Source organism: Lagopus muta, chromosome 4 (assembly GCF_023343835.1).
Source record: "Lagopus muta isolate bLagMut1 chromosome 4, bLagMut1 primary, whole genome shotgun sequence".
Taxonomy (NCBI): Eukaryota; Metazoa; Chordata; class Aves; order Galliformes; family Phasianidae; genus Lagopus; species Lagopus muta.
The window spans coordinates 43365952-43654309 of NC_064436.1; the positions used below are offsets into that span (position 1 = coordinate 43365952).

At 38.2% G+C, this 288358-nt stretch overlaps 8 protein-coding genes across 26 annotated transcripts; 3 read left to right on the forward strand and 5 right to left on the reverse strand.

Moving 5' to 3' along the window:
• Nucleotides 1-2862: 2862 nt before the first annotated feature.
• PDGFRL (platelet derived growth factor receptor like) lies at nt 2863-22147 on the reverse strand. 7 transcript variants are annotated; one of them, XM_048942964.1, is made up of 8 exons: nt 22013-22124; nt 15938-16071; nt 15343-15406; nt 14443-14737; nt 7518-7669; nt 6012-6305; nt 5551-5690; nt 2863-3610 (listed from the first exon to the last, which is right to left on the reverse strand). In XM_048942964.1, exons 4-8 carry the CDS (start codon nt 14640-14642, stop codon nt 3422-3424), a joined length of 975 nt encoding a protein of 324 aa, XP_048798921.1. In that variant the 5' UTR covers nt 14643-14737; nt 15343-15406; nt 15938-16071; nt 22013-22124; the 3' UTR covers nt 2863-3421. The 7 variants fall into 7 exon arrangements, with proteins under 7 accessions (XP_048798921.1, XP_048798925.1, XP_048798920.1 ...); XM_048942968.1 differs by lacking the exon at nt 22013-22124 and adding an exon at nt 21487-21868 and having other exon boundaries at nt 15343-15386; XM_048942963.1 differs by lacking the exon at nt 22013-22124 and adding an exon at nt 21487-21868.
• A 2047-nt stretch (nt 22148-24194) lies between these two features.
• SLC7A2 (solute carrier family 7 member 2) lies at nt 24195-67942 on the reverse strand. Of its 4 annotated transcripts, none has more exons than XM_048943389.1 (12): nt 67816-67942; nt 44269-44656; nt 43016-43171; nt 41062-41227; nt 40395-40531; nt 39703-39925; nt 36994-37133; nt 33368-33470; nt 32046-32251; nt 31616-31782; nt 30544-30652; nt 24195-29842 (listed from the first exon to the last, which is right to left on the reverse strand). In XM_048943389.1, the coding sequence occupies exons 2-12, from the start codon at nt 44639-44641 to the stop codon at nt 29655-29657; spliced, it is 1968 nt and encodes a 655-aa protein (XP_048799346.1). In that variant the 5' UTR covers nt 44642-44656; nt 67816-67942; the 3' UTR covers nt 24195-29654. The 4 variants fall into 4 exon arrangements, with proteins under 4 accessions (XP_048799346.1, XP_048799348.1, XP_048799345.1 ...); XM_048943391.1 differs by lacking the exons at nt 36994-37133; nt 67816-67942 and adding exons at nt 36476-36612; nt 49305-49474; XM_048943388.1 differs by lacking the exon at nt 67816-67942 and adding an exon at nt 49305-49473.
• A 73-nt stretch (nt 67943-68015) lies between these two features.
• On the forward strand, nt 68016-129189 carry MTMR7 (myotubularin related protein 7). 3 transcript variants are annotated; one of them, XM_048943386.1, is made up of 14 exons: nt 68016-68117; nt 103216-103338; nt 104098-104260; nt 105934-106091; nt 107767-107895; nt 110393-110527; nt 114521-114653; nt 118864-118973; nt 121792-121917; nt 122637-122686; nt 124088-124288; nt 125181-125321; nt 127168-127294; nt 127718-129189. In XM_048943386.1, the coding sequence occupies exons 4-14, from the start codon at nt 106038-106040 to the stop codon at nt 128075-128077; spliced, it is 1566 nt and encodes a 521-aa protein (XP_048799343.1). In that variant the 5' UTR covers nt 68016-68117; nt 103216-103338; nt 104098-104260; nt 105934-106037; the 3' UTR covers nt 128078-129189. The 3 variants fall into 3 exon arrangements, with proteins under 3 accessions (XP_048799343.1, XP_048799342.1, XP_048799341.1); XM_048943384.1 differs by lacking the exon at nt 68016-68117 and adding an exon at nt 87160-87398; XM_048943385.1 differs by lacking the exons at nt 68016-68117; nt 121792-121917 and adding an exon at nt 87158-87398.
• Nucleotides 129190-133428: 4239 nt separating this feature from the next.
• Nucleotides 133429-147444, reverse strand: VPS37A (VPS37A subunit of ESCRT-I). Of its 3 annotated transcripts, none has more exons than XM_048943393.1 (12): nt 147208-147444; nt 144420-144494; nt 143442-143556; nt 142487-142587; nt 141365-141581; nt 140249-140319; nt 138295-138422; nt 138141-138199; nt 137985-138053; nt 136790-136933; nt 136030-136110; nt 133429-135821 (listed from the first exon to the last, which is right to left on the reverse strand). In XM_048943393.1, exons 1-11 carry the CDS (start codon nt 147333-147335, stop codon nt 136030-136032), a joined length of 1188 nt encoding a protein of 395 aa, XP_048799350.1. In that variant the 5' UTR covers nt 147336-147444; the 3' UTR covers nt 133429-135821. The 3 variants fall into 3 exon arrangements, with proteins under 3 accessions (XP_048799350.1, XP_048799349.1, XP_048799351.1); XM_048943392.1 differs by having other exon boundaries at nt 147314-147440; XM_048943394.1 differs by having other exon boundaries at nt 147221-147239.
• Nucleotides 147445-147495: 51 nt separating this feature from the next.
• Nucleotides 147496-166519, forward strand: CNOT7 (CCR4-NOT transcription complex subunit 7). 2 transcript variants are annotated; one of them, XM_048943397.1, is made up of 7 exons: nt 147496-147575; nt 148523-148725; nt 149085-149278; nt 151903-152064; nt 158825-158969; nt 162861-162971; nt 165317-166519. In XM_048943397.1, the coding sequence occupies exons 2-7, from the start codon at nt 148609-148611 to the stop codon at nt 165443-165445; spliced, it is 858 nt and encodes a 285-aa protein (XP_048799354.1). In that variant the 5' UTR covers nt 147496-147575; nt 148523-148608; the 3' UTR covers nt 165446-166519. The 2 variants fall into 2 exon arrangements, with proteins under 2 accessions (XP_048799354.1, XP_048799353.1); XM_048943396.1 differs by lacking the exon at nt 147496-147575 and adding an exon at nt 147600-147743.
• Nucleotides 166520-173202: 6683 nt separating this feature from the next.
• On the reverse strand, nt 173203-207305 carry ZDHHC2 (zinc finger DHHC-type palmitoyltransferase 2). Its single transcript, XM_048943395.1, has 13 exons — nt 207116-207305; nt 195149-195175; nt 192081-192175; nt 189002-189122; nt 188062-188131; nt 186537-186569; nt 183048-183168; nt 182623-182755; nt 181180-181306; nt 180887-180979; nt 179607-179716; nt 178408-178485; nt 173203-175887 (listed from the first exon to the last, which is right to left on the reverse strand). Exons 1-12 carry the CDS (start codon nt 207288-207290, stop codon nt 178445-178447), a joined length of 1146 nt encoding a protein of 381 aa, XP_048799352.1. The 5' UTR covers nt 207291-207305; the 3' UTR covers nt 173203-175887; nt 178408-178444.
• Nucleotides 207306-215608: 8303 nt separating this feature from the next.
• Nucleotides 215609-263039, reverse strand: MICU3 (mitochondrial calcium uptake family member 3). Of its 5 annotated transcripts, XM_048941550.1 has the most exons (15): nt 262719-263039; nt 252387-252540; nt 248208-248239; nt 247322-247400; nt 243938-243985; nt 242658-242740; nt 239245-239316; nt 238224-238262; nt 236065-236160; nt 231775-231875; nt 230035-230206; nt 227824-227932; nt 226754-226911; nt 223800-223874; nt 217858-217971 (listed from the first exon to the last, which is right to left on the reverse strand). In XM_048941550.1, the coding sequence occupies exons 1-14, from the start codon at nt 263001-263003 to the stop codon at nt 223806-223808; spliced, it is 1497 nt and encodes a 498-aa protein (XP_048797507.1). In that variant the 5' UTR covers nt 263004-263039; the 3' UTR covers nt 217858-217971; nt 223800-223805. The 5 variants fall into 5 exon arrangements, with proteins under 5 accessions (XP_048797505.1, XP_048797506.1, XP_048797509.1 ...); XM_048941548.1 differs by lacking the exon at nt 223800-223874 and having other exon boundaries at nt 215609-217971; nt 262719-263038; XM_048941549.1 differs by lacking the exons at nt 223800-223874; nt 238224-238262 and having other exon boundaries at nt 215609-217971.
• Nucleotides 263040-268357: 5318 nt separating this feature from the next.
• FGF20 (fibroblast growth factor 20) lies at nt 268358-272927 on the forward strand. Its single transcript, XM_048941839.1, has 3 exons — nt 268358-269007; nt 271049-271152; nt 271808-272927. Exons 1-3 carry the CDS (start codon nt 268554-268556, stop codon nt 272051-272053), a joined length of 804 nt encoding a protein of 267 aa, XP_048797796.1. The 5' UTR covers nt 268358-268553; the 3' UTR covers nt 272054-272927.
• The last annotated feature ends 15431 nt before the right edge of the window (nt 272928-288358 follow it).

A 288358-nucleotide genomic window follows, 5' to 3' on the forward strand; every position in this document is an offset into this window, starting at 1 on the left:
AAAAAAACAAAAAACCAGCAACAACTCAGCAACAGCAGAATTCAGCAATCCAGGTAACAAGGACAGAAGAGTACAGGCAGCTGTACACCCCTGCACACCAGGGAGAAGGGGAAGGCTTTTCCAGAGCACTGGGACAGAACAGTAAGTATGGCATATGAAGTAATACAAAGACTGTTGAGGGCAATGAGGTAAGTCAGCAATACAGGATGCTTCTCATCTCCGAACTGCTTGCAACCAGAATTTTTAATGCTGTTAAAAGGAAATATTTGTATACTAAAATCAAACCATAGCATTGCCAGTTCACCACGTGTGCTATTGGTCAGAAAAGAATGTTCTTTTCATGTGTTTCAGTACTTATCTCTATTTAACTGAGTATTAACATTTCAACCTTTGATTTAGATACTATGTGTTAGCAAAGGCAAATAAAGCCTTAAAGTCCAGTAATTTCTACATATTTCTGACCATTTCCTTAGCATAGAAACTTCAGTTAAAACCTGATTCCTGTAGATGTATTCTAAAGGTCCAGAGCTATCAGAGCAATTACACTGGTGATTTTTCTTCAGATACTCCACCTTACCTATCTCTAATGCAAAATTTCATGGAAAATCATCTCAATGACATTTTTATCTCTACCAAATGGTTGGTTGTCATTCCAGCTATTCATACCTTAAAGGTATTTGGTTTTGAATCGTACCATACTCGCAGAAAAATCTAAGCTGACTCATTTCCTTATGCTCCTTGAATTCTCATGGCAGACATCAAGGGCACCTGCATGCAACCAGGCCATTTGTGCTGGAAATTCCTTCTACAGTAAACACAGTAAACACTGTTCTTTAGAACTGCAATTGTCTGATGACAAGGAAATAATTTAGGCTGAGCTGGAGTTAAAAGATTATCAGGAAGCTGAAACAGTAACTTACTCCTTAAAATTAAGAAATACCATCAGTAATTGCTGCTGACTTGCTTCGGTAAAGCAAGGCTGAGGCAAGGAAATAGAAAGAGCAACACTGGCAGGTCAGGGCATGTGACTCTGACAGGTCACTTAGACTTCATTTCTCAGGCTTCATTCTTTCAGCCCGTGTCATTGTTTATTTAAGTGGAAGTATGCATTTGCATCAAGCTAGAAAGAATCAGGCCTGCCCATGAGGCTTTTGGGAAATAAGAACCATCATAATACGTGGTAAATTCCTCTCATTGTTTGTAATAGTGCAGGGAATGTTTCTAATGTTTGCAGGGAAGAAAAAACAGAGAAGTCTTCCAGAAAAACTTCTGTGGACATAATTGGATCTGAGACCTTCATGTGCTCAGCCCACGTAACAGTTAAACTGAAGGGATGCCACTCGACCAGTGATGCATTCACATGATCTTTTTCTCTCCTGTCAAACTGTCACCAAGGAAGCGATGATGAACTGAACAAGTCTGGACAGGTGTCACTAAAATATCCAGCAAGTGGGAGAGAGAGAAAATGTAATTGTCCATTGTAAGGCTTGGGAACATCTTGAAATGTAAGAAGCTGACACAGCTCCTGTAGTTTAAAGCAAAATGTTTTCCTGGTAAATGAAAACACTAAAAAGGAACGAAAACATGGCGCAGCCCCATCCGGAAGCTGAGAGATTATTAAAGTTACTTCGGTGAGATCAAAGACCTGTCTCGAAAAAAGAACAACTGTACAAAGTCCTTGTTCAGGTATTACTATAAAATTATACAGTAACTATTGGGTAATTTCAGTAACACTGTAACATCCCTGACTTCTTTTAATAGCAGTGAGAAGATTATCATAGAACTGCTTCCTATGCATTCTAAGTTGGTCCAATTGCTTGGTGCGTTATTTGTTGTAGCTACCTTACTTCCAGAGGACAGCAGTGTTACGGATCATGGCGTGTGTTCCCCCTGCAGCCTCCTTCAGGACACCTTGCACAGCCATTTCAGGCTTGCATTGACATCACATTAGTTCACTTGTTCAGGTTCCTGCACTCTGTTAGTTACAGTACTAATCAGATTCATGACTTGATGGATAGATACACTGCCATTCCTTATGGCAGTTGTACTTATAGATGTTGCCACTCAAAGCAGTGCTGTATGCATTTGCTCACAGGTTTGAATTACCTGGAGCAAAGGGATGGCTTTGAGGCAGCACCAAATAAAATCCTTAGGAATGTTATTCAAATGCAGGCTGAGACGTACAGAAGCATGTAAGCAAGGCACTGGCTGCTGATTAGGTTCCCCACGTTCAGAACAAGCTGTTTTTCCACATGCCTTGTAAATACAATTGCTTGCATTGCTTGCATTGAGATACTTTTTGTTACACTACCGATCAGTTCTGTATTAGAAGTTCTAGCTTACACAGATCCTATGCTTGAGCCTTGGGGGGGGGGGGGGGGGGAACTATTGCTGAAATGCCCAACAATGTTGGGACTGGGGATCTTACCTTTCTCTTGGAAGGGCTCTTTCCTTGTAGCAGCAGTCTGTGGTGAGAAGCAATTGCTTATCTATCCAGATGCTGTTCTGTGTGAATCAAACGTTTTTTCTTCCACAGTAAAGTAACACAACCAAGATGAAATTATCAACTTGAGGAAAGATCTGCTGTATAATTGAATGTTATTTTATAATCATTGTTATTTTAGCCTGTAAATTATGCCATAAATGAATGCAAGTTTTTACTTTAGCATTGCTACATCTGTTGAAGAATGCAGTGCAAGTGGACAACATACTGAACTCTAAGGATGCAACATCTACCATAGTCACTCATTTGCAAGTCTCTGGAGACACTCTCTGGTAACATAAAACATTTATTACTCATCTTCTCCCAAGACTGAGAATTTTGCATACATATATGTATAGGAAATGAACACGCACGCTGAGTTCTATAATGTTAAGAAATTTAATTGTTTTTAAGAAATACTGCTATTGGCTAGTTCTGTCAGAATTTTTTTTGCTTTTTTGTTTTAAACATGTACAGTACTCTACATTTTATATTGCACAGCACCAGAAGAGATGCCCCTGCACTGGTGGGTTTCTGAAGATGTTACAAATCCTCTGAGTTTTCACAGAGGAAAAAGGCACAAACCATCCAGCAGGTTACCCCTGTAAAAGAGTTGGAGCAAAAAGGCCACATGCGAAGGAAAATGCACAAGCATCTATTCCCAAGTACAATAAGCCATATGCATGTTCAGGCTTCAAGATTATACTTTATAGTATTAAACTTAGTAATATATCTGCAGTGTTTCTAACTCACAACTGATTACGGCCAGGTGTAAGGCACCATGTTTTGGCCTGGCATTCCAGTGGAAGTGGAAGGCGTTGACATAGGAAAAGAATGTAATAGAGAAAACTTTGATATAAACATTAACAAAAAATAAACAAAACAATGGTTAAAATGCAAAGCAACATACAGTTCATCACGAGTCCAGAAGCCTTTCCATTAGTTTAGTTCAACTCTAGTTGCCACTGTTGTTGCTCCTTGTAGGTTCTGAGCTATACAAATATAGTTTCCAGCATCTCTGGCTTCAAAATCCTCAATGATGAGAACACTCTTTGAAATTCTTGTGGTGTGTCCAGTCCCCCTGTTTATCAGTCTCCAGAAATTCTGTGTGATCACAGGCCTCTCCAGCTGTTTAAAGAGGAAAGAAATAAAGCAAGCGTATTTAGTGATGCTACTCTATCAAACTCCCAGATAAGAAGTCAGATAGTCCAAGTAGCTTCGAATCACATTATGTAACTAATTCCTCTTCCTCTAGTTTCAGAAATGCTGTATGAAATAACATACAAATAAACAGCAACAATCCACAGCTGCTTCTACATTAACTCTCATGCTACATTTTCCAAAAGAATTGTATACAACTTCAAAGCCAAAAATATGTATGAGGATACTTAGAAATATACCTTAAAAATACTTTTTCTTCTGATCACAACAGGATATTCCTTCCACACCTGAATGCCCTTTTGGACTGTTTATCTTACCTTTGCATTTGCAAAGGAATGGAGAAGAGCAGCTGGCCTAAAGAGCCACTAAAGCCTTTCCTTCCAGCCTCCATCCAGTAGCCTCCTGTTTCCAGTCTGAAAACCAAGTACTGCCTACAGCCAAGTACTGATGCACACTGAAATTCAAGCCTAAGCTAGTTCTTGAATACAGCAAGGGGAACTTCCCTGACCATATTAAAAGTGAAGGTAAACGCCATGCAAGGCAGACTCTGTTTGCCTGGCTGGGCTGTTGGCCCAGCTTTTCTCATAGTAATTGCCTTCTGCTTTGAAGATAGTTTCAGGGAAGCATACGAAGGAGTAGATCGGTATGCGTTCCCAGCAGGCAAATGTGATCACCAGGGAGGGGCAAGAGAAAAAATATCTGAGAGCAAAAGTAAGAGGGAGAGGTATGGGAACAAGATGAGATGCAGTAACTGACCAGTTACTGCAGGAACTCTCTTAAAAACAGAGGGATGGAACTGATAACCTTTCTCAGAGTATTTCTTTTGCATTATGGGAGTACAGCCTTACTATGAAAAGTCTGCAACAAGTATAAACTGCTGCTGCTCTGCCATTCATTTTGTTGGGGCAGAAACTCAATCAAGACTTTTCCCCGTTACACCCAGGCACAGCTGAAGCTGTTCCCAGCAGTGGATCAGCACACAGACCTGCTCCAGGCTGCACAGCCAAAGTCTGTCTCTCAACTCCTGTACATGGGTACAGGGGAAAGGTGCAGTCTCCTACTGATAGCAAACGTGCCCTGCACTGTGAGCATGTTATACAGAGCAAACAAGAGGTAATTCACATGTTTAGCTGTCTGTAGTGAACCAGGGCTGGAAAGGCATTGCTGTAGCGTGTGCCAGCTCTGCATAACGTTCTGTAGAACCACTGGGGCAGGACCAGCCAGCAACCATAGCTGGACAGCCATTCAACTAACAGAGATTCAAAAGCAGCAGGGGGTACATACTGACAAGGTATAGAGTTTTAAGAGGCCAGGCTGAGCCTCAAATTCCTTCAATTGTTTGTACTCTAGTTACTCTCAGTTACGAGGCTGTAAAATGGGGTTCATAGCCAGTTACTGTGGTATGAAATACAGAAGTCAAGGGAAGTTGACAATTAAAAATTTAAAAAGAAAAAAATCAGCCAACAAAGCTCATGTAAGCAGCAGGGGAATTTCTTCTCTTCCCTGTCCGAGAGTAAACTGTTATGAAGACTCTCAGAAATAAAAGCTCCCTGAAGGCTACAAACACTGCAATCTGTTGCTACGTTTCACTCAACATAATGCTAGATGCTGAATACAGAGGATGGCAGTGGGTGTTTAGCTAAAAACTAAATAATAATAAACAAAAAAGCACACAAAACTATTGCTCATCATTTCCCTGGACCTGGAGGCACTTCAGTTTTCCCCAGCATTTTTCTTTTTACTCCAACAGCTGCAAGTTTCTCTGGTTATTTAGATGCTGCCTCTTTCCTTCCCAACTTCATATGGACTCCAGACACAGGGACTCTTCTGCCAAACTCTTCCCACATTCCAAAGTACTGCCCTTATGAAGAACAAAAAGCATTTCAGCCAAGGCAGACATCTCTTACCTCCTGCCCTGGGTACTGCCAGCTGAAGCTCACATCTACATCTGGCTCCCCAAGGACAGTGCAGGCTACGTGGATACCATCGCTGACTTTGGCTCTACTGGGCGATGCCACAATCGTGGCTGAGGGTGGGCCCTTGGGGACTGACAGAAGAACAGCATTAGGAAACAGGAAATCAGTCACTTTCTGATACGAAATTATTGATAAAACATAGTCAAGAGGCAAGGTGATGCACAGCTTGCCTAATGAAACAGTTAAGTGATGTATATCTGCAGCTTTCCACCCTACACTGGGAAACTGCTTGAGCTCATACCAGTAAGATTTTATCACATACACTTTTAATGAAGATTTCAAAATTCAGTGACTACTTCACTCATTTTACAAATCCACTTTTTAAAACTTGTTTTCTAATGGCAGCAGAAGAAACAGGAGTCGATGTAAGCATATAGGAAACATCACCTTACCTTCCACATAGAGTAGGTGATACTTGATGGAAATCTGAGGCGCTCCCTGCGACTCTGCTTTGCAGTAGACAATACCTTTATGATCAGAAGTAGGGTGCTGGTAGACAAAGCCCTTCTTCGCATCATAAATAATATTAGTTTCATCTGTTTCAATTTCTTCTGCTGGGAATTCCCTGTGTAGAGTAACTTTTGCTGAAGGAGTAGTGACACGGCATGGGATGACAGCAGGTTTATCTGGGTTCAGGTACACAATCTCAAAATAACTGGGAGTAGGTACAAAAAGTTCCTCTTTATCTATGCAAAACAGATGAAGTAGTTAGGATAACATTTAGATCTTGGCTTAGCAGCAAGAAGAGAAAATGGGCAACGTTAAAAATGAACACAAAGCTTTTTGCTTCAAATATACAAGAAAAAAAACATCCATTCATTGGATTTACTTTTGTACCTGGAGCAGCCGTAGCCTTTTAATACACATGATTTTAAATAAAACTTATTTACTTCTTTCCCAAATAACTGAAATGATTACTACTTTTAGACAGACAGTTACAGAGTATTTCCATATTTGATATGCTCCGCATAAAGTTCAATTTCCTCTTTCTAGCTTAAGCATTTAGCATAGTAACTTGACTGAGAAGTTTATTTCAGCCTTTTTGAAGGAATGTATCCTTGGAACATGAAGCACCTCTGATAATTGGATTCAGTACAGCCTCATAGTCTTCTTTAGCTCCAAAACCTATTGCAAACAATCCTATCTTAACGTTTGGACTGGAACATTCACTAGCTAAGAATGCGTTAGCTCTAATAATGCAGCAAAGGTTTCTCTGCCACTGAGAAATATTTCCATTAGAAGAACAAATTAACCATTTGATTTTCACTCTTGCACCAAGCAGCAGTAAGCTGCACACAGTTATTTACTCTATGATGCCCCTACCCCCGTTGTGTTACAGCCGATTTCAGGCTCTGCAGGGCAATGCACCTCTGCAGGGTGTTTTGCCTCTCAACATGCTACACAGATGCTGGGGAGAAACTGTGTCTTCACCAATAATAATGAGGCCAAGATTTTAAATTAGCTTCAGGTAACTGGAAATCTACCGGGGCTAGGAGAGAGTGCATGGAGTCACCTAATGTCATAACTCTGTGTAGAAGACTTGTTCTGTTATTTTGCTTACCAAAACACATTTTCGTAAGTTAAACATTCTTTGGATTCATTCTGCAGAAGGTTCTCAGTATTTTCAGAGGTATTTGATTCCATTGTATTATGCATTATCTCAGGCATGCATTTAGCATAATCCATAGGGAAAGCGGGCTCACAAATCACACAAAGCAAGCAACTGTCTGCAAACTTCACCAGCACTTCCTTCCATAACATTTGTTATTTAAAAAAAAATCCTAAAATTGTGGGGAAAAACATCTTGACAATAAAAGATTTGATATAGATTTTATTATTTACTAGCAAATATATTTTCACAATATTATATATTAATAATCCCCCAAATAATTAATTACCTGTGAAGAAGATGTACGTTGAACCTGTTTTTGTCTCATCCTTCCTGCATTTGTTACCATTGCACAGCTGAAGCCAGCAGCTATATTCACCTGTGTCTGCTGCAGTGGAGTTTGTAAGGATCAGCTGACCATACCTGTCCAACTGCTTTATACTGGAGTGAAGAAAAACAAAAGGCAAAGACAAGCACAAGTGTGTTTCCTTGCACATTTTTGTCAGGTCATTTATACTTTTGATTTTTTTTTACTTCCTGTTCTGCAACAGACACATTTTTCTCCTACAGAGTTGTGTTGCAACACCCCCCTTTGTCCCAGCAAAGACCCACACATGAACAGCTTTTTGATTTCAACTCTATGCATGAACAATGGCAAGCTTTCATCATATATAGTTAACTCCTGAATTCATTCCAAAATCCTTGTTTTGAAAATGGGCTGTGATTGCCCTAGACAGTGTGTTTATGTTGTTTCAGTTGTCCAAATATATCCCATATTTTCACACTCTAAATCAAGCCATGTAATCACATTCCTTTCCTGATACCATTTACTTCAGCTGCATCACTGTTTCAGTAGTATACTTCACCACTGGTGAGCAGCAGCCACTTTAATGGCAGTTTGTTCAATGATTTATGCCATTTGTCAGCATGAACACTTCCTGTCTTTAACACAGCGGTCCAGCTTTCCATCACAAACACATTCAATCTCAACTCATTTTGTCCTTGTCTCCTCCTCTGCTCCACTCCATCTCATTTCAACCCTGTCACTGTGTTTCCTCTTCATCCCCTGGCTACATCAGTATCCCTGGGTACTGCTGGAAGTATGCTAGCAGTATCACGAGGCAACTACATAAAAAAACTCAGCTGCTTTTTCCTCCTTCTCCACAAATGTCTCTCATTGGATTGAAATTGTAAATTGATTTGTTTGTACAGCTAACAGCTGTATTTCTAAGGGTCCCATGTATGAAATTCAGTAGGCACGGTGTCATTATTTACTTTTGTCTTTGCTCTCCTGGCTCATTCAGACAGGTAGCATCAGAGTTCGTAGCACATGCTACGCTGCCGTCTGCGAAAGGATCGGTCCCACAGTGAAGTGGTTGTGGGCACTGTCAGGACAGACGTGTGGCAGCAGCAATGCATTTCACTGCAGCCCCAACCTCTAAAAAAGTTATTTTCAACCACCTGCTTTTACATGGCAGCACAGCCAGAACACAAAGGTTTCCTGCTCTCCTTTGCAAGATATTGAATTCTAGGGTCATTTCTATTGCAATCAAGTCAGGAGAGATTTTTCCAGTTTTAGGCATTTAATAGCAAACTCCTTTTCAGCATTTGAGGCTGGGCCTGGACACAGCTTGCATGAAGTTCCTGTAGTCTTGCTAAGCTGTGTGCTCCCTCTCTACTTACCTTCCTCCTGTTTCTTTCTGTTAATACAGCAGTTATTATTATTATTATTATTTTGTTTTTTAAGGCAGATGCAGACTTACCAAATTCTTTATTTGGGGGATTAGCAAGCTTTAAATGCATTTTTCTCCTCCAAACCAACTTGTTACTGTGTTACTGAAGCATTACTGCAGACCTCTTAACCCACATCTGGGTTGTGGGCACCCTCCTGCTAACCACTCACGTTCATGTCACCAAAGAGGCTGCTGCTTTCAGCTACACACAGCTCCTGACATTTCCAGCTCCCTGGGCACTCTGCTAAGAGACTGCACTCACAGCTGCTATGCATTAGCCAAGGCTTGCATAACCCAACATGCAGCCTTCAGCCAAGGCTGGGAGCTTAGAAATTAAAACACACCCAGAAAGCAACCCAAACAGGGTGAGAATGACCTTTTCCCACCAAAGCCTTCAGCTTTTTTACACTCATCCATCACACAGCAGTTTTGAGAGCTGCCTAAAGAAACAGGCAAAACAAGCTTCCTACTTGCCACTGCACTTGTCCTAAATGACCTCATCTGATTCCACCATTTGAAAAATGGGAAAAGTAACATTTTCATTCATTTTCATTTCTCTCATGCACCTTACATTACAAATGTTTTCAGTTCTTCAATAAGCACTGACCAATTCCTAGTTGCACAGGAGAGCCTCTTGTGTATACAACTCAAGAAGAAGAAAAGAGAAATCTGAAGTGTTTCCATGCTGGTGTCTCTATGATTATCTACATCCACAGCTCACAGTTCATAAGCTACATGGCTCCAATGGCACAATATATTTTGCAAGCACTAACATCAACATTGTAGAGAACCCATTAGGCTAGAACATTTAGCCTCCAACCATTAATGCAGGCACTGAACTATGGCTTGAAATCCCAACAGACAAAAAAGAGAAAAACAAGGTCAGAGTTAATTGATTATTGCACAGTATGTTCTACTTAACTGGGAACAAGCTATCCACTAATCAATGGAAATAGCCTGGTGAAGTACTTCCACAAACATGCACTAACATAACCTGGCAACTGAAAGAGTGGAAATGTTGAGGCATGTGGCATGGCCGTGCTAAGCAGACAAAACAAACCACATGTAGCAGGCTGTAAATGGCAAATTCATCCAACTGATCTGCACTTCTAGGATAGCTTTCATTTCACTGGTATTTTAAATGATGAGAAATTTTTCTCAAAAGTCAAAGCTTTGCTATGCTTTACATATCACAAAGTAAAAATGCTGTATACAGAATCTTTTTGAGACCATTCAAAGAAAAAGAAAACCAAAACAACACAAACCTTCAAAATCCTTTTCCATGCACTCACCTTATTAAGCTTCAGTTATTTTAAGTTCAAAAGACCTTTGCCAGAAAAGCTGTTCCAAGTTTAGAAGCTAGAAAAAACTAAAGGAAAACAACACAGTGTGCATAGCTTCACTTCAGAACATCTAGCATACTCAAGCAGCTACACTGGTACTGCCACAACAGAGCTATCTAAAACACAAGGAGAGGGACAGAACATCCTGACTGCTTAAGGCAAGAAGAAAAACCTAACAGCTTACAGACTTCAGAGCACATGCACTTGAGTGACACTTGGTTAGACACAAATAACAAACCACACAGTGAGCCTGTCTTAATTCATGGCAGCCCAGTTCTGCCCTGTACCACTCCTATTTTCTCAATACCTAGAGCCTGGGTACCAGTATGCACACAATACATACCCACCTCTGCCACAGCTTCTTCCACTGCAGCAGTTCCACTCCACAAAGATCTATCTACCAGGTGAAACTCAGCAATAAATGCAGCCATGTTTTGAGATGGCAGAGGCCCACGCTCTAAACATGGCACAGACTGATGCCAGACCATCTTTGTCTAGAGAGGCTTTTTGCTCTCAAACATTAGAAAGTGAAAACGTGCCTGCCCTTCTTTTTCTTTATTCCTTTCTGGTTTTGATCCTTCTCACACTCTGTACGTGCAGTTTCTGGTCGGGCCTGCAGTCACTGATCTATTATGTATCACCATACAGCACTGCAGCCATTACATTTTGGCTGCACTGCTCAGCTGGCACACAAACCTTCCAGGCACGAGGGTGTACTCATGCTGCACAGGGTGGGACAGCACTGCAGACAATAAGCCGGTTCGGAAGCAAGCTGGTGGGTGCCCCCAACTCAACAGACAGATCTACACAATTTAGCTCTCTCCCTAGAGCTGCACTGTTCGCTACAGTCTCCAAAGTCTCAGTGTGCATCCTCCAGGCAGGATAAGAAAGAGGATTCCTACTCAAGATAAGAAACAGCCAAAGTGTCCTCCTCCTACTTCCACTCAGCCTCTTTCCTGAGGAAGCCCCACATGGTAATTTGGGGAAATGTCAGCAGCTATAGACCTATGAAAAACCCACATTCTCCAACAGTGCCAAACAAAACCACTTTATGTACAAAGTTGTAAAGTATACCTGCAAAAAGAAACTCAAAGAAACCACAGCCATGGGTATTACAAGAACATCTTTTGTAAAGATAACCTCTTCTTAGAAAAGCCACTGCCCTCCAAGCTGCTGTCTTTTACTTTCCATACTGGTGAGATAAAGAGACAATCAGCACGGCATGGAGGAAAACAGGTGGCTTTTATCCCCACTTCTTCTTGTTACCATCCATAGGAAATGCATTACCCAGATGCTAAATTTAAGTAGCTACAAACCAAAATGCCCTCCTTATCCTAAAGCAGATCTCAGCACCTTCAGCATCAGCAGCTGCCCAAGCCTCTGGCCAACAGAGATACACACACCATCACCACTGTGGACCCTTCAGGTTTCTTCTATCTCACAGAAAGAAAGGTCTAAGTTCCTCTTGAAAGATGGTAACTTTGTTAATGATGCTTCCTACTGCCAGCTCACTTAGAAAGACTGCCAGCTGTGCTAAGTAAATAGGGACTTTATGATATTTTCAGTTATGTTCAATGAAAGCTTTCAAAAGCCAAGGAATACAAATTCTATGAAGCAGACTGTTCTGCATACATCTGTTAGCACAGTAGCAAACACCATGAGATAAAAAGATATCATAAAAATCATAATGAAAATGTAATTGCACAAGATTTGGTTGTCAACGTCTCCATAAATTATCCCCATTCAGTAAGTCCAAAGCATGCTACTTATCCATGTCTTCAGTTTTTCTAGTTACTTATAGGGTATTCTGCTTACAACTAAATAGTTGATTCAATTTAACTTTGTCTTATGGCTTCAATAACTTACTTAAAAATATTTCAGTATAGATCCTTAAATAGAAGCCTAACATATTTCTAAAATACAATACTTAAGCAAGTTACATGCATCCAGCCAAGAAGTTAGGTAGCATTTATTACCCTGAAATTATCAACTTTTGTTTTACTGTTACAAAATACTACTGTGAATTTGAATGAGAACAGAGAGGTAAAGAATTTCAAGCTACTTCAAACTGCAAAATAACAAATTATAAAACTGGAAAATGTTTATCCTTCCTTAATTCTTTTACCCCATTTCTATGGCTAGAGTAATACAAGAGAAGAACAGGCAGTCAAAACAAGTAATGAAGTAAAATTCAGATTCCTCTCTTAAGAACTGTGAATACTTCTTGCCTTCTTCAATGCCAGATGTTAACACTGAGACCTGAAGTCTACAGGGCCATATACGTAGCCCAGTGCAGGCGAGTAGCCTACATGCACGCCTTCTGAGGGTGAGACAGACTTCAAAATGGACACTACCACCATATGCGTGGCACTCCCTTTCAGTAGGATTTTGCACTGCACTCTTTGGCCTGCTAAAAGGCCAGGCCCGTTCTGCAGCTGACGTGTGCCACCTACTGGAATAGTTTCATAGCATGGCTTAGGTTGGAGGCCTCGCACACCATCCAGTTCCAAACCCCTGCTCCAAGCAAGGCTGCCCCGCACCAGCTCAGGCTGCCCAGGGCCCCCATCCAACCCGACCTTGAGTGCCTCCAGGGATGGGGCACCCACAGCTCTCTGGGCAGCTGTGCCACTGCCTCAACACTCAGTAAAAAATTCCTTCCTCACATCTAACCCAAATCCACAAATCTAGTTTCAAACCATTCCCTCTGTCCTATCAAATAAAATATATTAAGTATATATGAAATAAATTTTGAACAAAATATTTGTCGTAAATGAAAACACAATTGTTCAAATCAGCCAGAAGATCTTTTGAGAGATGCTGCCATGATAAACCCTTAGCAGAAATAGGCTTGTTGTTATAATTTATAGGAGCCTCACACTATAGAGGTTTATTCAGCCAATTTATTCTGGAACTCCTTAGGTGTCAGGAAACAAGCAAACCAGCTCATGAATTCAAAGGGATACGTGACAGACCACGGGATATACCTGTCAATTTTTAACCTTATTCTTTGAAAACAGAAGTGGAAAGTAATTAACTGACTGTGACTTTAAAGTATCTCCATGATTGTAAGGAAGGGGAATGTGTCACAAAGATTCAGGTAACCTCAGCTATTTACAAAGAGCCCACAAACTTTTACTTAATTTAGGAACAAAAGGATAGTAGGACTTCCCTCACACTAATACTGCTCTTACCTAATAACGTAAGAAATTCTCTTTTCAGCTCTTTCTTAGGGCATCATTCACAGAGCTCCTCAGTCTCTCAACCACTTGTCCTTCAATGATACCCAAACATAAACCTCCACAAAACAAGCAGGGAAAACAAGCTCTTGGCAAAATAAGTGCTATCCCTGAGCTCCTTTGTAAGTCCTTCCTCTTTCAAATACAGAAAGAGACTATTACATTCAATCTAGACTTAGCTATGCATGTACTGTGATTGAGAACTGGGAAGGCCAACAAATGTATGGTTTCAGAGATTTTAGATCAACGGGCCACTCACCTGGTGGGGCAGAGAGAGGGAGAAAGTGCTTAGATCCTCCTGCTACTCTCACAACTGTGTATGCAGTATCCATTAAGATGACACTGGATGAAAGAAAATGCCTTCCTAAACCGAAGGTGATTATCTATCTCAGCATTAAGCTCTGTCACACTTCTGCACTGTGAATCCTGCAACTCCCCCAGCACTCATGCATGACTTTGATAGGAGAGGGAAGGACTAACCCCACTTGCTCCTTAGAGTGGTGCTTGGTATATTTTTTGTTTTGCAAGCTGAGAGACATGAGTATTAACCTCTTCAGGAAATTAATCTTTTTGTCTCAGCTGATATCTACAGTAGCAACATCCCAACAGCAGCAGGTCTGTAGAGCATCAGAACCGGCAGTCAGTGCCTGACATCCACCCTCAAACATTTTCAGGATTTTACTTCAGCCTCACTCTTATGTAGTTCTCTGTTAGTGGCTGGAACACACCAGTGCCCCCCTGGATCATTTTAGATTAATCTAAAGGAAATCCAGTTCACATGCAACAAGACTCTTGCACAGTGTACATCACAGAAGGAAGAAGACTGAAAGATGCTTATAGACAAGTAACCACTACATGAAACACCTTGATTACTTTTTCTCCCCCAGAATACGGAAAAATACCTGAGTCTGGAGTCCTTAAAGGTGTCCAAATATGAAGGATAGCTCCAAGTCACATTACTCCCCTTACATCGCAGTTCTATGCTTTGTCCAGCAGACAGGCTTAAAGTGGCAGTCAGTTTCTGGAAACGGCCTTTATCCATCACCTGCATCAGTATGGACTGGGACTTGGAGGAAGAGTCGATAGGTTCCCTCTCCTTCATTTTTAGGCCCTTGGGTTTTACTTTTTTGTTGACAGGCTTGATTTTGTTTTCCCCTGGTTCTTTTTGACGCTTACTTTTCGCAGACTGTCCAATAACTGGTAAAATAAGGGAAAGGCAGCAGTGTTACAATTAGGAAAAAAGCCTTCTTGCAAATTGTTTTTCTTTATTATTAAAGAGAATAATAATACTCTGTTCTTCCTATAAAGGATTCAGAAAAATGAGAGTTAATTTCTGTAAGTTTCTGAAGTCAGTGACATGACTCATTTCCCTGGACAGAAAAAAAGAGCTTTCAACAACATGTGGAAAATCTATACTTGCAGGTCACATAAACAGGCAAATATGTAAGGCATGAGGACTTCGCAAAAGATGGGAAGGGAAAGGAATACAGCACTTTTCTCTCCAGTTACTTTTGTCTATGCTACCCCATATTGCTGCCGTTTATTGTGCAGCATTACACAAGTGTCCTATCTTCATATGTATGTAACACTTCAGTCCTGTATAACCTTTAAAAATGCTGTGCTGCTGTAAGAGACATGGGAAAAAAACACTGAGAAGTAAGGAACCTAATGGTGATTTATTTAATGCTAGTAACAACGCAGGTTTGTTTTTCTTTTAGGTTAAGTACTGTGAAATTACAAATAGTATTGAAGTCACCTGAACGTAGAATCTAATACATCACATCTCTATAATGGCCATTTACCTTTACTGAGCAGATGGAAACAGAAGCAGAAGAGATTCCATTACCTGCCAGAGGCAACAGCAGCCTTTTAAAACAAAGCAAAGGAAAAGTGAGCTATTTCAATCTGATTCACACAAAGTTGTAATTTAAAGTATAATTTTTAACAGGGATTTCAGCCGTCTCCAGGCTGAACGTTTACAGTGAATGAAAAATCATCTTTGTTCTAGAACCCCTTAACTCAGCTGAAGTGTTGCAGCAAAGCTAACCAATGATCAAGTAGAGAATAAAGATTCCTTTTGTCACATGCAAGTCACTTCCAAAAAGCACTTCTGCAAAATGTTTCTGAGAGGAAAGCAAGAAAAACAACTCAAATACGTAACAACAGAATTGTACTTCTCAGGGTCTCAGCTGGATGCTGGGTAGAGGAGAATGAGGATCACTTTTCAGAGGACCAGTTACACATACATACGTATTTGTGTGAATAAACATTTCCTAAGCATGCACAACTCTCGTTTCACCTTTTTTGCCTTCAGATCTCTATGCTCTTTTTATAAGCCCATATACGACATTAACTGTTCTGGAAAAGCATGAGCTCACCAAATGATCCCAAGTGTACCTGTCCAGCAGGAGCTGAGATGCATGCTGTGGTTGCTTAAAAGGTGCACTTATTTCCCAGCAGTGCAGTGACTGATCTCAGAGGCTCACACACAGCTGCTATCTGTTCTCACCATGTGCCACATGCACATAAGCCTTAAAAAGAACAGAGAAGTAAAAGAAGGGGAGAACAAACAACAACAACAACAAAATAAATAAATAAATAAATAGAAAGGTGGAGAGAGCAGTCATTAAAATCCCAGCCTCTAAATAATTAAGTAAATCAATCATGAAGATTTTTTTATGCTGTAACTGACAGCAGAAAGCACAGTCTTTTGTGAATTAGCCTAAAACTCTTATTTTAGGCAGCAAAAACTCTACACCTTTGCCTGACAGCTAATTCATGCTGAATACAGTTTTTCCATATGAAATACTCTGGCATTTTATCATACGAATCAAAGAAAAAAGCCCACTATGGACTTAAAGTATGCTGATAAGCATGGGTTACAGCTGGTACAGACTGCACTGTTGGCAGCATCCGTGCCTTTGCAGCATGGCAGCATGCTTCAAACAAATCCCTTCTGGACCGGTAAGCCCTGCTCCATTTAGTTGCTCTTTTTATGGAACCCATACATATGAAAAATAGTTCAACTTTATCATCTTTGTGTAAGGGAAAGAAAGTAAAAGCAGGCTGTACACTAGGTTCAACATATGGTCACATCACTGATGTACAACTGGTGATGCCTTTGTTCCTAGCTAAATGGCTTACTGCTTTCCCAGAAAGCAATTCAACCACTGGGAGCTGCCTTTCTCTAGAATAATGCAGAGTAACTTCAAGATCAACCTATGAAGTAACAACTTCTATGCAGTAATTCCTACTCAGGAATCAATCCATCAACCTGCTTACAACGTTTGAGTCATTCTTTTGTTTGTATCTTTCAACACAAAATTTTAAGTCTCAGTTTTAGAATTTGAAAATCCTTCTGAAAGTCTTTACTGACAGGTTTGTTTGCTTGTTTTTTTGTTTGCTTTAAAGTGGATCTATGAACATGTTGAAAATCACATGCTTTGTTGATTTGCTCTGAATCAACTTTCTTGGCACATTACTGAGAGATGTCCTCTAATGATTCCTCCACAGAGAAACATTCTGCCTCAGAGGCGCTATTCCAGCACTCAGTAAGATACTGCACTTGCCAGTTTGTGTTCATTCTATCACCATTTTCCAGTAAAACCTCCCTAGGCACCTCCACAGAGAACATGGATGCGTACAGACAATTAGGTGCATAATTTACAGGTTTAGTTTCTGTAGCAGCCCGTTCCTATGGGCCTCACAAAGTTCATGGCTGTCTCTTCCTGCCTCACTCCAGCACATCAGCAGAAGAACAGGATTTATGGTTGCTTTTTATCCCTTTTGCAAGCTGTTTCTCAAACTTTCTGTCTGCCCTATTCTGGTTTTTATATTTAACTCAGATGTGAGTTAAGAAGCCTCCTCGTCTTATGTTATTCCCCCTTCTCAAATTAAATGCAACAGTTTGCTCTTTGGCTTCTATTATTCCTGCAAGAGTATTAAAACTACAGTCTGGCTGCTCTAAAGCAACATCTGCATGCAATCGTGAGCGCTGCTCAGGAGCAAGTCAGGAGCTGCTGCTCTTCTCCAAGCAGCTGCCCTAAAAGCCCACCACTTGTGGCATTTGGCAGATCACACCCCAATGCACACAAGCCAGCCTACACCAGCTAGTAATTCTTGTGCTGCTATCTGCGGTCCTTGCTGCTCCATTTCCCCTAACAATCAGCCATCCCCTTGGCCACACCACACTGCTTTTCCTTCATAATGCTTCTATCTTGGTTCAGATGGCTTTTACTGACAAAGCTCACCAGGCACCATATTTGAGACCACAGCATTCTTCAAAAGAAGCTGCCACTTCTCCCTCAGGGCAGGCTCCCTCCTCTTCCCTGCACAGTTTGTGCCCTGATGTTCAAGGCATAAGCATTCCCATTCCAAGCCATCCATTCCATTTCCCCACTGCATTTCTGGAAACACACAAGCTTTGTTTCTGTCTCCTTCTTTTAACCCTAATTAAATCAGACTATTTGTCAACATGCCATTGCCACACTGTTCTGTCAACCCCAATCTCTACACGTGTTTGACAACACCCTGTCCCCACAGGGAGCCCTAGAGAAACACAGTCCTCTTCCACACCTGACACTGCCGCTACGAAACTGTTAAAGGCTTGCCTGTGAGTGTGCTCCAATGTTGAGTGCCAGAAGCCTGGTTTCAATTTTCTTTAGATGAAGTTTTTCCTTTCCACACAGGCTCCCTCTGTTCCACATGTTTAGGCTCACTGGGAACTAGAGAAACACTTTCCTCCTATTCCACTCTCCCCAGAACATTGAGACTTTGCCTTTCTGACCTGGCATTTCCCTACAGGTAACAGCAGGACATTTCAGGAAGCACTATAATTACAGGGGGTTTTGTCTTCCCATGCTGAAGCTTTGCCTCTCTTCTGCACTTCCCTGAGATGTGACCTTGCATGCAAGCCACAGCCATGCTCCTTCCCAACTCTCCTTTGGAGTCTGCCCTGATATCCACCAATATCACTGCTTCCTGTGCCTCGTAATCAGTCCCCTCTCATTGCTGGGCCAGATCTCAGTGTGCCCTTTAACTACATTATCTAGTATTGCAGTCTGTCTGTAAAGGAAACAGGCAACCAAAGTCATCTGGAAACAAAGAACCTACCAGAGTCCTCCATTCAGGCACCAAAAACTACAGGACTTTCCCAGGAAATGAACAAACTCAACTCGTCCATTTGCACGGGTTTGGGAATACAACACATTTGGGGTACTTCAGCCTCTCAGAAGACTTATACCCAAGTGAGTAAAGGTACTTCTTATTTAAAAAACAAGATTAAAGAAAAAAATAAGACTTAGTAGAAAAACATTGAGAAAATTCTTCCTTTCTACCTCTGATCTGCTCCAAACAGCAATTCCCCGATGCACTGCACCCATTTCCTCTGCAGCAGTACTCTCCAGATCCCTAGCTAACCCTTCATGCCCACACAGGAGACAGTGCATCACTATGTCTCAGAAACACGCCACACTGCACTTCTTCTCCTGGCTCAAAGGATTTAGCTTACCCTATTCTTTAATGTTTCTCACCCCATCATTCTTGTAAACACCATGTACAAAAAATACGCCATAATTATTAATCACAGAATGCTAAGTGCATCCAGTGTTGACCTAAGGCATCGCCTACATCCACACACATGCTCCATCAGCTTCACAGCTGCTTGGATTACAGCTAGAGAATGTCTATGGTGGTCTTCAAGAATCCACTGAGAAACCTTGGAAGCAGAGCAATTGTGCTCTTCACCCAGCAGACATACCCATTTCACAAGGCAGGTCCCATGCTACCTCTTGGCAGCATCAGAGAGCTTTCAACTCGCATTACTACCAGTGAATTCTTCCTTGAAGAAAATCAAGCAGCAGGTTGTCATAAAGAATAATCCTTAACCCCAAGACTAGGATGACAGTTAGTCTCTGTGACCATAATTAAGAGCACAAAACAGGCTGGACGCAGCTCTGCTGGTGACACTCTAGGAGCAGTCCATCCAGCCCACAAGCAGCCCAGCCCTGCCTGCCCCACACCAGCACGGCGGCACGCACCCATCGCTCAGCAGCAGCCAAACATCAGTGCACCATTAACATTGAGCTGAAACCAGGGCATGGGCTGGGTGCAGTGCTAGCTGGATTTACAGCAAACAAGTGTATGTATTTTGATACACTGGCTAAACGTAGTCCTGTAAACAGCAAAAAATACGTAGCTGTCCTTTCCCATTTTGATAAAGGAACTTGACAATAGGTTTCAAATTTACAAAAGGAAAAAAAAAAAGCAACGCTTTTTTCCCCCCTCATATATTTGCAACTCCATTTTCAGTTGACATACATTACCTGCAAATTTTCAAACAGAATGTATAGGGGTGCAATCAGATATTCAACTCAAAAATCTCATCATGTCTCCTTACTACACTTCCATAAGACCTCTTTTACCAGAGAAAGATACCTCTCACTTCACAGTCATGCCTTATTCATGTCACCACTTTTTGGCAGTACTTACATTTGTAAACATCTACTTTCACAGATGAAGCATGGGAAGAGTACAACTTCATAAGAAAAATAAATCTCTGACAAACGTCTTGGGAGCTCACAAAAAATTGCAACCACTTGTACTGAATCAGACAAATACATAAATACATTTTCACAAAACTCAAGGTGAAATATCCCAATAGCTTTGAGTTTTTTTGCTTTTTTTTTTTTTTTTTGTATTTTAATTAAAGAGGTTTTTTTTAAAATATATACATTATATACATTAAGCATATTATGTATCTTACATGTGACCCAAGACAATTCCTCTTAATTTCTCTTAACGTGGCGCAAGCAAGTCAAAGGGCTGGACATTGATGATCTACAGAAAAGTTGTCATCTAAGTCAGCACTTGTACTGACAACACAGACGATCTGGCAGAACACATTTCATTGCTCATAAGCTATCATAAGCTCAGTCGGGAGTGCTATTCTGAAATCAGAATATCTTATTGGAACTTGATTAAATTAAACATACCACGTTACTTGCTCATATAGATAAGTCTCTGGATGACACAGCAGGAAGCACACAGCTAAACCTCACTATAAAGCAAATGAGACAAGAAAGCAAGCCTGGAGAACCTTTAGCCTAAGTTGCAACTTATTTCTCATTCTGAGTTTTTGTTGCCTATGTCTCAAACAGAAAACATTTCTCTTGATGTGGCAACGTACACCCACAGATCTTTAAGTCAAGATCTTCTTCTACACCACAGTACTAGTACAGCAACTCCTTGTCTAGGATCTAATTCCTTTACAAACAGTCATGAGAAAAACTGCTGGAAAGGACTCCTGGAAGCCCCTTCCTACCCCAGCCTGGTTGCTGTGGGCATTCTGACTGTCTCACAGGCCAGAGGCTTCATAGCCTCCCCAGACACATTTAACAGCTCTTGGGGTGAAGTATTTTTATGTCCTTGCAGTAATTTTTGCCTGTATTCCCCAGACCACATGAGGGAAGTGCCTCTTTTCCTTTCCCCGTGCACCCCTGAGCCCAGACCTCTCCACAGACCCCCAGTTTCACACCGCCTGCCCCAAGCCCTGACATTGCTCTGAGATATTTCCTTGACAACATATTGCAAACTGCAGCAGCAGAAGACAGTGCCTGCTTTCCCTCTCCATCACATCCCACCCCACTGATCACGTAACAGCTGGCAGCTTCAGAAGAGGATAAGCCACTGGCCAGAGCCACATCATGAATTGTAGGGAATTATCTAAGTTCTCTTGATGTTAAAGTCTAAATAAGCCAAGGCTTGGTTAGGAGCTTCCTTCCCCAGCCAAAAGCTAACCCCTTCCCTGCCAAGAACTCATCACAACTTGATGCTGAGTTAAGAACAAAGTTCTATCCTTCCTACCAAGAGAGCAACTGCACACAAAACTCACAGAAGTTAGAATAATTTTTAAAAAAAGTCACAACTCGTCCCCGACAGACACGAACCAGCCCTTGCTCCATCCTCCACCGCCAGCACCAAACGGGACCCAACTCCCGGCTGCACCGAGAGCTCCTCACAGGATCTGGAGCGGGAGACGAACCCCGCTGCTCCCGGGCTGGGACAAGAGCTCTTCCCAGCGGCGCGTAGAAACGCCTCGGGGTCTGAAGCGGTATTCTTTCACTAAGTTACATTAGCGTTATTATGAAACGGAGCACCGAGCGCAGCGCCGACCCTCCTCAGGACAGGCGCAGGACTCGAGCGCCGGCTTTGAGCGCCGTGTCTGAGAGAGACGAAGAGGCAGCGGCTTTTGTCGACGACGCCTCCCGCCACCTCCATCCCAACTCCCTGCCCCGAACAAACCGCATCCCCTGCCAGAGACACCGGTTCAGTGGCAGCCACGCAGGACGGGAGCCCCCACACCCCGAGATGGCCGCCAGCCCCCGACATGGCGGGCGGGGGCAGCGGAGCGCGAGGCGGGGAGGTCGGGAGGGGCCCGCCGGTGGCGGCGCGGATGGGGTGGCGGCGGCTCACCGTGCGGCAGCGTCTCCTGCAGCAGCAGCAGGCTGAGCAGCACCCAAAGCCGCATGGCGAGAGCGGCCGGGGCGCCGGGCTGAGGCGGGGCGGGCGCGGCGGCGGCTTCGAGGCGGGGAGGAGCTCGCCGGTGCGGGGAGCGGGGGCCTCGGCTGCGGGCTGCCCGCTCCGGGCGCGCCCCTCTCGGCTGAGCGGCACCGAGCGGTGAAGGGCTCTTCGCTGAGGGAAAGACAGCAGGTCGCACGCGGGATAGCACACCTCTACCGCGCGCGGCTTGTACTGCAAGCTGTCTTCGGCCTGCAGAGTCACAAACGTGCTGGGTCAGCGGGCGCAGGTGGGAGCTGTGCAGACTGCATCTCTGCCGCCTCACAGGCGGCCCTGCAGGTGCGTGGCTGGCTCTGATCAATGTGGCTGAAGGGAGAAAAGTAACTGTGAAGTCATTTTCACTCCCGACTGCTATAGCAAAGACATTCCCAGAAGGAATCCTGCTCAGGAGAAGCTGCTTTATGGCGGGTGTTGCTATTGCTAAGGTTATTTCCACTGTTAAAAACTACAATGCCATCACATATCCGATTCTGAAAATGTTATCACTCTTTGTTTTAAAGAAAGTGAACCATGGAGATGATGGTTCAGTAAAGATGTGCAGTATAAAATGTAAACGTGCACAGGAAATGTTCATAGCCTCTCTTTGGCTAAAGAGCATTTATTTTCCATCATATCATCTGCAAAACTGCTGTAATTGCAATTCTTATGTGCCTCCTTAGGTCAAATTTCACTTCTCACGCACAGGCTATGTCAAAGATGCAATGCTGTCAGAGCCCCGCATACTGGTACATGTGGAGAAATACAGTACTAGCACTAGGAGACAGCGGCCCACCTGCATTCCTTTCAGGACATATTCAAGCTGATTGGTACATACCTTTTGCTATATAGGCATACAATTAAGAAAGAAAGTGTTTTTATACATTCCGAGTTTCCTATTTTTAATGGATACTGAGAACTTGTTATATACATTTATAAATATCGGAAGAGTTGCAGTGCACCCTGAGAAGACCAAAATCACAGTTTCTTTTAAATCTGTGAACAAAGTGACCCAAGTACCTACAAAACAAGAGCAACTTCATGCTGGGAGTGCAGTTCTGTATCTCAAGGCTATCATTTTTATTTTTATTTTTATTTTTTTTACCCAGATTCAGCATTCCTACATTATATGTAAGTAGGTATCCTAGGTGACAGTCTTTCAAATGCTAGTTAGTTTTCAGTCATTTCAATCCTCAGGACACAGCACTAGATGACAGAACTCCCAAGTTTTTTGTTTGGTTGGGTTTTTTTCCTCCAAAAAGGAAAAAGAGAGATAACATTCGTGCATCTGAGTCTGGTTGCTTCCAGGACAAGGCTTGGTGCTGCAGGAAGCTGAGGGCTCACTCCCTCTGGAAATCAAACCCAGCATCATCTCTGGTTTAGCACTGTCTATACGGGAACAGTCACAGTGCCTGTATGGGAACTGCTGAATCACAGCCTGAACTTCTGATTAATCACCTGAGGCAAGCAATGAGTCAGCCTGGGAGCACAGGTGAAGGCAATTCACCTGTGCTGCCGGAAGGAGTGGAGCCTGGCTCCACCTCTCCTAGACTCATTTAAGAGCTAGCTGACTACTAGGCTTTAGGGAAGGATCTCCTTCTGGAGATTCTTCCTTTGGAGTTTTACAGCAAGCCTAGGACAAGGGTAATCTATCTATCTATCTATCTATCTATCTATCTATCTATCTATCTATCTATCTATCTATCTATCTATCTATCTATCTATCTATCTATCTATTTTGGTGTAATAACCTGCTTAGCCAAACTCTCTGGTATATCTCATAATTATAACATCTGTATGTTCATTGATTATACAGCACCTAAATCATTGTAGGAAGTGAATAGGAAACTACTATGATGCACATCTTCAGACCACTGGAAAAAATAAAGGTTTTAAACATACAACATGATCGTCAATTTTTTTTTTCCCCCCTTCCATAAAAACTATATGAGCTATCACACTATTTATTGTGAGTTCTGATTTGTATCATGTCATGACATGAGACAACACAAATATTATTAAGTCACTGTATTTAGTTTAGTATTTAGTATCTACTAGAACTACAGTGGTGATTCAAGTCAGAGGTGTTGTATGAAGTATGTACAAGTGATATTCAGCTTTATTTAAAAAAAATACAGAACAAATGCACAGTTGTTATCCTGTGAAGCATATCTTACAGTATATGAAAAGCAATATAATTTCCATCAGATTTGAAACTAAGGTAACTAAAAATACTGCTGATTATAATTCTTATTGAAAAAGTGAATAAACAAGCACCATGTTCTTAAATATATGCACTTTGACATTCACAAAAGTTCAAGAACTTTCATTTTGGCTAGAGTACTCAAACAGAAACTTGTATTTTAAGATGCATCGCAGTCATTCTACCGACGTTCCAAATGCTCAGCAGCACATCACAGATGTAATCATTACAGCTTATATGTGAACAAGAAGTTAAAACATATAAACTAACATTTCTTAAAATGAAGCACACATAACTATTCTTAAAGATACATGACGCATATTTCGTGCTTTGCTTTCTGTTAATACAAAAGAAAAAAAGCCCTCCTAAGCTTTCAAATCCTGACTGCAACTAAACTTATGTTGCTGAGGGTGGAGTTTGCCTCGTGCAAGACTCAATGGAAACATACAAAGACAACAGAATTTGTCCAACTGATAATAGAAATAACAATTATATATACACATAGCTCTTTGTAATGCATGTCTAGGCACAGAAATCCTTTGGCTTAGCTGATGCTGGAGAACCCAATCTCTAAAATCAAGTAGAAAACAGATCAAGATGTGGTGAGGACACTACATTTTGCTTTGGAAAGGTCCAACTATGAAAAATGCGGAGGTCCTTAAAATATATACCAGAAAGAACTATTAAAGGTACAGGAAATTAAAAACAAATACAAAATCTTACATTATATGGAGTACCACTTGCTGCTTCTGCTTAACACTGAGTAATCCCAGAGCTTTCAGTGAGCATACTGCAATTTGTACAACCTCCTGGCAGGCCTGGGAAGAACCAGGGCCTTACGATAAAATGTGCTTTTAATTTGTTTTTACATAACCAAGTAGCACTTGCTAGACATCATGTGAATTAAATTTGTACTGTTCAGAATGCACCCCAATGTCAAAGGCATCTGACAATTAATGATTGCACAGTCCCATGAAGATTTCCTGCACTGTCAGGATCTCACCCAAGCTGGGATGCTTGCAGGACATCTGATCTTGGCACTTACTAAAAATCTCCATGAAAATAGTATGCATTTTATTTCTAAAATAGTTGTATATCCTTCCATAAACTTTGGGAAAAAGGCGGCTAGAATTTTACATTCATCATCTAATAAAATACAGAAATATATATATATATATATATATAAGCTTTACCATATTTTGTTTCTAAATTAATTGTATCATTTAAAGTTTCTGCATGGCATATTCAAGTTCATAAGAATATAGATAAGTAACCCTGTACTGCTAGTACTGATCTTTATTCTCTGACAGTAGGCAGTATACACGGCCTTAATACAAGGTGACCTAAACACAGTGTGACAGGTTTTGGGAATCTAGCTCGTATTTGTTGTGCAGGAAGAAGCATGCTGTTATTAACAGAATAGTTTTGTCCTGGATAACAGACAATGAAATCTAAGATACCTCATAACATTTCCTTTTGCAAAATTAGGACTAGAATTTGGAATACTGCATAAAGGTCACCTTAGGTAATGTGAATTATGCAGAAATGTTTTATAACTGTTATGCCTCCTTATGGGAGAACAAAGATTTACTTGTTCTCTCTTAAATATACCTTGATTTATTTTCCTAAATCTGATAAAAATAATTCCTATATCTAAAGGCATATCCCAAGTGTACCAATGCAAATATAGTTTTTCAAGGATTTATTTCCATAAAGCAAAAAAAGCTACCCCCATTAATATATATATATTAATACATACCATCATTATCTGCACAGAAGAATTTACAGTACCAACAACTATGAGTATGTTAAAAAATAACAATTTAGTTCCAATGGACTTGTGCTTTCAGCTGCTCTCTTGGCAAATATAGCAAACACGAGAACAAAATTGGGCTTTGTTTCACACATGCTCCCTGCATAAGAAGCAGCATGGCTGTGTTTCACAGGGCCTGCTCCACTAACATCCCAGAAAAGCATCTGGAATTTCAAGATTACACATACAAATGCACATCAAAATTAGCATGAATATCTCACTTCTGGCTTACAGTGTTCTTAGCCATGGATTATTAATGGCATTAACTATACACTCATATAAAAAAGCCTTGTGCAGTCAAAGCAACTGAGAATAGCCAATGATTTTCCTTTGTTTTATATCTCATTAGTTAACTGGATAGTTCCTCTGCTGCAGCTGCTCCCAGTCTTCCTCACAGCATTTGTAACAATCACATTATTTTCATATAATTAACTACTGTAACTATGGGGGACTAATAATACAGTAATGAGGGGAAAAACACTGTACAAAATACATATACGCTGAAAAATTTCTCTCGTTTATCTCCAAAAGCCTTAGCTAGTGCTGACTTTAGTCATAAGTTCCTTACATTGACAGTATCCCTTCAAAGAAAATTCCAGTGCAATATAGAAATTACTCTAATCAGTACATCAAAATCACTATGGGCTAATGTCAGATCGATGCAAGCATATAGACAGGCAGGCACACATTCGTTCTATATGATGGTGCTGGGAGGGAATGGGATCTTCCTTGCACATCACAGAACAGCCACAGTTTGCAACCCAGGAGCCTGACTTGCCTGCTCTGTGGCACCAGCATCTTTAGAAAAAAGTCTCTGCTTCCCACACACCAAGATGTGTAAAGAATTTAAAAGAGCTGTCTTCCATTGTAGGCTTGTAAAAATACTGTGCAAAAGGTTCAACTGAGCACTGCAGGCTTGTCCTAACAGCAGGACAAAATTGCAACTGGGAAGGACGGATAAGGATGCCCTCTAAAAAATAGCCACCGAAGAAGTTGTGCTCTTGACAGAGTAGTTACAAATCAGGAAAAGCATCAGTATTTCTACTTCAAACACCAATGGTATCAAAAACATTCTTTTATCTTTTTTTAATAAAACATTTGTTTTAGTCTGTCAAGATTACCTCACTGGAGCCTAAAAAGTCATAAATATCTTCTGTTTTAAACAAGAACACATAGTTCTTTTGTCACTTTTTCGTAACAATGGGCCCCAGTTGAGAAATACAATTCCAATGGCAGATCCAACCGACACAGACGGCTCTTCCTTTCATTGAAGAAAGGTTCTGAAACTTATCAATTGGTCCAAGCACTGTTCTAAGCACTGAAGATTACTATCTAGTTCTTTCAACAGAACATTTTACATAGACTATAATCTACTTGTATTACTTTACTAGGACATTTTAGTGTTTCTTTAACAACATCTTGTAAAACAAACTGTGCAAAGAAGTGGCTATAACTTATCAGTATTAGGATGGAGTATGATACATTAAGAAACAGGACTGCATTGTCACTTACTCTACAGTTTCTCTTCATCCTCTGTTTCATCCATTTTTAGGGACCACCAGACTTTAGAACAATGGTCCTTAGGACAACAGCTGCACATGCTGGAACATCAGTTAAAAGGTAGGTGGTTTTCCTGTTGTGTACTCATTATCCTGTATTTTGAAAGAAAAACACAGGCACCTACAAGTGCTCTGCTTTGGTCTTCTAGCAAATCTTTTCTGGTGATTTCCTCTGGATTGCTATAAAACCAGGAATATGCCACAGAAGACAAATAGTGGTGAAGATCTTTTCAGATTGCTGCTCCTTGAGCTGAGCAGCCAGCAGAGGCCACTAGTGCAACTAGTACAAATCCCTGCCAAATCACCTGTGCTGCAAAAAATGCTCTCCTCCCAGTTCAAACTGGGAAGAAATGCATCAGGCTTTAAACTACAAACTCATTCTTCCATGGGGTATCAGCACATTCCAAGATTCTCTATCAAGAAGCACTCTTCTTTCTGCCTTCTACATTTAGGCTTACAACAACAAAACTCATTTTCAGTTTAAAAAGCAAGAATCTATCACTGTGAAAAAGACAGAAACAGAGAGACAGAAGCAGCTTAACTGGTCTGCTTTTTTTCTTCTTTTTTTCTTTTCTAGTTTTTTTGTGGGTTTTGTTTTTTTTTTTTTTCAATTCCAGCTATTATAAAAAGGTGCTTTTCACTGTCAACCAACATCATTCTGACAGGATATAAAATGTTTTGTAGCTAACAATGGAGATTAATACCAATGATTATTACTGGCAATATTATGCTTCAGATTAAAACTTTCCATGACAAAGTACAAAAGTACAAAACAATTCTCCTGTACTTTAGGGAAGTTATTTTTATAAGTGACTTCTTGCAAAATAATTTCCTATTGTGGAATCCTTCAAGGGATTGAAGACTATTATACGCTGAGAAAAATGGTTAAAATGTCTGGGTGCCCTTCTTAAGTAATGTGACTTTTATGTTGAAAGAACAGTGTCCATTTTCACTATCTTTAAAACAATGGTTCACACAACACTATTGCAGTTATTTGGTTCTTTACATACATAAGTTAGCATTTAGACAGCCTACTCACATGAATGGATTTGTAGGTTTAGATTTGGTTCACAAAAAATTGTTGTGCTAACATATTTTTATGACTCGGTGAAGTACTGAAATACTACTTCGAAAAGCATTCCTTCCAAAGCCTGGGTTTGGTGTTTTTTTTTCAGCTCCCCTTCTATCTGAAAAGAAGGTAGGGATTTGGGGCATAATTTTTCTGAAGAGAAGTTTTTGCAGAAAACAACAAAATCCCTCTTGGAAGTATTATTTTATATAAAGAGCATCTCTGAAGTGAAAAGAATTCATGTAAGACAGAAGTGAAAATCCTGAACAGCATTTAGAGGGAAATAAAGCCTTTAAAGGATCTTCTCTATTTCAGTTCTTAATGGCTACTAATTAGTAAGGGTAAGCAATTCTTTCTTTACCATTTTTATATAAATTCATGATCTTCTACTTTTTGCAAAGCATCAGGTCTGTCAATTTATCATTTGTTTTGGAAATATTTTCCAGGGTATCTTCAATTTTTCTCCCATGAGATTTCTGTAGCAACAAAAAATAGTACCTGGTATTTTACTACTGATTTAGTTGCATTGTTATTTGGGACACCAGACCATGTAACAGAAATAAGGAGGACATGTAAAAGGCACTGTGTTCACAATGCAGTGTAAAATATTCTGAACTTCTTGCAAGTATTCTTCATATTTTGTAATTGCCAGCAACTTTGTACATCAGTTCAAACAATACATCCAGATTTCTGCTTGCAAAAGAGTACTTCTCTTGTTTGTTTGTTTCATTTAAATATTAACTTCCATGCTGTCAGTTCTGAAATGATGAAGATGGATTAGCAGCTTGTCCAAAGCATCAGTCAGGCCTTGTAGTAAACACTTTCAAGAGGAACAATGTTGGCAGAAAGCTTTTGAAATTTCAGTCCACAAGTAAAATATCAATTAAAGGTTTAAAAGACTTGATTGTTTACATAAATTAACATTCACTTGTCCTTTCACGTGCAAGAAATTTATCGCTTTCATTTGCACTTTCAGGTTCATCCATTTCTTCCACAGGGTTCTTTTCTTGCAACCCACTATTTTCCGAACAAGAATCTTCATCTCCATCACTGTGATGACCTTCAAGACTGTGCCTGATGCCATAAGTAAAATAAATAATGAAGCCTTTCAAAAGGAAAAGGGAAAAAAAGAAAAAAAAAAAAAAAGGTTAATAAGGTTTTTAGGCAAGTAATGCATCAAAAAGTCATTATTTTTTACAGTCTGGCTGAGCAAATTTTCCAAAGCCAGGTATTAAAATGATAGCTCAACCTTCAGGTCTTCCCTCTTTGTACAGGAAATGGAAGTGCTAAATTTCAGTGCATCATTTTTGCATAACTGGTTGTTCTAACAGAATCACAGAATTATAGGGGTTGGAAGGGACCTCTAAAGATCATCGAGTCCGACCCCCGCCAAAGCAGGCTCCCTAGGCCAAGTCGTGGAAACTAGTATCTCTAATTTATGACTACATAAAATCAGTGCAGTTTTCCATATCTTAAAGGAGAATGTCTGATATAGCAAAAAGAAAACTGTTACAAAAAAGATTTCAGCACACATTTAGCTAAGTAGACAAGAAATAAAAGTATGGTAACTTACTGGAATTAGTTCTATAGCTTTGATTCTTCCTATTACCTCAAAACTATTTTTACAGTTTTGGTTATGTATACATATCCCTTCTAAAGCGTGATTTACTTTTTAACTAGAAATACTAGACGATTTTACTAAAACAGACTTTTGTTCCAATGTTTAAAGGCAAAGTATTGAATTATCTAAGACAGGATTCATCAGTCCTAACAAAGGAGGAGATTTAAATGAGCAGATGTACTTACCAAGTGCCATCCAGATGCTAAACCTGATCCAAGTGTCTGCACTTAATTGTACCATTAGATAAATATTTACCAGGATACTGAGTGATGGTAAAAATGGCAATAATGGAACCTAGAGGGAAATATTTAAAATATTCATAATATTAAATATCATTTCTTGCATATATCAACTACTTATGTCATACTTGAGTTATACAACATGAGCTAGGGGTGACAAATCTCACTAAAAAAGAATTGCAACATTTTCTTACTGAAGTATATTAAAATTTTCTTTTTCAGTATTTAATGACGAATTTCTACATATCTTAAACATTTAGAGTAATTTATGTTTAAAATATGTTCTCTAAAGCTGTGAAGACAATCTTTCAACGCATACTAATGAAGTCCTGAATGTACAGCTGAAAAGTATTATTTCCATCTTTATAGATGTGTTTTTTTTCCAAATTGACTCCTTATTTCCATCAAATTCTTTTATTTTCATCACTGTGATTCACTGTTTCCACTATGTAGTTCCTTAACTAACTGACCTTAGAACACAAGTCAAAGCTCAAAATGAAAGGCCATACTTCAGGGAGGTATGAATTGCACTGTGTTCCAAATCACTGCAGACAATGCAGATAATGTGACTATACACTAGTCAGTTTCTGAATTGTTTTCTAGTGTCTAAGTGTTCAAACTGAGGACTAAAATTGCTTGTGCCTTAACAGTGTGCACTCCAGGCATGTGTCTGAAAGAAAAGCTAGAAATCTGTGTTGTCAGACCCACTAGCTGTAACAGCAACACAACAGATACGCCCTTTTTGTATGGCCACAATTATATATGCATCACACATTCAACCTGTGGGCAGCAAAATCCTTTCCCTAGATCTGAGATCTGGATAAGATCTATACTTGATTGAGCATTGATGCTATGAGCATCCACTACCCTTGCAGTCACAACAAAACCCAAACTGATAATAGCAGTGCAGTAATGAAAGACTACCTGAAAAAGGGCTGTCTCTCTCTCTCTCCCTCTGCCCCTCTCCCACTTCCTAGAATATATCCAAACCTCCCATTAGAGCTATTATTTTATTCACCATAAAGGCCACTTTCTGCTGGTTCTGAGGCTGCCTTTGGATGAGCAGAATGGTAATTATGAAGAACACCACCAATGCAGCAAGAAGGCCAGTACTCCAGGGCTCCAAGTTAGCAATGAAATGAATCCCATATGTAGCGAGAGCACTCAAGCCACAAACCAAGAAAGCTGTGTGAAAAACAAAATGATGGAAATAGCATTGAAGAGGAGGTGACTTTTAAGAAGAATGATAGTGGAACTTCAGTATGAAATGCTATGAAAATGATCAAGTAATGGAAAATACATGAGATTGCAGATTAATTCCATCATGAAATATAAGAGCATTATCCAGAATGGTGCATTAATGATGACTGAGGAAAGGTATATTATTACTGTTTAATTTTGTCTGTAATAAAATTCCATTACTTACATTAATGTTGTATATTACTTACCTAACAGACCCACTAAACAGTTAACAGTAGTTGCAGTCTGTTCTGTAGGTAAACTGGATGGATTAATCAGAGTCTGAAGACTGAAGTGACTCTCCTGTATCATATTTATCTGTGACTCACTTACAGCAGATTCTCTTTCTGATGCAGCCAAGGCTATTTTTTCTGGAGAATATTTGGGTTGCTCATAGGTTAAACTGGGTTGGTACCTGTGCAAAAAAAAAACAAGTGGTGTAATAATGAGGTTTACTCTGGGAATTGAAAGAATATGCCTCTAGGAATACATTTAAGTACTAAGTGCTTTGCGGTAGAGATTGAGAATTACCCAATATGTGAGAGCATATGATTAGTCACTATCTTATATAAACAAATTATGGCAACTTTTTTGCCATGTTTGTTTGTTTGTCAGTAGTTTTTTAAGCTATATAAATGCACCAGTGGGTCAGATAAATTACCAGTCTTGCACAAATGTGGAGATCTGATGGTCAGCAGCAGGGAAAGGTTAAGGAATTATCTGCAGTGGCAAGTTCATTCTGCTTTGCTTCATGTAAGGGGTCTATTAACTGGTATAAACTGAAATTTTACATCTCTTGTTAGAATGTAAGTGTATTTTTAAAAATACATATTATAGATAAGTCAGTGTGGGGTAAAATAGTCTTCTCTTAAGTGGAAATTATTGAAATATTGAATGAATTCAAGCTATATAGTTTTCAAGGCTATAGTATACAAGGCTATTAGCCTTGTATAAGTAACAAAGATTGGCTTTTTAAATTAAAAAGAACAGAATAAATATAGAAATGACCTACAGCTCTCAAGATATTGAAATCATTAAACTGTTTTACAAACAGAAGACATAACATGGTTCTACTGACAATTAATTATTATCTCAACTGATGAGAGCTGGTATTTGTACTGTCTTCTGGGCTACCAGATCTCGAAATGCTTTTCCGGTCTTACTGATTTCTGACAGGACATCACAAAGTGATTATTTTAGCACCTCCATCTTTCACATACAGTCACCACAATGTGATAGGCCCAAGGTACAGCATGGATTGTATTTGTATCAAAATATTATCTCCTGGAAAAGAAGAGGTGTCTAGATTTCACATGAAGTTTTGATGTGACTAACTGCTATACTGATATAACAATATATCAGTGTTTTATTTGACAGGTAAATGCTTCTCAGAAGTTATTTATATGCATACAGATAGCTCTCAAATTTTTAGTTATAAAGCAAAAAAACATCCACTGTAGGTGTGACTCTTGTTCAGGTAGTGAACAACACAATGTAAACCACAGTAAAACAGAAAAGTTGTTTGACTTACCTAAGAATGAGGACACAGGTTGCCACAAGTGAATAAGCAAGAAGTGTGCCAATAGACATTATGTCCACTAAAGCCTTCAGGTCAAACAGAAATGCCATAATAGCTAGAAAAGAAAAGAAAAGAAAATGCAAAATTTGTATGAGGCTTACACACTAAGTCAAGATTTTAAAGTCCGTCACCAGTGTAACTTCAAATTGTTCTACTGAGAACAATATGAGTGAAATCTTAGTAATCCTTAAAAACACATTTGAAGTCATAGACAACATACCTAAACCTAATTTCCTACAGCTGGGAATCTCATTCAGATAGATAAGCACACTGCTGGGCCATACGGTCATGCTGCATAATCGAGCAATTTGTATTGGATTTATTTGGACAGAAGTACTTGCATATGTGGCTTACTGAACAGGGGCCACAATAAAATACATCTTTGTAGAAAAGATTCTGATGCTGTGAAAGAATCTCATAAGAGTTAAGAGATGGCTCCCACTACAAAACAGAGGAACAATGATGTGACCCAGTAAGTATGTAAAATTTCCACTGATTTCAAAATAATCTCCATATAAATTTATGAAGTTGTCTGTAAGAAAACAGATGGGGTTTTTTTTGTGTTTTCTTTTTTTTGTGTGTTTTTTTTTTTTTTTTTTTTTTTTTTTTTTTAATTATCTTACTAAAACCTTCAAGTGGCCTTCAAAAAAGACAGCAAAATCTCACATGGAATAATATTCATAAGATCACTGAAATAGAAATTTCCATGGTACTCTGAGTAATTATGGCAGACATTTCGTCTATAAAAACTAATGTCACCTTCATCTGGAGATTCTTTTGTGTCTATGCTGTTTGCACACAGAGAACTCATTAGAGAAATTAGCACAATTAATTGAAACCAAGTGACACTAAGTGAAAGGCTAGCATTAATTGATACATGGTCAAAAATTCTTAAAGTATTTGCATTTGAGTCACTCTATTGAGATATATAAATAATCTAAATATTTTATCTTTTTAATCATCACTAATCTTAAAATAAAAAAATAAAATGTAGCCTTTATATTACTGCACATGCATGCATACACAAACTTTTCTATATTCAGAAAGGCTTATATATAATATCTACTTTATAAATACTTTTAATATATGTGTAGACAGGTGTGTCGGTGCACAAAAAAACACAGAAACACACATTCCCCTCTTTTTGGATTCTGACAAAAACATGACTTCAAAAAGCACGATTGCTGTGTTATGGAAGTTCTATTTCATCTGCTAGTGTCCTCCTCCAATGGAGGAAGGAAAATCATCCTGTCTTCTTAAGAGAGGGTGGATGTTCATAAATCCAAGAAGTCATTTATTGTAAGAAGTCATAACTTCTTATCTGTGGCAAATTTCTGAATATCTCATGGCTTTGAATTCTCAAAATGTGTAGGTAAGCAAAGCTGAGAAAGAACAGAACCTGCAATAACCAAATATAAAGTAGCTATGTTTAATTTTAAGTTCTAGATTCAAAAGGCTACTTTGTAGCCAAGGTTGTTTTCTTATACACTAGATCAAACTGAAAAATTCTTGTAAGTTTCTGATTAAGAGAATAAAAAAAAAGCTTTTTCACCTCTCTTAATTCTACTCAAGTTCTATGTAATGATGGCAGGCAAATTTACAGTTAAGAACTGTAAATGGGCAGCTAAATATTTTTCAATGTGCAGTTTCAGAATCATGGTTAGGATATGTAAAAAAGTAAGTCACAGTAACAGCATGTGACAACTGACTCAGCTGTAGTCATGAGCCGGTAACTTTAATTGGGGCCAAGCACCTAACAGGCTAGCAGGATAAAGGTTAACATTTCTTAAAGCTATTCATACTAGGATACAAGGATACTAGTATACAAACAATCCATGCTAGGATTTAAGAGGAAAATCAGATAATATGACCTGTTGCACTTATTTTTAACTACCCTGGCAAAACCATTTATGACCACAAGTTATCAAATACGCTTTCTTTTTTTTTTAAATAGATTAAGCTGTCTTCAGATAAATTATTCATACACCAAATTCCCCACAATGTCTAAAAGCAAGTCCACGTTGCTGCTGTTGCACAGCTAGTCAAGGCTGTACAGCTGTACCAATTAGTTTATGCATTAGGTAACATGGCTTTCTTTCTTTCTTTCCCACATAACTGCACTACCAAATTATTATAGAGGAAAAAGTCAGTAACATAAATTAAAAGTCAAAACAGAATGTTTTAGTCTTAGTTCTGAACTTTAAATCAATGTTAACCAGGTTGCTAAATTGTTATAAGCCATGTCTTTAATATTTTTGTTTTAAGGCATTTGTCTGCCTTGAAGGTAAATACATCCAGTGCTTCCAGTTTCTTAGATAATCAGACATCCCTCCAAAATAACACAATAAAACTTGGGCAGTGCCACTTCAGGAAGTATGGACAAAAATGAAACAGCTGTGTGTTAAAAATTTCTCTTTGTAAAACTAATATAGCAGTTGGCTGTTGGCAGCAGCTCCCAAAATGCTGTTTTGCTAAAACGTATATGGGTGTGTATACATATATATATATATGCATAAACACATAACTTCCCGAGCACCCAGAAAAACACATACCCTTCAACTCTAACTTGGTAAGCTTGTACCAAAATAGAACTGGTTTTCTTTAGAAGACGGTGAAAATAAAATCTGTGTATGTATTTCACACAAAAGCTGATCCCACTGCAAATACAGATTTTTTTTCTCATGTCTCATAATAAAAAACTTGATAACTGCTTTCCCCATTACAGATGTGGTACATATATCTATGTTCATTGGACAAGAAAACCCTATGAGGAGAGGAGAGCCTAAGGGACTCAGATCAAGTAAGAAGCTTATTCACAGTACAAGAAGTTAATATTTAAGAACAAATAAATAAAAAAAATAACTTTGAATTCTGTGACATTAAAGACACTACCACCATCAGGATTGGTATGATTTAGAGTTCTTACACCTTTTGATTTAATTCCCATCTTACATGCATGGGAAGTTAACAAGCAGCCCTTTTTCAAAAATACGAATTACCATGCACGTGCACAGAGTGTTCAAATCTCAGTTTTAAGAAATATGGGCTTTGAGAGCTTACCAGAGATGACCCCTGCTGTCAAGGTGGCAAAAACTGGTGCCTGCCTCTTACTCACTTTGGCAAGAAAACTAAAGAGTAAACCATCGCGTGCCATGGCAAACAGAATTCGGGGCAAAGGGAACATAGAGCCGAGAAGACTAGAACAGAAAAATGTATAGTTCAAATACAGGTTATTAAAAGCACAGTGCTTTACTGGTAAACCCAACTACATGAAAAGAATGCTTGGAAGAGTTAATGGGTTCTGCTTCAGTTTTGGTTTAGGCTCTGTGTTGCTGCTCTCGGTTTTCTGTTTGATTGATAAGTGTTGTCCTATGCTTTGTCGATTATTTTGAACCTAAGCTTTGAAAGCTCTTGAGATTAGCAAACAAATACAAAATCTGTGGTAAAGAAAAGTTTCACTAGTAGCCTACTTTACCTGGTGACAGTTATATTGGATCAGTGAAAAGCAAATCAATTTCCACATATGCAACACATTTAGCAGTGCACCTTTCTTTACAAGGATCAACTCTTAGTCTCACCTGCTACTGCACCAGACGATAGAGTAGCAACTAGTGGGGTCCTCGTTTTGGAATTGATTTGAGCTAGACATTTGAAAAGCAACCCATCCTTCGCCATAGCATAGATTACACGTGGCATTGGGAAAATGGATCCAAGAAGACTGAGGAAAAAGCGAACACATGCAACATAGCAAACACAGTTCATGCAGAGCTGTACCATGGAATAGATAAACAATGCTAATTAATGGCATGTATATAAACTTATGATCATAAGACAGCAGAGTTGTATCGTGGAAAAGGTAAACAATGTTAATGTCATGTACAGAATCTTATGATCATAAGACAAAATCAGAAAGCCTCATAGCCAAAGATACTACAGATCAGACAGAAATAGAAATGTCTTCTTTTTTCCCATAAAGCTAATAGCCGTTTTTTTTTTTGTTTGTATGTTTGTGTGATTATTTTTAATTTAGGAATTGGAATTTCTTCATTAGAGAGAATTCGGGTTAGCAAAATAACTCGTCATCACTGTAGTTCTTGGGTATTAGTGGACCAGGAACATATTCCAGGTCACACTAACTGCAGTTAAGCTTGAGTATTCTTCAAAAAAGTCTGTCAGTCAGCAGCAGCAATTCAATAGGCATTAGCAGCATCTTTTAGGCTTCGCATTTCCATGTGAGGCTGCTGATTAACAGTAATTCAAAGTAAGCACCAACAGTTACAGCTGAGCACATTGTCCCTTTCCATTAAAGCTCCTCAAGCCAAGCTTGACTGAGATTGTTTCCTTTATGGGAAGAGTAATTATTTTAGATTTGTTATTAGCAGCACACAGAAAGCTTTTAAACTTTAACTCAATTAGTCAATAACTCAAAGCTCTTTTTAAACAGGCTTCTTACATTAGATGGTTTCTTTCCCTCCAAATTAAATAATCATAATTACGAAAACAAAAAAACTTTGAAAGGACAAAAGGCAAATTCATAGCCAGTACAACCTTTGCAGCAGCATACTAGCATTTAACCAGCTGAATGGTTGCCTTAGGTACTTCAGGATGTCAACTAAACCACTTAAAGAAGGCTCAGATTTTACATACCACAGATGCTAAGTACCTCTGGTAATGCTCATGAGACACAAGCATTAAGGTTAGACACACGTGAGATAATCTCATGCACATTAACTGAGGTATAAATGTTGTTTTTGAGAATGAGTGTTTTCTAAATCAGGGCAACAGTTTATTCTTCAAATAAGGATACTATTAAAATCCACAACTAAATTTGTATTGTTCTGACTTTGTACAACGTATTAATCATACTTCTCTTTAAGTGGGTTCACACAAATAATGGAAATACTAATGGAAATGGACATCTTTACCCAAAAGATACAAGTTCACAACATAACATAATTAGCAGTAACTATATGAACTAAAAGTAATGATCTGAATTTTTTTTTGTTAATTATACCTCTGAACTGAAGAATATGATATATGATATGCTTTGATTTGCTCTAAACTGACACAAATCAATACATGAAAGATTGACCTCTCCAAATAAGGAAATATAACACTTCAAAATACACTGGAAACAGACCAGGAATTCAAATTTTTGAAATGGTGTTTTACTCTCTCAGTTCATTTTGTTTTCCAGTATTAGTTTGCACTTATATAAGGCTATTTATCAGTATAAAGGAAAATTTGAGTAGAACCCCCAAGTATGACAAGTAGATAGAAAAAAGCTATAATTTCAAAATGACCTGTACAAGTTATATTCTTCAGTCAGCCACATAAGCCTTTGTGTCATTCTGAAACTATTTCCTTTTTCCACCACCTTCTACATCAAAATATTCCCTTCCTTTAAATCATCATCTAGTCCTTGTGTGACCATCTTCATCACGCTGATGCTCACCAGAGTTATCTCACAGTACTGTTAGTATTCCTGCTTAAGCAGGTATGCCTTTTTAATTTGTGCAATGTCAGCCCGTATTAATATCATCGAAGCTCACTTGGATGATTCCTTAGCTACAAAACCTCAAGTAGAAGACTGGAATCGGCATTTTTCTATCCCTAAATTCAAGCACTAAGCAATATTCTATTCTATGAAAGTATTTGCACATTACAACTAGGCTGTGATATATTTGAACACACGCTTATATATTGTATGCTTTCCCTGATCTTCTTAATTAAAATAACAGGTTACATTCACAGTTTTATAGCAGAAAATAAATTACCCTATTCCCACAGCTAGAATCTACATCTCAAATAATCCTACAAAAATCACAGGAGGGAATGATATCAGAAAACAGATTGGCTACTGAAGAAAAACAGGCAATGAAGATGATAAGGGAAGCTAGGTATTTGTGTTATCAATTTTGCCTGCAAATACACAGAGTTTGTAAATTTGCTGATTGATTGAGAATGGCATGCAAGACAGGACAAAGGCAGTGAAGTATATTTCATCAGTTAACAGAGGTAACTTGCAGGTCATGTGTCTAAAAATACTTTTTTTAATAAATAATTTTTGGATAAAAAGTCAAAGAGGTAGAATTCAGTAACAGTAAAGCTTAAACAGAAACATTAACTATTGAAAATATTGTGAAGAAAATCTTAAGACTAAAACATGCCTCTAATATTAATGCTAATCCTCTTCATGAAGTGAGCCTTCTAAACAAACCCATTAATTTATTTTTAAATGTCTTGTAATATCCATCAGCTTTTGCAAAGCATATCAAAGTCTTTACCTTGTAGACAAAGCACAGAGGGATCCCACTGCTACAACATATTTTGCAGGACCCCATCCAACATATGCAAATGCTACTGGCAGAGGACTTTTCTCATCTAGCAGATAATATGGCATCATAAGAGTCAGTGCAGCTGAAACTCCAAAATAGGCCATGAAGCAAACGAGCAAGGACACCACAATTCCAATGGGTATGGCTTTCTGAGGATTCTTGACCTCTTCCCCTGAAAATAAAAGAAAGAAAACAAAACAAAACAAAACACACACACCAAAAACTGTTATTAGTACATTCATCTTTACAAGATATTATGACAGACAAATGAATATGTTTGAAAACATAAACCCTCAGAATCATATCTACAGAATAAATTTTAAAATCTGCACAAATTAAGATCAGTTATTTTTGTTGCCAGAAATGGCTTTAAAAAAAAAAAAGTATAATTAATGGACATAAAATATATTCTATATTTAGAATTGTCAAAAACAATAATTTCTAGTTATTTTCCTATAATTTATACATTCTAAGTACTCAAACCATATCATCCATATATAATTTAGAAGTGATATCAGAAAACTCTTAAAAATTGGTGGCCAATTAACATGATTTGGGCAGAAAAAAAAGTCTAAAAAAGATAGACTATGTCCCTTTGCCCCCCCCAAAAGCTACCATACACACACATATAAATACTATACCAGTTGTTGCAATGCAGTCAAATCCTACAAAAGCATAAAAACAGGTTGCAGCACCAGCCAGTGTTCCTGTGAAACCATATGGCATAAAGCCACCACTCCCATATATACTTGTCACATTCTTGTAAGATGAAAAATTCCTGTAAATAATAAAAATAGAGCAGAAAAACACATTATTTTTTATTACTGGTAGGTCAAACATATTCATCTTTCTCCCTTGCACTTTACATTACAGCATGAGAAGACACATCCATGTGAAAACTTGTAAGACAAAAATAACAGCAAATGGAATCATACTTGAATCTAATAATTATCATCTTACCCATTTTGCTATTTGTGGCAGGGCATTAAAATTTCTAATGGTGTAAGAAACACTCGTTGTCATACTCACCCACTGCAATTAATTCGTGGCTTAAGGATTAGAAGCCAGTAACTTCTCAAATGGCCACAAATCAAAGTCTTAAAATATGACAGCACTTTTTTTGGGGGGGAAATATAAATGAAAAAATAAAACCACTTTCTAAGGGAATAAGAAGTTTATCATTCCCAACAACCAAGCTATCTGTTAATAGATTACCTGCAATAGTACAAAAGCATGTATAACACAGAACTGCTCAGAATATGAGACATTTTTTAAAAGTAATTTAAAAATAATTTTAAGAGTAATTACTCTGTTATTGCAGAAAGGTTTATGAGATATTCTTCACTTATTCTCCAGTTGTCAACATCTCCTTTCACAAAACCAGAAATCATTACAAAGAGTAGGACCAAGATGTTAATAGCCGTGAAAATTTTATTCACCCAGGCAGATTCTTTTACTCCAAATGATAACAAACCTATAAAACAAAAACAATTTTTAAACATGAATTTTCATGTACAGTAAAAAAAGTTATTTTCAAGAAGATATATTTGTCAGTATAATTAATAATATTAAAAAAAAAAAAAACAAACAAAAAAAACAGCAATAGATTTTATACTTTTAGCACAAATTTAGTAAGTGGACAGCCTGGCAACAGACGAGTGTATTGGAAACCATAGAACTGCAACTTTCTTTCACTGTACTCCTGAAGTATTTACAAGTATCTTGAGCAATTGTTAATGCTTTTCTGGGATTCTAGAATCTCTAGAATCTCTATATTATGCAATGGAAAAAGCTAATTAACAAATCCTTTAGAATAAATGCATGCCTCCAGTTCGTATGTATCTCTGATTTACAAAGATTCTATTAAAAAAGTATAATACAAAATATGCTTGCTTTGAGTTCCAGACTAGTCCATTTAAACGATAGGAAAGTTATTTCATCAGGATCTGATTGTCTAACAACTGTGAGCATACTAAGATTTTAATGGAATAACAGCTAGAAAGCAGATCAGGAGAAACTGAATAGAGTGGGAAAGTCTCTCTGGCTTCTCTAATTGCCACTAACATCACATACATGCTTTCCCTCATTAATTAGAGATTAACACAGAAAATTATAAGCCTCTCAAGATAAAGTCTAAAAAATTTCTGTCTCTGCTAATGAGATGCTTTCTATCTCATCACAGCACATAAGTTATCATAGAAGCTGCTCAAGTTTTCTGCATCAGTGTTATTTCGGCTACAATTTCTGGAGGTATGGGTGTTGAGTCACCTTGGGAACCCGTACACTGCAATGTAACTCAGCATAGATGCATTTTAAATCTAAATGAATTTTGTCTTTTAAATAACATAGTTCTCAAATGCTTTTCAGTTAGAGACTTAAGCAATTTCTTCTTTTTTTTTTTTTTCTTTTTACTCTTTTCTTCTCATAAGTCAAACAAAACCAAAAACCAGATGAAAGAAATTAACTGAAGATACAAGTACAACCACAAATTAAGGTTTCCTATGTTACTCTACTACTCATCTTTCCTGTACAGGGACTTATTAAAAGCTTAAGGTCTCTTTTAGCTTTTAAAAGCTAAAGATGCACTGGTCACTCATTGTAGCATCAGGAGCTCAACAGAAATGTTTCCCCCATAATGAGTCCAAAAACACTTGCAGCAGAATAAGAGGGTAAGTATTTATATACACATCAGTTTAACTTTCTAGAGAAGAAAAGCTCTTGCTTTTACGTGATCTAAAGAGAGTCTGAACACAACTAATATTTGGGATGTGTAAAAGCTCTAGTGAACAATTTTAGTTGAAAAATGAAATTCTTTGATTAAAACAAACTATACACTTTAAAACACACATAGCATTTTCTTTATTTAACTTAAAGAACATTTACTTTTGGAAAGCAAATGAAAACATGCAAAAAAGTTGCAGTATTTTGGAAATTTCTGATGCCTCAGAAAGTGTATACTTGGTATCAGTTCTTATAATTTAAAAATATGACAGAAGATTTTCCTGTATCAATGTGTATCATAGGTTTTACAACACCTACCAATAAGTGATTATTTTATGTTTCATCATGCATAATTTTTTTTTTTTCATACAAATTTAATTCCCAGAGTCATTTTGTCAATGCATAAATGTTGATCTAAACTGCTCAGATACTATTACTCATTTCTGATATAACACAAATTACAGCTTGGTATTTTTTTGTTTTTGACTGTAAGAAGCACTCTGACATTACAACCATCATAAACAAGATATTTATCTTTTACCTGACAAGAGCAATATAAGGAATACAGCAAAGAAGTCAGGATACTCTGCCAGACCAGGGTAATTCATTTTGAAGTACGTTCTGAAGAAGTGACCAATCTGTTTCCCAAGAAGTTCATCAAAGGTGCCACTCCAGGCTCTTGCTACACTCGATGTACCTTTATAAAATACATGCATATTTACAGTTTTGCATGAATGCAATGAGATACAGTTACCTCTATTGAAAAAGAAATAAAACTAAACATGCTGCTACTTTTAAGTAGATTTAAACCTCATAGATTTCCACCTAGTTAAATGACAGCATACTGTTATACAACTAAAATATACAAATCTGTACTTAATTTGTTCCCAAAATATTGCAAAAAATATTTCTATATCATTTATATTTTATGTCCTTCTGGAAGACACTTACTTCAAAAGTCAAAATATTCTGTGTATGTTAAACAATACAAAACAATGGTTTAATAAATAACATGAAGGAAAGATTGTCTACCAGGAAGTAAAGCAAAAAAACACTAGGAAAATATATATATTACTAGAGTTAGTATTTAAGACTAACGCTCTCCTCTGGTAAAGAATGTATGTGACTACAGCTAAATAAAACCTTATTCTTACCACTTTCCTACTAGGAATGCACTACAAAAGAACATTCAGGTCTATTGATTTTGAACGGATTTGGGCGACAGTCCTGTAATTAGGTAGACATATACAGATAGGTATGCTTATACACCATAGAGAGGAACTTGTACTTCTGGTACAAAACACATTTAAATCAAATTTGTCATCTTTGCCAAAGCACTGATGCAGCTCTTTTAACATCTCCCACATAAGCATTGTTATTATTCAGACCTGGTCAACTTTGTGTTTTATGAGATCACAACACAGAACATTTAATTAGTATGAGATAATAGTAACAAGTTAGGAACTAAGCATCATGACTTTCTTAAAGGGAAATACTATAGCCATGGGAGCGGACTCAGCTAAATGTTTCTGCTGTGTTTTCTACTGACATTATTCTTGCTGATCAATACAGCAGTAAAATCATGTTTACTCTTGTTCATCATCGCTTCTGTTCAACACATCTTGCAAAAACTCTATTTACGAAGGAAATAACTTAATCAAATGACCTTGGTTATTTGATCCAGTAGGACTGAAAAGCAAGAGTAGCAAAGTGCAGAGACACAAAGAAACAAATCCCTTTCTGATATTTGCTTTCTCAGAAAGCCTCAGTTCCCATGTTTGCTCTTAGGCTTACCTATAACATAGGATAAAATGAGATTCCAACCAGTGATAAAGGCCCACAGTTCACCAACAGCTACGTAAGTATACAAATATGCTGAACCAGTCTTGGGAACACGAGCACCAAACTCAGCATAGCAGAGACCCGCCATCACAGATGCCAGGGCAGCAATGAGGAAGGAAACAACAATGCTAGGTCCAGAATTAGATTTGGCAACTTCTCCAGCAAGGACATAGACACCAGCACCAAGGGTACTTCCAACTCCCAGTGCTATAAGGTCCAGCGTAGATAAGCATCGGCACAACGAGTCCTCAAGACCTTCCCCCTTGACATTCTTCTTACGCACCAGGCACCGAACAAAGGTCAAAGCTGGACCACAGGGCAACATGGTGGATGGAGAGCTCTGAAACAAAATAAATTATTGCAGTGCATAGCAGGTAGAACATAACCATGCAAAACAGCTAAATAAATACATTTACATGAAGAACTGAAGAACTTTAATCGCACCTATGAATATATTTACACTCCTCTATGACGATGAACAAGCATGCGCTTTTCCCCCACAAGTCATCTGAGGGATTCAGTTATATTTAGCACTTATTTCTCCAGGGGAAAAGAAATAGTTTTGGTTTACTATACTGCTGTAGTAAAAAGAAGAAATTGCTTCTCTTTATCTGTTGTTGGCTTCTTCTTAATCATTTCTAAAACAGCACCAGAACAGACGTCTATTAACTCACACATCATTAGGATTTTCGAGATAAGAATCAACATGAACATGAATACAGATTTTAAAGATGTAACACTACAATATCAAGACTATAAACACAAAAAGCTTTAAAATACAGCATTCTGACGCAGTCAATGCAATGTCCTTTAGGATATTCCCTTTTGGATTCAAACAATATGGCTTGTGCCTCTGGAATTCACTTTGGTAAAAACTGCTTGAAAGATTAAAGCATTGTTTCTACTCCCTCTCACATCATCTAAGTTTCCCAGAACCAATTATTTTTAAGAGATGTGTATATAACTCTCCCTGGTAAGCTTCTAACAAGAACAGATAGGTAAGGAGAGTTTGGTAAGAATTAAGTGAAGCTATCTGCAATTTCCTGAGACTTGTTGCAATCCATATCATGATTATCTACGTTGTGCTCATGATTTGTTTAGTGCAACCTTCCTAAGTGCAGGGACTGTTTTTCATTTAGACAAGTGTATTCTGCTCATATATTCCTCCATATCTGTATCAGTCTTCTGAATCAGTAATAGGCATTTCTACTCATCACTAACAGCAATGATTTTCCATCAAGAGGGATGTCTTACTATGGCAGTATTTGCTCCTGGAACAAGAATTCAGAGGCAAGAAAACTGCCATTCCGAATGACTGCCTGAAAAAAAAAAAAAACCCTTGGATATCAAGGAGAGAGAAATCTGAGCAGAAACATTTTCCTCCTCTTCCTGTAACTCCCCCAGGTACACTGTCATGCTGCTTTAGTCTTTAAAGAGACTCATTAAGTCTCCACTCAACTTTCAGAGGAAAGGAAGTTGGAATTACAGTGAACAGACTTGAATAGCCCAGGCAGATATTTAATGCTCATTAGAAAGGTGATGGCTGTCCCAGGACTGAGCAAAGGAGGTGTGTCAGGCAAGGTTTTTTTGCTGTTTTAGTTTGGGTTGTTTGTTTTTGTTTTGAGTGATCTTTTTTCCCCCTGAAATAGATTGTTGATATTTCATTAACGGGAAAAGCTATTCTGGCAGACTTTGTTCTCTGAACATTAAACAATTTTCAAGGCTTTCATTGTTCAAATGGATCTCAGATTACTCCATTCCTTTGCACTTCACAATAAACCCTGAAGACTGTAAAGTCATCTATCACAGTGGCCAGCTGGGTGCCTCTGGTTTTCTCTGTTGAGAGGCAATCTTTCTGAAAAAATATGTTTGTGGGTTTTTTTTTCTGCTTCTACTTTCTCTGATTCCTGTGGAAGGAGCAGGGGGGTGAACTAGGTGATCTCCAGAGGTCCCTTCCAAATTCTATCATTCTTTGTTTCTGAACTTTGTCGACCACAAATCAGTGAGGTGAAACACCTCTTCTGACTCCAACCCACCCTTTCTTCTTTAGTCTTCTTTGAAACTGCAGCATGAGCAAAGAAAAGGTAGAAGACACAAACTTCATAGAGACAAAAAAACCCTTCACACACAAAAGACATAATATTTTAGGTATATCCGTCCTTTCTTAGCCTTGAAAAACACATATCCTAGATGACCACTGCAATTCTGAATGCTTTACACTGGTTCCTAACTATTTATGTATGGAAAATGAATGTCTGACTGCTACTTCACAACCTCTGTTGCTGTGCCCCACACACAGAGATCTACCTCAGACATGGCCTCATTTGGATTTGGATGAGACATTGGAAGAGTCCAATACAGATCACTTCATACTTGATAGGAAAAACTGATGAGGTTATTTGGTCTCCCCACCAGCCTAAATGGCACAGGTGGTAACAAAGTGCCTTCAGAAATCACTGGCAAGTGATTCATCTAAGGTGTCTCCTGTAAGGATATACATTACCCGCTTTGGAAGAATAACCTGGGCCCCTAAGGACATATGCTACTGAACAAGCACATCTCACCACAGCACCACAGCTAAAAACACCTCATGCTCAGCCACTAACCCACAGAAGCAAGAAGGCAATGGCTGGGAGTGCCTTTTGGTGGCAGCATTGTCCTGGACAACCTCACACTGACTGCAGCCAGGCTCAGAAAGGGCCTTAGTCCTGCTGCACTGAAAACATGTTGGAGCCTCTGCAACTTCTTTACCCCTGCTGCCACCAACTCCAGCCGGGTCCCTCAGGCCTGTCTCCACAAAGCTGAGCAGCTCTGACTTTTCTCAGAGGCTTCCTCACACCTTCAGCTTGATGCTTACAGGCATTTATCTCTAGTAAGATACCTAGTAAGGCTAGAAGCAGATCCAGTCAATTTCTTCTCCTGTTCAAATCTGTGCCAGGCCTGCTTTATAGAGACATTTGTCACAAGCAAACATCTATGAAGTCCATTCGTCACTGACCTTGGCAAGATGCCTTTGTCTGAAGCAAACTGAGATGGCAGCTCCTGACTCTGCTCACTCTGGGTCACTGCACTCCTGAAACCTTTCCTGGATTAAGTTTTTCTTTTGCTATAGATTACTCTGTAACACAGAAAATGTCTTCAACAGTCCTCTGAAAAAAGGAGGCCCCAGTTCAATTGCCTGAGATTTGAAAATCAATGCTCGGTCCATATTCAAGCTTCTCCCTTCCCCAAATGCATTCCTAGAAAGAAGTCCACAGCTGTTCATGTCACAGCTTACAGTTTTTCCCTTTCAACTGCATTACAACAAAGAGATCAACAGGACAGGGGGGCCTTGTTTTGACAGGAAGGGAAATTGGATAGACCTAACACGGGAAAAAATGGAAAGCTTCTTCATGTCTCATGGACACAGACAGTACTTGTTGGAGTACCTGAATAACCACAGATTCTTATCCTATCCCCTTCACTCTTTATTATCTTGTTGGTTTCTCTCTACAGTAGCTGCTGACAGAACCTGCTTCTTAATTTCAGTCTTTCCTGATCACAGAACTCCTGTCTGTAAAGCAGACAATTTACCTTATCACTTCTCATCTGAGTGCAATCCCAAGCAGATGAGTTCAGTCTTACAATTCATACCTGGTATGAATTCAGTTGGATAGACAGATGATCAGGACCATTTAACAGCCATCTGGTGCTAGGCTCTTCTTAGCAGCACAAGTTTGGTCTAAAAAAACTTTTATCTACAAACACAGTGCAAGGGGCAAAGTCTCCTTTTGGAAAGTTTCCGTTAGTCTTTAAAACTGCACTGGATACTTCACAGTCTGTAAAGCCTACACAAACTATCAGCTTTCTACTCCAAAACAAAACACAAATAGATGAATAACAATAGAGTATAAAAGTAACTGCTGTATAAGGTCAGTGTGTGCTGTACCAAACTTTCATTCAAAAGTAACATCTTAATTACTTTAAATAAGTGATTTAAATCAGTACATATCAAATCCAAGCTTCAGATGGAAAAAAAAAGCTTTTGATTAAATTACCACTGCACTACTGCTGCAAACCAATATTTTGTACAAAAATTTCCATTAAAGATTCTAATTAAAAAGGTAAACATTCTCCTACAAACAAGCATTATAAAGCCATATAATACCTCTGAAAGTTGTTAGACTGTTACGTATATTTAATGATCCCTTAAGCAAAAGTAATTTAAAGACAACTTACTTCTAATTTATATTGTTAATCTCCTATTATATACTACAACATAAGTGTTAGGTCCAGTAGTTTAACACTTTAAACAGCACATAAACGATGAAGCAAATATCCTAGCATGTTTGTAACATTCTCAAAATGCAGAAATATAAATACACAGATTAATTCAGAATCTTTCTTCAGCCTGTTTCCTGCAAAAACCTGTAAGCTGTACCAGTTGTATTCCATCTGTAGAATTTAGCAGAAAAAATTGTTTGCAACATTTATTGTTGCAAGATCTTACTCAAAATTGCAGCGTTGCATTGATTAGATCCAGTGTAATAAAATATGAAAGTAAGAAAAGTCAAAAAGTATGTGTACATTCTATTCATGATTCTACTGCAGCTGCAACTTTTTGATGTCATAAAAGTTGACTTTGTGCTAAACAATAAAAGAATTTCTATTGTCTTTGAATATTTAAAGTAGTCTATCTAAATAATTCATAAGGCCCAAAAAATTGGGAAGCAGCACCTGTAACAGAATATGCATAAATAGAAAATGAAAGATTTATCATCCAAAACTAGGAACAGATTTCAGCCTGAGAAGGAAGACATAAATCACATATAAGACACTAATTTGCACTCAAAGACATAACAACAATGTAAAGTACACTAAATTTAATACCAAATAGCACAGGTATTGCTATTCAGAAAGCACATGTTAACAGGCAATGTTTTATATGATAAGCATATCATAAGCATATGATAAGCATGTTTTCAGATTGCTTTTTGAGCATTACAAACCTTATACAGAGCAACTTCTGCTAGACAATTTTCTGCTTCTCTTGCCCAGTCCTGAACTTCTGTAGTCCTAAATATGTGATTTTACTGAAATATGTGATAAAGCAAACTAAATGTGGTGTGTGAGCTGCTGTGAAGGAGGTGGAGGCTCTGCAGCCTCAGGTGATTGGAGGCCGGGAGCTGGTGAGTGATTTGCCCAGTGCAGGCAGGGAGGGAGAAAGTCTCGCTGCTGTTCAGATGAACCATATCCACTTTCTCAAAATTGTAACATCATGAGGACGCTGCTTTCTCCACTGAAATACACCTATCTTCCTACATACAAAGCACAAAGGTTGTGAAGATACCCCCCATGCATCCCCAGGGGACTCTTTTTAAATACCCTGAATGTTGAGAAAAATGGGGATGTGTTACTTTGTCCCCCACCGTGAAAAAAGCATTGGCGTTTGCTGCTCTTGTTACAAATAATTCGACTTTGAAGTTGTTGAACACTTTGAGCAACATTCTGTAGTGCTTTGACACCTGAATCCAACAGTGCAGCATGGAAATAGCTTTTACTGAGTGTATTTTAAAAGAGCATCATTAATCTGAAAAATATTACTGTGATTAGAAACAAGACAGAAGAGTATCTGTTTACAGAGACTGGTTAGAGACCATTCTGCTGAACCAGGACACACACTGTATAGCTTCTTCTCCTTTATATGGCTTGAAATGTAAAATTGCTGAAATTAGAATAGTCCAGATATTCCTGTGACACAATCAATAAATAATCCTACTTTCTTAAAAATTATCTTCCATCATAAACTAAACTCCAAGGATAACATACAGCAGTATTTTTACTACTTCCAGTGGCAGATCGCCCTACCCCAAACAGGCAGTATGATTTCCAGTCAATATTATTCACAGTATATTGTTTGTCTTTAAACATTTGTGTTTCAGTATTTCTCTTTTTGTTCAGAGAACACTGAAATGACAAGTCTTGCAGAGCAAAGCTCTAAATTCCTCATCATTTAAAAATCTTTGCCATAAAAATATAGAGAAAAAAAAGGTGCATACTGTGTCAGCCCCTATGACTTGCTCACAGCTTCCAGCCTGAGTGTAAATCTGCCCCTGCTGAAGGAGCATGGAGGGCTCATATTCTTTTCTCATGAAATGTCCTACTTCCTGTGGTTAAATGTAAGGGACAAGACAACCTTTCCTTATCTCTCCTACATCCAAAGAGATACACCTCCAAAAAGAGTGTGCTTATTTCAAGAATTCAGATGCCATTTCTTACATTATCTGAGGCTACTCCTTTCTTCAAGTGCTAAAAAATGTAGGTAGAAAAGGTCTTGTTCATGGAAGCTGCAGCAAACATCAGTACTCATGCTTTTCTTCATGTTGACCTCCATTCCAGCCACCTCATCCCTTACATTGGAAGACCACAAGCTAGGGACAAGCCAGAAGCTAATTTATCTGCTAATGCAGACAAATCCTATAGATACAGTGTTCTGACCAACAATATTACAGCATGACTTTGGTTGTGGCTTTGGGGAGCTTTGGTCCTGGCATTTTCTGCTCCTTAGCAAATATAAAACTCTTGCATTCATCCAAAGTGCCTCATCCAACATTTCTCTGACTTGTGTACCCTAGGGTTTCTGCAGCAGATTCTTGCCATAAAGAATTTGCTTAGAAATTCTCTTCTTGCTATGAATCAGCTGAGCACAATAGAAGGAAAGAACTGAAAGAATTATTTTATTTTCCAACAGCAGGCTCTTTTTAGGACTTTCTCTTCTGGGGTCAAAATAATATGAAGTTAATGTAGGAGATTTATGCAGAAATGTATGCCCAGGGATTAAAATAATAATAATTCCAATTCATTTGTGAAACGAAACTCTTGCACTGACTAAATCAAAACGCCATAGGAGTCCAAATGACAAACCATGCCTGGTTAAAAGCTGCTCTGTTGTTGTCTCTGACTCGTCTCACAGATACAGCCTCACAGCTCCAGGCCAAAAAGCCATGCCTTCTTACATAACTGGAGGCATTAGTTCGGCAAAAGTATATCCATGTGCTTTCCCATATGACTACTCATAATGTGTGGAAGTTAAACATGAACAAAAGTGTTGGCAGGACTGGGCTCTAAGTAAACCATTACAATCCCTCAAATAGAAATTTCAAATAGAGCCTGCTACTTCGCCTTGAAAGTCAGGACTTTGGAGCCAACTGTAACAAAGGTGAGTTCTAATATTCCCAAGAAAAGAACAACATGACGTGGTTTTAACAGCTTATGCAGTTCCAGCAGGATTTGAGAAGATGTATTAGTATTTGTAAAAGGATTCATCAAGTTCTGGCAGGCATCTTTTCTGTGTCAAAACAATAAAGTAGACAACATCTTGATGTTACCTGCTGGGATGATCCCGTATTTAGGAATTCAAGTCAGTCACAGGTGTCTGCATGGACAACTGCTTCCGCAGGATGCTTTAAGGAAATTCATTAAATTTCTGGAGTATTAATTCATACAAGTTTTAAAAACGCGAAATCAATCTCCCAGAAACTTCTGAGATTCTTCTAGTGGTTTTAAAATGCCCAGCTGCTTCCTTTCTTGATTCCCACGTACTGCAGTGTTGTCCCATTAGAGGCATATCTTATCCATAGTAGATCAAACCTCTGCTAAAAAGCATCTAGTGACTTTTCTAAGACTTTACTGGGAATGTTCCTCTTGCATATACAGAAGCAAGACTGACCAGAATCCCAAATACTAAAGCACTGAACATTTTTTGAGATGTTAGTTACTGAATACTGTTCTCTTCTACTTTTTCATGAGGCTCGTGGAACTCACACCATCTCGAATCGAAGCAAAGACACCTAAAAATCCGTTTATGACATCACTCCAAGACAAATGCCAAATGTGTAATAACATACTAGTGAGTATGTATATTTGTTTATTATGTAAACTTAAGAAGGTAGCAAGCACATTATTATTATTTGAATTAACCAACTACAAATTAATAGTCCAGTCCTTCTATGATTGTGTATACATATTTATATATAGAAACTTTAAGAATACATAATCTCTTTCTCAGTCTATTTTGACTTTTTGCCATTGAGGGGATATTTGGGTTTTATTTTAAGATCTTTCAATTAGAAATTTCCAGACGTATCACATTAACAATAATTTCCTATGCTGGAAAATGCCTGCAGAAATGATAATTTCTATAATGTTGTTGTTTTATTCACTATTTTCATCACTAACTGCAGGGACAGCTCATTTTCTCTCACACACGGAGATCTGGTGAAATCCAGTTTTTCAATTTTTTTTCTTCTGAGCCTTGGGAAAATCCTATAAGTTTATGACTTTTAATTCTACTCACAACGAACACAGATCATCCCAATAAACTTTTAATATGATCTCCTCCCCTTAGTCACTTTCTTCCCTGGCCACTTCTGATGAATCTGAAAGGCATGCCCAATCTCTGACCAAAAGGTGTCACACAGGTAATTGTGAATTCCCTCAGGCGTGCCTCTCTGACTAACAAGTATTGAAACATCAGCCAAGAAAAAATAAAGCATATTTAGTTAGAAAATTATCTCATATTTGTTCCTTTACAAAATGTTCACCTCTTTCATCTTTTTTATCATCCAGTAATTGAAGTGAAAAAAGATACTTCTCCCCTTATTGGTTTCTATATCACAAACTTCTTCTAAATATACAAAAAAAAAAACAAAAAAAAAACCAGCCTCATCTCCAGTCATGGTGTGAATAAATCAGAGGGAAAATTTCATGAAACACTAGATTCTATTCCAATCTGATTATTCTATGTGCTTAAAAACAAACAAACAAAAAACAAACAAAAAAAAAAAACTTAAAATCTGGCAAAAAATCAGACCCCACAATCTCCGGACACTGCAAATAACTTGCCCAGTTATCACCAAAGAGATTTTTTCATTCTTTCCAAATATTGTATGTGTGTTCATGTGTGTGTGTGTTACATGTGTGTGTTCGAGTGCAAACCACCACAGTATTTCTAGGACTGCTTTTCAGCATCTACTATCCAAAAGGATGGCTTATTTCTGGGTGGCCCAGCCACTGTTGTTATGGCTGGATCACAATTAGGAATAATTTTGTCCTCTTCCCTTGATTTCTCATGAGCTCTGGTGGTAATGACAGGAACTTGAGTTCAAAGTGTAGGTGTAGAAGTAGGATCTAGCCACAGACCATTCCTTCCTTGCCTCAGGAGAAGAAAGTGGCCGGCACAGACTCAGTTCTGAAGAGCCAAATCCAGCAAACAGGTTGCTATTTGAAATGCAATGATCTAGGAAGTTATATTAAAGATATTTCATGTCTTCTGGTGCTATAGTTCTACGCACAGCGGAATTTCCGGCTAGAGCAAGAGGCTAAAATCAACCTTGAAGACTGAGAGTGGATCTTATTAATGTTTATAAATACCTTAAATGTGGGAGTCAAACGAACATGGCCAACCTCTTTTCAGCAGTCTGTGGGGACAGGACAAGGGGAAACAGGGGCAGTTGAACTAGATGATCTTGTAGGTCCTTTCCAACCTTGCAATTCTATGATTCTATGATTCCATGATTCTATGATTCTATGATAGGAAGTTCTACACCAATATGTGAAGGAAGTTCTCCACAGTAAGGGTGACAGTGCACTGGAACAGGCTGCCCAGGGAGGTTGTGGAGTCTCCTTTTCTGGAGATATTCAAGACCCACCTGGACACCTACCTGTGCAGTCTGCTGTGGGGAGACTGTGGGTTTTTCTGAGTCAATTTACTTACTCTAATAAGTATAGGTGAATATAAACTTTGTAATCTTCTAAGCAGGAGAGATAAAACTTCGCAAGGCATGTTTCACTTTCTCTGAAATTCCTTACAATCATAAAGAGAAATGAACACAATCTCCAAAGCAATAGAACTGTTACATTATCTTCAAAACCGTTCTTAAAAAGATGGGTTTTCTGATGGGAATTACAAAACCCACCACAAACTGCAGACATCTAATCAACAGCTAGGAATAATACCAATAAGTTTAAAAGGATGTTTTAATTCAGGCAGGAGTAAGTGGGTGAATTGTCCACAGCTGAAAAACTTACTTTCCCTCCAAAAGACAACAGTTGGCTTACCACTGGACTGCTATGTTTCATATAGAAATGCTGATAGTTGTTAAACCCAAACTTGGGAATGGGAGAAAAAATGAGCTCAGAGATCAAAGACAGCTACTCTTTAAGAATAAAAATCCATTGTGTTTGTTTTTGTTTGAAATACAACTTCGCTCTCTGCTGTGATACCTGTATGAGTGCGTGCCATTTGAAATTTTGTCACGACCCACACATAGATCTCAGAAAACGCCTCTGAAAAAGCAGAGAGGTGTTGAACTGTAAAATACACACTGGGATCAGTGATGTGATGACAATATCATGACTCCTTCAAGTGCTGAAGTAATTTCCAATTGTCTTTCATTCTACTTGTTCCTAAAGTTCTGTAAGGTAGGCCCTGAAAACAAACAGCAAGAGCATCCCAGAAAGCTATTTCATACAATGCCAGTTGTGTTCTGTTAACAGGTTCAAAGCTTGAAAGCTAACCTTCAGTTGGGGAAATTGATAAAACAATGAGTCTGATTCTTTCTGAAACAGCTTATCATGATTTATTCATACTACTTTATTTTCTCCCCTTTCTCCCACAAAGGACCAGACAAACAAAATAATGTTCACAGGCTTGACTGTCTGGATCTAAACCAAAGCACACTCAGAGAAGCCTAGGTAAAAGAGAGTACATAGACGTCTTTCAAGTGAATGCAAGCAGTGTCCAGAGGATTTCTTTCTTTGAAGTTTATCAGACTAAGTATATGGCATACAGAGACAGCATAAAAACAAGTACATGCTGGAAAAAGGCCATTCGGAAGTACACACAAAGCTAGATGAAAAGCCTAGGATATGGAAGAGTTAATTTTGGCATTGGTACAAATTCTGAAGCAGTAGAAAATATCTAAAGAGAAGCTAATGGCAGTTTGGAGCATGATAGTCCCTCAAATTAACTGAACATCTTCCAAAAATATAATTGGGGATTACACTGACTGTTACTCGTATGCTTGGCTTTAGACTTTGGCCACAAAGGATTCCTCATGGCACCTATGCTTATTAATATTGATGCATGAAGACAGCCTGAATTATTTTGCAACAGAATACCCATTCTGCTGGGAAATATCTCGACACTCAGATGAACTGAAAACTTTCCTAAAAGAAAAAAAGAAAAAAAAAAAAAGAAGAAGAAGAAGAAAAAAAAAAGACTGTAGCTGATGAGTATTTTTTTTTTTCATATCTGTCAGCTTTTCAGATTACTAGCAGTGTTTTGTATTATAGCTAAAAGTAAAATGACTTGGTGACCCCAGTTATTTGGATAATTCTTGAGGTTGATGTGGTTCAAATTCATGGAACTAATTTGTCTGGATAACAGCTTTACAAAGGTTCAGAAAAGTCTAGACATTTTCACTGTGGGAAAAAAAGATGCACAATCACTTTTACTCAGACTTGAAAAATAATATCCTGCAGTCATCCTTTCAAACTTCTAAAGTCAACAGCAGATAAACTAAATCAGTTGTAAATAGCTATGTCTGTACAACACTAGGTTTCAAGGGAGATAGAAACAGCCTTTGATTCAAATGCTTTACCAGAAATGGCACAGCAAAAAAAAAAATCAGTTATCTGCAGTGCTATAGGCTCCACACAAGTTAATTATTAAGGTAAGTGGATTTTCAGCTAATAATAACACAATTTAAAAGTCAGCTACTCCTCAAAGAGTGAGGGAGATGCACACCGCACCGAGACTGGGGCAGAAGAGTCGTGAGATTCATGAAAAGTCAGAGGCAGCTTCCAGCAGCATCACACAGCTTGCCTAACTGGAGAGAGGAGAAAAAGGAGGAGAGGGAAGAAACAAACATTTAATCTGAGTTCAACATTGGTCTCTCTCACTACAGCTACAATTTTAGCTTCAAATTAAGTTTTCAAACTTAGTTTTAACATACTTTGGCCTTACTCCAGTCTGGCCTGAAACTGTGTTTCAAAACTGGTTTAACTGGAACCACATTCAAACACCATTGCCAAGCTGTTTTAGCTCCAGAACAGGAGAGGAAGGAAGAGTGGAAGAGTCATCCTCTTTCTTAAAAATAATAATAATAATAATAATTTGTTATCCCTGATCCAAAAATTCAGTTATGTATAATCAAAAGCTTGAAATCCTTCAAAATTATGAGCTTTGTTATAAAAGTTCTTGAATTTACAACAGATTGCACCCACATGGCAAAAATTGTTTCTGTAAACACACTTCTTAATAAAACAAAAAGCTTTTCAGCTGTGCTAAGATTAAAAATATGACTGCAATTATTCATCCTGCAGTTATACCCAGCTCACAATCAACTCCAGCCCAAAAGCTTAATCTGAGCAAAACTAACAGTATGAGAAAGGCAGAGGAGAAACAACCAAATCCAAGTGAAATATGTGGGATGGTGGCTTCATGTCTTCCTAGTGATGTGTCATCCATTTTCCTGACTGTCAGCTCCAGTACAGCCATTGTTATGAGCACATTCAAACAAGAATGAAAACAGTTTGTAAAGTTTGCCTTTCATATATCACTCAGTTGATTCAGGCCAGGAACCGGGTTTCTTTGCCTTGCAATTCAAGTTTGGCTGCCTGCTTCCTGCAGAAATACTTTCAGTCAACTTTCTGCCAAAGAAGAACTCAATAGGATTGCTCCCTACCTAAATTCTTAAAGGGTTCTTTCTTTGGAGCTTTTTAGGTTATGCAGATCCAACGTTTTGCATTACACAGCAAATGCAATCTGTAGAAAAATTAACTTTATGCTTTCTTTTTGACAATGCTCCGTCAGTTGAAGGTGGGCTCTCAGTCTAGAATAGGAAGTTCTCCTCTTTGAGTACTACATTTCATTAGAGCACTCATATGCATCAAGAGCACTCTACTAGAAGAGTTTTTATTGTCTTAGACTTTACAGTGCCATACTTTGCTCATTTTTGATGGGCTACTGCCAAGATAAACAGAGATAGGTAATCAAACAGTGCTACAATCTTACTTTTACTTCCTACCATTCCCATCAACAAAGAGTAAGTCCGTCAGCCCCAGAACTTAGAAAGCAGGAGTGAGACACGTTTGGACCAGGACTAGATGCAGAACTAAGAACCAAGACTGGGTTTGAAATGGAATCAGAAAGAACAGAGGCTTATACAAGTGAAACCACATTTGTATCACCATCAGTGAAGTGATCTGAAGACTGCAGCAGGTATACAGAGCCAAGTTATCCCTGGTATATTTATGCTAGCACTTTTGTCCAGATCAGATGCATATTTCCAAAGATATTCTTTCAGTACTCATGGCCATTCATTGCAGTTTGTTCCATTCTGTGGTACATCAGTAACCCTCCTTCTGGAGCAAAGGAAATTGGAACGTGCTCCACAACAGTGCCTAACACACTCCAACCAGTCTAGAAGTAGATACCTCCCATTTCCTTCTTGATATAAACTTCATACTGCTGCTATCCACCTTTGTTCAAATGTTTTAAAACATGTCATTTGCTTATCCAAGCACAGCAAATAGGCTGAGGCAGGCATCCAGGCACCACCTTCCTCCTACCATCCAAAAGCTCACTGTTATACTGTACAAGCCTCAAGTCACAGAGAGAGAGGTCACACTCCCACTGCTGTACAACAACAGCCCTCTGGTTATTCTCTGGATTGTTTTTCTTTGAATGCTGACTTGCTTGCTAATTTGTCACAGAGTCCCTTTTACCCAAACCATTCTGTGATTCTACCGCTACTAAAAACATCCTTTCTAACATCTTTCATAAGTAGAATTCTGCTGATGGCATTGTTTAAATTTTCATTGTATAGAACACAACATAAGGCTAGCATACTAGCTTAAGTAATGAGAAAGGTTCCAGAAGTGGCAGAAGGTTCAGATCCACTTTTCTGATACAGTCTTCAATGATATGTACAAAAGAAGAGCAAGCCTCTCTAAATGTTCAAATCAGTAACAAAACCCAGTAAAACAATCTATGCAGGATGGGACAAAACTTTTTGTGATTTTCATTTTTTTCTGACTAGGATAGTCAGCTGCTGCTCACTATACAGCTGAGTGTGGGGATGTACCCTGAAACACCAGTTTGAATGCATGGTACAGTCTGCTTCTCATTTTGCAGACTTGGATACGATCTCAACAGCTATAGGGCTTTGCTCTGCAGTAAGTCCCAATTTTCCACTTTTTGAAGGCTGGTACAATGACAAACTTGGCCTCCAGAGGCTAGAAGATGTTTCTTGTGATGGCTTCTGCCTCAGAGTACGTGCTCAAGAGCTTATCTTTCCTTTCTGCCCAGTAATCAACCTGGGACACAACACTGAATGAACCCAAATGAACTCCATCAGAACTGCATCAGTCACAAAAAATACGAATGTCAATGACTTCAGTATTTCAGATGGGACATCTGCTGGGCCCCCAGAAAAGGAGTTTGTGGTAAAATATGCAGCCTTATGCAATTAATTAAATAAATTTGATTAAATTCTACATCCAGGCAGATGACTTCTATAGGTTTTTCAATTCACAAACTTGGACAAGTTGTGTTATGTGGAGAGATTTTTGTTGTTTTACTTGAAATCCTGCTTGCCAAGATTCCAGGAGAAATGCAAATGTTCATTTTCAAGCCAGCAGTCATGTCAGTTGTCTACAAGAACACCTCTTCACAGAAGTAGCACTGTGAAAAAGTTGTTATACACTACTGCTGGTGGTGTTCTTCAGACTTTTGGTGAACTTTCCAAGAGATTTGTTTAACATCAAGTGAAGAATCTGTGCATAACCCTTGCAAGATTGTCACCTTAGAAAGAAGCTGCCCTACCAACAACTGGTTTTCCCTCTCAATTCAAATGATCTTTTCAAGGATTTGCATTCAGCAAAGTTGAGAAATTCAGTGTTGCATGGTATCCTGCTGTGTATTTTCAGAGTCCTGTGTTACTGTACACAGCAAAAGTCAAAGTACGAAATGCAATTTTATTTTCTCAAGTTTTCAAGTTTCCTTCCAGCCACCAAAAATAAAAAAAGACAGTACCAGCAAAGATGCACTTGGTGAATGGCATCTTGATTAAAATGCATTACTTCTTCTAGTTCCTGTCCAAAGGAATTAAACTATGGAATTGGACTCCACAGAAGTATGATTCTAAATGCCCAAACTTAATTCTGAATTTTGAGGGATAAACCATTCCTGTGACCAAAGGTTTGAAGTTAATGCTTCCTTCAGATTAAAAAAAGATAAAAGAAAGAAAAAGAAAAAAGGAAGGAAACCAGAGAAGATAAATTATTCTATATTATACAGCTGTGTAGAGCATATTCAGTACTTTCTTGTAGTTTCCATTGCTTAGTCTCTTTTCTGCATCCATAGTTGGATGGTAGAGCGCAGCCATGTATGCGGTCACGTGATAAAATGGAAGAGGGAACTGATTCGTGATCTAAATTATCTCAAGAGGAAAAAAAAACCCAAACCTTTCCTAACCCAGTTTATTGCACAGTACCACAAACAACCGTGCAGGCACAGAGGGGTGGTTATTGAAGCGGGAACAAAAGATAGAAGCCTGGAGCAGAACATAGGAGCTGCTTATGCTGACACTGCTTCAGAAAGAAATGCACAAACTAGACCAGTGAGCACATCAAGATGGAGAAAGCTGCCTGTTTCCCAGAGCATAGTGGATACGTTCTAATTAGTAACAGCAAAATTGTGTAAAAGTTCCCCTTACGTATCAAAAAGTTGACTTAGTTTATTGTGTGCGGGTGAAAACACAACATCAACATTATTTTACTGCAAATTCTGCTCTTTTTGCATCTGGTTCATTGAACTAAGTGCAACCCATCTGTTACCATGCAGGACAGAAAAACAGTCAAACAGAAAAAAAAAAATCTTAAATTTGATACAAATCAAAGTTATTTACTTAGACAACTAATGAAGTGGAGAACACAGGCAATTAAACAACATAGAAGGCTTTACAGAGTACTACAGACTTTCTGGGAGGCTTATAAAAGTTTATATCTGGACAATTAGATATAAAATTGGGTTATTAAGTCTGATGTTGAAACTCATTATCTCAGAATTAGGCATATGCTTCTAATAAATTAAAATGGTCACATAAAATATTTCTAGTAGTTGGATACTACATGGGAGCTTGAAAACAATTCTGGACTGGATACCCAGAAGCAGTGTCTGACTACAATGAATGGCTATGAGTATTAAAGAATATCTTTGAAAATATGCATCTGATCTGGGACAACATTAATAAATATTGAAACAATTAGAACACATTTCTTTCATTTAGTAAAAGCAAGTTACAGGGCTGATCTGTCCCCCAATGTCTTCCATCTCCACTGTGCAAAAAAACAGGGAGTGCCTTGCTGATGGAAGACAGTCATTCTACCAGACAGCCTCATAGCAAGAATAACTTGCTATAATATAGGTTTTTTTTTTTGTTTTTTTTTTCCTCAAATTATGTACAAACATGTGTATTTTAATTCCCAAAAACTTCTCATCTTAAAAATATAAAGGAGTCTCTGCAGGCCTTGGTTGATGTAAAGAAAAAAGCCATGAAAGTAATTTACAGAAACAAGCCAGAAAGTAAATCCAAACCCAACACTTCCCTATGGAACAGGAGAAAGCCTTATTCCACCTGCAGAAGCCTTCTTCCACCTCCTTGCCCCTAACCTCCCAGCACTCCTTGCCAAGTCTACATAAAGAAACAGATACAGTTTGGAAAGCAATGCTCAGGTATAATACATCTCTTGTTTCCAGAGTAAAAACATTGCTGTGGACAAAAAACAACTGCAGAACATACAATTTAATACCCTGTAACAAGTACTGCAAAAAGCTATAAGGATTTTTTCTAGCCTTCAATTTCCACACAATAAAACTGATGTTTCATGATACACAGTTCTTCAGTAACACCCTTGAAAGTTCTTCCCCCTCTTTACATCCTCGCAGCAGAAGTAAGTAATTAAATGCTGCTCCCAACAACATGCAGACAGTCACTAGAAACCATTAAACAGTTTAGACTAACTTGACAAGGATAAAAAATACAGCTTAGTTCTCCTAAGAAGCCCACCAAAATAATGTACTTTTGAAAAGAACCACACGTTCATACTAATTCTATATTTCCACAAGCTTCTTCACCTAACTCACAGTGCTGAAAGCACTTCATGACAAGTTGCATCCTACTGTTTTCTCTCGACTGCATGATGGTCCAAAAATATACAAGAGCAAAATAAAATCCGCATTATAACAAATTGTGCATAAACACCAAATTGAAAGGAATTAATTTAAGTCCTCGTGAGAGTAATCAGATATCTTCACAATATCCAAATGCTACATTTTCTTTAACCAATATGGAGATGTTTCTCAATCTAATGAAACCGAAGAAAGGACAATAAATAATCCCTTCCTTCTAAATTCCTTTTAAATTATTATTTATTCCATAACCACAATGCACATGGTACTGCACAAATAAAATAAACACAGTCGCTTTCTCATCTTGTCAAACAGCTTGCAATCAAACTTCAAACATAGAAATAGCTAACTTCAAACAAAATAGTTTAGGACCAGGGATTAGCTACATGAATTCACACAGCTACAAAACACGTTATCCACCAGCTCACTGTTTTCAGAGTAATGAAAGTAAAGATCAGACTGTATTGAACCCAACTTCCCATCCCCAAACAAAGTCATATAGAGAAGAATGTTCTTTACAGCAAGAATGTATTTATTCCATGTATTTCTCAGAAAATAACATTTCTTCTGAAAAAGCAAAAAGCACAGATGAAGAGACGTGTATTATATACGAAGACAATAATAAAGTATAGTAAAATGACTTGGTGCAGTTTGTTTTCTCCTCCAGTTTAATCTCAAAATTGAAATTATTTGTAATTAAATTCCTTGTAGAAAATCTGGAAGGAAAACTTATTTACTTGGATTTTGCCAGTGCAACACTTTTCCACAGCAGATGTAAGCCTTTCTACAGCTCGCCATAATTCTAGCAACCAACACAACTGAATGAATCATTAAGGTTGGAAAACACCTCTAAGATCAACTTGTTCAACTGCCCACCTACCACCAGTACTGCCCTCTAAATCATGTCCCCAAGTACCACACCTACACATTTCACATCTCCAGGGACCATCTCCTTCTGGTATTATGTACGTATGGCAAAACTATTTTCAGAAATGAGCTAATTTAATGAAACCAGCAACACATCACAGAGGCAAAAAAGACTTTGCCATTACTGGCACAGGGGACTGTGGCTCACCAACATTAACTGCCCATTCTGATTACTTATCAGAAACAGCAGCTGTCGTGTTCACTCTGCTGCATTTCTGACCAGTTGTCCTGGGGAACCAAAGCACCAGACATTACCTTTCTCTAGCAACTGCATGGAGGCTTTTATGGATCAGCTATATTAACTACAAGTTCTGATAGGAAAAGGTAGTTGAAAAAGTCGAATAGAAGGACTCTGTGGACTCCAGAACAACAATGTGATAATTTATATACTACTGTTTCCTTTTTTTTTTTTTTTCCCCTTCTTCTGTGTGACTGGTTAACTTATCTGATGTATGCAGCCACTGAGATACTAATAAAGAATTCTGTCATTTCATAACAAGTTCTGGTGAAGAAGTTAGATAAAATATAAGGTCTCTGTCCTTAAATTTAACCACGCTAATATTCTACTCTAGTTTGATGCTTAATTCTTTGAAACATAGAGTGGGTACGCATATACAGATATACAAATGCACACAACCTATTGTAGGGTACTAGGGTACGTGCTTTAGCAGGGGATTGGGATTCAATGATGTCTTGAGGTCCCTTCCAAACCCTGCAATTGTGTGAAGCAACACAAATATGTGGGAGCCTACACAGTCTATGGCAGAATCTTAATGGCCATGGCAAGTAAAATACACATATGACAGCTTTTTTGCGTGCTGCTCCAGTAGCATCTCTCCCCTGTTTGCATCCAGTACTTAGATCCAACACCAGTCACTAGACTCCACTTTTAAGACACCCCCAAACTGCACACCCTTATTTCTACTGGAGTTGAAGCTTAAGTGAGACTGAAGGAACTAAAGGACACTTGTGTAAAAAGTTGCTCCAGATCACATTTTGGCATTAAATTCTGCAACAATCATTTTGCAAGTAGAATGCTTTATTCAAGGCAATCATGCTTTTCTTCTTCGGCTGCATATTACAAGATGCCTGGAGCTAACTGCTCATTCTATGGTGTAGAACATGCAATACATTTCTCCATCCATATCCTAAATACATTCTGAAATCCCTCATTCTACATCAATACAATTCTGAACTTGTGGAGACAATGACAACATTCAGTGCACTTCCTTAAAAGTACACCCACTAGGTTAAATTACGCCACTGAAATCAAGCAAGATAATACTGTGGCTCTTGGATGACTGTCCTCAATGATAAAACTTAAAAATCCCAGAAGATCCCATTTTTACTAGTAACCTTTATAAATCTCACTGGAGTTGTAGTGGCAGATCACTCAAATGAATGCATTTTCCAGCAGAGTACACTTTTGTCATTATCTGAAAGTTCAACCATTTGCTTCCAGCAGCTTTGCCACTGGACCTACCAATTCTAAATCATTTGGCTACTAATTCATACAGCAAGATTCTTATCCCAACTGGACAATGCACAGAAGGTTGAAGAACTGACACGACAGAATCAGAACTGTATGGTGTCAGTGAAGGAGGAGCACAAAAGCAGTGTGATAAATAGAAAAAGTGTTAGGAAGGTGGATGCTTTCAGATATTGAAGAACTTTCAGATACAGAAATATGACACCACTTTTTTTTTTTTTATGCTTTCTAAAAATTTCAATAGCATCTAAAGTAATTTTCTACTACATAGAAAACTAATGTGAATAATGTGAACGATGCTCTTACTTACAGTCACAAATATACATACAAATGGCAATGCAAAGTTTTCTACATTTTTGGTAATATGGCATTAAGAGATTTTTACCCGTCTGGGACATACCAGCACTAAGATCTCAAAACTTTACAATTTTGGAAAGAAAGGAAAGAAATTTAAGGCCAAGAAACTGCAGTACTGAACAATCTCTTCCCACTCCCTGATCCTCTTCACCTACACAGATGTTTCCATTGATGCACATATACCATTCACTGAGTTTAATCACAAACTGACAGTAACATCTACTATTCCCCTGGAAAAAGGGAAAATGAAAGACCCACTAATTTACTGAATTCAAAGCTGCTAGGCCAGCAGCGGTTATTGTTGCTGCTTGGCTTCTCTTCTCATCACTCCCTCCTGCCCCCCACTCCCAGGCCTATCCTGATGTTTTATTTCCCCTGGCTTCTCTTTGCAAAAGTTTATAGTTGATAGAGTATTTTCCAAACATGTCATTGATGAAAAACCTGGTGGAAGGAAAAAGAAGAAATGGTAGAAAATTGATAAAGTCAGTATCAAAATGGAACGCTAAGTCAAAGACAGAATTGGAAGCCTGCTAAAACAACACAGACTATATTTTAAATTAACATCCAACTTACTATTATCCACATAAAAGATCCCTGAACGCTTCTACCCTGAATTAAGTCCTTCTATGAGCTAGGGAGTATTCTAGTTAAAAACAGAACAGCAATAAACAAAAGTACACAGTGTGCTTTTTTTGTTGTTGTTGTCAGAATAATACTTGTATTACAATGGGCAGATGTCAAAATGAATCTTACAGATCACTTTGGGTGAAAATGATCAAAAGCTATACAAGCAAAGCTTAGAAAACTTTACCATCTTAAAACCTCTACAATAACTTAGGGAATAAGATTTAGCTCAGCTTTTTTAAAATTGTTTACTATTTTTTTTTAATCATTTGCTCTTTCCCCTTAATTTTCTTCTGTTCTAAACATTGTTTACTGCAAAATGGAATTAAAAAAACAACAACAACAACAACAACAACAACAAAAACAACAATCAAGGCACATAAGGAGGAACTAAATCTTCATATTACCTTTCCATACATTTCCATACACCTTTCACTGAGGTCATTTTTTACTCCAGCCAATTTACTGAGTTTCAGGATGAAAACTTCACTGCATTTGAACTTCACAAAGTGACCGGTCTTCATTCAAATTCAAAGAACCCCAAGTTATTTTCAAATAACAACAGATGGACAAAAGACAACTCCATGCATGGATAGCCCTCAGCACAATGGATACTAACAGACTAAAAATGAGTAATTAAAAAAATGCAGTGCATTTCAAATTATATTGACATAGCGACTTACACATCTATGGGGTGTCTTTATTCCTGTCTCTGTCTATACAAGAGCCCAGTGGGGTTCAGAAGAATTGTGTGGACAGGGTTAGTATCAAGTGGAGCCAACTACAGCAATGGACATCTGCTTACAGGAGCAGGTAGGTAACACAAGCCAGAATTCAAAAGATTTTCCACACTGTGTAATCCAAATCCAGATCCAAGATCCACTTTGTACTGAATCTGCACAATGTCTACATGAACTTTTCATAGAATTTATTTTGTCTTTCTAGAGTAAACAAACTATCATCAGCTTCTTTCAATATAAACAAGCTCTGTATACCGTGATCCCTTGTCTTACATTCCCCATTTCCGAAACATTTGAACGCCTCCTAATGTATTTTGTTTTGGTTTTATTAAGGAAGAATACAAAGAGAAATGGGCTTGAAAGCTTTTAAAATAAATACTGGTTGGGTATTAATGTACAGAGACCTGGCAGCCTGGAGAAGTGGGCCCATGAAAACCTAATGAGGTTCAGTAAGGCCAAGTGCAGGGGGCTGCACTTGGGTCAGGGCAATCCCAGTTACTTACACTGGGGGAAGATCTCCTTGAGAGCAGCCCTGTGGAGAAGGACTTGGGGGTCCTGGTAGATGAGAAGCTGGACATGAGCCAGCAGTGTGTGCTTTCAGCCCGGAAAGCCTGGGCTGCATTAAAAAAGGGGAGACCAGCAAGGAGAGGGAGGTGATCGTCTCTACTCGGCTCCTGTGAGGCCCCATCTGGAGTACTGCTGCCTGGCCTGGGGCCCCCAGTACAGGACAGACATGGAGCTTTTGGAGTGGGTCCAGAGGAGGAACACTAAGATGATCAGAAGGCTGGAGCACTTCTCCTATGAGAAAAGGTTGAGGGAATTGGGCTTGTTTAGCTTGTGAAGAGAAGGCTCCAGGGAGACCTCATTGTGGCCTTCCAGTACTTAAAGGGAGCATATAAACAGGAGAAGGAATGGCTGTTTACAAGGGTGGACAGTGATAGGACAAGGGGGAATGGTTTTAAACCAAGACAGGAGAGGTAGATATTAGGAGGAAGTTTTTCTCACTCAGAGGATGGTGACACACTGGAACAGGTTGCCCAAGGAGGCTGTGGATGCCCCATCCCTGGAGAAATTCAAGGCCAGACCGGATATGGCTCTGGGCAGCCTGGTCTGGTGGTTGGCAACCCTGCACATAGCAGGGGAGTTGAAACTCGATGATCATTGTGGTTCTTTTCAACTCAAGCCATTCTATGATTCTCTGATTCTACTTTAAACAGAGAATGGTGCAGTTAGACTGAGTCCTTCAGTCCTGACAGGATACAGCCCTCACCCGAATTTCAGGAAATCTCTTACCTTCACAGCTGAGTTACTTTTGATGGAATGAAGCATTAAACGCTGGCATAGCAATCAATAGACAGTACACTCTCTGTCAGAACCAAGCCACGTGGATCTCCCAACACTGGTTTTGTTCCCCTGATTTAATGGAGTTCCCTCTGAGGCAAGATCGTCATCAGATCCACAGCACTCAACCAATGCAACAGCATCACAAACCAAAAGTGATAACCAATATTTAAAAATCAAGGGTTTTGATCTACCGCTTCAGACGCACTATATTTCAAATACTATTTCACTAGATGAGCTTTCTCCAGCTGCCAGGAGCGTTACCCATTGGATTACATATGCTTAAATCACATTTCTATATTTAAACATGCAAAGCCAGCAGGAGAACCTTACGTTTCGCAACTGATTTACAACTGGCAGAAACCCACACTCTCCCCATGCTCTCCCCTGAAGTGCCACCTTTTCCACCTCAGGTAGCCACGACGTCTTACAGCCCACACCCTCCCCGCCAGCCGTAAGCAGCCAAGTGGGGAAGGTGACACGGTGCAGGAGGAACGCGCAAAAATACATCCCCCACCCACCCCCACAGACACAGTGGACTTTAAAGGCAGCTGAAAGAAAACTCTTGGTCTCCCTTTCCCGCCACGTCGCCTCCGCACGCTTAAGGAAGCCTCTGGTCTGGCGGAGACGAGGATTGCTTCGCGCCCGTATCTCCGCCAGGCTAGAGGTCCCTGGCATAGACGCTCCCCCAAGCCCGTTCGCGAGGAGACCGCCAGCAGCGCGGCTCCGTGCTGCCCGCCCGCCCGCTCCCAAGGAGGGAAAGGCGGAGGAAGGGCGTCACTTACGGGGCCCGGGCACGGCTGTTCGCGGCGGCGGGAAGGGCTGCGCTGGAGGTACGGGCTTAGCGGCGGGGCTCCCAGGGGCGAAAGGAGAAAGCCCCCATGCCTGGCCTTCCCACACGTGCGAGGCCGCCCCACTCCCCCTTCCCGCCCTTCCCTCCTCCTCTCCCCCTCGGGAGGCCCCCCCCCCCCTCCTTTCCCGCACTGCCGAGCGGCGAAATGACGCCGCGTGTTGCCGGGGTCTCCCTGAGCGGCTTTCCGGCCGCGTCCCTCTGGATCTTCTGAGCGCCCCTCGCCGCCAGCCTCCGGTGGGTGCCCACGCCTCAAACGCTTAGCGCCAACGCTTTTCTAGTTCTTGCTGTCATTTACCAGTGTTTTCCGACCTTGTTTCGCCCTGAATGCTTTGCACTTCTGCCTCTTAGGAGTTTGTCTGCGGGGGTTAATGCCTCCAGAAACATTGTTTCCCACACAGTTTTAAATGGGTGACAGAGTCGGGGTGCCTCCCCTGACACTGGGCCCACTCCAGTCTGAATGAAACTCCTCATGGCCAGTGTGGTATTAAGCTGCATGCAGTCTTTATCGCAGCACACAATGCGTGGGGGATTGTTCTGCCTAATGTGTGCAGCTGGTGCAAGAGATCTTCAGCTTACAAACATTATTTCTGTTACATATGTAAAGACTTTCCTGGAAAGTACGTACATATTCAATATTTTTCCCTAAAATCACTAAAATAGGGTTCCACTCCCTTGCACATACTCAGTCTTTTAGTCTTTTTGTGGTGGGGGTCTTGGAACCCTCAATTGTTGCTTGGTACGTCCTTTATTTGAACACTCTGGTGTTTCTCAAGTTCCTTTAGTGGGATGCTTTGCTGAGAGCAGCGCCAAACATCCATTCTCATCTTACTGGAAAAATTGGTGGTAGGTGGGATGGTTGGACTAGATGATTTTGGGGGTCTTTTACACTCTATGATTCGATTAGGAGCATCTTTGTTGTGGCAGGAACCTGATGCAAACAATCCACCCTCTGTTACCTAAGAACTTATCACAAAACAGTTCCCCACTCTGAGACTTACATCTGCTTCTTCCACCACCTAGTTCCTGTATCTTGAGTATAAATCTTCTATATCCTGAACAACTATACATTACTGAAATAATGCAATTTGCAAGTACAAAATAAACATTGTAAGACAAACATTAGAGAACCTGTACTTCTCCCTTTTTTTGATTAAAGGCATCAGCTTGGCTGATGGGAGAAAAGCCTGCACCAATGCCAGGCCCTTCAAACTGCTGAAGAGCCTGCAAACTTTTACTGGATATATTTCACAGGGCAGCTCTGAGGCATGCTTGGTAGGAAAGTGCATCATGTGCAGCTCCATGTGGGATTTCATGGCCAAGCTCCAGGGAGCGTTGGGAGCTATTGGAGCTCTCTGAACATGTCATGCTTTGGATGTTACTTATGTGACACATCATTGCCAAATTTGTCTGAGAGCTGCAAAAAAGTGCCACAGTATGAGGCCTGACACACATACAGTTCTGGTTCTTTACACTCTGGCATTTTCCATCAGCTCCATAAAACTCTGCTTCTTCTTATGAATTTTGTCATTTTTGTTAGAGATGGCTGACACTTGGTAGCTCTGTGTTTCCATAGGTTGGAGAGTTTTGTGCTTCCCTGTCTTCAGCCTAAATAATTCAAATTGTTCCCCTGGGTTAGATATTCTAAAAAACTTGTTTTAAGCCTAAGAATAGTCTTTGGCTAAGGGGAATTATTGCTAAGAATAGCAAGCATTAAGAATAGCTGGAATAAATCTTGCAGTCATCATCTCTTTTTTTTCCCTGCATATACTCTACTTACAAGAGACCTTTCCCTACTAAAGTCTGCCTACATCAGATTGTTGGGAATACCTTTAAAATTTTTGGCTGTGGATCTGCTTGTCTTTCTTCTGTAATGTTCTGTCACTGTATGTGGTGTGTACATATGTGCATATATACATTATATATATATATACACACATACTCATCCCTTCTGTAGTCTTTAAGAAAACAGTTGTTTTGCAAACACCAGAGCTCAGTGATACAGTTGACTTGTGAATAAAAGTCTCCATTGTCTTTGTGTTGTTATGTGCCATCTTTAAACCTGTATCTTTTGCTTAGATCCAATTTTCCAAGAAATTTTGTACCATTTATATTGCATATGGTGTCATCAGAGGTTCACACATTCTCTATTTCACTGCTGGGCCAAACTTCTGTAGATTTCTACAAATAGTTCTTAAGATTTGCTTCAGAAAATATACAAAAAAAACTACAGTGATTGTGCTTCATTGTCAACTACCCTCAGTCCGAGCTAGTTATGTTGCTTACATGTCACAAAACAACTAAGCCAGCCAGCTTCCATAAAGATTTTATACCAGCCCTACTTCTACATACTCTGCATCCATATGATGCCCTGAAGAGGCTAATTCCACATTCTGTCGAGGACACAGGAAGAGCCCATGGAGGCCTGGACCAGTTTCTCTCTTTTTCTTTTTTTCTTTCTTTTTTTCTTTCTTTCTCTCTCTTTCTCTCTCTTTCTCTCTCTCTCTCTTTTTCTCTTTCTCTCTCTCTCTCTCTCTTTCTCTCTTTCTCTCTTTCTCTCTTTCTCTCTTTCTCTCTTTCTTTCTTTCTTCCTTTCTTCCTTTCTTCCTTTCTTCCTTTCTTTCTTTCTTCCTTTCTTCCTTTCTTCCTTTCTTCCTTTCTTCCTTTCTTCCTTTCTTCCTTTCTTCCTTTCTTCCTTTCTTCCTTTCTTTCTTTCTTTCTTTCTTTCTTTCTTTCTTTCTTTCTTTCTTTCTTTCTTTCTTTCTTTCTTTCTTTCTTTCTTTCTTTCTTTCTTTCTTTCTTTCTTTCTTTCTTTCTTTCTTTCTTTCTTTTTCTTTCAAGGATTTGCAGATTTAATACTTTCCAGTTTGTTTCTTGCTTAGGTCTAAATGTCATTTGCCCTTCTGGCGAGGAGTTTTAAATACAGTTCTTTTTATGATGACTAACCATATTTCTTGCAGTCAAGTAATGAGTAGCATAGGTTCTAGCTATTAGATCAAAGGACTTTTATTCTATGAAGATTCCACCTGAAATTGCTGTGTTTGAGTCCATTTTCCTCTGTCAAAACTGCCTTTAAAGGGTGACTCGAAATATTTAAATCCAGTGTAAGTGGGGTTTTAAAATGCTATGGTTCAAAACAGGAGAAGGAGCCAGATAGTTTCTCAATCCTTACTTATACTGTATTTCTCCATTAAAAAATGTGGTGGATTTGCCTCATCTCTCATTCTCTGCAATGGCTTGGAAATGTTGACAGATCTGTAACTGCTTTTATGAAAAGGCAGAACGTCACAAAACTCAGCATGAATGTTTCTGGGTGGTCTGGTTGTCCTCAGCCACAGCTTTCCTTTTCTTCAGTGGAAAGTCCTTTCCCGGCAACTGTGCAACTGAAGCAAATTGCCTGCTGTTGGAACAGCTCCCCTTTTGAGGGGCTCAAACTCAGATTGTCAGCCTTCAGTGTATCCCTGGCTATTTGTATGTGCACCAGTTCTAATTCAAATGTTTGGTATGTGCTAAGATATCCTGCAATTAAAGCAAATAGCAGTTATTCTGGTTTGCTGCTTGCACAGCCTCACTGGGAATGTGTGTATCCTGTAGTCAAAGCTGATGCTCCCAAATATATGCATAGCCTAGCTTTATACAGGCTAGATCAGAAACTTGCATCGTCATGGAGATCAGTGCTAACTACAAACATACCTGGGAATTTTTATTCATTTACCAAAGCTTCCCAGGCATGTTTGGAGTCAGCAATGAGCTCCATACCTCCATGACTGCAGGTAAACAGACACCAGGTCAGTGAGATTGGTGCTGCTGTCACTGCACTGTCGGGTCCTGTTTGGACTGCAGTATGGAAATATATGTAAATGTCTTCACTATCCTTCTTGGGACTAGGTTATTATATGGCTCCCTGGAAAAGTAGATCAAATTCTGTCTTAAACCTGTCTAGGTTTTTACTTTCTCCTTGTACAGGAGAACTCTTTCAGACCTGTATATCTGAGTGAAGACAAGCATCTGTAACTCTGATACTGAATTTATACTGTGGCTGTTATTTCACCTGGTCATAAAGATGATCTGATAAGATAAAAAGAATGGAAACATCTCCAGAGAGTGACTGTTTGGAGACTTATGGATCATTCTGTTAAAATCATGTTGTGTTCCTGATGGGTAGACTAGTTTCACTTTTATTCTCAGTGGAATTTCTCTTCATTTTTCTGAACATTTTAGGTATGGTGTGTAATGTCATCAGCCTGCCATCATTAACATGAGCCAAGGATAGATATATGTACAGATAGATAGATAGATATAATTTCATATATTTATGATACACAGATCATCTAAGTGCAATCACATGGCATATGAGGAACAACCAGGGGATCAGGCTAGCCAGCATGGGCTCTTGAAAGGCAGGTCCTTCTTAACAAACCTGACCTCCTTCTAGAACAAGGTAACCCACTAGTGGATGAAAGAAAGGCTGTGGACAGAGACATTAGAAGAGCTTTTACTACTGTATCCTACAGCATTTTCCTGGAAAAGCTAGCAGTTCATGGCTTAGATAAGTGTAGTCTTTTCTGGGTAAAAACTGGCTGGATGACCAGGTCCAGAGAGTCACAAATTGAGTGACATCCAGAGGCAATGACTCCCTGATCCTCAAAGATTGTAACTCACAGGGTCACTGCCTCTGAATAAGATCGCCATGAGCTAGACAGAGGAGTTACCAGCCAGCACAGTTCCCAGAGACATTAAATGCTCTGTTAAGTATCTTCCTTCAGATAAAATGAAGGGATTTTCACTTTTAAGCAGGTTAATACCCATCAGGTCATGACAGAATTACTTGGCAGAACAGAAGCTTCACATTTTAGCTGACTGAAATACATTTGTCACTAGATAAACAAGAACTTTTATTATGCAGGACAGATTGTCCTTTAACCTTCTCAAATACAAACATGGAGGAAAAATGGTTGCAAAGGAGAAAAAAACACAACCCAGGGAGTATTTTTAATTTGTGTTAATAAATGAAAAACACTACGCTTGAACAACAACAAAGGGACATTTAAATAAATCACAGAAAAGTTGTGTATATCTGTAAATAATTGATTACTCATTTGCAGGAAAAAAAAGGTATAAGATTTAGCAGTTTATTTACATGACCAGCGGGTGGCCATTTTTATTCTTCCCATCAGTTCAGGGGGTTTATTTTCTTTAGAGATCTTGGCTATGCAGAGTCAGAGATGAATTATTGCTTTTCCATAACAGTAGGAAAGATTTCTGGCTGTACTTGATTTTCAGCTGTATAAAGCAGGCCTGCCATTTGAGACTTCAAGGGGGTGTACCAAGGGGAGTGTAGGGGGAGTGGCAGGAAAGCTGCAATCATCTTCTGTTTTTCCCTGAACACTGTTGAGGTAACCAACAAGTATCTCCAGCAACCTATGGCAAATTGAGCAACTGGGGCCATGTCAACTAAACTTCTAAAAGTAGAAGGTGCACATGCCAAGAAACTCGCCCAGCCTCATCAGCAAAAAAATATATACTTTTAGTTATAGTTATCGGCAATTTGCTTACATATTAACCACTGCTTTAGTCTGCTGTACACAATTACTGTTCACAGGCTCAACTCATTCTCTTCTGGGGCTGGAATTTGCCTAAGTACTTTAGGTTTGATTAGCTATAATGGATCACATGAGTTGCCTCACTAAGATATATTAGATAATTTGCTGAAGCTGAGCCAGGCAGCATGAGTTTTGGCACATTTAAAGAATGAAATCTGCCCTATGAGACTGTGATGGTTGGATTCTTTTCATCTCTTCTACTTTTCCACATGAGCTGTGCATCAAAGTGACACTTTAATTTGTCTGCAAGAAGTAGAGGAGGAATTTCTTAAATTAGGATGGGATTGGGATTCTGTTTTTAAGAATTTTTAAAACATGAAATAAGTGCAAGTTTTGCATTCTGTGTTGAAGGGCTTGTTGAATTCAGAAATCACTGCATTACTCAGATACTTAGATATTTCTTAGTTTGCTTAGGTATGTATGTATTATATGCATTATTCAGTGAAGCTCTGCAGAAAAGGAGTGTCACCCAGTGGAGGTTTATCAGGTATGGAGACCAGCAAAAAGAGAATAACAGTGTGTTCCAGCAGAAGTGAAATCATAAGGCTTAAAATGGAACTCCTTTTTAACTATGATGGAGCAAAAATGATGCCATGGTGTGCATTGCCATTATTAATGATGATGCTATGGTTCAGCTTCTGAACCATAAACCATTCTTTCCCAGCATCAACAGAGCCCACAGACAGTATGTTTTTATGACCTCAGATACTGAACTGTCTTGAAGAGTCCAAATTTTCAGTGTGGAGTGGGAGAAAATACCTTGCCTTTGATTTACAATAACCAGATACAGATGCTATCTCACTGACCTTCCAAAATGTGTGTACAAAAGGTTCACACTTGAGAATGAAGATTTCTGTAAAGATTCTCAGGTTATCTTTTAACAAACAAGTTTTTGATTCTGGGTTCTTGTAAATATTCATGTGGAGTTTTATGTCACTGTTGTTAGTTTTTTTCCTGACATGCAAACTGTGCAAACTTGATCTTTGAAAGTCTGGTCAGATTCTTCTGCACTATGTGCCAATCTTGTTATATAGTCACATTGTGAGAAACATGAGTTTCTCCGTGCGTTTCAGTCAGATAATTTGTTTTAGTGCCAGTGGCATTGGTCTTCATTGATTAATAGATTCCTAGACTGACTTTCAGCAAATGTATTAGTCTCAGTTCTGCACAGTTTCATGCTGTATTCCAGAGATCCTAATTACTAGAACTCTAGTCTTCCTAAATTTAACTCTAGTCTTCCTAAATTCCTAAATAGAACGCTAGCCCTCCTAAATTTGTTCCTGCTATTCAGCATGTCTCTGTCACTCATAGCACTGATTGAAATCTTTACAAAATCACTTTTCAGAGTAAAGCAATACTTTTAGTCAGTTTTCCCAGGAAGATTCCACTGACCTTCGGGTTGCTGTGTAGTCTCCCCACACAGCTCGTCTTCCCCTTCTCTGTGGCCAAAGATGTGAGAGAACTTCCCACAGGAAAAGGGTGGGAGAGAGCAGCCAGATGTGGAAGACTTAAACAGCCCTTCTGCCCTTGGAGAAGAAAGAGTATAAATAATATACTGACACATTTTTAAATTCAGTTCTGCCTCGTGTGGTGGGAAGAAAGCTGTCTGAATCATTCAGTCCCCCTTGTACCACTGGGGAAACCATGTCAGCACGCTGCTCCACCTCTGCACAGCAACAGCATTCAGTGATTACTGAAATATTCCCCAGGGAAACAAATGTTTACAACTGAGGTTTGTAATTGACAACAGAGATGCCACAAATTGTACAATGAGCTATTTTGTGTATGTCTTTGTTCACATGTGTTTGTATGTGTATACTTTATATACATTATGCATATATGTACACATACATACCCTGAAGCTGAGGAAAAGAACATCTTTGCAGATAGTTTCTAATGAGACAAAACTAGATTTCTAAGTGGAAAGGAAGAATGTAACATGTTATGGATATTGCACATAATTTCTTTTCATATTTTAAAACATTTGCTCGATTGAAGTTGTTTCCTCAGAGAAACAGATATCCTATAACTGCCAACTGGGTTTTGCATTTGACTTTGTTCACTTGTTATTTTACATTTGTAGGAGCCTCTGTAGAATTCAGAGGGAGGATATTCTCAACTTTCTCAACACACATTTTCTAATCTTCCAGATTAGGTTTGCTTGTCCTAGAATGCAAATTACTTTGCAATATTTAATATAGATCTTCTTTCACATCATAATCAAATCAATATTTTAGCCATTTGAATTGGTTAGTGGACTTTACAAATATAAAAAAAAATATGTATATTTGCATTATAGATGTGTACCTAAATTTACATTATAATTTCTTATTCTTTGGTTGATATTTAAAAAGTTAAAAAGATAGTACGAGAAACATGGTACAGTAAGCATACCAAATACATAGAAACTGCAAAGAGTCTCCATGTAAGACATGTAAGACCGAATAAGACTGCACAGAGCAGTTGGCTTTCACAGGAAGATGTGAAATCTTCCTGTCTTGGTGTAGCTGTCTTGTGTCTTGTGTAGCTTGTCTTGTGGTGTATGTACACCATACTGCAATCCGTAGCATAAATACTTCCAAAAGAGAGTTCTTATCCTGGCAAATTGAAGGCTGATGGGAGATACGTTTGCAGTATATATTTCAAATGGAGAGAAAGGAAATGTATGGACTGGCAAAGGAACATGCTGGTACAACCAAATCCATACTTCTTGGCTGGGGTGTATGAGTTAGTATCTAATACTTCATAAGAGAGGTGTGGAGGGGGAAAATAAAGTAACTGCTTTTAAAATGGAGCTAGCTGAGTTTGTGAATTTATGAATATAATGGGGACTAAACATGATGGTTCAGAAGATCCTCTGCAATTCTTTGTCTTTAGAAAAGGTTAAATATATTTTTAATTACTAAGGTAGTTTTGGAAAGCTCTATATTTGTAAAGTTGCTTGGAAAACATCAGGCCTGAGTGCAAGGATTTAGAAGCAATTTGTATTTATTTTTTTTTTTTTAATATTTGATTTACATAAGAATTAGCACACATGGATTGGATTTATTTCCCAATAGAAGGAATGCAGAAAAAGAGGACTGTGTTAGTACTAAACCAAGAAGTAAGGCACACAACACAGAACTGAACTTAACTAGTAGTAACAACATTATAACTATTTCGATTAGCAGCTCAGCTTGAAAAGCTGTTTAAGAACTTCACTTGCAAGTAACTGTTGGATACTGGCTACAAATATGATTGTTCCAATGAATGTTTTAGAGTTGAAAAAATGCTCAGCTTCGGATAGGAAGGGGAAGGAAATCTACAGTAACACACGCTGTATCTACAGAGTCCTGATGCTACCTATGAAGTAATGGAGTGATTAATTTTGGAATCCATAAGGTTAAAGTTCTTAGGAAAAAGTGTACCTCAGGTCTCAGGGAATCTGAGAAGTCACCTGCAGGGACTGGTACTCTCATAAATGAATTATAAGAAAAAGAGCCTACGCTCAGAAATGTGTGAGAGTCTGAGTTAGCCAGCAGAATCTCTGAATGCAAATGGGACTTAAATGCAGAAACATGGTTAGCAACCAGCCAAATGCCCTCAGGGCTCCTGTGTGTGACACTCTAAGAAACAAGCCAAGATGCTTAAAAAGGTTATTAACCTTTATAGAAATTTTACTAAATGGGATATTTTGCAGCAGAGTAGCATTGATAGCCATAAAAACAAAGCAAAAACACCCTCTAAACAAGGACTTCCTCTTTGTGCGTCAAAGCACAAAGACTAGTATGTTTGGATTTGACTATTCTCTGTCAGTGGAAAGGAAGCATTACACTGGGGGGATGGGGGGAAAAGAAAAAAAAAAAAAAACCAGAAAAAAACTAGGAAAGAAAAAATATAAAACTTTAATCTGAGAATTTAGCGGATTTTCCCTGCCAAATGCCAGCTCTTCATTTGCATCACTAGGCCAGAGTTTTCTTCTCTGGTATTACTCGGCCAGCAGCCAGCTCTCTGGGTGCAAATATGCAGAGAGTAAGTGTTTAAGCTCACAGTAGTTGAGTAACTCTTAGTATTTCTGTAAGAAGTTTCTGCTGAATAATGTGCAGCTTTTACTGCTTTGAAAGACAGCATCTCCCACATGCAGATTCCCTGATCTCTGCTAGAACCTGTGCTCATATTGCTGCTTGTCCAGGTGAATCTCTCACTTCCTCTGCTCAGCAGCCAAAACTTCTGGGAACTAAATTCTGTCAGAACTCCCCCTCTTCGTAATACACACACACACACACACACACACACACTCCTCCACACAACCTCATTACCACAGGAAGCAAGATTATTTGAAATGCAAGCAGGTTAGTACCTTTAAAAAAAGAAGAACAAGAAGAAGATTGGTACTGAACCCCAGTCACTGCCTTGACATGTAAACGAAAAGAGCAGACTGTTTTTGAAAATCAGAGCAAGCGTAGTTCCTGCCTACTGCACTTTTTATTTCTCTTCCATTTTGTGGGAAAAATCTACCATCATAGTACACAGAAATTTGCCAAAAAGTCAAGAATGCTAAAAAATAGAATAGAATTTAAAAGCTAACAAAAATTTAAGTCTTTCTGTATTGCTAGGCACGCTTCCAACTCATCAGCCTATCCAATGTGGACTTTCCCATGCCCAGTATAGAAGCCAAAAGTGTTGCTGAACATTAATAGTTAGCCTCTCCAGGCTGTGTCAGTTGTAGGTCCATAGGGACCCTAGCTCACATATGGGGTGGGAGTGGATCTGGCAGTGCAATGTGGGAGCCAGCTACGTTCAAATTGGTGAAGGTCATCCAAAAGCATCTCAGACTGTCATTGTCACTGCAGCCTGCTTCTCACTGAATTTGACACCAAGCCTTTCCTAGGTCATTATCAGAATGCTTTCAGAGGAGTGTGACCTAGCAGTTTCAAGAGGTGGATGGATTTAAGTTGCAGTAGACAGTAGATGGGGCATTCGTATTACAGGCTTCTGACAAAGCTAATCTTCCCCTCTTGGCTCCTGCAGAGCTGAATCAGAATGGGAGCATAAGCTAGGTGCACTGGAGGGGACCCTGAAGCCTGTTCTAAGTACCTGGTGGTCTGATTCAGGATGTACAAAGGCTGAAGAATGAGGATCAGCCACCAATCACTTGCTGCGACAGATGTTAGGTAAAAACTGCTAGTAGTAAGTAATAAGGTACAGTTATCAAAAGCTGTATGTATTATAAAAGCGGTGCTACCAATTCGGAAGTTTTCTGTCATGAAATACATGTATTAAGTGCAAAATTATTCACAGGAAAGAAAGAGTGTGTTTTACTCAGAATTCAGTCCTGTGAAGTGCTGAACACCCTCTGTAAATGCTGACCACTTTTAACCTCCTGCTTAAAGTCCCTTGAGTCTGGGTGAGGGCAGTGTATTGCAGAGTTAGATTCTTAGTAAAAAAATAGTATCTCCATGGAAGTGGAAAAGCAGCTTAGGGTGAAGAAGGGTGTGGGGTTGTTCAGCGAAATTAAGGCTTGCAGCTGTCCTATATAATGTATCATTCAGCAACAATAACAGAAACATTTTTTAGACTTAGCACTACTTGTGTCTTTTTTTTTTTTTTTTTTTTTTTTTTTTTTTCTTAATACAGCTTGGAAGTTGCTTTGGTACACTCCTTCCCAGCAATACTCTGATACACTTGTTAGGACTCCTGCTGCATAGCAGCTTTCATCCTAATCTTTTTCATTTGCATCTTTTCCAAATAAGGCTAAATTTAGCAGACCATTCTGAAGAAGAGGTCTCAGTCTTGCCCCTATTTATTTCTGTGACAGAACTCATGAGAAGAAAGAGTGGCAGAAAATATCAGAAATATAGCTCTTCCTTTGTTTCCTTCCCTCTCCCAACCCTTTAAAAGTTTACAATGCTTAAAGTCATACAGATCAGAAAATTCACAGTTAAAATAGCTCCTTTGGATGCAACTGCCAGTAAGAACAAACACACAAAAACTCCTCATTAAAGGCAAATTTCAAGAGAGCTCTCATAGCATGCAGAGTACTAGATTTTATGAAAAGGATCATCAAAATGTATTTCAGTGTTTTTTTTTTTTTTTTTTTTATGCTAACCATCTCTGACTGTACTGTTCTCCATCCTTTAGATGACATGACAGCTATAAATTCTCACAGAGAAAAAAATATATATATAAACAAATATCTAACAGATATCTAGCATTGAATTATCTTGGAAAACCTAAGTAGAAGTCTAGATTTCATTCAGTGTTGTAAGATCAGCTTCTCAGGTGGAATCCTGAGCTTCTTCAATACAGTGGGAGTTCCTTAGGGGGAGGATACACTGCCAGTGTATTTATGTTGTATTTGAAGAGAGCAATAAGGTCTCCCCTCAGCCTCCTTTTCCCCAGACTAACAGCCCCACTTCCTTCAGTCTCTCCTCATAGGGCACATTCTCCAAGCCCTTCACAAGCCTTGCTGCCCTTCTTTGGACCTGCTCCAGCATCTCAGTGTCCTTTCTGTACTGAGGTGCCCAAAAATGAACACAGTACTCGAGGTGAGCCCTCACCAATGCTGAGTACAGGGGCAGGATGACTTCCCTAGTCCTGCTCACCACACACCATTCCTGATCCAAGTCAGGATGCCATTGGCCTTCTTGGCCACCTGCACACACTGCTGGCCCATATTCAGCTGGCTGTCCATCAGTACACCAAGGTCACTTTCCATTAGGCAGCTTTCCAGCCACTCTTCCCCACGCCTGTAGGTTTGCCTGGAGTTGTGACTAAAATGCAGTTGTGACTAAAACACTTGACCACACTGAAACTCATACAGTTTACCTTGGCGCATCAATCCAGTCTATCCAGATCCCTCTGTAGTGTCTTTTTACCTCCAGATCAACACCCCCTCTCAATTTGGTGTCATCTGCAAACTTACTGAGGATGCACTCAATCCCCTCAAGATCATCAATAAAGATGTTGAATAGGAGTACCAAGCCCTGGGGGACACCACTTGTGACTGGCCATCAACTGGATTTAACCTTATTGACCACAACTCTTTGGACGTCGTCCAGACAGTGATTTACCCAGAAGAGCGTATGCCCATCCAAACCACAGGCAGCCAGCTCCTCCATGATAGTCACATGGAAGACTGCCATGCTAGTGGGGAAATTGTATGGCCAGTTTTACAGACAGACATTCACACTCTTTCAAAGAACTAAATGCTTGGAAGAGATTATATTTGTTCTGAAGGGCAGTCACTGACTAGCGATAGATGCTCTTGCAGGCATGAGCCTCCTTATCTGCGAGACTACCAGTTGGCATGGGTTAAAATGATGCAGTTTCACCACTAGTTTCATGAAGGAAGGATATTTTCAAGATGAAACCCAGGCCAGGACTCACCTTTTGATCTTTAAGGAGAGATTTCTCAAGCAGATGCTTCCAGCTGCATCAGCAGCAGTCACTGCATGATGACCAGATCTGGATAAATCATAGAATCATAGAATGGCATGGGTTGAAAAGGACCACAGTGATCATTGAGTTTCAACCCCCTTGCTATGTGAAGGGTCACCAGCCACTAGACTGGGCTGCCCAGAGCCACATGCAGCCTGGCTTTGAATGCCTCCAGGGATGGGGCATCCACAACTTCCTTGGGCAACCAGTTCCAGTTCGTCACCACCCTCTGAGTGGGACAAACTTCCTCTTAATATCTAGCCTAAACCTCCCCTGTCTTACTTTAAAACCTTTCCCTCTTGTCCTGTCACTAACCACCTTGATACATATGTTGGGGTCCCCTCTAGCATGGAACAACAGTGTTGTGACAGCTGTCGTTGCCTCACTTGCAAAACAGCAGCAGCAAGCAGCAGCATATCTGAAGTAGAAGGAGGGAATAGAAAGTATGAGAATCTGGAGCATTACTCTTACATAACTTGGTGACGTACAACATGCAAGAAGCACGTAGCTGGTGAGCCTGGCCACTAAGATACCTGCCCTGTGTGGGCACCAAGAACAAGGAAAAACTATTGAGACAGCAAGAGGCAAATGTTTGGGCTTTTTCTGAGACTTGTGTAAACATAGGTAAGCATTGCAGATGCAAGCTGGGAAGTAAATCTCACTCAGCTAAGTGGCTGATGAGGTGGCATGCAGGAAAAACATAGCAAAGTCATATGCTGTATGCATTGACTATAACCACTAAGTTAGTAAACCACAAGCCTCAGAGCGAGCAGTTATGTATAATCATATCTGTAGCTATCTGTAGTTAATGATTCATCTCACCTCACACATTTTTTCTGAACATTACATCTTTTTGTTACAAGTGTAGACCTTTCATGATAGCTCATACATCCTGACTGTGAAGAGTACCTTGGAACAAAACTCTGGACATTCAGCTCCTGGAACAAATTACAACAAGCACTGTCTTCTCATGCATACATAATCCATGAAAATAATTGACAGCGATCAAGAACATAAATCTAATACTACACAGGGCTGAAAACTGACAGGAGTTAGGAGCTCAAACTACAGAGCTTTCAGACAGGGAATGTCAGAAGCAGTTCAGCACAGTTTTCTTCAGAATCCTCTCCGACATTTTTTGTTCCTCAGTAAGTAGCAATAGACCCTGAAAAACACTTACCTGGTGAAAACAAAGCAAAGTGAATTCGAATAATAAACTGGACAAGTGCTGGGAGAGCACACTGGAATTCAATCTTAACACCCTGTCAGTCTGAACACTGGGGTTTCTATGACCTTTGCTTAATCTGCTTTTTCTCAAAATGTAAACTGCTTGTCAGTAGCTGAAAAAGGATTGTGTGATCTGAAACCTCCTTTTCAAGGAATGTAAATAAGAAAGACTTCATTGACCACTTCTCAGTGTCAGCTTCTTTCATTAGCAATACAGTATATATAGGAGCAAAGAGATCACTACCTGATTTCTGAAGGATTTCAAGCAGCAGAATTCAGCTAAAACAAATTCTGATCACTTCCTCTGATGACTGTCAGTAAGGTAGGAATCACTTCACTTTCAGTTCTGCATAGATGTTCAAAGAATCACAGAATATCCCAAGGTAGAAGGGACTCGCTAGGATCATTAAGTCCAGATCCTAGTTCCACATGTAGCTTTAGGTAATTATAAGATGATGGCATTCTTTTCCTTTGTTATCCAATTTTTATTTTTCTTTGTTATTTTCTCTAGACCCAAATATATTATATCCATTTCTTTTTCTTCATGTTGGGAAAAATATTCCAGGCAGACCATTAATACAGTCCCACAAGTCAATAAAATTTTGAAAACTGTTATAACAACACAAGTTTATTTTTCATTTAACAATACAGCTTTGGTGAACACACAGTTATGACCTGCTTTGAGCTCTACTGTCTTACCTTCTTCTTCTAACTTTTTGCTGAGCTTGTCATTGAATGCTTCAATAGAAAGGAGCTGAGAATCTAGGTTGCTTGTTTCTTTTAATCAGTTTAGTGAATAGTTCCTGTCTAGGATTCTGCATGAGATACTGTAAAGGTAGACAGAGTATTACAGGCACCACAATTTGGAAAATCTTTTGGTGACTTTGGAAAATCTTTTGGTGATTGGAATAGTTCCCAATACCTCTGCTCGAAGAAAACTCAATCAGTCAGTTATTTGTGGCTGATACCTGACTGCAGTGAAGCAAAATATGAAATCTCAATTTCTGAGTGGAGGAAACACATCTAGCAGATTATATTAGATTTTAATTAAAAGAAAGTTATTAATAAATAAATAAATCCAGCTTTTCCACCAAGTTCTTCTACATAGCTGAGGATCTAACTTGAGAGTAGACTTGCTCAGATGTACCTAGTCACAGCTAATATATGGGAAGAGGGGTACTCTCTTAAAGGTTCTCAGTATAGCTATTCCTTACAGCAGTGTCCTGTGTAGGATCAGTAAAAGGCAAGACAAAGCAATTGCTTTTCACTGTGCTGACTGACAAAACAGTGTAAGTAGAAGTATTGATGAACGCAGATTTGCAGAACGGGGTAAATCTCTAAGCAGTATTACACTTCTTCAGGAGTTTAGGAATTCTTAATTGTCTTGTGGAAGTATTTTTTTTTTTCCCTACTGGCTCTCTTGAGAAGTGCTTTTCTTCATTTTCACCCTATAATACTCACTGTACTAACTGGCCTCCTCCTTTAGCTGCTTTACCCTCTCTGGTCTGAATTACACCAGCTCAAGTATATCACAGCTGACCTCCAACACTGTGCTGTCAGCTGACATGTTTTGTTATGAAAAACATAGCATTTTACAGTAGTAGGATTAACTGTTCTGATCTTGTTGAAATGCTCTCATTTAAAATAATGTTAGTCCTTTGTCAAAACCATAACTGTTTCCTCAACTGATGAAATCCTCATGTTAGCAACTGGAGTTCTATTTGAGCTCTTTCAGAGTTTTATTTGCTTTATTTCTCTGTTATGCAACTCAGGCCAGAAGCATATCAGTTGCGCTATCTGTATAACAGGATTGAATGGGTCTCCAGGGGACTGCTGGTATTTTTTCCTGTGTGAATTTTGTTTTTATAACCATGCAACAACGTTTTATAACAGGGCAAAATCAAAGACTGCTTTGAGTAATTCTTGAAGGAAATGCTAAAAGGTCAAGCCAAGTAACAGTTAGCTGAGTTAAAGAATAAAGTCAAAGCTACTTGTTTTTACCTTGTCACATGCAGCTCCTGCTAGATTAACTGAGTGAGAAGTTTGTGTGTCTAAGTGCACTGGCCAGGAGAAACTTGGGATGTTCCCTCTAAAAGTTCAGAAGTTATGAAACACAGAAAGAGACACACTGTTTCTGAATCTGTGGTACTGATTATCCAAGGTGTAAATCCTGTAGACACCTACAAATCACATGCATGTGTTTCACCTTTGGCTGCTGTCATTAGGCAAAAGGCAAAAGGGAAACACGAGTTTTGATGCCACAGTGTATGACTGCTGTCTAGTGAGTGAAAAAAAACCCGATTGCCACCTCCAGCCTGGCAAACTGTGTGCTTCACTGGAGGAAAGAGCTTTGATGCCTGCAAACAACTTCTTGCTCTAAGTGCAGAAGTTCTTCAGTGACATACCTTCAGAAACTGTGTGGATTCTTTTTGCTCCATTCCTTATCCACAGTCCAAAAGCTGCACTCAAACTAGCATTGTCTTCCTTTAGCTCACAATAACATGGCATGATACCAGCCTCCATGTCTTCATCCCGAATACCAGGCTGTAAGGCAGACAATTCTGTCACATTGACTATAGCTGCCCAAAAATAAAGCTGCCTTACCATCGGTTTCATGTTTATTTCTTCATGATGATCAGTGATGGTTTTTAAGGTATGTCTATATGTCCATAAAGCCGTCTGTAGATGACCCTTGACAATAAGCATTAATATAAGTACATACTTTTATACTTAGAGTTTGCAGATTATATTAAAAGGCAGCCAACAGCAATCTAGTAAAGATAGTTGCAAAACACGAATAAACTTACAAATCCAATACGATGATTCAAATCCACATCTTAACTAACAGAAAATGTTTGAGCATTCAGGTGACTGCATTGATTATAGTAGAGATTTTAGTACACTGTAAGTTAAATGTGTCTTTCGTGTTTTACTAGCTTCGGCTGAAACCCATCTCTCCTGCTTATGGATATGAAAAACAAATACAGTAGTGTCATTCTAGCTCTCAGTGCCTGGTCGTCTTTCAGCAAGCACTGATCGAGAACTTTATTGGTAGTTGCAGCAGATAGATCAAAAACTGTTTAGTAATGACAATTCAATTTTCCTATCTCTACATCTTAGTTGAGTCAGAATGGTAGACTATGAAGTACTGTGTTTTGTTGTTGGCCTCACTGTACTTCCGTAGAGAAAGTATTTCACTTTCAGGATTGTTAAGATAACAGCATCCATGATAGAAAGAGAATTATTCATGTAAGAGAACTGTTAAAATCTTGTGATTACTGCATCTTTCTGTGACAAATGCAGTAGGCATTTTTGTCTAAACCCCAGTTCTGTTTATAGCCATCCTGTTATAGCCATTCTGTTTATAGCCATCCTTGCTCAAGAATAATTTTATCTGTTCAAGACAGTTAAAAAACTCTTGTAGGATGTAGAGCAACTGATTGCTATTAACAGGATTTCAGTTTTAACAGGATTTCACTTTCAGTGTTCTGTGAGCAATGAATGCCTTAGTGTTGCAGATATTGAAGCAGAGATAAAGCACCATCAACAGCAAGACTTAAACTTGGCAGTAACAAACCACAAGGAAAAGCAAATATCTTCAGGGACTGAAAGGATGAGCATGCTTTCTTCCATTTTCACTTACTGGCAGTAGCAAATGCCAAACTATGGTAATATATGCCATGAATCATATTTATTTACAGCTACAAAGGAAATATATTCCATGGTTGGTTAATTCTTAATTGATTTTTACAGCTCAGGCCTAAAATAAGAGAGCAATATATACCACCAATTGAGTCTTGTGAATGAACGACTCTTTATGTAATTCCTGCACTTTTATGGATGCCATCCAGTGAAATTTCAAATAGAAAATATCTTCAACTCTTGTATCAGATCAGGGTGACCAAAGTGAAATGGAAAGATAAAAACTCTCAGTAGAGAACAGATTTTGTCCAGTTGATGGTGTCTCAGATTATGGGCAAATTATCCACTTCTGCACAATACCAACAGCTGAATTATGGGAGAAAAAAAAAGGCAGAAGTGGTGAAAAGAGAGACAGAAGGAAACAGAAAGGTCAAATTCAGACACGACTTATGTTCCACTCCTGGCAGCACAGCTTCTGTCTCCTCTAACCAAAGAGTTGGCACAAAAAACTCATGATGTTGGACAATCTAGCAAAAAGGTGACGGGACTAGAGAAACATTGGCAGGAACTGTGCAAGTAACATTATAACCATTGTTCCCTTTCCCTTACAGTAAAAAGTTTTGGTGGCCTCAAGTCATTTACAACTCATGTTTTAGCTTTCACAAAAAAAGCTTAAGCTTGTTCTGTTCTCTGCAGGCAAGATAAGAATGTGTGGGGAGCTTCTGCTGCTCTGCAGCACAGCTCTCTTGCTGCAGGCTTTGTGTGCTTCAGTACATCTTCATACTTATTCCTGACCCTTTGAGGTGGCTAGCCAAAATGGAACTGCCTATTTGTGAGAAGCTGGTTAGAGATGTCTGACATATGTTCTCTATGTCTGCCCAGGTAACCTGAGGAAAGCAGCCCTAAAACATCTATTTTTGCCTCAGGAGGTACCACATCTGATGGTCCAGGCAAGGCAAGCAATGGCAGAAGAAATTTATTGCGTAAGACCGAAAATTATGTGTCACAAAAAATCTCCCCTTGTGCACATTGTGAATTATTGAAAAACAGACATGTAGAGCTTGAGATTAATGCAATTCTGTGCCTCAGTTTCATGCAGTGCACTTTTTGCCTTGGAGACACTGCGCACACTGAACCAGGGAATGAGAAAAGATGGAGGGAGGCCACCTCAGGCAGAGCTCCCCTCACTGTTTCTGGTCCTTCTCACAGGAAGCATCGAGCGGGGCAATTCCAGACACCGAGCTGCCTAGAGCCCCCCGCGCCGTGCCCTGAGACAATGCAGCCGGGCTGGGCCGCGCCGAGCATCCCCGCAGCCGGGCATCATGGCGGCTGCGGGAGGTGGAGCCAGCCGCTGACCTGCCGGTACCCGAACAGCCGCATCCTCTGCCCTGAACAGACCTTTTTTTTTTTCTTTTTCTCTTTTTTCTTTTTTTCTTTTTTCCCTTTTTTAATCCTATCTGCGCCAGAAAGCGGGGGGACAAATTAATATATTATAAATATATATATTTTATATGTATATATGAATGAAAGGCCGGCACGAGCCCAGGTGCGCATGGCTGCCCGCCTGACGTGAGCAGCCGGGCCGGCCGCCGCCGCCGCCGCCATGGAGCACATCCGGATGCCCAAGGTGGGTCCGGGCGGGAGCAGCCCCTGAGGCTGTAGGGCCGTTCTGTGCTGCAGCCCGCCCGGCTGCCCCGAGGGGGGGGGGGGTGCTGCGGGTTGGGCTGGGGGTTTGAGTCGCCTTAGTGAATTGCAGACCCCGACCGTGTCTTGTTATCGGAATGAAGGTGTGTTGTCCTATAGCTCATCTCAGTGTCAGATCTGGTGATGAATTTGTTTAGTTTTTGCAGACTGATGCTATAGTCCTTCTGTTAGTCTTTTTTTTTTTTTTTTTTTTTTTTTTTTTTTCCTGCAGAAGCCTGTGTTTGTTAACAAAGATAGAAATTCCATCTTGCTTTGTAAAATGAGATGCAATTTTGGTGCATGCCTAAAAATAATGACTAAAAATGAACTCCCACAATATACTAATTTGAAGTGGGCATAGCATATATTTTTTACCTTTTTTGTTTGTTTGTTTCCTGTCATCCCCCAAAGCTGTTAAAAAGTTATTTGTATTTGATTTGTGCCTGTGTGGGTTTTTTTGTTTGTTTGTTTGTTTTTGTCAGTGTCTAGCATGATGATGCTAATTTCAGATGAGACTCCTTACTTGACTTGGATTTTTGTGTCTTTAGGTGCTAAAATGAACATACGTATTTATAGCATCTGTTCCTTCTTATTTCATGATTTATCAGTGGCTTTTTTTTTTTTTTTTTTTTTTTTAAAGAAAACTGTCAGAACACTAAGAATCATGAGATTCTTATGTCAGAATGTCAGAACACTAACAATCATCTTACCATGGGTAGGAAATGGTCAATGGAAGTTGCCTGAACAGGTGCCTTCTGGCCGTGAGCCAAATGTTGAAAGCATCGATGTGAAAAATAGTGAAAGCAGATTAATAAGGAAAAAAAAATTAAATTTAAAAATAAGTCTTCATGCTTGTTTTTAACGAATGACCCAAGCCTATTATGCACAATGGAAGCTTTTCTGTTTTTCTGCAAGTGTGTGCCTTCAAATGTTGCAGAAATGGGTTTTGCGTATGCATAGTATCAAGACAGCTATGAGAAAGCACAGCACTGATACTTCAGAACTTGCTCTGGAAATCTTACTCAGTGGGAGGTGATTGTACAGTCTTTATTCCATGCATCTCCTTATATTTATAGGTATTCTGGGAGTTATGCCCCTGGAATAAGGCAGTTTAGAAGGCAGGATGTAAAGATGACTTTAAATCCTTTAAAAAATCCTTCTACAAATACAGAAAAGCCAAGATATTAAATATGAGTAGGTGCTGAAATACATCCCTCAAGTTACTCCCAAATACAGTGATGCCATGGTGTATCTACATTTACCTTGCAGAAATAGTATCTTTGATGTGCTTGTTCAAAAACAAAAACAAAAAACAAAACCAGAAAATCAGTCACCAAAAGAGTGTTGTCTATTTTTAATTGTTTTTTTTTTGTTTTTACTTTTTTTTTTTTCACTGATAATTTGAAATTTAACATTAAATGCTTTCCAATCTCAGCAGTGCTAAGAATAGAAATAGAAATATTCTCACTGTATTGAGAGTTAGTCTGTGGTATCCCATTTCCTAACTCCATGCAATTTTATCCAGTGAAAAGCTTCTGTGTAGAGAATACTTATTCTGCCTTCTGTGTAGAGATACTTATTTCAGAATAATGTGACTGTCCAGATGGCCAGTCTAGATGGATTCCCAGACATATTGAAAATTAAGATAAATCCCATACTTAGAAAATTAGTGAACTTACTAATACAAAATTAACACAAAGTTCTGGTCCCAAGTAAAAGCTTTTCTTTCAAAAGGAAATAAAAACGTAATGCCAATTGTTGCCAAAATAATTAGCAATTGTTTTTTATTTTAGTTCCAATAAAACAGCAGTGACTGATAGTTTACGTATATGAAAATAAATCTGATACAGCATAGCTGTCATTTAAGTAGAAGAAATGAACAGTAACAGAGAGGAGTTCCATGTCATCTGGACCAATAGTTCATTTAGGTCACTGCTCTGTGTCTTCTAGCAGTGGAAGGAAATCCTGGCTACATTCTTCACTCTTGTGATGTCCATATTTGTATTGTTGCGGTCAAGTCCATCCCTCCCTTGTTTGATTCATGTCCCTTTATGGACCTCTTGTTCATGTGTTTGCCAAAGCCCTTTCTGGACATGCTAACACCCTTTTCTTGTGTGGGATCAAGTTGCAAAAGATCACAGCTGTAGAAATTTTGTTCAATGCTCCTTGCTTCTTGCTTTGCTGATTTGGAGAATAACAGTTTATTCTCACCTTTTCCAAGCCTTCATCATAAATCTTGATCACAGCCCGTGTGTTTCTGGTAAATTCGAGAAATGTCAGCAGTCACCCCTAGATCTTTTCCCTGTGTGGGAACTATGATTTCTGAGTCCATCCATGGTTGTGTAGACATGGTTTAGGGCTTTTTCCCTCATAGTTAAACCATATTTGTTTGAATCTCTTTTGCCTGCACATGGCTCTTCTGAATCTCTTGTGCCACAAATACAGCATTTGGCTGTCTAAGATAGCTTACTATCATCCACAGACTTGAGGATTTTACTACTTACTCTTTTCTCCAGGCCATTGATAAAGTGGAGTGAAACCAGTCTCAGAAGTTGTAGGACTTTCACTGCTGACTTGCTTCCATCCTGAATGACATGCCACTAAGCCCTACTCTGCTTCCTATCCTTTAAGCAGCTTTCAGTTTGTAAATGGACTTTTCCTCCAGTACCATGGTAACTTAGTTTCTCTAAAAATCTTTGATTGTCAAAAGGTTTTTTTTAACTCTAAATATATCTTGCCCTCTGGGTCAGCCTTACTGAATACTTTGCAACAGCATCACAGGCCTCCAGCGGGATTTCCCACTCCAAAATCTGTTCTGAGTCTTTCAAAATGTGTGTATTCCCCTTCTCAGCAGTTCCGTTCTTCCAATGTGCTACTGACATAACTACATAATTTTGGTAATGGTACATTGCCTAGCCCTTCACCAAAAGGCATAATACCTTAAATTCTAGTTCTGAAGAGTTTAACTATTATCTCTCCTTAGTAAGCAAAAAATAGCAAGTTAATAGCAGAAATAGAAACCACTTGACTAAACACTGCTTTTCTTCATTATTTTATTAAGGGGTATTCCTTAGCCCTTCTGGACAATATACAGCTGAGTCTCAAACACAGTCTTTCATGTACTAAATGCCATTGTTCTACCATGATGTTGTAGGTGGAATGGAGAGTGCATGTACAAATACACAGAGGCAGCAGTGGTGTAAATGTCACAATGTAAATGTCGTCCTATTTATAAAGGCTGTAATTTGAGTGTATTTAAAAGTTGCTAACTGTCGCGCGTAGCTAAATAAAGTTATGCATAATTCCAACAATCTTTTAAAAATGAGTAAAACCACTGTCAGCCATTAGTATGAGTTGAGCAGCAAGATTTGTCTAGGATAACTGCCAAAACCCAAAACTTGAACTGCTTATAACAGTGATTAAAAAAAAATTAATAAACAATACTTCCAAACAGACAAGAAGCATATCTTATTAATCTGTAGAGATATGCTTAACCATGAACAGGTAGACAGATAAGGTCTCTAAAGATGTGTTTATTTTATGGGGGGACTTTGGGCACTGTTGCTAATCACTTTATTTTATTCACCATAATCATTCCATATCATTTGTCTTCATATATTGGCAGCAGGATTATTGAATGGGCCTCTTAAAATAAAGAATGCATCGTATTTATCTCTGGTATAGCATAGCAGGTGTCTTAAGTGGAATTAACTCAGAAATTCATTTGGTTGAGTATCTCTTGTTAACACAATGCTTGGGATGATGTTTTTGTGATGTTACAGTGAGGTATTTCTTTTCAATGACTCCTTTCTTAGAAAAACTGTAAGATACATTGCTATTTCTCGTGATGATGAAGAATCCTACCAAGTATTTTACTTTCCGAAACTAATTTCTAGCACTGAGTGGTATTTCCTTTTTGTTTTAGCAAATTTGGCCTAGAAGAGCACACCTCAGTCACAAAAGTCCCCTGTGCCATTCTCTTTCCTGAATTTTCCCAGCTGTGCAAGATGTATTTGTACTGCAGATGTATTTGGCCCAGCAGAGTTATTCTGGGGATACGATAGACAGTACCCTTCATCCTGTGTTCAAGTAACACAATTGTTACAGAGGACCACAAATAAAACTTCTGAGAACAGTTTCAGTTGAAATTTCACTGATCTGCTTATGTAGGGAAAGTTTATTTATTCAGTTCTGGTTACTTTGGGGCATTGCTACTTACAGAATGAGATTTTTAATGCTTAGCTTTAGATATATGATTTAAGAGCAGAAGATCTGTACACATAGCCAAAAGAATATCTGGAATTAGAGAAGATTCATAGTCTCCAGTTACCCTTTATTCTTCATGTGTATGAGCTTCTAAGATAGTTATGTAAATAAGGTGCAGAAACTTTGGCATTAATACTTTATTTCATTTTCTATTAAAATAATCTACTTTACCTGGTTACTACTCTTACAACTGTTTCTTTGTTTCTGTAATCTGATTCATATATCTCACCATGATATATTAATACACATTCTCCTGAAGAAACAGAACATTACTTTTGATTATCTTTATCCATTTGTCTGTTCTTAATCTCTGGTCATCCTATTGAAATTTCCATGTGAAATAGGTTAAAACATGTCATATATTTACTATCTGAAAACTCTGTGCCTGTGTAGCAGTAACAGCCTGTAGGACAACTGACCATTAAAATAATAACTAATTAAGTGTTGACTGGTTACATCTAATTGAGTGAATGCAGGAGCACACTGACCTTTGTGAAGTGAGTGAAGGAGTTGTTCTAGATCAGGATGCTTGGTGCTCTTTAACATCTTTATCAATGATACAGATGACGGAATCAAGTGCACCCTCAGCAAGTTTGCTGATGACACCAAGCTGAGTGGTGCAGTTGACACGGTGGAAGGAAGGGATGCCGTTCAGAGGGACCTCGACAGACTTGAAAGGTGGGCCCGGGTGAACCTAATGAGGTTCAACTCGGCAAAGTGCAGAGTTTTGCACTTGGGCTGGAGGAATCCCAGGCATCCATACAGACTGGAAGGAGCGGTCCTTGAGAGCAGCCCTGTGGAGAAGGACCTGGGGGTCTTGTTAGATGAAAAACTTAACATGAGCCAGCAGTGTGCCCTCGCAGCTCGGAAGGCAATAATATTGATTCCAGGGCGAAATCCCAGGCATACATACAGACTGGCAGGAGAAATCCTGAGAGTAGTTCTGCAGAGAAGGATCTGGGGGTCCTCATGGATGAAAAACTTAACATGAGCCAGGAGTGTGCTCTTGCAACTTGGAAAGCAAGTGGTAACCTGGGCTCCGTCAGAAGAGGGGTGGCCAGCAGGGACAGGGAGGTGATTGTCCCTCTCTGCTCTTGTGAGGCCCCATCTGGAGTGCTGTGTGCAGGTCTGGAGCCCCCAGTACATGAAAGACAGGAAGCTGTTGGAGAGGGACCAGAGGAGAGCCATGAAGATAATCAGGGCACTGGAACACCTCCCCTATAAAGTCAGGCTGAGAGAGCTAGGCTTGTTCAGCCTGGAGAAAAGAAGGCCGCGGGGTGACCTCATTGCAGCCTTTCAGTACCTAAAGGGAGCCTACAGAGGGGAGGGGAATCAACTCTTTGAAAGGGTAGATAACAGCAGGACAAGGGGAAATGGTTTTAAGTTGAGGGAGGGAAGATTTAGGTTGGATATCTGGGGGAAATTCTTTACAGAGAGAGTGGTGAGGTGCTGGAACAGGCTGCCCAGAGAAGTTGTGGGTTCCCTGTCCCTGGAGGTGTTCAAGGCCAGACTGGATGGGGCAGCCTGGTCTAGTATTAAATGTGGAGGTTGGTGGGCCTGCATGTGGCAGGGAGTTGGAGATTCATGATCCTTGAGGTCCCTTCCAACTCTGACCATTCTGTGATTCTGTGATAATAGTGCTTCTGATCTAATACCAAAATATCTAATTCAGAATGCTAACTGAAAAGCAGTTTAGAAGAGAGTGAAGAAAAGAATCATCCATATGGGAAAATGCTGCCAAATTTATGAGCTGATGCAAGAACACTGATGGAGACAGTGATCCAAAAGTTGTTTAAGGCAATGAAAGTGTTCCTCTGGTTTTAAAAGGCTCAGGATTCTTTGGCTTTTGTGCATGCAGTCCTATTTTTCACTTGGCTTTCTTTATTTTACATTACCTCTGGGATTAGAACCTTTTGATTCTGGATGTTTTTTTCACTTTTGAAACATAAGTTTTATGTATGTGCTTATTCCCAATATGCTCTTTATCTCTGTTTTAGGTGTAGCGTTGATTAAAAAAATAAAACAAAACGAAAGTTGGCACTGAAGGTGCCAGAACAGTGTGCCTGCAGAAAATTCTTTTGTTTGCATTTGTTGTCTTCATTGCTCAGTGCACAATTGTTCCTCCCTGCTATACATTATTGCTATATACAATAATTTTCTGTATATTTTTTTCAGAGGTAAATCTAAACAATTTTGGAAAATGTATTAATCATTATTTTATATATATTTATATATTAATTAATTATTCCTACTGAATTAGGAAATTCATCAGTTGCTCACTTCTTTTCTTGGTAATTTCTGTCTTTGTACTGTAGTGTAGACATCATGCTGCAGTGCTCTATACTCTGATAATAGGCTACAGCTCACTGCATCCTTTATAAAATTGCTACTCATATACATATGATAATATGGTGTTTAGTTTCCATGTTTTATAAATCACAGCAAACAATCAGATATTTTTAATCAAACTATTTGGTAGGCAATTTGCTCAGTGTCTTGCTAATATGCAAGTAATTCCTTAAAACTTTTTCAGCTACTTTCCATTATTTCAGCTTTACTTCAGTCATTTAATGAATTAGGCTTGCTTAAATTTTTCTTGACTGTTTACCCACCTCCTGTCAGGTTTGCCCTAGGTGTCTTTATTTAAATTTAATTATTTTCATATTTTTGGCTTTTGATGATTCTTTTGAAATATGTAGCCTTCTGATTCTGTGCTACAAATTGAGAAATCTTTTCAATGATGAAAATACAAAGAAGTTACATGGATCAACAACAGTTTTTATGATTCTTATTGAAATAGAATAGAAACCACATTAAATAGTAAAATTCATTGACAGCTCTGTTTTCCATTTTTCTTGTTCCAGGACTATGCAAAAAGATATATTATTATATATTTTGTTTAGTGAGTACAATATTATTCTTTCCCTGTGTGGATAAAAAACATCTTTATAGTTCTAGCATTTGATCTTTAGCATGTTATATTTTTTCCACTCTTGAGAATTATGCTAAACACTTGAATAGCTGAGGTCAACCAGGGTGAAGAAAGCTCAAATATTCCATTTGGCTTCAAACCATACCAGCTGTGCTCCTTTTTTCTCATTAGGCTCAGGCTTTTGGCTTGCACTTCCTTTAGCTTTTGCGTGCCTGCAATGCTGAAGTCAGTCAGTGCCGTGTCGCTAGTTCCCAGGATTTGGTTTCTCCTTGTATGTGTGACACTGCAAGGTGAGCTGGGAAAACAGCTGCAGCCCATGGGCTAGGAGCCTGAGGGAAGACAAAGTCATGGCTGCAAAGAAGGAGCCTTTCTAGGGCTCTGCGCTACCCTAAGATGGCCCCATTCTTTGGCACTGGAGCAAGTTTTTCAGCAGTACTGTTATGAAATAGCGGCTGTTGAGCTGGCACACGCAGAGCCTTCAAGACCATGATGGAAGCTTGATCTGTCTTGCAGATCCTGTGCATTTGCTGTAATGCTCTAATGTTCCCATGGCCCTTCCTGATATGTACTGTGACTTCCAAACTTCAGTTCCCTCTTTCTCCCTTGCTTTCCAGACCAAAACAAACTCACAATCAAAGTTTATTTTGGTGGCAGATACCATTCACAACCTGTAAACTCACTCAAGTTCAAAGAATCAGTGACTGAAGTTCACTGCATCATTTGACTTGCTGTACCCTTGAACTACCAAAAATGCCTCCACACTTTTGTACTCTCATATGTCAGTGTATTTGATCAGGTTTTATCTAACACTTTTGTTGCAAAGCAGTACATTTTATCTCATTGAATAGGAAAGAAATTCCCGAGGATGTGGCCTGAGCTAGGAGATTCCCTGCTTATCTTTAATTTGTAGCATCCTCCTCACCGTGAGGGTTTGCACAGCTTTCCTCCTTTTCGGTGGGTAGGAAATGAAAGAATTAATAACAGATCCCACTTGGTGATGGGCAGGAGTACAGCAGTTTTTTTCTTAGATGCTGGATATGTTTTCCATCTGTATTCTCCTTCCAGATGTGCAGTTGAAATTGCAGTATATAACTCAGGAGTTGCAGGCTTAGCTCTTACATAGGAAGGAAGTCCACAGACAGAGTGTCTGTGCTGGAAGTAAAACTGCATGACAGTTTTGCTTGTCTTGCTGCTTCTTTGTCTTCCCCAGACTCAAGTCTGTGCCCCCCATAAAAGCAGATCCTGCATTTATCTGGAAGAGCTTTCCCACATGGAGTATGAGAAAGGATAAGTAACTTCTGCAATTTTGTGATGTTGGCCTATGTTTGGAGATGCCTAAATAAATTGGAGAATGAAGGTACCATGTTCAAGAAGCTTTTAAAAATAGGCTGTGCAGACAGAGCTTTTCCAAGAAGAAATCCGTACTACAGATGAAAACAAATTAGAGTATGTGGGTAATTTTAGAAATAATGTTTTGGCACAGCAATTTTTCTGATCACTTTCAGGATCATATCTTTGTTGTTCTTCCTTAGGTGGGAGTCCCATTGAAACTGGTGGAAGTTGTGCCTGAATAAAGCTTTGACCCATGCTTTTTTCTAATAATACATCTTTTTCTTGAATGACCTCTTGGCAAGCCATTTGTCATGTTTATTCTCTGATTAAAAAATGCCTTCCATCTGTTTTTAATTTGAGTTCCCTTTAACTTCTATTTTTTTTCCCTCTTTTTTTTTTTCTGTTGTCTGTGTTGCACTGAAAGAAAGAGGGTTTGGCCTCCATGTGAGGGGTTGTAATCGTTGAAGTAAATTTCTTGGCAGTCTTTTCTTTAAGTCCAGACAACCACAGTCATTAAGCAAAAGTGAATGATGGAGCTTCAAATAATTTATTTATGGTTTTTACTTAGATGCCACTCCTCAGTCTGGCTTGGTTAGCACTTATATTTTTCTCCTCGAGCTCTCCCAGCTTTACAGGCTGTTCTTGCTTTTTTTTTCTTTTTCTTTTTTTTTTTTAATGAACATATTCCTGTTCCCTGTAGATCATTTAAGGTGTTTGACTTGGCTTACTTTTCCTGATTAGGAGGATAAAGACGACAGCACATTATCTGAATCCTTTGATAAGCTGAATGAAATCTAAGATTGAAGATGGTGTTATTTTACTTTTTTTCTTCCCTTTTTTTTTCTTTCTGTATACTACTTTTCCAGAAAGTTTGAGTAACTGGAAAGTAGTCAGAGAAACACAGACGGAGCTCAGATAAAATCCATGTATGCCAGCTGGGGGTTTGCAAGCATTTTAGAATGAGCTCCTGCAAGCTTTGAGATCCTTGCTGCTCCTGAAGGCTCTTTGTGCTGCTTGCAAACAGTAAATCAGAGTGCTGGGTTTGAATCCAGGTAGACGTAAGCAGTCCACTTGCCTGTTGAAATTGATGTTAAATATGATGAAGTAGTTCGTGAGGCAAGATATTAATAATCATGCTTTATTTTTCTCATACTGCCATCACAGTGCTTTATTTTTCTCATACTGCCATCACACACTGGCATATAATGCAGGTGAGTTATACCAGATTGATGAATTATGCTAATCTTTATCAAGCCAAAGTTTAAGGATTTCATTGTACTTACTGTATTCATTGGAGCCATTGGGAATAAATGCCAGCTAAAAATTCGGCCAGCTGCATTGTCTAACAAACAGCCCTTTATCAAACCTGGTAGGAGTGCTAATTAGGAATTGCACTTGTAAGTATTGAAGAAAAACTGAGAAGCTCTTGTTAGAATGCAGAAAACATCTGATATTTTGGATGCTGAAATGTGTCATAAAATTTCTGTTCATAGAAAAAAAATATATATACATTCTGAAATAAACAGTAGTTACCAAGAGGTATACTTAACTACAGGAAGAAAAAAAATCAAATCATATTCAACAGGTCCAAATGTGTCTGTGTTTCTGTACAAATACTGAGCATGGAAAAACTTGTGAAGACCAGTGTTTTACTGGTTCTAAATGGGAATGGTGATGTGATAAACACATTAAGAAACTGATTAAAAAATAACAAGCAATGTGACAGGCTGCTCTCAGTGGCAAGTCACATGGGAAAGGCAAGGAACTTTGCTGTCACATCACCTGTGATGACCTAGACAAAATCAAACAAGGAATAGATGCAGAAAATGCTGTAACAATGGGAAACATTGCCAAATTGGTGTTGGATAATTGCTGGGGATATGATTCTGGATAAAACTGTAGGTGTTGTAAATTATTGTTTTTACAGAGACTATTTGCTTATATTAGGAAAAAAAGAAAATAGTGTAATTCTAAATAAATCTGGTACCTGATCTTAAGCAGTGACAGAAAGACCTGGTTCAAAATATAGCTGGAACCTCTGTGTGACTTTAATGAATATACTTTGCTGAGTATTCCTGAAATAGCAAAAGAAGTGGGAGAATATCCCATGGAAATGTTAAACATGTAAATATTTAACTTCAAAGAGGAAAGTGCATAAAAATGTGAAAACTTTTTAGAAAGAATGAGAGCCAAAAGTTGAAATGTTTACGGGAGTCATGAAGATTTTGTTTAAATACGGGAACTCACTGTAAGCCAACTTCCAGAAAAGGCTTTAAAGGACGAAAAAAAAGATTTGCATAGCTAACCAGCAGGGGAAGGGAGTAAGAGGATGTCTCTTATTTTAATAACTTCTTTTCTTAGAAGTAAAAGGGCTTCTTTCAATTTGAAGTTGTGCCTAAATAAAGAAAATGAAACATAAATTAAATATACAAACAAAATAATGCAAGCCAAAAGAGATTTGGAAGAACAATTCAGCAAAAATCTAGTAGTAAAGCCTTTTTCAAGCTGTCTTTTAATAGGCAAAATCTTGACAGAGGCTAGTAAGTGATCAAAGTAGTGAAAGTATTTAGGGCTATATCTATTCTATCAAGAACATGTCAAACGATTTGTCACCAATAAACACATTATTAGAAGAGATTTCATAAGAAACTGTAAACCATGAATGGTGAAAAATTACCATGGTCAAGTAGAAAACTGTCAAGCCAGAAACCATGGTGTGTTTCCTAAAAGCATCCCAGTCAAGACAAAAAAAAACCAACCAACCAACCAACCAAACAAACAAACAAAAAAAACCCCCACAACCCAAGAAAACTGTAAACAGCTGCTTTTCCATTCTAAATCTTTAGATTCATGGGAATATATGATTAAAAAGAGAAACCCAGAATTTTTAAAATTTCTTTGGACTACGATGAATACATGTGACAAAATGCAGATCAAAGTCTCTTGGAGAAGTTTAATCATCATGGATGAAGACATAAGGACCTCTCATTGATAACTAGGTAAAAAATAGGAAACAAATAATGAAGTCCATTTTTACAGTGAGGGATGTTCCTTGCTACAGACCCAAGAAAATACATAAGAGTCTGCAATATTTTACTGACAACAGTTTTGAAAGATACAGAGAGGGGAGGAGATGACAGAGGAGGCAAATACCACTGATAATAGATTACACAGCATAGGAGAAATGAAAGTTTGCTGTAGGGGCACATAGCAATGTCTCATGATACTGATAACAAAAATAATTGTTGATAAATGTAAGTTAACAGCAATGTGTGGGGGATAGTGTTGATGGCCGGGAGGGCTTCCTTTCAAGAAGGCTCAAGATTACTTGGAGTTATGATTGATAGTTCTAAAAAAAAAAAATAAAATCCACATTTACCTTCTCAGCAGTAACAATGTTTGTTGTTTGCCATCTTGGTCACAAAATGCTATGGGGCAGCTAACAAAATGTGAAGATCACTCTTATCAGGTGTTGCAAGTGCCAATGTTGAATGACAAATTCATGCAATTAAAATGCAATTAGGCCTATCAGAAATTATGACCTTATGTAGTGGTTTGAAGTATTAATCACACAACACCCTTCTCTCTGCTCAGGAGAAGGGTTGAGAAGGAAGAAGAAGAAACCTGATTGAGATAGGAGAAAACTGATTTATTAAAAGCAATGTGAGATAATACAGAATAATTAAGAATAATAAATCAAACAAACCATAGATAAAACTGGAGGAGAGAGTCAGTCTGAGTCTTTATCAGCAGGCCCGTGATGGCTGGCCTCCTGAAAATGGTAACTTCTCCCTCATCTGGGTTTGGAAAATCAGTTGTGAAACTCTGCTTAATGAGAAGGGAGAAGATATAATTTGAAGAGTTGAAAATTCAGCTCCGAGCCTCTGCCCTGCTTTGTGAGTGTCTGCTTTTCTTGTGTCACAACCTAAAGTATCTCAGTTTGTAGGGTGGCATCTGGTGTGACCACTTCCTTGTGCAAGACCAGGTCCTCTAGAGCAGTGCCCTCCTTGGCTGGACTGCATGGCAGAGACATGATTTTGTCCAGATGTTTGTTTTCGGAGGGTTCTTCTTAGACTTGGGGCACTGCCTAAATCTTTGGTTAGTATGATCCATGCTCTTTTATATCTTCTTTTTGTCTTATTACTGAATGTTTTGGGTTAATGCTGTGTTCCTTCTATTCTTCGTTATCCCAGTACATGACCTCTGAAGTAGATGGTCCTGGGAAAAGACTATTCATGCTTTCTATCTGCTTTATTTTTGTTTAAAGCAGATTATAGCTGTCCTTGAAGGAAACTTGGTTTTGCTAATTGTTTAATTTTTAAGCATTTTTCTACCAAACTGTTTTTTTTTTTCATTTGTTTGTTTTAAGAACATCTCTATTCCTATTTTTAAAATAACGCAATGTGTTTAGATAATATGTTGCAAATATTCAGTTCTTAGGTGATGGCATCTTTCTGCTCACTTTGTAATTTTGGTAGAATTACTTAAAAACAAAGAGAAAAACTGTTGTGAAGCACTACATCCCATTTTGAAGTCCTGTGGGAAGCTTCTGTGAATGTAATCTGGAGTCTGTGTTATTAAAATGAAAATGACTTTGTAGATCTCTTTCTTCTTTCTTTATTTTTGTTGCACCCCACTCTGTTTTTAAGGAAATTGATGCAAAGTTGCCTTCATTTCAATCCAAGAGTGGTGAAGTCTTTAACCTTCTTTTGCCCTCTTCCATTTTCTTGGAGCAGCACTCACAGTCAGCTTTTGTACTTCAAACATAAGACAAGAAGAGAAGACATAAAGAAGATTAGCAGTGTATTGAAGCTCTCTTGCAGCAGTGGGCAGGCTGCACAGAGCTGTGCTGTTGCTGCTTGAGTGAGAATCACATTCTCAGTGTGATTTCAGCATTATAAAACCATTTGGGTAATTTACTACACATTGCATGGTCTTGATGATCCGCATTCTTTGATTTACTGTGTTTGAACTAGGGCATGCTTTTTTAGTAAAAGCAGTTAATTTTGGTTTTTAAATTGTTGCAGTAGGAAACCCACTAAGGCTGTTGTTAGCAAATTATTGATTATTTCAGGCAGTTCTTAATCTATTTGTTGTCTATGTTGCTAATTTATTTATCTTTCTAGCTAATCAGTCAGAAACACTAGGTAGCATCAGATCAAATGCCTATAAAATGCGGTGTGTAGCATGTATTGACAGTGTAAAAGCCATAGATACCTGTTGTCAGCAGTGCTGCAAAGAGAGAACATCCTTTTTTGTCCAAGGAGGCAAAACCGTGGGTGTTAAGTCTTTGATTCCAGTTGGAAAGTGATTGAAGGCAAACATTTCCAGATGTGTCCATTGCTGTCAGCCCTCGTAGGCCCTCAGGGACAAACTCTGGAACATTTTATGAACTATCACTGGAGACTTGTCTGTAAGCCTGAGTGAAGCCCACTGAAGAAATATGCTCAACCACTTCCACCTCTTACTTTTCCCCATTCTTTTTCTTTTTTTTTCTTTCTTTTCTTTTTTTTTTTTTTTTTTCTTTAGCTTTCTTTGTGTCACTGATAATTATGGAAAGGCTTGAGTGGATGCCAGGTCCTACCATGCTATTACAGTGCTGTGGTAAGGTTTACCAAGTGGGAAGTTCTTTGAACTCTTTTACTAACATCTGTTTGGATACAGAGGTACCACAAGAGGGAGAAAAATGAATGTTAAGTTAGATTTGGAGTTAAATCACTTAATGTAATCAAATTTTCTCATACATAAATACTTTTCTGATAGTCATTTCATATGGCCCTGGGAATATCTTATGGGAAAAGCATCTTTTCATGCTCTCACACACACACCATTTCTGATTCAGATGGTTTTAGCTATGCTTTCTCATATTAAGTGCGAGATAGTATGTTTATTTTTATTTTTTTCAGTAGTGAGGCAGCCTTCCAACATTATTTGGTTCAAGCTTGACTGTTAATTTTGAGATAGTCAGTGTCTGATTTATTTTTGACCATTCTGTATTCTCTTATAAACCAGCAACAATTTGAGCATTCACTGGAATTTCTGGGAGGGGGAATTAGCTAGATCGCTCCTATAGCAACAAAAACAAGAAACTACCTATGACTGTCAGTTTCAATTTACTTCCCTTGTGTCACTTTCCCAGAATTTCAGTTTATTCTGTCACCTTCTGTGTGGCGTATGTATAGTACAGTCTAAAATCCAGGATGTGCATCTATGCCCTTGTGTCTGCCACCCTCCAGCTGATATTAGTGGGAAGGATCAAGAAAGATTGGCTCAAGAGGAGGTTATATATCTGAACAAGATGTAAAAATAATTTCCTTAGAAAAGTGTTGTAGGCACGACCCCAGTGCTAAAAAATATAACTACTACACATAGCACTAAAGGATTGGTCATAGAATGGCCTGGGTTGAAAAGGACAATAATGATGATCTAGTTTCAACCCCCTTGCTATATGTAGAGTCACCAACCACCAGGCCAGGCTGCCCAGAGCCACATCCAGCCTGGCCTTGAATGCCTCCAGGGATGGGGCATCCATAACCTCCTTGTGCAGCCTGTTCCAGTACATCACCACCCTCTGCGACAACTTCTTCCTAATATCCGACCTAAACATCCCGTCTCAGTTTAAAACCATTCCCCCTTGTCTTATCATTATCCACCCTTGTAAACAGCCATTCCTCCTCCTGTTCATATGCTCCTTTCAAATATTGGAGGTCTCCCCAGAGCCTTCTCTTCTCTAAGCAAGACAATCCCAGTTCATTCAACCTTTTCTCATTGGAGAAGTGCTCCAGACCCCTGATCATCTTAGTGGCCTTCACTGAGTGGATTCTTGTGGCATGCTTTTCTATTAATTTCACTGTAAGAACAGTTTGGTAATGAAGCAGATCACCCAGGTGGGTTGGGCAGACTACATCTGTGAAGATTTTCAAGACCCAACTGGGTAAAGTCCTGGCAACCTGGTCTAACCTCAGCACCAAACATGCTTGGACCAGGAAATTGGACTCAAGACTTCCTGAGTTCCAACCTGAACTGTCCCATGAATCCTAACTTCTATTGCTTATGAAAGTAGATCAGTCTCGTTTATATTTGTGTGCTGTTTAGCTGGTAAACATCTATCTTAGCATGACAACACAGTGTTTGTAATGGACAAAATATGATTGTTGATATGTCACTGCAGTATGCTATGCCATAGCCTTTTTTTTTTTTTCTTTCTTTCATCTGTCTTCTCTTTATTTAGGTGGAAAATGTGCGATTACTTGATCGCTTATCTTCAAGAAAAGCTGCAGTGGGAACCCTGTACTTAACAGCTACTCACGTCATATTTGTGGAAAATGGTTCTGAAACTCGTAAAGAAACCTGGGTATGATTTTTATTTTTTTGGTTAGCTGTAAGTGCTTGGCAATTTACTGATGGTAACTTGAAAATTACTTGCCAAGTAGATTAAATGCTGTAGATGAGTTTATACAGATGCTTCTATTACTGGATAGTATTCTGAAATGCTTAATAAAAACATTTGCAGCTTGATGATTTTTTAAGAAAATTTCTGTGGGTTCCGGATATTGTAACACAGGGTACTGGTACCGCAAAGGTATTTACTGTATGAATACTGGCTGTGATTCTTCAAGGAACCACTGCTGTCAAGTTCAGCTGTTTAGAGAGTGAATTACTGCTTGGGCTTAGTCAGCTTGTCTCCCTCCTTGTGCTTCCATTCTGTCAGTTAGCTGGACCAACTCTTTAGCCAAGAGACTTTAGTTATTTTTTTTATAACTGATGCTGGTTCATCTTTTCACTGTACAGATAGACAAAAGAGCTCTTTTTTCTGATGACTGTTAGCATACATTAAAAAAAAAAAAATCAAACAGAAGGCTTTGGACAGCATGACTAGGCTAATGTCTGAGCAGCTGAAACATTCCAGAGGTGCTTCGTTGTCTGTAGGTCATGTATCTGGCATTTCTGGAGCCTGATGCTGGAGATAGGAACAAAACTGCAAGAAGACGTGTGTGAGGATTTTCTGAAACAGCAGTGGAAGCTCCTGTGTCCTGGCAGATCTTTACAAGCAACTGTTTTTCTCCCTGCAGACTTGAATCACTTAACATAACCGTTTTCAATTCCCTTCCAGGTTCTCCACAGCCAAATTTCCTCTATTGAGAAGCAGGCCACAACTGCCACAGGTTGCCCATTGCTGATCCGCTGCAAGAACTTCCAGGTTATCCAGCTGGTCATCCCTCAGGAGCGAGACTGCCACGATGTCTATATCTCTCTAATACGTCTGGCACGGCCAGGTATGGGAAAGAAACATGACACAAAAGTGAATCCTCCTCTTGAAGGATATTGTAATGGGTGAAGTGTAGCTGTGCATCTTTCTTCTTTTCGGTTTAAGAGAGAAGACTTCATTACAGATGCATTATGATAAAGGAGAGGTCTCTGAGCACAGAGCACTCTGGAGCAGTGGAGAATGCATGCTCTAATAAGTGATTTATTCCATAATGTTTGACACAAACTTTTATTTAAAGTGATAGTCTAGGGGATCACTGACTGTAAAATATATCATAATGCTATTTTATTAGTAACTGCTGCCTTGTGTAAGTGTGAATTCAGGAAAATACTAACAAGTCTCTAAATCTAGTGAAATGTCATATTCCTTCTGTGAAGTTTTATGATATCTTTAGTGGCCACATCAAGATCTGAATTCTCCCTTCTGTGCTGTGCATAAACTTGCTTAAAAAAAAAAAAAAAAAAAAAAAATCAATGAAATGTATTGCAGCAAGTACTTGATCTAGTCCACTGGACTGCCTGTATTTTAGCCTACTGTTATCTAGATTTAGAATGTGTTCTGTTTGAATTTCTTAAATTTGATCAGGGTCCCTTTGAAACCTTTCCTCTTTTCAGTGAAATCCTCTTTTGATCCTATTTGATCCTCTGTGACATAGTTGCTCTTCTAGGAACCAACAGCCTTACCTGTTTTAAGTGATAGCTAAAGAAATATTTGCCACAGTCTGTATGAAACTGAAATAACTGGCTTTAATTTTTTATCTTGCTGGGAGAACACCAGTTTTATCTACTGTGCAGAGTGGGAAAAATAGCAGGCAGCCAGTACTGCAACTGAACTTATACAGGGACATCTATAATTAGAGTAGTAGTACTAATATGCAACTGCAGCTGACGTGACTTGTTATGCTATGCAGGATTAAATAATCAGAGAAACTCAGAAACAACAAGGTAAATTATCCTAGTTTTGAGGAAGCTTAAAGCAACAGAGTAAAGCATACCCTTGTCACAGTGTCTTCAGCAGCAGTAAGAACTTTGCTGACAGGTGGCATTTAGTGGCAATGGTGTCTGGCTGCCATTTGCCACCATAATTAAATCACTCATTAGTATAAATACAGGTATCCTGAAAATGAAAAGTTAAGAACTCCAGTACTAGCAAATTTTACCATATAGTTCTGGACTGAAGGTGACAGGTGGCATAGCTACTGAAGTGGTTTTATGGTTGTGATGAAATGATTGATTTAACACATGCTATTTTTATGCTTATTACAACAGCTGTATCTCAAATGCCTTTGCTAATAAAGGAAGAACAGAGTTTTGCAGTCCATAGAATAAAAATTTCATTGAACCTGTTGGAAACTTCTATTTCAGCACAAAGACTTTTGAGCTTCTTAATTTTGGAAGATTGTGGTGCATAGGTAGATAAGATGTCCAGTAAAACAGACTACTTTGAATATTAATACAGCACATATATTTATTCAAACAACAACAAAAAAAAGCACAGTACTTTCAAAGTATGTTTGACAATAGCTTCAAGACAGGATGTGAGATTTCAAGAAGCAATTCATGTTAGTTTTAAGGGAAACCACGTTAGAGGCAGTGTCAGATTTTGTTTTTGGATGTGTCTTCTTGATCAGAAATCTGAGATACCTTATTGTTTTGCTGTTTGTTTTTTTGTTTGTTTCAGTGAAATATGAAGAGTTGTATTGCTTCTCATTCAATCCAAAATTAGATAAAGAAGAACGAGAGAAAGGCTGGAAGCTTGTGGACCTCAATGAAGAATATAACCGGATGGGCATTCCAAACAGCTACTGGCAGATTAGTGATGTAAACAGAGACTATGGAGTGAGTTATTTTTTTAATGTCATGGGACCCTTAGAGTGGATCAGCAGTCTGGCTGTGAGTTTCTTAGTGCTCAGATGCAAAACTCTTGTGTACTCAGTGCTGTACACATGTGTAGTATGGTACAGCTCTTCCCCATTTCCCACATTAAAATGCATACAAATAGCAGGAAAAAGGATGCATCTTCATTTAATGTGTAACTTGTCCACAGTAAGTTTTAAATGTTAGTATTTGGCTATTAGTAATATTGTTAGCATTTCATACCTAAGTGTCTAAATGAGCTTTTTTCTGATACGTAGGGTTAAGTAAGATTACTGCACAGACATTAACAAAAAATACCCCAGCACCTTGAAATAGTGAATTTAACCATGCTTTTTTTGTCAGTGGCTACCCTCACAATCCTTTGAAGCCTCTATGTTTAACTGTTAAGTGTTTTCCATAATCAACTGACAGGCTTTATCTCTTCCCAGTTCAGTCTGTCCTGCCTAATTCAGTACTGTACAATTGAAGTTCACAGAATGTTAATTGTGAGAAATAATAACCAAAATACGTTTTGAAAGAAGTTGGCCCATGCACTCAATTTACTCTATTGCTTTTAGTATCTTTATATTAAGCGAGGCCTGTGAAGCTCTCAAGAAGGTTGAGTGCACTGTCAGGATTTTTTTTTTTTTTTTTTTTTTAAATATAAGCAGAAAAAAAATATTTAACCTCTCCCATGATAAAGTGTAGGAGAAGTGACATCACAAATAGAAACCAATTCACCACAGCAGCATCTTTAAACATAAGCCTCTCCTTTTGCATCTCCTGCCAGTTCCTGCAAGTTGTTTGTTTGTTTGTTTTTTAATCTGATCATTGGGTTCCTGTCAGAAGGGAGGAATTGGCTGGACTGCTTGCCTTTTAAGTATTGTCATTTCATAGAAATGGATTCATTTTCTCAAAAGCCTATTATTTATTTATTTATTTGTGTTTCATACTCTATATTCACTGGAAATTTTGGCTCTGTAGTCCTCTCTCATGTTTGAGAACTTCACCCCTTTCCTTTCTCATATCCAAATTCTGCTCTGGAGAAAGCAGCAGTTGTAAATACAACCATGCTGTATATACTAAAGATTCTTTCTGATCTGAATGTATATTCTCAGTAAGACATGAATTAGTACCTGGAAATACAGCCCTTCAACCTTTCTGCTTCAATTTTGCTGTTTGCAAAGTATAATCAACACTTTCCAACTTTGAAAGACTGTTTTGAGAAATGCAGGCGTACAGAGGTTAGGCTTAGTAAGAATATTGTGATAGAAAAATAATCAAAATAAATGGAAATGCTTACCAGTATCATAGGCTTACAGTAAACTCCAGAAGGAGATCCTTCCTCAGTGGAAGTCATTAAGTGCAGTCAGCACATAAATGGGATCTAGGAGAGGTGGAACCAGGCTCCACCCCTTCTGGTAGTACAAGTGAATTGCCTTCACCTGTGCTCATGTGGCTGACTCATTGCTTGCTCAGGTGGTCAATCAGAGGTACAGGCTGTGATCAACAGTTCCTATACAGCAGGTGATATGTACAGTTGTTGTGCAATGAAATATTCTGAGATTAAAATTCCTCTCTTTTTTTTTCAGTAGAGTAGAGCTAGCTAACATTAGTTGTATTTAGTAGACTAAGTAACTGGAGTTTCCTTTCACAGGTCTGTGACTCCTATCCTACAGAAGTGTATGTACCAAAGTCTGCAACTGCACACATCATAGTGGGGAGCTCTAAATTTCGGAGCCGAAGGCGTTTTCCAGCTCTTTCCTACTACTGCAAGGATAATAATGTAAGTGTGAGTTTGTAGTTTCCAATGTGCAAAGTTTAACCTGGTTTTTGTAATTTTTCTAATAAGCTTCTGTGAGAAGTCAGTGTTTGCTTTTAAAAAAAAAATTTAGAAGGTGGTTTGGGTAGTCTTTTCTTTATGGTGATACCTGTCCTAAGTTTAAGCTTCAGAAGGGTAGGATGAAACGTATTTTCGACTCCTGCTGACTATTTCAGCTGAGTTCTTTTTCAGCAAAGATCTAAGAATTTGATTACAAAATAGGAGGATATGAAGATTTAAATAATTAATACAGTCTACACATAAATAGTATATTGCCTTTTATATTTAATTAAGAACAAAATTTTCAAAATTAATCACTTTGCATAGTCACCTAAGTCCAAATACAGATACACAGCATTCAAAACTTGGACGTTTCCAGATATTAGTGAAAGAAGTCTAAGGGATCAACTAAGTTCTGGTGTATAGTGGTCCAGCTTGGGTAAGTTTTACAGTTTCAGCCTAGATGGTTTCTCCATTTGTGGCTGAGTTCAGGTTAAGATTAGGATTCATATTCAGGCCACTGGGGTCTGAAATATTGTATTCATTCCTTGATCTTAAAAGGTAAGGAATGTTGGAGTACCTCCATGTGAGTTTGGATGTTGGCATAAGTTTCCAGGTAATAGAAGAATGGGCAAGAGTAGGGTAAGTTTTGTGATGGTAGACATTGAATAACTCCAGTAACAGCAGGTTGGGAAGCAGGATGGGTGCCGCTCATTCCATCTTGCATATCTGGAAAGGTCACATAACATTTTGGTTATTCACAGATTCAAATGATGTTGTGACACCACTCTGTGTCTCACAGGATCTTTGTGGTTATGCTGAGATCAAAGTCTGAAAGTATCTTTTTAGCCAGGGCAGTTGAAAGCAACCTGATCTTTTGCCGTACTCTTAAATACACCCTAAGAAATTTTTTAGATGTATGTGCTCTTCATAAACAATTGGCTTGGGTTAAGTTCTTCATGGAGATCATTTGTAATGATTTCTGAGATATCTAATGGATCATTAGGCTAATTTATCTTCCTGGTTCTGCACTATTGGCAGTGCAGCTGTTTCATGAGCTTGCGCTATATGTGAGTTTAACCTGACAGACAAGCCATTCTCTCCTTCTGGTGCCAGCACATATCTTAGTTTGTTGAGCACAGGCAGTGCTGTAACGTAAATGAGCTCTAGCCCCAAGTTTCCTGAACCTTAACCTTAGTCCGCAACTCTAATTTTAGTCTTAATCTTAAGGTGTGTATCTACCTCAAGTATGTCCAGAACACAATATGAGTATGTGTATCTACCTCAAGTTTACCTGTGCGACCTGCTGTAGGGAACCTGCTTTGGCAGGGGAGTTGGACTCGATGATCTCTGGAGGTCCCTTCCAACCCCTACAATTCTGTGATGATACCTCATGACTGAGAGAGAAATCTTTTTTCAATTAAAATGAGAGGTTGTGAATAGCCATATGTACAAATTTCATCATTCAAAGAAGGTATTAGCATGTATTAAATCACTGGGATATGCACTGATCAGCAGTAGATAACTAATAATTTGATTGCAGAATCTGTTACTGACATCTAAGCAAGCTCCCACAGTTTTGTATATTAAAGATCCCATTTACTAAGTACTGATAGTTAAAAGCTTGGCTGAAAGTGAGCATGTTCCTTCTTACGGTAATAAATAATCTGTTGGGCAGCCTGCAAGGGTTATGACCTTCAGCATGCAGATTCTCTTCGTACTCATGTTCAGTGCATAGAAAGTGCCTACATCAGCCCTGTGCTCATATGGCTCCGGCTGCTCACAGACTAGCAGAAACTGGGAAATATGATCTCCTTGCTCCAAGTTCAGTTCCTTCTTTCCTGGTTTCATCTGGAGGCCTGATTCTGATGTGTCTGGGGAGAATCTCTCTTGACTTTTTCAATAGCACTGATGAATAAATTTGCTCCAACACTCAGGCTGCCTGACTCACTTCCTGTGCAGTGAAGTCTTTCTCCAGAGGCAGTGCTAAAAATACAGTACATCAATGATCTGGCTGCACAGTATGTACACATTTTTGTTTCCTGGATTTGTATCTCGAAGTGCTCAGTAAAGAGTGTATTGGTGTAAGCTGGATGTAATTAGTATCATAACTGAAGTGTGAGTGACAGTGCAGAAGGATCCATTTCTTAAGTTGTTATGTCAGTGTTCTTGTGATTGCACTGCTATACTCGTTATTCTCTACAGATTGTCTTCAGGAGATAATCCACATGAGGGAAATAATATATTTGAAATAGCTCTAAAACTTTTACTCAAGACCTAGGCAGTGGGGCTTTATTGCCTTAATATTTTCTTGACTTTCTAAAAAGAATGTAATTCTTACCATTCCCACATAACTATAATTCTATGGTAAACATCTAATGAGCTTCTTCAGTAAATGTTTTGGGTTGCTAATTGATTTCTGCTTAATAAGTTTACTGACTTCTTGTTTGTTTTTCTGCAGGCCTCGATATGTAGGAGCAGCCAGCCTTTATCTGGCTTTAGTGCAAGATGCCTTGAAGATGAACAGATGCTTCAGGCCATCAGAAAAGCAAACCCAGGAAGTGATTTTATATACGTTGTTGACACTCGGCCTAAAGTAAGTGCATCACCTTTCTTGCCTATAGCAAGACTGAATTTGAGCTGGATATGCTTGAGAAGATTCCTAGCACAAACAGCTGGCACAGTTGCACTTGTGTAACTCCACATGTTAAATCAGGATTTATCAGGCATGTTTTAACTAGAAATCTTGCTTCTGTTTTTCTCTCAGAGTTCTACTGTTTATGCTGTGTCTTTCTCTTTTTTTAGTTCTTATCAAAATGTTAAGATACAGAAAAAGAAATAATAACTTGGAGCAGTAACTGTTAGATTATTTGATAAAAGGCTATTTTCACACACACAAGAATTAACAGTGTTAATAATGAGGCTAGTGAAATATAATTCCTGTTAGAATATTGTGTTTATAATAACAGTTTTGTATTTTAGGAAGATAATCTGAAATATGTTATTGAGTTATCTCAGTCTGTAATTGACTAAAATATTTGGCTAAGACTAAAACTTTAGAGGAATTATGCTATGCAGAAACATGGAAACACAGTAATGATCAAGAAGAGTTTGGAAGGTAATACAGCTTGTACACAACTTTGGCAAACAGCTCGGGGTGATGAGGACCAGGAAAGATTCGGTGGCTGGAGGTGGGAGCAGGAGTACGCGCTCTTCCCTGCTGAACCTAACAAAGCGTGTGAAGGAGGACGTCTCTATCCAATCCCTAGTAGATACGAGATGAGCTATAGATGAGGGAAGGAAACAAAATCAGGGGTATCTCATTTCACTTTGTAATTTGGAAGACAGTTTGACCTGCAGTTACTACCTTTTTATTTTTTTATTATTTTTTTTTTTAATTGGGAAGATGAGAGCGATACCTTCTTACTGGTAGTTCTGCAGACATTGCAGTTGTTGTGAGCATTACAGAAGGATTAGTACCACTGTGTTCAGAGCAGGTTTGGATAGGAAATGCAGACCTGGATACCTAAATAATGCATGCTTAACAGTTCTAACCATTATCGCACGTAGAACAACATAATATTGATTCCAGGGCGAAATCCCAGGCATACATACAGATTGGCAGGAGAAATCCTGAGAATAGCCCTGCAGAGAAGGACCTGGGGGTCCTCGTGGATGAAAAACTTAATATGAGCCAGGAGCATGCTCTTGCAACTTGGGAAGCAAGTGGTATCCTGGGCTCCGTCAGAAGAGGGGTGGCCAGCAGGGACAGGGAGGTGATTGTCCCTCTCTTCTCTGCCCTCGTGAGGCCCCATCTGGAGTGCTGTGTCCAGGTCTGGGACCCCCAATACAAGAGAGACCAGGGAGCTGTTGGAAAGAGTTCAGAGGAGGGCCACAAAGATTATCAAAGGGCTGGTGCACTCCCCTGAGAAGACAGGCTGAGGGAGCTGGGCTTGTTCAGCCTGGAGAAGAGAAGGCTGTGGGGTGACCTCATTGCAGCCTTCCAGTACCTAAAGGAGGGAGCCTACAAACAGAAGGAGAGTCAACTTTTTACAAGGTTAGATAATGGCAGGACAAGGGGAAATGGTTTTAAGTTGAGGGAGGGGAGATTTAGGTTGGATACTGTGGGGAAGTTTTTTACACAGAGAGTGCTACGGTGCTGGAACAGGCTGCCTGGAGAGGTGGTGGATGCCCCATCCCTGGAGGTGTTCAAGGCCAGGTTGGATGGGGCCCTGAGCAGCCTGGTCTAGTATTAAATGGAGAGATTGGTGGCCCTGCCTGTGGCAGGGGGGTTGGAGCCTGATGATCCTTGAGGTCCCTTCTAACCCAAGACATTCTCTGATTCTCCGGCTTTGGTACTCCTCTCTCATTAAGTAGGTCACTCACTGATGGGATTTATTAAGAAATACTTTGTGACTTGGCTATTAATGATATTCATTTAACTAGACCAGGATGACTAGCACAGAGATTTTACTTTGGATACCATCTTCATTTTCTTCAGTGTGTTTACAGAAGAAGTTAATTTAAACTTACAAGTGAAACAAATTAGTTCTATTAATCTTCTTAGAATTTTATTACCCTCCACGCTAAAGAAGATGCCAGGAAATCTGACAAGTGAATTCTGTTCCCTTTAGAGGTTATATTTTCATATTCAGAGAAATTAAGCAAGGACAGGCACAACTTAGAGAATAACAACTGCTTTACAAGCAACAGATGGAATTTGGATAGGTGATGGGGAAAAATTGTTAGTAAATATTGTAGCAGCTGCAAAGTTTGGCAACTGACAATATTTAAAATGAGTACCTGAAAGCCTTGCAAATTTGACCTTATATTTATTTACTTTTAAAAAGTCTATTTCAGATTTCTTCTAATGAACGATTTGTGTGATATAATTGCTCTGCTGGAGGAGAGACAGTTTATAGCATGTGCCCTGCTAAGGATTAGGTCAGTTAAGCACTAGGTGTGTTTCAGTTACAGCTTCTGGATTTCATGGTGTCTTATTCATGCTTACAGATCTTTCCTCCTGAAGCTATATGCTTTTGTCAGGAGAGAGATTTCATGCTGCTTATATTAGAGCACTGGTGACTGCTTCAAAACAGGAAGACTGGGAGTCAACAGATAACTGTAATCTTTCTAGCAAGTCACACTGAGGATTCTCTCCTTAAATGGCTGTTCACAAGCAGTATTTATTTGTGTTTTTTTTTTTTTTTAATTGTTAGCTGACAGTCAAAAAGATCAGCAAAAAAGCAGCTGGTGGACTAGAATTTTATGGGTTTTTTTTTCCTTCTGTTTTTCCTTTATTGGAAGCTACAAGCTAAAAGAAATTTTACACAAGAGTTAAGTAAATGGAAAATGCTGTCTTTTTTTTTTTTTTTTACTAGTTTCCTATTTTTATAGTTTCTTCTGTGTTATGTTCATGTTCATTCTGTGTTTCAATTCCTACTGTTCCTCCACAAAGGTAACTGTTCCTATTGCAAGTTCTACTGTTCTATTCAAGGAAATGGATGTCTCAGAAAATGCTAAGATGAAAGAAATGAGAGTAAACCCGATTTCACATTTTACATCCCTCTATGTTAGGAAACAGACTGGAAAAGGAGTCATCTGCCTATTCACTTACCTGTAGACAATACACAAGACCTTTCCTTTTGATTTTTTGTGAACATTGGCCAGTCTTTTTTCTTTTTTTTTTTTTTTTTTTTAATCTAAGTGATACCTCCCATGTGTCTCCAAAAGCTTTGTTGGTGCCTTTCAGTGTGGATTTGCAATGTTCACTAAATTTTAAATTAGATATTTTTTTGAACAGAATTTTTTACTCGTGCTTAGAGACTTGATGGCCTTGTAAAGCTGACAATTTCGTTACTCCTGATACCTTGACATTTATTGTGAAGTTCAGAGGCTCTACATCATTTATTAAAAATCCAGCTTCCATTTCAATTTTGTTTTGTTTTGTTTGTTTTTCTGAAGCATAAGCTAAATATTTGATAGTGCTGCATTGCAGATGAAGATATTTGTGGTGATTTTGTCTTTTGTGGTGTTCTCAACTGGAGTCAAGACACTGTAATCTTGGGAAAACTTGTCTCTCTAAATTAAACTTGTCTTTCTAAATTAATCTAGGCTTCAGAAAAGGAACCTGGATCAACTTTTGGGTGATCTGGTCTGTTCTGGGAAACACCACTGCGTATGCCATGGAACTGTAGTATGACAGATTAGACACTGCCACCTTCTGGATATATTCTGCTAGTAAACTTAATGCTGACCTCAAATCAAAATAGCCTTTTAAAAACAAATTAAAAACTCTACACTCTTGCAGAAGAGCCTTTTGTAAGCTGTGGGTTTTTTGTTTTTTCTTCTTGTGTTTGAGTTAGCACTCAATGTGTTTGAAATAGAGATCAGAGTCTTAGTGACCCAGCGTACTGCAGTATACTGTAAACAGATTCCCAGTGCCAGAGTACTTGTGTTGACACTGTGATAAATGCTTCCTATTTACACCTGACTTAAATAACTGATTTATTGCAGTAGGCCATGAGCTTTCTTTTAAAAAGAATATTTTCTATACTTGTTTTCATCCAGTTTCTCTAATTTTTTTCAGCTCAATGCAATGGCAAACCGAGCAGCAGGGAAGGGATATGAAAATGAAGACAACTACTCCAACATCAAGTTTCAATTCATAGGCATTGAGAACATCCATGTCATGAGAAACAGCCTGCAGAAAATGCTTGAAGGTATAACTGTTCTTTATTGAATCCCAAGAAAAGATTAGACACAAACTAGAACTTCTCTGAAATCAATAATAAAAGAAAACTTTATCTGCTAGCTCATGGACGTCTGGTATCATTACATTTAGGAGAATTTTCCTAATTGCAAGAACTCCTTATTTCATGAGTAGAATCTAGATAAAACTTACATTAATGACAAGTGTAATTTGACTTTAATACCTTACTGCTACTTCTTCTTCCTTTGTAGTTTACAGTTTGATGGTACAATGAAAAAATTGCTTATATCTGGCTACAGTGGTGGTGGAAAACATAAAAGACTTTTTAAAAGTCTTTAACAAAGACTTAAAAAAAAAAAAAACAACCTCAAAGCATAATGACTTGATTTTTTTTTTTTTTTTTTTTTTTTCCTTTGGTCTTTTTACTTTAAATTTTAACAGAGATTTATTCATTTTCTGTATCGAGCGTGTCATATTAGGGCTATTTATGAAATAGTCAATATGTATAACCATTCTGCACCTTCATAATCCCACGGAAATTAATAATAATGTCTTTATAAATAACTAGTGTATAAAGCAGCACATCTGTATTGCCATTTATTATTTGAATTACATTGCTGCTAAGAGGACTTTTTGGAAAAGGATAAGGATAAACAAGCCATCCTTGACCCACAGTTAAATTGTTGATTTTTAATAGGCAAATAATGATCACTCCAGCCCACGTAGTGTCAGTATTTACTCATGTATATCATCAACAGAAGGTTTCTGAATGTTCAGCTCCTCAGCCAGCATGATCTAGCTATCCTTGGCTCAGTGCTCTACCTATACCCCTTTATTGTTATTATTGCTACCCCTTTATTCTTTATTACTGTATCCCATCATCCATGTGCAATGAATTCTAAATCTAAGAAGGCTGTAGGGAGAGATGTGTTGTGTTTCCACATAAGAGCAATTTTTGAAAACCAGAAGCAAAGGATGATGCATGTGAACAGTCTCTTGTTGCTCCTCATTTCCTGTAGAGATGGACCATCCCAAGAGGAATTCCCCACTCCCCAGAGAAGTGCTGATGTGATTACTGCTTTTTGACAGATATAGTGTCTCTGCCAAGTTCTACCCTCGCATGGGAATAACAAAGAAAGCAGGCACAGGAATTTACTTTGTCCTGTCCTCTTTGATCACAAATGTTTCTAAGTCAGTCTGAGTGGACTTCTGTGGTCCCTGTTCAGTAACTATGCTGTTCAGATGAAGGAGAAAGGTTTTTGGAACATTGCTCTGTGGATTACAGATGTGAGCGTACCCAGAGCTACAGAAGATTTTAGGTTAAGATGTGTTTAATACATCATGATGTATTCTTGCTTAGTTACTTGAAGTGTAAGGTCTCAGAATGGAAAATAGAAGGTTTTTTAGCAAACTGCAAAGCCTTGTTTGGCTAGAACAGAGGTCAGCTGAACAAACCCATCCCTTTGTTTGCTCAGCTTGAGACCAGCAAGGTTGAAGCAGTAAACAACTGGCCTGGCTGCAGGTGATAGAGCTGTGTATTATTTTAGACCAGAAGTTCATGAGCTGGGTTCCTGGCCCTCACTTAGACGTAACAACATAATTCCCAATAAATGAAATGAAACAGTGTTGCTTGGGGCAGAACTTCCTAGCATCTGCTGCAAGCATCTTTGTTTTGTTTTGTTTTCTATTGGATTTGTATTTGTTGTGCTGAAGTCTCATATTTAGAGATCCGACTATAAGATCAGAAATTAAAGAAGTGAATACTGCAAGACTTCAGGCTTTTGCTGAATCTTATGATTCAGCAGTTCAGTGCATAAGTAGGGCTTCTCTCATGTAAGGCATCAGACAGTTTTTCTCTTTTTTTTTTTTTTTCATTTGTGATTTTAACTTTAATTCTAACAAACTTCTCTCTATTAACTTTAACATAACTTTGTTCCTATATGTTAACCTTAGCAAAAATTTTTAGTGATTTAAAATATAAATTATTAAATGTAATATTAAATTGGTTGGATAATGAATCTTTTTTTAGAATATACAAAAAAGTTAGGATTTCGCTTTAATATGGAAGAGAAATCTTTTTCAAGCTGCTGAAATTTCCCTCCAGAAAGCAATTGTTTTACTGTTGTCTCTGCTGCCTCATACTGCTTTGTATAATATAGTATTTTATTCTTTAAATAGAGGTGTACATGATGGCACCTGCATTAGTTTTCATCCTGTGCACAACTTCCAGGGCATAATTCTTAGTATTAGAAGGAAATACGGTACAAGAACTTCTCACTGGAAAGACTGAAGTGCTGACTGTTGACTGGTATTTGTGATGACCTCTATCCACAGGGTCTTGATTTTCCTATGCCCAGCCAATGCTCTTTCCCATGGCATGGGTGCAAGAGGTCTTATTTCTCCCAGGTTCTGCTATCAAGTGGGTTTGCTTGGTTGTTCTGATTGAAAAAGGGTTCCAAGTCTTCTTTTTTTTCTTTTTTTCTTTTTCTTTTTTTTTTTCATGCCGATACCATTCTTTTTTTCCCTATTGGGATGAAAATTCCATTTTTTCCCTTAGGAATTCATATCTGGACTCAGTATTAAGGTCCAGATCAGTCGCCAAAATCATGTGAAATATATGGTGTGTGCCTTTAGTTTAGGACAGTCTGAACTTTGCTCAGTGAAGTGGTAGGTAAATATTGATTCCAATTTGGCAGTGGGAATGAGCAAAGCACTATTTAGCTTTACCTTGGACTTTTGTAAACAGAGACAGCAGCTTCAGTCAAAATTGAGCTACTAATAGGTCATGCTTCCATCTGCACAGAAGCATTAATCATGAGAAAAGCTGTTTGCTCTCAGTGTTGCTATGTATGCATTTTTATAAATACCTTTCAAAAATGACTTTTAAAATCACCATCTGGAAGAGAGCCTGTGTACAAGGATTGCAAGATTTCACATGGACACATTAGGCTATTTTGTGTCTGAATTAAAAGGAGTGAGGACAGTCGGATACACTCAGATGTGATATAAACTCTGAACTTGTCCTATAAAATGAAATTTTGGTCACATTGAAAGAAATGGAATTTTTGCCACAGATGAAAGTTAACTGAGTGTTTTAAAAGATGTTTGGAGATCTAGTAAGACACTATTAATTCACAGGTAATACACTGACTCGGTTTAAAAAAGGCATTGTTTCACTGTATTCCTTAAAGGTTTCATCAGTTAATGTCTTTTACTTTGTGACAGTATAACTGTACATGGATCAAAATAAATGTGTAATGTATATATGTGGTTAATTTAATATCTCATTCCTAAGAACAGATCACACCAAGTATTGCTGGGTGTTTGTTGCTGGAATCAAATATCTGTCGTAGATTTGGGTGGCCTTTTTTATTTCTTGTGAAATAAGAAATAAGTAGCAAACTCTGTAAAATTAAAAAATACGCAAATGAATATTGTTGGATAGATATTTAATGTTGTAAAAGCCGAGAGAGATTTATTTTCTTCAAACATGGTGCAGAGCTAGAAAAGTTTTCAGTAAAATGTTTTCCTTGTCGAGTTACGACTTTTCCTCGCCTTTAGGTGGTGTTTCCTGGCTGCATGTCAAATTTTAATAAGGTTTCATTGAGAGACAAGGAGCCATTGAGTGAACTGCTTTACCTGTAGCACCACTGTAGGTGGTGATGCCAAAGGCTGAATTTAGTGGCGCTGTTCTTAGAGCATTTTCTTAATTCAACTTCACCAGCAAATGTGGATGGGATAGGAGACTGGGGCATGATTCAGTGGTTGTCTGCCTGTCCAATGGCAGGAATGTGTGTATTATCTGATTCTATGCCCTCAGTATTAAGTAGAAGTCCCTTTCTCTAAAGAGTTTGAGAACTACACTCACAACACAACTTGGAAAACATGTGCTGCTCAGAAGGATGTATTTGGTAAACTGACTGCAATAGGCTTCCCAACAACAACTTTTAAATTGAAGTGTATGTACGTGGGGAAATTGTAGACAGCCCTCTTTCTCAAATGTATGAGAAAGTAATGGAATCATAGAATTACAAGGTTGGAAACGACCTGCAAGATCATCTTGTCCAACTGTCCTCCCTTTAACATTGCTACCACGAGCCTCTAAACCAGATTTCATAGCTGTAGAGTAATAATAGTAAATACTTCTACTTTAATAGTAAAGTTTTGAAAGCATAAGGGACTATGTTGACTGTGCTTTTAAGATGAAGCTTATTTTACAGTTTGTGAAATGAAATCGCCTTCAATGAGTGACTTCCTGTGGGGCCTTGAAAATTCTGGCTGGCTGAAGCATATCAAAGCCATTATGGATGCTGGCATCTTTATTGCAAAGGTAAAGTGTGAACACGAAAACAGAACTTGGGCTGACCAGATGTAGAAAGTGAGGACCAAATTCTTTGTCTGTGGGTAACTTCTGTTGTCTTCAGTGAAGTTGTACCTGAAACTAATATTTCCTGTGATGCTTCACATATAAGGAGAAACAATCTTTAGGTGCTGTTACACGGACACTTTGATAATGGGGTAAAAACAAGTTTGTGTTACTTTGCACTGGAGATCTCAAATCTACTGCAGCCTCTACTATCCTGTATCTTGTTATTGCCATAATGTCCTTATTCAAGACAGACAGGGAACCACTGGAGAGTCTAGCGGAAGACCACAGAGATGAACAGGGGCCTGGGGCATCTCCTCTGTGAGGAAAGGCTGAGAGACCTGGGACTTTTCCTGTTGGAGGAGATTAAATGGAGATCTTATCAACGCTTATAAATATCTAATGAATGGGCATCAAGTGGATGGAGCCAGGAAACAGGACAAGGGGCAATGGCATAAAATGGAGCACAGGGAGTTCCATCTGAATATGAAAAAAAATCTTCATGAGTGACAGAGACCTGGAAGAAGTTCCCAGAGAAGTTGTGGAATCTCCTTCTATGGAGATGCTCAAAACCCACCTGGAAATTTTCTTGTTCAACCTACTGTAGGGAACTTGGTTTAGCAGGGGGCTGGTCTAGACGATCTCCAGAGGTCCCTTCCAGACACAGTGACAACCACTGCTAAAATCACAGTTACTTTCACTATTCCTCTTGCCTTCTCCACTGCTTCCTTGTTGAAGGTTTCTTCTCTATGACTACTTCTTCACATTTAAATTTGTCTTAAAGGAATATTAACATTATCCTAACATTAACATTAACATCTAAATTCACTTCCTAACCCAGTACCTGTCAATTACAATGGACAAACTCTCTAGTGACTTCTACTCTTAAATGCTTGATAACTGCTTCAGAGAAAAAGTGCTTTAGTAAGAAATTATTTCTTCTAATCCTCAAGTAATACAGATATTTGTCATCTACTAAAAGTAATTTTATTATTTCCATCCTTGAGCAGCATCTTTTACTGGTTCTGTTCTTATTTTTTAAGAACATAAATAAGAACTGAACAGTTCTTTTTAGTGCAGGCCATTTTATTTACAAGACCTTCCATTTAGGAATATATGGACAAACTTAATGGATCTCTCACCTCAGCATCTGCTCATTTCTCTTGCCTTGCTTCTTCCTGTTCAGCAGTTGTAATTTTTTACCTGAACACCAGCTGCAGGATAAACACACATTTTTTCTCCCAGCGCTACTAGCTTACAGACATCAAGTCATTTAATTAGTTTTTGCCAGCTTATTCCTCAGCATTAATGTATGCCAGTGACTCAGCATTAATGTATGAAAAAATGCATTCTTTCTCCATATGGTTGCTACTCTTATGCTTCCTTGGGCATGAATTTTGACTTATTCTTATTTGCACAGTTCCCTGTTCTCAGTTTTTGGTCTTCTGCCCACATGGGTTCTATTTTAGTAGAACATACTTGTCTCTTTAGATAAACATAGATAATTTATTATTACTCTTTGTTCCCTTTTAAGCCCACATTTAATCTAAACGTTTGTTTTCCTAAGCAGTGTCTTTCCTAAACTATTTTATTTCTCTGCTTTCTAAGTATAGTTCTCCTTAAAAATGACAAATACCAAACTCCTTAGAATTTAAAATAACTCTCAACTTCCAAAAATAATGCAGCACGAGACTCTGGAGAATTTAGTATAATCCTTTCTTTATGTGTTTCTCCTGGATTATGTATAAAATAGTTTTCTCTCTCCAGAGTTTTACTTTAAAGTGATTGTTACAATCTTGTTTATTAGATGTGAATGTTCACCACTGCCACAGGCTTTTGCCCCAAACCATGACAAGCATGTATTTAATGCAGTATGGTGTGGTAATATCCATGGTAACATCCTGGCATCAGAGGCTGACATTGCCATTATTGACATATTCATCAAGGAGAGAAATTAGGTATCACATGGAAATATGGCTGTTCTGCAGCTGCTGTGAGTGAAAGCATTAGCAGTAGCTGAATTAGCTTTAAGTAACTGTCCACTCTGAGCAACTGATGTATTTTAATCGTCCTGTGATCTGTGTGGTCAGATTATTCAAGTACACAGCTGGCCTTCTGCACTGAGAACTGGTGAAGCCATCATCCAGATGACTGTGCTGGTGTATTTTTGAAAATGTGCCTATTCTCATCTGAAATACAGGGAAAAGTTCCTATCACGTGTTACAAATGAGATTTTTATAATCTTCTCCTCGAAGTTCCCAGATTCAATATTTAGGTCTCATTTGCGTTCACAGAACTGTGAGCTGGTACTGCGATCCAGATCTTCTCCATCCTGGGTACGGTCAAAGGGTTATTTCTTCCTCTTCTTTTTACATAGCCTAAAGGCATATTTAGTTATTCATGCAGGTAAAACAACTTCACTATAAGTACTGAAAGTAACCCATAGCCAGAATAGACAACAACTTGGCAATTAGAAAGACTGCTTGACACATGGGATGAGATTCACTGCTACTTTAGTGTAATCACTGTTGATATGGATCCCATTTCCTCCTGTACTGGTACATCAACAAGTGATGCTGCAGCCACCACGCTGCATAGGATAGGATAATATAAAGACCTTGCAAATGAGAAAAACTTCAGAAAGTCTGTGGCAGAATAAAAAATGGAATGAGTTTTCCCAGTTCCCAAATGAATGCCCTCCCTACTGTGCTGTCTCACTTTTCCTCTCTTACCATTGCTTCTCCTCTGTCTGTGAAATCTCCAACTTTTTCTGTGTTCTCAGGCTGTGGCTGAGGAAGGTGTAAGTGTGCTTGTTCACTGCTCTGATGGCTGGGATAGAACAGCCCAGGTTTGCTCTGTAGCAAGCCTTTTCTTGGATCCGCATTACAGAACTATGAAGGGATTCATGGTAAGCAGGTTCTTTTTCAGAGAGTAAATGAAAATTTTATGGTATCATTTTAGAGAACGTTAAGATGAATGGCTTTGTTTCTAATGGAAAATAAATTTCCTTTAGTATGCCTTTTCAGCTAGGTACACATCTATTTTTTTTTTTTCCCCTAACCTTGACCAAAGAACTTTCTCGAAGCCCTAAGGTTTTATTTATTTATTTGTTTGTTTGTTTATTTTTTTGTGCAAGCACGAGTTTGTATTTATTTTCAGGCATCGTGAAGTTGTGAGTGTCAAAATTGTGTGCTCCCTGGACACTAGATTGCAATGAATGAGCTTGTTGAAAAATCCGTTCCTTTTTCAAAGCAAACCAGCCCTAGTTGTTAAGGTAATGGGCACTTATTAAAAAGAGGTTTGAAACATTGGTAGGTTCTATTTTTAGAAAATGATGAATTACACCAATTTAAGTTGTGCTGAAATACTAGCATCCTACCTGCATCGTCAAGAATGCTACTTTCTCTTGAGCTGCCACTGGTGCACATTGCTTGTTATTTTTCTGCTTTCTGTAAAAATCACTTGAGATTCCAATACTGCTTGCTTACATCATATCTGGCTCGTCACTTTTCTGCTTATTCTGAAAATTACCTGGATTCTAATACTACTTGTTTATACCATTCTCCTGCCTGCTTCAACATGTGTCAGCTCTGCTCCACTACATTGAAGGCAATATTCTCATTTTAGGTTTTAATTGAAAAAGACTGGGTTTCCTTTGGTCACAAATTTAATCACAGGTAAGGCCATGCAAAGGTTTTTCTCTCTATATATATGTATTATGTTGTCATTTTCCACTGCCATTCCAATACTTGTTGTCATTCAAAGCATATCAACAAAACACCCTGAGCGTATCACATTTTCTCCCACTATATAATTTAGCTACCTGGAAAAATTGAAGTGAAATATTTTCTTCATATATTTCTTATATATGCACTCAAAGATTGCTGTTGGGAATACTGAGTGCTGGCCTTGCAGTTGCTGTGTGCAATGAGAGATGCACGCGAGAGAAAAATATGTGGCTTGTAAAATGCTTTTGCAGAACCCAGCAGATGTTTCAGCAATGCCAAGACTTCCCATTTCAGGAAAGCATCCATCTTCTAGGATAGTATTAATAGATAACTCATAGACATGCCTACAACTAAGATATACTTTTCCTATTATGCTTTTTTCTCTGATGAGAAAATTTGCTCAGAAATGTCCAAATATATAACTTTTTCATTTATCTGACAAGTTATCTTGGGCATCTGGAACATAATACTGATTGATATGAGTATAAATTTATCTTGTAGTTAAAACAAATTTTCAGGAAATCTGTGCAGTGCTACAACACCTGTGAAATTCCAGCAGGAGAAGTAGAAATTTCAATTTTAGATGTTGATGGATTTTCACTGCGTTGGCATATATGTGTCATGTTTTTGTATACACACACAGACACACACTATACATGTACTAGACAAACAGAATAATTAAAAATACTCCTTCCTATTAGAAGGACTTACGAAGTACTGTTCTACTTCTGTGTTTTATATATTCTATATAAATATATGTATATAAATATATATATTCTGCTCTTCAAGGTCCCCTGCAGCAAGTTGTTCCAACAGTTTTACAGATAGAAAGTTTCCCATTCTCTTGGTAGATACAGTAGCACGTAAATAATTTCCCACTTTCTAAAAATGTCACTAAGAGAGGGCAGCCTTACACTATTTCCTGCCAAAGTTATGCATTTCATCTCCAGCTCTGTTTTCTGGGTCTGTCAGTGGTCTACCATTCAGAGGCTGTCCAGGATAGCTCGCTGAAGTTGTTGCAGTTATTCTTAGGATGACTTCTGTTACTGTGGCACAACTGCCTAGTAATAAGGTTGAAGCATAGCTATGCAGCAGCCAGCTGTAACTGGCTGTGAGGCAACGAGATACCTGTAAGCTCTTTTGTTTCTATTTGATAAGTTCTGCTTTCCTTCTACTTCATGAGTCTTGCATCATTTTTGTAAGTAAAAATATACTTGTGTTTGAGATTTCAGAAATTAATAGCTACGATATACATGTATGCTGAAAATGAGAGTTTTGTTTTCACTAGCATTAATTCAGTTTTCCCAGAAGATTTCAGGTTATAATTGAACGTTTTTTGTCTTGGTTTAGGTATGGCAATTTAGATGGAGATCCAAAGGAGATATCCCCTGTTATTGACCAGTTCATTGAGTGTGTCTGGCAGCTAATGGAACAGTTTCCTTGTGCCTTTGAGTTCAATGAGAGATTCCTGATCCACATACAACACCACATCTATTCCTGCCAGTTTGGTAATTTCCTGTGTAACAGCCAGAAGGAGAGACGAGAGCTGAAGTAAGAAGGCCTTTTCTTTAGTCCTTTATTCTGTTGAGGTCTGTGGGTATTACTGCATTGAAGCTGTGCAAGGTTTCATACAGTTCAAGGTGCAGTGTATTATTCTTGGTTGTCATCTTCTAGTGACACAGATTAATACCAAAAGAGTTGATCCTCTGCAGTGGGACTCTGCTGTGACTATAATCCGTAGTGTGCATAACAGGGATTAGTGAGAGAACTGATGAGAGAGCATTAGGTCTTTAGCCACTGCATTAACAAAATACAAGGTAATTGCCCATGCAGCTTTGAAGAAATCTGAAGATGATTCTAACCCTCATTAAGTTCTCAGTTTAAGAGTCACTGTTCCTCTGTTTCCTAACATGTATATGAGAACTACATGCTTCCTGGACAATACTCAACTCCACCATCATATGGCATAAGTTGTGTCCATAACCCAGCCTTTGTGATCCACATAAAAAGCATTGAACCTTAAAAAGAAGCAGAAAGTCTCTTTGCCTGACAGAATCATGATACTCCCTTGTAAAGCATCATTTTCTGAAGATTATTTTTGTAAAGATTATTTTGTGTAGTAACTGTCAGTGCCAGTGACGTGATTACAAGCCCTAAGATGACTGAATTTAACTCAGGGTAGAGAAAACAAATGACTACTCAGCCTCTGCAGCCAGTTAGCATTCATACAGATATCAGGCTTACCAAGTGTGTATGACCAGCACGAGTTACAAATTACTCCCTCCCAGTTTCACCAAGGCCTCCCTGTACTTATAACTTACATCTAATTCTGCTAAGGAAGTATAAAGCTGACTACAAACAGAGCACTGGAATGCCTTAACAGAGCTTTATCAATACCTGAAGCATGCTAGACATGTTTATATACTTGACTATATTTTTTCAGAATCCAAGAACGAACATATTCACTGTGGGCTCATTTGTGGAAAAATCGTGCAGATTACCTGAATCCTTTGTACAGACCAGACCACAGTCAAACCTGGGGGACCCTGCACCCACAGATGGCTCCCTGCAACTTCTTGTACAAGTAGGTAATATTTCCTGCCTTTGAGAATTGTCAATGAACAGACTCCTTGCATATTTGCTGCATTCCACACGGGAGGTTTCTTCAGCACTTTTTTAATTTTAAGAGAGGAATATCCCAATAAGTTATCTCCAATAATTACTCCACATATCACACCCTGTGACCACAGTCACTAAAGCATCTCAGTGGTTAGAAGGAACTGGGGAGATCACATGAAGTCTGGTTATGGGAATTAGAGCTCAAGGGGCTCTCAGGCTGCTCGCTATTTATGGGGTAAGATGATTGGCTCATAGTCGTAGCATTTAGTGGGACAGCGTTATCAGTCCTAAGCTAGGCTTGTGCATAACAACCAAGCCAAAGGAGGATGCTAGGGAGGGGGGAGCACACCCTCACAGATGTGTTAGTACAGAACATAATGCCTTTGTATTTATGATTCTATTCGAAAATGTATGGAGTCTGAATTCAGATTCAGATGCAATGTGTCTCTTCCTTGCATGCTCATAGTCAGCCAACACCTCTGCAGCATTCCACAGCAGAGTATTAGTCTGAAAAGAAGCTTAAGATTAGAGCTATATTGATAGTTGTGTGTCCTAATTTTGAGGTTACTCACATCTTCCACTGAGAAGCAGCTATTTCAGTTCTGTTGTCATCAATGTTTTCTAAATTTGAATTTATTTAAAATTCTTCCATTTGCAGTCATTTTTGCAATCATAATTTGGTACAGATTAATTGCCAAACCAAGCATTCGGACAAAAACAAAAGGCAGACTTTCTCCATGTTGACATTATACTTAAATATCAAGTAAAACCTGTTGTGTGCACTACTAAGATTTTTTCAAAATTTAACAATGCCTGTTAATTTTTGCAATGCTGGTATTGGCATCCTGACTCAAGTAATTAATAGTTTGATTAATCTTAACATAAGAAGAACTTGATTAGAAATACACAAAAATGTGACTTAAGCAAAACCAATTAGCTTGTTTTCTAATAAAAAGTAAAATCATTTGCTAAAATAAATACCCTGGGTGACAGGAACTGTATTTTTTCATGTCTGCTCTCCCAGGTCATAGCCATTTTAAAACAGTTTAAAAATAGCTATTAATCTTATTCTTTGGTAAAGAGAGATTTATAAAATACTGATACTCCACTGGATGAGTAATCCAGTTGATTTTAATTGAATTACTTGGTTACGTGAGGATTTCCAAACATGAGCTATCAGATGAGAAACTTAGGAGAGAATCTGACTTAAATAATGTACTCAATAGCTTCTTGACTGCTGCATCCAAGGGCAGCTCTCTCAGTTACTTAACCTGTCTGGTGAACTACTTACATTTCCAAAGTCAGGTTCTGGCCACGTGCTTTGAGGAAAACAGAAGAGTGCTATAGCAAGCTACAGACTTGAGTTTGAGTTCTTTTCTCCCAGGGATGAAAAAGAGCTCAATGCTTAGAAGTGCACACAATGTAAATAGAAGAAAGTACTGTAGCAAAAGTTTGCATTACTCTTGGCGGATACTTGTTCCTCTGATAGGCTGTGCCATTGCTTATCCACAATGAGATGAATTGCTGAAAGCCTGAATCAGTGAGCCACCCAAAGCTCACTATGACCTAAGTCATTCAGCTTTCTCTCTGTTTCGTGTAAGAAGTGGTTCATGCTCTGTCCACTGATTTGCATCTTCAGCATAGACCTAATGTAAATGAACCGTAAACCTTACCAAATAAATATTTAATGAATGTATGCAGCATGTGTACACACTCCAATGACAGCTGGGAAAAAAGGAAAAAAAAAAAAGTATGTATTTAAGTCTTCTGAAGCCATCTGACAAAATTACTGATCACCCCATCAATTTCAGATTCTGGAGTGGTATGTACAACCGCTTTGAAAAGGGGCTGCATCCTCGACAGTCAGTCATTGATTATCTGATGGCAGTGAAGGAGGAGACTCAACAGCTGGAAGAAGAACTGGCAGTCTTGGGAGAGGTAATAAGCACTTATTAAAATCTGGGACATTCAGACCTAATGGCAAACAAAACCCGATTCCACATGTGGAAGAGTCTCCTACATGCCTTGTCCGTTTCTGCCATGAGGATGTCCATCCACTGTCCACATCCTCACATAAATTGCTAGGAATGCTTTGCTTTTGGCATCCATAAGACACAAAGGTGGACTTCTTTCTTTAAGGAATAAAAAAATCATGTGTTGGTGCACAAATACTATTCCTGAAGCAAATTTTGTATCATTTAGTAACTCAGTTCCGCATACTTCACAAATAGGTTTATAGGGTGCCACTTGGGTTGGGCTCTTAAGTTTCTTTTTCTTTGTTTTTCAAAAGGTAAAGACACTTAAAAGGAAAACTGAGTCCTAAATGTGTGCATGTAATATATACTCTCTCCTTTATTTCAGAGATTGGCAAATCTTCAAAAACTGCAATTAAGTGGTAATAAAGTCAAGAGTAAGCAGCAAGACCGAAGCAAGGAGTTAGTGCTTTCTGCTTCCAACAACAGCTTAGCTAACACTCCCCAAGAGTACAGCAATGATCTGAAATCATTCCCATCCCGGAGCCCTTCACAAGGGGATGAAGAAGATTCAGCCTTGATTTTGACACAGGACAACCTGAAAAGCTCTGATCCTGACCTCTCAGCTAACAGTGACCAAGAGTCTGGCGTGGAGGACTTAAGCTGTAGGTCCCCAAGTGCAGGTGGCTGTTTGCCTAGCGAAGACAGTGGCAAGGATTCAGATGAAGCTGTATGCCTGGCAGTCTGAAATGCCTTCACAGCAGCAAGGATCAAGATGCAGCTGAGTCCTTCATGGTCTGGAGCGACAACTTTTAATCAGATGAAGAATGGGAATTGTCTGTGGCCTGAAGAAGTAATCCAAAGAAAGGGAACTGTGCAATTATGTAAGTAAAGATTTAGCAGAACAAGCCATTATTAAAGACATAATGCTAATCTCTGATGTTATGAATATTTATTTAAGCCGATGTGGTGTTTCCTTTCACTTTATCAATGCTGCACATAATTATTCCTCACCCTGTACATTTCCATAATTATTCATTGTACAAATTAATAGTTACTCTCCAGAAACACGAAATTCCAAAGTACTTCATGTACTTTGGACAAAGCTGAAGGTTCATTAGCACTAGGCTTACTGGTGTATTAGTCAAAACTTATTGTTGTAGATTTTTTTTGCCCTTGGACATACCGTATATTCCTTTCTTTTCCCATGAGCAGTGTTGTTGTTTTTGTTTTGTTTTGTTTTTTTGAACTCCAGCAACTACTTTCCATTTTCTCCTATTACTGTCCTTTAAGGCAATGTAAACCCAGCAAATGAACATGCTTGCTGAAGGGAACAAATGTAGTATTGAGCCCAAAGAAAGATTCTTCACTAAGCTGCAGCTGCTGAATGTGACTGCATCCCAATTGTACTTGATTCTCAACCAGTGCTGAAAGTTCAGAAGTTTCTGTGAGCAAAACTTCAATCAATATAACAATACTTAGTCTTTATGGCAAAGAATACCTTTAAAATGAACGATGTTAGGCCGTAAAATTCTAAACATAATAAAAATCCTGTCTATTTTGACTCCTAATCAGTGTTATTTCAGTGGGAGTAAGACACACACACTGCACAGGTGATAAGGAGTCCAAACTCATTCATAAAAGTCATTTATGAAAGCACTGCTTAAATTCAGAATTAAAAGTTACTGCCATACAATAATTCCTATGAAGAATATTTCTTCCAAGTTTTGTTTAAAAAACAAAACCAAGGTGTTTTTATCTGCACAAAAATTTTCTCTTTTTAGCACTTGCCAACCTCAGAAGAGCATAGTAATGCTAATTTAAGAAAATGACTAATTCAAAGAATTTTTTTTTTTCTTTTCTAATATTAAAGATGGAGTGGAACAACAGAATAGAAAATATAATCTCAAGTTTGTTTTAATAATTTTCAACAGTAGGTACAATAGTTTTCATAATCACAGATATGGAAGTAAACCACTTAGGATGTTTTGAAACACACTGAAAGGCCTCAACATCAAGCTGTAGTGCTTCCAAGTCTTTTTTTTTTTTTCCCCCTCCTTAATAGGAAGGAATTAACAATAAAATTATTGCATCTGCTCTTACTGGCTTGGAGGCACTCATGTGGTATTGAGCTACAGTAAAGCAAAGCATGGTAGTAATGTAAGTTTACTTTGATTGCACTTTGTACTTCTTGAAGTACAGATTTACAGGCTGAATTATATAAATATACCTCAATTTAGAAGCTTTAGATTTTATTAGTCCAGTTGCTTTTGTGAGATGTCTTTTCATTTTGTTCTAAGAACTTCTTATTAAAAATGAGTAGCTAAACTTCAGTATTATTAATATCCTAAGGAAGTTACTGTCTTTGAACAAATAATTCAATTCTTAACAGCGGGATTTATCTTACTGCTGTGCTGGGAAGGCCAAGCCTCAGTTTGATAAACCACTGTCACTCAATTAAAAATAGGGCTATGATAAATTACATGCTGCTGAAAATCTACAGCCTTCTGGTTTTTAATCTCCATGGCTTTTTATTAAACGAATGTCCTGATTTTAATTGTACTTTTAAAAATGTTTCATATTTTGAACGTAGCCTGTCAAATTTATGGTATTAGAAGAAGTTTTGAATGGGTTTTCTCAAAGTAAAGAAACATGCTGTGAAGTCAGCATTGAAAACAAAATATGTACAACTATTCTTCCTAAAAATGAGTTTGAGAGTGGGTAATATTATTTCACATCTTTAAAATGTAGAATTGTATATCATGGTATTGTACTGTATTAGACATGCTTAGAAACAAATGCAGAACAGGAACATATGCAAACTCAAAGTACTATCTTCATGTTGCTTATGCAATTCCTTATAACTAGCTTTACACCTGAAATATTGACATACTAACATTTTAAATGAAGTTTCTGCTTAGCAGTCTGCTGTGATGTCTTTGAGTCCTTGGAATTTTGCACTACTACTATTGTTTTCATTGCAATGCTATGTATTTGTGACATTATTAGTGCTGAGAAACAATTCCAAATAAATATCTAGATCATGGACAGATGGTTACATTACTTCATAATCCTGGATGAAATTAAGGTGGCTTTTTATTTCACACTTGAATCAAGTTATTTAAGCTGCTATTAATTGACTTGAGTTTATTACATGGGAATCTGTTACATCCCTTCAATTTTTCTAGGGAATGCAGAATACAAAGATGTGAAAACCACGCTATGTACAACTGTATTTTTTTGGAGCCTTGCAGGGATCCTCCCTCTGTTGCAAATTCTTCCAAATTTGGCATAAACCCTCTGTAATTTGTAATAGGACACACATGAGCATAACAAACAGCTGAGAAGAAGGAATTAGAAAAGCATTATAGGTTTTTGCAGAGTAATTTTAGCCTCATTTCATGGTGTTCTTTAGTAGGAAAATATGTATCTAAAGGACACTGAAGTTAACGGGATCAAACTGTGAATCAAATAGCTGATCTCTGGCTGAAGAATGGAACGAAAAAGCATTAAAAAGCATTGACCAGCTGCTTTACACACAACATCAACAAAGGCAGTAAACTGGTAATTGATTCTGAGAAGTTGAGAAATAAGATGGAAAAAGTTGGAGGGGACAGCTGTATGGGAACTACTGAATCATGGCCTGAACCTCTGATTGATCACCTGAGGCGAGCAATGAGCCACAGGAGCACAGGTGAAGGCAATTTAGCTGTGCTGCCAGAAGGGGTGGAGCCTGGCTGCACCTCTCCTAGACCCTTTTAAGAGTTGGCTACCAGTGGGGAAGGATCTCTTCTGGAGATCCGCTCCACCAGAGTTTTCCACACAAGCCCAGGATACAGGTGAGTGTACCTATCTTTTTTGTTTCCTGCTTTGGCGTAATAACAGCTACGTAGCCAAGCTCTCTGCTATGCCATAACATCTGTATATTCATTAATTGTACAGACAGCCTAGAGGGAAGGATCTTACCAAAAGCAAGGAACAGGGAGGAAAGCCCTTCATATAATTAAGTGAGGGGGCGAGCTGCACTCTTAGAAGTTACAGTGAGTTTACATAGCATAGAAGATGTTTGGCAATACAAATAATACAATAACAGCAATAACAAAGAGGTGGCCTTTTCCTCGAGGATAAAGATTTCAACAGGAGTACAGCAAACCTGTATTGAGAAAGGCCAGAAACATTACCAGAGAACTGGGAGATAGAAAAGAATATTAAAATAAGCATTTAACTTACATTATTTAGACTGGTAACAATAAGGCACCAGAAGCCAGCAAATACTATTTTAAAATTCAGTGGTTTTCTAATATGAAGCATTCTGTAAAAGAATCTAACTAGACTTTACTGGTTCACTAGAACCAGTGACTGAACTGAAGCAAGGACTTGTTTTTAAGTCCGTGGCTTGCGGAAGTATTTTGAACAATGCACTGTACTCAATGACTGAAAATTTCAGTTCTTTTCTTACTTTGCTACAGTACTCACTTATTACTGGTACACAGGCTTTCTTTGTAGCTTATTACTATATTTGATCTCTAGGACTATCTGATCAAGCCAAAACATGTAAAAAAAGCTTGAACTAGAGCTGCAATACGGGTTTTCAAAACCCGTTTTAATGAAGATGACTCCAGGAATTACTGCAGTTCAAAGAGTTAAACAAAAAAAGCTCAAAACACTGCATACAAAGAATGGAAGTTTGTCTTTTTGAGTAGTTTCTGCACCACCGGTTTACAGCCCAACATCTGAAATGCATGACTCTATCCGTAATTTAAAACAACTACCAAATTTGTCAAAAATCCCAAAGCCTTTATTTGTAGGTTTAACACAGTACAGTATTTATTATTCAGAATAATGTACACAATAAGGCTGTAATAGCTGACTTTAACTGTGTTGCCTGTGTTTTATTTCAGCTTTCTCTCTTAAGAGACCATTCCTAGTCTTCAGTGGGAGTAATTAGAACTTGGTCAGAAACACGACTAAAAGATTTCTAACTTCTGCATTTGATCAAGGTCCAAAGTGGCAAAGCTGAAGCAGTATGTACAGAGCAAAAAAGACAGTTAAAGATTAGATATTACTCAGAACTAATTTTTATAGTCTTTTGCTTGTAGCATTGGTTAGCATAGCTGTACATATCTGACAGTCCTTGTCTTTCAGAAGGGTTTAGCATGTAAAATGAGCTGTGAAATCTAGGAAAGCTTTCTTCTATAATCCCCAACAGAATGTACCATTAACAGCAGTTGTATGCGATTTCCCCCTAAAAGGAAACCTAATTGATTTCAGACATACTGCAGACCAGAGAAATTTTAAAATACCATTGAGTTACAATTGCTATATGGAGCAATCAGTTCTGGATTTAAGTAGCCTCTTGCCAAGAGGACTAAAATCAACTACAGAAAAATAAAGAACAGGAGAACATTTTGCGGTGAGATCAGATACTCTAACAGGCACAACCAGGCTCAATTAGCAGTTACAAAACAGAATGGGCCGTCGCTCCCACCCCAAACTACTGCAACACCAAAAACACCAAAGTCACCTCCTTACTTTCACATTTCTTACTTATTTATTTCACTCTCCCATTCAGCAAAACACCTCACTATGGATGTGGCACAGGAAGGTCTTCAGAAACCAGTCACTGTATGCAACCTATTACTTCAGACTGCTGAACACATTTCAAAAGATTGTAGGATATGCATCTAACAGCAGTTTCAATCCTCTTTCACTTTATAGGGAATTGCTTGAAGCTCAATTTACAAATACACCTCACATTTCTGCAAAATAAGGTAAGGAACATGCTTCACTATGAACTATTAGCATGCTAGATTCCAGTTACCTCTCACAGAGTAATAATTGGTGTTTTATTATGTGTTCTGGTGACATTAAGAAAGCTAGCTTTAAGAAGTGTTTGCATTGGCACAACTAGTATTAAACCAAAAGGACAACAAAAGAAAATAAAAAGCAACAACACTGACAAAGACAGCAGCAGACTGGCATATCCTGCAAGAGCCAGAAGCAGGCTGGCCATTCCTATTTGTTTTACAGGATATCTGTAATTGACTAAGTACACCACTGATGGATTCGGGGTGTTCTGAGCTTCTGTTCTATAGGATGAATTTTTAAATGCTTTAAAAAAAAAAAAAAACTTAAAAATAGAAACAACACTATGAGAGAGAAAATAAAAAGGGAGAAAATGAAGGACTTCAGATTTTCACATCCCTGTAAAAGAAACACTGTATGAAGAACTTGCATGGAACACTGACATCTTAGATTCTCCCTCACTACCATCGGAAGGACTGTATGGAGAAACCCTATGTTTCTAAGTGTGATCTCTTGGAAAACAGAACTAACCTAAGAGAAAAGGCTCAAGTGTGGAAAACTCCTACTAGTTTGAGAAGCAAATTCTCTGAAAGTGACCTGGCTGGAGAATTCACTCACTACAGAAGAGCACCATAATATGTAATGTTCAACAGAAGGCAGCAATTCCATAGGATTATAAGATGTGCAAGGGAAACAGCTGTCCAACTGAGGAAGAGCTGCAGAAATCACATTACTAGGAGATTTGTGTCCAGAGCCTCCTGAAAACCTTTCATGCAAGTTTGTGTTGAATTGGGGCTTTAATTATCAAATTAGCAGAAGTACTGTATCAATATAAAAAGCACTATTATGCACAGTCAGTGGAATTTATCTTTTAAGATATTCTGTACATTATTGCTTAATCAGTGGCACTTACAATTAATTTTTTCTTCAGGCACCTATGTATCTTTTTTGATTTGGACCACAGTTGTATTTTTCTTGGGATAGCCAATCTCAGAATTTGGGCCAGCTTTACAAACAACCACCACCACCTCAAACAGCAGTAATACATTTGCCACGAAAGGCAGTAGTTTAAGACAGACAACCACAATACTGTAAAGTATAACAGGACTGATATTAATGTTCCATTTGGAGATTCACTAGCCTGTGGTACTGACTTCTTACAATTAAGCTTGTTAGATTTTTTCTTAACTTCAGATTTACTTATTTTTCTCCAGTTCCAAAGAAATATCATGTCCCATTTTGCCAGTATTGAGTACAGGACTGATAGTGATACAGAAGAGTACTCTTCCGAACCAGCCTTAATGATTCTACGACCTGCTTTAGAATGAGACTTGAATCTGTGATGCTTTGGCCCTACCTAGGTAAAATAGAACAGTGTCTTTGTTAAGAGGGTTATCTCCAAACTGTTTCCTGATAAGGAAGAAGCAGGCTCCCTGACAGACCACTTATTCAGTTCTTTACCATATTTCTCTTCAAGAACAATACTTCTGTTCTTCTGGAACTTCATCATCTCAACAAAAGTCTAATTCACTGACAAGAACAAGATCTTGCCTTTTTGCAAGAGCAAGAGAGAATATACATAGATGTGCTTTGGGATTGTATTTTTGTCCTACAGAATACTGCGCTTAGTCCTAGCCATTCTCATCTAATACATGTTTACACTAAAAAAGAAACAAACAAGTTGTCTAACCTGAGACAAGATTCAGTGATTAAAGGGCAGACTTAAGGCTCACTTACAAGTTTATCACTGGCCTTAACACAGCACACAACCTAACTGTAGCCAGATCAGTTCCTTTGTTGCTTAAAAACAAGAGGGTAACTGCTACTTCAAAAGAAATTCTGAATTAAATTTTGTAGTGTCTTTGAGTTCTTCACACATAGTCGCATGGCATAAAACACAAACTAGCAGGTAATCTGACTTGTTTCTCAATAAGTAAAAACGAACATGAAAATGAATTTGTTAGATGAAATTGTGTTTAATTACAGTGCTAGGTACCAGGCCACACCTGAAATCAAGTGCATTGGTGCTACTGAGCAACATATCAAATCTACACAGAGATCATTCATTCCATTTTGTTTCCAATGCAGTTTGTTCCAACACAACTTTTGCTTAATCCAGATCAGCTTATCCAAAACAGAGTATAGGCTATAATTAGTTTTGTGTTATCACTTAAAAGTAACAAAAACTGTTCTTAAACATTTTGGCTTCAAGAAAAGACAGCTTGTGAATTTACTGACTATCTCCAATTACGAACTTCTTCAGTTTCCAAAGCTTTATCACCATTTATCTCAAACTCTTCCACAGATCAAGCCAAATCCTTTTAAATTTCAAAATACAAAAGATATGAATTATGCTTTTATAAAAATGTAAAAAGCTAGTCAAAATTACATATTTAGATATTTAATCTTTGAAGAATGGGGTATAGCAGCAGGAACTTAAATATAATAAGAACTATCAACAATAAATACAAGAAATTAGTGCAAAGTTTGCAATAGAAGGATTCTTGAGTACAATGAGAATATAAAGAGACATTCTAATTTGTACAAAAACAGTCCCAGCTCTGTATACAATCTTCTATAAATACAACCACATAAGATGAAATGCCTATTTGCAAATAATAATTATTAAAAAGTGTGCTTTACTGGGTTTTTCACTCTTCTGTTGGCAGATGTAGTTTGCAGGAAACCTGTAAAGACAGATTTCCAAAATTAGATATATTAACTCCTTCAGGAATAGTGTCTTAAATTTCAGTGAACAGGTGCAGCACACTTTATTCCCAAGCCAAACATTATTAAAACTCTAGGCATTGCAACAAATCCATTGCAGTTAGCAATCTGTAACAATGTGGTAGATTAAAAAAAAAGTTCATCATAAATATTAAAACAGCAGTTTACCTATAGTGGAGCATGAAATTGGCTGTGCATTGCTATTGCCTGTTGAAGTTTTTCTTCTTTGGCTCGTCTACAGTGGCAGAGCTGGAAAACAAGAGACAGGAGAGTCAATTCTGAAAGGAATTTTGCACAACATGTACTGCAGATTCTCTTTAATGACTTAGCTACTGTATAGGCTCTTTAAGAAGGGAAAGACCTGTGAGCCTCCCTTCCAAACTCAAGGCTGAACAACCGTGTATACTGATAACACTGTTCCATCCACAACTGCATACATTAAAAACATTTCCTTTATTATCAAATGCATTTATCAGGTACCTTTAAAGAAAGGTGCATTATACAGTAAGTTGCACTCATCACTGCACGAGCACTGATTTTGAACCTGCAACTTACTTGGAGATAGCCATCAAAAGACTTAATTGGTTTAAGAACTTTAATAACTTCACCATTATGTTATTCATTATAACATGTCACGCTATACCAACTTCCAAATATAAAATTTTTGTTCCCTGTATCTACAGACAATACAGGGAAAACTGGCACAAAAATACCCGCAACAGCACAGGCAGGGGTCTAGTGGAGAAGATCTTTTCATTCCTGCCTTAAATTTATTGCATCCAGAACGCTGATTCTATTTTAAATAAACCAAAACTTTTTGGAGCTTGCTAAAGCAACCTCTGAATTATAGCACTGCTCAAAATCTGTCTTAATTTATTACCTATATTCTGTATATCTCTCAGATTAGAATGACTTGTATTTTATATACCGTTCTCTTTTCCATGAAGCTACTAAGAAAGTCATCTATTTCTGTTTTGCCTTCCAAGAAGTCTTCTGCAATAGTGTCAGATTCCTCTTCAGCTTCATGAGCAGCTACTTTAAGTCTGGCTTGCAGAGCACTTGGACTGCAACTCTAAGAAAATAAAAACTTCTATTAATGCTGCACTGCCCATCTAAATCCACATTTCCAAGAAGAAAAAAAGATAGATGGCTATATAAATATGGGATACATGAATAATACAGAATCACAGAATCAGAGGGGCTAGAAAGGACCTCTAGCTATCATCTAGCCCAACCCCCATGCAAAACAGGCTCCCTAGACCAGGTTGCACAGGTAGGTGTCCAGGCTGGATCTTGATCACTTCCAGAGAAGGAGACTCCACAACCTCTCTGGGCAGCATGTTCCAGTGCTCCATCACCCTTACCATGAAGATCTTACACATATTTGTGTGGAACTTCCTATGCTTCCATTTGTGGCCATTTCTCCTTGTCCTATCACTGCACGATGCTGAAAGAGTTTGGTCTTGTCCCTTTTTCTCCCACACCTAAAGACATTGATCAGATCCCCTCTCAGTCTCCTTTTCTCAAGGCTGAACACACCCAGGTCACTCAGTCTTTCCTCATAAGAGAGGTGCTCCAGGTTCTTTATCATCTTTGTGGCCATGTTTTATTACAAGAAAGCCTAAGTGACCAAATGAATCTCTAAGAAACAGCACTGCGTGGAATTCAATGCCAGAAGCCAGTTCAACAGCATATGCAACACGTTGCACAAAGTAAAGCATACGCAGCGAAGCACAGAATTTAAGTTTCTACAGCAATAGTTTTAATCATTTCAATCAGGTACGGCTTTACAAGTTTGCTATGTTAAATGGGTACAATTAAACCCTTCTTTATAAATAATTTTACTCTTAAAACTCTATGCCACAGTACTTAAGAGCAGCTCTAAAGGCTCATCACATGCCCTTCCAACTTTGTTTCTACAGTACTGTAAGAAAAACAGCAGTGCAATTTTAACATTATTTTGCTCTCAAACTGGTTGGAACTTCATACCACTTTATTTCATCTCTAATGTGAATCTTATTATTTCACATAAAATTAGAATCTAATCAGAATATTCTGTTTGGATAAAGATACAAATCAAAACTTAAGTTCAGTAAAGCATTCTTAAGATAAAGAGATTATACCTCACTAAGTTCATGCTGTCTTTGCATCTTTTTTTCAAAGGCTGCTTTCATCTGTGTGAGTTGCTCATACTGAAAGAAAGAAGAAAGAATGTTTTCCCCCCTGAAAAAGCAAAATATTACAACTAATTTCTGAAAAACATTTTACTGTTCACTTACTTTATCCAACACTGTCTGTCTTTTTGCCTCTAGACTGGGCTCCAGCAACAAATTTTTTTCTGTAAAATAAAGTTGCTATTATTATTATTATTTTAAAGGATTCAGTTCTCAGAATGCAGAAACATGTTCTTTTTTTTTTTTTTTGACATCTTACTTGCCAGCTCTTCAATGCTTTTCACTAACTCATCTCTATCAGTAATGACTTGCTTCAGTTGTGGTAGATTCACAAACTGTTCCAGCAACACCTCCTCTTTCTCATTCATATTGGTCAGCTCTGATATACTGCATTCAAACAGAAAGAAAACATATCCGAAGTTAAAAATAAGCATTACACGAAGAGTCTTTCATTTCTGTCAAAAGACAAAAGTTTGAGGAATTCACCAGGAACTTTACAGATACAGCACGCTTAGCCACAGCTTTTTACCCTTTTCTCAAGGATTGTGAGCTCTATTATGCAGCAGTGTGCTTAAAAACCTCTGTATTAAGACGTATCCCACATTTTAAGCCTTACTTCAAAGCAGTCTTAATGCTACTGTGGCAGACTGACCTTGGCTGCTTTGGCACCTGGCAGCCAACTGCCCCTCGCTCTGTTCCTTAGCAGAATGTGGGGAAAAAATAAGATGGAAAAGTGCATGGCTTGAGACAGACACAAGGGAAACTACCTGCTGATTTCTGTCACAGGCCAAACAGACTCAACATGGAAAAAATATTTTAATGCCAACTGAGTTAGGTGCTGAGAAACAAAGATAAAAACTTGCTCCTAGGCTCAATATCACTCTTTTATTCCCAACTCACCCCCCCACCTCCCCCATTACCCCAAGGGAAATGTGGATTGCAGTCAGTCCGTAACACAATGCTCTGCGGCTGCCTCCTCAACTCTTCCCTCTGCTCCAGTGTATGTCCTCTCCATGGGCTGCAGCTCATGGCAGGAGAGCCTGCTAATGTGGGCTCTCTGCAGCAGCAGTCTCTTTCAGGGCATATCTACCTGCTCCAGCATAGGGTCCTCCATAGACTGCTTTGACATGGTTCTCTGCAGGTAAATATTTGCTCCACAGTCCCTCCTGCACTCCTCCTTTTCTTGTACTTGCTGTTCTCAGGACTCACACTTTCCCCACCTATTCCCACCCCCCACTCTGCTGCTTTTACAACTCTTCATTGCTTTTACAACTCTTTTACACCCCTCTCATACCCTGTACAAACTTTATGTTACATATTGCAGATGCTGCTAAAAGTTATAACTGACTTAGCTAAATTTAACACGAGCTCTTCAGAAGGTGTCCAGGGAAACTAACTAACAAACAGAAGTTTTCATTGCCAAGGCCTTTTCCTTTTTGAAAGGACACTGACAATAACATTGATAATAATCTATGATGACAGCATAAAAAAGCAAGGCCAGAAAATGAATAAACTGACTTCCTAAAACTTCTGGAATTCGTAATTAATGAGTATTGTATCCAATCCCAGATAACAGATTCAGAAGACTGTCTCACTACAAATGAGGGAGTTGCTGGGAACACTAATTGACACAATTTTTGAAACACGATAAATATATTTTGATGAAAATATTTGCATAATAAGTATATGAATTGAATTATTCAGATATGGAGGTGATTCACCCTGGGACAGTTGGCAACTAACCACTTGGATTTACCTAATCTAACCCTGCTGCATACAGTGAGCTGCTCACAAAGTAGTCCATTGTTTACCTTTTGCTACAGCCCAACCACTTAAGAGAATGTTATTTCTGAACTAGTTTCAAGTCCATTTCCCTGTCACTTTTCTATTTAGAAATTTCCTCCTACTATTTTAGCAGCAATTAAATCACTAGTGAACGTCTGAAGACAGCAGAATATTGACAGTTAGGAAAGCAGAAGTAAATGCTCTTTTTTCTGGTGTTGAATCCTGAAGTACTGTTCCCATTCAGAAAACCTTAAAATAGAAGCCTGTCCAAACACAAGGCTGGCTCACTTTCTCACTGTACAATTTTGGTAACTGGTTGTTTGGTAACAACAATTACTACAAAGACATTTCTGTGATATATTCAGAATTATGACCAAAATCACACACAGCAGTAACTGCCTTTTAATGACTATGGAAAAATTATTTACCTCAGTTCCAGAAGTTCTGGAAAGGTATCAGGAATATCAGGCATCTTGTAAGTAAATCCATTCTGGCCGACCTAAATGGAAGATAAGAAATGATTAGCAGGTTTTTGAATAGTGATTTGTTGGTAGATAACCTGATTAATCCAAAAATGGAGGTGAATGTTCACCAGCAACAAGTAAAATAGAAAAAGTAATAAGCAACTGTAATGCTGTCTCCAAACAGAGAAAGTCTCAACTCAATTATCACAACAAAATATAAAGGAATGTCTGAGATGGCATGTCAAAAAAAGGTCAATTTTGGAGGGAAAAAAAAACACTGCATTTTGCTAAGTCATTAATTTCATAAGAGTCAAATAACTGAGGAAACACACAAGAGGAGTATAGCTTGGGGAACTGAAAACAGAGAAAAGAAATTGACATTCTGATTTCCTGCATGTCCTTCCCTCCTACCCCTCATAAAAAGTTTACAGAGGAGGAAAAAAAAAAATTAAAAAAAAAAATCTGTCTTCAGAGGCCAAAATTTTAATTTCTACAGAACTGGAATTGTGGCTTCCAAGATGAGAGAAGCTTTGCTTCTAAAGACAGAGTTTTATTCTTGTGATGAGTAGACCGAACATTTGTCTATGAAGTTCCTTTTTGGAAGGCACTCAAAAAAATTCCTCCAGATTGCAGGAGTTTGAGGAGTGTGCAAGTTCAGACATTCAGACCCACAAAGAGACGCTGTTTGAAGCAGAAAAATGAGAAACTCTTCACGTTCTACACACGAAGGCTCGACACTGTGCACTTTTCTCACCAGACAGCCTTTGGGCAGGAAATCCTGTGTAGAAAAGCACCTCATTTTCTGTACCTAGATTAACAGTCACAGCTGCTGGCGAGAGGGCAGCTCAAAAACTAGCATCAAAAATTAGCATCATTCCAGGTCACTGAAACTCAAAAACATGTTTGGCTGAAGCCAAATTGAAGTTTGTTCTTAAAAAACCTTCATCACAACCAGAATTAGTTTCATTTGCCAAGCACCAGCAAAACAATTATTTGAGTTTTATTCAATGCCATGTATGCCTTTCAGTGGATTTGCACCCAGTGTCTGATGGCTTAAGCAGTAAATCTCAATACACAGACCTGAAGCACTATTTCTGCTGTTGGAACAGGTAGTGGCAGATCAGCAATCAAGCCATAAGAGGGAGCAGCAGGCTTTTCTGTAGTGTAACTTGAAGAAACTGATTCAGTGGCAGGCACGGGTGCCATTGTTCTATTTGTTTCTTGAGGCGGGTATGGAGGAAGAAACGGAAACCCCTGAGGAGCATATGGAGGCATTCCAGCTGGTTTGCTGTAAAGGCTAAAACCAACAAAAACCGTGGCCATCAGCAACCAGCTGCTTAGAACACTTTTCTTATCATTGGTATTATAATTGCTAGACCACAGACAAGACACACCATTGAATTTTCAAGACCATAAACTTGGCATTTTCTGCTCATATTTACTTCTAACATAAAAAGGATATAGTTGTGCAACAAACACACAACTTTATTGAGGTATTTACTTGTAGAGCAAAAAAAAAAAAAAAACCAAACACACATGCACTCTTAATTCTAATAAAACAACTATTTAAACACTTCTTAAAACATAAATTTAAATTATACATATATCTTAAAATCCTGAGAAATGCATGTGTCACTCGTTAGTCCTTGTTTACAAGGTAGAATTTAACAGCTTTGACAACACATTTGTAACCACTTTCCAATAACATTATTATTTTTTTTAAATTCAGAGCTGCAGCTTCATCTAATCCAAATATCACTGTCAGACATAAAAAGCACTGTGTACAGACAAGGCTGTAATGTCTCAGGCTCTGCATATTTAGTATGATTACTTAAAACTGTAGTTACACACGCGCAATGGAAAACAACTTCCAAGCCTGGAACATTATGAAAAATACAAAGAAGCAACGCTCAGATGATGATGTAAAGCAAATTCAAGATTTTATCTATTGTAAATATTAGTGCATTTTCAAGAAGAGAAGCACATAAAGTTGCATGAGCATATAAATCCCATCAAGTCTACCATTTCTTCTCAAAATACTTTATGTCGTCAAGCACACGCATCAGTTTGTGTAGATGCAAAAGATATGTGTCTCCCAGTAAATTTACCACAATATTCCTGCCCTCCTAATATTTGGTTTCATCTTTTTTAAGCTAACTTAGTTATATAAGATTACATATCAGCATCTTTATAGACACTTACTATGGAAATGATGTTGAACTAGGAGCCAGGACTGGTGGATTTTTCCAAAACTCATCCAGTAAACTTTGAATAATTTTTCCAAGATCCGAGTGCATTGTAAACTAGTATGAAAGAAAAAATCATTACTAAAGCTAGATACAGAAGAAAAATTATTCCTGTAATCTAGCAGTTAAAAAATACGATGAGCATGAACATTTACCATGCCCACATGGCAGTTTCAGAATGCATTTCAGAAATGCACTGTCTGCTGTAAATTGCTTATGCACAACCTCCAAATGCTTTAAGTAGCAAAGCCATTCAGAACAGAAACAGAAAGTTGAAAAACTTTTTTGCGTATTCCACTGTCAATAGAGAAGAATCAATTAAGTACAAAGTTTCTGATGAACAATGAAAACTTAATTAACGAGCCCAAAAGATTTATGTAAGAGATCAAACGCATAATTAGTTGCACCATTCAGGAAACGTCACTCTAAACAAACAAAACTGGACCCCTCCCCCAACAATATCATTTTTGGTGGGGGGGGAGAGAAAGAAAAAAAAAAGAACAGCATATGAAAGTCCTGCTTATTAGGGCAAAACTTTGATATTCTTCTAAGAGGATTAGGGTTGAAAGAAGTAGGTAACAGAACAGTCTAAAAACATCTTTCTTACTAATTTGTGATTCACTATAGAGAAACATGAACTGTGCTATCAGCACTAACAAGAAGAGACAGGGACAGTCTAAGCTATCTTAATTTTAACTCTGTGGAATACTCAACTCATTAATAGCAGTAAGAACAGAATGAACAGTATGCTGAACAGTACTGAATCTGTTTTCAAACCAAAAACATATGAGAAGGATTAACATCAGCATTAGTCTTTTTGAAAAAACCAAACCAAACCAAGTACTGTCAATAATCTACCACAATGCACTAGAATTGCTATTAATATATGTGGAAATACAAACTATACATACATTGTTTATTAGTGGACCAGTCACATATACTCCCTGCTTGTCCATTAGATGATGTCTCACAGGTGGGAAAACACTGATGACTGGTTTTTCCTGAGGAAACTGAGGTGGAAGCAAGCTGTAAATACAAGAATAATTGTTAATACATCCCATAAAGTGTGCTTCAAGAAGGCTTCTTATGCAAAGCAAAAGCACAGTAGTTCACATAACCATACTCTTCTATGAAAACCGTTATGGAGATACACCATGAAGTACAAGAGAAAATTATTCAGTTACAAAATCAGAACTCAGTAATGAAGCTTCACAGAGATTAGAATACTACATTTTCATGGAACAGGAGAGCATTTACTGAGAAGAACTGTAGGAACAGTGATGCAATTATGCCCACCAACAAAGAAAAAGCTATAATGTGTTGAAAATACTTTCATACAAATTGTATTACTCTAAAGTAAAGTACTCAGCATAACTTTGCAGGTAAGTCAGCAAAACTGCGGGGCTGAGTAATAAAAAAAACTTGAGAATTGAATGTTATCAACATTTACCAAAGCAGAAGCACCCCCTCACCACAAACAAATTCACAGGGTATATTACAACAAATCACTTTCAAACCATTATCCAGAAGCTTCACTGTGGTAAAAGCTGATACCAGAAGTTGATATCAGATCAGTCAGTTACCATTTGCTTTCACCTGTCAGGGACTCAAAGACTCAGAAATCCTCAGTTTTCCACTGCTCACCTTCACTTAAAAATATGCAGATATCTTAGGAACTGAGCATGGCAAAATATAATTACTCTTTGACCTGAGCATCTGCATCATGGACAGAGCTAGTTTCAGTCAGATTACCAAGACTATGAAGGCAAATTGGGGCAATAGTTCCTGCAATTAGGTATGAGATGGACCTACTTATGTTCCATTACTACTTTTGATGAGAAAATTATAATTTTTAAGACATGCATTTAGAGATATCCCACCTTACTTACATGTTAATATTAATTGTCAAGTTGTTTACAGTGAATGGCAGTCGATATTCCACATCTTTCTGAATTTCTGCAATGCTGTCAAAAAAGAAATTTTTAGTATCCAATCGATGTCCAGTATGACAGCCTTGGTACCTATTCTCTAAAAACAGGCAAAACCTGAGACATTTTCTATTTCGTTTGAAAGCTTTTTAAGAATAAAACTGAAAACACTGGAACAAGTTAATATGCTTTAGGATACTATAATGAAATACTGAAGATTAAGGAAAAAACTTCAAACCTCAGCATTATCAGAAGCAGTATTAATACAGGCAGAGCAATGGCAATCTGTCAACACTCCCAACTTATTTTGCATCCCATGCACAACAAGGTATTGCCACCTTGCCTACAAAGCAGTGTATAAAGCACAAATAACACTGGCTGCTTTCTTAACATGATAATAAATTATTTAATAGGTATGTTTTTGTTGCATACACTAAGTCCTGTGCACTTACACTGATATTTTCAAGAACTTTTACCTGGAGAAAAGCTACTTGCCAAAAATTGAAGGCCCTAATGCAGGGATAATCAAGAGACAGACTCCCTGAAACCATCAAGTGAAAAAACTTCTCACAAAAACTTATGAAACTGAATTGAAATGTGCTCCTTCTGAGAAAATCTTTAAAATCAGCTGCATTAGTAGAAAGGTGATTTCAACATTCAAAACACTCTATGATTTTACACATAGCAAGAGTGTTTTGAAAGATGGCATCCCAAAGAATGCAAGGAGAAGGAGATTTTGCTTGGATGCATAATTACCTGACAACGTAAACCTAGGCTGAGATCCTGCTTTAAAGAAGGGGCAGAAAATCAGCCTCATACAATCCCTCAGTCAAAACAAAGCTTTCAAGCAGACCACTTCCTCTGCCACATATGTTTCCCGCCTTCAAATGGTTACTAATATACTCCTCTGACATAAGCTCCCATGTAAGCAGAGGGAACACAGCTAGGATTGGTAATCATCACAGCTGGGTGCTCCTTAAAAGCCTCTTTGCAGCCAATTTCAGAAATACCCCTGCATTCTCTGCCAGATACAATCTTTACAATTACTTCTCCCCCTCCCCCCCCCCCCCAAAAAAAAACCCAACCACTATTATCTGCAAATCTATGTTATTACAGTGTTAGGCATGTTTCCTATCTATCCAAAGCATCATTTGCACATGTAATTTACAACTCTAGCTTTCTGAGCTTCAGGAATAAAGAGAGTAAGTTACAAATCCAGCTACACACCACATGTCCCCCAGCCTGACTTTATCCCTCTCCCAAGAAACTCAGTATCCACTCTCTCTCTCTGTGATAACTCATGCTTTTTGAGGAAACCATCAGACATCAGAACTAAACAAACAAGAGTTGAAGGTTCTCCTCTGGTACACCATGCACAGGAATCATCATTCTTCCTTCTTAACTGAAGGATTCTCACTGTAATCTCTCACACATTCCTACCCTTAAGACACTGGTATGTCAGCACCTTAACAGCCAGACACAAGATTGTCTTGAGACGGGTATATAAATGTGCTCCCCTCACTTGCACAGCCTATAGGAACTGGGGACAGAGAGGAGAAGCAGGAGACAAACAAATGACCTCATTGTGCTGAAACCTTCTACAAGCAAAGTCTTCAACCAATAAAATGAATTGTTTCTTTCCCAAGTGGAAATGGGTGCACATGAAAAACCACATTCTTAATTTTGGCTAATACAGCAAATACAAGAAAACTGTTGTTGTTTTTCTTGTTTGTTTTGTTTTTTAATAATAATAACTTCAGGTGAGCTTCTCTGTACTACAACAAAAAGAGCAGGAATATAGGACTCAGTAAGGCAGGCCCAACAAAAACATCTAGTTCAGTAAGGTGTTGCATACCCAAGAGAAAACTTCTTAGAGGAGTGAGGCACCTTTCCAAAATATTTGTGAAACTGGCTCTGAACACGCTCCAGTTCAAGCAAACTGCAGCAATAAGCAATATTTTCATACTTGTGCTTCCCATGTGCTAACTCACAGTAGAGTTGTTTGCACCTAGTAAGTCTACAACCACAAGCAGTTGCTCTTTCACCCTTGGTATAAGCTGAACACAACACAAAACATTCTCTTTCCTTTTTATAGATAGTTTCTGGAGATTGCTATCAAACCATTTCAGAGGGACCGGCTTCCTCAGAAGCTCGATGACTGCTTACATGGTCACTGAAATGGAGAGACCTGAAGCGTGGATATCTTTGTAAAACGAGACGAGCATAGTTAGCAGATCAAGAACACGTGAAACTGATTAGCAGTTCTGCCATCAGAAATTTCTCAGAACGAAGAAAGGTCTAGTGCTGTAAAATTGTGGCTGTTGAACAGGAGAAAACCCTGCCTACATCTGCGGTGAGCATCCAGGGAAAACAAGCCTCTCGTACAGCCCGTTCTCAACGAAGAAAAGCCGTGCCTCCCAGCAGAGCAGCTCCCAAGGCCAGCAGGACTGCCGTGCCGCTGCTGCTTGAGCGACAGAACCTTTACACCGGATGTTTCATCCTTCGCTTCCAACAAGCACGTTCCTCTAACCCGTTCCCATGAAGCTCCCCCCGCCTCCCGGCCGCGTCCCGCAGAGCCGCTCCGCTCTCCCGCCCCGGGCAGGCCGAGGGCCGGCAGGACCCGTCAGGGCTTCACACAGACAGGTCCGATCTCGGCCCGAACCCAGCCCGGGGTCGGCGGGAGGGCCCTCCGGGGGCGAAGTCACGCCCAGGCCCAGACGGGGCGCCCGACCCGGCCGCGGCCACTCACGAGGCGTGCGCACCGCGCAGGGACTCAATCTGCCGCTGCTTCTGCTGCTGGAGACTGGTGAGGGCGGGCAGCGGCGCGGCGGACGAGGAGGCGCCGCCGCCCTTACCGAGAGGAAACAGCCAGTTCATGGCCGCGCCGCGGCCCGACGGGCGGCCGGACACCGGTGGAACCTCGGCCCGGCCTCCGCGCGCGCACGCGCACCTCGCCGCCACCTCCTCCCCCCCTACTTCCGCGGCCGCGCGCCAGTCGCGTCATCGCCGCGCGCCGCTCCGTCAGAGAGGGAGGGCGGGGCGAGGAGGGAGCGGGGCGGAGCCGACGGCGATTGGCGGCCCCGCGAGCGGCAGCGCGGGAGGGCGGCGGCGCGGCGGGTGAGGCGATGGGGGGAAAGGTCGCGAGGTGGCGCGCGGCGATGATGTAATGGCTTTGTGCGGCGGGCGCTGCGCTCTCTGCGTGTTGCGCGCCCACTCGCGGCTCCGGGGCGGCGGGGGCCGCGGGGGCCTCGCAGGACCTGGCCCGGCCCCCCCGCGGCCCAGCGCGTGAGTGAGGGGCGGGTGGCAGCGACGGGGGGCCGCGCCCCGCCGTTCTCTCCCGGAGCCGCGCCCCGCTAGGCCTCGGCCCGAGGACGCGGTGGGGCTGCGGCTCCGAGGCGGCCCAGGGGCGGAGGAGGTGTCGGGGAGCCCGCGCGGCCTTCTGGGGGTGCGCCGGTCCCGAGGGGGCGGGGGAGCGGCCGGACGGGCGGGCGCGGAGGGCGTCGTGGCGTTTTGTTGCGGGGAAAGGGCTTGGAGACTGCTCGGGGTGCGTGGGAGGCCTCGGCTCCCTGGGGACGCTTCTGGGAGAGCGGCGGGGCCGTGTCCGTGCGCGTCCCGCGGTGCCCGGTACCGCGCTCGGGACCAGGTGGGCTCGCTTCGTGCCCCCGAGATCGAAAAGCGTCATCTTTGCTCCGTGCGGCGCCCCGACCGGCCGCCCGTTGGTACTCGGCGGCTCTCGGACGCGGCGGAACGCTGGGAGGCGCTTTGCCGCTTTGCTTTATGCCACGCGCAGCCGTGGAGCCCGAAGGAGCGCGTTCCTCTGACCCGCTTGTGCGCCCGGGTGTCCTTTTGATTCGCTGTACTGCTTGCTGGCGGACCTGGGTTTTTGCACCAAGTACAGTTACCAGCGGAACGCTGAGGGTTTTATTTTGGGTGAGAAACTCACGTAACTGAAACGCACGTGGTTCTGGTGGCTCTGCTTTGAAGGGTGAAGCTTATACCTGCTCTTAAAGCATCTTTTCCAGATAACTGACAAATGAAAACTTAATACTTTATTTGCCTCTTAGGTAAAAAAGACAAGTAAGGTTCTCTTTATGAAACTGATCCTCAGTCAAGTGTAACTTTTGATGTATGGTCTCTAAAGCCCCCCACTATGCCAGCAGCTACCGTAGACCATAGCCAAAGAATCTGTGAGGTCTGGGCTTGTAACTTGGATGAAGAGATGAAGAAAATTCGTCAAGTTATACGGAAGTATAACTATGTAGCTATGGTAAGTAAACATTTGATGTTTATCTAAAAACTTGTAAAATTTTGTTGATAATAACATTTGATAATTTTACTAGCATCAGTTTTTCTTGTAAAAAAAAAAAAAAAAGCATGATGATCTTTTCTGATGTTAGTGAAATTGATGCTACTAAAATTATTTTTCCGCTTTTATTGGGAAAAAAAAAGTGGGTTCTTAATGCATAAACATTAATACCACCATCCGTTATTGTGTTTAAAGCTGTGTTTGTGCACAGCATTCCTCAGCTATGGAATTTTTTGATGCTTGAAATGTTTTATTAAAAACAGGAAGTGTGTGATGTTTTATAGATGTCTCCTACTAAAGTTATGCTTTTCTCTTTACAGGATACAGAATTTCCAGGAGTAGTTGCAAGGCCTATTGGAGAATTCAGAAGCAATGCAGACTATCAATACCAATTATTACGCTGCAATGTAGATTTGCTAAAAATAATTCAACTAGGACTGACGTTTATGAATGAGCAAGGGGAATACCCTCCAGGAACTTCAACTTGGCAATTTAATTTTAAATTTAATTTAACGTGAGTCTCACATCTCTATACTGTTGGATGTATGTTTCTGATTTAATGAAAATTTAGATTGTAAAAGTTAAAGCAAATATTTTTGATCTATTAATTGGAATCCTTTATGTGAGGGGAACTTGTGTTAACTAAACATACGTGCTTTATTTCTTTATTTCAGTGTAGTCTGTCTTGCAGAGATTTTGGTTCTGGATTCTTCTTGTTAATATGTTGTTAAAAAATGCAAGCTGTTTTGTTATGGTCTGTGTTTTGGCCTTCGTTTCAGAACATATTTTGTATTAGTAGTAAGCCTTTAAGTATGAATGTGACTTACCCAGTGGGCTGAGATGCCTAAATAAGGTTCTGATTACATCTGGCAGTACTTGACAAGGTTACTAAAGCAGCTATGACCCCATCTTGACGTTTTCCATAAGTAGCCATAATTGGTCTGACAGGTTCTCATATGGCCTGATAAAAGTATTAGAGCAGGCACTTATCGAATTTAAAGTTGTTGAAGGTTTGGGGATTTTTGGCAGTGTTTGGGCTGATCATTGAAACACTCGACTGCATGAGTTAAAATTGCAGCCTACAAAGGAAGCCCGAAGAACAAGCCTTTGTGGGGTTTATTTTTTCCCCAGTTTATTTTTTCCCCAGTTTATTTATATAAATAAAGTAATTGTGATTCTTATGAAGGAAAACTGCTGCTGTCCCTCTTAATCTTTCTACTTTTCTAAACAAGCAATGCTTGTCACAAAGAAGTTTAGTCTGAGGACTGACACTCTCTTTTTAAACTTTTAAAGTTTAAAAAGATTAAAGATGTTTGAAACATCACTTGAAAGAAAAAGGAAGCGCAGATTTGATATTTTGGTATATCTAAACTTGGCTGTATGAGTGCTGCATGGAAGATATCTGTTAGAACATGCTAAAGATGCTGAGTGCAGTAGAAAGAGGAAGAGGGATGAATTAATAACTTTCAAACTGGGAAGAAGAACCTTGGTTATGTTTTATTCAGTTTCTAAGGTCTGCTAATATCAAGCAGCTGAAAACAAAAGTAGTTTTCCATTCGTTTGTTTCAGATGCTGCATAGATAAGAAGGCTTAGTAAAGTAGTATCTAGGATGTCATTCAACGGACTTGTTGCTAGTTCATTGGGGGTGGGGAGATTTTATACAGAATGAAATAAGTGCTGCATGAAACGTGAACATTTTGAATAGGGATGCCAAAATGTGTGTTTGTGCGTGTGTGTTCCTAAACTTACTTTTTGGGAAGTGGCACTGTTCCAAGTGTTCTGCTTCTGAAGCAAAGCGACTGTTCACTTTTCCTAGAAGAAGGTTTGGGTTGGTTTTGTGGGTTTTTTTTGTTTGTTTGTTTTGTTATTCCAACCATTTCCTATCACTGTATATTTTTAAGGAGCATAATTGATTCTGTAAACTAACTATCCACCTGATTAGTACAGAGGAACAAACTGGAAAGAACTTTTATTTATTTTGAGCATGATAGGCATGTCTGTTTTGCATGGGTTCTTTAATGTGTTATGGAAATGGACAGGTGTTGGGAAGCTGATGCCTTAAAGTTGGAGAACTAATGAGCAGCTGTGTGGGAGAGAAGGAAAAAAAGATACAACATGTCCTGAGAATGTATTTCTCTCTTGATGAGTTATGACTTGCTATTAGGAATAAGAAATATAAGTCTGCAGCTGAACCTAGTAGTCCAGTTGGATCGTCGTATCAGTTTTATTTCTTGAGGTCTTTTCCCCCATGAAAATGGAAAACTATATGGTGAAGAGACTTTGTAAAACAATGTTATAGACAGTAATATAAATAATACCTAAGTAGAGCCAGCTTTGCATTTTTTTTTCCAATAAGTGCTCTATATATTCCAATGATTTTGAAAATTATACTTCAGATGATACTTTTAAAGTTTTATCCACTTCGGTATTTTGTAATGAAAAGCTCACAAAACTGAGGGTGGTAAATGGAACAAATGCAGAGATAAAAGGGATCAAGTAAGGCATATTGGATTTTTTTTTTTTTTCCCTCCTTGTTAAACTGTAGGTTCAAAATCTGACTCTTAAAGAGAAGTTGATGATTTAGAACAGAATGGTAGACTGTCTGGATTTCAGGAGTTGACTTAATGGGGCAAGTGCTGAATTTCTAATTGTAATGAGGGGTTTTGATGAGCATGTGTCTGAATATTCACAAGCAAGCTTAAATTATAGATAGCAAGAAGTGGATGGAAAGCACAGAACAAATACAGCACTGGAATTTGGTTATTGATATTAATTCTGTAATGTAGCAGGTGTCAGTGGTCCAACTGTTTTGTTACTGAACAGGATCTGTTACCTTAAACTGTAAGGTAACTATCCTTACATGTACTTTCTTCTGTACAGTCTGCAAAAAGGGAGCAACAGGAAGTAGACTTTTGTAAAGGAGACTGGAATGGAGGTGCTAGGAATCATGAACTACTAATGAAAGTTAACAAAAGCTATGAAAAGTGATCATTTTAATAACAAACATGGAACAAATTCAAGTTGCTACTCCTATATTGCTAGTAATGTCTTTGTAACAAATAGGGGGCAAAAAAATTACCTAATTTATAATCAATGAGGTCTGTAGATTGTAAAAATGTTTTTCTCTCTGCTTTTAGAGAAGATATGTATGCACAGGACTCTATTGAACTGTTAACAACATCTGGTATCCAGTTTAAAAAGCACGAGGAAGAAGGAATTGAGACGCAATACTTTGCAGAACTGCTTATGACATCAGGAGTTGTACTATGTGAAGGAGTCAAGTGGCTTTCATTTCACAGGTGAATTTTGCATGTTAAGTAATTGAGTTGTCTGTTTTGATAATTGGGTTTTGTCTCATGTATTAAGCGGTGTACATCTGCTGGTGTATAGTATGTATCTTGATTGGTAAGACTTAAAAAAAAGAAAAAAAAAAAAAAAAACAAAAAAACAAAAACCAAAAAACTATTTCAGCTATCTAGGGTGTTGTTGTGTGTTACAAAGGTAGAGTGTGTGGCATGCTAATGGCGTAGATGATGGCTTTTTAACAGCAAAACTTTGAGCAAGCAATGCATGGAACTCCTAGACCAGCAGGTGGCATTGTGTCTCTAATATCACATGTGTACATAATAGTAGCAGTGGTTAAAAACTGCTTGTAAGCAGTTAAGATTTTTATGAAGCAGAGTTATATTTGTTGTAAACGTGCTAATATGAGCAGACAAAAATTCTTCAGCTTAGGAGAGGCCTAGTAGAAGTCTTAATTCTGGCAGCAGCAGTGAATATACTTTGCCATTCATCCCATCGCAGAAACGTTTTTCAAGTAGAAATAGAAATGAGAATCCCCAGAACTATGTGAATCCCTCAAGATATGAGGACAGGCTGAGAGAGCTGGAGCTCTGGAGAAAAGAAGGCTCTGGTAGGAGAAGGACGACAGCCTTATAGCGGCTTTCCAGTACCTGAAGGGGGCCTACGGGAAAGCTGGAAAAGAGCTTTTCAGAAAGGCATGTAGTGAGAGGACAAGGAGAAAGGGTTTTAAAGAGGGTAGATTTAGGCTAGATATTAGGAAGAAATTCCTCACTTTCAGGGTGGGGAGACACTGGAACAGGTTGTCCAGTGGGGTTGTGGATGCCCCCTCCTTGGAAAGACTCAGAGCCAGGCTGGATGAGGCTCGGAGCAACTTGGTCTAGAAGGAGATAGAAGGATTGCCTATAGCAATGGGGTTGGAACTAGATGATCTTAAAGGTCCTTCCAACTCAAATCGTTCTATGATTCTACGATATTCTTCTGTTGATAAGACTTAAACCTTTAAAACTTAGGCATTAGTTATTGCACAGTCAGCTAAATGCCAGGGATAGCTTGCACTTTTTACAGGCAACTGTGAGTTTAGAGGCTTATTGCATGTAATGAGTGTAAGTTGACATCTTGAATGCTGACTGCTAAGCAAGTCAATGAAAGTAGAATAAGCTTTTTAGCTGAATACTGGAGGTTTTTTTGCAGTCATATTCATGTTTATGATGTGCTACATTGTTGGGTGGTAGTATGTTTGTTGTCAAAACTGGGGGGGGAACAACAGGCCAAATTCCTTATCCTTAACAGTTAAGTATTAGAGGGGAGCTTGGAGGAGAGAAAGGTGGATGAAGTATTTAATCAGAAGTATTTAAGTCATTAAGCAACTGAAAACTAAGGCTTGCTTTGGCAAGGAATGTAAGATAGGAAACAAAAAATTGTACATAACAAGGAAAGTAATTGTACACTGTCCTTGGTGGGAAGAAAAATGAAGAATGAAACTATACAGATGTTTCATCTGAATACAAACTTAACTTAAATGAAGATACTTTCTCTTAACAGGGGCTTGGAAAGGCGTGTTGTTATGCGTGACACCTAGCAAAGCTGTGGTGCTGTGCATGTGACTTAATGGCATTATGCTAAGATTTAGTAAAGTTCAAAAGATTTCTATAAATAATTATATTTTAAAAACAAACAAACAAACATTCCAGGTGGGGTTGTTTAAAAACTCAAATCTGGTTGTCTGAAATAATTAAACAATATTGCTTAGTAGAAACACTTTTCCAGTTAGACTTCCGAAAAAAAAAAAATATATATATTTTTTATATATTCAGCTCAGCTGAAGCTTTGTTTCATGTAGGCTCCCTATACATTAATTCTTAGAACAGTGAGAAGTTTGTGCTCAGTAGTTGCTGACTATGCTGTTGTTTCTGGTTTTTCAAAATGATTTGATAATTGCTAACACCCAAAATTTTTAAGTCTCTTTGCACAGTGACGGGGGAGGAAATACTTTTTTCTTACAGTGAGAGGTTACCTGTTTTGGTTTTATTTTGCATTCTTCAATTTTCTGGAACTCTTATATAACTTTTTTTCTAGGATAGTAGCTTCTGAAATAGCTTTCTCTGCCTGCTTTCTATGTGTGTTTGATTTGCATTTGTCTTGGCATCCTGACCTACTGGCAAACTTGTGCAGATCTGCAGTTTTGTTAGACATGACTGAAGAAAGTTTTTCTGTCACCAGTTTTCACATACAGTAGCTTCACAGGAGACTACATTAAATGTTTAGTGTATTAAAATTTATTTGAGTTGATGAGAGAAGAAAGGAAGGCCCTGAATTCATAATTCTTGTCACAGTCAAGAGTGTTGTGGATATTTAGCAATCTAGCCAGTTTGTAAAACAACAGCTCACATTCTGTTTTTTGGTGTTTGGCTTGCTGATACAGTGAAGCCTATGTGCAATCTTCTTGGTACTCCTTGGGAGGTACTGTGGATATGTCTCTTAGGCTTAAATGTTTATTTTGAGAAGCTGGGAAGTTCCTAGCCATTGCATTTCATTCATAATTTATGTCTGACCGATTTTAGTAAAATTTAGAAAATCTGTTGGCTCACTTCTGTATGAATATAGGTAGTTTTATGATGGAGTAAAGCTTTTTCAGCCCTATCAGGTATTATTCATTTCAGATCCTGTTGGTGTTTGGGTAAAGTTCATTGTTAATTGTTGATCTGATTTCTTTTTTTTTTTCTTCCGGGTAATGAGTGAAAGAAATGTGGTCACATTTGATCTTCTCTTGATAGTCTTGTTGCCTACAGCTGTCCATGTTGATTGAAAAACAGTGGTGGTAAGAGTGCTTATGGTGCTGTATAGCTCCAGGCATTGTGGTTAGCTGCACTTACCAACTTTAAGTGATTGTATTAGGAGCAGTAAATGCTTTTTAAGAAAGGAAGCTTCCCTGCTCCGGGGTATAAACCACTAATTGCCTGTTATAGTATTAGAAGAAAACTTCACTAATGAGCAAGTAATTGAATAATTGCTCACTATGAACCTTCTTCCCCTTTTGTTAGTCAGCAGTGGCTACTTGAAAATGTTTGAAATGAATATATTTTAGCCTTGAATTAGAATGGTAGTTCTTACGTCATTGTAAGTACGGGTGACGAGAGCATATCAAACCCCAGAAGTATACTGACAAATGAATGCCTTGGTACTGCATTGTGATCAGTAATGTGTGGTTTTCTGATTGTTGTTATGAGCACAACAGGAGTAAGTGTGAGCACCTGGAAATTTCAGAAATGTAAGAGAAAACTTGATTGAGCTGACTAAAGCTAACTTATGCTTAGGATCCATGAAAAGATATCTAACGAATGCTGCTATGTAATAGAAGGGCAATTCAGTTAAATAAGTTCACCGTTCACATATCGTGTTCAATTTTCTGTGTGAGGATTCCCAAATGAACGTATTTACAACAGTGTCTGGTGAAAAATTTTTTTTACCATAATTGCAAAGTTGTTTTAGATTGCTCGTTCTCAATACAAATACTAAATGAATCCTTTCTTCTTGTATTATTTCCTTCTTATAAAAACTGAAAATGTTTTCTAGCAGTCCAGTAATATAATTTGTTTAAAGAAAGGTGAGCACAAGTATTGTTGTTTTTTTCTCGGGAAAATTTTTGATGCAGCTGTTATATTTGAGTCGCAAAAAAAACCAGATATCAGGAACTCACTGAGTTTATAAATAAGTTCTGTAGTCTCTAGAGGATTAAGAGTCTATTTAATCCTGAGCAGTTTTGTTAGTTTTTTCCCTGATGGGGCTTTTTTTTCTTCCCACTTTGTTCCATGGAGGACTACCCTTCTGTGTAGGTGATCTAATAAAATAAAGCTTCCAAGCTTTTGTTTTGATAGTATACAACAGGTTTTTACATCCTAAGAGTGCACTGCAAACCTTTATCTTTGGCTCCTTTGCTCCCTGGCCGGTGGCTGCTGCTGTGGAACTTAGTCTGCTGCCAGCACAGCTTCAAAGCAGCAGTTGCAGCACAGGATTCATTCAGCTTGAAATTCCTGTTTAGCATACTGGAAACTCCCTTAGGAGAGCTGCACTAGTCTATACATCTGCGTATCTTGTATTAATGGGCTTCTTGTAAACAATACATTCACTCCTTGTGTGTTCAAGACTTTCTGCTCCCTGCCTAGAAATTTGTAAGATCAAGGTGATGTAGAAATCTTAGTCATATACAAAAGGTACAAAAAGCAAACCTTTTTACATGTATGCTAAAGCTTTAAGCCTTCATCAGCAGTCACCATTCTAAGTGGATGTAGTACAGTACAGGATCAGTAGTACAGCACTCTTATCTGATTTGTGTGTAGAATGATAGAATTCACTAAGATTGGAAAAGATCTCGTAAGATCATCTAGTCCAAATGTCCACTTACCACCAGTATCCAACCAAAATCTCCCCTCGTGCGACTTGAGGCTGTTCCCTCTCATCCTATCACTAGATACCTGGGAGAAGAAGCTGACCCTCTCTAGCTGTGACTTCCTTTCAGGTAGTTGTAAAGAGTAACTATTATAATTAATTGTATTGTCATGTATCGCTCACCTCATAGCTAATGCTGAAAAACCCCAGTCAAGAATTTGGACCATGTTGCAAGATTCTCTTGGGGTACCATGGTCGTGCAACCAAGAATGAACATGGTGGAAATTGAGAATTCACGTCTGGGTGGCCATTCATTCACTTGAATTAGACTGTGAATATGCTGCGAATGCTCTTAAACAGCATAAGCACAGCCTTCAGTTGAGCAGTCCTGCTGATACAGTCATTTTTCAAGTTGCATACCAGCTGCTGAGGTTTAACCCAGCAGGCAGCTCAGCACCACACACAGCCTTTCACTTGTTTCCTCCCCCCCAATGGGATGAGGGACAGAATTGAAGGAAAAGAAAAACAGTGAAATACCAACAAAGTAGAGCTTGTGGGTTGAGATAAAAACTGTTGTCTAAGACAGAAAGGGAAGAGAGAAGTAACATAAATCTTAGTTATATACACACACACAAGACAAATGATGCATGATGCAGTTGCTCACTGCCCACTGATAAATACTTAGCCAGTCCCCAGGCAGCAGCTGCCCCCTGACCAACTCCCCTCAATTTAATGGTTTTCACATGATGTCATATGGTATGGAGAATCCCTTTGACTAGTTTAGGTCAGCTGTCCCTGGTTCTGTCCCCTCAGTCCCTCTTGCTGGCTGGACTGTGCAAGAGCTGAGAAACTGAAATATCCTTGACCATGTTGGAAATATCCAAATAATTTTACCAGGCTGGTATCTCTTGATAGAAGCACATTTTATTTGCGATTGCAATGGTGGGTGTCCCACAAGCAGGAGCACCTATGGACACAATAGTAGAGCTTTTGTACCTTGTCTCCCCCGTACCCACTCACTCCCCTTTCTCCCAATGGTTGGGTACTCCAGGTTCACAATCTTAACAAAGATTTACATTTGTTAATTATGTTCTGACACTTGCTGATTCATGCTCTATCTTGTCAGTCAGTTAATCATCCTGCTGCTTCCAAGATGTCTCACTGAGCATGCGTTCCTGGGGAAGGTTTATCTAGAGGACAAGTGATGTATCAGAGACCCCCTGAAAAGAACTATGGCAGTGGAGACCATTAAATAAAAGTTCTTATCTTGTTCTAATGCAGAAACAACATTTGATTCCCACAGCACTGCTCAGCAGCAACTGAAACATCGGTGTGTAATCAATGTGGCTTTTCTCATAAAGTTGCAACATAGCATCATACCAGATGCTATGAAGAAAATCAACTCTGTCCCACCTGAACCCAGGACAACAACAAAGTCTATGAACCTATTTAATTCAGGGCTGACCTAATAACATGGAAGATAATGTGTCAGTCTCCTGACTGGTTCAGTGTATAATACTGCAATCCTGCAAGTACAAGGGATTAGGAAGGATCAGATTTATGATCAGATTGTGAATAATCTGGTTTATTACCTCCGTCTTCCTAAGAAAAAGGATAAGTAGTTATCAGGCCTGCTTACTGTGTACTTTAAACCCTCTGCTTCATCTTATAACCCTTTGTAAAAGTAGTCTATTTCATGCTTTCTGTTTTTACTGCCACACCCCCTTCCTATGTCCTCTTTCTTCAGTAAAGGATTATGGAGAGAAGGAGGTCTTTCCAAGCTCTTCTCCACCATGCGCGCTCTGTAAGACCTCAGTTTTTCTTACCTAGCCTTGTATGTACATAACAAATTTTTCCAACATGTTCTGTCATTGCCTTCCAAATGAGTCATAGTCTGCAAGCTACTGAAAGTTGTTAGCTGTCTAACTTTGTGCTGATTTAATTGGGAAAGTTGAATGGCTGCCTGCTCTTCTTCACTGCCGAGGAGTAAACTTACCTCCAGGCGTAAAGATGTGTTGACTCGTGAAAGCTTGTCCTTCCTTTGGATTATGAAGTAGAAGCCTCTTCCTCTCTTCTTAGGAATCAGCTAGGAGTCTTCCTGTTTAAGTTCTTGTTATCAGATCCTCTATCGGATCTGCAAGCAGATCATGTTTTTGCTTCATGTGGTCACTTGAGAATAAATTGTTTTCTCTGGAAGCTGCAGTTCGGACCATTTACACTAATTCTTACTCTGTTGTAAGAGTCAAAGTTGCATTGAACTAGGCAAAATACCTTCCTCTTAATGTTTAATACTGTTGATGTTAGAAGTGAAGAAGGTTTCTAAGTTACTTGACTGTATTGTCAATTTTTGTTATATTTGTTAATTTGCAGTGGATATGACTTTGGTTATCTAATAAAAATCCTGACCAACTCTAATTTACCGGAAGAAGAGCTGGACTTCTTTGAGATACTGCGATTGTTTTTCCCTGTCATCTATGATGTAAAGTATCTCATGAAGAGTTGCAAAAATCTGAAGGTAAGTAATCTGTTAATGATTCAGTCCAGGCATTTTTGGGGGGCGAATGGGGGGAGAATACTTTCTGCTGAGAGCTTATCTTTTGTATTCTGGTTTTCTGCTTTTGCTCTGATAATATCCTTTAAACAGGACTGTTCTCAAACTTGGTGTGTTTATTGCTAAAGTCTATTGATAGAGGCAGGCGGAAATGCATGTCAACTTTTATAACTACTTACTAGTTAAAAAATGTATGTATACAACTGTACTTGCTAAAGAACTTTAAGATTCTGGACTGCTACGGGAATGAAGTGCACCACTCATCTGAGGAAATAAATGACTGTTGCTTTTATGGAAAGTAAATTGATTTTTTTTTAGGCTTTCTTAAAAAAGAACATGAATAAAAAAAGAGAGCACAGACTGTAGTACAACTAAATCCTAAGTCTTTTCACTTTGTCATGATGAACTAGTGGTCTGCATGGGGTTAATAGTCCTTTGTTTCCTTGAGGTGTTTAGTGTGTCACTTAAATAGTAGCTTACAAAGATGCGTAACTTCTTTTGTTAACCAAATTGATGATGAAAATTGAGATCTCCCTTTTAGTTATTAAGAAAAGTCTTCATCCAGTTTTTGGGATAATCAGTTGGGCAGCTGGCTGGATATTAGAGAACACTTTAGATGTGTTTTTTTCTTCACAGAAACTAGAAGGGAAACAAAAACAAGCTTCAGAAGTCTCTTAAGAGTTAGGGGCAGCAAACCCAACACCAACGAAAGAAAATAACCTTCTCACTTCCCGGTGAAGTAAAATGTCTCTTATCTTTGTGGTGGTGATACACTTACCAAGAACAGTATGTATCATCTACTTCGGTGACCTGGGAAAGGCAGCAAAGTGACATTCCATATCCCTGTTCCAGGTGTTCCAGGCTGTTCACGTATTCCAAGTGGTTTTGGGCAGGAGGGAATTACGTTCCTTGTCATTTACTGGAGACAGTTGTGTGTAACCTGCACTGTTTAGAGATTCAAATGTATTTTGGAAGATAAGAAAATCCTTCATGAGTCTTCTTTCAGCAAAACTTAAGAACAAGGGTGTCTTTTCCAGAGTTTAGTATGTAGGTCAGCTTTCCTGCGGCAAATCTTGTTCCTTTCTTCTAACCTGCAGACTGGTAAGAGCAGGAGGGGATGTGGGCTATTCTACCACTCTAAATAACAGCGATGATGTTATTGTGGACTTGTACTGTACTGAGAGCAGCAGTCTGAAAAAGTTGCTAAATGTTGCATATTGTGACTCTAAAATTGCATGCACTTTCTCCTGACATATTCAATGTCTATTAAATGGTAGAGAATTGAATTGCTGTGCAATTGTCCTTTATTGACTTGTGTTAGTTATTTTCATACAAAAAACACTGATTTACTGTAAGCTTCCCACCTATCTTTGCTCTCACACAACCAAAAATGAATTTCTAGCACTGATAAGACAAATATATGTTTGAGGATGTAGAAGCTGTTTACTGCTCTTGTAATGAATTTGCAGTATGCTGCTCTAATAAAAATGAATGTTATTAGTGTACTAAGCATGCAGGCTGTGACTAATTTGAGGTATTTGTGTAGTATAGGTTAAATTCCTGCTTGGCCTATAAAAATCTTTTCATGTAGACAACTCCATGCATTTTTGCAGTGATAGCAACTCTAAAGTAGATTTATAGCCTTTGCTTTCATTTTCTTCTGAATCCCTTTCTACTGTCTTTTTCCCCCACAAGTTAAATATTCTTGTCTGGAGCATGAAGGTCTTTCCTGAAAGAAAACTTCAGTAGCCTAATAATCTTTGGAGGCGACTGTAATGAAATATTTACAAATATATCTATTAGTAACTATATATATTGGAAGGATTATTTTCAAAGCATTCTTTGCTTTGCTCCTGTTTCTGTAGATTTTGCTACATTTCAGAGCTTGCAGCCACTGTGTAAATAGTACTGATTTGTGATTAGTGGGTTTTTTTGTCTTAAAAGCTGCTTGAAGCTGGTGCAGATAGCCTAACAGCTAGCGCTGCATAATGATGAGGCAATGCTAAGTTGCAGCTTGGGAAAGTCAAGAATTTAGAAACAGCAAATAATACCTTGGAAAGGCAACTGCTGTTGCTAATACCAGCAGCTAATTATTGGGAGTTAGACTATAGAGAACACAGATTTGAGATCTGCACTGTTTGAATGTTGTCTCCAAGCAAATGAAGAAAACAAGCTTCAGTGCTTGACTGTACTATATATAGACTAATTCTCAAATTTATTCAAACAATACTCAACTGTTCAAGCTGGAATAAAGTTAGACGTGCCAGTACCAGTGGTTCACGTTGGTTTGCTTGGTGTTATTTGGGAATGTTATTACTTGAGCTTTCATTTTTAAAATAAAATGTGCTGTGTTAAGATTCATAGAAATTTTCATAACGTTAGGTCTGGCCTCTTGGTCAGATTTCTGTTACTGTATCAATTCTAACATTATTACACTTCTATTGCTTCCCTGCCTATGATTGAAACAGGCTGAAGGTGTTGAGGACACAGGTGACCTCAGATACTAGGCAGTCTTGATTTAAGATCATTTCCTCTGTGTGATGTTTACACCTTTCAAAGGCTTATAGTTTCACTAAAGGTTTCTCCTTGGTGTTTGATCTCTCTAGACTATAAAGCATGAGCCACATGTTTTAGTCCATTTCTAGTGGTTTCAGCACTTAATGATTTTTAAGAAGTATGAAATTATATTCCCCCAGTTTACAAAGATCACAGTTAAAGTATAATGCAGATCACTTGAAGGATAGACATATATATTTAAAACCAAACTAAATTTCTGACTGTTTGCTTCTGCAAATGGTTATTATCATTTTTGAGCCACTAAAATGAAAAGTTACTTTAGTTGTTCTACAACTTGGAAGATTTTCAACCTATCTAAGCTTAATAGAAAATAAAATAAGCTTCAAAACTTTTGAAGCTTTATCTTATAGGAGCAGGTAGGTTTGCAGTGATTTCTGTACCTTTTCAGTATGTTCTTTTAAACCATGCATCAGTATTCAGACATTGAGTTTTAAATTGTTCCTTTTTCCATGTGGGATGCTTATACTCTCTTTTGTAAGAGGTAGATTTCATTCAATGTGGTGTTATTATTGAATATACGTGTCTGAGAGGAAGTTGACTATGTCTTTGGCTTTCATCATGTTAAAAAACAACTTGCAGAACAGAAATTCATCATTTGTATGTTCTTTTTTCCTGTCCTCTTTCGGCAGTTAATGGAACAAATTTTAAAGACAACTAGAATGTCTTGTACAGATGGACTGTGTACTCGGGTTTTTGTTGTTGTTGTTTTGTATTTCCTGTAGCTTTCTAGATATTTAAGGATATTCCTAGTTTTTGTAAAGTGAAGTGAAAAACCCTCAACTGAACTGTTGAAGGGTAAATGGAAGAGAAAACAAGTCTTTTTCAGAGGAAGCCTACATACTTTAACTAAGCACCCATTTGTAAGCACTTGAATTCTTGTATTTGCAGTAAGACATTTTTACAGTTTAAACTTTCATTCAAATAGAAGGGTTACAGGAACACCTTGATTTGTTCTTCAGCATCGCCAGTCCTTTCAGCCTCTTGAAGGGATTGTTTTGTTAAATAGCAACATCTGTTCTTGGGGGAAGGATGGAACATGAGGCAATAGGAGTTTTGTTGGACACAGACACAGCTTGATTTAAGCTCTTCTGAGATGGAACTGAATACAACTGTTGTTACAGAAAGCTTGATCTTCCAACATAGAGACTCTTCAAGCTTCTGTGCGAGTGTTTAAAATATACTGAAGTTGAAAGTCTGGTATAACAAGTTTTTCCCAAATACTGATGTTCGGTTTTGTTTTTTTTTTTTTCAGCAGTTAACAAATGTTTTCATTTTCAGGGTGGATTGCAAGAAGTGGCTGAGCAGTTAGAGCTGGAAAGGATAGGACCACAACATCAGGCAGGATCTGATTCTTTACTCACAGGAATGGCCTTTTTCAAAATGAGAGAAGTAGGTGCACGTGTCTTGGTTTTGTCTCCGTAGTAGTAACTTGCTGTAATAGATGGAATTGCTGATTCTGATGTCTGATGTATTTTAAGGTGATTTTAAGGGGTTTCAGAGGTCACTGCTTTCTTGACAGATATATACAGTAAGACTGTATTTTCCCCACACTAAGTGTGAACCAGCCCTACTGTTTCCCTATTTAGCTACTGTGAACATCGCTTCTTGTTCTCACTGTATGCCTGGCTTTTCCTTCTTTTCTTTCCATTGCCTATTTTGCAGAATTTCTTTGGCAAAGTGGCTGCTAGAGCCAGACTCTTTACTGGGTGACCGTATTCAGGCTGCTCTTCTGCAGAGCTTCTGCTGAGCTGTAATACCCAGCTGGTGTGCACTGCTGCCTGTGACAGGCCTAGCAGCAGGGAATGAGCAGCTCTGCCTGCGCTAGCTGCTTCCAGCTAAAACTTGGAGGGTACAATGTTCTAAAACATTACATATCAATCAATTAAAATTTTGAAGGGAAATCAAGAAGCTTTTTATGTCCTTGCTATTTGTATATGCAGATACAATGGAAGAATACTAGGATATTTTTCATGAGTGGAATAAACAAATTCTAAATGGGCTTCTTGAAAGCAGTTACACTGGACAAATGCTAGGGCATCTGAATGTGACATTCTGATGGGAATTTGGTGTCATTTCATAATGGCAATAGCAAGCCTCATCTTTTTATAAGGTTCAGTATTGCATGCTGAGGCTTCTGCTTTCTGTAACATGGCCTTTTGTATATAGGAAAATAAGCTGACCATGAGTTTCTAACAACCGCTAGTGAGACAGCAGTTGAAATATAAGTGCTGTGGTGTGCTCTGGCTTGCTCATCGCAACACTGTTCTCCTCTCCTGAAACTGTGGATGTTGTTGAGCTGGTCACGGGCTACAGCTGCAGCAGAGGATGTTGCTTCTGATATGATCCACCTGTGATCCACACAGGTGCTGTTAACTGCAATCTGCATGCTATTGTTTATCTGTTGCTCTTGTATTTGAAACAAAATCTAAAGCAAATAAAGGAAAGTATTTGATTGTACCTAAGGTACTGACTTTCAAAACCCATGGTGCCATGTAACAAATTGCATATTATTGAAGAAACAAATTATCTGCCTGAATTTGTCTAAGGTCTTACTCAGAGAAATGTAGCTTTTAGTGCAAATCACTTCTTTAAATAAATCGACAAAGACTGATTATTTTTTCAGTGTTTCTTTTAAAATACAACATTTTGAAGTAAAAACATGCTAGTCAACAGTCGTAAATATACTTAGTGTACACTTCTAAAACCTTTTCAGTTGTTCACTGTTTAGCAATATATGTTGGAGTGAAAAACTTTGTTTCACAATGTTTTTAAAGATACAAAATGGTGTTGTTAATGTTAATAATTGCTTTTAGAACTTCAACTTGCTGGCTCTTCAAGTCCCAGCCAAAAAGTTCAGATCTTTTTCTTTCCATCAGAAATATATAAATATGATGCTGGTATAAATATATATATAGAAAAATATATAAATATATGATGCTGGAACAGCAAGCTGTGGTTTAGAGGTTTTCTTCTCTGTTTATAATTCGTATAGTACAGCACCTGAAAGGTTCTATTGATAATTTAGACTATGAAGTCTTACGTAAATGCAGTCTTAGTTTTAAAAAGAGAAAAAAAAAAAAAAAAAGAAAAAAAAAAAAAGAAAAAAAAAGTTTATTCTAATTTTGATTTTTTTTTTTTTTTTTTTTTTTAATGAAGTCCTCCTCTTAGAGGAGGTAGCTGAGAAATGCAGGAAGATAGATTTCCTAAACTCCATAATTCCTGTGCTCAAACATGTACCTCCTCATTCTCGCCTCACAGTCATGTAGTGTAAATCCATTTCAAGACAAGGTATGATGGAACCCTCCCCAGTGATAAGCAGATAAACTGTGGGCACTTGTAGTGAATACCAAGCATATATCTGTTGTGAGAAAGCAAAAAGAAATCTGCTGGAGAGATATTTTGTTGCACTTTCAGAAAAGCAAGTGGTAGCTGAGGTGACACCAAACTACCAAAACATGCAGTCGTTTTGTCATGTGAGGTGCACAGAGTGACTGATGGTATTCCTTGACTGATTTACTTTAAAGAACTGCAATATATAGCGTGTTTTGATCTTAGGTTGCAATTAAATGTATTTTTATGCTATTTGAATCTTATGCTATTTTTATGTCATTTGAATCTAGGGATGTGATATGCAATGCTAAAACCAACAGTAATGCTTTTAAACCTTTCTGTCATTCTGTTTAAACTGGGTGTTTTTGGTGGCATTAATTTGTGTCTTTCTTTTAACACTTCAGATGTTCTTTGAAGATCACATTGATGATGCCAAATATTGTGGCCACTTGTATGGCCTTGGTTCGGGGTCATCTTATGTACAAAATGGCACAGGAAATGCTTATGAAGAAGAAGCCAACAAACAGTCATGACACGAAATGAAAGGCCGTCTTTTTGAGCTCCACATGCTTGTACATATGTTTTATCTCTGGTTGAACCCCTTGGACAATAAGGCTTTTTTCCCCCCTTTCTCAGCACACTTTCTTTTCTGCCTTTCTATGTACTAAACCTGACTGTTCCTATCACAGATTTTGATCTTAATATTGATATATAGAATTTTATGGGTTACTTTTGGAGTCATAACTAGCCCATTTGTAAAGAAGCATGTGTAGGATCAGTGTGGCAGAGAGAAGGGGAAAGCTAAATCATAATGAATAGTATGGTAAACTTACCTATATTGGTCTTTGGTCTTAGGTTTTTTGTCTCTTTCCCTTCCCTTCTCCAAATTAACTCATGCTGATTGTAACTAACTTCCCATTCATGTCTGTTCCTTCCAGTATGCAGGCGTTTTAGCTATTCAAGATTGTGGACCATCAAATTTGCACTTTAGAGAGCAACTCTGACTCATCCTCTGTTTCATTTGAAGTTTTTTTTTCTTCTGCCCTTAGTTAGGAAACAATAATCTTCCAAGTTCAGCAGCTTCACACTGTATTTTTGGCATCTTTTGGTATTTCAACCCATAGAATATGACATTTGCTGCATAACCTGCGTTCATTCAAGCAAAACAAACTACTGAAACCATAGTAACTGCTGTTGTTTTACTAATGTTCTGCCATCAGACACATCCTGCACGTGCCAACTGCTGGTTGGCCTGCTGCTTTAGATCCGCTCTGTGAGGAGGGAAAGAAGCTTGAGAAAACAGCTTTATACCCTTCAGGAAAAGAACAGCTCTGACTTTACCATCTTGCCATTAAGCTGAGATTTGAAGGCTATTGGAATAGTAGGAATTTTGTAATGGCGCACTTCCCTTGATTAACTTTTATTCTAGTGATGTATACTCCAGATATTTTTTTATGAAGTCATATTTATTATGTACTTGGTTTGACAATTTTTGGAAGTCAGTTTAGTTCAAGATAGAACCCAAAGATCTGAAAAAAAAAAAATACTATTTAAGTGTATTACTGAATCAGGACAACTAAATCGTGCTTTTTTGTAGTTGCTACAAAGACAGATGTTACAGTATTTGTTGTAAAACAACAAAATATAAATAACTCAGAACAAATAAAGTTACCTGAGGATTGTAATGCTAGTTTATTTTTGAGTATATCTTAGCAATATATTTTAGATATATTGTTTTAAAGGACCCTAAAATATGTTCTTATCTCTGCTTACTGTGTGTACAGAGCAGTTGTGCAGGAAGCATTTTTGGTATTGAATAGCTAAATCCAAGCCTGAGATGATGGAAAGTGTGACATTGTGTGCCTGGGTGTGCGTGTGCGCGTAGGGGTGTGCGTGTTCCGCACGGAAATCAATCACAGAAAAACTCCAAATGTTCGCCAATTATTCTGTTTACCTTGTACTGCAAAGACAAATAACAAACAGCACCAAACACCTTTTTCATTGAGTTACGACAATGTAACTGGGTGGTCCTTTTTAAACAACAAATAATTTGCATAACAGAGGGTATTTGTTTTTAAAGCTTTTGTAAATAAAGGCCTAAAAAAATGTTTTCTTACATAACAAGAGACTGGTGATTTTGTTGAAGTTGTTTTTTTTCCTCCTGCAATGTGCGTATTACAGTCAATAATGCTGTTTTGTTTGAACAGATGGTTGTCTTCCTCTGTTTGTGAAATGATACAGTTCACTGCTTGCTGATTGATGCTTTATCCAGAGCAGAATTCTCTTAGCACTAATTCCCACTGACCTGCATTGTTAGAGAGGTAACTACAGCTTCGTCCTGAAGTGACCAAACCCCACTGATGATTTCTGTTGGTACCATTATGCAGTAGGTAAGGGAGAGTTATTTTAACTTTGTTTCTTCTTTGGCTTTAACAAGAAGATGGGTGCTGTCTGACAGAAGGGCACAATGCATTCTTACTATGGCATCAAATTGCCTTTTAATATTTAGGTTCATCTGAAAATTTTGTGAAATCAATACATTTGTTTTCAACTTCAATAGCTGTAGAGGTTATAAATAGTTAACTTTTGGAGGGGATGACTTTTCTAACTTTTCTTTGGGATTTTGTTTTGAAATACTTTTTTAGGTGTAGGTGAAGGGATGTTTTTAGAGGTTTGTGAAGGTGTGTGTGTGGTAAGAGCTCTAGATCAGAATGGGATATGCTTTTCAAGTGACTGTTGTGCATCCTGCATGCCACTCTGTGCCTTGCTTTGCTTCCAGTCATGGGCATGGCAGAGCTGAGACTCCTTTTGCTGGAAGAACCTAAATCCAAGGATAAGCAGCAGGTGTGCACTGGGTGTCCCAGCTGCAAAGGACCTGCAAAGCCTGCAGGATCAGGCTGTTTTTATAAACCCTAACCTAAAAATCTCATGGGACATTTGACTTTAAGCAATTGTGTTCTTTAGTTTTTTTCCTGAGGCAGGAAAACAAAACAAAACAAAAAAGCCCTTAAAAGACAGTGATTAATATTAAACTAAGATTACACTTTGTTCTGCGTGTGAACTCTTTGTCTGATCAGATGTGATCCAGGGTGATGAGAGTTGGTTACAGCTGGGAGGCATCTATGCAGCACTGTTTCTGTGCCAAAATTAGATTTAGTTTCCATTAAGGAGTGACTTGCATGGTAAGTTGTCAAGATTATGAAAAAAAACAAATTGTCTCCTGTTATGCATAGGACTGTTACTTGTAAACTGTGGAGCCTGAAATATCAATCTGTTTCCAAAATGGACAGAATTAATTGCTTTTGTGAAAATAAATGTAAAGGCAGAGTTCCAGCTGTCTAGACGTGTACATTTTTGTTCAGAGACAGGAATTCTCCTTGCAGGCTTCTCCTCTTCCCAATCCATTTAAAATCTATTGTTGGAGGTTTGTCAGAAGAAATGCAGTATCAAAAGCTGTTGTCTGATTTGACTTTTTTTTTTCCTCACTTGTATTTTTGGCTCTTGGAGTCAGATGTTCCAAGAACATTATGTTCTGTCACTTTTTTTTTTTTTTTTTAAGCATTTAATCCCTTTCCTTATTGAAACTAGGCAAGAAGAATCTTTGATATGGGAGAAAACAGGTCTGAAATTGATTTTGAGTGTTTGGTACATTTTTCTGTTACAAATTTGGGGATGACCTGTACCTTTGACATCAAAAAATTTTCCTCAATCTGGTTACTTCAAGCTCAAGAATGGTTCATTCCCTTGTGCAGAAAGCCAAGTAAAAGTTGCAGGAAGCATGCAGTGGTGAACATGGAGCTTCTGACTGAACTGAGTACCGATTGTGGAAGCAGGGACAGATCACTCAGGAGTGATGCAGACACTAACTCTACAGTTAAGAAAGGCTAAGAAAGCAACAGACAAGCCTGAATGTTATCACTGTAGTGTAAGGGTAGTTTCCTGGGGTGAAGCAGAGAACAGATGCCTTCAAAAGAGGACCTGTGGTACTGCAGACCTCTTGGTGACCTTGGTCCCTGGGAACGTTATGGAGCAGCTAATCCTAGAAACCCATTTCCAAACATGGAGAATAAGAAGACGATTAGAAGCCTGGATTTATGAAGGTGAGATAGCTTCTGACTGAGCTGTGAGCAGGTATGTTTAGACAACATTGTCACAGGTCTCTCCTAGTGTTAACTTACGTGAGATCTGGTGGTATTAGAATATATCTAACTAGACCAACCTGGTTCCTGAATTAGTAGATGAGGCATGAGTGGGAGAGTCCTGCAGCCATGAGGTACGTTTGCTGCTTGTTGGTCGCCCAGAGGACATGCCACACCACGCAGTGAAGATGTAATGGTTACTTCATGTTTTAGTTTATGGACTGGAAGATGTAACTGGTGTAGACGCACAGTTTTCTGTAAGGTCTGTGCTTTCCGCATGCTCTTGCAATGTTGTGTTTGGTTGCAATAAGAGATGACTGGTTCTGTGTGTGACAGTGGGGCATCATGAACTCTTGGAGCTTATGGGTGCAGTGTGCCTGGGAGTCAGTTATTGTTTATCTGGTTTTATTTAACTTCAAATTACTATATCAAAGATAACTTAGTACTGCTTTCAGTGGGGGAGCCTGAACAGTTGCAGAGAGCAGAGTGGATCTGAGCAAGATGTTGAGAGGGCTCTGGTCACAGTGGGATAAGCTGATCACTAACAAGTACGCTTCATGTATAGCTCTACATAAACACAGTTAAGACACTTCTGCAGTGTTACAGGTTGTGTTTCCATTAATTACACAGCACCTATGGTATTAATTTTCGTGCTAGGGGGAATCACCTTAAACACTGATGTAGATAGCAGTGTACTTCAGAATGGAAGTTACAGAATCAAACCTATCTATCTTTTGAGAGGAAGGTAAGATTTTATGTTTTCATTTTATAGTGCTAAGTAGAGTTTCCTAGGTCCTAAGCATTAGTGCTTAAGAAATCTTGCTTTCAATAATGTTGGCTGAATGTTCTTGAGTGGTAGTTGCTGTTCAGCTATATGAAATACTTTTGCTTCCTTTTTTTGTGGTCACTTAAAAAAAAAAAAAGGCTGATTAAATCAGCTTGCAAAATGAGTATGTTGGAGTCCAATGCTCTCTCACAGGGTTCCTTTAGGTATTCCACATGAGAACTTATTGTTTCAATACTAAGCTTATTTGAAGGTGTTTGATATTGTCTGGGATTTTTTATTTAGAAAAGTGATGAAGCAATGTACTGAAATCACAACAGAACCACAGCATAGCAGTTATAGTACACAGTTGAACCTCCTCATTACTGGTTTCCGTGTGCTTACCATTGTGAAGTGGCATGTTAAGGTTGGTTTTTTTTTTTCCTTTGCATTTGACTGAGCTGCACTGATAGAATGAAAATGGAGCTTTATAAGCCCTGGTGTTGGTGATTTTATTTATTTTCAGTATGCTACACAAAACTAATGTGCTATTCAAAGGAAGAGGGGGAAGAAAGGCAACAAACTTGAGGCCTGCATAAGATCCCAAGGGTATATCACTTCTTGTTTTGCCAATGTGCTTTTTAGCTGTTCTTTTTCCATTTTGCAAGTGTCATTTTTACTTGAGAAAAGTGCATTTCCAGATCTTCTGTTTTTGAACTTCCACCTGGTTTCTTAACTTGTCTAAGCTAGTTGAACACACTGCAAGGAAGAAAATAATTCCATAGTCAATCATTTTTAAGAACTTCTCAATGAACACCAGCTGTTTAACATTGCTCTTAATGTTAATTGTGAGTTCAGTGGAGTTAAAGGAATTGTGAAGTTATTATTTTACACGTGAATAAATTAAATAGAGCTCTCAAGCTCTGTGATAAGTCAGTGATGCAAAGGGAGCCAAAAGCATCCAATAAAGATCCAATACAATTTATGAGATATATCGTTTGTAGAATTAGAACAAAATCTCACAAATAATACAACCTTTTCTTTATGTAGAGTAAAATGCAAATTGTCTTGGATACTTCCCCAGTCATAACATGAAGTTGTTTTTCTGGTATTCCTCAACCTGAATGTACCTTGGCTGGTTTGCAGGAGCTTATTTAGGTGTTTTCTTCCCTCTTGCCTTAGTAGGTGTGGTAGAGAAATGAGGAGGATTCTCCTCCATTGTTCTAATTTGCTTTCTAATGCCAAATGTAAAAAATTTGATTTTGGCAGAGGCTTCTCTTGTTCTTTTCCTGCCAACACAGATTTTCTTTGCCTGTGCTCAACTGGGAGAATTCTTTAGCCTGAGTGAGCTTTTTCCTGCTCTCTCAAAAAGCCTCAGCTAACTGATGATAATGCAAGGGAAGTAGATGGAGGGGAGAAGAGGCCTTTCCCTCTGTGGGAACTGGAAATCAGCAACAGCTGAATTGTGAGGGTCAAGTGGCATTACACAGAACATGCTATATCTTTTTTAGGGTAGTAGTTTTGAGCTGTGATTGCATTTATCACCTCACCATCTGGAACGGTTTGCTATTATTTTTCTGTTGTTGTTGCTTTTTTTAAAGACATTACATTGGTTTCAGTATCTTTTATTTACATTTTGTTATATAACATGAACTTTGCAAGCTCCTTGTTTTCTTTTATGGATGTCTCTGCTCTGAAGTACAGTAGTATCTGTGGTAGTATTTTGCTAATGTGTCTGTACCATCACTAAGCTTCTGGACTTGTTTTGTGCTTGCCAGCTTGAACTAGTGACTGGTTTAATATCTATTAATAGGGGGAAAATAGCAGGCTGTAACACAGCTTGTATAATTAATGTATTTTGTGTTTATAACTGGGACTTCTTAAACGAACTGAGAAGGGGAAAAGGGCTTCTAAAAATAGTGACTGTCAGGAGGTGTTGGGTCTGTTCCAGATATGCCAATCAGTTCTGGCTGTGAAAGATGGAGGAGGGTGGGAAGGGGGTTGTGTCTTACCCTGTATGCTCTCCAAACTGCTGCTGCAAAGTATTGGGCCCATCTGCTTCAGAAGATTTCAGCCTGAGCATGTAGGCAAAAGCCTGTAATCATTGCCCCAAATACTACCGAGGCAGGATGCCTGAGTTATTCTATGCCAGGAATAGGTGCCATTAGGAAAACTGAGAAACCAAAGGATTATCTAGAATGAGTGACCAGAAAAGGGGAAAATTAAACAGCAAAGAACAAACAAGTTTTTCCTTTGAGTTAAATCATACGCTATTTGCTCTAAGTTTTACCACAGAAGGCTGCTGCTTTTCCTGTCCTCTTATCCCGTAACTACTGAAAAAGTGATAGCTGCAAACAGTGACACCCCATCACCCATACAGCATTACAGTATGTTCTTTAATCTTGTTTTGCATGAGAAGTTTTGTACAGGGTTCAGTTACTCATGTACAAGGATTTCAGCCAAAAACCCAGAGTCTGTAAAAGAGGGGAAAAACTGAGTGCACGCTGCAGGCAGTGGCTGACCAGGACCAGGCTCATTGCAGCCTCTGCTTCACATAAATGTTCCTGTGGAGTGAAGAGGGCAGTTACAGTAGCTACATTAATGAAGCTGTAGTACTTGTGATGACTTGTGAAAGTAGGATATGAATGACCACTACATATGTTATTTGCTGAACATGAAGCATTTATTTATATGAGCAATACACTAACAAGTGGTGAAGTTCTACACTAAAGATATGTGGAAATTTATTTCCCTCTACATCCAACACATCAGTCAACTGAATCAAGGTGAAAAAAAGTCCAGCTGTGAGACTAAGAACAGTTGTGGCATACCATGCACTAAAACAATCTTGCTTCTTCCACCCATGCTAAAGCCTTGCTTAAAGACCATGATTTTAAGTACATATAGTTGGAAATAATTACCAGGGCTTCATTAGTTTAAACTGCTGACCTTTCAGTCTGCAGTTTAGTGCACAGCAGCAGCTTTGTGTATCTAATTGCTCAACTGAAGGAACCAACCAACATGTATATGCTCAGTCTTAGTAAAATAGTTCTCTGGGAAGACTCTGAGCATTGCATCCGCTATACATACCTGATAAATTATAACTGTGTGCCACTTCTGTGTAGAGATGTAGTGGATTTGTTCTAACATGCAAATTAAGGAAGCCTGTTAAGCATGTGGGGGTGGCTAGGGATTCATATGACTGCTTACATGTATACAAAATAAACTCTGTTGTCTTGAGGGACTCAGACTCATTTGATGAGTCCGTCAAACTCATCTAACTTCCAAAGAAGCCTGAAATGTAGAGTTGTTATTTCTAGACAAATATCAGGGCTTTTTTTTTTTTAGCAAAAAAGTCAATTAACTGTACAGTAGGTATAAAGCAGTCTTTAAAAAAAAAATACGGATATCACTTAGAAGACTATAGTAAAGTGCCTAGCAATAACAGTGTGAAGAGCAGGAGAATCAGAGTAAGTGGACAAATGACATTGTGTTCTTGCTCCTGTTACCTGTTCACAAATTCTCCCACATGCATGGGAATAGCATCAGTGCTCAATGACACTATGTCACTTCTCTATGTACTGTATAGGTTGTTGGGGCATTTAAAGCCAAAAATAGAGTTGAATTAGAAACTACACCTTGGAGCATGATGAGCTTTGCTCTCACCCCAGCTGCCATCAGTGTTCATGGGGCCTAACTCATACCAGCCTGTGATCTGGTATAGCCATGGCCCTCCAGTTCAGATCTGCTGACCACAACTGAATGATGCTCATGTCTCATCTTCCTATCCCCTCCCTTCATCAGTTTGTTCCCTGGCCTCATGTGCTCTCCCTTACTTTTCTCCTAGAGAGACAGCCGAAGGCTACATCAAAACTGAAGATTATTTAGGGTTATTGTGCTTTCTAAATGTGACTGCTGAGACACTGACAGTTCCTGATCCCTGTCATTTCTATACATCAGTTTTTAGCCTTACTGAGACCCCACAGAGCCCTGAGCACATCGAGGGAGGGTGATTGCTGTCCTGCCACAGGGCAGGTCTGCCACCTGCGTTCCAGCAATTCCCATTATGAATTTTGCTGGGAAGAAAGCTGTATTTGTCTGTATGTAAAAATATGGAGCAGATTACATTAAAGCTGAATTTCAACTTTATACTCTTTTCAAATGCATGCTCCACAACAAATCACCCTGACTGCATAAAAAAACAAGACTATACAGCCAGAGAACTTGAAGTGTCAAAAATATATATTTTTTCCTCTCCCCTTTATCCCTAAACAAACACTAATAAAAACTAAGCAGATAAGACAACACTGAATAAATAGCTGTGGAAAAGTTTTGGTTAGAGGATGTCTGCAGGCATCATGTAAACCATGTGCTACCTTCATGCTAGTTCTTAAAAAGTGTTCTACAGCAGTGGATCCATACTCTGGCACTTCTGGCGAGAATCAGATGTTTTCAGGTTGCTAATATTTTGAGAGTAAAAAAAAAAAACAACAAACAAATGCAATACCTTTTCCTCACAAGAAAAAAAAGCCAGTTTGTGCTCCAGGACTTACCACTTAAGTTGTAATCCCAGAAGAAACAAAAGGAAGTTACCTGCCTTAGAAGGGTTAATAATAAGATTTTTCCTTTCAGAGATCCATCACTTAGTCTTGCTACCAGTATTCTAAATGGGCTTGCTCTTCTTCAACAAATTGGAATCTTTACACTGTGATTCCACCTGAAAAGCATAACTAATTTCCTTCTTGTTATTTTCAGAAGAACAAATATTTTGCATTTAAATGTAAACTCTGATACCATAAATGTGGTGTATACAAAAGGCACAAGACAATTAGATCTGTGTTGCAGAAATTTCCTTGGCTTTGCAGTTGGTAATACATCTTATCTTTCATTATCTGACTGGTTAACTCAGATGTTAAGAAAGCTGCTGTCTATCTCCAGTTGAATGGAGGGGGGCTTCCTACATGCAGCAGTCTGGTGTTTTGGTATTACAGTCAAATGTTCATTGTCCCATAACTGCAAATATCACGTTACAACGTCTCCTTGATTATAGATGATATTAATTTACGCAGTCAGGAATGCAGTGTCTTAAAGAACAAGTAAAAAAATATCTGAAACAACTCTCAATTAAGCAGAAGTGAAATTTTGAAAGACGATGTCCATCAAGAACACAGATTTGTTAAAAAACAAAAAACACAGACAAAACCAACATCAATAACAAAACCAAATGCCTTTTGGTTCGAGTGAGGTGCCAGCCTTCCTTTTCTTAAAGGAATGAAGGCTCTAATTGGGAGAATAAAATCCCAATTTCATAGGATTGTCCTGTGCAGCTTTCATAAAAATCCCCAGTGTACCAGCTTCACTTACATACTGTCCTTCTGAATGTGGGCTTTTTAATCACTCACTTATCAGGGACTCACAAGCATTTAATTATCAAAGGAGATTTCCCCACATCCACTTTCAAGTTATTTAAAAGGGAGCCTATGCTGTAATGTTGTCCAAAACAGTACCAGGAACAGTCTGACACTTCACTTGGGCTGCTTTATCTTCAGAAAATTGCATAAGCACTCAAAAGAAGATGCAGTCCACCAAGCAACTAAATTGTCCATAATCAACACTGATTATTCTCCCACTTTATCAAGATCAAGCCAGCAGTGCAAACGTTTGATTTAAGTCAAATACTTACAGTGATTTGAATTAACAGCTGAACTTTCAAAATCAGGGCAAGAACCTAGGCTGGCATGTAAGGAGGTCTTTTTTTTTTGTGTGCTGAATATTGAAGTAAAACCAGCCACAGAATTTTTTTTACAATAGTAAACTCACTATTCCCCTTCCCTCCCCCAGTACTCAGAATCACCTTTCACCATTCAAAAATAGTAATTTTAAGTTGAAACATTCTTTACGTGATTCAAAATAGCATGTTTTGTTTCATGTTTCAAGCAATGACATGGAGACAGCTAATCATCTGTCAGTTTGTTTTCTGAGCACATCCACATAGGAGCAGACAGGAGCAGCTGGCCAATAGGGCTGATTTTGGAAGAATCCATCTTCCTTCCACCAACAGCTTTTTCTTGAACTGGAACAGAACATAAAACATAAAATACATCATTAGAATTACAGAAAGTTTTTTTTAAAAAAATAAGTTATTGCATTAAGTCTTGCCAGCTTATTTGGAATAGCATCTCCAAGCAAGTGGAAGAAAAGAATCATAGAATTACAGAATGATTTGAGTTGGAAGGACCTTTAAGATCATCAGGGTCCAGCTCCCTTGCTATAGGTAGGGAGACCCCCCAGCTAGACCAGGTTGCTCAGAGCCCCATCCAGCCTGGCCCTGAGTGCTTCCAGGGAGGGGACATCCACAATTCCATTGGGCAACCTGTTCCAGTGTCTCCCCACTCTCACAGTAAATAATTTCTTCCTAGTATCTAATCTAAATCTACTCTCTTCCAGTTTAAAACCATTTCTCCTTGTCCTCTCACTACATGCCTTTCTGAAAAGCATTTTTCCAGCTTTCCTGTAGGCCTCCTTCAGGTACTGGAAAGCTGCTAAAAGGTTCCCCCCTCCAGAGCCTTCTCCAGGCTGAAGATCCCCCAGTCCCATAGGGGGGGTGGTTCTGTAGCCCTCTGATAATCTTTGTGGCACTCCTCTGGACCTGCTCCAACAGCTCAACATCCTTCTTGTGTCGGGGGCCTCAGAGCTGGACTCTAGGTGGGGTCTCATGAGAGCACAGTGGCAGAATCACCTCCCTCAACCTGCTGGTAATGCTTCCCTCAATGTGACCCAGGATACAGTTGGCCTTCTGGGCTGCAAGCACGTATCGCTGGCTCATGCTGAGTCTTTCATCAACCAACAATCCCAAATCCTTTTCCTCAGGGCTGCTCTCAGACTATTCTCATTCTCAAATACAGCCAGCCTGTATTTGTTCTTGGGATTGCCTTGTCCCAGGTGCAGGACCTTGCGCTTGGACCTGTTGAACTTCATGAGGTTGGCACAGGCCCAGCTCTCAAGCCTGTCCAGGTCCCTCTGGATAGTATCCCTTGCCTCCACAGCATGTCAGCTGTACCACTCAGCTTGGTGTTGTCTGAAAACTTGCTGAGGGTGAACTCAATCCCTCTGTCCGTGTTGCCTACAAAGATAACATCAGTTCCAGAACTGATCCCTGAGGAACACCACTCATCTTCAGTCTCCATTTGGACACTGAGCTGTTGACTGTAACTCTGAGTGCATCCAGCCAATTCCTTATCCAGCGAACAGTCCATTCATCAAATCTATTTTTCTCCCATTTGGCAACTAGGATGTCATGCAGGACAGTGTTAAACACTTTGCAGAGTCCAGATAGATGACGTCAGTTGCTCTTCCTTTATCCACTGACCCTGTAACTCTATCACAAAAGGCCACCAAGTTTGTGAGATATGACTTGTCCTTTGTGAGGCCAATTTCTCTGATGATTTAACTACTGAACTTCTGGGAACTTTTCCTACAAGCTAGAAGCCACCTGTTTGTATTTGTACACCTACCATTCTTATCATCTATCTTGATAGTGCAATACCATGTCTGGCTGGTAGTTGCAATAGTTGCACTTCGCCAGTGGTTTTCATTCCTTATGCTTTCTGCATAAGTTACAAAGCAGCCTGACAGCACGTGCAGGAGTCATGTCATGTACCAGTGAAGAACATCCATTTGAGACACTTTTTGAGGATGATGCAAAAAGTCTTCAATATCAGAGATGGTAATGACCTTGTTGGAATGAATCCTCCAATACTGTTGGAGAATCATAAATTACCCAGTATGCTGAATTTTTTTTATTTTAATATTTTTTTTTTTTCTTTTTTTTAGGGCAAGAGTCTTAAATGGAAATCTTATTTAACTTGAAACATGAAGTAGTTTATTTCCACAGGCTTGGTGGACTTAGAAGTCCTCAAATACTAAAGGGAATATAATGATCAGCTATGGTCATTCTCCCACTTTTCTATTATTAAAGTGTCCTCCTTTTCTCTACAGAACAGATTTTGCTAGCTACTTCTTAAACTTGCTTTTTATTTTAAATGGTATTAATGCAAGAAACAAACAAACATTTATTATTTTTTTTAAACACAACCATTTATCTAAAGTAAGCATTAGTTTTTCGATTATTACACAGGATACAGCTCAGTACGTAGCATAGATCAATCTGCTAATAGTTCTATATTTTAGAACAAATCTATTTTTTCTTCACCACCCAGTAGAACTTCGGCTGCCTAGCAGAGGAAGCTATAATCTATTGTGTTCAGTGTTAAAAAGTAACTTCAGTTTTAAACCTAACTTTAGAAAGACTTCCTGAACAGCTCACAAAATCAAAATATTATTCCCTTTCTCTAGATAGATAATGACAACATTTTGGAATACAAGCAACGAGCGCAAAGGTGAAACAATATTTTGTGATCATGACCCATCAGAGGTTTAGTTTAAAACCATGAATTCATGTGCTCCTACCTCAAGGTAAAACAAATTGAGAGGAAAAGTAAACACACAGGAATTATTTTAGGAACTTCTGTGCATTCTTCAAGTGGTAAGGAATGATGGAACAGAAAATTAAACAGACAGAATATCAACATACCTTTCCTAAAATATTCAGATGTGTCTTTTTAGGGAAGCTAGGTTTCATTCTCCATGGTTAATGCAGGATTGCTCATACCTTTAAAGAGAAAAAAAGTTTTCTTTTTGTTTTGCATGGCTTTTGCAACAAGGCATCATCATATTCATATATAAGATGTTTGTCCCCAGAAGAATTCCCAGCCTGACGGTAAATGTTAACTGGTACCGACTAGTGCTGGTGCTCTCAATACCTCTCTGTCAGGTTTAACCTGTGTAAGAGATTATTCTTTCACATCATTGTCTCAAAGCTTGCTGGGGACACAGATTCAAGTCCAAGAAAGTCCTGGGCAAGGGCTGCGAAATCCTTTGTCTGGGAGACACAGATGGAAAAGGCCAGGGCAAGGAGAGAGAGATAAGCCACAGCTTAATGGCCAGGAAGAAGTCTTCTCTGTGGGCTTATCTCGAGGAAGATGGCCATCTCAAGAGGTGCTGCACGTGACTTTTACCCAAGCACCCAGGAATGCCACGATGGCAGAAGGAGGATAAAAAGGGGACCTAACAACCATGAGGTCTGACAACAGTTCCTTCACGGAGAAGAAGAACGGTTTCTGGCAACAGATTCCTCATGAAGAAGAGGTTTCTGACATGAGAAGCCTCACGACCCGCCACTCTCCCCCCTGGGCTGGTTCTGCAACTTCTTCCTACTACCTGCTTGCTGCCCAAGTCTGGCCACACTGCTGCTGCTCTTTCCCTGCACTTTTGCTTCAGACCATCGGGATGGCATGCAATGGAATGGCTGCTGGATCCTGGTGGTGACTATCCCCACTTTATGCAATTCTTGCTTATTTCCTATCTTTTCTATCACCCTCCTTCCCTTCTCCATGACCCTAATTCATAATAGTTGCCATCCTTCCCTTCCCCGTCTCCCTGATTAGGATTTATAATAAACTGGTTGGACCAACATTTGAACCATTGTTTCTTAATCTCACGCCAGGTACACAGATATAAAAGAACCTCCTCTCTCTCCTATAAATTGCAGTGAGACAACGTGGAAGGTCATGGCAGCTTGAGATGTCCAACCTTCTACAAACATATAAAATAAGCTTAGTGAAACACCTGTAATAAATGTGAAAACAGAGTGACCACGGTCATTTTTACACTGTATCTGCCAAAGGTAGTTTGTTATGGAGCGAAGCATTACAGCATAAATCAGTTCCTTACCAACTTTGCCCTTTTCAGCCTTTGCACCAGTGTCCGACCAGGAATGTGTATCAGTAAGGAGGTGGCTCTGAGAGTCTCGTAGTGGCTTTGCAGGGAACAGGTGGTTCTCACTGTAATGACATTAAGAAGAACACTGCTGTAAAACTCCATTTCTTTACCACACATTTCAAACAGTCTGTCATACATGGCATTTTACTTCCTTTACCTTGCTTATTTTCTGATGAATCACTGAACTTCTATCATTACATATATTGAGTATAGTTGTCACAGGTTCAAGTGTAATCTCAAAAGCAACTCTCTAGCACAGAGCAGGAAAACTTTATAATTTTTTCTTTGACAGATAATCTATATTTATACACATTAGTTCCAAATATGCTCTATCTGTATTCTCTCCCATGGTGAGAGACCTGCCACCATAACAGTAGAGAGAACATCTCCAAAATCTCTCTCCATATTTAGGCTATGGTTCCCTTCTCCCTGACTCAGTCACTAGGACAAGATTTAAAACATTCTCCAGCTGGATGTCATTTCTGGTCTGTCAGTGCAAAACTAACTGAAATGCACCATACTTGTTATATGAATAAAAGACTGCCAATACGATTCTGTTATCCCTTTTTAGTCAGTATATTCATATTACTATCCTCATCACACTTAGTCGTGTAAATGTTGCTAAAAAGTTGCAATGTAATTTACTAAGCTATTGTGAAACTTGTATTTGGTTTCAAGAACATCTGCATGCTTTTCATACTTTAAGGACACCATGGCCATGAAGGATAAAGGTTAAGAAAATATTTCTGATTATCAGCAATAACAGAAAACGTAAATTGAAAACAGTTTCCTTCCCACCCCCTAATTTAGGGCTTCCTATCATACAGAAACGTTGAGGTCTGGGTTCCAGTACACTAACCATATTGCACCAGATACAAAAAAGCTGGCCTTCCCCAAAGGCCTTGCACAGCAACACCATCAGGCAGACAAACTAACCACCTGCATGCAGAACAGAACATACTGACACCACTGAGGCAGGCATGGAAAACTCACAGGCCATGGGATGCCACTGAGCCGAGACAGAGTGGACATGTGTATGGAGGAAAAAACCCTCTTACTTCCATACATTTAAATACAAGTCTCAGGCTTAGCTCAATTACAGCTTAGCTGTGTTAAATTTGACTTGTACTCCTAATAGCAAAATCTACACAGAAAACATGATTCAATTTATACATGCACTGGCACAAAACAGAACACCAAGTAGTTGAAACTAATAACAAAAAGCAGATTACTTTTTGCATGTTGAATTAAGACCACCAGGTGTGGAGGCTTGCTCAGGATCTTGATTCACAAGGCAAGTTGGGAAGGAGCAACCATCCCCTAGGCTGAAAAATAATAAAAATAAAAATAAAATTAAAAAAATCAGAATTAGCCTAGCGCTTACAAAAAAAACTTTGAAGAACCTTTTTTTTTCCCTCCCAGAACAAACATTACCGTATCTAATTTCAGAAAATTAAACAAACAAAAACCTGGGCCCACTCCCTGTGGGTCCTGATCATTGAACAGTTTCAACAACTGAGTGTACCTTGAAAATACAGGCAACAGCCAGTACTTCTTCTCATCACCAAACACCTGTCTTAGGTTTTTGCTGAAGCCCAAGCTGAAACCATTCTTGTCTGTTCTGTGATGAAATATGGGTGCTCTGAATACCTCTTAAAAATAAAGCAAAAATCTGTTAGATTTCTTCACAAGATAGCACATTCAAGCTTCACACCAATTTTCATGCAATTATATCTCCAGCAGAGAGGAATGGCTGGGCTGCTCAAATGACCCAGTTGGCTCATGGAATCCACACTCACTGCTACACACTGCTGTGTGTGCAGGAATGGGTGCAAGTGTCCTGCCAGCCTCCTCCCTGACCAAGGTGAGAAAGAGTGAGTAACCTGCTCCTTATGGCACGGTGTGTAACATGAAGGTTGGAGTTGATGATCTTTAAGGTCTTTTCCAACATGAGCCATTTGTGATTCTATGTGGATACACCACAACGCTCACGGAAAAGAACTAGACTGAACTAAGAGTTTACTACAGTAAGAGCAATGGAAAATAAATTAAGCTTAACCTATGTTAGTAGCTTTTTACACTCTGGGGTACAAACATTTTGTATGCTTTTACAGCTACATAAAGAAAGCATTTTACTTGTAGGCCCAGATCACTCCCCATGCACATCCACTCTAAATTTCAGGGGAAGAGAGTTAAATATAGCCTCAAGTGTTGCAGAGTGCCTCAGGCAGAAAATTCTTTCACCTTCCACATGTTGACTGATAGCCATTTAATGCCCCTAATTGGCCATATATATAGCAGGCTATATAAAGGTCCTGCAGTGCTGACAGCACAGTTCACACAGACTGCTCTCAATCCATGGGGTGAATTGTGCTCCCACAGTGTTTCCCTACACAAGCGTAAGGGGCTTTAAGTCATCCAGAATGCAGAGGAAACCCACAAACCCTACATAAGCCTTCAAGTAAATAAGTTTTCCTCCAAATAACATCTTTAGAAGTTTTCTTCTCATCTACTAATTTGTAAACCTCAAGAAAACTGAAAGAAAATAAAAAACAAAATAAGAAAATATTCTTATTCAGCTTGTATCAACAAGAAAGCTGTTGATCTAGAAACTTTAGTGAATTGATATTCTTATTGCAATCCACAACACAATAAAGGACAGGTGTGACTTGACAACCACGCATCAGGGTGGTGGGAGATATTGGTTTAATGATGACATCTGACAGTTGTAAATACTACCATAACAGAGGCACAGGACTCTGAGGTTTTTAAAATTAATCCATAATGCAGAGTCATTCCCGTGCATCTACAACTATGTGGTGATCAGAACATGTAACTGCTAACCTGTCATTCACATATTTGAGTTTACTTACAACCAAATGTAGAAGCACTGCCTTAAAACCTGTTTTGATATAATAGCCATCTGTTCATTATTTTTTGCTGCCAAACATAGAAGCATTAAGCTTACCTAAAGTCGATTTATTTTTGCTGACAAGCCAACAGTGGTACCCAAAGAGAGAAGATAAACTGACAGAAAACATAGCAGCAGCAAAGAATAAAAACATGATGTGGAACTTGGCTTGAGTATCAGGAAGGCCATTCTAAAAATAATTAAAAAAAAGCTTTTAGAAATGAGGAAATAGCTATTTAACTTGATTATTAATAATTCTCTATTCACCCAAATCCAATTCAAAGCAGACAGAAACATACCATGCAACAGGAGCCTGAATAAATAAGCAATACACCTTTTATGCATAGACAGCCACGCAATTTGGTTTTTGACAGCATGTTGGTTAAAGAAACTGGTCCTTTCTTGAGCCAATATAAACACTGACAACAAGAACCTGACATTTGGCTCTGTGTATTTTAAGGAAAAACAAAGTTAGTACTTACTGTCCAAAACTTGATAAAATACTGTAAATCTGTTGCAGCAATGAAAAGGCAATACAGTAGAGAGTAAGCCAAGAAGAGAAGAAAAAATTTGTAATTGGAGAATCCGACACAGTTGTTCACCCTAATAACAAAAAGGTTAGAATGAAAACAGAATGTAAAGGTACTTACTCGCTTTGCATTCCTCCAATTTAAGATTAAACTTATTTACTTCATAGAAAGTAATATCAGTTTTAGATCCAGATTCAGAGCCTCAAGCTACTGAAATGTGTTTCAGCTTTAATTTCCAAGTAAGTGTAGTATTTCTAACCACACCAAACAACAACATAACGAGGTATTCCCCAGTGCAGTATAGCTTTCAACAGATTACTGAAATTCAGTTTTGTCTTATTGAATGAAATCTGTTCCTAGCACATCTAGCATAAATATGAATCACAGTTAGTTATTTTTCTAGTTTATAGACAGGCTTAGGTATCCATATTTTACAGTTACACTTATGTATAATAAGGGGAATAGTACTGTTGAATACAGAGAAATTTTTCCATACCAGAGACAACATGACAGCAAAAAGAAGAGATTAGTAAAACTTAATACATCCAAATGTTAACATAAATCTCATTTTATCATTTTTCAGGCTTGAAGTTCACCTGCTTCCTGTTTCTAAAGAAGTTATACGTGATAATGAGCTACTCATATGCTATCAAACAGACACGTTGAGAGCTCATTTAATATTGTAGCAGATTCCCATTAAAGCCAGTATATTAATTATTATGAATTTTATAGCTCTTACAAACATGTAATGATATTAGATCTACCTAAGGAAAAATACTGAATGGGTTCCCATGGAGAATTTATTGGTAAACAGCTCCCTTTTTCTGTTATTTGGCTCCATGAAGAAGCTAACAAAACCTATCACTGCACTGCACTGCACGATTTGACAGAATTCTCCAGAGAGTTAAAATAAATAAAATTTCACATTCCTTTTTTAACTGTTAGAAGTATTAGATAATTAAGAGAAAATTACCACCACAAAAGCATCTAAGTTGAAAAATGATTCTGGAAAAAAAATAATGAAAAAAGGCTTTGAGAGGCTTGGCTTCAGCTGCCTCTAGAGATTACTGCAAGTATTCCCTTATTTAGAGAGATACCGATGCTAGCAGCAGGATAAACAGTAATTAGAACAGAGTAAAATCTTAAAACATCAGATGACCTTTATCTATACACCACTGGTACCCATGCATCGAGTCAGTGGAGGTGGGGTTTTATTTGTCATTTGTTTTAACAAAACATGCCATCTTGGGTAAACATTGAATTTAGTATCACCATTTAAACAGAAAACAATAGCTAAGCATCTGTATCAATGACAATTGAGTAGGACTCACAAGAGATTGTTTTAATTAAAAAAAAAAAAAAAAAAAGACACGTTTCTAAGTTCATCATGATTCTTACTGGAAAATAAATGTGCAATTCTCCCTAGTGAAGTGTTTTTTCATTATATACGTCAAAGTTAGCAATTCTGTGATAAACTGCAAGCTATTCAGATTCAAGCTTTCTATATCCCCTGTTTACTCTTGTGGCTTTTTTTTTTTTTTTTAATGATAGTATTTATGGCACTTTTTAGCATGAGAAAAGAACTGTCATGTGAAATGTTGCTCAGCAAAAACAACATTTCTTGAACCAAAGATTTCTCTCGTTGTTCTTTTGCACATTAAAATAAACTTTCATAAATCATCCTGCTTCTCTAAGTTTTGACAAAGCCCCAGTCTGAAGAGTTATTACTGGAAAAGAATATTTCACTAAAAGATAAACAAGAAAGTAAACATCAAGGTTTTGTAACTGTTCTATTTGCCAATGCAGTATCAAATCATAAAAACCAAGAACAGTGGTTAAATACAAAGACTAACATTTTGAGGATGGATAAAATTGTTAGCACGCAGGCTGCTAAAGAACTGTGTTCTATTGCAGTTAACTATTTATTCAATAGAACATTCTAGGTTCAATTTGGACTGTAGATAAAATTGAAACTGGTTCCTTCTGAAGTAGCAAATAGATCCTTTCTAACTCACGAGTTTGTTTACTAGAAATGCCAGGTAAAAAACTAAGTTACAAGGCAACTCAGTTAACAGAAAGAATCATGAAATTGAGTAGTGAATTATTCTCAAATAACTCAAAGGACAGAGGAGATACGTTTCTCTTAATTTCCAAATTGTTCATAATGCACCTTATTAACATTAGAGCTGTTATATATCAAATTATATCTTCTGATGATGCTTCAAGCCATCATATTTCTGTCTACAGCTCCATCTATAACATGGGTAGCAAGAGCACTAAGAAGTCACTAATGATTTTATTTCTGCATCTATTAAACCTTCTACAGTAGCTTGGAGGCAAATTAGCATTACATATTTGTATTTATTACATTTCTTTTAGCACAGGAGTGTAGAGCAAAGTAAAGCCTCCCAGAAATCAAGAAATGGCTGATCTGGGGCAAGAACATAACTGTCATCTCTGCCATATTACTACCTCTCCTTCCAAATGCTTTCCCTTACTTTCCCTTACTCACTTTCTTACCTGTCCTCTCCAGAAATCCTACTCCTAGAAGAATATTCGAACACTAATTCCCACTACTCTTTCCCTGCTCCCCTAAGCATCACATGGGTTCTTTCCCAATTCTCCCCAGAAAAAAAAAAAATAGTAATAATGATTAAAAAAAAGCTTACCTATCTACTATACTGAACCCTTACTTTTTTTGGTCAAAGAAGTCATCTGAAGAACCCCTAAAGATGGGTTTTTAAACTAAAAGTCTTCTCAGTTTGGACCTTTCTAACATTTGTCTTTAGGAATTTCTGTGAGATGCCTGCCAAAGCGAAGCAAATTAATTCCATATCCCCACTCACTGGTTCCAAGAGCTGCTGAGAAAGAGCAGGAAAACAAAAATATTCTGTAGGCCAATGTGCTGCAAAAGGGAGGAAGAGTGAAAGGGGAAGAGAAGGGAAAAGAAAGCAAGAAAACAAAGAACCCTCTAACTGAAGAGCTAACAAGATGTTTCCAGGAAGCCGCACAAGCTGTGCTAGGAGCTCTACTTTGCAGTGCAAATGTCGCTTTGGTAAGGGGAGCAGGGCACAGCACTTCCTCTTGGTTTTCAACCTAGGGTATTATTTCATCATTTAGAGAAATTAAGTCCTCAACAATATTTAAAGTGCATGAAGAAAAATATGAAATTCTTCAAGGAATTTTTCTTTCTTACCCGAATTCTTCCTTACTCTAATTGCAGAAATAGAGTTACTGAACACAAAAATGGTATCTAAACTTCTTTTCACATCTCATAAGTAGGCAAAGGGTATAAAAAATAAACAGTTCCAACTATCCTGCAAGACTAGTAATTTCATGTTAGCATCCAACTCTAGGGATGGTGAAACACCACCTATGATCCCTAACAAATTTGTTTTACCAAATCAAAAAATAAAAAGCAAGAGTATGTAATTCACTCACCAAGGACAATGATGATCCATTTTCAGAATGCATCTGAAAAAGAAAAAATAAAAAAAACCACCACCAAAAGAACAGATTTCAAAGAATATTAAAAAAAAGAAAAAAAAAAAAAAAAGAAAATCAGAAACACAGTTATGTGTCAGAATTCAACTATTTAAGTACAGATCAGCATTACCCATGCATATTATTAGTTACCTACTTTGTTAAGCAGTGAGGACTTGAAAACTTTCATATAATACAGTTTACCTACAAGCACTCAGAACACTTGCTTTTTCAAGAGCTTAGTGATGCAAGAACATTCTGTCTGCAACAGCTTTAAGATTTGGTCCCCTATCTGAATAAGTTTTTCAAATATTATTTATTCTCTGCCAAAGACTTAGAAACTAGGCTAATTCAATTATTACATACTTAATGATGCAACTAAGGATATTTCCAAGTATTTCTAAGTATGCATTCTAAGAACTTATCACGTATAAAAAAAAAACAAAATGTTTTTGCACTTAATCACTCTGCATTAATAAAACATGTACAAAAAAAATCAGACATAACTGAAGCGATTGAAATTCAAAGGACGAAATCAAGGTATTCTGCAAAATTTATTAACTAATGGCATTTCATGGGAAAACACTTTCTTCTGCTTAGATGTGGGGATCTTCCTTTCTTACACTGCAGTCACAACCACACACAGCACACCCAAGATCCTCTTTCTGCCTTCAGTCACCAACTCTTTCAGTTCCTCTGCAAAATGGTAAGTCTGGTCTGCCTCACTGCAGTGTTGCAAGGTCTGATACATTAGCAGCTGAAGAGTATTTGGAATAGCCTTAAGGCAACAATAATCAGTCTTTGAAGAAGCCCCTTCTCAATTTAGACATTCAGATAATTGGCCACAAGAGTAGAGAAGCCCACAGACATCAAAGCTAACAGGAGAAAAGTCATAGGGATAAAAGCTGACAAAGGGTGTAATAAGACTTCGGGGGGAATATGGAGGTGAGCTTCCTTCCACACTGAATGAACAATAACTTTCTTCAGTTAGAAAAGGGGGCTACTTGGTTGTTTGCTTCTTTAATCAGAAATAGCTTTCAAGTTATCCAATAAAAAGTAGGATATTAAGTTTATTATCTCAGGTAAGATGTAAATGACAACATGATTAGACTGAGATGAGTAGTGGGCTTTTTTCAGATTCTATCAAAAAAAGCAAATTTTAATCAGCTACTTTTGGTTACATTCCTAAGGAAAGCTCCTTATTAATAATTGTCATCCATTAATTAAACGGTATGTAAGATCATATAATCCAATTTGGCATCAAGAAGTCATCAAATGAATTAGACTTTATTACAGGCTTCCCCAGTAATAACTTAAAAATAAATCTGAAAAACAAAAAATAAGATTAAAAAAATCTTCTCTGATGAAACATTAAACCTGTAAAAATCTGAGAATAAAAACCAAAAGCTTCTGCAAGTAAAATTCTGCATCAAGCCAAAAAGCCATTATTCGGGAAAGTTACACATTTAAAATGTTTTCTTACTTGTCACACACAGAACAGTGATGGCAACGATCTGGTTTTACGAGGTGGCATCTGTCACAGTACCTGATTGCTAAAGAAAAAAGTCACAAGATTAGATCTTAACACACATTTTGTTTCCTGAGAGCTGTGCTGAGCTGTGGTCTCAGGAAAGTGCTGCAGTGAGATCAGAAGAACTTGCAAACCCTGAAGTATCCTTTAGGTACTGCTGCATCTAGCAGAGCAAAGCGAAAACACTATTTTTGCAATCTCTAAACTATGCCAATCAGGGCTTTTTCAAAAATACTCAAATAAGTGCTACAAACCGACCAATCAAACCCCACAAAATACTTTCTAGAGCCAGACCATAAAACCTTTCCAGACGGTCCAACAAAAAGCCATTTAAGCTATTATTCTAACAACTTCAATTTATTCTATGAGATTATCTTCTACATTTGCTCAACTAACAAACATCCCCAAACTTACAGTATCATTAGTCTCAAACATTCCCAAACTTACAATATCACTTGTTCTTTCAGTGAATAACTACCAAGTAAAACAGAAACTGTTTCTGTGATCTGTCTAATTACATACCACACACAGTTTATTATTAATTTGTTATTATTACTTTTAACTCATGATCAAAGACATTAAGTCAATGCAGTTCAAACTACTACAGCTTCATCTGTATTTTGTTAATATTACAAGCTATTGGCTAATTTCAGTTTGCAAACATTTAGCAAGGCATTGTCAGTACCCTGTAAAACGAGAAACTGTACACAGCAATTTACTTTCCAACACTTTTTACTAAATGAATATAACTGCATAGAACTACATTAAAGTTGTTAGGTTTATGAACTATGAAAGGGAGTTCTTCCGTACCATCCAAATCCTTTTAAATTAATTCAGGCAGCCAAGCATATCATGACAGCTGCCTTTCATGGTCTCCTGAACACCCATTTACCTCCAGACATTGTCCGTGTATAGATAGGAAGATCCTTGGCTGCTCGTCGTAAGACTTCTTGCTGGGATTCACCTCTTGGCTCCCTTTCTAGGGATTCTTTGTCCGAGTATGACAGATGAAACTGAGATAATTTTTAAAACCAAAGACAAAAAATCAGAAAATTTCAAGTTAAGTACCTGTAGAGATGTAAAATGAAACTTTCATTATATAAAGGTGGATTAGAAGCAAGTACAAGATATTACAGCAAATAACTCATCGTTCCTAAGAGCATTAATTTAGTTGATGGTATTTTTTGACTAATTATTGAAGCAAGACAAAATTAAAATTATTTCTGATTTAGTATAGATGTAATGCTCAATGCTCCCAGAAGTATGAAGAGACACTCATCAAGGGCAGGATCAAGAGTTAGCACAATCAAATTTAATTACCAATCCTTTGAAAAGTAGTTAACCTGCTTCCATTACACCAAACATTAGATAATGAATATAAGCTAGGGATGAGTTCAGTTGAAAGAAAATATGCTGCTAGCAGTGCCAGAAAAGATAGATGAATTTCTTGTCAGGTTTCTGGCATTTTCCCTTTTACCCTCTGTCACTGGAGAGTGGCTGTTATGATGACGTTAGGATGTGGTTTTACCTCAGCCTAGCTAGGAACAGGGAAGAGCTGGGTATCCTGCATGGCAGAATCTGAATCTCAACACCTCTTGCATGAAACTGTCACTGCTGGAAGTGGCAAGGACAAACACAGCTCTGCCAAGAGGTTACAAATACTGAAAGAGATGTGCAGTGTAGCCCAAATTTGCTGTACTTCTAAGTCCTCTGCAACACATCACAGCCAGCATTGTTGCTGCAGCTTCTTGAAATGGGCAGATCTGGAAGTCCTTGGTATCAGTAGCATTTATGTCTACAGAAAGGCTTAAGAATTAGTCACTACAGTAACATGATTTATTTTTTTTTCTCCTAAATGAAAGTAGTGCATGTAAAGCCAAAAAAGCACATTTTCATTTTCATAGAGAAGGTATCACTCTACCTTCCTGATGATATCATGGTCTTACAGTAGAAGATAGTGGTTCACATTTTAGCCTGAGCCTCTCAGGTCACCTTCCATTTCTAACTAGCAAGAATGCACTCCTGTTGCTAACATCTAAATTGATTTTAATCTTCTTTCCCACTGCCACGCAATGCCTGCATACAGCTGGTGCATGCAGGTAAGGAATGGCACAGCCTGACCTGAAGCAGTTAGGGTAGCACAGTACTGTGTGTGTTTGAAGCGTTACTCAGGGCAACGATCTCTAGTATGGGAGGGATAATGATAACACACTCAACTTCAGAAGTGTCAGGTTAACAATATTTTCAATTACATCCACAGTGCTGATACTTTAACACTTCTTTTGTATTTGTAAAATTTGATACAAACTTAAAAAGTAGCCTGCAGGCTGTGTGGTTTACACCAGCTGCTGTATTCACAAGAATAAAACTCAAAAGCTTTACTCTCAAAAGCTTTAGTCTTCAAATGAGTATTTGCTTTAGTTGACAGATAAGATGGAGGTGTATCCACTTGCATGGACAGACTTTATCCCATAAACTGAAAGCCAACAGTAACATCACAAAACACGCTAATTAATTTATAAAATATTGCCCTAGCGGATTAGCAAGAAGACATGGAACAACATAAGATGTCACTTTGTCAGCAGCACCGTGTAAATTCAAAGAACACAAAAACATCACACACTGCTTCCCATTACCTAGCTTCACTACTTTTAATATGCCATTTGAAGTGCTTGGGTAACATTCTGGTGGCTTTCAAATATCAGCATAATTACTGAGGATTTGTCAAGATGTTTTGGAAGTCTTTTAGTGACAGCAGACCAGACACTTGCAAAGCCTTCTGATTTACCACTATAGTCACCACGTACATGCACATTTTTTATGACATAATAAGTAAATGAAATTAATTTTTAAGTTATTTTTCTGCTCTCTGCTCCAAGATGTAGTAAAGACTGCAGCGTGAAATTCAAGGAAGATGTCAACTGTTTTGAATCGTCTACTTGTCTTCACAGCTATTTCTGTTTTTAGTGAATGAAAATTATTCTGCAAAACAAACTGTAGAAATCACAGCCTGGTTATATCACATTGGCATGGTAGCTGTAGAAGATGAAGCAAAGAGTCCAAAAGAAGTAATGGCTTCATGGGCATTTCAAACTCCAAAATAACCATAGAATATTTCCTCTTGGCTGAGATATTCTGTGAAACCTTCTAAGGAAGCTGGTGTGTCTGCATGGAGACAGGACAGAAGAGGCCAAATGCTTATTTTGCTTGTACCAAGCTGCATGGGGAAATAACTTCATTAAGACTATGAAGATATATATGTATATTTTTAATATAAAATCAATGTCACAGACCTAAAAGCAACTGCCTTAAGGATATGTGATGTTGAACATAATTGGTATCTTAATATTCATCAAGACAATTACATCTTTCTCATTGAACATTTCTATACCAACTGGACTTTGATTTGGGGGTATCTATCAACCTTAGACCTTCCTTCCACGCAGCTTTTCTATACTTCTTGCCTCCTGCTTAGTCAGCCCTGGCTTCCCACCTCAGCTTGCCTGACTGGGTGCTCCATGCCACAGTCAAATTTCTTCATATCCAAACAGATGTAGTAGCAGTTTGCTTTTAGAGGACAACTGACAAATGCTGACAGGCAACTCAAAATGCGTCTTAAGCACACAGAAAATATTTTTTCCACATAAAAATACACGGCCCTATAGAGATTTAAGCTGCTAGTTCAAATAACACCTTTTTTCTTTTTTTTTTTTAAACTGAAGGGATTTTTCTTTTAATGTAATAAATGCTATCTCATCTTAAAATTAATTAAAATATCTTCAACATTTAGAGGTATCTTTTTATTTTTATTTGTTATGATGCTGTTTGCAATCTGATTTATTTCTGACAAGAAGCTGTAATTTCTAGCTGTATCTTTCTATCGTGAAAAACCACATGAGAGACTATTCAAATGCTACAAAATCAGTCACTTGACTAAGCTATTCCAGAAATGAAAGTTAAGTTTATCTTACTTCTTTTGAAGGATTCATTGGTAGAGTAAAGATTGTTTTCCAATATGACCAGACGAACAGCATGAAAAATATGTGGTAAGCGACCAGGCACACAACTAAAATCAAAAAGGAACAGAATTAATACCAACAGACCAGTGATATTTGAGTACTTGCAGACAAATATGATACATACCACAGGTATTTGCTCTAACAGATGTAAATACAGAAGCTCTGCAAAAGCTCTGCAACAGAAATACTGCACTGTAACTTTACGTGAGACAAATACAGACTGCATGGGGAAAGCCATTATGCAGGCTACACATATTTCAGAAGTTTAAGGGGAACTGTTTAACAGCTTAGTGCCAAGCAAGCACTCACTCTTTACACATTGGTTAAGTCTTACTTAATTGACTTCTGTTTCATAAACCACTTGGTAATTATAGATATCTAAACAAGAAGGTGTTATAATATCTAAACAACTAGAGTAAAAGGAGACTTAGTGTGCATATGATATCTGAATAGTAACCAAAACTAGTCAACATGTTTTGCTAGATATTTAAGATTGAGTTTTTTAGAAATAGCCATGCTGCCCTCCAAGTTCTTTAATTTAAGTGCTCACTACTTTACATTCTTCACAACAAGTGATATATTCAGGGATTTACTTAAAAAAGAAAGAAAGAAAGGAAACCCACAGAAGCCAGGCAACATTTACCATGCTGGTCTGTTTTACAAGAACACAGAATGTAACATCCACTCAAAGAGCCTGCCATGGACCAATATTTGTTTCTTTTCAAAAGCTCTCACCATATGTACCAATCATTCTACACATTAGTACAGGAAATCACCAACGATGCCATCAATTCACTACAGTGAATGCTAACTCCAAAACTTGTGTTCTCTGGTTTACTTGCCCTAGTATGCAAGGAGGAACATTTCCTTCAGCTCTCCTTGCTTGGTACAGAACTGGCAAATAAAGGCCAGTTAGGACCACAGCAGTGCAAAATATTTCCCTGTTGTACAGATGAACCCAGATTATGCTGAGCACAACGTAACATGGATTCTACAGCTATCACATATTCTTTATGCAGCTGCTGTAAACTCATAAGATCGTCAAAAGGCATCGTAAAGAGAGACCTGTGCACTTTCACTACGCAGTCTATCTCCAAAGTTAGCCTACATATATGTGGTTATTCAGTGTTAGAGTGTTTTCTATAATGCATATGTGAAGCTGTACATAAGTGAAGGAAAAGCAGTGCTGAGTGTTCTTGTTTTTTGTAGTTTTGCCTCCAGAGTAACTCTTGAATATATGTTTCTGGTACTAATGTTTTTATTCAAAAGAAGTGACAACATGGTAAATATTTATTCTCATTTGCCAGACAGTTACAAAAATAAGAAACAAAAGCCAACAAAATCTGAAGAGCAGCACTACACAGTGCCATATGTCCTATTTATAAAAAGAAAAACAATCTCATCAGCACAAGTCAGGAATAAATCTGGAACCCAGAACAACCACAACATCCCAGATTACACTAAATAACTATTTCACTATTGTACAGATTACACTAAATAACTACTTCACTATTGTACAAGCATCTGTCAGAAACAGCCCATGTTTTTAGCAGAACATTTTTTTTTTAATCAATTCTAAAAAAAACCCTGATTCTCTCAATCAAAGTATTATTTCAAACAGTACATTCATGGTATAAAATGGGAGCAATGCAGGGCATTCCATCAGTTTGGTACACCATGCATTTACTAATCTTCAACTGTGATTTATTGTTGCAAGAATGGCAACTGCGATTAGTTTCTTTTTCATACATATGAAGAAAAAATAGCCTAAAGACATTATTCCCTTCAGTGTCTGCACAAGACCCAAGCACCTCAGTTCTCCAGTATGGCCGAGATCCTGATCCATCGTTTTTCCCAGTTCACCCAGCAACCATTTTCCCATGCTGCAATGGAGCCTAGTCTAACCCACTGCTACTACAGCATTCAGGCAGAAATACTTCCATTTTACACTCTTCCTTTAAAAAAAAAAAAAAAAGCAAAGGGAAAGTGTACCCCTTGTATGAAGAATAACCCACTTAAACACAGCTAATGTTGCCTGGAAGGTTACAGCACTGTAATACGGAGCAATTCACACCTACCCAGCTCTCACTTCAGAAAAGACTACAGGCCAGGTGAAATTTTTCCCAAGGTTCTGAGCAGCTAAAAATAAAGTTTTCCAATGTCTTTTCCTGATAATCCTAACTTGCTTTGCAGGCAATGCCTAACAACACACGGGCCTTCAGTTTTTTTGGTAAGGAGCAGCAAGAAGCTGCAGCTGTCTCAAAGTCTGCAGGCGCTGAAGTTTGTGGGTATACACTCATAAACCACACATGGAGAAAATCACTGTATAGAAAAAAAATGTTTTTCAAGCAGATATTTCTTTAATAGCTAAAGCCTGTACTAAGTGAGGGAGCCTCAAATGATTTAGCCTGCTGAAACTACACAAGTGTAAGCAGCACACCATCTGCCTCATAACCCTATTCCCCTGCTCTACAAGCTCTATGGCCCCACACTTTGCACTTCCAAGTTGCAATATAGCTTTAAAATAACAGCTGGAAAAGCAGTTTCAATGACTCTGAGTAGGAGCTCCAGTGATAGCGAATCAGGCAGTCCTATTAATTTCTAGAAGGGTTACATATCTTAAGGGTTCTGTTAATTCAAAGATACTGGCTAAAATGAAGCTGAAGAAGAAATTCACCTCTCAGTTATGTTATGTTGTACCCTGCACAAACACTGCTTATTTTCAGGAGTCTTCATTTTACATGTGCTTACCCTGTTGTGAATTAAAAAAAAAAAGTTGTTCAAAACAGAACATGACAGTTATTTTCCTTGCCTCCTCAGAAAGCCAGTAAGAAGAACAAGAAGTTCTTTTTCTCATCTCTACTTTGAATGGCAAAAGCAGTAACAGCATAACAAAGGGAGCTGAGGAACGTAAAAAAACTCATTTAAAGCTGACTAGATGTGCATCTCAATTTATTGAGAAACTACTATATTATCCTGATATATGAATTCCACTTATAAACAGCAAACAAAAATCTTACCTTTTTCTCCAATGTTTGTCATTGTTACTGAAAAATGAGAAAGAAAGAGTAAAAATTATGTTTAAATAGCAAATGACATAACTTGTTTTTCAACTGAAAAGGGAAGAATCATCATCAAATGACACAAGCTTAAGACAACATACTATCACACTTCTACAGGGCAGTTGTATACATTCATCATAAATACGGGTAAAGAGTAATACCAGATTTAATTACTTACAAGGTTTCCTGTCTTCTACTCACAGCCTTTATTCCATGGCACCTCCTTTCATCTGCAGCTGCCTAAGTTTAGCCCAAGAGAAGCCATCTCTAAAGAGCAATTATTTCCTTAGCTGTTGTTCTTCTAGTTATTTATTATGGTCGTTATAATGTTCATTATTTATATAAGTTCTGTCTTTGAGGTTGATGTTTCAGACTCCAGAACTGGTTTTGTCAGTGATACCTCAGGCACAAAAATCAAAATAGACCATAATAGACCACAAGCAGAATGTTGACCCCATCTTTGGGCCCACCAAGACAACCAAGTCCAGGGAAGAGCATCCTGGCTGGTAGGACTGGATCACTTGTCCTCTGAGCAGACGCTGCATGATCCACACTCGTTCAGCATCAGGTAGGTATGGCTCTGGGAGGAACCAACCCTCCCACCAGGACCTCAAGGGGTCCATCGAGGAGATGGAGCAGGGCTAATGTAATAGTGTTTGGTCAAAGACAAGAAATACTGGCCATAAATTAAAATGAGAGGATCAGATTTGATGCAAGGAAAACTTTTGAGAACAGTTAACCAGTGAAGCAAGTTGGCCAGAGTTGCACCATTGCAGTCTCCACCTTTGGAGACTGGATACAAGCTTGAACAACCTGGCTTGATCTCACATATAACCCTGCTTTGATAAGGGGTTTGGACTAGATGGGCTAAATTATTCCAAGTCTATTAAAATGGATATTTGACTATAATTCTACTAAAACAAGCACCTCCCTAGTCTGAGTGAAAACCGTAAATAACCATGTTTACAGAGTTCTTACAGAAGTTATAATTCACAACTTTTGTGGCGTCTTTCTGAAGAAAACTCTAGTTTGTCCACAACCTTCTGACTTAGCTAACTGACAGCACAGCTTGATAAACTAGATATCAAGCCAGATAACTGTAGAAAGAAGCTGAGGGAACCTACATGCATGACTCTAAGGAGCAGAAATGCTGCATGGTGAGAATGTACAAGAACTACCAAAACTTTAAGTAAATAATTGACCACAAGAAGGACTGAAAGACATCATTAGAGCTAACACTTGATTTAAGAGCACTGGAGCTCTCAAATTAGGGGAGAAAGTCAGTTCACAAATTTTTATTTCACTTGGTGAGGATTCTGCATACCTTCATTACCATACCATCACAGTCTTTAACAGAAATTTTGCTAGTCTTCTCAGAATAACTACTCTTTGCTAACAAATAAAGCCTTAGCCAGACATTAATGCAGAATTAGCGCAGAGGTACTAACTTCAAACTAAAGCTAATTCAACTGACCTCTGTATTATTTTTCCTCCTTACAAGGGAATGGCTTAGAGCTCAGTTGAGAGCACTTGTCACCACCTTTTCCCCCATTAGGTAATAGATTTTATCCAAAGTTAAGTTGTTTGCGACTTATTTTCTGAAAACTGAATCAACATCAGACAAGCATATTCTCCTCATCCACACATCCGCACCCCTGAAATACAATTATTAAGGACAGAGAGACTTCGAATGCTGATGGTCCATCTGCCCACAGCAAAAGCTCTCTGCATGTATGCAAGTAAGGGACCAACTCATCTGACAAGTTCAAATTTAGTAATTTCTTTCTCACTGCAAGCCTACAGCTTTTCAAAATTTCCGTATACCTCACAGATTAAACTTCAGAGTCTGCATCTGCTCAGTGGAACATCTTTTTAGCTTCTGCAATATCTAGCTTGGAAGCCTGATATTCCTGGCAGCAGCCGCAGACTATGAAGGCTAAAACATTTAAGTGCCCACAAATGACTGAGAACCAGCTTTTTGGACACATCTCATCACTGTACTCTCTCTTACCCACTGGCAAGGCTCAGAGCTATTCTATGCACTCCTGAGTTGCCCACACTGAGCAAGACTGAAGTAGAAGGGTCAACTCTGGAGAGCACCCACCATCTTCTACTGCACCACTCTTATCTCCATGAACATCGCAATGGCTGTTTACAAGGAGTCTGACTGAACTTTTAGGCAAACATCCCCTCTTGCACTGATGCAGAGGAATATGCAAGATATCCATCAACCTGCAACTATTCACAGAGCAAACTATTACTCTTCTGCTTGTACCTTTCAAAATCACCTTTGAGAAAGGCTCCCTGAAGGAAGCATAAAGGGAAAGTAATGAACAGGTATCTGCAGCAACACAGGATCAAATAAGATTTGCTACAACTCTCTTTTCCCCAAATATGGGGGAATTAACCATCAGAAAAATGAACAGCCCTTACAAATCAAACTTCTCTTTAAATCTCTTGTGAAAAACTATTTTTGTAGAATGACTGCAATACAAAATCTTCTTTGGGTAACTACAAGATGTTTACAATTCTAAAAATCATACTATTTAAGTGCATGGAACAATTGTTTCCTAACAAGAAAAAACTGACTGATTTTAAATTTGAACAAAGAAACATTTGCTATTTTCCCCACCTTCTAAATAGCACCCTTCGTGTATTTATTAAAAATTCATTCTTCATTTTTTTCAGTAGCTATAGTGATCTGACTTTGCAATATTATTGAACAGTATTTGATTATATATTCTTTTGTGAATCATTTATACTATGCTTTCTGGTGGTTTCCTCATCTCTCTTCCTAGGGGTTATATTCACTGCTGGTAATGCACAAAAAAGTAGGTCAGACCATGTATGGTCATTAATAAATATGAGCTTAACTGCTGCACATTCACTTAGTGGTAGTCAAATAGCATGGAAATAATAAGCGTAGAAAGTACTTACATCTGCAATGACCAAAAATAAGCACCAAGGACACGCCAAGCCCAATTGTGAAGCAATTTTTACAATTTCAGGGGAAGCAGGATAAAATCCTTTGAAATAGAAGCGGTATGGCAGTTTCCATATTTTCAGAGCCAGAGGTAATTGTAAACCCATGACCTGTCTTCAAGTAGTCAGTAAAAAGTTACAGCTCTGCTCATCCGCGATACTGCAGGGCCAGCCTCATTAGCAATTAGCCTTCCGCTGCTACACTGCCAGGATGCCATTTACGGTTCAGTACCAGCAGACTATCACATAATTAGAGCCTCTCTGTTTCGTTACACAGCCCACAGACGGTGCTCATCAGCATCAGGGAGCAGGCTGGGATACACGTGGGATGTTGGCCAAAGTAGATGCCAACTTCCAGTGCCAGAAGCCTTGTTTCTTGCATGCCATCCACCAAGACACATCACACTCAGTAGCCCACACTGCCCAATACGTTGTCTGTGCTTGCAAAAAGTAACAGTGGACTGAAGACAGAATGTTATGTTACAGAATATAGGTGAGGGGAAAAAAAACAAAAAACAAAAAACAGGAAAAAAAATCAGGATGGAGGGAACACAGAAGAGCCTGGAGAATTAATCCCCTGTGAGCTGAGAGGTTTTCAAACATTAGGAATGATGCCTTGGTAGCCAAGTTATCTCAAAACTTCCTTGTATATCTCCTTTATCATAGAACCACAGTCTGTTTGGGGTTGGAGCAAACTTCAGAGTCCCTCTCCTTTACCTGGAGCATCCAGAGCAGGATGCCCAGGCCCATATCCAGGGGCCTTTGGACGATCTCTTAAGTGGAGACTCCATAGCCTCTGGGCAGTCTGTGCCAGTGCTCTGGCACCCTCAAAATGAAGATTTTTTTAAAACCAAATTAGTTTGCTATGAAGAGGATTCCACATTGCTGGGCACAGAGACCTGCTGATATGGTTTGTCACAGCACAGCCTTAGCGAGCTTGCATCCAAGGACTGAAGATACCCTCAGAGAACCTCAGCCTCAGGGCTTCAGGCACAGAGCAGGCTGGGACGAGGTAGAAAATGACCAGCAAAACGGCCTCTGACTAACTGAAGCTGGTCCAGTCACACAACAGCAAGACAGCTTTACAAAGACTGCTAGACTCTACAGATTGTTTGTAAAAGGTTAACCCATGCATGCTCCTTTGTCTCTGCCAAGTAACTTTGCATTGGGTCAGGCCTTAACATTAGAAGTAGACTTCCCATTTCTTAAAATACAGCTCATTTTCTCCAGATTTTTTTTTTTTATTCTCCCTCATGGAAAAATTAAATAAGTATTCATCTCCAGGTAGTTACACACATGGAAAGACATCTTGTTAGCACAAAACCTCAAAGTAAAGGAAAACAAAAATTAATATTATTAAAAATTGCATCAGTTTTTTTAGCATTAAATCTACCTTGATTTCTAGACTCCAAAGTTCCTGAGCAGTGAATGTAATGGATTAAAAAAAAAATTTAAAAAAAATTGGAGAAAGCAATGAATGAATTTTTAAATTCAAAATCTTGCTTCCAGATCTGATGTACATCTATAAAATATTTAAAACTTTGGAATAGGAATATCGGATAGATTTAAATCTGAGACTCCACAGCCACACCTACAAACAGTTGTTTCCACCAAACTTTTATATAATTTAACATCCTGGACTTGATTCACAAAACTGAGCATGTGTTTTATCTTTATAGCACATTTGAAGCAGTAAATACTGATCTATAGATGCAGTTTAACTCTCTGTACACATAAAAATGTTTTATCGTTGTGACAAATATTCTATCCTTGTCTGGAAAAAAAAGTAAATAAATAAAAATCAGTGTCAGTAATTTAAACTACCACTCTTCTAGACAGAGCAGTGAACTGCATTGATGCAGAATGACAAGGGGGAAGAGTCAGCCACCAGTCTTCATTAAAGGACAAAAGCAACAGAACGGTTTCTGGGTGATTTAAGGTCAGCTTAAGCAGTCCTTAGTAATCTGCACATTTGGACTTGGCAGTATTTGTGAATGTGTCAGTAGATTCATTTTAACCCCTAGCACTGTGCCCAGTAAAATACATCAATGTCCGCTATTCAGCAGGCAGCTGCTATCTGACTATCTTTTAGGTAGAGTCAACAAACACTGCAAACTGAGCATGTCCCAGAAAAGACTTCATCTTTCACTTCTGCAGACTTCTTATTTACTTTCTAAGCCACAAAGAATACCTAAAGATCAGATTTTTTACAGCAGAGAAAGAAAGAATACGTACCAGTGAATACATCTGTACAACATGCTACGTGACAAGCACCATTACATCTTCAACCAAAGACACAGTCCTATCTGATAATTATATCTTCATCACAAATCTAAGATTTTCAAATTATAGCCACAGCTTAACCTTCAAAAACTAGAGGTAATACAGCAGGCAACTACACACGATGAAATATCAGGCTTAACTAACAGACTTTAACTCAATTTCAGAAGTGGAATTTTTTTTTTTTCTTTTTAAATTCTGAGAGAAATCAAAGTAAAGATGAGAAACACATAAGAATTGTGCTGGCTAAAATCCAGAATCCAATTTTACTTCAGCTGTGAGTTTTTAAACTTTCCTAAAAGTAACCAAAGATCTCAGAAGAGGAAAAACAAAAAACAAAAAACAAACAGTGGTCTTTGCAAAACAAACTACAAACATATAATATGCTTTGACCAAAATCCTGCACAACCTTAGCAGCAAATGTTCAGATAGGGGATTTGTCAACATTCAACCACATTACAACTTCCATGTCTTTCTATAGCAAACTGTAAGCAGTAGGTGATTGCAAGACGTGAGTAATAAGAACCACAAATCCTTTGATCCGTTTGGAGAATATATGGAGCAAAGAGCTCAAATCCAGTTGACTAAGTCTTGGGCCCCTACTTTTTTCCTTTCTTTCTGCTGCTCCTGATCATCTGATGACACTGTGCCATGCCTCTAGGGCACGCATTAATTCTGCATCTAAATTGTGGAAATCAAGCTTTTTATCCCTCCATAATTCCATTCCACTGACATTGCCTCCAATCAGAAGCTTCCATTCAGCACTAACCAGCCTGGTCCTCCACCCATTTCATGACCACTGACATATTTAGCAGCAGGGTGCTGTATCATGTTTTGCCACTCTGTACTGCAGGTAGTGGTGGGCAGAGCATAGTTTCACGTTCAGACCCAAAATATTAGGTTGCAGTTTATGAGCTCACCTGACTGGATTGCTAATGACTTGCTGCCTCTCCCTTCAGCTTTGCTGAACTCACTCACACTTTCCCAAATCAGCCAAACCATTAGCCAGTGGGAATATTTTTTCCCACTCCCTTCACTGAACTTATGAGGGAAAAAAAAAAAAAAAAAAAAAGTGTATTGCTCATTTCTATGCTCTGTGGCATGTTGGTTTAAAGTTTACAGTCCTTTAAAGTTACAAAATTCAAGCTGTATTTCAAGACGAGATTCCCTGAATTCCCTGACCAGGAGCATTATCCTTCAGATTACAATCAATATCATGTAATAATGGATCAAAGCTGAATATACGAAACCAACATGTACTCAACTGGACAACCATTTCGTCAGCACAGCTACTGTGACAGATGGTTTTTAGTGACAACATCACTGTTTTTGGTGACAATATTCCACATTTTCCTTATGTATAACTTCAAATCACAACTTGTAGAGAAAAATATATATATATCTCTATATCCAACACCATCAGGAACATTTCTGATGAACAACTGTCAGAAGCAGAATAACTACAGGTTCTACCTTACCCTAAGCACAGAGTGGATAACTGCTCAAAGCCCCTTATAGTTCTACTAATGGGAGTTAGAGATGCACCACAGGAGGAATACATGAAAAAAATTGTTTTCTTTGCATACACAGAATTCACTGGATTCAAAATGCATTTTCTGAGCACGTACATATGGATGAAGAGGATGGGGGAAGGCTCAAATTGTGGTTCATGCTGTTGTTCCAGGTAACTTAGGTTGAAGTTTCACTGGCTACACTATCAAAACTGAACGTACTAATTGGACATAGCCTGTAATTTCTCTTTTTTAAAGCACATCACTCTATGAAACTTTGAAAGTTTTGCAAACAGAGAAGATAAAAGTAATGAAAAGAGATACATTTAAACATCTCTTTCATTTTATACTCATGCATGCCCAGATATATATATATACACAGAGAAATGGCAGGAGTTAGAAAACCATGAGATTTCATCACGTACTTTGTAGAATCATAGAAATTATCAGGTTGGAAAAGACCTTAAAGATCATTGAGTTTAACCACAACCTAACCATACTACCCTAACTAACAGCCCTCTGCTAAATGATGTCCCTGAGCACCACATCCAAACCGTTTTTAAACACCATCCAGAGATGGTGACTCAACCACCTCCCTGGGGAGCCTATTCCAGTGCTTAACAACCCTTCCTGTAAAGAAGTGTTTCCTGATGTCACAGAATCACAGAATGGCCAGGGTTGGAAGGAACCTCAAGGATCATGAATCTCCAACCCCCTTGCCACAGTCAGGGCCACCAACCTCCACATTTAATACTAGACCAGGCTGCACAGAGCCCCATCCAACCTGGCTTTGAACACCTCTAGGGACAGAGCATCCACAACCTCTCCGGGCAGCCTGTTCCAGCACCTCACCACTCTCTCTGTAAAGAATTTCCCCAACCTAAACTTACCCTAGTGCAGCATACAGCCATTTCTCCTCGTCCTGTCACCTGTCACCAGTGAGAAGAGACCAGCCCCACTCCCGCTGTAAGCACCTTCCAGATACTGAAAGAGAGCAATAAGATGTGCTTCGAGTGCACCCTCAGTAAATTCGCAGATGACACTAAATTGGCTGGAAGTGTGGATCTGCCTGGGGGTAGCGAGGCCCTACAGAGGGATCTGGACAGGCTGGAGAGCTGGGCTGGAGCCAATGGAATGAGTTTCAACAAGGCCAAATGCCGGGTCCTGCACTTCGGCCACAACAACCCCAGGCGACGCTACAGGCTTGGGGCGGTGTGGCTGGAGGACTGCGTAGAGGAAATGGACCTGGGGGTATTGATTGATGCTCGGCTGAACATGAGCCGACAGTGTGCCCAGGTGGCCAAGAAGGCCAATGGCATCCTGGCTTGCATCAGAAACAGTGTTGCAAGCAGGAGCAGAGAGGTGATTGTTCCCCTATATTCAGCACTCGTGAGGCCGCACCTCGAGTACTGTGTCCAGTTTTGGGCCCCTCACTGCAAGAAAGATATTGAGGCCCTGGAACGTGTTCAAAGAAGGGCAACGAAGCTGGTGAGGGGTCTGGAACACAGGCCATATGAGGAGAGGCTGAAGGAGCTGGGAATGTTCAGCCTGGAGAAGAGGAGGCTCAGGGGAGACCTTATTGCTCTCTATAACTTCCTGAAGGGAGGTTGTAGTGAGCTGGGGGTTGGCCTCTTCTCTCGTGTCATTAGGGATAGGACCAGGGGGAATGGTTTCAAGCTACGCCAGGGGAAATTCAGGCTGGACATGAGGAAGTATTACTTTTCAGAAAGGGTGGTCAGGCACTGGAATGGACTGCCCAGGGAGGTGGTGGAATCACCGAGCCTGGGGGTGTTCAAGGAAAGACTGGATGTTGCGTTGAGGGACATGGTTTAGTAGGAGCTATTGGGAATAGGTGAACGGTTGGACTGGGTGATCTTTTAGGTCTTTTCCAACCTTAGTGATTCTATGATTCTATGATTCTATGAAGATCTCCCCTCAGCCTCCTTTTCCCCAGACTGACAGCTCCAGTTCCTTCAGTCGCTCCTTGTAGGGCATATTCTCCAAGCAATACTGGATTATAGTATATTATAACCAAGCATTATTTTGCATTCACATTATCTCTAGGTGTGAGAATCTGGGGTCATAAGGAAAATTTTAATGGAAGAAATTAATTTGAGAAATTATTCTCAAAAACACAAAACTTCATCTGATTTAACCAAAGACTACAAATTAATCAAAGGCAATAAGCTCAAGAAATCCTGGATTAAAACCGACTCTCTACAGCATGCAGCCTTTTCCAGTAAATAGACAGGATTGGTTTTTTAAGCTATTGAAAGTCTGTAAGTATTTTCTCATTCCTAAAAATAAGCAGTCATTTCAACACTCATTTCTCATCTCTTTCTTCAGAGCTGCATACTACTGGATGCATGCTTCCACCAACTTGAAAAATAATATTATCCTTCATATCTGTATGCAATGCCACGATTCATCGTGTTGACATGGCCTTTCAGCTGAAACACTTGCCTTTTTTTCTGCTGATTCCGAAAATGGCATTGATGGTCTGGAAAATGTAACATTCATCTTCAGCACTCACACATAGATACAACTCACTCCTTCATGGAGAAATTGCTCAAAGATATCAACTGACCATTACATTAAAACAAATAAAAAACAAACAAACAAACCCCATTTTACTTAAGTGTACTGCTGATCCTAGAAACAGGCGTATCTACATCATCCAGGAAAAATTAGAGACTGTAGAGGCTGCTGTAAAGAAATAAAGTTTCCAGTACAATGTATGTTCCCTTCCACACATCACATCAGTCCAGCCCTTCAGTGATGACTTCACATCCTGCCCCAAAGTGACACAGAGACACAGCAAGCAGCAGTATTGTCCTTTAGGTCTGTAATGAAAAGCATTTATCACAGACTGTGCTACAGATTATTTGAAAATAAATTTATTTTGTGTTTAACCCACTTCCAGCTTTGGAACTGTTAAAAACAGACTCAGCTGCACATGTAATTTTTGTACTCCATAGCTAGCAGGAGAGGATAAACATTTGCTGGCGTTCAAGTTCCTCCTTTATCTCAAAGGCAAAATCATGGTAATATAACAGGTCAAAGTTCTCAATTCCCTTCTTCCCCACCATAATTTCTAAAGCTATATTATTACTCTCCACTTCCGTCCCCCCTACCCATTTCTAAAACATTACTCGATACTGTAACTATCATCCTTAACAGACTTAATGATGAAAGGAAACATCTTACAACCTTTTTTTTTCCCTTTTAAAATGTAAACTTTTTCCTTCAACACAGACAAAATTGCAAAAACATCCAAACCACTAATTGAAAATCTCATCACTAAAAGCTCAAATAAACCATTCACATGTGCAGCGATGCTTACTGAGACCTGCTGCACAATGGTTGATGCTGTCTACTGTACATTGTCTCGTTGTTTGCAGCAGAGACAGCAAGTCACAATCAAATCAGCATTACACACATCCCCTGAGCCGGCAGCGCTGCAGGAGCAGAGGATGAGTAGAATAGACAGGCTGGCTTCAAAGGCCTGAAATGCTTACAGTCCTTTCCTGCTGCTGGCTTTCATTCTCAGAGCTGTTAGCTATTCCGTCTGTTGTTTACACTAAATATTCATTAGTGAGACAAGACACAAGTTTGTTTTGCCTTAACATGCCAAAAAAGAGGAAAAACATCCAGATACGGATAAGAGATAGAATTAGTGCTAGTCACAGGCAACTACTATGCTGAATTCCAACACTGGTAAAACAGAAGAAACGGGCAGGAAAGATTTAGAAAGAAAATTTAAAGAAATGCCTTTGCCCATAGAAAGGACTTCTGTACCTGCAGCTTTCATCCTTCTCCCTTCCTTCCCATCTGAAGCCTTTTGCTCTGCAGGGTTAAGGACTTACATACCATAGCTTACAGTAAGCTTTAAGCCGATTCTACTGTCTAAGCATCAATGACAGCGTGCACTGGGACAGATGTTAACTATAGGGTCACTGCCTCCTGATGCATCCAACCTTCCTGCTGCCACCTGACAGCCCCTCAGCCACTTCCCACCATTTGCTGGACAACACTTCCTCACACTACAGAGGGCCCTTCATTCCTCTTGTCAGGATGCAGTACCCAAATCCCAGTCCTTAACTGAAGAGCAGAACTTAAAACTAACATTATTTTTTAGTAAATTCTGGAACAGGCCACAGAGGAAGGTGGTGGAATCACTGTCCCTGGAAGTGTTCAAGTACTGGTGCCTTTCACCCAAAGAGAGGCGTTAGGCCTAGAAAACTTTACTGGTGCAATGCCCCAGCTGTGCAGCCAAACACCCAACAACATGAGCCCTCTCATCACATTCTTAAAAAAAAAAAAAATTAAAAACAAAAAACGTATATATATCTATATACGTATACATACATCCTAAATTAGTTACCAGACTGCTATGATTTTTACCACCAACAGCTGAAGTCCAGCAAAGTTACACAGCCATACAAACGCACTGAGCTTGACCAGGGCACTCCCTGGCCGAGCAGATCGACAGCCCCCGAGCCTCACCTCCAACATCAGCGTGAAGGGGAAGCAACAGATGATTTGCGTTCTTTTGTGCCATGGAACATTTTCATGAAAATCGCGAAGCATCTAAATATCATGACACATCTAAAATTTAAAGATTGTTTCGTACAAGACGCACTCCAGCAGGAACTGAAGTCGGCTCAGGGAGCCGGGCTAGCTTAATGTGTAACAGACCCTCCTGACTCGACTGCCCTAACCCAACCAGCTCGCACAAGTGCGCGGTAACCAGCGTCCGAGCGGTCGCGGAGCGTCGAGCCGCAGCCGGGTGACTCCTAAAAGCACGGCAGCGGCTGGCGTCACGTCCTCACCGGGAGCCGTGGCAGCTCCTGGAGAGCCGACCAGCGGTATGGGGAGCCCCGCCGCTCCAAACCTTCTGCCCGTACCGCCCCGGGACTGGGAACTCTCCGGTACCTCTCCCTGCCGGCCGGCAGGATTCCCTGCTCCTGCACGCAGCTGTGCAACGAGAGGGGAGCGCTAACTGCGCTCGTGCCGCCTGCACTAGCTGCAGCCCCTACCTCGGGCGTGGTGGCGGAGCGGACAAACAACGGGCAGCGTCCCCGGCCCCCGACCCCCCCGTCCCGTGCAGCCTCCCTCTCCTCCCTTTCCCTCCCTATCCGGGGACACTCACGCAGGCAAAGCTGGGTGACATAGGCGTAGTAGGACCAGCAGAGGATGCTGGAGATGAAGAGCACGGGCACCCAGTAGAGCAGCCGCTGGCAACGCCGCCGCACGCCGCCCCAGCCGCCCGCAGCCCCAGCTGCAGGCGCGGAGGGCGCCGCCGCCGCCATCTTCCCGCACCGCATCCCGACCGCGCACTCCGCGACCCGCGGCCCGGCCGCACATCCCCGCCCCGCCGGGTCCCTCCTTCCGCGCTCCTCCCCCTCATGGGGCGGCCCTGCCCGCCCATCGCCGTCGCCACCGGGACGGGCTGGGGGCTCAGCCTTGGGTGCTGCAAAGCTTGGGGGGACGGTGGATCCCGTGGTTCTTTATGTTGCATCCACCATCTTTTTGCACCCAGGAGTGGTGATATTTAATCTCCCTTGAAAACGCTTTAAAAACACTTGGACAAACGTTGCCTGGTTTGCAGGCAGTGTTTCACAGTTAGCGAAAAAACTCAGCTGATCAGTAATGACTAGCAGGCGTTGCTGCAGGCGTTGCGAGGCTGCTGGAGCTCCGGCACCGCGCGGTGCTGGCACGGGATGCTTGGCGGAACGCAGCTGCTGACTCACCCTTCCCAAAGTTACGGGCATCGTCATCAAACAGCCCCGAGGTGTCCCAGGAAATCCAGACTGCCTTACGGGATGCACAGCCGAATCCTGGCTGGGTGTCAGAAGTGGCGGGAAGGGCCCTGTCCCTGCATGCTGCTGGAAGCTCCCGAGTGCTGGCAGTGCAGTGAGTGTGGGGAGCAGTGGGCACAGGACGCGTTCACACTTGGAAAAAGACTCCATAATGTCCCATGCATGAGACCATTTCTGCAGCAAAGTAATGGCAGTGCAGCTGCTGCTGACTAAAAACAAGATGCGAGACAGGAAAAAAAACCAACAACATAAAATATGACATAGATGTGCCACCAGGTTACAAAATATGAGGATGAGTTGTTAGCATGTTTATTACGTTCACAGAAAAAGGAGTTGGCCATATAGCTGCAGCGTTTTTAATGCAATGCAAAACCACATGCCCTTGTCGTTACACGATTAGGCAAGGGAATTTCAGCTAGCCTTGGTGAACTGGGTAAATGAGCAATGCAGAATTACACACTGAGGGGAAAGTGTAAAGCTATAAAATATGCCATGGCAGGAGATTACCTTCACCAATAAAAAAAATTAAAGACTGGTGAATGGCTCAGTGGAACCATCTCATCAATGTACAGTTGCTATATCATAGAATCATAGAATCATAGAATTTATCAGGTTGGAAAAGACCTTAAAGATCATCGCGTCCAACCATAACCTAACCGTACTACCCTAACTCTAACAACCCTCTGCTAAATGATGTCCCTGAGCACCACATCCAAACGACTTTTAAACACATCCAGGGATAGCAGCTCAACCGTCTCCCTGGGGAGCCTATTGCAGTGCTTAACAACCCTTTCTGTAAATAAGTTTTTCCTGATATCCAACCTAAACTTACCCTGGTGCAGCTTAAGGCCATTTCTCCTCATTCTGTCACCTGTCACCAGTGAGAAGAGACCAGCCCTGCTCTCACTGTAAGCACCTTTCAGATACTGGAATAGAGCAATAAGATCTCCCCGCAGCCTCCTTTTCCCCAGACTGGGCAGCCCCAGATCTTTCAGTCTCTCCTCATAGGGAATATTCTCCAAGCCCTTCACAAGCCTTGTTGCCCTTCTTTGGACCTGCTCCTCAATGTTCTTTCTGTACTGAGGTGCCCAAAAATGAACACAGTACTTGAGGTGAGCCCTCACCAATGCCAAGTTCAGGGGCAGGATGACTTCCCTAGTCCTACTCACCACACACCATTCCTGATCCAAGTCAGGATGCCATTGGCCTTCTTGGCCAAGTTGGCACACTGCTGGCTCATATTCAGCTGACTGTCCATCAGTACACCAAGGTCACTTTCCATCAGGCAGCTTTCCAGCCACTCTCCCCCAAGCCTGTGGGATTGCCTGGAATTGTTGTGACCAAAATGCAGAACCTGACACTTCGCCCTATTGAAACTCATACAGTTTACCTTGGCTCATTGATCCAGTCTATCCAGAACCCTCTGTAGTGCCCTTCTCCCCTCAGGCAGTTCAACACTCCCCCTCCCAACTTGGAGTCATCTGCAAATTTACTGAGCGTGCACTCAATCCCCTCATCAAGATCATTAATAAAGATGTTAAATAGAAGCAGCCCCAGTACTGAGCCCTGGGGGACACTGCTTGTGACCAGCCATCAACTGGATTTAACTCCACTGACCACAACTCTTTGGGCCTGGCCATCCAGCCAGTGTTTCACCCAGCGGAGTCCATCCAAACCGTGGCAGCCAGCTTCTCCACGAGAATGTTGTGGGGGAGAGTGTCAAAGGCCTTACTGAAGGGAAAGGAAAGGAAAGGGAAGGGACAAAATTCTGTGCTGTGGAAAGACTGGAATGTAATGATAAGAAAGTATTCTGCATTGTATGGAATTATGGTATGGAATTTACTTATAATATCTTTGAGAATTTAATATAAATTGGAATGGGGCAAGCTAAAACATGAAAGGGAAGGGGACGAATTAAATTAAAAAGGTAAAGACATAGCAAGTGGTGCTGAAAAACTAAATGTGATATTCATACATATGGTATTTCATAAAACAAGGGGATAGGGACCAAAACCAATGTGACATAGACAATAAAGCCACTTGGTTTTACTTAATGAATTTAATTTTAATTAATTATGCAAGTCATTGTCAAGACAAAATTTTTAATACAAGATTTAAAGGACTGGATTTGAGTATGTTTAATGAAAATATCCATAGTTATTCAAAACAGATTTTAAAAGTATGAAGAGTAAAATTACCATTGCCTGAAGGCGTGCTTCATTGGTAGAAGTTAGAAGAAGTGAAGATAATTTAATCCATTTGATGGCTTTTCATACACTTATTTGGAAATAAGTGACAGTAACCTCTCTAAGAAAAGGCTCCTGGGGTGTTGTGTATTTCCAGGAATATAGGGCTGGACCATGAGAAACTGTATGCATAAGGATGAGTAGGTCATCGTATCATACCTGGTGTTTATGGAAAGCTTCTTAGAGGTATAATTTTTTTTAATGTTACATGTTGTTATTTAAACAATCACTGTATGCTGTATGTTCGACCTAATTCACAAATTTTCCAATACTCAACTGTTTTTCCCCTCATGCATTTTATGAAGAATACAGAGAAAAAGGAACAGTACTGCACTGTCTTCTGTTCCCTTAACAGTCCCAAAGTGCACAGACAGCACCTGCCATGCTGGTGTCTTTTTGATGGCAAAACCACTTTTGTGACATTAGAATTCTCCCATACATCGTTTTAAAATGCTGCGTATGATACAGGACATACAACAACACATGGAAAGGAAACATGCTAAGCAGTGAAGAATTTATAACCCAGTAATTAATTATTTGAAGACCTCAAATTGGATTGTAGAACTTCTGGTCAGAGGGTCTTCATTGCCCCTCCATGGAAGTGGGCATCTGTAGTCTGGCTTTCTGAATTTTTCATGGATGGTACCATTCTCCTCTCACTGCGCAGATTCCACAATAATTGAGATTTTTTTTTCTTTATTTAGTATACTAATAGGTGTTAATTCTTCTTAATACGGCATACTCTTTACTAGAGCTCCAAAATCACGTTCATTGTGGTTCAAAATTAGTCTGTTTAGTGAAACAAACAGGCCAACTTCACTTCAGTTTGGTCAGGACCAGATAACCCTGCCTTGGCTAATGCTCATTACCTTGCAGCATCTTTTGGTCAGAGTGCAGTAGAGGGTTCTTCCCTTCTGCCCTCACCCTGTGCCTGTCCCTCTAACTCCATGCCCATTGGTTCTACAGCTATACCACTCTCTGGAGAAACCTTCCCTCCTCCTCATCCCTCTTTGTGCTGTGGTGAAGCCATCAAAGAGGTTATTTAGCAACAGAAAACCTCAAGAGAGCATATTAAAAGGATTTATTGCATTATGGTGAAAGTAAATTGTGGGATAACCTAAATGATTAGGTCTACATAGGTAGGTTTCCTGACTGACAGCCTCTCCACAATTGCTTGGGCTATGGTGTACTGTTGCTCACACAAATATAGACAGAAAACAAAGGCAATTGACTTTCTTGTCATGTCGGGAACTAGACAGTGGGTAGCTGGGTTTGAAGAGGAGGCCTCAGTGAGTTTAGCTTACCCTCTTTTCCTTAGCATCTCACTTGGAAAGGTCCTTATCAGATGGTGATAATGAAACAGGCGTTCTCATCTTCCACTGGCTCTGACAGGGAGCTTCCTGCTTTGGGTATAGAAGCAGAGGGTGCTAATAGCACCTCTTTCCATAGGAAAACATCTTCATGTCTTCTGTAAAGGTCTAGTTTAAAAATATTCCTGAGCAAGTTGAAAGCACCACCTTGAGATAAAAGTCACACCGTGGTTGTCATTGCTGATGAGTTCTTTTACATTACTGTCAGATCGTGCTGCATTTCTACAATGCCTGTTGTGTATGGGTAGCTGTAAAGAGCATTCTGGTGCACTTAAGAAGTGAGAAACTGAACTAGGAATTCTGATCTTAGCAAGTCATCCAGCTAGAGCAAACAGTAGGATAGGGTCTGTGCACACCTAGTGAAACTATGCGGGCATCTTGAAAGTATTTGAACATGTATTAAACAGTTCCTGATAATCAATCTTGTGAAGTAATAGAGCAAAATTGAAGGTAATATCAGGGAGGGAGAATGTTTCATGTGGTGGAGAGAAATGATCTGTAATTGATAATTTGGCATAAAGAGTCCCTTAAGAGCTCTGTTTTGTAACAGTTTGGAAGGTCATAAAATTTCAAACCAATAAGAATAAAAAAGTAAAATGAGCCATAAAAGAAAATAACCAGAACAATGATTATGTAAATGGACAGTGTTCTCCTTAATGTATATGTGGTTTAAATATCCGAATACTGCAGCGAGAAAGCATTTGTCACGCTTAGGTTGGGAATTGCTTCAGCATCCATTCAGTTTCCTGAGGATTTAATATCCAGAGATGGCCATAGATGTTCAAATTTATAGCCCATTCATGAGTTATGACGAGTAGCTGGAAGCACAACATGTGTAACAGCTATAAAATCCCACTGAACTCTTAAGACTACCGTTACAACAGCTGAGTGCAGAAAAACAAGACTTCATATTGTGAGCTCATTTTGAATTGTCACAGATTTACTGAATGCTAGAATTGTCTGCAAGCCACGAAGCATGATTCTTCCTACAATCTCATAATAACTTTTTGATTGTTTTAAACACACTATTTTAGAAATATAACCTTTCATTTGGTCAGTTAAAAACTCTCAAACAAGGTATATGCAGAATGTTGTTAGTGCTGAATAAACACACTAACATGCTTTTAAATGAAGAAGTGCTTTTTTTTTTTCTTCCAGTGAATCAAACCAGGAATTCATGGTTTATTGACTATTAACATCTTGTCTATGTAAGCAAGCTGATATGATGGAGTAGTTTCTCAGTCACCAGATGTCCCACATGTTTAGTGAAGCAACAAGAGGAGGAAGGAGAATAGGACAGGAGGGTAACTTTGCCTTCATACCAGTGCAATGCACAGGCAGGCAGGTAGAAGCAGGAATCCACATTGACACAGGCGCACAAACATTGCTAATTAGTAGCTTTGCAGGGATGTTCTTTGACATTCATGGTAGAGAATGTGCTGGTAGCTCCTCTCCGGAGAGCCTATGAGTGGTCGCACACTTACCACACATGGAAAAAGAAATCTTTTGGTAGTGCCTCCTCCTTCATGAGAGACATCCTTAGCAAATGCATGTTGCATCCCAGCTGGAGTCAAGTACCATCTGTCTATAGTTCATGGCTCCCAGCCACTTGGGAAATGAGCCACTTGGTAGCCACTCCTGTCTTAAACATTCTAGCCATGAGATGGAATCTTATTGAAGTGCTGGCCCAAATATATTCACTCTTGCTCTCCACTCACCCTAGCTAGGTACTTAATTTGCAGCTGTTTGGATACCCAAACCTGACTGCCGTTGTAAGCTTTTCATTTCTTCATTTTTCATACTCTCCACAAGAGAGGCTCACTTAGCTTCTTTTCAGGTAATGAAATCCTTCCTAGTGATTTCCTGAATGCCGTTCCTGGACTGGTACAATACTGTATTTGCAGAGTCTGTCATAAGGTGTGTTGTCCAAAGCTGCATTTAGGCTTATTATTTACCTAATCTTCTGTCACTTTCTGGCAGTAATTTTTTAATTGTGTTGGTTTTTCCCCAAACCTATTCATTTTGAAGTTTTCATTGTCTACTATTTTGCCTTTTTGCCAATTATGGTGGGAAAAATAGGAAAAAGTTATGCCATTTCTAACCGTCCAATGGGATTATGCATAATGCAAAAGCCTTGCAGAAATTGAGCCCTGTGGAGTGCAATACCCCTGAAGATCTCTTTGTAAGACAGCTTATCTCAGTGACACCATGTGTTGTGGGCACTGTTGGTTTCTGCCCTTTGGCGTCTCAGTAGAGAACTATCAGTTTGACAACCAAGGATGTGCATGATACAGATGCTTTTATTATTAAAACGGGGTTCTCCTGCAGGCGATTGAAACCTGTTTATACACAGGTAATGCCTTGTTCACACATCTGTTTGAGCATTGTCCAGGAATTAGATGCCTGCCCACATTCCTGCTTTCTGTTGTCAGAGAGCCACAGAATACGCCTCTGTGCAAAGCACTGTATTTTTTTTCTTTCCCCTTCCCAAGAGGCAGTGGGCCAGGTTTTGGCAATTCGTTCACTATCCTGATGAAATTATATAGAAAATGACAGAATTGGAGAACATAAAGGCTTCAGTAGCCTCTCAGGACGTTTGCCACAAACAGGGACTCCTGGATTCCTGTTCTTGCTCCTTGTGCCATGCTTTGTTGTGTGATTTCAAGTGCAGGAGTACTCTATTCATAAGCTATGCTGCCTCTGGCAAGAAGCACACTTTGCTAGCAACTATCACAGCAGCACAAGTCTCTGAATCCAGACTACCATCATTCTGTTCTTCATTTCTGCTCCTGGCAAATACATTGGACCCATGGCAGCCCACATGCAGTTCCATTTTTGCTGTCAGCAGCCTCTAGTGAACCCCTACACTCAGGGCTGCCTGGTTAACTAGTTCAGCTAGTGTTTTAAACTATTAAAACAGTTTGCAGTATTTCTGAATCTCATGCAATTCTCTACACACACTTGTTAGAAAGCCTATGTGACTAATTTAAGGCTCAGTATCTCGAGGCAGATACTGAGATACTGATACCTTACCTGAAAGGTTGGTTTTATTGTTTTTCTTCTTTTACAGCACTGCAGTCAGCAATATACCCTTTTGAATCAAGGTTGTAGCTTCTAAATCAGAGTTAGAGTGAGGCAGCTTCATTCATTCAAAACAGAAATTACACCTCAGGCAAATCACCTAACACTGCTTAACAGTAAACCCAGTTATTAAAAAAGCATGGCTTATAGCTGTAGCTGTTTAAAATGAGGGAGGATTATAAATCTGTAAATGAAAAATTTGCAACGGATGTTATGAAGCAGGAGCTGGAACAGTTCCTGTGCAAGGATGCTCATTTCATTTATTTTTCAAATTAAAGTGGACATGTAAGTACATGACTCAGCTTTGTGTGCTTCAAAAGCAAAACAAAACAAAAAAACAAAACCCCAAACTCCTGACCAGGAGTAACAGCTTATTTGCTTAGATTTAATAGAAACATTTTACTAAAACTCAAATATGTTTAATATGCTGCTATTTCTATGCATGCTTACATATATATAAGAGGTATTTTAAATTACAATTTTTAAGTGAGTACTACTATTTTCTATGCAGCTTTTCTAGTTAACAATAATGTTCACCTGTGGGAGGCATTTGTAAGTCAAGGTAGTGGTAAAGAATTAACATTACCCACTCAAGATTAACATACACTCCATGTATTTAATTATATTTCCGTGCATAAGAAGAACTTGATCTATGCAAGGGCACCACCTGCTGACAGCTTCAGGCTGCCAAACAAAAGCTTTCATGGACTTTCAAATATTGGGGAAAATACTGTACGTTCAGACATTACATACATTAGAAAGCATATGAGCTTTGGCTCAACTTTAAGGGGAGTTCAGACATGGTATTGCTATCGTTTTGCTTTAGGTTCATTTTTTCAGTAGTCAGATTTTGGTCTGATGTTTCTTCTTCTTCAAGTATTAGTTTGAAAGGGTTACTGACAAAAAAACTCCAGACATGTCCCCTGAACATGACAGATCATTCATTTGAGACTGTTTTGTAAACAAAGTGAGAAGAAAAAAAAAAAAAACAAAAAAAAAAAACATTCCTCTATCACTTTTAGGTGGAAAATAGGAAACCAAATAAGTATAGGAAAGCAGGCCCTATGACCAACAACATGCGATTTTAATAATATACACTGCAACACAAATTAGCTTCAAGTGCATTTATTTTGAAATAAAATACATATATTCATATTCTACATTACATATATTATTATTATTAAATATGAAAAAAAATACTCTTAAAAACTAATCTGACATTTTTCACATTCTATTTTATACTCTGTGGCTACAGTTAGGACACATATAGAAAAATGACAAAATTGTCTCAAGCCAGCCATAAAAGCAAAATGCACTGTTGGCTACAGTAAGGAAGGAGACAAATGATGATGGTGCTACTGCCTATTCCAGCAGGAAGACCACTGGTGAGAGGGCAGTAATGACTGAAGAGGAATGAGGGGGACTCCTTCAATAACTCCCTATCCCTTCTTCCCGTTTCTGTCCTTCATCACTGAAGTAGCAAACTGGGTTTTACTTGCACTGACAAGAAGCAGTGAGACAGATCTGCGTACCAAGATGATACATTGAATACTAATCATTCCCTAAATCAAACACAGGGATTATATCTTATCCATGTCCTGCTGTATCAATTCAAGAACCCCTATACAAATATTTTCTGATTCTTTTCGTATTGTCAGTAGCTTAAGGAGGTCAGGGTGGAAATTTGGTATTTACAGTGAAATGTAAATTAAAACAGCGTCCTTCAAAAGCTTTCTGAACTCACTTTTTCTTTAAAGCTACATTTAAAAAGACTAATTAGCACTTCTAATTAGCACTTTTTTTTTTCTTTCTCGAGGGAAAGTTCTTAAAGAACATTCTGCTTTTCATTTTGTTTTGATTTTTAAATAGATAATTGTTACTATTAAGTAGTTCTGAACACAACTGTACTTACATAGATGCTATATATTCTTCTATTTGCATGTGATATAAGATGATATTTGAACAATGTGCACTAAACATAATTTCAAAAAGTTTGCTTACAATCATTTGGAGTAATAAAAGATTTCACCAACTGTAGAGGTTGGAAGGATCCCTGGAGATCATCGAGTCTAAGCCCTGTGCTAAAGCAGGTTCCCCACAGTTTTCAGTGTGAAATATTTCAAGGCATAGATTGTTCCTATACAAATACAGATGTATTTAGCATCCAGTCCACCTTTTCAATAACAATATAAAAACTGTGTTCATGTTTCTTCAGCTCTAACAGACAACATATAATAGTCACCTTGAAAGGGAGTAAGGAAAAAAAGCACTGCTGCAGAGTAGCAAAGAAAAAAATTAAGAGGAAAACCCAAATGTAACAATGTTTTGATGACTGTTTCAGTATTATCTAAACATACAGGGTATGAAAGGTAAGGTGGCTACTGACTGCCTGTAGTCTCCATCACCTTAGTAAGGTCTAATTTATGTCTAGTATTTGATCTGAAATATTTAAATATTAGTAAGTGTTACTCTGTGCTGCTGCATGCACTCATATTTTGTTTTGCTTTTTAATTTGGCACAAACACGAGTTGTTTATTTTTCAGATGCTGCATTCCAGAGTACTGAATTAGACAACTATAATTTCTACTCAATGCCACGTCTTCATACAGAAGTGCACTATTCACAAGAAACACAATTTTACTCTACCAGAAATATGTAAGTGAATATACACATGGAAATAAGGTTTATAATAAATATCATAAAGTGTGTTACTTAACAGGAATTTGAATATTTTTACTTCCCTTCAACATACTACGCATAAGACATCTTAAAATCAGTACAATTTTTATAGGATTAAGTTAATAAAGATAATAATAAGACTTAGAAAATCTGAACATTATAGTTCATACAGTACCTCTCTTAGGTAAATACCTATCTTTCACATTATAATCAATAATTTTACCATAACAGCTTTGTTAACTTCTAAGAGTAATTTGTACATTCAAATTCATATGTAATTTGTGACATAAAGCATTCTCATTCCCAATTTAGCACAAACATCTAGTAGTGTTCTTCTGAAAGCAAATTCACAGTCTAAGTTGATATAGCCAGTTTCTCTCCATTGCAGAAATGTTTGTTTATTCAGGTGTAATACTCATTTTTGTTTTCCTGTATGTGAGAAAGATATCTCAAAATAATAACAAACATTCAAAACGCATTCTTATGAAAAAGACTTGTGCCAATCAGACTACAGCTCGTCATTTAAATGAAATACATACTGAAAAGTGATTGTACGAATTCTACACTTTTATTGGAAAAGCAGTCCTTTGTTTTCTACTGCAACTGGAAGATTCATGATCCACCTGGGTTAGCCTGTTCTTCAACCAGAGTTTGTAAGAATAAATATAGTTCTAACCAGGGCACATAATCCTGCTTTCTCTATCTCAGCATATCTCGTCTCCGAAATTGTTTCCATAGATCTCTGAGATGTTCACTGGTTACAGTCATCACACAAGAGTAATACTCCTTCCAACCATACCTGGGACTCTCCTGTGAAAAGTGAAAAACATACAATTGGAAAAAGATATTTTTCACTAAATAATACATTAAATTTTACTCAAACTCGTACAGACTTGATATATGTTTTAGTACTAAAATCATGGAAGATCAAATACTTCAGTGGCCCAGAGGTACTTAAAGTAAGGTCTATAAATCTATAAGTAGGATAAGTTTTAAAAATACATCCTCACCTCACAGTACACAATTAGCATTCAACAAAAAGCCTATTTATATCAAAAGCTTTAAGAGAGCTTCCTCTTCATTCATGTCCTACTCTCTATAGTTTTGTTTCCTCCTTCTCTGTGTTGACATTGCAGTAAGAAGTTTGCCTCTAGCACAAAATAAAGAAAATAGAAAATTACTGATGTTTATGAAACTGAGGCATCATGAAAAGCCAAATAAAATCTAGGTAGATTACATGAATGCTTCTTTGCACTAGGTCACCTTAAATCCTAAACTGCACTGGAACACAGTAACATTAAGAAGTGCTGTGGTCACAGATGCCTCATCCCTACAAGTGTTCAAGGCCAAGATGGGGCCTGTGGCAATCTGATCTACTGGAAGGCATCTTTGCCCATGGCAGAGGGCTCAACACTAGCTAAGTTTTAAGGTCATTCTGTGATTCTATGGATAAGTGAACACTGAATAGAGAGAAATAATGGTCCACACCTGGCCTGGGAGTCTCACTAGGCTGCATGCTGTCTGCAAGAAACACCAGATCTCCTTATTTCTCCCATTATGTCACACTTTTTGATAGCACATACATAAAGATGGAGCAGGATTAAATATTAGAACAAGAAACAGGATAAGGAAGGAATAGAAATTATGTACATCACTCCAAAGCAGCCCTCTTATTTATCTATAGATAAATTAGAAGCATTTACAAATAATTTTATATTGTAATCCATCAGTATCTGGAGGCAAATTGTTAAAGTGCCAAGGTGAGAGATTGTCTAATAGTTAGTTTTGGTTAAGCAGTGTGAGGTTGCTTAAAATACTGTGCCAACACAGCATATTAAAAGTAGCTATTACAGAATGAAGCCTACGTTCCATATATTCTTATTACTCATCCTGTACAATTAAAAACACAGAATATTATGCAGAAGTTGTAAATATTCAGAAAGCAATCTAATCACACTATATAACAGACTTCAAATGAAATATTAGAAACAATACTTACAAGAATGTAATTCAGTTGAGATTTATGATCAATTTTATTAAAAATGCAGGACTTGCAAAACGCATTGTGTTATTTAACAAAAACACATTCAGTCGATTAATCACTGCTCTAAGATACGCATTTCCTTTTCATTTTAATAAACAAGTTCAGAGGAATACTTGTGAAAAGCAGTAAAAGAAACACTGAACCACATGAACCGTTCATTTACTTCTAAAGGTATGCGACATCATTGTATCTACTCTCAGTGTACTAAACCTACAGAAGTAACACATTGCTCACACTCTCTGATATTTTCACATTCCACTGGAACATTTTCCTACCACTGTATCCAGTTATGTTCTTAAGGAACTAGTCCCTTTTAGCATCAAAAGTCTGAGTTCTGTAACTTCCAGTCATATTTGTAAGATGAGTAAGGTATGACTATCATACATTTTTCTCTTCATCTATTTCAGAGATTAATTAAGTTTAAAAGAAACCAAAGAGGCTGTCACTTCTTTTTTCTGATAGATGTATTCAACCAACATGTCAGAGAAGTGTGAAAATGAAAAAATTTCATATCACTAACCGCAAGACAAAGCAGAAGACAGAAGATAGCAGTTTACTGTTGAAATTCAAATGAGGTTCTGAATTCACACTAAAGTCTTCCACATCTTTCTCAAAATGAGATTTTCTTCCCCAGTAGTCCCCTTCCTAACCTTTTGTTTTTAACTATTATTACTGCTTAAAAAAAACTTATTGAAGATTTAGAAAGTCAACAGAATTAAGACTAGCTAGCGAACAGTTCTTGTAATGCAAAAATCTTAAAAAATTCAAGAACGTGTTGGGATATACATCTCAATTTCTTCACAATTATGACAGAATACTTATCTTTAGTAATGTAAAAGTCAGCAAAATTGGAATTACATGTTAGATCTCTATTACAGTTACTGAACACATACATAGTTTAGCAAATAGCACTTTTAAATGGACTGGAATTCCTACTGAAGTTGGCTTCTTACATCCTGCTTTAGAAATTACCTCTGAAAGGGCTCTGTTAAAAATGTCTTTATAGAATCATAGAATGGTTTGGGTTGGAAGGGATCTTTAAGATCATCTAGTTCCAACCCCCCTGCTACAGGCAGGGACACCTCCCACTAGATCAGTATGCTCCATCCAGCCTGGCCTTGAATGCCTTCATGGAGGGGCCGTCTACAACCTTGCTGGGCAACCTGTTCCAGCATCTCACCATCCTTACAGCAATGAACTTTTTCCTAATATTTGGTCTAAACCTTTCCTCTTTCAGTTTAAAATTCATCCTATTGCTACATGTCCTTATAAAAAGTCCCTCCTCAGCTTTTCTGCAGACCTCCTTCAGGTACTAGAAGGCTGCTATGAGGTCCTCTTGGACCCTTCTCTTCTCTAGTCCAAAGATCCTCAACTCTTCTTTCGGCCTATCCCTGGTAGGAGAGGTGCTTGATAATCTTTTTCTCTTGGACAGCCTTTTCTTAAAACTCTCAAAGCAGAGTTCTCTTCTCAATTCTGTTTGCCAGTTCCCTGCTAATGTGATTTCTATGTTCTCCCTATAGGAGAGTAACTGCTGATCCCAAGACAAGTTCTGTGCCCTGTAGCAAGATCAATGTAGAAAAACTAGCTTTGCAAGAATACTGTCAGCTGCTTGGATCACACTGAGCTTGTGTAGTTGATCCCCAAGGACAGATTTTAATTATTTATTATAAGGGTATAGCATTTAGCATTCTATACACTTTGAAGTAAAAAGCATTAGTGCAATGTGGAGATACACAACACTGAGTGCCATGTACTGTTTTATACCATTTCAGTGTGCCAATTCAAACTACAGTGTAATCAGTGTGTATTAGTATATGTATTAGCAATAAGTATGCCAACTATCTTAATCTCTTTCATCAGTTCTAAGTTTACCACAGAAAGTATATCACTTCTCACTTTAGCTTCAAGTTTCCATTTCCATTAACCAACATTTGCTACAAACTTTAAGAAATATTAGCAACAAATTTGAAAAAAAATATTGTGAACTATGTACCATTTTAAACAACTCAGAATAGCTAACAGGATATGTTAATGTAATTCATCACAAGAGACAAGGAGCAGTTGCTCAAGTGACGAGCAGTAGCTGACAAACATGTCTGCAGGGAAGAAGGAGTTTTATGCATATGAGGCTTATACTGCATTCTTCACTGCGCAAGGAACAGCTATTTGATAGATACCAGATAGATACTAGAAGCATTCTTGTTACTGCACCCAAGAGAGCTACAGGCGCGAAGAGGAGCAGGTTAATAAGCCACTTCCATACTACTGCCTGCAAGGCTGCCTGTAACCATGCTAGAGCACTCAATTAATTTGGCTTCTCTGTGCTGTCTCCCAGCACATACTGTAGACATAACATTATTCAATTTAAAAAAATTTTCCTTGAAAATAACTATGTATTATGCAGAGTGACAAAATCTCCCACTGTAAATCTGTGTGTGTGTGCATATTTGTATAGATTTATTTAAATATTTATCCAATTTATTGCATCTCAACAGGCAAATGGATTAATTTATTGCCTAAACTCAGGTCTTTTTCAAGGTGTTTAGGCATTTGAACTTTATGCTTTTATCACAATCTCTCTTTTTGACACCAAAGCTGATTTTATTATGCTTGATGATTAGACATAGGATTTTTTCACGTCACTGCATTTTGCTCCAGTCACTCACATATTATTCACTGAAATTATTAGGAAAGCATCATGGCCATACAAATATTTTGACAATTTCCTGCCAGAGCTGTTCATTATCTTTAAAAGTTTCCAGTTTAAACAACATATAATACATAATTACAATGCAGACTGTACCTGGCAATGTAAAAAAAAAAACCCAACCTAACAAACGGCAGAATCAGTGGGAACTCAGAAGGACTTTGTTATCTTGAAGATCTTTTCCAACCTCGATAATGCTATGAGTTTTAAAGATATGGGAAAGGAAGAAAGGAAATTCTGTAAGAGTCAAAAGTTTATTTCAAAAATGTATCTGAAGCCATTAATTTCCTCTTATGTGATTGTTAAGTAGGATTACTAAAATGTTGTTTTAACTACTTCATTGGTCATCCATTAATCAAACTGAGAAACAAGATGTTCTGTTTGTTAAGATCAGATTTTCTTTTTTATTCCTTGTGTATTAGTACAATGCCTCAATATTGACGTTATACTGATCACATATTATTAGGTAATGAAAATAAAGAAATACTAATACTTTTTTTTAATTGTTATTTTTCTAGGTAGCAGTATAATGTATGCAGATGAAGTGGAATTCTTGTCTTGTTCTATGAAGACAAATCAGGCACATAGTCATGATATAACCCAGGCTATCTTTACTGCTGCTTTTCAAAACATCACCCTGTTCAAAATATATGGGAATTTCTAGAAAAAATGGTATGAAGACTTCCAAAGATGGCTGGGTGGGATACATGGCATGCTATACCACAGAAATGGGACAATAGTTTAAATACATTGTCTCCCTCTTACCTACCTTACACAGAGATTGACAAAAGAAAAACACCCCTCATCCTTAAAGCCATCACTTTATATATAAATAGGATCCAAGAAAATTCAGCTGAGTATAGCTAGACTGCCTGCTTTTCTGCCATGGTGTTTCAAAGTTAGAGAAGAAAGACTTAAACTAGAGGGATTTAAAGATGGTTATTAGACAAGAAGTCTGAGCCTAATACTCAGAATCTGAGCTTAAACTCAAAATTTAAAACATTTGGGGAACCTGCAGTCAAAACTATCTGGGTCAAAAGCACATGAGATGCACTGGCTGCTCTGGTCCACTCACTTTGTCCTTTCCCATTGACAAACATGGGACCTACATTAGCTTTCAACAGTCTTCACAGAAGCTGCTGCAAACCCTATGGGGGAAGAAGTGCTGGCACCAAAAAAACTGTAAACTGCAAAGTAGCCAACTCTTGCTTTATGTAAGGGAGTTCAATATCCAAGTGTCTACTGACACATTTCTGCTGCATCCACAGTGTGACTGGTAGTTTCACAATGTGACCATAAAATATCCATACTGTAGTTTTTACACTTCACAATACATTTTAATTTGAATATTCACATGGCAGATATATAGAAACAGCCAAGATGGTCACGTGTGGTCACAGTGCCTGTTTTTAAAACAGCTGATATAGAAAAAATTGTGCAAAAACATTACTGCTTTTGGAAGCATCTGCATACATCAAAGTAGAATCCAATTACTAACAGTCTCTCAAGGAGAAAAATCTGTTTTTCCAATCTTCACTGGTAAATATTTATTAGGTAGAAGTAGTTGATAAATTACTGAAAAGATGATCACAGGACAGACAGAAAAAAAACAACGAAAACTACATAAGAATACTTTTCCCTATCCTAAACATAGCACAAAATTGCACTTGGCTCACAAAACACTGACAGCATGAATTATTGTCAATTCCAGAATAAAATCCTAACACTTCAGTCAAAAACACAACACAACATTTTGAGCTGCTACATTGCTTACAATAAGATAACCTATTCTTGAATTCTGAAATGGGAAACGAAGCAGCAACAGTTTAACATTCAGCCATTCCTGCAAGCATGCCAGCACACTCAGACTGGGCAGCTAACACATACCGTAATTTATCTGCTATAGAGTTCCTTCCTCACGCAGGATTTGAAAGTAGTATACCTCTGTATAGGTTTGTAGCCCTGTGGAGCAGAAGATGGAGAAGTGCGCAGGTGCAGACAACACGTGAAGGCAGCCAGAGGTAAGCATAAGACAACAGTATCATGAAAATACAAAAAATGACTTTAAATGACAAATATCTAGAAGATACAGTATAGTAGGTTCTGGGTAAAATGGTTATTGCTTAGTCATTATGGTCCGAATCGTTCAGGTAAGAAAAAGGAAATTTGTAATGGAAAGGGAGTCTGTTTACATATGTTTAAACTAAAAAAAAAAAAAAAAACGTAAAAAAAAAATTAAACCAATCAGCAAATCATTTCTGAATATTTTTGTAAGTTTATGGCAATACTCTGACTGACCACTTGATGGCAGCTTAGTACACTAGTTTTTTTTCAAAACCAAACAAAGTTTCAGGTTACGATACTGTGTTTCCAATAGAGAAATTTCTTCAAATAAACTCCTGAAGACATTTATTTTCTCAAAACATACGTCAAATCACAGGTATATGTCAAAATGAATATTTATCATGTTCTTGTAAGGGGCAGTACCTGATTCTCTTTTAAATTTATGGCTATGCTTTTAAATAGGACAAATATGATGCAGATCTTTTAGAATCCCAGTTTCACCACACCTGTGTAATACTTTACTTTTCCTTAGTATCTTTTCCTTAGTATATCATTACAAAATGTCCTTTTCTATAACACATGTTCTTCTTAGTGAAATCTGTAATTACCTCAAGGTTCTTCTGGGCAAACGTTTTAATAAAACAACCATTTAAAAAGTTGAATTACTTCAAATTACAGATCTGTTATCATCTGTTATTTTTGGATTTTTTTTAGAATGGTACCCAGGAACTACACTGATCTGAGCAGACAATAACTGTAAGTTATTTAATATTAAAATCAGGCATTTAAACTTCATAAAAAGGTTAAAATTCTGCCAAGGCAAAAATTTCCATGTTACTAAAAACTACTGCACAAATGGAAATAATGTTCTTTCTTCTGTATAACATATCTGACCAAATCTTTATACAGATTCAAAACATAGTTATTAACAAAGATTTGTTAGTGATTTGTTAGTTTTGATTTAGCACAAGACAGTGTCCAAGCTCACCACGATGTAGGAGCTAAAAAGTAAACTTTCGCTTAATCTAGCATTAATTAAATTAATAGCACATTAAATATTCTAAAACTTTTCATGTATGAATAATAGGATGCAATTAATGACACTTTCCACCAATTAGTTCTGGACAAAAAGTTCTTGTGCATTCTCTAGTCCTCATTCTAAAACTAGATGGGAGGAGAAAGGTGTTCTTAAAATAAAAAGGAGGATTTTTACAGTTTTATTTCACAGGCCACTACAAAAAAAAATCAGCTTTGTGTGAGAAAATCTTACTTGAAATGACAATTGGTAAGTTCAGTACTGTAACTGTCTTGGAATACTAAAGAATGATCTCTGAATAATCAAACAAGCCTGAATGTCGGTATGTTTAGCAAAAACAAGATTGAATATGCTATTTCTGGTCACTGAACAATAGGACTAAATCATATCTCCTTCTCTGCAATCCAGGAGATATCCAGTATCTAAATAAAACTAGGCATGATTTATGAAGGAAAGTGCTACTCATCCACACATCCTTGTGAATTCTCCACAGCTTTTTATGGAGTTCTCTAGAATATTTTAAAGAGGCCAAGGCAAAAGTAATATACATGCATAAGTTTAAATAGCATTGGATGACATAGATTCTCAGGGACTATATGTGATCTCTTTCATGCATTTTGTGGAGTAAAAAACATGTAAAACATTTACAAGAATTGCTTAGAAAGCAGACTGTGTCCTGGTTAAATTAACATACAGTGGCACAATTGAGAAACAATTAAAACATATAGCTGAACATCTTGAAACAGTTATGAAACAGTTATCACTCCCACATGATAATAAAAGGATTTGAGGACCAACAAGCAAATAAGATCATCACAAGTGCAGTGGTTGTTACCCACACTTTTAAATTAGATAATAACATTTAAAAAAAAAAAAAAAAGAAGTAATCTAAATAGACTCAACAACACGGAAAATTTTAAAATTACATGTAGAAAGCTAATTTTGTGTGACTAAAATTTCATTACAGAAGTAATATACTGAAATGTGAATTATAGATATCATCATACACATCTTTTGGAAAAATCAAAGTTCAAAATTTATGTCTAGCTAGCGGGCTAAGCTGTAGGTAAGAACAGCACTTTGCATTTGATTAAAAGTGTTAACAGCTGTTATATGGACAAAGAACTGTGACTTTTATTGCTCATACTTTTTTTTCCCCTCTGCTTCTATACAATTTCTTACACTGAACCTGAAGATGGCAGCAAGGCCTACACATTCACCTAGAGGAAAAAGTTGTACATGTGACTTACAAGTGGTTCCTTATGAACATTTTCTGCAAGTAATTTTCTGCCTTTGAACTTCTTGTAACTTAAAATGATAGATACAGGGTTAAGTTATCAAAGCAACTTTGAACCACAATGTAGTGTTTTTCAGCAGAACCAATTTAGAAGACAAATTGTCTATTCCCTGAAAATAACCCAGCTGTTATTACTATCCTTGTCAGAGCTCTTAATGCCAATCTATGAGTTGCACAATACAGAAGAAATGACAGAATACAGTATGCAGTGAATTGATCATCTGTTTGATTAGTGTACTATGTTCTGTGTTTTGTATTACTTTTTGATTAAAAAAAATAACCAAGAATGCCAGAAGGTATTTATCTTACAGACTGCTTTAGGATTTCTATAAAATGTTTAAACATATGAACCACTGATTTGCAACATATCCATGTCACAGGTCAAATTAAGAAGTAGTAAGCAGTAAAATCAATGAATATAAATTTAAAACTTAAAATCCTTACCCTAAACCCTCGATTAAGTCTATCTTTCATAATGCCAATAAATTCTTTGTAACTCAATTGGTCATCTCTGTCGACATCAAAAATCTTGAATACCGTGTTCACCAAATGTGGTGAAAGCTTTACACCTGTGGCTACATAAACAGCACGCTTGAATTCATCTACATAAAGAAAACATCAGAAGAAAAAATAAACACAGAAATTTAAACTTTGAAATCCAAGCAATCTTTTAAACTAAGTTTTCACACTTATGCATTAAAATAATGAAATTTGAAAAACAGAATTGAATTTCATGAATCTAAGACAAATAATTCTCAGCTATTATAAAATAATACATGCAATATCAAATATTTTGTATGGAAGATAACAGTAGATATACTACACTATATCTAATAATAAAACCAGAAAATCATATTATAATTAAACTTACGTTACATTTATGCTGATGGCATTTACTTAACTGACAGAACAAAAGAAATAGAACTTAGGAAATAAAACATAGAAAACCATATATTCCATTAGTAAAGCCACATGAGGTAGGACTACACTGATGCTCATGTGTCAGACTTCACTGAGATGCTACCTGGGGTGAGTACACAAGCTTGACCACTTCAATTTGCACTCCCCCATGCATTAAGGATTTTAGTTAGCACACACCTTTCAATTCCCACTTACTGATTTGTGAAAAAATCTGTCCCTCTTTGAACCTTCTGAATCTGTTTCCTTCCACAAACTTTTCAGCAGTAAGTTTCTGAGACCCACTATGTAAAGATGCTCTCACTTACTTTAAGCTGATCTCTTACTAGTGTCATCGATTGCCTCTTAACTCTTGTACTGATTTGATGTCAAACTGTCCTGTATTCAGCTTATCCAGCACTCACATGATTTTATAAGGCTTTACTGTACCTCTTAAGACTGAGACTTCTCCCTAAGCTCTTTTCAGAATTTTACCTGAGATGCTAAAAGGACAAACTAGGAATGAAAAGACATCTTCCTCTCTATTTTAGTCAACGGCTCTGTATTTTTGTCAAAAAAAATTGTTTAAAATTATCTGACTTTTTATAAACACTTACCTTGACCTATGGAACGACTTGCAAAATTATACATTTGCATTGCAATTGTAAAGTCTTCTAGGTTGTTTAAGAACTGGAAAAATGATCTAAATTCATCAAAGGTGATACCCTAATGAAGAAAAGAATGTGTATTAGCATGATTAAAAGTATCAGTAGCGACAACAAGGGAATAAACAAACCTTGCCTCTACATAAATCTACTTCATTTCAGAACAGATACTACAGTCATTGAAATAAACATGTTTGTACTGGAGTCAGTGAAGTACAGAATTTGGATCTTGTAAAGAATGAAAGATGTCTTTTCTATTTTCCACTACAATGTATAGCAAATTCTTATTGAAAATACAGCCAGAAATATTTCCCTCCTACTTAAGTCTATCTCAAAAATTCCAAAAGGATTATTAAGATATGCCAATTAACACTGAGAATGAGTCTAGGTTTGTACAAATATTGTGAAGCCTACTAATGAGAACCACTACAAACCACTGTTATTTATGTGTATGTGCACTCACAAAAGGATGTGGAATTAATAAACGTGACCTAATGTAAGCACTATATTCTAAGGAGAAGGTTTTACACATCCAGATTTAGCCACGTAGATCTCTTCAGTTGATGCTCTTAAGTCTTATATTGCAGGGCCTCTCCAATTAAAAAAAATCTTTTCCATTTTGACCAGAATTCAGAATTTCTTCTATAAAATGCAAAGGTTTTAAATAGCATTTTTTTCCCCTTTCCTTGTGGTATTTGCTCTTCTTTTCTTTCGTCCCAGCTACTAATCCAAAGACATGATAATTTACTGCTACATCAATACTGAAAGATTCTTAAACAGAGACTTTGGATAAAGCCAGGACTGAATTAATGCTAGAATGGTATTAATCTCATCCTTTCCCATCCTTTGTACATAAAAAAGGATGTGGTTTATTTATTTTTTATTATTTGGACAGATCATATTTTACTAGAGAAAACCATTATATTAATGTACAAATTATGTTAAAATTCATGGAATTTCTTTAGGAGCTGGTACTTGTGCTAATTTCAGGTGCCAAAATGAATCACTAGATGCTTGGCATCCAGTTAGTAAAAGGAAGAAAACATACTGAGAGCAGGCAGCATGCCAACTGAACATTTTAACATGACTACATGCATGCCAAGTGACATTTCTTCCATTTATTTCTATTCCCCAATCATTAATAAGAACCACACAGCCATCATTAACTATATACAAGTGATCCACTGTTAAGACTACATACAGCCAGATAAAGTGTGTCAATGTTATTTCTGAAGAGACGTTACTCAGGTGGCAATATAAAAGACAAGTAAGGGAAAGAGGATTTTTCAAATACCTCATTGCTAGAAATTTTTGTTGTTGTTGTTGTTTGAATCTTATTTTTTTGTCACTTAAACTGAACTTGAATGTAATATAAAGCTTAAAAATATAACTAAATCACATAACAAACTATATTATTTATGTCATTTACTATTCTACTTTTTAGTCAGCAATTAACTTGAGAAATGTAAAATGCACAGATTAGGAATAGAATAAATTCCTGATGCTATAGAAATCAGTGACAGAATCTCAGAATTTCAGTCCAGCAAGGTTATGTTTCCATCCTGAGAACACTGGGACTAAATGCTGTGGCCCACTACTATCCTAGAGTGGTTTAACCCAGCAAGCAGCTAAACACCACACCACCTTTCACTCACTCCCCCTCTCTCAGTTTGGGAGTATATACACATATATATGTATGTATACATGCACATACACACATACATATATGTATGCATACAAACAGACAAAATGAGAGGCATAAAAACTGCTCATCTCCTGCCGACCAATGCCTAGCGTGTCTCCAGGCAGCAGCAGCCTCCCCAGCCAACACCCCTCCATTTTAGGCTTTTTTTTTTTCCACATGGTGTCATATGGTATGGAATATCTCTTTGGCCAGTTTATGCCAGCTGTCCCTGGTTCTGTCCCCTCCCAGCTCCTTGCACTCAGTCAGCTCCCTTGCTGGCAGGACAGCAAGAGAAACTGAAAAACTGAAACATCCTCGGCTCTCCACAGCATTGCTCAGCAACAACTAAAACTTGGGTGAACTTGGGTGTGTTATCAACTCTGTTTTTCTTGTAAAGCCAAAACATAACATCACATCAGATGCTATGAAGAAAATCAACTCTGTCTCAGCTGAACCAGGTCACCTAGTTAAACACTTACCTTTTCTTCAGGAATCCTGCAGCGCATGTTTTCCAAGTAACTTGATGTATTTTCTACATTGGTATATCTCAAAAGAATATGTGCAAAGTCTTCCTCACTGATAGTGTTCATCCCATTAGAATAGGAAAGGAATTCTATTTCTAGAACCTCAGTTTGTAGGTTATCCATAAATCTGAAGCATAAACATGAATATGGAAAATCAATAATATTCTGTATTTTTACAATTCTTGTATAAGCATATCCATTAAGAGACTTGTAAAACACAAAGCCTAACAGTATGATACAAATTATTTCCCTTTTTGAAGCACTGACTGTACATTTGTTAATTCCATCCATTCCCATATTGATGTAATTTCAAATCAATGCAACAACCTTCAAAGATGCAGAGTTTTAGCAAGGATTAAAATAAATTACAAATTTAAGGATTACGTAATTTCCATCTTGTGTTTGCTTAATTGTTTTCAGTGGGGCACTGAAAATTTTTAATATTTTAATTTATAATTTTAATTTTATATTGGAATTTTTAATTTTTATGTGCTAGACAGAAAATACCATTGGATTGATAATTTCTCCAAATCTATTCCCCATTTATTTAACTTAGATTGAGATTAATCTCACTTTTCTCTCTGTAACAACCTAAGTAGGATGAGCCAGCTCTTCCAGCCTTTCAATATCACCTATTTTCTTTTCAACGCTTCACTTATCTTGACATTTCTATGAACTCTTTTTAATTTAACAACACATTTGGTAAATTCTGGACACCAAATCTGGCTAATGAACAAAACAGCTGGTTACAACTTACAATATATAAAAGGAAATATAACTTCCCTGATCCTGCTTTATGTCCTAGCTATACTACCAATGACAAAAGTAGTTCTCTGGTCATGGTACTGTCCTGGCGCTTAAATCCACTGACTGTCAACCACAACCCATACCACTTCCCTCTTACAGGTCCCCAAAGTACCTGCCTTCTCAACACTGTAATGCTACTTCCTAATATATGACTTGACTTTTAAGAAATAAAATCATCTCAAATCAAAAAGATGCCTACGAAAAAGTGTAAGGAAAGCACAGTATTTCCCTGAGCCTCCAGTTCAGAGATTTTTTTCAGCTGGAAAAGTAGTTCTGAATAAAACTTGATGGATCTTCTTTTGTGAATATGACTAGTAGGTTTTGACCTCCATGGCATTCATAGTATATTCTGGGCACTGTAACTAGATTTCATGAAAAAAACACTATTTTCTGTTTTTTTGTTTTGAACTTAGCACATCGTGATTTCCCTTGACAATCCATAATTATTTCTATTGTATGAAAAACAATATATTCTTTGTAACGTACATGATATTAAGGGAAAATATTTCCCAAACATCTGATTAATTAAAACACACAGATAAAATAAACTATAAAGACAATAGATATTGGTACATAGGAAGCAGCACTGATGCAGGGCTTTTTATATACAATCACATAATCATTGAATATTCCATGTTGGAAAGAACCCACAGGGATCACTGAGTCCAGCTCATGGCTCGACACAGGACCACCAAACAACAGACCACACCTCTGTCTCATTGTAGCTTTTATTATATTACTCTATGTGCAGCACAAAGGGAAAATAAAATTTATATCCTATACACATTATATACACAAATACATAAATTATGTGTACGGTAATATAATACACATTAATTAGAACAAGCATGCATTTCTTTAAAAGTAATTCATAAAATTGAGACTTACCTATAAAAATCTTCGAAGTTCAGTTCAGCTTTTCCTTTCTTGCCAAAAAAGTGTACAAGCAGTGTTGTATCTGACAGTGAACTTGCAATATCATCAGTACGCTTAAATATTAGAATTAAAGAAAAAATGTATAAAAAAACATGACTGGATTACTTACAGAATGATAATTTAAGAATGCCTATCAACACAATAGATCTTTCTATAAAAAGATTTTGTGTTTCATGTTCATAGTGCTTAAAAAGATTTTAGTATTAAAATTTGTTAAATTAATTTAATCATATAAAATAGCATTTTTCCACACAAAATAGCATTGAGTTGTTAACTGCATTCAGTAGAAAACACATCAGCACAACAACCTAGTATTATGGATGCTGCAATGAATAATAATAAAAAAAAAAAAGCATAAAAAAAACCCCATAAACCCCTGAGGAAAAAACTGATCTAATCAGTTGAGCTAAATCACAAGAATAACTCCCTTTGTACAAAATCTCCCCTTCTTTCTACTGGACAAATATGAAGATATTAAAAAACTCACGTCATGTAATCTTATATTTTCTTATATTCTATGTTATTTTATACAAACTATATATTCCATGAATACTCAATAAGGTGTACTTTATTTGATTCATTATCATAAACAGCAGATGACTACTGTTCAAATCTTACTGTCAAATATATTAAAAGCAAAATAAATATAAAAATAAATAAATAAATCCATGGAGTATTTTTTTTTTAATTCATTCTCCTAAAAATATTCCTAAAAATATGTTGTCTCTGCATCAGACATCAATTACTTTTTATTTTTTAATGTGTAGCAATACCTTTGCCTTAATAAATAACTATCAACTTTGAACACGCAGACTTATAAGAGTGGAAGAAACAAATTTTGAGCATCTGTTACCACATGACTATTATATGCGTGCATTTAACTTTTTTACTATATAAATATCCCTACAGCATCTATGTATGTGTATTGATCTTACCTTTTTTACAAAGACTCTTCAGATATTGAATAGCTAAAAAAATCAGTCAGTAAAATAAGGGTCTTAAACAAGCCATTCTACCATTAAAATTACGTAGTTATGGACAGTAAGAAAAAATATAAGGCACTAACACCACACTTTCCTTTTAAGATCCAAGAGCTAAAGAAGTAAGAGGAAAACTTTCCTATACTATACTATCACCAGTTCAGGATTCTCAAGATTGTATTTCAATTACTTCAGCTTCCTCCTTATTCTCATATTCTTCTCCAGGGAGAAATAAGATGACATAGGATATATACAAAGAGAGATTTCAAGTTCTTCATTTAAGACAGTGAGCAAATTAATTCAGAAAACTTATCACTATTTGTCTTTCAATATTGTAATCCTATACTACAGGGCACAATACACTGAAACACAGATACCCTGATTTCTTATGTCTTTTAAGCAATTAAATCTCTAAGTACATTCAAACAATTTCCCTCAAGTACACTTAAAAGATATCAAATGTTAAATTACAGCCTTTCATCTTGCAAAAACATTTCAAACCCTAAGACTTAGGCTGCATTCACCGATATGTAAAGAACCATTTAACAAATACAATACGTAAGTTTTTTTGTTTCTTTGTTTTTTTGTTTTTTGTTTTTTAACAATTCCCATTTGGTCAGCCTCACTAAAAGACCAACAAAAAACCCTGAAAACTTCAGCCCAGAAACTCAACCCTGTGTACTTCTCCATAGAACTGCAGGGAACTGAAAACTATGTCTTTACTCCTTTTGCCTTGGTAGCACTATATAAATTCTCTCTCTTAAGGGCAAATGAAAAAGCTTTAGTCATTTAAAGCTATTGTTTATTGTTAATAATAAGTTTTCTATTTTACATCAGTGAACACGAACCTGCCTGCATATATAAAAACATGAGACTACTTTGATCAAATATATTTTAAAGTCTTTTAAATAAGAATGAAAGTTTTTGATTAAAGGTCTACTAAATTTAATTTAAGCTCATGAGTGATGGTCCACTTGCAGAATCATATTCCAAGAATGAAATATGAATATTATGCTTTAAATTAATGAGAGCTTTCTTACTGCAAGTCCTTGGTTTTTCAATAGTTATCACAGCCTTACTCACTTCCATTTTCAGTCAGCAACTTAAGCATAAATTTACAAGCCAAATTCAGTGCAATATTCCAGCATGATGGTGTAGTTGCTAAATTAGGTAGCAGAATCAATACTGTAAACTGCCCTTGCAAAAAACAGTGTGAAGACCAACTTTTTTTTTCCCTAGAAAGACCTTGTAAGTTGATTCTCACAACAGTAAACCATATTTACTCTCTTCTTCCACTTAGACAAGACCTTCTCAAAAAGCTATGAAACAACACAGACTCCAGTGTCAGCTAGGTTTAGGCTACTTAGTACAGATGGCTACAGAATCACTGAGATGGGAGAGTACCTGGGAAAGATAAGAACATGGATGAAAGCCAGCTGGCTCAAACTTAAAACAAGATAAAGACTGTTGTGGTGAGAAGAGAGAAATTCTCAGTGGAGTAAATGAAGGACTTAAGATTTTTCTTCATAAAATCATTTATAAGTGTGCTGTAAGACCTGTTATACACTTTACAGACAACTTAAACCAATGTTTAACATAGCTTTTATTAAGCCTCAATGACATTTTAATTTACAGACATCAGTTGGAGGCATTCAGTGTAAAAATTATCTCCAAATCAAAGCCCTGTAGAGATTACCAAGTATAAGGCCATTTATACTTGGGACTGAATTCATGTCAGCTGTAGATTAAGAATAAGACAATTCAGAAAATTTGTTTCCCCAAGTTCCTTAAATAGCCGATGAAATGAGAGTCCCTCTCTCTTCTCTCTGTCTCCCTTAGCACAACAGACAGGAACTCTGGTGCTCTGGACTCTAATATTAGGTGGCTTAAATAAGGACTAATAACTGGATTAATAGTCCGGGAACTCATCAATATAAAAGCAAGGAAAGAAAAATCAACTATTCTAGCTTAATGGAGGATCATTAATGCATTATTATGAATTATTAACTGTAAGTATTGGCTTGAAATTGAGTTCACTAGATTCAGGCAATTTATTTATTTATGTTTCAGAAACAAACAAATTCTAGCTGAGAGAGGTACAAAGAAGGTGCATTTGATACTCAGAAAATACACGTTCTATCTTAAGAGAACAATCAATGACCTTGTTTTGTTTAGCCTACAATAACAAAAACTGAGAGCTATGATCGTGTTTATAGACATAACCATAATTAAGAAGATGAACACCAAAGAATACAAAAAAGCCCTACTGAAATTAAGTAATGACAGACTGGTGTAAAGAGGCTATGAGTAAATTTAGCTCGGTGTTTAGACAAGGTTCATCCAGGTCCTCAGATTATAAAATATTTTCTGAAGAGAAACATTAATTGCTTTCAATATGAAACATACATTGCTTATGAAGCAAAGGAAAGGACTGTTTTACCCTGAAGGTTTTTCTTTCAGTTCCATGTTCTCTCTCATTATGATCCTGCTTATGAAGCGTGCGATTTAAGAGTAGACACATGACACTCAGTGAAGAGATTGCTGTATATCCTTCAGTGCCACATTTAGATAAGCAATCAACTTCACCATACAAGGCATATGAAAGTTTAAAGGATCTATCTTCAGATCCACTTTAGTTATTCCAAAACAGGTCATGAAACAAGAATCTTAACAGAATTCAAAGAACTATGGAAATGAATTAGGCAGCTCAGGGATATGGCTAGTCCTCCATAATGATTCTGTAATATTAAAAAAGATTGACAAAATATGTCATGTTATACTGTAAACATTTCTGTTTCAATCCAACAGCTGCATGGTAACTGTTTTTTTGACAATAAGCTTGGATAATATACATTAAAGAGTACATTAAGGGCCTAAAGATTAAATGCTTAACAGACTGCAACTCTCATTAAGTTGTCTCATCACTGGAACAAGCCTAAATGATAAAGTCTTCCCGAATGACTGCTCTCCCCATGAAATATTGTTACTGTTACTGTTAGAAAATGCTTCCTTACAATAATGACTGAAGAGGACTTGATTTTGCAATTCTTTCAAAAGACAACTTTATCTTTACTTGGAGTAATAGCTTTGAGTTACTGCACTGCACAGAACCAAGTCCATTACATTTGAGAACTTTCAGGTTTAAAAAAAAAAAAGTATAATGAAGAAAAAACCCAAAACACATAGAATAGGAAAACAATGAGAAGAAAAATAGATAAAATAGCAATATGTTTATGGACCAGAGACAGAGGTTGCCTTATACCTCCGCAAGGTCTGAAAAGAGAGCTTGGCTTGTGCTACGTCTCAAAGTATCCCAGTAGCTTCTGGGGACAAGGTCCTCTCCTTCTGTTTTAAGAACCTGCAGAAGTTTCAAGAAGGACAATAAAATAACAGGTAACAGACTTTAAAATCTTTTCTAATTGATCCTCAGAAACATGGCTCAATTATTTTGCTCCAACAAAAGGAAATTTCTACATCCTTTACATCACTTTGTACAACAGAATACTGGTTTATTACAGAGATTTGATTTTTACTTATACTGCAGCTGTGTCAAAATGTATCCCGACCCCACCTTCTCAAACAAAACAAATTAGAGAAAGCACAGATCAGAATTATATTTTTACAAGTACATATGAAAACAGACATCTGAATTCAACATTTTGCTGTTGTTTTTTTCCTCATACATTTGTTTTGCCAAAATGTGTTACCTTCTTATGATATTAAATTTATTTCCTTATTGGTCAAAATATAAAAGCCAGTATTCAACTAGATACACTAAATTAATTTCTCAGAATCATTAGGATGACATCTTTATAACAATGAGGAAAATTAAAAATCAAACCTAATAAAGCCCAACTTTAATTGTAACAATACATATCAAGAAAACACTGTGTGCATCTAATGAACTAAATTGCCTTATTTTAATGAAAAATAAACATACAGTCTCTCCAAAGGAAAAAATGATTACCATTTTGCTTTAGACTGGACTGCTGAGAAATGTGTAACATATCATTATCGTGAAAAATACCATTAGCATTGAGTTAAAGGTTTACTGTCTGTGTATTTCACTAAATGACAAACATAGAAATATAAATATATGGAATTCTCTAGATGTTGAAATATAGTATGATTTCTACTCTTCATTTTCCCTTAATGTTCTTCAGAACAATACCTCGGGTAACAGGTCTTCAATACACCTGCCATATTTTCACTAGTGATATAGTTACATGAGCAAAGGTATTATTTAAGAGCTTTTAATAATGCAGTGGGGCTCAGTGCATATGGGACTGTCACATATTAATTTGTCTCAACAGTATTTTATATATATATAAATAAATGAATATGTATATGACTGATTATATAATCTACTTTTTTTTTTTAAAATAAAGTTCAATACTACAGAGGCAAGCAATATTTCTGCACTAAGTTAATTTGCAATTTTACAAAACAGAAATAATAATATACATTGAGAAGTGAAGTCTTGGTTGCAAAATATTTGCTGGAGGGTATTTTTTAACTTGCCTGCTGCTTCTAGAAGTTGTTATTTACTTTCTCCTCTATCCAGTTCCATTCAACTCTTCCATGAATTATCATCAAAGAAATATGACAAGCTACTGGGAATAATGCCCTTGCTTAATATATACATTCAGTCCTAAATTGCTCAAATAAAAAAACTGGTTTATTTCAGTGTGTACAGGATTAGGCCCTTAGGGCTTCAGTTTCTCTCTAACTCTTACTTATCCCTTTTATATCTTCTAAGCCATGGGTAGGAACAACACCTTCCTTTGTTATGCATACAATTCTGTAATATATTTATCTTAATTCTTTGCTGAACTTAGTCATTTTAGCCAGTAGAATTAGTATTTTATGGCATGCATACTTTCATTACATGCATCTCATCATCATCATCATTTCAGTTGGCATTTGGCTAGTAAAAGCACTCATGCAACACATGCAGAACTAGTCTTAACAACAACTGCAGTATGCACCAGAAAATGACTTGAAACAACCTAAGCAAACAAGAATACAGAAATATTTAAACCACTTGAATCTGCACTGCATGCATTGTTTTTGCTAAGTCTTGACACTTCTCAAATAATTACAAATGTTTTTAAAGATGAGGAAAAGGGCCTAATGCATCACTTGTGCCATTTCCCAGACAGTTTAAGGCTGTACTTCCTTGGTCTACAGCATCTTCTCCTATGCAGGTCATCAACAGAAACTGAAAAGGAAACTACTTTTCTGTTGAAGACTTTCAAAAAACCTGAGGATCCATTTTCTCTCTTGCCAGTTGTAATTAGTACTTGTCAAGTACTAATTAGTACTTGACTTGAAAAAAGTAGTAAATACCCTTAAAGCATACTATTTCAATTCACTGGTGAAGACTGCATAAAAATATTTAAAAATATTTAGAGTACATACACTGTTAGTAGGAGTATGATATCCATAAAGTTGAATACGCTGACATACAGCAAAAATGCGCCAAGCCAAGTATCGCATGTAGGTGTGAAGACAGAAAGAAAAAATAAAGACAACAGAATAGGTTAGGATATATTTTACATAGTATCAGATTTTAAAATTTATTTTTGAGGTGACAGTAGATAGAAAATGGTTTATTTTTCATCTTATTCCTTAAATTTTTAAACAGAAGTAGACAGTTGAATAGAATGTTATCAGGTGGAATGTTCCATTTTGTAATCATTACTTTTTCCAAACTGAAGAATTTTCACTGTAAATGTGAAAATCTCAAATGAATGTTTGTTTTTTTTTTCTGCTGTGGATTTGACAGAAACTGGACAGAAATTTGTCCATCAATAGAAGTTCCTGCTACTGCTGCCATTGTTCAGACAAACCACAATCTTGTCTGTTTCTGACTTACCTTTCTCACACACGCACTAGACACAAATTTGACATTAAATGAGCATTCAATGTTCCACAAAAATCTATTCACATAATAATAACTAAAAATATTTGGCATTGGTAACAAACAACATTTAATATAAAAATAATTATGAATATAAAGTCTAACTTTGCTTATCACCTTTTATCATCTATACTAAAACTATCACAATAATATCAAGTATCAGGATCAGCATTTCTATGTTAACAGTTTTCCTAAGTTATGAGAATGGGAGCATAGTTTGCTTTTGCTAAAGAAATGTCTCCCTTTCATAGACAATGATATTGAGCCATTACTACTCAGTTTTCCTAGATTTATAGATTCCAAATGGAATCCATGCTACTGTCCTTAGATAAAACAGAATATTCTAATTCTCTGTTTTCAAGAACCACTTCACTATTTTCCCCAACAACTGCAGTAACTGTTCTTCTTATGAAAAGAATTTGTTTCGAAAAAGAGAAAAGTGATAAGTGAGCACAATACATCACTGCCCTAAAGATAACAAAGTTGACTACCAGCTACAATTACTCTAATTTTACTTACCAACATTGCACGTTTTTCTTCATCTCCTTTTCTTTCTCTCTTCTCATTTTTTTTCCTGAAAATCTCCTGTAGCTACAAAACAAATAATTTTGTTCTTGTATAGCTTTTGGACTATTTCACATACATGACAGTCATTCTCCATAGGTAACATAGCATGCAGTATGAAAATGCAGTTCTTCAATAAAAATATCAATTACACTTTTTTGTTTACATTTGTGCCTTCATGTTCCTTCTCTCATCTTAAGTGTAAGACAGAGAAGCAAAAGGATTTTGTTTTTCACAAAATAAAGCTAACTCTATTTGGAAGCACAATACTCAGAACATCTTCTTTAGCTTTGTATTTTAGCCAAACTACGTCTGTACTGGCCTACAAAAAGGGGGAGTTCCAGCCTTTTTCACCTCCTCTAAGCACATCCTTTGTTGTCAGGTACTATTTAATACAGCTGTGCAGCTAAGCAGTCAGCTGGATCAATCCTTTTTACATGTTAGTTTCTAGACAGATCAGTTCTTACTCTGCTGGCACAAGCATGGGGTGGAAACACCTGGTGGGGGCGAAATATTCTCTGTAAGCAGCAACAAACTACTCAAGAGTAATTTATCAAGTACCTTTGTTTTTTCAAGTCTGTTCAAAGAACACTTTCGAGTCTTGTAAAATACTTCTTTTACAAATCTCTTTATATTAAGAACTTTAAAAGTGACTTCTGAGACAACCTCAAACAAAGGATTCAAAAAATACACTTTTATTTTTGGAAATCACAGTCTTCATGTTATGATCTGTACTTATCTTTGTAAGTATCCATAGTCTTCAAATGCTTTTGTTTATAGTAATACCTTTGAATATTTCCAAACCATTAGAAAAAAAAGTGTATAGTTATTTATTTTTCACAGCAGACAGAGCACTACTCTGGTGGAACTCTGATGCCATCTACCAGTGAATTTCTGCTTTTCAAAAACTGCATGAGAAAATGTTATACTGCCACTAATCACAAAACAAGCCAAAGAGAGCATGCACTATGGCTGAAAATTTGTTCCATCCAGAATATGGTATTTTCAGAACCAAACATCATGGTGTGCAAATAACGGTAGCTTAATTACACAGTTGTGGCAGTTGCTTCATAGACTGAAATCTACCTACCATGAGATAAAAACACAGTACTGTAATTACATGCATACAGAGCTCCACATGGATCAGAACGTGATCAGTAAAATGCAATGTGTTGAAAAACTCTGCAAAAAATTTTTCCAAATTCAATTGAATAAAATATTTTAGAGATGGTAGATAACTAAGATAAAGGGATCAGGAAACTACTGCTGAGTTATGACAGTGAAAAACCACATGAATGCAGCATTTAGAGACTGAAGTGCAAATGCATTTAAAAATAATATTTTATGGATTTCCATATCTTTATAAATTGTCTCTAGTGCAAGCACAGACCACAATATTATCCTTGTCACTGTACCTATTTTTAAGTACAGGATCGATTTACAGATCATGGTCTGTCTTTTCATGTTTTTTTACAAACTTACAGGCACACAAACTACTGCAGTGCACCAGGATAGTCATAAGAGGACATTTACCTAGATTGCCTAGAATATTACAGATGGAATATTAGTTTGCAACTTAAAATTGTGGAAAGAAGTAAATGAAAAGACAGAAGCAGAAAGAAAATACCTAGTGAAAAGTGAAGTGACAAGCCATCAAGTAAAAGAGAAGAGTGGCAGTAATTGAAAAACAAAAAACAAAAAAAAAGAAAAAGAAAATATCAAGGGAAAAAAGCAATGCATCCTTGAATGTGTTTTCCCTGCCACTGAAGCAAAGAGAGTAGGATTCTGTTGCATTCACCACTAAAGCACTTGCTAAACTTCTAGAAATGGATCTTTTGTTCAGAATGAGTGCTATAGGATACCAGTGAGTAGAAAACCAAATGTGAAAGGATCTAGGAGTACTTTCATAGGAACATTGTTTCCATGGATGAGATTGACTGCCGAAAGCAGCAAACTGAAGATCTCCTGTAACAAGGGAACACAATCCTTCTGTTCCCTGACCTCACCCTTATGACATAAGCAAAGAGAAAAGCACAAACACCTGAGGAATTAGTTTACAAAACCACTAGAGCTTTTATCAGAAAACAATGAGTATTTTGCAGCTCCTTATTATATGTATGCTTTTTCTTGGGATTCAGGTAACAGATGGTCTCTACACCATTCCCTAGAAAGTATTACCTTGACTTCCAATTTTATGATAGCTGATTGTCATCAGAGAAGTATTTTGCAAATGCTACATAAAGCATACGTTTACAGTCTCCTGCTTCCAAGTACATTGGAGATTATGCACAGCCATGCACTGTGAGTACAGATGACAAATACATACTCTGCAGCTAGCTATATTCTGAGCTGGAGCATCACTGACTCAACTTTCATTTTCATATTTACTTTTCTTTACACAGACATCCTCTACTTACAGTTTTTCTTCTGTCTTTCTTACTGACACACTAATACAGCAGAATTACAGTCAGGTTTAATCTACTAAACAGATTTGTTTAATATGGTGTTAGGAGGAAATCAGTAAGTCTAATGTTTGAAAATATTCCTTTGCTCTATCCAGGAAACAGGACTATAAAAGCGCACCTAGAAAGACAGATGTAAATATCCATCCTTAAGTGTCCTTACTTCCCTCTTTTACACGCTTATTTACCCAATCTCATTTTCAGCAGAGGATTCTGGAAGGCAAAGACTCCTGCTTCAATTTCCTCTGCCATTCTTTATATTACTTTGACATCCTATGCCACTAGGTAGTTTGAGGAGTCATGAAAGACACTCCTTCTTTTCCCCACTTGGTCCATCAGCCAATTAACTCAAACTTGGGTGGCTTTTTTTGGGGAGGAGATTGTTACTGCGAATAAGCAAATAAAAATAAATGTACATCTAATATTATAAGAAAAAAATGATTTGCAAGCCATACTTTGCACGAAGTGGCAGTTTCCAAAGCAAAGGAAAACTATTCTGATGGAGCTATGCCAAAGAAAACAAGTGTTCCTAACCTCAGATCTCACTCACTTGGTTGTACATCCTTGAAAAGGAGAACTGAGGAAAATGCAGTGTGTTGAGGACAATTTCTTCCAAGTTTCTGTGTTCTTTTAGTTAGCACAGGTTACCTGGACTGAGCCACATAAGTTGAGTTGGAAACAATACAGAAATTGTCTGCACTTACTCAGCAGAAAATAAAGGTCTTGTGCTGTCTTCAGAAAGCCTATGTAAACCACTAACCAAGAATCTTTAAAAGTTAAATTTCTAAAGAAATATCAAAACTACATTTGCCATCATCATGAGTCTCAATCACAACAAAACCTGAATTTCAAGATTATATAAAAACATTAAAAGGCTGAAAGTTCAAATACTGAAGATACACATACCACTAAGAATTCCTTTTTGTCCACCATTTCATTGCCATCAGTATCAAACATGTTGAAAGCAATTCTAAAACCTGCATGTGGCTCTGCCAAAAAACAAAAATAATAACTTCTTCATTAATTGGAAAAAAACACATGTATAAAACCCTAAGAAATTATGCAGCATCTTATATAAAAACAAATAAACAAACATCCTCAGCTAGTTTAAATTAGTAAATTTGTGTACAGAGTAAATGCAAACCATAAAATCAATATAAAATATTATTAATATTATGAAAACGTAAGGGATGGTCACAAAGTCACAGATTATGAGAAATATACAGTAGAAACAAAACATGAAAAATCCAAGAAAAATACTTAGCAGTAGTGGCTGGTTCAGCAGTGGATAGTAATCATTAATAATTACAGGTATGTTTTGTTGGTTTTGTTTTGTTTTTTTTTTTTTAATAAATCAAATTTGCAAGAAATAAACTTCCTATGAAAACACTGTTTTCAAAAGACATTTTGAAAATGTTTCTTTTTTTTTTTTTTTTGCGAAAACATGTCAAAACAAATGATACTTCAATAGAGACTTAAATTTCTTGTTTATATGTGTCAAGTCACAGAAATTTGAGATCAGGTTAAAATTTTAAATCAGTTCATAAACACGTGGACTCTGACGGCAAACATATGTGAAGTCTTTGGACAACATGCTTTGCAGGATGAATGAGTTATGCCGAAATTTAGTCCAGACAACATGGAAGTGATAGAAGAATTGATGCAGTAACTATGGATTGTAAGGGTTGAGGGTAAAGTTCCTGCTCTGTTTCACAAGTATTGAAATCAGTTTGACAGATTTTCTAAAATAAAATAGATGTTATTGATATCACTGTGCCATTGATATCATCCTTTACATAGAAGGATGTAAAACAATACAATAATGATGCATGTTTTCTCTTCTCCCTATATTCTCTTCCCCCAATATCTTTATGAACAGTAAATTCGGTACATTCAGCATAGACAACTAAAAATTTTATTGGAATATAAGAAAATAAACTTGAGCTCTTGACAGGGTTTTAACCTCAACCTTCTCAAGAGTCAGTAAGAGGTGTTTTAAAGAATAAATGACGTAAAGCATAAGATTCCTGTAGGACAGGAGAGGTTCAAACAAACAAGGATATATCTTTTCCATACTCAGATATGCAAGAGAGAACAAAAAATAATATTCTAATGCACAGCAATATACTCAGAGCTCAAAAATTTCTAAGGAAGGATTTTTGTTTGCCCTTCCCCCAAACACTTACTTGTTAAAATACATAAGAGGAATAAATATTCTGTGTAAGATATCACACCTGAAAACATCAATAGAAAAAAATGATGTTATATTAGTTTTACATTGTCTTCACATCTTAAACTCAAAGGTATTAAATCTGTGTATAAGAACGAGCACTTTCATACATGCGGATATGCAAATTCTTTTTTGTTTGCATTAGCTGACTAAAATATTGACGTACTTAGGTTCTTTCCTCTATTGTTTGTTGGCCGTTTTAGTTTACCTTTGGGTATTTTTGGTGGTAAGTACAGTAAGTAAGGCAAAATAACAACTACAGTCAGTGCAGAATAGCTCACCAAAGAGAAGCTGATCAGATTCATGGTTTATTTGACTCTCTGAAAATCTCACCAATAATGACTGACAACAGTCTAACAGCATGAGAACATTTTCTAGTTTTCAGAACAGTACTCCCTCCTGATGCATACTGTTTGAAAACAGCCCTTGATTTTTACTGTGTGCTTTGTAAGAGCATGTCCTATGTTAACTAAAAACCCTGGCCTAATATTACTGATGAAAGCACAGCTTGTACTTTTGAATTCTCTTTATATGCACGCCTTCACAATAATCACCTGAAATTTTTACTAAAGCTCTTATTAAACAAATATGTACATTTTATTAAATGTGTTTAAAGCCTAAAGGAATCTGTGCTACTGTATTCTATGTTCAAAAGACCCATAAGGGTCTTCTGTCTAAACTTTTCATCCTTTGTTAGATGTCAATAGGCAATCACAGTATTGAATAGTGCTTCTTTTCAGAAATAAAGAGAGCAAAATTTAAGATAGAACTGAAATCAATATTCAAATAGTACGTCCAGTACTGTAAGAGCCATACTGCTTCCCCTCCCCTAGCTCTTGGGTGTAAAGATAACGTTGCAGAATCCTGCAGTTACTGGCTGTTTTTTCTAAATCAAGTTCAAAATATGATGCCCATGACATCAGCATGGCATGCAGGCTCTTACTTGCTGGTGAAAATGCATAGCTAATGTTGGTGACTACGTTGAAAAACAGTGTTTTGTAGCTGAGAATTTGTTCTGTAAACTAGTGCTATTGTGTTCTTTGTAGCTGTTGTGGTTTCCACAAAAATAAATAGGAGGCATTATATTCAGAGCAAGCAATATAAATAGTCTTATGTTTTTTTTCACTGAAACACATATAATTTAACCTTAGACGTATTATCTATATGGATTTCACAATTATTCAACAAATTTAATTTCCATACTTCAAAAGCTGTCAAATTAAGAAACTTTTAAAAACAACATTTACAGCACAAAAAGTCCAAGTTCATTCTTTCCTTTAATATTCACAAGGACTTCCTGCCTTTCCAGCTTTGCACTGAAGATTTTAAGAACAGTGGTAAAACTCACCCCAAGTACTTCTTCATTTATGTTCTCCAATAACACAACAATGTATCAGTATGTGGCTAGAATTCCTACAGTGCTTAGCAGAAATTCTTTGACAATACCTACTGAAGTCTGTTTGGACAAGCACCTATCAGATACCTCACACCTCCTCATTCAGTGATGTAGGACATTCTTTAATAGACAGTCATCGTTTGTACAATAAATGTAAAAAAATGAATTTCTGTTTGTTTGATGGCACTTTCTTTTTTGCAAAACAGAGGAAGGAAATGCAATTGTCAAATCATCCACCACATGAAGACAGCAATACAAAAAGCCTTGAAAGCATTCTCTCCTTTTATTTGTACTGGTATATGGTAGCTGCAGACAGATAGTTCTGGTTGACTGCACTGACTGTTATGGGAGAGAGGCTCTGTAATTTCAATTTAACAAAAAGAAAAGCTTATATCAACATCTGAAAGCATAGGAGGTCACTCAATGGTAAAACATAGCAAGACCTAAGGACAGCTGGCATAAATTTGTGTAGTGCAACTAATTCAAACAAATCTATTGCAAAATACATCAATGTAGTCCTTTACTACTTGCTTAATATTAAAACGTGCATGTTCTAGAGAAAATGAGTTAAGATTAATCTGGAAGCACTCATGCCATATAGTAATGAAATTAAATCAGAACGAAGGAGACTTGAATTCTACTCTTGTTCCTTTCATCAACTTACTAAATGACTTAATGAAGGACTTCTCATTTATTGTATAGATATAAAATATTGCATTTTATAGATAACATAACAATTAACTTACTTTGTAAAGTGTACTGAAAAGCTATGCAAGCACTAACTTCATTACACTAGTTTTGATCCTCTTAGTTGCATCAGCTTCTGTCAAATTTCACTAACATAAAACTTAAGTATTGTTGAATCAAGACTATATTTTGGAGATGTTTTATTACAGACTTGCTTTTAATTAATTATACATTGACTTAACAGAATCTGAAGCTGAATTTTTATTTAATTAATATTTCAAGATTGAGCTGTTCTGACATCAGCCTCGAGCAAAGAAATACAATGCAAATATATGCCAGTATCTGTGTCTCTCTGCAGCACTGGCTGCAGACTCAAGGCAGAAAGAGTTAAGCACAGTTTACAATTAGACTCCATGAAATTCAAGCCTGTGAGCTGCTTTGAGAGTAGGGGCTTATCGACTCCATTAACAATGTCAAGATGTAGTCAGGGGCTGAACTCAATCTCTACAAGTACCTTCCAACCTCTGCAATTCTGTGTCTCTGTGAAACAGATCCTTCAAATAAATGCACACATTTGTTTGGAATTTTTTTTTAGCTGGTATGAATATTTTATACATCCATATCGTTTTTCTTTATAGCAATTACTTGTGGTTGCTTTTGAAATTTTCAATAGTCCTTTGCCATAATGAAAATAAGCAAAAGAATATGTGGTTTATTTATTATAAACAGCTTTTGAATATTTGTACACAAACAATTACAGCTTTTTGAATAAATAAATGGAAAGATGAAATGAAACCCAAAGTATGGCTCTTCCTTTACCAATAGTAAGAATTTTAAAGGTTAACAAAACCTTCATCTTTGACTTTACAGGAATACACAGCATTTCTGAAACTCTGTTTCAAAAAAGGTATTTATTCAATTACATCAGTGCCATTAGTGTCAATTATCTTCTTGAAGATGTGACTCAGGTTAAAGCACAACACTACTTCAGCACCAATAAATTAATACATATGACAATTTGGTTCAGGAAAATCACAGAATTGTAGGGTCTGGAAGGGATCTCCATAGATCATAGAGTCCAACCCTCCCTGCAAAGCAGGGCCCCTACAGCAGGCTGCACAGGTAGGCTTTCACATGGGTCTTGAATATCTCCAAAGAATGAGAATCTACAACCTGCTTGGGCAGCCTGGTCCAGTGCTCCACTGCTCACTGTGAAGAAGTTCCTTTGCATATTAGTAATAAATTCTTACCCCTCACCTTTCTCATTAAGAGTACGGAATAATTTGGATGAGCCTTTCCAAACTGGTGGTGTCTCCATAAGGATCTGATTCAATTCCTACAGAAATAAAATTAGAAACATATTGACGTGTATTTAAATGATTAAACAAAGACGTTACTGGATTATGAGTAAGTGCTAGGAAATCAACATGAAAGGAAATGCTTGCAACTCTGCAATTTAATTTAATTTCAGTTTAACACACTGACTTTGGGAAGTACTCATATAAATTTTGCACATGTGATTAATCCAAAAATTGGTCATCTGAGAAAACTCACACAAATACTGTTTACAGAATTGGAAAGACAGACAGAACTTTTATCAAAACCTTACTGAAGTCCAGGCAGGAGACTCATCCTTAGCTTCAGGTAATATGTGCAGCAGTGAGTAACTTCAGCAGCAAATATATTTTATGTTCTTTTAAGATACTTGACCTGAACCACAGCAAACTTCACCCACGAATACGAAGATACTTTACTCTCAATACAGGAACACAGACACAGTTCTCTTGCAGTTGTACAAATATGAAAAAAAAAAATGGAAACTGAAGAGGCACTTCAATACCACAAAAGATACAGAATGGCATTAGTATTTCAGCTGCTACACTTAAACAATAAAGAAACTCAGTCAGATACAAGCTGAAGAAGAAACTGATGGAGGTTTGAGGAAGTCAGTAAATCCAACACAACATGCTTGAGCAGCTGTGCCTGATCGAGATTCTAGACTCAAATCTGTCTAAAGTGGCAGAAGAGTAAGAAATTAAAACTTCTTTTTTTGATAAATGTTAAAAACTCACTTTCTTCTGCCACTCCAAGTTCACATCATGAAAATGCATGGTTATAAGATAACACAGGAATTATTACTCACCTGCTTGGAAAGGGATCGCCACGTTTTAGCACCTGCAACAAAAGACGAAGTTTGGACATATAAAATTCAGTTATACCAATATGGTGTCATTACAATTATAACGTATCCATACCCCATTTTCTATTAAAAAAAAAAAAAGAAAAAAAAAAAAGAGGTATTTTCCCCACTGTATTCATCAGATTGAAGCTATGGCCCGGTTCCAAAAAATTCTTATTATGTTATTAAAAAAGCAAGTAGTGTAACACATACATGAATTCCTAACTGTCAAGAATCAATTTAGATGTATAGTTTTTAATCAAAATCCAGTTCAGTGAGATGATATTTTCTAGCTCCATAAAAAACTACTAAAGCATTAAACAGGAAATAGAATGCACTTGGTTAACCTGTGGCACCAACAGTTTGAACTATCGTTTAGTAACAGCCGTATTATTCAAATCATAGAGGAGACCTAGATTCCTGTCCCTACTTCACTATTTGTACATTTTAAAGAAAATACAGGAAAAAAAAAAATCCTTCAAACATCACCAGAAGCTAAGGCTCCTTTTAGCCACTCCTAATCACTCAGACTCATGCTTGCTGTTATAGCTGCTGTCAAGCTCTATTTTCTCTAAGAAATTTTAATGAAGAATCTGAAAATTTTGTAAGAGGAATTGCTCTTCAGAACTGAAAGCTGATAATGCATAATAGCTAGCTGATATTTTTCATAAAGCCTTAAAATGAAACATCCAGGAGCAGATGAAGACACCGGCATTTGACAACAGTTGTCCAGACACATGCAATAATGCAGAACCAATGGAGGTTCATCTCCAACTTCTCAAATCTTTGCAGTATTAAATTAAAGCACTGCGAAGATGAAAACTCACAAAAGTACAAAAATCTGTGTGCTGTGTGGTAAAATGCATAACTTCATGTTTGGCTCATTATCACAGAGCAAAACAAGCTGTACAATTAGAATGTTATGATGTCACCCATGCTTCTTTAAATAACAGTTGTGAGACAGATACCACTCACTGTGATCTAGTTTATGGTTAGAAAGTGTCTGGAATTGCAGTTTTACATCCCAGTAATACTACTAAAAGTGTTTGCAAGTCCTACTCCTACTACGGTGTGCTATACCAAGCAACAATGTACTATCGACTAACAGCATTTTACATACTTTTCAGTTTTATTTTCTATTTATTTACTATTAATTTATTTACTATTAATTAAAGCCCTGTCTCAAAATACTAAATAAAACCAAATAAAGTAACCTCCTTCATCATATTAATTGCTTCGTGTTTATGTCTACCATAAAAATAATTATATCTAACTTTCTAATCAGATAATTTCCCATATGTTATACCTAAATTTGTCCTTCCAGACATGTAAGTATTCTTTCTACATGCATACTTTTTACAGTTCAGTATTAGGCTTTTTTTCTTTTAATATCTACCAAGAGTTAAAAGGAACAAAATATATTTCCTTTTCTTTTAACTGACTTTCTAAATGTACAAATGTATATTCAGATGATAAAAAAAATTTATCAAGCATGATAAGGGAAAAATACATTTCTCTTGCAGTTGTACAAATATAAAAAAAACTGAAATGTAAGAGGTACTTCTACATCACAAGAGGTGCAGAAAATTTACCCACATTAGGGAAAAATGTATTTTTTCCCTAATGACAATCTTTACTATGAAGTCATCAGCAATAAGCTCATTATACCATTTACTCTGTGTCTTTATAACAGCTGCCCAGAGTCAAAAGTTGTACATTATAAAAGAAAATGTACTCTTACCACATTAGTTAGTGTTTAATCAAAAAAGGAAGTGAATGCCCTCTTGACTTTTGTAGAGTTGACTCTATCTCCAAAGTAAATCAATCACAATAGATGCATTCACTCCACCACAGATCTCATTCAGGTCTAGTATTATTAGCTTTTCTACAAAGCGGACATAAAGAGCTACTATTATTATTCTTCAAAGGGTGATTTTGCTTCCTAGTCTTAATCCTTAAGAAGTCCAAATGTATGTTCTTTTTAATTGCAATATATAGATATTTTAATATGTTGGCTTGCATGGATCCAATTATTTATCATTAAAAAAAAAGACTAAAATGATTCAAAAATACAAAATGTGTTATTTTATTCAGAAAAAATACTTCATTTAAACTTGCTACCTTCAACAGAGCAAGATAGATAATTAAGACTTGCCCAAACTGACAAAGCAGTACAAACATTAAAACTAAATATTCAGAGATCAGAATCTGTAAGTGGCAACACCTGCAGGCTGTTTACTTCATTTATTATTTATTTGTCAGCCATCTGCCCAAAATTCAGCCCAATTCTGCCCAAGTATCTCAGATAATATGATTTCCACCATAATGAAGTCATCACCTCCTACTTAGTTACTGCCTCTTACACCATCCCTTAATCATCTCTGTCATGTAATCTCTGCTACTTGGGTACAAAACTTAAAGGCGTACAGGTTAGTTTTGCTTTCTGTCTCAGAGATTAACTAGATGCCTGGGAAAGATTTTTATCTAAGCAAGGTCTTCTACACTGAACTCAGAAGGGTTCCTCACTGCTTGAACTCCTTATCTTTTCTCCTCTGGCAAGAAATATACAGAATACTCTTGGAAGCTTAACACTTTTTAAATTATTATTATTTTTTTTTAAATCTAAATATTTCAGTGAGGGAGGAGGAAGCCTAAATTTAATCAGCATGGGAAAGTCTTACTGGTCTACCACTCATACACTGTCATAAAATTGAGCTGCAGTGTTTTTTTTTAACTGATATCCAGTACATTCCACAAATGCTTCATAACATACATAGCTCTGCTATGAGATGGACTGGGGAAAAGCTGGTGAAGCCCAACTCCCTGGTCACAGAAAAAGGATCACCCGGAGATTCGGGCTGAAGAAGTAGTTATGAAGTGCTGACATGTAATTACATTAATTTCTGTGAAAAGAGATCTACCTTCTCTGTTTCAACTGGTGAGCAAAAAGGAAAAATGAAGATTCACTTCCTGGTAGGAGCTTTAACGTTTTTCAAATTTTCACTATCTAAGCTCTATCTTCTGTCTTCACTGTTACAAAGAGTGATTATATCTTCAGTTAAAAGTTAAGGGAGTTTTGATTACTGACACAATCAGCTGAAAGATTTTCTCTGTTTCATTACAGCTAAGAAAATAATGAGAAAAAATCTGTAGAAGTTTCTTTAACCTCTCCTCTGACTGATTTACCTGCTTTTGACTGTTCTCTATATATTAGTTTTCTTCCGTAAATCTGCGATGAGGTATTATATATGTCACATCTGAGCAAAGATTACTCACTTTTCTCAGAAGTTGTACGCTGCTACCAATGCATTGCAAGCCTGAGGGCCCAGAAATCAAACAAGATCAGCAACGGGTTATAATATTCACCTTTCTATTTGGTCACTCTTTGATATTTAAAGCAAAATAAACTGATTAAGTGAGCTAAAGTTGATAGTTTATTTTTCATTAACTTGATTGATACACAGTGCTGCCTCTGTCTAACTTTAAATGTAAAAAGTGGATCCCCTGAGGACTGAAACTCCTACTCAAAATATGTTATTTAGAATACCTTGATATGCTTGTAAAATCTCTGTAGTGGAAAAAAACAAACAAACAAAAAACCGGAACAAAACAAAACACACAAAACCCCAAAACAACAGAACACCAAAACCAAACAAAACTCAACCAACAAAACAAACAAAAACAAAAAACAAACAATACTGATGACAATATAGAATGGCAAAAGCTATAAAACTATAAAACAACATTTTTCTAAATTATTTAGTTTTCTTGCCCACTTTTCACATAAAGTTCACAAAGGAAGAAAATTTTGCAGCACAACTGTCCTGCTTGGAAAGAATCCAGAACTGTAGCCACATCAAAGCAAAAGGTAAAAATGAACTTACCTTTCACACCTACTGAGCTGTGTGTTACCTCTAAGACAAGAACATTTACCTAATGACTTCTGAGGGAAAACAGTTCACAAAGTAATAACTATCAGGATGCTGACTGCATGCATTTAAATACCATGAAAAATAAAAGGCAAAGACTGAGTACCTTTACACACTGATCACAAACAACAGTAGTGATCAAAAACAAATGGAAAAATAACATACATTACCATCACATCCACAGCAATTTTATCAATATAAAACTTCTGCTTACGTTTTGGTTCATCATTTGTGACAGCCTGAATGAAGTCATATGGAGTCATATACAGCTGTCCTTCAAATTCTAAACTGGCAAACCTACGAAACCGTTGCTCCCGAGGCGTCGCATAAAGGTGTAAATCTTCAAGGTCTGATCTGTTTTCTGTAACCTTCAAGGACAAAAGGAAACAGTTTAAATGTATCATCTTACAATTGCCACTGCCATTTCCTACAAAGAAACTCTAAATTAAAAAATGATAATTCGTTAAGTCAAATCCATCCAATTACTATTTTCCAGTAAGAGCTTAAGTGAGAATGTCACCACTATCATTTTCACTCTTCCATAATTTTAGCAACTAACTCAAAAAGTCTATGTAACTTAACATGGCTCTATTAAAATTATTTGTGGTCTCGTATTTCCAAAAGAAAATGAAATACTTTTTAATTGCTTCTTCATGTAGAGTGCAGCTGCTGACAGTAATAGGCAAAAAATCTCTGCAATACTCCCCAGTGCAAACCTTCTATGATTACTACTGTTTCAAGTATCCACTGCAATCAAAGCCACTCACTGACTATTTGTAAACTTGTTATTACAAAACTTTAAGTGTTCTCAATTGTTACATCTTTATTTGATACTGTCAAAAATTTAAACAGAAAATATGTTACCACTAACTGAAAACTTTCCACAGCTCACAACCTGGCAAGCTCCTATGAAGATTCAAGAACTTGAAGAAAAGGCACGTTTCTTAATTTTATTTATGTATTTATTTTAACAGAAATGAAAAATATCAAAACCAAATTGATTCAGAAAAGGACAAGCAATGACACAGGAAACTTCTCCCAGAATGTAAAAAGAAGAATGCAGTGTCTTACCAGTGAAATAACCCATTCTGCCACTGTCATCATTATTCTTGCCATTTCAGACTGTATATCTAAAACACTTCATGTATCAGAATTAGCAAAGAAGAGGCAAATAGTAGCAATAATTTAACTATCTATTTGTCTTTTAACTAAGAAAATATCTAAATGTTTTTCGTGTTTCTAGAGAACCCTCTTTTAAAGTTTACTCTTTTATAGTTTAAAGCCATTACACTTGTTCTATCACTATGCTCCTTGATAAAGAGTTTCTCCCCATTTCTACTGTAAGCTCCTTTAGGTACTGGAAGGCTGCTCTCTCCCTAGAGGAAAAAAACAAAACAACAAAACAAAACAAAACAAAACAAACAAAAAAAAAACCCAAAAACTAACAAACAAAAAAAACCCAACAATCTCAAAGAATTCTCTTCTGACATACCCATTTGGAAGTCAAAACATTCATGTGCTATCTCGCTGTTTGAATGTGGTCTTACTGATCCTTCTGCAGTCCAGTGGCATTCAAGCTATGCCTTCATGTGGGATTTACACAACTTAATTGTTTCAGCAGAGTTATTGCAAGATAATTGATTACCCCTGTATTTGAAGGTTAATAATCTATCTTATTTTTGATATATATGTTATTTTATTGCTATCACAAACATGCTTTTGAATAAATGCAGGTTGTAAGCATAAGTAATAAAGCAGTATCTCTGCAAAGCCAGCTTTCAGCAAAGACACTGCTTCAAGGCCATGTTACACGTACAGTACTTGTAATCAATTGTAATCAGCCATAATCAGTCATGCATAATCGGAAGAATCTGCAGGTCATGCATCATTCAAGAAACATCACCTCACTTTTTGATGACTGTAAGTACTTGGAGAATATGTTAAAGACATACTTTAACATAACTGGAAGTACTCTGTGCTAACATAAACCAACATACTGCAAACATGGAATTAAAACATGCTCAAACTTAATTCATGTAAGTACTCCAAACTCAGTTTTTGCTTCATTTTAGCCGATCTACTTTTTCCCTCTGGCTATATAACAATGCAAGTATTTTATGCTCTAGATAAGTGTCACTGAAACTCAATACAAATACTGGCCAGCCACCAAAATGAGCCATACCTCTCAATACTCTGCATGCCTTTGCTCTGGCACTTGCATCCTCTACTTGCTAAGTGTCAAACTGGATAAGGCAACGGATATGTCTGACAAACTTTTGTTTTGGTGGTGCTATTTTTAGACAGATAAATTCCTGGGTCTATCCAACAAGAAGAATATTACTTTCAAAACACAGGAATTTGTAGATTATAGAAAAGAAAATATATGGTTCGGCTGTGACCAGGGGGCAAAGAGACCAGTAGACCCACGTCCTGGGAAAGGGAGGAGGTGGAAAGGGAAAAGGTAGGGAGATGGGCCTGGACAAAGGAAAGTGGCAGCAACAAACTAAAGAAAAAAACAACGACAACAACTTAATTTATTATATATAGTAGCAGAATGTGAGATAACACAATATAATACCATACTACTGAAATTGAATTTTGAATGCAAAAGAGAGAGAGTTATGAAACCAAAGTCCTTGCTCTAACACTGTTGGCAAAGCAATCAGGGAGCAAAGAGGGAAGTCTCATGACTCCCAGTTCATTTCATCTTTCCCTCTAAACAGAAAATGGAAATGGAAAAATGAAGTCTTCTGGAAGTTGTAGTTCATTCTTCTCTTCTGAGACCAAGAGACCGGAAAGATCAACAATCCACAGGACTACAGCATTAACTCTAATTCCCAGTGCACTGCATGATGTTATGATGTGGAATACTGATAGAAAATCATGAAAGCATGACACCTCTTCCAGCAGCAACCTGCACCTACTCCAGGTCAGCATGATAAGGAAACTACAGCTTCAGTATATTTTTACTCTGAGGAATAAAAACACCAGTATCTTGAGCTTTCTAGTTTCAAAATCAGAACAAACTGTTTATGCTACTGATCTAACATGGACTCAGAAAAATGTATACAGGGCTTAACTTCCTGTATTAGATCACTGGACTCATATATTAAATGTTCAAGTTAACCTAAGGCTAAGCAGAGTTTGGCTGCAGAAGACCCCAGGTACAAGCATTAGCTAAGTAAAACCATCTACAGGCATACTATTATTTTTTTCCTCAATTTCCTGTTATCCATTCATGAAACTTATAGCAACTTTGTCTTGCATAGACTCTGTAATTACTCCTTACATGAGTAATTATGAGGTCCTTAATATGCTAATTAAAAAGTCAAGACATTCTAATGTATTACCTCCACCCATATCTTTCTAAGCATTCATTTAAGGAATTCTTCTCAACACAATTACAAAATACGTCCTCAATTCTTCCCAACGTTGGGGAAATCATAATTCAGTGAGGCAAGTATGAGAATTTTAGCAATATAATTTTCTCCCAGTTAATTTATTTCACATTTATGCTCAGGTTAGGCAATCTCACTGTATGCAGCACGACTATCTAATCCAATATACACAAGAACAAGACACAGAAAGCAGGCACTGAGTACCTTATGGAAGGTACTGTTGGCAAAGGAGTGAACATCATTCAATAGGATTCCAACTTCTGTTTGAAGTTTCAAGAGCTTATCCAGACTAAAGCTCTCTATAATCACCAACAGTCTTCAAAAACTTTCTTGAAAGTACATATCATTGAGAAACAAAAGAAATTTTTCTATGCTTCTATTTATTAATCCTCTTAGCAGACTTTCCTGGTAAGTATAAGGATCTCATATCACGTTACCTTTGGAAAACTGGACATAGTTATTTCCTTCAAACAGAGTGTCATGCACCTCCCAACAGCAGTAATATCTTTAAAGTAGGAGGTCAGCTCCTGTTTATCTGCACACATATACCAATTTGCTTCACCGAACTAGCAGGAAGAAACAAGAATTTAGCTGACGGCTATTAATTCCCATCCTTCCACCTTCACAAAGGGAATGGACATAATGGGGTAAGAGGGGCCTGATAGCTCTCACAGACAATGCATTATCATCTTCACAATCTCACAAAAACCTATGCACTGAGAGTTGTAATCAAACAGCTCATAGCTCACATCCTTCTGCTCTTCTTGTTTCCAATTCTGTGTCTCATTGCTTGGTATTTGCACTCCCACACCTTATGTTACGCCTTTTCTGAAGCACAGTGCCAATCCAACAGCAGCATTTTGAAGTGCTGCTATGTACAGTCCCAGCTTCCACCTGCCTTCTGCAGAATCAGGACCAGATAGATTACAGCTTAATTTGGCTGATAAGCCAAGGAGGAAAGAAAAAAAAGAAAAAAAAAAAAGCCAAACAAATTTGCCTTGGCCTAATTTCTTGCTGTTCTCAATATTCCCTTCATATAAAAGTACATCCGCACGCCTACATACACAGAGATATTTAAAAGCACTTCCTAAAATGGATTAAATGACTTTCACACAGACCAGCACCCAACAAAGGATACAATGGAAATCATTTTCCAGAAGTCCATTTTAACATCAATTTAATTTTTATTTACCATGTTTTGATAAGCTGAAGACCAAACTAATTTTGACACGGTACTTCTCCGAATGGGAGTATCATGCTTCAATTATACATGCCTTCCACTGATGGTCTCTGCTACAAACATATTACAAACAGCATGAAGTATCTGCTAAAGGCATCCAAAGTTTCAAATTCATAATGCAAATGAAAACATGATAACAATGCTGTCTCACTAACATATTTCAAAGACTTCATATAATTCTTAAGATCCATTTTCTAGAAGCGTCACATTTAGAAAAGATAAAGTAAGAGCAATGCCATCACATCTCACAGAGCAGCAGTCCTTGAGAAGATCAGTCTTTATTATGGTCACCCAACATTCTGAAGTTGATTAGCTTTGAACACACTCCTTGCACCTCTTTTAGAGTAATATCCCTCTGTATTTTCTCCATTTAATCACAGCAGAAATGTAAGTGAGGCAAATCTAGGCTTTCTATCAAGCAAAACTGCTACCTAAAATTCATTCCCATTTTTGGTTCATCTTTCACATGCTAACCACCAATAGAGAGCTGACAAACAGCCATGGAAGTCCAGTGCTCTGACCAAAAGTTTCCAGATACTACTCACACTTCCTTAAAGCATGGCTGAATCTCCATTTCTGGTCCCATATCTGCCTTACTGGCTCTCTTACATCAGATCTCTGATCTGTCTGAATTTGGCACAATACGTATTAACCTGTATGACCTAACAGTGAAATCCATGCAGTAACTCTGCTGCAGTAAAATGGCCTAATGCAAGACATGAGCTCACACAGTGACATCAAAGCAATTAAAACGTTGCAGTAGGTATGACCTCAAACTATTTGAAAATACTGGCAAATGGTAATTATACTGCTGAGGTTCAGTAAAAGTAAGATGTAGACAATATAATATGGCATAATTACCTTTCTTACTAAAAAACACAACAGAAACACTCTTTGCCCAATGTTGGTCTCACATCCAGTTAAGACAGAAATTCAGAAGTTTTACTCTGTGGCCAAAGATTTAACTTTTCCACAGAGACAAGCTTAAAAACCAGATATAGGATTTACTGTTTGGAAAAAAATAAAATAAAATCCAAAGAATCTATTATCAAACCCCAGAGTAATACTCCAGTGCTCAGATCCTAAGAATATCTACAACTAATGCAAAATATTTTACAAACAAACAGATAAAAATATACATACTGAGTATGCATATACATGAAGCGAATAGCTCCAGCAGTATCACAAAAAACCCACCAGTTTGATGTATTCCAAGTTGAATTAGTGTTCTTTTGCTTTTGTCCAACTGACATGAAGGTGAACCTATTTTAAAGCCAACATTTGCTAGTAAAAGTACCTTTGCTTGCAGTCAAAAATATGTTATGTTACAGCAGTTTAATCTTTAAGTAATTTATTTCAAGTGAGTGCGTTTCTTTGAATTTTGCTTGCAAGTAATCTGTCTTCCATCAATGAGAACCTGTGCAAATTATTAAAATAAAAAGGCTTTCAAAGCACTGCTGTTCCTTACTTCCTTCACTTAGATTTGACTTGAGGCTTATTTAATATGCTCCCATGTAGATAAAAGTAGCACAGTTTTGTTTTCATGCTGGGTGGCCAAAAGGTTAAACGTCATGTTCCCAGTGTGGGAAAATCCCAGAAGAAGACAAAACTGTTTTGATGCTTACAGAAATTATATTTCTAGTAGAGTACTTAGATGTAGAACAACCACCAATTCTGTTAGTTGATCCCTCTTCTCTGAGATAAGAACATTATTATATTAAAATATTTATAAGCATAGGAAGCTGGAATGTGTTTTAAATGTTGAGAAAAGGGCCCTTTTCAAATAAAATACTGTTACAGGAAATTCTTGGGGTAACAGTGTTTATCCATAAGCACAGCGATTCTTGAAATCTTCCGAAGTAAATATTACACTCAGATATTCTCCAACAGTCCCTCTTACATGAGTCTGACTTGCAACTTACTGAAACTCCAGAAGTTCTTCCAGAAGTTTCAGTTAGTACATACATTTTGCTGTACAGGTCCATATGTTTTGCTGCCTGCAAGACTGAAACATGCAGTATCCCAAACATACAACATACATTTTTAACATCTTGAGGAACAAGAAGTAATGCCAAGAGGTAAACATGCCTTTTCCTTCAACACAACTCTTGGTGCAGCTGGCTGGCAAGCACTAACCTCGTCAGGGTTATTACACAGTGAGGAGCTTCAAACAACATCAGCCAAAGAGCCAACCACTTTTTCACATTTGGCAACTGACCTGCTGCATGAAACACACAATGTGTATGGAAAACAGTTAACTACAAGTGATCCTTGTGAAAATGATCCTTCATGCATCCCTTAGAGCAGGCAAAATAGCCTGCTCCCTAAGGGAATTTGCCTTATGTTTTGGAGTTAACGTCTTGGTCTTCATTTGACAGTGTTGGAAATATATGATGCAATCCAGTCAGAAATGTGCTGCTACAAATAAACTTGACCTTTTGAGTACTTTCTCAGACAGTTTGACACTACTGCTGAGGTAGAAGGGAAAGAAAAGCCTCTAGAAACATCCAAACTATGCAGCTTCTCCTGGAATTGAAGTGTGCCTTCACGAAACCTGATAAAGAAAATTCTCTGTACCTGTCTCTCCACCGCTTTTTTAATTTCTAAATCATCTCTGAAGTAAGCGATTCTTAGAGGCTGTTTCATGAAGTCTGGACCTGGTATTTGCTACCTTTATGGAATGACAACACAGTTACAAAAAAGATCTCTTTGGGGATGCTAAATATGTCATCGTTGGTATTTCCAAGAAAATATTAACTATATTAGTTATAAGTTAATAATAAGTTATAAACTATAGAAATGAAAGTGGAAGCAAGGAATATGAAAGCAAGGAAGTGGAAGACAAATATTCTGATACGGGATTGTGTTTTTCTGATAACATTATATTTTGGTGAAAAAGCATGGTACACAGCTGCCCTGACAAGGTAAAGGTTTCATGAGAAGCATACTGTCTGAAATCTTCAGGATCAGCACCTTTCTTGGGTCAATATCACAGTACAGAAAAATCTGTATCAAAATAACAGTTCTTTCAAAAAGTTTCTGTTCTGAATAAGCATCTCCATACCTGCAAAGTAGCTCTTCCAGTCTTCACTGAATCTTTCTGTCTGAGTGCAGAATTTTACTTTGGTTTTGAAATGTCAGATAGGAGTTAAGTGGAAATTAAGTGGAAGGCTTTGTGGACTTTGGTAACAAATACAACAATAAAACCATTGCTCTTTAGAATATCCAAGATTTTACTCCATGTAATTACATATAAGCCCCTGGTCTTCAGGACTGATATTATTCTTAGAAAACTATGTGAGAAAAAGGAATCCTAGAGGCAGCTTAGGTTCATGCTGCATCTGTAGCAAATCTTACTCTCTACCATAAAACCTCCAATAACATAGTTGGTCAAACAAGTATATTATTACACTAACTGCATAAGATTCGCCTGCTCAAAATACTTTTCCACATGGCCACATGAACATTATTTGGAGGCAGATGGCCTCCAAAAAGAAAGCTGTTCTTTTACATCAAAACAAACTGGGTTAAAAACAAACATGCGTACATCCTTTTCAGTGTCTAGGAAGACCAGAAACCTATCCTGCTGTCTGCTGGAGTGGCCTACATGAAACACCAAGGTCATTCTGCTAATTACATTTCCACAGAAAGCCAGCTCAAGAAGTAAGGATTTAATTAAAGACTGTCTTATCCATATCTATTTTAAACATCAAAAGTAGTCAATAGTATCACAAGTAATATGCATTATGATACTGTTTTCACTTACAAATTTACTGTGCACTATTACAAATTCAGTTATCCATCATTAATGTTTCAGAAAGATTGTTTCACCCAAAAGCACTAATTTTGTTAGCCAAGTTGCTTCTGCACTTCTATCTGTAATATGAAGTCCCAGAGGTGGAGCAAAAATCATTCCCTGTAATTCTTTCTAGCAGCGACTGTCACTCACTAGGGCAGTGAGAGCAGTGATATCAGCTGCTTCTTCCAATGATCCAAGTAAAAGGCATGTGGAAAAAGCATCCAGGTAGAGAGAAAATTAGGAGCAGCATATTACCATTGCACAATATCATGAATACCATTCAATGCAACTTGAACACAATATTTGCATTTTTTCTTCCCTGAGAAGACACCTCTGGAGGTATTTTAGAAGCCTGCAGTGAAAAACACCACAGATCTGCTGGGCAATCATAAATGGAGTACAGATGGCAGGTGAATCTCAAGGTCAGAAAGCTGTTTGTATCTCTAACAGATAGATGCAGTATCAAACTATGATCTTAATTGCCACACAAATCCTTCTGCAGCACATAATCAATAATTAAAAAAAAAAAAAGGAGAGGAAATTACTAACTCAACACAAGAAGTCTGCAGCTATTTGATCCTTGTCTTTAGGGGAAAAGGAATTGAAAGGATGCTTTTTCAGGAATACTGGACACTCAAATCGGCGATTTTCAGGAATCAATGAGATCATTCAAACTAAAAGCTGCAACATAAAGTCAAGTATTCCAAGATGTCAGTCCTCGTGCATTTAGTCCGGCTACACAAACTGAGTGGGTACATCTCAACCTACTTCTTCAAATATTTTTGTTATTCAAACTGAAAACCAAATTAATTACAGTCTTTCTGCATAGGAACATACGTAACTTCTTTTCCTCCCGCTTCACATTCAGCCACATAGCACTCAAAAACATTTAGAGTACACACAAAAGATGCATTTTATTTTACACACTGCTTCACATTAGTTCAAATCTAGTGTTAATTCTGACTTCTAAAACTTCTGGCTTTAAAACTTCAACATTTTGTAATTTTTGTCAGTGAAAATTCCTAATTACATTTCACACTAAACTTAGTGGCTATTCTAGGATGCAAGAGCTGTTTCCCTCAAAAGAAGTTGAAAACGTAAGACTGGATAAATCAAATGAAGTAGTGTTTTGTCCAATCAAACAGCATGAAAGACTGAAAGAGTTTGTTAGGTTCTCTGTGCCCTAACAGCACACTCAAAACAACAAACGCTCAGTCAAAAGTACCTGGTTCACCTCTCCTTTAGGAGCAATACTGCCCACAGAAGCTGCCCTTGGCTAGAAATCTGAGGCATTAACCACACAACGCCTCCACTGCAAAAACACCAATCCTCTTCCCATACATAACAAGCTTGATGTAGAGAAAGCAGGCGGCGTGCAACAGTGATGAGCAGTGTGAGAAGATGTCATCCTGGGAGATCAACTAATCTTGGCTCTTGACATTTTAAAAAATATGACGCATGTCATAAAAATAAAAATAATAATTAAAAACAAACAAACAAAACGATTATCATTTGCTAAGAACAGCACTGTGCTGGAGTTTCTCCCTGCTTGAAAATTTCCAAGTTCACACGAGCTATTTTGAGTTACCAGGCCGGCCAGGCAGTGCTCCTGCTGAACCAGCCCAACCTCAGCACAACACACCTAACCGGCACCGCTGCTTCCCCCAAAGCCCTGCACAAACCTTCTGCAAGACTGACTGTCCGATATTAAAAAAATAACTGTTCTAAGCGCAAGGAACAGAACGCACAGGTTTTGTGCCACCAGCAGGGTTCTGCCTGCTGAAAAAAAAAAAAAAAAACAAAAAAAAATACCGAGGAGCTCCGGAGGCAGAGAACAGCGCGCACAGCGCTGACGCTCCCGCAGCGCAGCCAAAGCCCGCAGGCGCCGGCAGCCCCGCTACGTCCAGTGGTCCGGCAGCCCCTCCCTCTGAGAGCGGACCGGCTCCATGCCGGGTGACAGGCAGGAGAGGGAGAGGGACTGCGTTCCTCGATCCGCGCTCGGCCACCGGCTGGCAGCACCCCGGGATCCCGCCCCGCCTCGGGATGAGCTCCGGCCGCGGCACGGAGCGAGGCCGCGGGGCGGGCAGGGCGCGGCGCGCACACACCTACCGTCTCCTTGGCAGCGGCCGCCACGGGGATGGGGAGCAGCGCCCGAGCTCCGCCCGCCTCGGAGGCTGCCGGCTGCCGGGAGGACTCCCGCCGCCGCCGCTCGGACAGCTGATAGCCCGCGTAGCCGGCGAGAGCCGCCCCCGCAGCCCAGCCCAGCTCCCGCCGCCACCTTCTCGGCCCGGCCGGCTCGGCCCCGCCGCCGGCCCACAGCCTCCGCGCCGACGGGGCGCTAGGTGCAGAGCCCAAGCGGCGGCGCCACCGCAAGACGGTACGCAGGGCGGCCATGGCCGCCGCTCCGCCCCGGTGACAGGCGGACACAGCCCCCGCCGGCGACCGGCGAAAACCTCGCGAGAAACGGGGAAGGGGTGGGGAAGGGAGAGCCCCCGCCAGTCCCCGCCCCCGCCCGCCGGTACCTTGGTCCGGAGCGCTGCCCAGATGTTCCCCTGCCTCTTCTGGCAGCACAGCGGCGGCGCGGCGGTCACAGCTTCTGCAGTGGTTCCTGGTGCCTGAGGAGAGGCCTCAGGGCAAGGCAGCAGCAGGCAGCCGGGTGCTTTCTGGCAGTGGTGGGCTCTGATGTCGATGGGGATCAGAGGCTGTCAGCCCGAGTGAGGAGAGTCGTGTCGCCCCGAGTCTGGGCAGGCTGAGCCGAAGTTGTTGGGCAAGGCCATGTGCTCAGCTGGGACTGAGCTCATATGTGGGCCTTATGGCATAGAGCCGTGGAAACACAGAACATCCCAAATTGGAGGGGACTAACAGGGATCAAGTCCAACTCCTGGCTCCACACAGCACCACCCAAATTTCAAACCCTATGTCAGTGTTGTCCAAATGCTCCTTGAACTCACGGCAGCTTGGGGCCATGCCCACTGCCCCGGGGAGTTCATTCCATAACCTTCTCTTTTCTTTTTGTAGTTACACTTGAGAGGTCTTCCTGGATGACCCTGGAATACACTCCAGTAGAAGCCTGAAGCCAATACCTTTAAGGAAAGAACCTCTGAATATACCTCACTTGGGCTGTAAGCCTGAAGAGGTGACAATAGCATCAAAATTTTTCGCTGTTTTACTGCTGAGTCAAAAACATTCAATGACCTTAGTTATACTTATTAGAATGAAGATTCCTGTGAGTCCATCAGTCCCTTAAAATTACTGGTGTCCTGATCTGATTGCGAATCTTGAAAAATCTTGATGCAGATATACAAAGGTTTGTAGTCTGCTGAAACTTAAAATAGTGTGAGACACTTCACATAAACCAAAATGAAATAGCGTTGTATGTGATATCAACATCTGTTATACTGAGTCATCAGTTTTTAAATTTATTGGAAGCTGACAAAGTGTCAGTATTTTTGGATCTGTACTATAAAATGTCCATAGGAGGTGCTTGGTTGCAAGAGGCACAGTATCAGCAGATGAAATGTGAAGCGGAGAGCTAAGAAACTAGCCAGCAAAGAATACTTTCACTGGGCCAGGTTGACTGAGCCAGGTAATGTCCCTTTTCTTTGGTTGTTTATCACACTGTTTAGCTGGAACTCAGTTTAACTACTTGATTCCCTAGAAACTGCTGCCTTCCCGCATCCATCTAACCTTTCCCTCCAATACTTCCCTTTGTTCCTCAGGTTCCCAGAACAGTGGGATTCCCCTACCCACTTTTCAAGCATATATCCCATTCCTTTCGAAGTGACCTCAGATTTCAGTTTCTCCCACAATTCTCTAACACTGTGCTTTGAGGCCTTCCATCAACTCCCAAAGGAAACCATGGACAAAATGTATGCAGCCTCACTTCTGCTACATATTCTTAGCCATGGATGGCCCTGAGCGTATATTCAAGTACTGAAAAAGTTACTGAGAAGAAGTTGTTTTGACCCTAGCTGAGGCTGATGGGCAAGGACCTTTTCAAGCATTCTGTGACACATCATTTTCTCCATTAGCACAACATGCATTGCCACCTACACTGTGTTGAAATTTCATGAGTTGCATGCAGACATTTCAAGTCTTAAGGACTTTTTTTCCCGGGGTCAGTTGCAGCTTCGTTTTTTGTTTTGTTTTGTTTTGTTTTTTTGTCTTTTGTTGTAAGTATACTCTTCCCAAGCTTCAGTCTGTTGTACTGTTTTTGTTTTTGTTTTTCCTAGGTCTTTGCTGTCTTTGTATGTTACTGCAAACAAAATGTGAATTTGTTATGTAATCATATACAGATATTTCAGAAAATATAAGAACTAAACCTCATTTAATAAATTTAGTACGATTTCTAAGAAAAACTTCAGTAATTACCATATTGTATTGCAGGAGAACTGTGCTTGACAATAGGCAATCTGACAGTTCACGCAACTGCATGCATGTCCAAGGCTGAATTATCTCAGAGATTGGTCTAGAAAGACAGCCACCTGGAGAGATGACATCTAATCCATTTCTGGAAAAGAAATCACTTTTGGTCAATGTAATGTCCCTAAGTAAGTCTGTTAGCTAAATGAGTGATTAGTTACTTGAAAGTATAGATTAGAACCGTGAGTAATCTCCCCGATGACATTGTTTTTCTGAAATTGGTTAGCCACAATTTAATGACTTTTCAATAACACCCTTAGGCTAATCTTTTTTTCACTTCAAAAAACCTAATAAACATCTGTAACTACTTACATCCGAGCATGTTAGTCAAAGCTTCTCTGGCGAGGCGTTAGCTTAGGAACAAGAGTGCAATTTATTTGGGCAGTAAGTCAAAAATAGTAAGCTGTCTGCACATCCTGTGTGCATGGGTTCAGAAGCCATCTAATGTAAGTAAATCTTAGTTTAGTGATCTGGTTAGAGAACTGATGATATAAAAGCTGCCAAATTAGGTATTTAATTGGAATATATGGATAATGCCCATTCTCAGTGAATGTAAATGGACGTAAGGATTCCTCACTACCTAGGTAGCTCACTATTTAGCTTCTCTATCCCATTCCACTTAAGTGGGAGTTATCCACCTTTATCTACAAAAACATGGGCAATGTCTCCAGTTGGACACATTTCTTTATGTTATGCTGAGTGGATTTTGTTCTTCCTAGTGCTTGCTTTCTCATATACTCATGACCTGCACTCCATCTTTGTTATTTTATGGTATTTATGAGTACAAGTTTGTGTCTTGTACAGCACTGTTACAAGGGAGTTCTAGAATTAGTAATGGCATAACGTGTTGCAGAACAAAATTTACAGCTAACAACTCTTTCTGACCAACTTGATAGATTATGTAGATCTCTTTCTGTATACACATATGTATCTACAGCCCACATATCAACGATTTCACACTGTTGCTTTCTCTGATCCCTTGGTAGCCACCAGGTGTTGCCTCTAACAGTATGCCATTCTTAGGTAATATAAAGTAATTATAGTGTCTGTAGAAGCCCCTACTACTTGCTGTGGAAATAAGAACTTCACCACATGTGTATTTGTTCAGTGACATTGAAAGTGCAGCTCCTAGGAAGCATACGTAGTGTTGATTAGATTGTAATGTATGCTTTATGTTCAATAATGCACTCTCGTAAAAACGCTCTTCAAAATTATTTAACTTCCCATGGCATAGTCTCAGAGGGAACAAAAAAAAAAAAAAAAAAAAAGCACCAGTGCTACAGTGCTACCTTTTCCTGTCACATGACTAATGCAAACAGCAGAAAAAAATCTTATCTTTTCATTTCTTTTCTGGTACTTTTTAAAACAGCTCACCGGTTACTGCCCAGACATTAAAGACTCCACTCGGAAAAGATGGATGTTACATTTTCCACTCAACGTTAAATGTTTCCACTATATAACAGGAAAGCCTCAGTCATAAGGGCCTTCCAGCAGTGGCAACTGAGAATGTATTTTTCAAAAAAATCCTTCACTGCTGGGGACAGCAGTGCTATCTGACCAGAAGAGCCCTCTACTCTTGGTAGGATATGGAAAGTCCCGCTGGGACCTGGTAGCACTTTCCGTAATGGGCACCTTTTGACTCAGGAGAATACATCTTCTGGATATAGCTGTACCATCCAATTGCATGTCCTACAACAGCAGCTGTGATGAACTAATTGCAGTTTAATCTTGACCTGCCCGTCATGTCAATAAAATTGCTTGATGCTTGTTTCAAACGTTTTAGGTATAGTTGAGTAATCAGTGTGCAGGCTACTTGAGAAATAGGTGCCATATAGATTATCCAACTTTGATCTATTTCTTTGATTTAGCACTGCAATTAAGTAGATTTGGTTCAAAGAGAAAGCTCATTGGTTGATGTTTTACACTGATGTGATAATGTTTACACAGATGTGCTTTGAAATCTCGATGATGGTGGATTTTTGGGTCCCACCACATGACAGGCTTCTGTTATCTGAAAGGTAAAATAATATAACATCTATCTGTAACTGCCTTCAGAGCAGGTCTGCCTGCTCTCTCTCTTCTGAGGTGATTTATCTGATCATTGTATTTTGCGTTAGCTTTTTTTAGTTTTAAGTCCCTCCACAGTAAATCACTTGCTTTAAAGCAGCCTTTTTATAATTCAGGTGCACACAGGGGCAGTACTTAGGACTGCAATGATGAAAAGGTGTAGCATTACCTGCTTTAAAGCACCTGCCAATTAATTAGCCCTATACTCTCTGCAGCAAATAAAGCTAAGCAGTCAAATCCATTTGATCTCTCAGATTCAGACTGCGACTGAAAGGACCACGGAGCAAGACCGAAGAACTAATCTTTCATGATTCTCTGCAACTTTTTTGTTTGCATGAAACCTTAGAATGCCAAGCAGCTCTCTCGAATTTCTGAAAGAATTAACTGTGAAAGATCTTTGCGTTTTATATTCTAAACCTTTGCTTTAATATCAGCAAGAACTGCTTTACGTAGCAAATGCTAAGATGGGCCATGTAGTTTGAGCCCTAGAAGTCATTAGATATTAAAGAAAAAGCAACAAGGTATGCAGAAGTCAAGTTTTTAGAATCAACACACTATTGCTTTATCAATGCTAATAATGAACGTATTTGCATGTGTGAACCATTTTGCTTTGGGTGAAAAAAATGCACAAGCTCTGGCTGCGAGAGGACAGCAGGACCCTAGATTGTTTCAAAACTACAGAAAGACACCAGGGACCCTTCAGGACTGGCATTATTGTTGCTTTGCGGTGCTCCCAGGTGCTGGTAATGAGCCTGCTGCAGGGCCGCAGCACGGATGGATGGATTGAGCCACCTCTTGGTCCTTTTTCCTTCACGTCTGCAGGCTTCGAAAACATTTCTCCCAAACCACTTTCCTGCCCATTAATATTTCTGAAGGCTGATACCCAACTGCTATAGATCAGCTTCATGTCACGTTAATAAATTAAGTACGAGGGAAAATTTGCAGAGGGGAAAGCACCTCCCTGACTATGCCAATTTCTTTAAAAATTCCCCTCCTTGTAACTGAAGTGATAAAAGGCAAGGGTAACGCTGTGCATTTTATTAGCGTTTCAGAAACAGGGAGTAGAACTGTCAGATCTTTGTGCTTCTTTCCTTTCATGTGTGTCTGGGCAGGCCTCGCCCTCAGGTAACGCCCTTTCTCCCGCTTCCCCCCCCCGCCTCTCCTTGCACCTGTCCCGCGGTGCACAGCCCGCACACCCCAGCCAGGTTCTGGTGCCGGTCCCGGTGCCCTCCGCACCGCCCAGCGCCGTGCCCGTCTGCACACACGTGCGCACAGGTTCGCGCATACCTGCGCGTGCGGCGCAGCCCGGGCGGCAGGCTCCCGGCGCTCGCTGCTCCCTCCCTCCGTTCCCTCGCTCCCTCCCCGCCGCCGGGCAGATGGGAAGAAGGTGCGAGGTGAGGGGGAGCGGGTTTACAATTTCAAACGCGGCCTCCCCGCGGAGGGCTTCATTAGCATATGTCAGGGGGACCGCCGTATATATATATACACGCGGGGCGTATAAACACCACCCGCCGCTCTGCCTCACATCGGCTCGGCTCCCCATGCTTGGGGCCCGGCCGCGAAGCCCCACATGCCCGCCGGGAGAGGCCGGCAGCCGCCCGCCGCCGCATCCTAGTCTGCTCGCTCCGCGCCCCCATGGCTCCGCTGGCCGAGGTGGGGGCCCTCCTGGGCGGCCTGGACGGTCTGGGGCAGCCGGTGGGCGCCCACTTCCTACTGCCGCCCGCCGGGGAGCGCCCGGCTCTGCTGGGGGAGCAGCGGGGTCCCGCGGAGCGAGCGGCGGCGGCGGCGGAGCTGGCTCATTTGCAGGGCATCCTGCGGCGGCGGCAGCTCTATTGCCGCACCGGCTTCCACCTGCAGATCCTGCCCGACGGCAGCGTGCGCGGCACCCGCCAGGACCACAGCCTGTTCGGTAGGTGGCGGGGGGGAGCGCGGGGCTCGGGATGTTTGAGAGTGCAGGCGGTTGGGTGCCTTGCCCAGTCCCTGCAGGGTGTTTTGCCCTGTCTGTGGGCACAGGGTTTAGGGGGCAGGTAGGAATGGGACCTAACTTTCTGTGCTTGTTTCTGGGGTACTTAGAGTCTTGGTAGGATAATGTATGCATGGTGGCCCTTTTGTGACATGAGGCTGCTTTGTGGTGCAGAAGGACAAAGTAGAGTACCGGGAGTTGCTCTCTCTGTCAGTAAACCAAAAAGAGGTGTTGAGCCCCAAAATATGAATGTTTCCTGTGATTTAAGAGCAAAACGTAAGGACTAGTTGTAGGAATGAAGCATTTGAACAAACCTGCCGTTGTCAACTGCACTCAAGTTTGGGTGTGTGTTGATTCAGCAGTCATAAAAAGCTGATTAAAGAGCTTCCTATCATCCTCCCCACAGCCAAAACTATCTGCTGGAATGGCTCTTAATTGCTTAACACGTGGATGTTTTCAGAAGTAGAAGAGCAGCAGTTAAGTAGAGCTCTTCTCAGAAGGGAGATTTCCTACAGCATGTAAACATGAAATAAGTCTGTGTTTAAAAAGAAAAAAAAAAAATTAGCCTCAGATCAAACACTTAAGCTTTTTAGAAATGTTCTTCCTTTATTCTTCCACCGCTCTGTGCAGGTTTGTCTGATGTGGTTGCTTTGTGGCTGAATCACCTGCTTATTAGAGCTTAGAAAAAGAGTGGCTTTGAAAATGATACTAGAGAGACAAAACACCTCCACCTCTTTTATGGGGCTCTGTGCTTTAGGAACTGGAACACGAGGATGATTTATACACAATAGAGGTTGTTTTTTTTAATGATCACTCTTTGTAAAGGATTTATGCTCTTTGGTCCTTGGTGAGGTAAATAAAAAACCTGCCAAACCTCAATTAAAATTCACAACATTTTAAATTATTGTGCAGTCCATCTGCCTTGCAGTGAAAAATGGTCCTGAATGAGAAAGAGTGATCATTACTACAGTAACAATAGACAAAAAGATGTGGTCAAAAGCAAATATGGTATTAAAATCACTTTCCCTAAATGGGAGATTTTTTAAAAACTGGTTTGTGATTTTACCGCTCTATCTGCAGCAAGATCTTAGGTATGATTCCAGAACAGCTTATTTCTGAGGCTTTGTTTACATTGTTAACAACTCCAAAAAGCTTGTTCACACGTCTCCTTTCTTTCATGTTTTATATGCACTGTAATCTGTGCATATCAATTGGTTAAGTGGGCTGGTGCACACTTGCCAAACTGCAGGCTTCAAATAGTGCCTCATCTCCTGAATACTTAGTCTTGTTAACGTGTATTACATTTGGGGGAAAATGTAGTATAAGTAATGCTATAATTCAAACACAACAAATAAGCACCTTATTTCAAGCACACAAAAAGGTGGCACTGAAGATGGCAGGTTGTGTCAAGAGGTGTGGACCCATATAGCTAGATAAGAGCTCTGGCAAATACTTTTTACTACCCCCACCCCTTCTTTTTTTCCTGTGGGTAGATTCTGTTATATAAAATTTCCATCTGGACTTCGATTTCTATTCAAATGGTCTAGTAATAGAAGTGTTTTTTTAAGATAATGCTATAGAGAAAGTAAAGTATATTTTCAGGTAATCCAAACCTATCTCCTGATGTTTGAGCAGGCAACTTGGCAAACAGCGTCTAATCATTATAGATTGCAGCCACATAGTACCAAAGGTTTTAGCCTGAGTGATGAATGAAAACCTTTCATCATTAAAATTAAGGGTGGAAAAAAAAAAAAAAAAAGTTTCTCCAAATAAAGCAGGATTCTTTTACCTGGATGAGGCTTCTCAGCCTGCTTTCGTGTGAACATTGTATATGTTTCCATATGGTAGTAGAAGTTTCAGAAAAAGTAGGCCATATTATATACACATATTCCATGTATATTTTTAAAGTGATTTTATTAATTTTTGTCATAAGTTCAATTAAAATAATCTTTTTTTCTCTCTCTTTTTTTTTTTCCTTTGGTATCAGGTATCCTTGAATTCATCAGTGTAGCAGTGGGACTGGTCAGCATAAGAGGTGTAGACAGTGGCCTTTACCTTGGAATGAATGAGAAGGGAGAACTCTATGGCTCTGTAAGTATTACTTTCATGTCAGCTTCTACATGTTTAGATTTTGATTCATTTGTTAGCACTATGCAAGCGCTGAAAATTGGTGATCTGAACAAATATGAAATGGTGACCTGCTGACATACTGCTTGCACTTAAACCAGACCATATAGTTTAGAAAATGAGGTGAAGGTAGCTTTCTTTTGTGCGATGCACAGAGCGCATCATAACCACAAAATGAAAACAATGTTCCTTTTGTTGTGACTAGTCATGTCCGCCTGCTTACAATCTAAAGTAACATAACACAAAGAACCCATGTGGGTCTTATCTCTAGAGTGCTAGACTCCCCATGACAGGAATCTACTCAGTAAATTACTGTGGGTCAATTGAGTTTTAGTTAAATTGTAAATAAGTAGTGGCTTCTTAGCTAGTGTGTTATATAATGTGTTTAAATCCAAGTTTGGATATGTGCAGGTCCAGTTTTTAGAAGAAAAAAGGGCAAGTTAAGCTTCTAGACTCTGTGTCAGGTCTATATATTCCTCTTGGATTTGTTTTGTTAACAGGCAGGCTTTGTTAATAAGCCAAAAGCATTAAGACATCTTGCTTATCATTTTCTTTCATAAGCGTGCTCTCATATATAATAATACCTTGACTTATTTTTCTCTGCTCTTATTTTGTGTAGGAGAAACTAACTTCGGAGTGCATCTTCAGGGAACAGTTTGAAGAAAACTGGTACAACACTTACTCCTCCAACGTGTACAAACATGGAGATTCTGGGCGGCGATACTTTGTAGCACTTAACAAAGATGGTACTCCCAGAGATGGAGCAAGGTCCAAAAGACACCAGAAGTTCACACATTTCCTGCCCAGACCTGTGGATCCTGAAAGAGTTCCAGAACTGTATAAAGATGTGCTAGGATACAGCTGAGGAGAGAGGGACATTTGGAAAGAAAATCAAACCAGTGCTATTTCATCTTGCCTGTTTTCACATGACAATAATGGCAAAAGAGATTTGAAGAAGCTACTCTGTGATGGACAGACCTCTGTTTTCCAAAGTTTGCATTTAGGAGACAAAGCCTTAAAACTGACTGCTGACCAGCCTCCTTCAAACTTGCTGAACTGTGTGGCAACCAGTAACAAGAGGGAAGTTGGAGTGCGACTTTCTTAATAATTAGAAACTCTTCATGATTTTGTCTGGACTACTGATGGCCCATAAATTATCAAAAGAACCTACTTACATCATGTGGATCCAACAATGGCTGGAAGAAATAAAGATAAATAAACCGTAGTACAGTTAAAAAAGAAAAACAAAACACCAATAATCTTGAACTGCATACAAAGTTTTGGTGGCTTCGCTTCTGTGATGGACTTTAGATGTCAGTGCATCATAGTCAGAGCTGGAACTTTTCTTCTGGATGGACCTATTTATACAACTTCAGATAGCATATATTTATTTTATATATTTATTTATTACAGAGTTTATTTTTTACTGGGATATGAAGAGAATACAAGCCCCTAACCCCAATGAGAAATCATTTACAGTACCAATACTTTCACAATAGTGTCATGATACAGAAATGGCATTACACTGCATCTCAAACCTGAATATTCAGATTTCATTGTCTATTAGTTACAGATAAGGCTAAAGTTTGTGCTCATACCATTGCTTTATGACTAACCTGGTTTTGGAAAGAGTATTCAGTTGTTTTTTTGTTTTGTTTTGTCCTATGAAAGTGCCTCGCAGATCTGTATTGAATTCAAATGCACATTTGAAAAAGGGAATTAAAAATGATTTCACTTTATTTGGTTTACTGTCATTTTTAAGTTAAGAGTCTCTTCACGCACTATATTGCAATAGTGCAAATCTGAAACAATAATGAAGTATTTTACAGTTACCTTAAAATAACAAGTAGCAGTAGCTTTCAAGATCTTGATTTAGATCACATCGCACTTGTTTTCTCTTTCCTTTCTTACTTTTTTTTTTTTTTTTCTAACTGACTGCTATTATCTTTACTAACGCACAAATGACTAGAATCCTCTGCATTGCATCAAGTTTTCTTGTAGGATTCTCATGACTGTATAAAATGTTTTAACTAAAGGTCAATAATTTTAAGGGGAAACAATGAGTAAGATGATTGATATTGCTGAATGGATAACTTCATGGGAGTGAATGCTGTTTCTCTCTTGAGTATAGGGGACCTAAGGGGATTACTATTTTAACCTAATTTAGGGAATAATCTGAATATCAGTTTATGTGTAAATACTGCCTATATGCAGACAAGCTCTAACTCTGTGCTAGTGATAGCTGTAGAAGTATATCATGCTAATTTAATTTAGGACTGTTGGTTCTGAAGTACAAACTTCTTAGCATGCTGACTGACAAATGAGTCTCCACTCTATGTGAGACTACTGAAGACTGATGACAGACTCCATATAATTTAGACCTAGCATTGCTGCAGCCTGCTGTCAGATAGCTGGCACCTCCACAGGAAAGGTGGGTTCAGGAAAGGGGCTGGAGGAAGGGCAGGCCTGGAGAGGGCAACCAGCTGTGTGTTTTGCCAGTATTGCTCTCAGGTTTCAGGTGCCAGCCCTCCCGATGGGCTCCAGTTCAAAGTAACTTGTTTGAGTTCAGTATGGTTCAAGTACTGCATGTGCATCATTTATATCAATTATATATATAATATATATGTGTATTATATTATATTGTAATTATTATTATTACCAATAATTATATATATAATAATGATATATATAATTATATAATCAAGGTATTAACAAAATACTTTTTCCAGCATATAATGCACTTGCTAAAGCCATTACAATACCAGAACTTCTTCCTTCCAGTCTATAATGAGAAGTGGATGAGCATATGCACAAAATTACTTTCTGCCAAATAGAAATAGATTGCAGATACGGAGAAAGATGTTTTACCACTTCATGCCTAATGGTGTGCAACTTAAGGGTAAAGGTTTTGCTAAAATTTTCTGAAAAACAGGTAGTGGAATTTCTACTGAGTACATGTAGTTTACTAAAACACGGTTCTAATGTGCTTCAAGTAACCATAAAGTAATGATTTGAGGGTGACTGTGAGTCTTGTTAATAATTGATCAGCAAGGAAGGACAAAAGGATATACTTTAAATAGCTAAAAAATTTCCTCTGCATGTTAAAAAATACTCTATTCCTTATAAGTTGAGTAATAAATTCCTGGCTGCTGCTCAGGAGATAACCCCCATCATTTCTGGCAAATATGCTCAGTGTTCAACTCGTACCAGTAAAATACTTATCGTTCTTTAGATTAGTAATTTACTCTTAATATAACTACCTCAAAAGTACTTTGAAAATAGCAAAATTGTATTAATCATTATTTTTATTGTACATCTTTCTTCACAGATGTGATACAGTGTAGAGCAGTAATTGAGGATAGCTTAAAGTGGTGGACAATCTCCCACTGAAACTTCTGCATCCTAACAGCTAGACAGTATACCAATGAAGGAGTAAAGTGATATATGCTGGTCATTTATTTATCCCACTGCAACTTGAGATATATGCCAATAACCCTTGATCAAAATGTTATGTGGCAAGCACTGTGGTGAAAAATGGATTTATAAAACTTTCAGAGTACTGGAAGGCTGTCACAGCCTCCTTTTGCAGTACTGGCATATTTACGCTAAAGTAATATAATGCATTTTCCCATTTTGTTTGTGGCATTTCCTACTTTCTGTTATGTTCTGCCCATCATGATCTTCACATGAAGTTCATGTTTATTTTTTTTTCCAGTTTGAGAATGAAAGGTGCCCAAATAGATAAAGATTGAGAGTTTGGTTTTATTTAACCAGAAGAATTATTGGTCTACTTTGCAACAAATTATATTTTGCAGTAACTATCAATTTGAAAGTCAAGGGCTGTTCTGTCATGAACAGAGTAAGCTGAAAGAAGCAGCATTGTTTAAGGCTCAGAAGAAATCTGCAATTTCCATGGATTCAAGGAAACATGTTATATGTTGAAATAAGTCCCCGCATAACTGTCTGCCCTGTTTCTACTTTTCCATTTTTCCCAAGGAGGAGCAGTTCAAGGCAGTTGCATAGCTTATGTAGCAGGTGCAACTCCCCTTTCTGCTTCCCACTGGTTCTCATAGGGACTGTAAAAAATTTGGTCTTTTGGTCTCAGAAGTAGCTGGGAATTGGGTGCTCCATGCCAGTTCTATGTTTCTTCATACATTTCGGGTTTTGCTGCTCTCTTTTTCAAGTTCTGTCAGAAATAATGTACTAGTCGCATATAAAGTTTTCTGAAGTTCAGGCATGATTTCCACTTATGAGCATATTTGAAGTGAATTTATTACTTTTATTAATCTTTGTATTCTTGGTCAGAATGCAGAATTTAGAATTTCTATCAGTCATTAAAACTTTTGTGGTAGTCGTCTGCTGGGATAGAACCAAGTGCCACTGGAATTGGATATTTTCTTATTAGATGAGCTGATGTAACTGGAAAAAGTGCACTGCTTGTCTGAAAGCATGGCTATTTCATTGGTCTGAACCATTCATATTTGCATGGAGCACTTTGGTTGACTATCTTCATATTTTCTGCCATAAGCTTATGGGTACTACTTCTCACGCACAGATGTGACAGCTGGCTTCACCGATTTTATCTGAAAGTTCAAATCACTGTGATGGCCATGTGCTCTGCCAGCACTCCAGGTTTTTGCAGAATTTACTTTCTGACGGGTAAAAGCCAGGAGCATTTTCATTGTAGCTTTTATTGACAACAATTTTCATTTCTTAATGTGCTTTGTCAAGTTATTTTCATAGTCATCCAATCTTCCTTCGGTACATTTCTGAAGATTCACTTAAGCATAGATCTTTAACAGAAACTGTATGAACTATGGATGTGTTTTTTTTTTTTTTTTTTTAAATTAAAGTTTATGTAATCATATTCGGACTACTTTAGTTATGCCACTACCAGCCATTAGGTTTTCCATACTTCTTTTTTTCTGGAGAGCCATGAACTAAATGGAGGTAAGACATTTCTAGTCACTGTAAATATATTTTCATTATTGCCTTAACACAGTTAAGTACCAATTCAGCATTGCAGTAGAATGCCTTCTGGAAATCTCAGTTGCTACTTTTGCTTAAAATGTGAGGAAAACTGTTAACTTCACAGATGCAATAATTTGATGTGGTTTTTTTTTTTTTTTTTTTTTTTTTTCCCTCCAGTAATATTCAGCTACTGTGGTGAAGTTGTAGCTGTTAGTGTGCTTGGTGGTAGTTTACATCTGGGTGTATATGTGGCTGTCTCAGAACTAGATGATAAAAAACATTGCTGAAGAGAGAGGAAGAACACATTTTGAAATTGATATATATCATCAAGAGATTAATCAGGAAAACTTCACTTATGGCACTATCTTAAAATAAGTTTCTATTTATTTGTTTTGTTTTGTTTTCTCTGGACTTTTTATGGTCCTCCATGGATTCTTAGTAGTCAGAGATTCACGGACTATATATAAAATCTTCTCAGGTGGAACGTACTCAACCATGGCAATGTTACAAATAAATTGTACACGAATAATAATAATAAAGAAGTTTGTAAAAAAAAGGAAAGAAAGAAAGAAAGAAAAAAAAAGGCAGAGGTCAAACAGTTACTTCTATTGCCATTTGCAAAGATATTAAGTTTCAAACAGAAATTGGTTGGCAGCTTGCCAAAATAACTATTTCATCTGCAACGTGATCAGACACTAGAACCATTCTGGAAGTTCAGGAGAAAGAGAAAATACAGAGTTAGAAAAGTGGTGACACTTGCTCTTGGTATTTCAAACGGATTGAAAGTGCAGTGGTACTGTTCTCTTTTTATAGTAAATCTTTAGTAAATGGAGCTCATAGAGAAAGGAGTTTAAGTGTGAGAAAGATAGTCTTTTGAGAGTGAGGTCAATAACAACTTTCTGTTGTAAAGAATTGATGTATTTTGTATGATTATAGGAATATTGAATTATAGTAAAGTTGAATTATGATTTTTTTTGTATGGTTATAGGAATATGCTTTCTTAAAGCTTAAAATCACCCAAATCACATACTAATTTCATGGGTATCATAATTTTTACTGGGTATTTGCATGGAACCCAAGTTAACTCTCATTTGCCTCCCAAATGTCATCTCTTTATATATGCACGTCTATTGTAGCATATATCTGCAAAACATACTTTTCAAGTTAGTTACCAGTGTCTATTTTGTTCCTGGAAATAACAGTCTCAGTAGTTGAGTCCTACAGGAAATAACTTCACGTTTTTATTGTTCATAAGATAGATCTTCCAGCCATCTCTAAGTTAAGCTGACATAAGAGGCCACTGACATGACTGTCGGTCTCAAGGTGGGTAGACTTGCTTTAAAGAAGTTTAATCTATACATGGCTGAGGTATCAGAAGTGATAGGAAACTGTTTATTCCTAAATTTTTAGCAGTTGACTGACCCTCTCATTGTGCTGGAGTTTCTAGGTAGGATCATATTGGCTATCAAGTCATCAATATTCCAATAGTGCCAATTCTGTGTCTTCTGTTCTGTTGGAGCTGGAAAAACGTAATTTTCTTTTCTAGTAGAGTTATGGATGCAAGCCAGTTGGCTGGAACTTGCAATGAACAAAATGGAGGTGAAACTGATATGGAGGGGAATATTCTCAGAGCTATTTGAACACTGAGATGTGCTCTGAGATTTTCACAATTAATTTTCCTTACTGGAGATCGTACAGCTCATGTGAGTTATCAGGTTTTGAAGTCCAGATGGAAACTCCTTAGTTTCAGCTGATCAAAATACTATTGTCGTTCTTCTGGATAGTCACATAATTTAGTGATAGCATAAAAATTCAGAACTATATTGCTTTTTGTTCTGCCCTTTCCTCTGTCTACTCAACCTTAGGACTACCTATTAAAGTCTTTATACCTCAATTTCACTACCTATGAGGGGAAAATATCTCCTAATTATTAAGCTTAACGAATGTAGAAAAGTCTTGTAACTTTAGAAATTTAACCTGCTGCAGAAGATACATATTAAAATGGTCAATCTCTCTGATAACCTTAAACAATATGTATGCTTCTAGCCTGCTATGTTCCAGATATGATTTAGAACTGCATTTTGTTTTTAAAATGTCAAATGGTGGCTCTTCCTTTTCAAGAAACCCAGGGTCATAGTCTTCAGAGCTATGTTATGTTGCTGGTCTTCTTGACAAACTTAAAGAACTGTAGTTTTTAACAGATAGACTTGAATATTCTTTTGTATGAAAACTGCTTTAGCTGCTCTTCATTTTGCTTTTTACGGTTAATTCAAAATATTTTCTGCTTTTCTTACTGTCCTATTCATCTTTGAGTAAGCAGTCAGATTTTGCTGTGATAAGACTGCTTTGTCCAAACCGACTTTAGTGAACCAGAACCCAGTGCTTAACAGTGCTTAACAGTCCACAAAGTAGTCAGCAAATACTCTTAATTCTGTGAAATTACCTTCATATGTACATAGAAACTGCTGAATGCTAAACTGCAAACCCTGTTTGGCACAGTACTTTCTCACACTTTCTCTTCTAGGTCATTATTCCATGGATATCTGTCCCAAAATCATGAAGTTTACTGAAGTCAGTTTTGTGAGTACTGAACACTGTAAAGTGAAGTATGAAATTGTCCCTAGAAATGACTCATGCTGTATTCAAGTACCACTGCAAGCACCACATTGCATTTGATTTGTTATTAAAAATTGGGTATAAGATTTAATTGGGTCTAATACCTTTGTGTATTAATTGTGGTTTTGTGGCTTACAACCTCAGTTAACTCCACAGGTTAACCATAATGAGGAAGTAAATTCTTTTATCTGGGAATGTATCTGCTAATCTTAGCTATGCAAAGTGTTTTCAGCTGTTCTGATGATGATGTTAAGCAAACAATCATAATAAAGAATACGTAGATATTTTTTGTTTGTTTTATTTGTGGAATATATACCTTGAAAAGTTAAATTCACCTAATTACAGGTTGTTAGCAGAGCTTACCTTAGCCATTCTATCTACTCTGATGAAAATTTTTCATATGATGAATCTATCTTTTCCTAATGCTCTTACCCCCTGTCACCTATTTTTGGCCATTCTTTGGCATTTTCTTCCCCTGAGTATCTCTAAAATCCCTTGCAGCCCATTAATGTAAAAGAGAGAAAAATAAGCTACATTTCATAACCAGATATTGCTTCCCTGTAAATTTTGCCTTTGTGCTGCAGGAAATTTAGCACTGCATTCAATGTGAAGAACTAAACCTATTTGGCTTTGCACTGTACTAGCCCTTGTTGTCTTTATGTATTCAGGCAGCCTCTTGACAGTATTTTAGATGAAAAAGTGACAGATAATAAATGACACAAAGCACTCTCACGTGTTTTCATATTAAAAAAAAAGAGGTACTATTGTTTCAAAACAGCAAAGCTCTTTTATCTTATGGAGAAACTTCAATAGTTCTATGAACAGTTTTGTTGCTTAAAAGGTTGGTGAGTGTGCCCATATGTTTTCACATGGTTCTTTTATGATGCTGGCCAGCAATGATGAAATTAGCATGTTTTGATCTATATACAAGTTGTTCATAAAGAACTTGAAAGGAGCAGTTAGGAAAATCCAAATGCTGAAACATTTAAGATATACTTTCTGGTCTCACTTTTGTGTGATTGTCAGCCAGGGAGTATCATGATCAAGGTAGCTTGCCAATTGCCTGCTGCAGATACAATATTTATTGCTGCAGTGGGGATTTCCTATCAGAGATCTGAAGACAGGCTTTTGTGCATTATCTCTTATAGGCAACCTATACAAATCAGCAAAAGAGATCTGATTGCAAAGTAAAAATAACCAGAAGAGAGAGATTTTTGATCTTGGGGTTTATTTGAAATTCATTTTGTTGTTGTTGTTGTTGTTGAAGTTTTCCTGCAGGTTGCTTAAAAAAGATAAGGAAATTGTCTGGTGTTTTGCTTTTCTAAAAAAATCCATACCTGTGTAATGATATTACAGATGAATATATTTTGTTACAGACTTATGAGGGATAAGATTTGTTTTGCATGCTACCTGCCAGAAATAGATATACACAGCTCACAGGGATACTCATCTCTTATAAGTTTTCTGGAAATACACAGGAATAATTAGCTAATTAATTCAGCAGTTGTCTAACATCTCTGCTTTTCTTTTCCTAAGAGAGAATTGCTACATTGTCCGGAGAACTGAGAATAACAGGATGGGCTTAACACATTCTGAGCAGTTCCCAGCCCCATTCCTCCTTTGCACAAATGGTGTTCCTTTCCAATGAAGGCTTTGCCATAGATGCTTGCAGGCTGTCTTAGCCTGCAGCACTAATGCTGGCAAACTTCTGTGCAGAGATGCAGCTGATATTGACAAAGCCAGGGCGTGAAACACAGCCGAGTGCTTGACACTGTGCTGAGCAGCAAAGGCGTGTGTGCAGCCAGCGGTGGCAGCAGCCGGAGATCAAACTGCTGTACCAGCATTTAGCCCTGGGTGACAGAACTGGGGAGCAGGATCAGAAACTGTCTGCTCTGAAGCAAATCTCATTGGCTGTCTGTCCTTAAAAGGCACATGGGCTTTTTTTCTTTCAAGAACAGTCAGTACAATTACACCACTTTCCTTTTCTCTGAACTGTGGCACCCGAGGCCCTGCGTGGTCGGTGTCCCATTCCTCTGAGTACTCAATGCTTTACTCGCCAACTGAATAGACAGAAAAAGGGGGTTTACTAGCAAACAGAGTGAGGGTTTTCTCATGCCTGAAAACTGTATGGGGAACATGAATTTATCAGATAGACTATACTGATCAATATATAATTTGGAACAGGCTGCCCAGAGTGGTTGCAGATACTTTGTTTGTGGAGGTGTTCAAGGCCAGGCTGATCTCAGGTCACTAGCGTGGCAACCTTGCACACAGTAGAGTTGGAACTGGGTGATCTTTGAGGTCTCTTCCAACACAAGCCATTCTATGATTCTATGGGAGTAACAGTTTTAGTGGCTTTGTTTTGTTTCCAGACGAAGGCATGATCCACACACACTGTGGAGCCATTAGTGCTTCAGGTGCAATGGGAACTCCAGTCACCTGTGATGCATCTTAACAAATTCAGAGAACGTAATCTACAGTACTTTATTGCTATTACAGTAATAATAATTCTGGATTTCATTTTCAAACACCTCATTAAAAACGTTCCATTTCTGCTATCATGGGGAAAAAAAAGCCAGCAGTTAATTGATATGTAGATGAAAAAACACAGGAACATATTGCAAATCAGTAATTTTTTACATGTTATTGTTGCCAAGTTTTATTATATTCACTGCATTATTTCCTTTTATTTATTACAGACTTATGTTACTCTACCATTATGTGTAGTCTTCCTCTTCCCAAGGGCCCAGTGGTAACATTGATTGGATGGTTTCCAATTTCCTGGAACACAGTAACTTGCTGATAAAGTGAAGCAGAAAATTAAATTGTGAGAATTCTACAATCTTAATAGTTTGAAAAGAAAAATAGGGAGGAAATAATCATGCCATTTTAAACGTGGAAAGAACCAAGACAGGGAAGCAGTAAAACATTTCTACCAGAGAGAAACAAACTTGAGGGAAAATCTGTGATATGCTTTTACCAGTGTATAATGCTCATATTTAAAAAAGGAAAACATGGTAATTTGGCACAGATGGGAAAATCCAGTCAGATCAGGTCTCACACAGTGCAAAACCAACCAGTAGTCTGAAATGGAGTTTTGCTAAATATCCATGGAAGCCTTAGGACTTTACCTGTCATAGCAGCGCTTTCTAGGCCTTCTGGGTAAATGCCAGTGAAGGACATTGCATTTTGATAACATGACCTTGCAGCAGAATAGACGGAATTTTAAAGAACCAGAGCTTCTTAAAGTGCTCATCACATAGAACAGTATTTGAAAAAAAGAAATTCCTCAAGGAATGTAGGGAGACAAAAGCACTCCACTTTAGCACAGTGCCTGAGAAGTCACAGAATCACAGAACTGTAGGGGTTGGAAGGGATCTCCAGAGATCACTGAGTCCAACCCCCCTGCCAAAGCAGGTTCCCTACAGCAGGTTGCACAGGTAGATGTGCAGGTGGGTCTTGAACATCTCCAGAGGAGGAGTCTGCACACTGAAGGACAGTAGAAGATTAAAGAGGATGCTGATCTTATCATGCACCTGAAATACTAGTTCTGTAACCTTGAAAAGTATAACTGAAAGAAACAGGACATCAGTAATCATGCTGAAGGCATGCACATTAATGTAACAAAAAAAAAAAGTATAGATCTGCATGAATGGATTGACTCAAAATGCTGAAAGCACTTTGTAGGAAATTAGGCTTCTGTGTCTCAGATGAAAAATCATGAACAGAAACATAAACAAAGCATGAACAAATCTGACCAGTTGTTTTTCCTGTTAGCAGTGGTACCAGGTTGCACCAAAGGATGTATCAATCAATCTCAATGTCCTATCAAATGGATTCAATTGCCCAGTGGCAGATGTGAGGAGAATAAGACAAGAACAGGACAAGAAAACTGTAACATTTCCCAAGCACCATTCTTTCATCCTATAGCTTCTTTTAGCTCAAGGATTTCCTGAACCTGAGATGATGAATTTTTATTTAGCTCTTTGTATTTATATGTTCTTCGTCTTCAACAAATTTATCTATACTTTTCTGAACCTGTGTATTTTAATATATAAACCTGCTTACGGCAGTGAGTATCGTGTCTAATTACACTGTTGAAATGTCTCTCTAGCTTTCCTCTCTCTTTCTCTTTCCCATCTGTCCCACAGTCCTTCTTTCCTTCTAATCTTTCTCCTCAGAAATTTCACTGTTTCATAAACTGTAAAATACAGTGAACAGTGTCTTCTCATTTTACTTCTTTTTCATGTGGAAGGAGTTTAGTATTTCTCATCTGAGTTGGAATAAATACCTTTGTGCATCTTTATTACAAACTTTTATTTTTTTTCATTCTTTTTGTATTGGTGATTAAACTGTTCACTAAATTCAATACATGCAAATGTCGTGTATATTCAGAAACATAAGGATGAGGGTTTTTTTTTGTTTTGTTTTGTATTGTAAGTAAGAATTAACACAGAACAATCCCTATCATTTTCTTTGGTTTTGTTTTTTGGAATGCTCCCATGAAATGAGCTGACATCTTCATAGTATTTTTAGCTTTTACCATGTATTATCTTTCTCAGGTTTAGTGTCCCTTAGTGCAGAAATTTTTAATTATTTTAATGCTCCATCTTCCAAAATCATAAAACCGTGGCATCCTTCTTGATAGATACAGAGGTGCAGGACAAAAAGTGTATAAAGGAACTAGAAGAAAAAATGTCCGCAGATTGCTTTCCATTCTAGAAAAATAAGATCTGAAAAGTAAGATATCAAGTCTGCACATTGTAGAAGCACAAATCATATCATGTTGAAGGAAATTGGCCAGTGCTGTGAAGCAGGCATAAGCACCTCCATTTAATTCTCAAATCATACATGATTCTCTAGATCTCCAGAATTGCACAGGTTCTTGCTGCTGGGAGCAACATACTAATGTATTTCTCAACTTCTATCTGCAGCTGTATTGATTCTCAGCAGGATCAAGAAGACATAAACATTGTTTAAAATCACCTTTCCATTCAACACATTGACTTGTGCAACACAAATGTCTTTGACTAGGGCCTTGGAGTTAACTGACAGTAACTAATAATATTTATTAAAAATTATAACACATATTTGTCACACAAAATAATTTGTTTGATTCAGTTGATTCAGTTATCAACACAACATTTAATTTGAAGATTTATTTCCAGGAAATAGAAATGTTCCAAAATGTGAAAGTAACTTTGCCTTTAGAAGATGACTGTATTTATCACTGACCATTCATGTTCTCAGTGAGAATTAAATACTCATGTATTTAAAAGAATAAAAATTCTGTTTTGAATGTTACACTGCCATCTAATGTAATAACTGTAAATTGCATGAAAAGGTAGAAAAGTTTTGTCATATTTCTGGAAGCAGATAATACAACTTCAACATTAATGGCATTTACAATAATAGGAGAAGAACTTTTGTTCATCATAACACTAATGTTATAATTAACTGATGATATGGTAAGTCACTGGCAAAAGGCTTGTATGTAGCAAATGTTCTTAAATGAATCTGTGAGCTAAATAAATTTAGTAAATAAAGTAGTAAACGAAGTTTCATTTCAGAAGTCCTAACAGATTCTTTTTCTGGATGTCAGACTGTCTTTGGCTGCATTTACAATGCCAGGTGCTACTTCTGCAAACTTGGACACAAATGAGCTTTGGGGATAAAGAGACACCTGAGCTCTATTTGCTATGCAGTGTGGTTCCTGAATGAACTTGATAATTCACTAAGGAAAAATCCTGTCCTACCTCTGTTTGCATGGAAGTACTCACATACTCTACCAGATCTACTAAGATCTACTACCTGTCTACTAAGACAGGATGAGGGGAGCCCCTGAAGGCTGTCAGTTCTTTGTTTACTAAAACAGTTGGAGGCCAGCCCTGGTTGGATATCTCCCACTGTGATGACTCTGGGGGTCTCATGGGGGTCTGAGTTGGCTCTTGGTGCTGTGAGAGCCCTTGACTCCAGTTTCCTTTTCAGATGTATCAGATAGTGGAAGGTCTGAGCATAGATATCGTGAGTAGTCACAAGAGTGGCAAGTGGGCTTTCAGTCTTGATAATGAGACCTAAAAATGTGCTGATTTTTATTTCTAAATATTAACGTGTTTTATTTAAAACAAAACACACACACACAAAAATACTAAACAAAACAACTAAACAGCCTACTTTCCACTACAGCAACACCAATCTCAAGTAATCCTATTAGTCATCATGTTTACAAAACAAACTCCATCATGTAGAACACCTATAGATGTTGAAACATTTCCCTACAGACAAACAAATAACATTACTGACAATTCTATTAATTTGCTATAGCATATTCTAGTGCAGAGGGAAATAATTAATTTGCAGACTTAGTTGATATTATTATGCTATAACATGGCCAAAGGCTGGTTGTTTATGTCATAATAACAAAGACTTTGATATTCACTTCTGTTACTGGGGTCACTGAACCTTGACAGAAACAAGGAGGGGAAAGGTACGCACACTAACAAACACTGTAGTCTCACCAATCAACAAGTCCAAGATCTGGCTTTTCAGTGGATGAGAACACCTTGTTGATTTTATGGAACATGAGAATCTTCGCACAAGGAAGATCAAAGGGCTGGGGTATGTTTCAATGAATAATTTTATGGGACAGATGGAATCCGCTCAGAGAGACCTGTGACACACAGAGCCAGATTATCAAAAGTATCAGACACTAAAACCTGTTAGTGTGGTCAAACCTTTACTCCAACCCTGTCAGTAGATTTTAGCTCTGTTTAAAGAATCAATCTACATTTTAACTACTGCAAAGTTCAAATGGAGGTTAAAAGGATGAGCTTGGAGATGGCAGGCCAAGAGAAATACTTTTTCCCACTCTTCTGTATGCCATACAAGTGTTATCAAATGTTAAGGAAGGTAATTTTCTTTTATAATGAGAAATGAATGTTGCTGGAATGCCAAAACTTGAAACTTATTTAGTCAAGTAAAGGCATAAAATTGTACGTGTGCTTGCCTCTGGGATTGTGAGACATGAAAAACACTTTTTGATTTGTCAATGCTCAAAACAATTGAGGAGTTTCTATCAAATATACTCTGTAAGAAAGGAGGGGTGAAATCAGCATCTTTCACCAGATTTCTTTAACTTCCACATTTGCCCTTGTTTTGTTTGACAGCAGGTGTTCTGCTAAAACTCTGGTCAATTCATTTCTTCTGGGGGACTCTAGGCAGGATTCCTGTTTTGACTTCTGAAGAGCTAAGCTCTATGTGCTCTAGAGTTACTTGAGTGCATTTTAACTCTGAACACTTAGCTCCTAGAGTCCACTTGCTTGTTTTATAAATACATATTTACCTCTGCTATCCTTTTAAAGGAACAAAGTTTCTTACACTGTTGTTCTTTTAGGCCATGTAACTTCAAGGTACCATTTTTCAGAACTTAACATTGTATACATTAATTTTATGGTGAAAAGATGCAAGGTTGACTAACAATGATTTTGCAGATCATCAAAAAATTCTCTGTATTTCATTTTAACTAGTACAAGAATATATAGAAATCTAAATTGTATAACAACTACATGGGATTCAAGCCTCAGTTTTCTTATCACTTTTGAGCACTCTTCAAGTTTTTTTTTTTCCTACAATGAAGGCAAATATGACAAAAAAACGCAAACAAGCCTCATATTCAAACCAACCAGAGTTCCTGGTACTACGTGCTAAATAGGGCCACAGCTTTTTTTAAGCTTAAAAATATCATCTGCTCTTCATCCTGCCCACAACATCAAAGACCCTCCTGCTGCTTTATTGGAGTGATCATACCCTTGAGTAGCATGATGTGGGGAAAACACATAGCATACACAGCCATAGCTGAACCAAATGGAGTCCACAGTTTCTGCTTCAGCCTTCTGCTGAATGAGGCAGAAGTATCTTATGTGTGTAGTATCCCATTTTGCTCTTGTACATGACCGCTGATTTTGAATTAATGTATGACTTTCCAGGCAATAGTTGAAGATACCAGAATATGGTTTCTACATGGAATGGTGAAGAAAGCATAAGCCATCATCAACCTGCAATTACATATAAAATCATAGTTGCATCAGTTTTCAGCCAGGAGCAAACTCTCCTTGTCCACAGCAGAAATTAGCCTGTAGGTATTATGTTAGAAGTGATGGAGGATATCTTCAACTAATTTTTAGCATTAATTAAACAAAAAAGAAAGCTTTCAAATGTTCATCTTTTTGAAGGATTCAAGAATAATGGCATTTAAGAACTGTTGCAGTATTGGCCCTGTTCATGCTTTTATGACATTGCACATAAGTCCCAAGCACTTCAGAATGAATATTCAGTGATTACGGACTGCAAAAGTAGTTCTGGTACATACCTGGGATCAGTTGTACATAGATGTCCTTCAAGCATCTTACAGCAGCCCCTTGAAAAGCAGGGAGAAAGATCAGATCACTTGTTTTTTTAAGCAGCAAACATCTGGTCAGATTATTGGATATAATAGCACATTAAAACAAACATTTTGATAGGCAGTTTCATACAGCTCATATGACTTTTTTTCCCTCATAATTTTGTAGGCATGAATCAAGCCTGTCAGGTTCAATAGCCTTTTAATACAAATAAAATATTCACATAGGACATCTGGACAATAAGGCAAATCTACATTCTGCTTTAAAATTGGGCCATAACATCCCTTTTGATTGCATTGTTCTATTAGAATACTCTCCTATTTTAAGTAAGGAATTTAAGATGGAAGAGGAAAGAGTTAAAAGGTACACTGTCAGGCAGGTGTGTTGGTTAGCAAACTCTGTAGCTTACTTCTTGGCCCTCACACAGTGCAGGTGTTGAACATCAGCATTTTCATCCTGTTTGATATCTAGGCTTTTGTGTTTGTCATCTGGGGACTTTCACATTAAATCTGTAGGAAAACCCCCCTTGCTTTGTTGTTTTGGCTAAACAGTAGAAAACAGAATTTATTTTTTATCAGTTTTAAGTTTAATAATGCTAGCACAGCTCTACCTGTCAATCTAAGATGTGGAGGTCCTTTTTAACTCAGTAGTTTATATTACATCAGTATTTTACTTACAAAACAATGGTAATGAGGAGGTAAAGGACAGCAATCTGGCCATTAGAGAAATTTGCAATAAACAGTGAGAAATAAACCAGCAAATATAATATATGCATTTAATGCCTATTGTACATTTCTGAACTAATAAAAATTGGTGTCTAAAATTGGTAGAAAATCTGATAGAAGTACTCACCAAATGGAGAATATTTCTGATTTCTGATAGAGATTAATTTATCAGTGTGTTACTAGAGAACAACCTGAAATATATAAAAAGATCATCTAACATCCTTCACACATGCAATTTTTTTTTAATTTAAGACCAGTTTATTTTCCTAAAGAGACCTGCCTGAAATTGTTTGAACTAGTCTGATAATTAGAATTGTCAAAATACAACAGCAACAAAAATACCCCAAATGATCCCTTCCATTTGCTCTCAAACCAATTGCTATGAATTTTTCTTATTTGCATTGCAGTTATTGGCCTGTTGGTGGAAAGAGTTTTCAGGACAGCATTCTGACATGCCTG

Excerpts from the sequence above, each read along its gene's own strand:
- PDGFRL (XM_048942962.1), bottom strand. The coding sequence starts at position 22,067 with ATGCGGCTTTGGGTGCTGCTCAGCCTGCTGCTGCTGCAGGAGACGCTG. Across the intron at positions 14,738-22,012 it reads GCAGGAGACGCTGCCGCACG|TTATTGGACAGTCTGCGAAA; the intron begins GTGAGCCGCCGC and ends TTATTTTACCAG. Across the intron at positions 6,306-7,517 it reads AACGTACATCTTCTTCACAG|ATAAAGAGGAACTTTTTGTA; the intron begins GTAATTAATTAT and ends TGTTTTGCATAG.
- SLC7A2 (XM_048943389.1), bottom strand. The coding sequence starts at position 44,641 with ATGTTGCCCTGTGGTCCAGCTTTGACCTTTGTTCGGTGCCTGGTGCGT. Across the intron at positions 31,783-32,045 it reads CTGTTTAGTGGGTCTGTTAG|CTTTCTTGGTTTGTGGCTTG; the intron begins GTAAGTAATATA and ends TTTTTCACACAG. Across the intron at positions 29,843-30,543 it reads TAGCATCTGGATGGCACTTG|GCTTCATTATTTATTTTACT; the intron begins GTAAGTACATCT and ends TCCTTTTGAAAG.
- MTMR7 (XM_048943384.1), top strand. The coding sequence starts at position 87,375 with ATGGAGCACATCCGGATGCCCAAG. Across the intron at positions 104,261-105,933 it reads AATACGTCTGGCACGGCCAG|TGAAATATGAAGAGTTGTAT; the intron begins GTATGGGAAAGA and ends TGTTTGTTTCAG. Across the intron at positions 118,974-121,791 it reads CTGGCATCTTTATTGCAAAG|GCTGTGGCTGAGGAAGGTGT; the intron begins GTAAAGTGTGAA and ends CTGTGTTCTCAG.
- VPS37A (XM_048943393.1), bottom strand. The coding sequence starts at position 147,335 with ATGAACTGGCTGTTTCCTCTCGGTAAGGGCGGCGGCGCCTCCTCGTCC. Across the intron at positions 138,200-138,294 it reads AAGCATTGAAGAGCTGGCAA|AAAAAAATTTGTTGCTGGAG; the intron begins GTAAGATGTCAA and ends TTTATTTTACAG. Across the intron at positions 138,054-138,140 it reads GACAGACAGTGTTGGATAAA|TATGAGCAACTCACACAGAT; the intron begins GTAAGTGAACAG and ends TCTTTCTTTCAG.
- CNOT7 (XM_048943397.1), top strand. The coding sequence starts at position 148,609 with ATGCCAGCAGCTACCGTAGACCATAGCCAAAGAATCTGTGAGGTCTGG. Across the intron at positions 149,279-151,902 it reads AATTTTAAATTTAATTTAAC|AGAAGATATGTATGCACAGG; the intron begins GTGAGTCTCACA and ends CTCTGCTTTTAG. Across the intron at positions 162,972-165,316 it reads CCTTTTTCAAAATGAGAGAA|ATGTTCTTTGAAGATCACAT; the intron begins GTAGGTGCACGT and ends TTAACACTTCAG.
- ZDHHC2 (XM_048943395.1), bottom strand. The coding sequence starts at position 207,290 with ATGCGGTGCGGGAAGATGGCGGCGGCGGCGCCCTCCGCGCCTGCAGCT. Across the intron at positions 186,570-188,061 it reads CACTGTTCTGTGTGTGACAA|ATGCATTCTGAAAATGGATC; the intron begins GTAAGAAAACAT and ends TTTCTTTTTCAG. Across the intron at positions 182,756-183,047 it reads ATTTTATCAAGTTTTGGACA|AATGGCCTTCCTGATACTCA; the intron begins GTAAGTACTAAC and ends AATTATTTTTAG.
- MICU3 (XM_048941548.1), bottom strand. The coding sequence starts at position 263,003 with ATGGCCGCCCTGCGTACCGTCTTGCGGTGGCGCCGCCGCTTGGGCTCT. Across the intron at positions 238,263-239,244 it reads AAGAAAAACGTGCAATGTTG|CGTATTCAACTTTATGGATA; the intron begins GTAAGTAAAATT and ends GCTGTATGTCAG. Across the intron at positions 226,912-227,823 it reads AAGTCGTTCCATAGGTCAAG|ATGAATTCAAGCGTGCTGTT; the intron begins GTAAGTGTTTAT and ends TTCTTTATGTAG.
- FGF20 (XM_048941839.1), top strand. The coding sequence starts at position 268,554 with ATGTCAGGGGGACCGCCGTATATATATATACACGCGGGGCGTATAAAC. Across the intron at positions 269,008-271,048 it reads CCAGGACCACAGCCTGTTCG|GTATCCTTGAATTCATCAGT; the intron begins GTAGGTGGCGGG and ends CTTTGGTATCAG. Across the intron at positions 271,153-271,807 it reads AGGGAGAACTCTATGGCTCT|GAGAAACTAACTTCGGAGTG; the intron begins GTAAGTATTACT and ends TATTTTGTGTAG.